This window comes from Corylus avellana, chromosome 11 (assembly GCF_965113065.1).
Source record: "Corylus avellana chromosome 11, dhCorAvel1.hap1.2, whole genome shotgun sequence".
In the NCBI taxonomy this organism is placed as follows: Eukaryota; Viridiplantae; Streptophyta; class Magnoliopsida; order Fagales; family Betulaceae; genus Corylus; species Corylus avellana.
This window is the reverse complement of record NC_142500.1, coordinates 1,356,688-1,571,115: the sequence shown is the minus strand read 5'-3', so window position 1 is coordinate 1,571,115 and position 214,428 is coordinate 1,356,688. Positions and strand designations below refer to the sequence as shown.

Here is a 214,428-nt window from a genome sequence, read left to right as displayed (position 1 = left end):
TAAAATAGTTAAAAGAAGTGTTACCCGTTCATCTTTTGCTCATCTTTTTCGCAAATTTATTGAATCTATAAGATGTACATGTGGTCTTACATATTTAATGGTAAATTTATCAATCTATATGATAAAAGATGGAAAAACAAACATTTCTCAACAACTATACCATGTAACGTGTACATATGGCACATAATATGTCAAATGAGAAGAACCTGACATTAATTGGTTGCTCTAATACAATATATTGTTGAGAAGGAGCGAAAGGAGAGGATTAATTGTATCATTATGAATTTATTTTATTGTACCTAAGGGAATATATAGCATTACATTATTTTTAAATGAAGTGATAAGATGTTCATTATATTGCAATATATAAGTTATTAAGGTGGTGTTTGTTAAACACCACAATTCCACTAAACACTATTCATCCCATTTTTCCAAAAAATATCAAAATATTTTTACTTTTTATATCATATTATTTACTTTTTACTACTATTCAAATAAAAAAATAATTACAAAACAAAATTTTTCCACTTTCAATACAACTTTTTTACTTTTCTATATAAATCATTATTTTCTTTTTTAATTTTTTTTTTATTATGAACAATTCCGCTGAAAAGCCATGTTGTTTAACAAACATGGTCTAAATCTGTAAAATTTATCAATTTTTAGAATTTTTTTTAATAGAAATATTATTGCATAACTCTTTTTGTTTCATGTAATATGATTCCTACTCCATATTCAATTTTAATTTAGTATATCATACAAGCTTAAGGGCAATGAAAAAACACCATTCAATCCCAAATGGGCACCATCTACCCATGATTAAATCATACAAATTTTCATGCAAAAATATGATAATTTGATAGTTTTCATCAAAAAGTCTTGTGCTCAATTGAGAATACATTTTACCCCGCAATTTTCGTAGGCTAAATACGTATTTTTTAAACAAAATCACATAAGATATATTGCTTAGGAGTAGATTTGAATAATAATAATAATAATACCAGTTTAAAAATGTAAGAACATAGGTAAAAAAGTGTAGTTCTAAAAATGCATGCTTTTAAAGGCCGAATCATAATTCTTTCGAATGATTAATTATATTTTTATTAATTACATTTCAAAATTACTATTTTTTCAAACCGCCCGTTTAAAAAACTACTAAACCAAAGCAACACTCAATAGGAGAATGAATGGATTTGAAAAATAATATTTTGAGGTAATTTTAAAATGAGAAATGCTGGCTTCATTAAAAAATTCATCTTTTAGCCATTTTAATCTTAGGTGGCATGGTCCATGTTAAAATTAATAGATTTTAAACAATAAATTTATAGATTTATGAAAAATGGACCATGCCACCTATAATTAAAATGACCAAAAGATTGACTTTTTAATGGAGTCAAGCATTTCTTTATGATTAATAGATGAGATGCATATCATGCATTCCTCTCCTCTCCTTTTTGAAGTTATTTAACAAAGCAATGCAATCCCCTCCAACCCGGCCCATAATTAGCAAGACTGGATGGGCTTAGTCATGTCAAAAAACTATACAGCCCAACATTAAGAACGAACCAGGCCCAATTGTTTTCTGATGAGTTGGAACTAGGCCCAATTTTAAATTTCTTAACCTTTCCTATGAAGAGAAACTAAATTAGTTAAAGATCTTTTCAATTTCAAGTAAAATTAACATAATTTATTTGATTAAAAATTTTCAGTAAGTTGATTTATTTATTTTTGATTTTTTAAAGAAACAAATAACAGGCCTCGTTTGACATTTTTATTTTTATTTTTAAATATTTTTAACTTAAAAATTATTATGATATGATATAAAAATGATGGTATTTTAAATATTTTGTATTTTAACTTGTTTCTTAATACTTTTACTTCTTTTTTTTTTTGTTGGTAAAAACTAAAGGCAAATACAAAAAGCATTGCCAAACATGACCTAAATTTTGGGATCCTGATTCCCTGGAATTCTTAAGGGAATTATAGTTTTTGAAATTTTAGATCATGACTATCAATTTTCATCCAAGAGTCATTATCCTGTTACGTGTCCCACTACTAATAAAATAATAGTAAATTTTTAATGATATTAATAATCATCATTATTTTATTATTTTATTAGTAGTGGGACAGGTGGTAGAATAATAGCTCTTTAATGAAAATGAATAACCTGAATCTGAAATTTCAGAAACTAAAATTTCCCAATAAATTTAAGCATATCCAAATCCTAAATTTTGAGCATCTTCCTTGGCATATACCACCTTAACCTGAGTAATTCTATATTCTACCATTTTTTATTTTTCAAAAACTGATGGTGCATGGTGTTTCATAATATTTGATGCATAAAAATAAATTTTTATTTTTTTTATTTTTTTATCCATATGTGATCAAATGGGAACGCTCTACGCTGTGGGTGGCCCCATGACAACGGCAATCACGCAACCAATTGCTATATTCTAACACGCCATTCTGCCGACTTATAAATTTGTTTTTGATCACTCGGATCCCAACAAGGTGGTCGACAACTTGACTCATACGGATCCCATATGTATATCTCTCGTGGGGATCTCTCATACACTTACGTGGCAGCTCATGATTGCCCTCGTGAGCCACAGCGGCTGATCGATCTGGACGGCGGTGATGGGCAGATTTGCTTTTAACGCAAAAAGTGCCTTGGGAAGCCAACACGCCGGGAATGGAACAGTTTGACTTTTATGACATTAAATGGGTAGGTGTTGTTTGAAGTCAACACGAAGCATGTGTTTTTTTGTTTGAAAACAGATCTGCGCATGTCTTTAATTTATTCTGAGAAATTTTTGTTCTTAATTTCTTCCTTTTTTTAAAAAAAAAAAATTGGATTTAAAAAGTGTTTTTTTTTATGTAATATGAAGGTAAAAGTAATTTGAAATGTTTTGTATTTTAAATTGTTTGTTAATGTTTTTATCTTAAAAGATAAATAAAAAAAAAATGGCAGAAGCAAACAAACAAAGTTTTCCTCTAAACTATGTTGAAAGAATTTATTTTAACCTAACCTATAAAAATGACATGTGTCTATTTTTTTTAAGGACAAAGTTTTCTTCCAAACTGAGTTAGAGGAATTTCTTTCAACCTTAGTCTATAAAAGTGACATGTGTCTGTTTTTTTAATAACATGCGAGGTGCACATGAGTTTTTAATAAGATTTATTTCAATTTTGTCCATGCTATTAAAAAACATGTACTTTTCACATGTTAAGGGACATATGTCACTTTTATAGACTAGGTTGAAGGAAATTTCTTCAACCCAGTTTGAAGGAAAACTTTGCCTTTTTTTTTTATTATTTTTTTTAAGAACTGCCATTTTTTTAATAAAATGTGAGATGAACATGAGTTTTTAATAAAATGTATTTCAACTTTGTCCCTACTATTAAAAAAACATGTGCATCTCACATGTTCAAGAGACACATGTCATTTTTATAGACTAGGTTGAAGGAAATTCTTCCAACCCAGTTTGAAGGAAAACTTTGTCCAGAAGCAATCTTGATGCCCTTTTTCTTTTTTAGCTCACTTCATCTATCTCATTTTCTTATAAATCGAGTCATCTAACACAAATAAATGAAGATAATACGTCCCAAGGGGTAGCTCAATCGGCTGGGACCACGCCTCATGAAGCGGGGGTCACTAGTTCAAATCACTTTCCCCCCCTCTTGTGCGAACATGTCAAAAAAACATGTGCATCTCACATGTTCAAGGGACACATGTCATTTTTATAGATTAGGTTGAAGGAAATTCTCCCAACCCAGTTTGAAGGAAAACTTTGTCCAGAAGCAAACTTGATGCCCTTTTTCTTTTTTAGCTCACTTCATCTATCTCATTTTCTTATAAATCGAGTCATCTAACACAAATAAATGAAGATAATACGTCTCAAGGGGTAGCTCAATCGGCTGGGACCACGCCTCATGAAGCGGGGGTCACTAGTTCAAATCACTTTCCCCCCGTCTTGTGCGGACATGTCAAAAAAAAAAAAAAAATTGAAAATAATAAGATCAAGATCTAGCCCTAGAGGATAATTTTCAATGGGGGATGTATATTGTGTTTTATTTATCTTTTCGCTTTGTTATTCTCTCAAAGTGTTAATTAAATAATTAATTTTATTAATTTTTAATATTTTAAGCTTGTGAGATAAGTGGAATACGTGACCATTTAACATGGTATTAGAGCAGATGTCTTAAGTTCAAATTCTAACTCCCCACCCCCGCGGAAGAAAAAAGGTTTATCTAGTAATTATAGTTTTGGCCGGAAGGAAGTTGGGACTTAATAGATGAAAGTCTGACCTAATTCTTGATGTTAAACCTAAACTTAAGCAAATTGGATTAAATTAAATGACAGTTGACACGTATAATTGGAAGCTAAAACCATGTTTGACGAGAGGAAGTTGGGTGATTAGTTTAGTATATGGAAGAACATTTGGTTGCCAAATTAGTGTTGTTTTGAAATATGAGAAAAGCTATTGAATCTTAAATTAATATTATCATAATGATGATTAGTTTGCAATTTAGTTGGATTTTAGAAGGAGATGTTAAAGTCAAATCCATGCTTTAAAAAAGTAAACGCTAAAGAATTATAAGGAAATTTAATAGAAAAACATGTTCCAATCTCAATGTATACAATAGTGACTTAGAAAATTCCAGACATATATGTATTCTATGGTGTTGGGAAGCGCGCATGATGCTGCTAAGATGCATCCAAGTTTATATATGCTTATTACACCCTGTTTCTTAATCCTTGCTTGAAGGATTAGTTGAGATCATCTTCATCATATATCCATTTCTTTTAGTTTAAGTATTTAATGTGGTTGTTAAAGTAGCATATTCCTATCGCCTCAAACTTTTAAGACTGCAAAAGCATATTTTTGCACGTTCAGATTGGTTGACGGGCCACTTGCAAGACAAGAAAACGACAACCGGAGTAGTCTTGGTCTGAGGCCAGCGTGGAACTTCTGATGGTTAAGTTGGCCGTGCGAAAATATGCTTTTGCAAGAATAATTGGCGATTTAGCATGACATTAAAGCATAGGTCATGAGTTGGTGATTGAACAATAATTAATGATCATTACATTAATATAATCAAGGTTTATTCATTGCAATAAGCTGCATCAAATGATGATATCACGTGGTGGAACATTGTTTGGTGTAAATTAAGCATAATTGTGTATATATGGAAAGCTATAAGCAATTAATTAAGCATATCTTATCCAATAACATCTTAATCAAGCCGGCTTAATTATGTTAGCTTGACATGACCATGACAAAATCAACTTCAAATGTCAAAGGTAAGAAGTTCCAGTTTAGATTCCAACCAAGCCAAGAAGTTTGGTCGGATACATGTTGAATTATTGTACAAACTTCCATGTCCCACATTAGTTTTAATTAATCATGCCTTTACAAGGTTGATTATGTTTAGGTGATGAGAGCTCATGAACAAATTAACTCGCTTCCACACTAAATATGCTGACCAGGAGAAAAGGCATCATAAAATACTTTTAAAGTGAGAGAGAAAGTCTAACAAATGGAATTAATTTCTCAGCAACTCAGAGAAAAAAACATACGGAATTTCTGCAGATCGAACTTGCTTATAGCAAAGCAAGCAAACAAAACTATTTTCCAATTCAATGTGATTTACAGTACAATCCACAACCAGAGAGAGAGATAGAAATCAAATCTCTGATCTCAGTCATGTCATCCAACAATCCACAACCAGAGAGAGAGATAGAAATCAAATCTCTGATCTCAGTCATGTCATCCAAAGAATCAAAATGGACAGAACCATTAAAAAAAAAAAAGTAACGAGATTCAGTAGACTGTTATACGATTGGAATGACGTGTCGAATTTTTTATTGTCATGCCATCCGAGTTATATGATGATCGTATAGTAGTCTACTAAATAGCTAACATTATTGAGAAGAGATTTGATTTTTACGATCGATCTCGTTCTGGTTGTTCCATGAAAATATGGATTCTTTTCAAGGCAACTTGTAGGGTGAGCTCACTCATGTTAGCAAAACACACCCTGAACCAACCAGGTTCAGAGCAATGGCAAGAAGAGCCTGGGGATATATTGAGCTTCACTTCATGCAGCATGGAGTTCCAAAGAGCCAATTCACCTTCTCTTGTGGGTTCATCCAACAATGGACTTAGATTCATCCAGCAAAACAACCCAGCATTTCCTTTCAAACACTCAATACCAGCACTCCTAAGGCCTTCAATGATCATCTCATACCTCTTCCTTAATCTCTCTCTGTTTATCTTGATGTAGTTCTCTGTGAATGCCTTGTTGGACAACATGGAAGCCAACAAATGCTGTGTTTGCGAAGAAATTAAGGTGAAACTAGACATCCTCCTGGCTGTTGTCACAACCTTGTCGTTGTACGAGTATATCGTGCCAACTCTAAAACCCGGGAGGCCGAGATCTTTTGATAGGCTGTAAACAATGTGCACTCTCTCTGAATCCTTGAATTTTCGGGCTTCGAGGATTTCGGCAACGCTTACGAACTCAGTTGGCGAGAAGACGGATCCTGAGTAGATTTCGTCAGAGACGAGATGGATGTTCTTGCGAGTGACAAAGTCGAAAATCTCTTCAAGAACTGACCGTTGGATTGTTGCGCCCAATGGATTTGAAGGGTTTGTGATTAGCACCCCTCTCACTTTGATGTTCATGGCTTCTGCATTGCTATAGGCGGCTTCTAAAGCTTCTGGAGTAATCTGAAAATTGTTTGAGCTTTCACAGTGGATTGGTACAATTTTTACACCAGTTCTCCACCTTAAATCTCTATCAAATCTGCCATAAAAGAACATAAATTTACATTAGTTCAAGAATATAGATATTAAATCACCACTTTTCCCAAAATTTTAAGTTTATAGGAAGAGGTAAATTTAATCACTTAAGTATTACTTTAAGTGTGGGCTCAAACTCCCTTTTAATAGGTGAGGCCCAACACGTGGAATTTTTAATTTGAATGGAGGATTATTTGACAGAGTTAAGGCTGATTCCATGACCATTGGCTCTGATACCATGTTAAATTACCAGTTATCCCAGCAATTTTAAAGGTTAAACTGAGATTTTACAAAACGCTTAACTACTTACCCTGGATAGTACGGGGTGGGAACGAGCAAAGCATCACTGGGATCGGCAAGAATGAAGGTCAACAGCTCATTAGCAGCAGTAGCGCCGGCGGTTAAGACAATTCTTTCAGGGTCGAACTTTACTCTCCCTCCTCTTATTTGTTCCATGAAACTTGCCATTGCCTTTCTGAATGATTTAAGTCCATGGTAATCTTGAAACAAAGCATTCTCTCTAAAGCCAGATGCTCCTTTCCCCCAGCTAGAGGCTTCTGAATGCTTTTCCAAGTACTCTTCTAGCAAATCAAATGAAACCTGTTTAGGAAAAAAACAAACAAACAAACTGTTACATGCAAATTCTAAATCAATAAATTTCTGCAGTACTGTCTGTGACTGACACTCGTGCATATAATATATATATACACACACTTACTTGGTTTTCAGCCAAACCCATCTGTATAACTCCCAAAGGGTTATTGAGTTCATGATAAGGGTCTTCATCATAAGCTTTCCAGCCGGCAAAATATGGAGAGTCTTCCCCATGAGTTTCAGAAACTGCAACTTTTGATAGCTCAACAGAGGGCTGCTGATGATCATCAATCTCTATAGCCATAACTAGCTGTCTTTGTAAATGTTTTTTTTCAAAGAAAGCTGCAAATGGGTATGAGAGATGGAGAGATAGAGAGAAGAGAGAAGAGAGAGCAGAAAGCGCTGTTGAATGAAACCTTTGTCAAAGACCCCCCACATATATAAGCGGTTTCTGGCACAAAAATAGCTCTAAGAAAATAAAAAAATAAATTAAAAAAGAAAGAGCAAATATCAATGATTGATTCTGTGGTGTAAGCAAAATCAAAAGGTCACCTTTTTTACAGATATAGTTTTTATCTCTCGTGACAACTGTTAGCTTCTGTCATCTTGTCAAAGCTTTCTTTATCTCTCAATCTTCATCGAAGATCCATACCGAATAATGGTGGTTGATGAGGGGTATTCTTTATAGTCTCAATTTTCTTTCTTCGAGTTCCTTTGTCAGAATAGACTAGGTGTTATTATTTAATTGTGTTTTTTTTAAGTAATGTTGTTTAGTAGACGGTTATACGCAATGACGGAACTGGGGATGGTTAGTGTAGGCCATGTCCCCCAATACAAGGAAAAAAATAAATTTAAGGTAAAAAAAATAATAAATTATAAGGTTTTTTTTTTTTTTTTTTGCCTATTGGTCGGCCTACCCATACCAAACTCTGCCTCCGTCCTTGGTTATGCGACTCTTATAAAAGCCCAAGAGTTATGTCAGAGGGCCACATAACACAGCTAATTCAAACCAAACGCATCCAGACACATATTCGATCTAGAAGCTAATTATGGCTCTCATACCACTTGTAAGGGATTCACTCCACTTAGGCATATTAAGTATTATATATTTTTCTTGATACCTTTTTAATGTGAGACTCAACATTCACAATAAATTAGTCATTGGATCAGTTGGTGAAAAAATAAATAAAATCAAGAGCTAATTTTTACTATCATATTATCTATAACTATCATATAGTAGCCGGCCTATTAAATAACATTTCTCTTTTTTTTTTTAGGCGTGTTATTAGTTTCCCATCATTATAATGGTAGTTAGGTTCTCTCTAAAAATTCTCACTTCCCAACCTATGACTAATCAAATTTTCGCCAAACAAACACTAAATTCCCTGGTGGGAAATGAAATAATGAATTAAGAATATATATTACATACAAATATTTGAAGAGATCTAAGAGTAGTTAAGTTCTGGTGAGCTGAGAAAGATACCAATTTACTCAAGATTAAGATTCTGATTTGCGAACAAAGCTATGACAAAGGGAGATCTGATGGCCCCACGTATGTATTAATTCCAAGCAACAAAACTTATAACTTATATCGGGTTTTGAGGATTGCAACTATAATGGAAATTCCCATAATCTAAGCATACTTTACAAGATTTTATTCATTATTAATCGGATATTGCAGTCGTTGGCTCTTATATTATATATATATATATATATATATATATATATATATATAATGGCCTTTAATTACCGACAATCCAAAGTCGTCGCTACAAATACCCAGTCGGTCGGTAAAAACTCATTAGCGATGACTTTAATAATTGTTGTTGTTGGTGCGTTTTCTAGTTGTGAAATTTGTTACCCAGTGATTTTCTTGATGGCTAGGCTGTGACGAACCCCATATACGGCAATGAGGTTCTTGCAAAACATCAGAGGGTCTTCGGTTGGGACCGAAGACTCTCTAATACTTAAGTTAGCATCTATATTTTCAGAGTAAAAAAGATAATGAAAATTTGTCTTTATTTATCCACAAATCAGCGTGTGAATTGTGAGAGAGGTATATGAGATTTACAAGGGAGAGAGAGGGGTTCGAGAGAGAGGGAGACAGAGAGAGGTGAGAGAGATGGTGATTGTGAGACTAGAGAGAGAGATATGATTCTTTCTTTAAAATGACACGTCAACTAATTGGTCACGTGTCAATTTGACATGCTACTGCAAGGTGACGTGTCAGTTTTGACACGTCACCAAATGGTGACCTGTCAAAACTGACACGTTGCCTTTTTCTTTGGTGATGTGTCAACTACTGTCACGCCACGAAATAGTGACGTGGCAAAAAAAGAATGAACAGTATACACGTCACTAATTCTTCATTTTTTTTTGTATTTAATAGAGGAAGAAGATCCTAGAGAGGCGTGGGAGTTTTCTTTCCCCTCTCCTTTTATCCTCAAGTGCATGAGTGGTGTGTATATGTGTCGTCCAATGAGTGGTAATCGAGGGCAATCTTGTAAATAGGTGTAAAAAGGAGTGGAGCTCGAGGGAGGATATTTTCTCCCCAACAGTCGCAAAAGCGTTGAAAGTGGCCACTAATAATACCTCTCATGAGATCGGGATTTGTCGTTGCTATTATCAAGTTATCGCTTATAGTCGTTGAAGACCATTTTTCTTGTAGTACATTATTATTGGATTATGGTTGTGAATGTATATTCTTCTTAGTTGCATGCCATGTACATGGCCTACGAAGTTACACATACATACATATTATAATTAATACAATGTACCTGTATATATATTATATATGTGGAAGGGTGTTGGTGTTTATGGGTGCATGCTATTTGTAGGATTTAAGATATGCTTGTCAAGATTGTGCAATTTTTGTGGATTTCAACCAAAAGGGGGTTGAGAATAAAGAATTGGAGGAGGAGAAAATTAAAGAATGCAATAAGGTAAACTGATGATAATGAGAAGAGAATATGCTGCTTTAGATAAACGACGTGGGGCTCAAGATCATGAATATCCATGTGCAAGAAATCAATAGCATGAGATCTTGCAATTGATAGATTGAATCCTAATGCCGAAAGGAGAACGTGAATGGATTGATCAGGATGACGACTGTTCGGCGACTTCAGCCTGTAAGGGAGGGACAAGTATCAACCAAAGGTCTTCCACCAGATATGGAAATTCAATTTTTTATTTTTATTTTTGTGTTTCATCTTTTGAATAATGGCATATATATATATATATATATATATATATATATATATCATAGTCATCATCAACTCATGGGCATGCATGTAATTACACTATCATTTCTTAAAGAGAATAACTTCAATCAGGTTGCGGCGTAAATTTGTGTTTTTATTTGCACGTTCCAATAGGAAGCAGACATCTCAGCTTGAAATATAAAAAATAATATCATTTACACTAAAAAATTTCACTTATCTTGAAAAAATACTTCATAAACAAAATATCTATTGATAAAACCACCGAATCTATCGTCTTAGTTGGTTTTGAAGACTCTGATGTTAAGAGCCCAGAGCTGAGTGGAGGCTCCGTGGTGAGTGGTGGGCATTAGGTTAGAATTAATGGAAAAGTTCATGGGATTGATTTGAATTAAAGATACAGTGTTTTTATCTCCATTGTATTTGGTGTTCTTACCTGATGTGCTAAATTTCTATTGAAGACTGTAAAAAATAGTTTTACACCACATCCTAATAAAACGAGCTCTTTTTCTTAAATCATCAATTATCCTAAAAATTTAAGATGGGTTCTAACTCAAAAGTCGGGACCTATGTTTTGATATCATTTTAAGTCATCACTTATCCTAAAAATTTACAATGATAAGAACTGGCATGGTAACAATTGGAAGACGTTTTTTAACTCGCTAGAAAGGAACCCAAATCATTGGTCGAAAAGCATGTAGTTGATGGAGTGGAATAAAATAAACCCTCATGATCCTTGAGCTAGGCCTTAAAGCTTAACCAAAACATTATTTTGAGAAGAGGGGGAGGAAGAGTTTAAGCTTTGTCTTTAACAAAAGCATAGAGATAATTAATATTAAGGTGAATCTGTATTATCTATTATCATTATGTGGCGGTGTGGGGATAGCCAAAGCTGGCCTTTTCAGCCATTCAAACCTAAATTAATGAATAAGTTTAAGTGTGTTAGGTGCCAAAGAAAGCAAGATTATCACGTAAAGCTCATTGCCAAGAAAGTGTTAAGTGGAGTCCAACTGAGAGAGAGCATGTCTTGGAAGCACCCTTGAGGTTAGGACTTATACATACATACATGATATATATATATATATATATATGAATATGACAGGGAAATTGGATTTATAGAGAGCTTTGGTGTACTGGTCTGGTCTTCCTTATTTATGTGTCTTGTTCCCAACACTAAAATATAGTATTTTAGACTGAAAAGTCACGGGGGATTACATGTTACATGAGATGGGGATTTTGTTAATTGTCAAACAGCTCACTTTGTCAACATCTTGGAAGTACGGGGGGCCAGGACTCAGGAGTATGTCACTTCATGTTCTTCAATTCATATGGACTACAACCAAAAGGGAATGTGTTTTTTGACCTAATTTGCATCCCTTACTGCCTACTGCACAAATTAATATTGCCCTCCATCCCTACCCAAATCCATGTGACCAATTTTCTGGCATCTGTTGCGATAACAATGGTGGTTAGCTACTTCGAATCTCACAATGAAAAAGTGTTAGTCACATCTGCTTTATTATTCGAGAGATGGAATTGGCATGTCATAGTGTATCTGATGTTGAGGGCATATGAATCTGCTTGGAAGATACAGAACCAATAGAGAGATGCCAAGTGGAAAACATTATAGTAATCATGTCAAAGAGAGATAACGTGAGAATATTGGGTAGGTAATACTGACTCTGCAGGGCTCCATTGCAATGCAATTTCATGTCTTAATTCTCTCCTACCCTCCCTATATATCTTTGGCCGGGCATCTTCAATTATATTCAACGCGCATATATCCATCCTCATTTGTACTATTCTTTATATATTAATGATTCTTAGCGTGTTTGTACAAAACACGTTTTGAGAAACAAGGCTGCTGATCCTGACCTTTGAGGCAAGGTCTGCTGTTCATTGTTGTGGTAGTACAAATGCGCTGATATATAATAGTCTTTGAGCTTGTTTGGTCTTGCGATTTTGCATGCTAGAAAGTGTATTTTTAAACAAAAATGTGTGTAAAAACAATCTAGTGTTAGTAGTGTGGCGATTTGAAAATGTGAAAAAAAATTTACACAATTAAGACGATGCGTGCATTGTTTAGAAGCGCAAGATTTTAAATGGAAATTTTTATTTTAAAAAGTTGAACCGTTTAAAATTCACGTTTTCATTAACTACGTTTTGAAGTTATTACTTTTTTAAATTGAACGTTTTGAAACTGCTAAACCAATTGGTATTTAATATTATAAACTTCATGCGAGTCGAACAAATGATATATATATATATTGGCAAATGTAAAGCAACAAGAAGGACAAAAAAATAAAAATGTTTTCAATCATGAGATTTGAAAAGACGATTTTTGGAAACCTAGTTAAGTATTTGGTAAAATTACAGTTTTGACCTTTAAAATCGTAGTTAAGCTTTTAAAATTGTGTGTTTTAAAAAACACGTCCTTGCTTGCAATTTTTTAAAAAATACACTCCCAAACTATACATTTTTATTATTTGATTGAAAATGGTGCTTCTAGTCGGTGTGAAATGCACTCGACAACAACAAACTAAGGGAGTATAGGTGTCACTCAAGGGAACTAATTAACACTGGGATGAGGATTAATTAATTTACAAATCGACCAAATACAAATAATATTCAGCAAAAGCCAAAAGATGTCTTTGGTATTAATTTCTTAATATTGTTGCTCTAGTTGTAAAGCATTGATGAAAATGCAAATCCACCGGCGTCTTTTGACTAACAACAATTCATCAAGACCATTCAAATTAATATTATTGCCGTTTGGAATTTATATTGTTTAATTATTTTATTTTATTTTAATACACCCATTTTGTATTTTTAATCATGAATTTTAAAGCCAATGTTTCTATGTATCCGCCAAGAATCGCCTTTTTATGGAAGATTATTGTCTAAATATGTATAAAATAAATAAATACATTTTCATTATTGGTTTTATAATTAATAATTAATAATTAATACTTGGAATAATAGCTTCTTGCACTGCCTAAATTGTGATCCAAGAACGTCCACACAGGCTGAGAGATGGGATTGCTTTACCCACAACATTATAAAAGAGACCATGCATGATTTTCTATTTGTCTTGTCCACTCGAATTCTTTGTATTTATTTATTTATTCACTTTTCTTATTGAGGTATTAGTTAATAATATTATGCATATATAATCCAGCTCCTCGACAACCAGGCGATCGAGCACGCACGCACGCACGCTCGCTCAGCGTTCCAATCATCGATCGAATTACATATATTATATATAAGTTTACGTTGGAAGTTGGAACTGATCATGAAATTGGTTGAATATCATGTAAAATGTTGTTTCAATAATATCAGGCTTCAGACAACCAGACGGCACCTCGTAAATTCAAACACATGGCTGCACCATTTTCATGTCTTAATTAAAAAAAAAAAAAAAAAAAATTAGATTATTTACAAATAAAAATTAAATAAAATTCGACAGAGACCTTTCCATAGCAGAAAGAAGTGTGAATATTGCATCTTCTCCCTGGCCTGCCAAACCTGATTGGACAACAATGATAAATGCCAACACTATATATATATATATATATAGAATAATTTTGATTTGTTGGGGGGAGATAAATAAATAGATGGATTGACCACCATCTTCACTAGATCATAATTAAAGGGTAAATATTTGAGTCTCCAAGTGAGATTTTGACATTATATATATATATATATATATATATATATATTGATTAATTATGATCACCACCTAATGTAAGACTTAGGTCATATTTGCTAACGTTTTTTTTTTTTTTTTTTTCATTTTAAAAAAAAAACCACCTCTCAAATACACTAAGGTTTGCCACTGTGTGCTGCACTTGTTTTTGAAACCAACGGCCGAGGTGGTTGGCCATTGGACATCCACGGTAGTTAGTTATCTCATCACCAAGGCGGCCGGACAATAACCCAACCGGCCGCTAGCCATGAGGCTTCCTTTTTTTTTTTTTTTTTTTTTTTTTGGGTGGGGGGCAAAATGTTGTTTTCAATTCATATTTGGAATTAAAAACACCTAAAATGTACCAATTTTAAATTTTGACCGTGAAAATGAAAATGAACTTATTTCCACTTTGACGTAAATGGTTCCCACTTTGAGCTAAACGGTCAAAATTTTAAAGTCAATATTGACACTTTTTAGACAAAAATAATTAATGTGAAATTGTATACACCATTATATACTATCAATTTAATTTGAAATAGAGAGAATCCTTGCTCGGTCAAAGTGTTAGAGTAGGGATGACTTAATATAAATTAAGGCATGTGAAAACTGTTTAACAGAGTAATGCTATACTCTTCATGACACCCATTTTACGTTGGTTGACATTGTGTATTTTAAGCGACTTACTTCAATTCAGTCTCTTTAAAATAAAATAAAAGAAGAGTTGTTAAAACGTATCAGAGGTATACAGCAAATAGTTTTGCTTTGATCCCATTAGCGCACATAGATTGTAGAAGAAGCCTTGTGGGACAAGTCCATTGGAGCAACAACAAGAGCTTTACTGAATTGGACCTACTTAGTTGCTTTTCTTGGATTTGAAAAGGAAATTAAATTTTAAATGGAAGACTGAACTAAAACCATAAGCATTTTGCAGGTATTGGCAACCCACTCTTCCAAGAGTCACCATCTAAATATGCTCTTTCCAAAGAGGCAATAATCCAACCAAAATATATATATAACAATTAAGACATGGTCCAAATCCAAATATAAGCAAGGAGCATGGCTTGTCAAGAGTTTGAGAAGTTCCATTTTGACTTCAAATCACACCACAAAGCTACACTTGGCCATTTTACGAAGTTAACTGATTAATGATGTAATGAATTGACAAGGAATATACTGATATACACATCTTCCTAGTATCAAACAAAAATACCAAAGATACAACACAAGTCACAAATCATCATACTAATACTTAGCCGTAGATAAGTGATTGAATGATAGTTAAGGGACGCCAAACGTGTAAAATATTCAATTGAAATAGAAAATTAAAGATTGTTCTAGTGGTAATAGAATCATAAGAATAAGTTTATTTTTAAACTTATTTTTAAAGCACGTCTAGGTTCCTCTAAAATCTTACTTGAACAATCTCGTTATGAACTTAATATTTAGGTTTGTAATATAAATCCTCTAAAATTAATTTTTTACCCTTTAAAAAAAAAAAAAAAATTCTCTTTACTTAAAATTCTAGTCCCAACCCTAGTGGTGTGGGATTTCTCTATTCTAAAAGCTATTTAAAACCAAAAAAAAAAAAAAAATAGAGAAGAAGAAAAAGAAAAAAGAAAAGAAAAAAAGAACAAAACCTTTCGAATTGGAGCTGGAGTCTTGTATCGAGCTCATAGAGCTTACAAGCCTAAACTTCGGAGCATTTGCAGACATAGCCCATACAGAATAACACAATCATCAACAACCGTATACCAAGCTCCCATAAAACAGGCCAAGTAAGGCCCACCGTTGTGTGTATGTAGTAAAGGAAGGGCAAAAGTTGACGTTGTAATAGTGAAAATCATAATGATAAAAGTTAACGCATGTAGTAAAGTTTATTGCTATGAGACTCAATGACTCGTATTGCAGTCTACTAAATATATATTTTTATGTTATACAAGTACTCCTTTTTCTTCTCTCAAGCCTATCGAAACAATGAGTTTTTTGTTCGCTTCTTTGTCTGCCTTAGTTTCCGTTTGAACATAGAAACGTAATAACAAAAAATGATTGATTTTCTTGTGTGTATGAGAAATGGGTGATTTTGTTGATATGATTTTAATTTGTTGACAGGGTTAAATAATAAATATTGGTTTTTTTCATGCATTACTTGCCTTTATTGTGGCAAGGGTGGCTGTGCGACTATCCTCTTTATTGGGAACGTGTGACTGCATGGCCATCCTCTCTCTTAGGGGAGGGGTAGCCGTGCTCTATTGCTAACTTCATCTAAATTGCTATCTTAGAGCATTCCCATTTAGTTATTTTGTTGAACCAAAGTGTTAAAATCACTCTCCATCTGGCTCAGCAAACTAGCTAAGAGTTTGCTAAAGAGCTACGATACTCAACAACTTCTCTCCTCTATTAAAAATCATTTAAGCTTCTCTCTTCTCTCTCATAGAACTACATAAAAATTAAAAAATAATAAATTCGAAATAAAATATTAGAAGTTAATAATTAAAATACTGAGTCGGATGTAGGTACTTTAAAAATGTTGATAATTAAAATAGAAAAAAAGTAATATTTTAGCTAAATTTAACTAAGCTTTTGCTGAGGCGGATGTGAAAGTTCTAAGAGATGAGGTATTTTTTATCTACTAAATTTTGTGTTTTGTCAAGTAACTCTAGATGGTGGATTTCATTTCAACAAGGGTAAATTTGTCATGAAACTGACTCATGTCATGTGTTGCTTAGGTCAATATTAACGGTCAAATCTAACTTAAGATGTAACTCAAAATAAATTGATAGTTTGGAAGAACGAGTTATAGTGAGTCATAATTTGAATCTAACTCAGGATGTAACTCGAAACAAAACGATAGTTGGGAAGAAAGAGTTATATGAGTCATAATTTGAGGGCACAAGTACAAATAAGGTAGTAGTTTGGGCACAAAATATAATTTACCCTAAATACAATCATTTCTCCTCTAATTTTCATCGACCCGAATCCGAATTTCTCTCTAATTCGTTTTGGAACTTTGAATTCTATACGATTCACCCTCCGACGACGATTAGTTTGGAAATAATTTTAGCTTTTGCTATGGAAGAAGAATATGATTGAATAGGGAAAGAGGATCAACATCACTCTCGGAATCGAGTGAAGCCATCTCCATGGCTTCGTCATCGCCCTCTCCTCCCCATGTGCCAATGGAACTCCACGTCGCCAACCGGCAAAAGCTCCTCAACTCTCTCCGCCACCACCTCACCGATTCCTCTCGTCCTCTCCACGGCTTTGTTTTCCTTCAGGTACTCTCTCTCTCTGTGTCTACATATATATATATATACACACACACGAGGTTTTGAAATTTGAAATTTGAAATTTAATTTAATTTAATTTTTTGCTAATTCGGTTTTCAGGGAGGCGAGGAACAAACGCGCCACGATACTGACCACATCGAACTCTTCAGGTACTTGATCTCTCTTTCTCATTTCTTTCAATATTTCGATTCTGGTTTTTAGGAAATTCGTGAATTGTTTATGATTGAACTTCTATTTGAATCTTTTTTTTTTTTTTTTTTCTTTCATGTTGCAATTTACATTTGAATAATCGATGTGTTATTTTGTCTCTTAGAAAACTATCGGCATCAAATGGATTTTACTATTGATAATCGATGTGTTATTGCATTTATAGGCAGGAGAGTTACTTTGCTTACTTGTTTGGAGTCAGAGAACCTGGATTCTATGGAGCTATAGTAAGTAAATTGCGTCTACAGCACGTTTCTTTGTTCTGGTTTATTATTAGTATGAGAACTGCCTTCGGAGTTATCTCCACTGTTAATCTCAATGAATTCCAAGCAAAAGTAGCAATAAGGATCCAATTACCACTGCCATTAATGGAACAATGATAGTATTATTTTTATTTAGTTTCTGAATCAGAAATCACCAAAAATATGTTGTTGATAGCATGCCCAAAATTTTAAAATTTGGTTTTAATTTTTTTTTTTTTTTTTTTTTTTTTTTTTAAATGCATGCTTGTGTGTTTAATTGATCAAATCATCTACGTAGTGTAGGATACTTAGTTGACAGATTATAGAATTAATTTGCCATCATTTTTTCCGTGAAGGACATTGCGACTGGAGAATCTATCCTGTTCATTCCTCGGTTATCTGCAGACTATGCTGTTTGGTTGGGAGAAATAAAGCCGTTATCCTACTTCAAGGTGATTAAAGTGATTTGTAGTTTGAAGAGTGTGCCTTGTACATTTTTCAGCTCATGATTACGCTCTTTTGCAGGAAAGATACCTGGTTAGCATGGTATACTACACTGATGAGATTGCTGGGGTTTTGCATGACCATTTCCAAGGATCTGGAAAACCCTTGTTTCTATTACATGGGCTTAACACTGACAGCAATAAATATGCAGAACCAGCAGAGTTTGAGGTCCTTACATCTCGCACTTGCTTTCTCTTCACAAATAACTTCTTTATACCTTCAGAATAGAGTAGTGGGTTACTTAGTTCTCAAGTTTCACTACATTTTTTAAATATTTCTGTACTGATAGCATTAGTGCATTAGCAATAAGTAGATCCTGAACTTAATGATGCATCTAATAACATGATATTTGTCAACAATTTTTCATGGTTCAGATGCATTTTAAATGGAAAACTTCCATATTCTTAGATCAGAATAACTATTGTTAATAATGTTTTCCTTTTCTTCCATTTTTTGAATCTCTGTTTAGGGTGTGGATAAGTTTGAGACGGATTTGACAACTTTGCATCCTATTCTGACTGAATGCCGTGTTTTGAAGTCGGAGCTAGAGCTTGCCCTTATCCAGTATGCCAATGATATAAGCTCTGAAGCTCATGTTGAGGTAACTATTTCCAAAATTTCTTATTTGCTAAACATGGTTATATAAATAGTCTACCTTCAATTGACTATAGAGCAAAGAATATGATTCTACTCTTTAATGTCTTGTTCCGTATGCCATTCATGATTCTGAAGTAGTCTAGTAAAGGGGTCAAAGCACCAATTTGCTATCAGTTTGTTGCTATTTTAGTGAAATGCATTGTTTGCCGTCACAGCCATAACTTAAATGATGGAAAGAGCAAAGAGAAAGCTCTTTCTTGATAGGTGTTTTGTTGTTCATCTTTCCTGTAGAGTCATCTTGGGAATGCTTGTAGAGATAAATTGATGTACTTGTTGCTATTTTACATTCTAACTAGGTTATGAGAAAAACTACAGTGGGAATGAAAGAGTATCAGTTGGAAAGCATGTTTCTTCACCACACCTACATGTACGGTGGCTGTAGGCACTGTTCATACACTTGTATTTGTGCTACTGGTGATAATAGGTGAGTGTTTCTGTAGTTCTCAACGTTTATTTTCTATGCAAGTGATGCTAAGTGCTCTTCTGCGCATTACTGAAACCTTGGTGCGTGCTCGTTAGGGACATAACTTGATCATTATTGCAGAAAAAATAATAAAATACAAACGGATGAAAATTGTGTTTTCTGAATTTGAATTTTGGTTATAATATCTGATCTTTTTGAAATGCAGACATGCCCTATGATTGCCCAATATTTTTTTACTGGTTTTGCTTTAGTACAGATTGAACCAGAGTTTGTACATATTATTATGAACTTTTGTAGACTAGCTGGCAAACATATTGAGTTTTTTTTTGTTTTTTTTGAAAGATTCTTACTGTTGTGTAAATGGAAAAGTAAATTATGAGTAGAGATGTACTGATATAGAATTTTACATCCATCATAGAAATGCTTGCTAACGGATATATTGTTTTATTACACAGTGCTGTGCTCCACTATGGGCATGCAGCGGCTCCAAATGACAAGGTATGGCAGATTTAATGCTTTTAGACTTGATACATTATAGAACTTTTTATATTGTGTTAATGCATAAACTATGCTTAATTGCTTAATGCCGGAGGTCTTTATTCTTTGGAGTTTCAGAATTCAAGTTGTCTAATTAAATTTCCTTAACTGGCAGAAGTGATTTTTTGGAGTTTTCAAACCCTTGTAATCTCCTTTGTGCAGACCTTGGAAGATGGAGATATGGCATTGCTTGATATGGGGGCTGAATACCATTTTTATGGGTCTGACATAACTTGTTCATTTCCTGTGAGTTTGACCTTTTTGCTTGCAACGTTAAAGTTAGATATTATTTTTTACGTATGGGCCTTAACTTTTTGAGTCGCACTGTTAATAAACTTTTTAAAGGTCCCCTCTAAGGTCTTACCCAATTGAATGTGGCTTCTCTTTTTTCCTTTTTGCTTAGGTCCTTCTTTGATTGTGTTCTTAGATTGATCAGATCATCATCATCACAACTATCATCATTTATCTTTTTTACTAATCAAAAAAAAAAAAAAAAAACTATCATCATTCATCTTTTTATTCTTAATCTAACAATGATGACTGGCCATATCATCTTATCATTGTCATCATCACAACCATCATCATACATACTTTTATTGTTTGACTTCTTCTGATTTTAGGAGTAATCACAATGATCCTTTCATTAAGAAATCCATTGGAATCTTGGAAAGGGTGTTAAATTAGAGTCCTGATTTGATGGGGATTTCTGGAGTAGAAGAGTATACTTGTGATGCAGATTTATGTTCAAGGTCATCTAAATAGTGAGAAGTAATAGATAGTATAGAAGTAGAAAATGCTCCTTATGCTACTAGGAACAAAACCTAGTTGTTTGATCTTCCCCTATTATTAGAAAATCTCATTGATTTAAATTTTCTGTGCAGGTGAATGGGAAGTTTACCGGGGATCAGTCACTCATATATAATGTATGTGCTTTACTTTGAGAGCAGTATCAACCCAAGTATTTGGACTTAATTGCTGTAACAAACACATCCCAAACAAAAATGTGCATACCTATTATTTGGGTTGACTGCCTTCTGGCATTTTTCATTCTTCAGACTGTGTATTCAATTATCATTTTTCGCAGGCTGTCCTTGAAGCACACAATGCTGTCATATCTTCAATGAAACCTGGAGTAAACTGGGTTGATATGCACATGTAAGTGTGGAACTGATATTTCTGTTAGAATAATTACAATGTCTTTCTACTTATCAAAAAAAAATAATTACAATGTCTTTCTGTGTGTGTTATAAGGTTCACCAAGGAAAATTACACGAGGGATGGGATGTCCTCTTTAGGGGACAACAAGGAAAAACTACCTCATATATGAAAGCATTGAAATGGAGTGGTTTTATTTTGTTCATTAGAATGTGTGGAGAACCTTATGTTGAATTACAGAAAAAAAAAAAAAGAAAAAAAAAAGGGAAAAAAAAAAAGAACAATCCTTGTGCAATCAAAGCCTAAACAAGGTATGGTAGCCAACAAATGTTGAAGAAGCTTTTGCTTATTGAATGTAAAGATTCCAATGTAATATCGATCATCATGGTCTGATTTGGTGTTCTGGAAACTGGACATCATCTTCTAGAAGTGTTGGTGTACAAGCATTACTTTTATTCTATTTACAATTTCATTTCTTAAGAGAAAAAGCTATTTGTTTTATCCAGGTTAGCTACATTCTTCATTAAATAGAAAAACGTAGTCATAATATATCTCTATATTCCCTTGATCCTGGTTCCAGTTGCCTAAATCGTTTCCTGTGCATGCAATTCTGCATCTTACATTATCTTTTTTTTATTTAAAAAAAAAAAATTGCAGATTAGCAGAGAAAGTTATCCTTGAGTCATTGACGAAAGGATCCATCATTGTTGGGTAACATCTATTTTCTCAATAATGTATCCTCAGTTACTTGCAACTTCTTATTCTTATTAGAAGGGAAGTTTTTGATGCATGTTTAGTTGTGGTCATTGGTTCTAGCAATGTGGACGATATGATGGCTGAACGATTGGGTGCTGTTTTCATGCCTCATGGTCTAGGGCATTTACTTGGTATTGACACACATGATCCTGGGGGCTACTTAAAGGTCTCTTGTGAATAATATTTCTGCTTTTGCCTTTTAGTTTCTATTTCTTGTTTTAATTTATAATGATTGAGAACTGTGCATATCATATATGTTTCATATTATATTTTCCTTGATCACTTGGAAACATGGCATTTTTTGCAGGGAATGGAGAGACGAAAAGAACCTGGATTGAGGGCCTTGCGGACAATTAGAGAGCTCCAGGAGGGAATGGTTAGTAATGAATTTTTCGGTCGATGGAATTGTCCTTTTTTCTCTTCCTTTTTGGTAACAGAATCAAATCATATTTGTTGGAGATTCTGTTTTCTGAAATCCGTGACCCAGGTTAAAAAGCATGTGTTGCGTTTGATAACTATGAAGTTGTTTGATTTCCTTCATATTTTTTGTTACCATGTTTTCATTTAGATTTATTTCATTGGTCAAAATCAGAATCTGATGGAAAATCTGTGTTGGACTTTTATATATTGTTCTATCTTGTATTTGGTAAGAGAAGTTCTAACTTCTTAGGGTTAACTTATTTGAAGGGAAGTTGAAACTGAAATATTTACATTAATATCAAATCACGTGCCAAGCATGTTTGTCAGGGATACATAATTGCTATTATCATCTATGATTTGTTTAACTGCCTTTGTATATGCTTTATCATAAGGGTCATATTCTGTTTAGACTCGTAAACTCCTAATGCTATGGAGTGGAAATGCATAGAAATGTTTGGTCATGTCTTGCTTATTCTTTGGAAGGAATTCGTGTTCTTTTATTCTGCAGTGTTCAATTAGATTCTTTCATTTAATTACTAATTAGTTTTTCCTTTGGCGCCTGAAGGAGTACTTTGAGACTAAATATAAATTGATGTTGCAGTTATCTACTATGGTTTGCTCAACTGCTTGATTTCTGTGCATGGGCCTTTCTGTGATATGTCTGTATAGTTTGCCAGATCCTTAATATATGCTACAGAAAATCTATGAGAATAATCATTGTTCCATTTTTGTGGGGCCTGTTTATGTAGGTGATTACAGTAGAGCCTGGATGCTACTTCATTGATGCTTTGTTGCTTCCAGCCATGGAAAGTTCAAACACTGCAAGATTCTTCAATCAGGAAGTAATTGGCAGATTTAAAGGTTTCGGTGGAGTTCGAATTGAAAGTGACGTGGTACTTCTTACTGAACCATTCCTTTACACCTGAAACTAGATTAAATAATTTTCTTTCCTTGACATTTATATCTACATAATAATATTGGTTATGCTTTCGGTCTCACCGTATACGGCACATATATGGTTTTCCCATTTTAATTTTTGATATATTGGAAATGCAGAATTAGTAGATTTTCTCAAGTTACTGATTATTTTAGCTTTTTATATTGTTCCTTTTTTTTTTTTTTTGCAGCATGTCTCTGCCGGTGGGTGCAAGAATATGACGAAGTGTCCCCGGAAAATATCGGAGATCGAAGCAGTGATGGCGGGGGCACCATGGCCGATCGACAAGACCTCTATTTATTTAGAAAATGGTAGAGAGCAGGTTTAACAGTTGCTGCCCCTGATAATGTGCTCTCCATGAGGCTGACTTCTGCTGTCATAGATTTTGTGCTTTTATAATGTGAATTTTTTTTTTTTTGCATTGTGTTTCTATTCTTGGAGTGAACATTATGATATGCTACAGCTGGATGGATTCCTTGGGCTAGGAATTTGATAGAACTTAATTTTGATTGTCCAATGAATCCAGAGTTTTGGCTCCAATTATTGAATATGGACGGTCAGGATACCTCTCACTCCCAGCATTAAAATCATGATAATATAGAGAAAGCATCATCAAAAATGATTGGACATGAGACATCTATAGGTGACTTTTTAAGTCGTTACAACTTTTTCATTTTTTGTTCTTCAAATTTTGAGAACAAGATCTCGAAAAACACAACTAAAACAACAGAAATTCCTCTAAGGATCCAACTTCAAGGGGGTGGCCGACCACGTCAAAGGTATGCTTTGACTACCCTTTTACTTACTTTGGGTTTTTATTTTTCTTAAAAGTTAACCTAATTCAATTCAAACAATTTTGTTCCCCGAAATTATTGATATTACAGCTACAATTCCTTAAGAGGGAACTCATCCCTTGAAAGGCTTAGGGTATTGAGATATGGTGCAATACGTAACGAATTGTATTGTGCAATATATTTTATTTGGATCGTTTATTTCAAATGGATGGTTGATCAATTGTAACAAGAAATTAGCAATTAGGTTTAAAAATTAGGCTTGGCCTCTTATCTTCCAAGTTTGTTATTAAATTAAATATATATATATGTATTTTTAAGACTTAAAAACTAGGCTTGTCCTTTATAACAAATAGGTTTGACTCATTATTTTTACTTTGGCCGCTTCAGATGAAAAATCTTGATTTTGCCCTTGGCCACGAAAATGATTCGGCCACTTCTAATAGCCGGTTTGGGAGTGGTTGAATGGGTGGTTTGGCCACCCCATCACCCACCTAAGCCACCCTTTCTATTTATTGGCATTGTTTTTTTTTTTTAAATAGGGTTTAGCTTAGATAAGGTAATTTTTGTAACGGTTCATATTTAACTCATTTTTTTCTCTCTTTTTTTCTTATAAGATTTGAACCGTTCAAAAAAAACTAAATCACTGTTTTTTTTACACCACACCTAATCCAAATCCTTAAAAAAAAAAAATTAAAAAAAAAAAAGGGAGAAAGCATATTACCGTCGGTGATATTGGGTAGGGCAGCAAGTCGGCAACTATAATGTGCAAACCAAAACGACACCGTATGATTTCTTCACCAAAGGACTTAAAAACCAAAAAACAACTCCCACTATTTAAACCCGCGGAAAGAGGCTCTCTTTCTCTTTCTCACACACGCATACAAAGCTCAGCTGCGCAGGCAAAGCAGCGTAAAAAAAAGCCATAAACCCCACAAGCAAAGGCCAAAAGGCAAAAGCCCTAATTTTCGCTCTCAAATGGGTCGCCGCAAGAACAGCAACAACGACACCAATCAGAGCTCGAGCAGCTTCAACAACTCGCACCAGCTCCACGACGCCAAGATTCGCTTCGAGGACCCCGAAGAGACCACCGAGTGCTCTACCCACGACGAGTCCATGTGCGAGCCCGACGACGACTCGCTTCTCGACGGCGATGATAAGACCAGCGCCGACTATTACTTCGATTCCTACTCTCACTTCGGTAAGCCTCGATACAAACCTTACCTTTGCTTTACGACAAAACTGGGGAAAAGAATAGGGGAAAAGTGAATGCTTCGAAGTAAAGCCTTTGTAACTGTTTGTGGAAAAGAATGTTTTTTTTTTTTTTTTTTTAATCTCTTATGATTTTGGGTTGTCATGGTTTTGTGGATAGTTTAGAGCTTTGAATCAACTAATGTAGAAAGTTTGTTTGGATTGGTTAAGTGGAAGTTTTTTGTTTTCTTTACAGCAAGTTATGAAGCATTAATGCATATATGTTTATATGGTGGAGAGTACTTAATTGACTATCAAGTTTTGAAATTGAATAGTTTTTTTGTGTGTATTTTCAGGTATTCATGAAGTAAGTTGACACAACCTGGATGCAGGGTAGTGTTAGTGTTAGATTTTGTTGTAGTGACATTGTGTTGCTAATATCTTTAATTATTATTGTGACCCTCCTTACATTGCAGGAAATGTTGAAAGATGTTGTGAGAACTAAGACATATCAAAACGTTATTTATCAAAATAAGTTTCTATACAAGGACAAGGTGGTTCTTGATGTGGGAGCTGGGACAGGAATTTTGTCCCTATTTTGTGCCAGAGCTGGGGCAAAACATGTTTATGCAGTATGTTTTTCATTTTTTCTTTTGTTTAAGATCAATCAATTTGTAGGAAAATGTTTTGTCTCTTCTTATTTTACCATGTAATTTGGTCACGTTGGCTACATATTGTACTTACTTTACAAATTTTGCGTTCAAAGGTTGAATGCTCCCATATGGCTGACATGGCAAAGGAGATTGTTGAAGCTAACGGATATTCTAATGGTGATGTTATTGGTTTTGACATGTTACTTTCTTTCTCTTTCAGTATTTGCTTTGATGGCTGCAGCTTTATTTACTCATTCATCATTTGTTGTTACAGTTATAACGGTTTTGAAGGGAAAAGTTGAAGAAATTGAGCTTCCAGTGGCTAAAGTGGATATAATTATTTCAGAATGGATGGGTTACTTTTTATTGTTTGAGAATATGCTGAATACAGTCCTTTATGCACGTGATAAATGGCTTGTAAGTTGCCGCTGTCATTTACATTCCAAATTTCCTCTATTTCTAGTAGATCTAAAACTGGCGAATCTTATGCCTGTGGCTTTATTAATTCCAACAATAATCATATTATACTGCAGATGTAGGGACAATAATCATATTATACTGCAGATGTAGGGAGATATGTCATTCTAATATTTGACTTCATAAAAATGTCCATAACATTAACAATTATATGTTGCCTTAATGTTAGACCTGTTCCTTATTTTTTTGGAATGCTTTTTGACAAGTTCAAATCTATATCTGTTACTATCCTTCAGATCGACATAATTGTTTTCTGTTACATATAATATGCATTTTATAATGAAGTAAATGTTGGAAGCTTCAGATTGTTGTGGCCTTGGAATTGGAACTTCTGTTGAATGGTGGGAACTTTGGGCTCCTATAGATTTATATCATTCATAGAGTTGTGGATGGAGAACTATGATGGAGAGAGTTGTGAGTGGATTTATCTTGTATTCTCATACTTCATAGTGGTCAACTTCCAGGGAAAAATATGCAATCGGTTCCTGAAAGGTTGCTTTCTTCATACCTAAGGTTTCCAAGTCATTTTTGCCTTGGTGTACTAGGCTATCATGTGGGCTGTAAACATAGGTTCAGAACACTCAATTAATTTAATTGTAAGATTACTTTAATTCCTTGTATTGCTGTTTTTGTGTTCATATGCTCACTTCCATGGTTGTGTTTTGTTGTGCTGTAATTTGGTATTTAGTGATTATTTTTTCTACTTTCATGGTGCAATGGTTTGGTATGTGTTGTTATTAAACTATGCTATAGTTTGTTTAAATCAATAGTGTTAATTTTCCTTTTTCATTTATCCAGGCTGAGGATGGAGTTGTGCTACCTGACAAAACTTCTCTCTACTTGACAGCCATCGAGGATGCAGAGTACAAAGATGACAAGATTGAATGTAAGACTATTGACGTTTGGCATATACAATAGCAAGATGCTATTGGTTTAGTATCCATTTTTTTGTCTGGATAGTATAGGAGCCTGTTAATTCACTCTGTTGCTGTTATGGGAATATGAATTGCTAAGTTTTTTCCAACTACAACATGATGGTGCAGTGTAATTTCCTTGTTCTTACTTTTTCCCCTTGCCAATTTCATCCTCCAGTTTGGAATAATGTATATGGCTTTGACATGAGCTGCATCAAGAAGCAAGCCTTGATGGAGCCCCTTGTTGACACGGTTGATCAGAATCAAATTGTTACGAACTGTGAGCTACTTAAGGTGGGAATTACAGGGGCACGCTGATGCAAAAACATATGAAATAATACTAGATATTGTTTGATGGTAGATTTAGTTTGCTTTTCATTTTTCCTTTCTGATTGGTCCTTATGAAGCGGTTACTTTACTTTTTGGCTAATGTAAGTTCATTTGCTTCTCTTCATTCAGATAATGGATATCTCCAAGATGGCTCCTGGGGATGCTTCCTTCACCGCTCCTTTCAAGCTTGTGGCAGAACGTGATGATTACATCCATGCTCTTGTAGCCTATTTTGATGTAACATTTAGCAAGTGTCATAAGTTGACCGGCTTCTCCACAGGTTTGTTTCTTTGCTCTTTACGTGCTTCTCTTTTGGTAATTTTATTGTCTGGATTAAGTTTTGTTGTGGACTGGTACATGTAATTATTTAAACTGTATATTGTTTAAAGGAAAAGGCATTTCTTTATGCCCAAGGTTTAACATGTTGTATTCTTGCATTTGCTAATGCCCCCATAAGCTAGGTTTATAAACTCCATATCTGACTATGGTGTTCTGCCAAATCTGTGAACTGATCGAGTCAATCAAATCAATATCCATGGGGCCTTTTCTAGATTGGAAGGCCATCGGCTGAGGTTGTAGTTTAACTTTTGTCGCTTTCTGGACTGTCTTGGTGTCATTAGTTGGTATCTTATAAGTGCTCTTTCAACCTTCACTGCATCACTCTGAAGTGAAAACCAAGTGTAAAAACCTATGGTCTAGCTTTTTGGGACATCTTGTTTGCATTGCTTTGTCTGTGCTTGTCTTTACTATGATTATATGCAAGTTGTTTGGACCAAAAACCAGGTTTCTCCAGGTTTCAGCCATACAGGCTTGGTGAACTGTTAATTAATATGTTTCTGATTGGAATATCATGCAGGGCCTAGATCAAAGGCTACTCATTGGAAGCAAACAGTCCTGTACCTGGAAGATGTGCTTACCATATGCGAAGGTGAAACATTATTTGGGAGCATGACTGTGGATCAAAACAAGAAAAATCCCCGTGATGTCGATATAATGCTCAAATATACATTGAATGGTCGGCGCTGCTCAGTCTCAAGAATTCAGTACTACAAGATGCGCTAAGTTTTGTGTTGCCGATGCTTTCCATTATTGTTGCTCACCTACTATTTAAAAGCTGCCTACAATTAGTGCGTGAAGAATGAATTGCGGGTTGGTTTTGAAGAAACTGGAAGTTATCTGTAATATCAGATTATCATTTCTTACGACTTCACGGGATAATATTGATTTGTAATGCTAAAAATTTTGAATTTAATTTATATTCGATGTTTCTCTAGCAATTTGTTCTTTATTGTGTTCATCATTTTCTGCTTGGAATCTAGTAAATCATTATGAAGCTCTTTTATCAATGATAGGTTGCCTGTGGCTAATTGAATTTCTGTTTAGCCTATAGGCTAAACAGAACTCGCTTGACAAAGTTAAAAAAACACAGGACTCGCTTGACAAAGTTATTTTTGAAGTACAAAAAAGTGTTTTTGTTAAAAACATAAACAAACAACTTCAAATTTAACTAATTTTACTGTCATGTCGTGTTAAAAAAAAACATTTCAACCAATAAGTGAACAGCATTGTCTAAAGTTTTTTATCCTGTGACAATTCTGCTCTTGTATACATTAACAAGCCTGATTGCAAAAAGGAAAATAAAACAAAAAAGTTCCACAGGATAAGCATTTATTGTACTCTTTCCTACTATCAAAATTTGTGTTTTTGTATTGCCTAACAAAAGATAATGATACAACGAGCGTAAACAAGCAGATCCTCACTTCTCCTGCAATGTTTGTGATTAGTGGGGAGCTAAAGTTCTGATTTGCTGGCCTTCAAATTCTTTGAACCTGCTGCCTTCTTTCTTCTCCACCACTGCCTTACCCGGTTGGAGACTTTGTATGCGTGTTTCTTTAACGAGTCCCTCACATTTGTGATCCCTTCGGTCATCTTCTGTCTCCAATCGCCCTTTGTACTCTCTTTCTTCCTCAGAACATCTCCCTGTTTGAAAGGATTCTTTAACGATAAGCATAATACATTCTTATAGAAACTACATAATCAAAGATGAGATTGTCGTAGTACCAATTTTGACGGGAATTGTGCCTCATCATCATCCTCGTCTTCATCATCGTCACCTCCATCACCAAAATTTTTCATGTTCATCAAATCATCTCTGGAGTACATTTTCATGCCGGGAGCTCCTGGCATACCCTGAAGCACAGAGAAGCAGAATAAAGGCCAAATCCAACATAGCCCAAAACAACAAATAAAGAAAGCATAAGCTCTAAGGCAATAATAAATAATCACCTCCATAGATTTCATTAACTTTTCCATTTCAGCCTCTTTAGCTGACTTGGGCACAAAAAGTTCTCCAGGGGTCCTATCCTGTGCAACAGATAGAAGATAATTTAGTGCTGTACAAATTTAACCCTCTAGTTCTTTGATCAATTGTGCAAAACCAATTATCTCATTGTCAATGTCACACTATGTGATAGCCAACTATTTGAAATATCTAATGACAGGGAGAGGGTCTTGACATAAATGCAAGACATCCACTTATCCAAGTAATATAACTTTGGACACAATGAACTTGTTCATATATGGTACAATTAAGTTATATGAAAAGTGTATAGTTATATGTTAATGGTGCAAAGCTATTTAGCGGTTTATAGCAAAATCTGGGAAGAAGGGAATATAAAATGTTCAGTGATTGACTTCTACGCAGAAGATATGATCTGTCTATGGAGGACTTCATTATTTAGGACTCTAGCATCATTTTTTGTCAGGGAGTACAAAAGCATCATAGTGGAAACCATTTTCACCAGAAACTTCTCATCCTCTTTCACAATAATTCTTCTTGAGGTGTTTAGACCAGATATTTAATGCTAAGGCTGAAAATGTATCTAGGAATTAGTTGTAGCTCAATGAAAAGCCTTCACGAATGTATAGGAATTAAATCAAGGGCAGTATTGCCATGCCCAATATATTGGCAAGCATATGTAAAAATTGTGAAAAGTAAATTGGTTAAGTACAGGAATCATCCAGACTAAATTAATGTATACATTAGATTCCAAGACAATCTGCAATTTTGTTTTTCTCCTAAAGCTTCAAGTCAACAAATCTTGATCTATTTCACATTATTCAATGAAAAATGGTCCACGGAGAGCTATGTATTATGCATAAAGAAATGACCTAAGAGTACCAGTTCAGAATGCAGTTACCTTGGGAACTGGAGGTGGCTTGGTACTGCATGCTTTAGTAAGGTCCTTACATAGAAAGCTAACCAATGAATCAATATTAGGCTTGGATTTATATAGAAATTCAGCAACATCAGTATCAGAATACCCCAAGACCTGCAAATTCCACAAGTAGGGATAGGATTATAACACATCTGGAATTGAGGTTAATAAAATCATTTGTAAGGACTAAAAATTAAAGAGAATCTTCAGAGGGTAGATTAATGCAATAAATTAAAAGATTGATGAACATTTCTCGGTAGTATCTGAAACTGAGGCCTAACAACCCAGTGCCAAGACCCAGGGGCAAACAACTTGGTGCCAAAGATTCTACCAGATTGAACATAGGACCTATCTTTCACCATTCGCAACTCTCAGTCAATACAGATGGAAAATGAAATTGAAAAACGCCAGTTTTGTCCATATTCTAGATAGATAATTAACTCAAACAAAAAAAAAACAAAAAAAAGGTAGACATCTTTGCCACATAGAGTTACATAATAGCAACCAGACCAAGACATCAAATAATATACAGATCAAGTGACAAAATCTCACTTCTTGGCAAGCCCGCTCAATTGTCTTACACTCTGAATTGCATTGTCCTTCAGAGTCTTGTTCCACCAGCTGAAACCAGATGAAACTTAAATGAGTTAGCAATTCAAGGCATTGAAAATCAAAATTATGCATTCAGATTGCCCATAAAAGAAGTAGAAATGCACCAATGCAATCTGGGCTTATCATAAAGAAAATGTCATGCACAATCCTACCAAAGTACCAACCCCTATTAGTTCCATTTAAAACACATTCTTGCCAAACCAGGTCCACAAAGATCCAAACAATCACTGATAAAACCCAAAGTAAAAACACAATTTCAAACAACCAATTCATCAAACAGCACCAAAAACAACCCAGATAATAAATTCTTTCTTACCTCTAACTTATCCCCTTGTTCCACTATATCTATCCGTAAAATCCAATCCGCTTCAGCTTTCTTCAGATTACAAACATTCTCCGCCATCTCAATTATTTGAAACTCTGAGATCTGACCCCAAATACAAACGATACACCAAAACCAGAATCAAATTCCACAGAATAAACAAAACCCACAAATTCACTTCTCAAACACTCGTATTGAAATGAATAACTGGCAAACCCAGATGACAAAATTATTTATTATTATTTTTTTTTTTTTAAAAAAAAAAACCTTCTTGGGAGAGATCTCAGCTTGCTTCTTCTGAACCTGGTCGTACAGTTGAGCTGCGAGCTTCTCACAGACCTGGCATTTGATGTACGGAATATCTTCCTTTCTGGCACCCATCAGGGGCTTCTTGGAACAACGAGAGACTGGTATCCATGCTGAGACTAGCAGCACAGACACTAGAACGAAAAGCAGAGACTTCGTTGTCGCCATTAACAAAAAGTCTCCAGAATTCAAAGAAAACAAGGACTTTCAACAAACAGTTGGTGAACAAAATTTGTTAAAGAGATGCCAACACACCCAATTTGATCTTTTTAATAGAGTTTTCACCAAAATTTTATCGTTTGGTGAGGCACCAAAATTCTGATCCTGCAAACAATATGCACTCTCTCTCTCTTTCTCTCACTCTGTGTTTATGTTATTGCTCCGTACCTACAAGAAAAACATAACTCTTTTTTTTTAAAAAAAAAAAAAAAGAGGAGAGAAATTAACGTTTTGCTGTTTCATTGTTTCTGATTGGCTACTTAGAGCGGAGTACAGTGGGTCCCTTGCTTTCGACCAATAGGGTGCGACATAACACGTGTTTATTTTATAATAACCACGTCAAAATTTATATATCTTTATATAATTAATATATATATATAAAAAATTTATATAATTAATAATTTTATTCACTTTAAGATATATTGACGGGATAGATTATTCGCTTTAAGATATAACTTCAAAAAACTATATATACAAAATTAGCGTATATAAATGCTTTTGGACAAAGATTTGGAATTTTGTTAATTAATTTATTTATTTTGACATGTTTGCATAGAATAGAAAGGAAAACGATAATTTGAAGTAATAACCTTCGATTTATGAAGTATGGCATCGAGCTACTTCTTCAGAATAGTTAATTTACTTAAAGAACATATATAATGCATGTCTTTGTAGATATTTTTGAGAAATAGTTGTTCAGTAAAAAAAAAATTACACATACTTTGGCCCTAAAATGACTTATTTTTTTCGCAAGGGTTAAAAGTATTCTTATTAAGCTCGTTAAATTTGGGTTTTTTGGAAAAAATTTGAGAAAACTCATAAAAAAAAAAAAAAAGCCATTTAATGAGTTCTTTACTGTATTTCAAACTTAATTTTGGTCAACAAAACTCTCCAAATATTAAGAGCTAAAAAATAAAAGTTATTTGTTTTTTAAGCTTATATATATTCATTTCTTCTATTTCTCTTTTATTTACCGAGAATAAAATAAAAATTAAAAATAATATTTAACTAAAGTAGAAAAGAGACTAGAATTTAATGTTTAATTTATTTTTAAAGTGATTTTTCAAATTAGAAAAAATAAATTTTCTCTTTTGAATTGAATAGTTTAATAGGAATGTTATAGGTGTTTTGAGAGTTATTGAGGCGATAGTAGTCACTTTAATCAATTAAATATGTCGACGTAAAAAAATAATTTCTCGTAATTACTGCTAATGAGGTCGCTACCGAAACTTTGAGCTCGCCGCTACAATTACTTTCGTCTTTCGGCCCTTAAACCCTAATCAATTGAGTTCTCACCCAGTGTCATGCTTACAGCTTATTAGGGTTTTTGCTTTCAGCATTGGCTCCTCTCTCTAATTCACTCCCATTCAATCCTCACAACAAGCGCCATGGCTTTAACTCTAATCGAACCCACAAATTCCACAACTGAACAAAACCGTAACTGTCCCATTACAGGCAAAAACTACGAGCTCAAGTTAAACGAGTCAATACGAAACCTCTTAGCCGAAACCCACAAAGAAGCCCCCAATTTCTCACATTTCATTCATGTATTCCGCGAATTAATGCAAACCCAGTATGACCCATCTCTCGAATCTATCTGGGTCTACGCCGGATTAACCTTCCGTAGCCGGAATTTACCGAAAGATGACCTTTTGGATCGGATTTCTGCCTCAAAGGACCTGTTTCAATTGGTATCGGCGTGTTCTGTTTCGTGTGGTGCTTCGAAGAGCATAGCATTGCTCGCTCCGGTGGTGTTCGAGGTGTACAGGGTGGTGGTTGAGTTACTTGGAAAGGACTCGGCTTTGAAGAGGGAGAGGAAGGCAATGAGGGAGGCTAAGTCTTTGGTGGAAGCCATTCTTGGGTACATAAATGTGTGTTGCTGTAAGGATGATGGTGAGCAATGTGGTTCGAATATGATGACTCCTTTTGCGGATTTAGTTCGCATTTGGATCGATTCGAATGGCGGAGTAGAGTCTTTCTTGCCGCTTGTGAGCGGTGAAGTTTGTGAAAGGCTTAGTGTAGGAGGATGTGGTGTTGGTCACTTGGCTGGAGTTGTCATCGCAGAGGTGTTTCTGTTGGAACTGTGCTTGAGATTCCGTGCTGGGATTGTGAGGGAAGAGTTGGAGAAGGAGCTGAGGAGTTGGGCTGTTGGTTCAATTACTGGCTTGGGGAACTTTTACTTTTTCGGTTAGTAGTGTTTATTTTTATGCTTTTTTTGGCTAAATATTTGGAAAATGCACAACAAGATTCTTATTGTATATGTTTATATACTGTTTTTCTTATTCGTATACATTAAGTTTTATGATGTTCCTTTAACTGGATTGTTGATGAAATAATTTAGCATGTCCTGTTACAATATGATTTTGTCTGATTTCAACTTTGATGTGCTTACATCCTGGTTTATTTGTCGAACAGAGACCCTTGTCCGAATGCTGCTGGAGGCGGTTTTACCTGTGACTTCCCTACTGGTTAGCATGTCTTTCTTTTGAATGCTTAATCTGTTAATATGTATTCCCTACAATCGGTATGTTTTCTCGCTTCCTAGGTGCTTCCACGAATGTGAGTGCAGTACACTTGTCAAACTATGTATGCAAATTGTTTAAGTGGTTCTACATTCTAAATTAATAGGAACTTGAGTAGATGAAACCAGTGATGTGAGTTGATTAGTTTTTCTTTTCCTCAGAGCATAGCCAATCTTTCTTGGGATCTTGTCCTTTATTACTAGATTTAATCAATACCACAAATTCGCTACTTTGGAGGAAAATATCAGTTTTAGCAGAATCGTTGAAGTCATGGAGTTTATTTTGAGCTTCTATGCATTTTCTATATTTGTAAAGGGTTACCAATTATTTCTTGGGCATATACTTCTTGGAATGTTGAGCTTTTAGTTGCAGAGTACGTTTATTAGGAAAACATTTCTTATTTCATCATGGAAGTAAGCATCTATATCTTGAAGATGGTCCTTATTCTAAAGAGCATCCCATGCAAATATGTCTATGCAGAGTTCTGAAGATGAAGTTTTGTTAAGAAAAGTCCTCTATGATGCTGTCATATTGGTAGAGTATTCTTTTCTAAGTCCTGAGAGAGCAATTTATGTACCTGCTGAGCGCATGAAATGTCTTGCCATGGTGAGATTGATTATTACACATGAGGCTGTAGAATTTTTCAGGTACTAAAGAATGAGTGATGTTGAAATTCTAATGAAACCTCAAGTGCAAAAGTCTCATCCAATATTGGCCTTGCTGCAGGAAATTTGGGGATCAGATGAGAGCTATCTCTTACATAAAGGCCTTCGCCGGTTCACATTTACCTTCCCAAATTATTAAATGGGTCACCGGCCAGATTGGGTTGTCGGAAAAAGCGAATCTATCAAATGGATCTTCACCTAAAGCTCTTATTAGTGAGTAGCTCTAATATTCTTTTGGTCCCTGGTATTCACAACAAATGCACTCTATAGTTATGACCAACTTGTAAATCAAAATTTTAATTTTGAATGATCTCATTCTCCAGAGTGGCTACTAAACCTTGAGGATCGAGGAATAAGAGTATTTGATGATAGCATTTCAAAATGGCGTACCAAATTAGTTCTTGATATTTCCAAAGCAGACTTTGAACAGCCTTCATCTAAGTTGGAGGGCAAAAAAGTGGATGATGATATTCTCTTTTACATTGATAATAAGGGGGAAGATGAAGATGCAGATGAGGATAAGATGAACGAATCCATGAGCACTGCATTTGTAGCTGCTGCCCACACAATGAAGTCGACGGAAAATGGTGGAAGAAAACGGACAGTAGGGAGAAGTGGTGAACAGAAGAAAATCAAATTTGTCAAGTATGACCTCTCTCAAAATTCTGATTCAGCCAGACCAAGGCCTTCATTTTTCAGTAATGATGGTTTCAGTAGTGAGAGTGAAGTTGAGAATCCACTCTCCGATGAGGATACAGGAACGAAGTAGGAAAGTTGTGAAGAAGGCCTCAATCATGCTATTTCTAGCAACTTCGCTTTTTTTTTGCGCTCCCTTACATTTCTCAATGCGTATTTATAAGAACGCAACCAATTTCATGATGAAAGTATGTGTAACCATTCTGTTTGGTTAGGCAGATGAGGTTTCTGGAGATGCCGATGAGAACCCGATGAGCTGCCTTAGAGCACTCATTGTGGTTGTTGTATTTTAGGGTTGCATGTAAAATGGCTAATCAAAAGCTTAAAAAATGTGTCCATCTGATTCTCTAAACCAAATGCGTTTTGTATTTAACTTAAGAGAAATACTAGTGGTACCAAATCTTTTACCAAGGGTTTGGCAAAAAAAATAAAAAAAAATCTTTTAACAAGGGATGGGTACCAAAATAATATGAAACTTATTCATTGGAAAGTATATAAATAATTAATTGAGAAAAATGCTATGGAGTACCAATGAAGAAGCTCTACATTATTTCGGCACTCTTAGCATTTCTCGTTGTATTTCATGTGTTTTTCTCTCTTTATTATTTGTATCTTTTTTTTTTTTTTTTTTCTTTGGTGTTTGGGTTAAAAAAAATAAAAATAAATAATATTTAAATGGTATAGAAAAAGAATCGATAATCAAATAAGAAATGTATTTGAAAAGAACATTACTTAAAATTAAATATAAAAAAAAAATTGTTTTTTTAGCAATTTTAGATAAAAATAAATAAAAATTTAGAGAATCCATCGTCAATGCAATGAGCATATTAGGTTGCAGGATATCTGTTAAATGCAAATATATGGGTCCTGTGCCCCTGGTGTGGAAAACAATGGGCAAAAGCACATCTTGTCACAGCACGTAGCCATGCATGTATCAAGCATCCATGTTTATAGTTATCAACCATATTAAAATACCTTAAAATAAAAAATACAATGCTAACCTTGGTTCTGAAAACAAAATTTGCGTTAAAAGAATCCAAAACATCAGCATCAGCCTACCCAAATATCATATAGAATGACAGCAACGATGGAAAAGAACATCTCAAACCCAAAAATAAAAGGAAAAATAGGGCTAAGAAAATACTTCATTTTTTTTTCAACAAGTAATTGAAATATCATTAAAAAGCGCAAAAGGCGCAATCCAGATACACAGAAAATATACAAGAAAAACACTTAAATAGAAAAAGAAAAAGAAAATCATAAAAACCAAGCTCTACCCAGTGATAAAGAGTATTGAAAAAGAAAGAATTTGTTCCACCAGAGTCCTTTTCCAGTTTTCAAAACTCTTACTATTTATTTCCTTCCAAAGACACCACAAAAGGCAGGACAATACCATCTTCCACTCTGGTGCACTCTGAGGACTACCACTCAACCTTCTCCAACAAGTAAAAAGGTGTATCACTTGATTAAGCATAAAGCAAGATAGTCTAACATAACTGAAAATAGCACTTCATAAGGCACTAGCAATCACACAGTGGAGAAAAAAGATTATCTACAGACTCCTTACACCTTTTACACATACAACACCAATCAATTACCATGACATGCTGCTTCTTTAGGTTATCAATTGTGAGGATCTTCCTTATGGCGGCCGACCAAGCAAAGAAGAGCTCTCATGATGACCTTATTCCGTCAAATGCTCTTCCAAAGAAAGGGAATACTATCATGAGGGACAAGAATGTTATATAACGATCTAATGTCGAACATCCATCTCTTCGAACGGGCCCAGCAAAGCTTGTTTACCTCCCCATCTCACTCTAAAGGAGTACAACAAATTGAAGAATTAAGCAAAGACATTCACCCCCAATTGTGAGCCACTCTAATAAAGCTTATATTCTATTGATGGGAGCCACTAGATAACTCAATAATCCGCTATGGAAGCATCTTTAATGCGAGCTATGCTATACAAATCCGGTAAAGCTTTCTTGAGGGCCATCTCTCCACACCATTTATCAGGACCGGAGGCATTGGTACCTTTCAAATTGCTCCCATCAAGCCAATGGAAAGACCGTCTCTACAAAGACAAGTCATCCCATAGGCAACTTGCACCAAGGCGGGCAATATCATATTACCTTTGAAAAATTGTACCAATCAAATTCTGGACAGGACATACCTGCACATAATGGTACCACATCACTTGCAAGATTCACATGCAGCTTTCAAGCTTCAAATGGCAAAGAAGCCAGACAGTTTTCAGTTCAGTCGGCACAACAATGGTTTCTTCTTGAAATAAACAGCAGTTTGTAATAAGTTGTCAGAGTGTGCTGTCTTCCCTCTCCGTTCATCTTACCCATCCATTACACGTCAACTGTTGGAGGCTGTATAATAAGAGTGAGCTTCTGTTTAGTCCAGCAAATAATACAACTCAATCTTCAATGCACATGGTTCATAGAACATTAAGTAGACAAAGATTTGGTAACGCATATCTTTACTTCTAAGAAAATGCAAATATATTAGACCTGTGCCCCTGTTCCCAAAAAAATGTATGTATCATGCATGGATATGTATGCTTAACAACCACTTATTAAAAAAAAATGTATGCTTAACAACCAGATTAAATTACCTTAACATGAAAAATACAGTGCTAACCTTGATTCTGAGAACAAAATTTGCATCAAAAGAATCCAAAACAGCAGCATCAGCCTGCACGATATCATATAGAATAACTGCAACAAACGGAAAGAACGTATCAAACCCAAAAAGAAAAAAGAACGGACAAGAATTTTAGATTGTAAAGGCATTCCGACTTCTATAAAACTGGAGGCATTTGTATCTTTCAATTTGCTCCCATCAATCAAATGGAATGGCTGTCCCTACAAGGACAGGTCATTCTCATAAGGAACTTGCACAGAGGGAGCAACTATAGTGGCATTGCAATATTCTACTTCAATTAGCCTAGGAGCTCCAAAAACCTGGATGGAGTATGTGGACATTATTGACTATCAAACACTAAATGTTTACATGGATACTAATAAGAACCCTTGTGTAGTGTATGCATGTGGACCTATTTCTCTCTTTTTTTCCTTTTGTGTGTGTGTGTGTGTGTTGGGGGGTGGGGGGGAGGGGCTGCTTACAAACATTTAATGACATGGGATATTAATTCATGAAGGAAAATACCTGGATTCTCAGTTTTTAAGTGTTTTTTTTGCCCTGGGTACTAGCACTTAGGGCATTGTTACTCCAAAACCAAGGATTAGAGTTTAATTTCAGCACGGGTCAACTTGCTAAACACCTCTGGAGCCAAACAAATCACCAATAATCCTGACAGGAGCAGGTGCCACACTTAAAGTGGTGGAACTGATTAATGTCACGAACAACTATTTCCCGATTGGTGATGTCTGAGATGAGCTTCATAACATCATGGCAGTCTTCACAGATGCGTAGGTTCTTGAAAATTCTAATCGTTTTTACAGGGTTGGGACTTATAAGGGCAAAAGCAAGAGCCAACCTTTCACTATGATGATTAAGATGTTCCTTTTTCTCTCTGTCAGTGACATTATGAAGCACACGTTCTGTTTTTGGGACATAACCTACTGATAATAGTTTTTGGCCAAGCTCCTCTAATTTTAAATGAATATCCCTGATTTTTGGATGCGAAACATCTTGAGACACAAAGATGTGGATTTGACCATTGATCTCTACCCAGCTACATCCAGGTTCCTTCTTAACACCCCGACTGGACATCAATGACCTGACCTTTTTGACATCATCCCACCTATCTTTGGCTGCAAAAATATTGGACAGCAATATATAAGTGGAGTCAATCTCAGGTTTAAGCTCAAAAAGTTTATCTGCGGCTCTTTCACCAAACTCCACATTTCCATGCATTTTGCAAGCCCCGAGAACAGTCTCCCAAATCAATGCGTGTGGTGTTAGCTTCATCTTCTTGATGAAGAGTTCGATTTCATCAAATTTTCCAGCTCGACCAAGAATATCAACCATGCAAGCATAATGCTCAACTGTAGGAGTAATCCCAAATACTTCGCTCAGTGAGTTGAACTGTTTTTTCCCTTCTTCAACTAAACCCATGTGGCTACATGCAGAAAGAACACCTAAGAAGGTAACCGAATCTGGCATGGTGCCTTCATCTAACATTTTCCAAAAGGTTTCAAGAGCTTTCTGTCCTTGTCCATGTTGTGAGTATACACATATCATTGTGTTCCATGCAACAGTATCCCGAAAAACAAAGCCCTGAAAAATAGCCTCAGCATCTTCTAAGCACCCACATTTTGCATACATATCAACAAGTGCACTAGAAACAAAAATGTCACCAAACTGCCCACCCTTAATTGCCAAAGAATGAAGTTGCTGCCCAGTTTCCATGGCAGCTATTCGGGAGCAACCACCTAAACAGCTGGCAAGAGTAAACTCATTGGGCTTTACACCTTCCTGTTGCATCAAACTAAAGCGCTTAACAGCCTTCTCTGCTTCATCAGTTTGTGCATAACCAGTGATGATGACAGTCCAAGTAAAGAGGTCTCGATTAATCAACCTATTGAAAACGGCATCTGCATCTTCCAAGCACTTGGTTTTGGCGTACAAGTCAACAAGAGCTGTCCCAACAAAATCATTACCATCAATGCTGTTTTTTATGATATGGGTGTGTACTTGCTTTCCAAATCCTAGATCACACAGGCTAGAACAAGACCTTAAAACACTGACATACGTGTACATGTTCGGCATGAAACCTTCCACCAGCATTTGATAGAAGATTCTTGGTCCTAGATTGCAGAATTTGTTGCCATGGCAACCAGATAAAAGGGCATTCCATGAAACCAAAACATGATCTGTCATTGCCTCAAACACCCGGGCACCACCTTGTAGACATCCATTTTTCATGTACATAGTAATTAAGGCATTGCTGACTGAAATATCGCTTTCAAACCCATACTTGCATATACAAGCATGGATGCTTTCACCATATTGAAGGAATCCCAAACCAGTGGCAGCGCTAACAACACTTGCAAAGCTAAATTGATTTGGTGGGACACCTGCATATCTCATTAACAAAAATAGCTGGGCTGCATCTCGGCTATGACCTTGCTGATCAAGGCAAGTGATCATTGCACTCCAGGCTACTACATCAGGATTTTTGATCATATTAAATACTTTTAGTGCATCATATGCCAGCCCACACTTAGAGTACATATCCACAAGACTACAACCCAAAAACTCATCTAGTTCACACCCCATTTTGATTGCCACAGAATGCACAGCCTGGCCTTCTCTCAAACTCCCTGAGGTCGCACAACCCTTAAGGACAGTAGACAAGGTGAACTTGCTAAACTTCATTTCTGATTCTCTCATTCTACAAAACAGATTCAATACTTCTTTCCAACCACCCACCTGGGCATAACCATTAAGCAAGGCATTCCATGAGACACCATTTTGCTCAGGCATGCAAAAGAACACTCTTTCCGCAAGTTCCATCTCACCACATTTGGCATAAAGATCAACAAGAGTAGACCCAACAAACAAATCCAAGAAGCACCCAACTTTGATTGCTTCTGCGTGCACCTGCGTCCCAAACTTCAAATCCATTGACATAACACAAGCTTTCAACACGGAAGCCAACGTGAACTCATTAGGCCTCACACCTTCCCTCTTCATCTCACAAAACAAATTAACACCTTCACTACCTAATCCTTCGGCCACAACCCCTTGTATCAGTGCAGTCCAAGACACAACATCCTGTTCAGGCATCTCATCAAGCACTCGGCGCGCATACACGGGACTCCCACATTTTGCATAAGCATTGACCAAAGAAACCCACAAATGAGAGTCCGGGTCTATCCCATTCTTGATCACCTGCCCATGAATGGCCATTCCCTCATTCAAAGACCCTTTCGAAGCACAAGTACGCAGCATCCCAGAATAACGTCTTAACCGTTCCTTACTATCCAAACTCAAAGGTCTACTTCTTACATTCTTTTCAATCTTCTCCCTCGACAAGACTGAATTAGCCCAATCACGAACCGTTTCCTTTCTGGGTTTTCTATGAAACCTTTCATGAAAATGACTCGGCGAGTTTCGGGTAGCGGAGGAATCCGAATCACTTGTGGGGTTCGATTCTACAACATCTAAAGCAGCAGAAGACGAAGAATTCAATCTAACAGAAACCAACGGTGACTTCGAACTGGTACGAAGCTTATTGGGGAACTGAAATCGAAAACCAGGCGGTGGGCTACGCATCTTCAGAGCAATAAGATCGCATTCCATCAAATTTGAACGCCAAGCTTCGGCTCTGAAGCAGTTTTTTATCATCAAACGCATCAAATGCACAGCCAAAACTAAAAGAGCATCAATAGCGACAGAAAAATCATTACAGACTAAAACTCAGACAACTATTCCGCCGACTGAGAGCTTTTCTTTTCAAAAACAAAGAAAAATAAACTTGTAGGTATGACCCACGATTCCACTTTCTTTTCGTTTTCTACAGATTCCCGCGAACCAAATAGATTAACAAAGAAAATAACAATAGCAAATCGCTTGCATCAACAAGGTGCGGATTTGAAGAGAGAGAGGAGGCAGCGAGCGGAGTCGGCTGGCTGTGGCTGTCAAAGAAGCGCGAATACGAGTGTTATCTTTCGAGTAATCGAGGGTATTTTAGTGGCCAGTCGAGGTGAAAGATCTGCTGTGACGCTGACACAGGTAAGCTGACCTTTCTGATGACGTGGCATCCCCCAATTGATGTGATGAGGACAGCGCTAGAGCTGCTTGTTTGGTGAGTAGTCAAAAACCTCATTCAAGGGTTTTCAAAATTTTGAGAACGAAAAATAAAATATAGAATAGAATATAATTAGAAATTATGTTTGGGACGTCAGATTTTTGTTATTTTTTGTTTGAGATTAATAGATTATCATTTATCACTCCAAAAAAAAAAAAATGTTATCATATGACTTTATAATATAATTGAAAATCAGTCACTGAATCAGCATTTATAAAATAAAAAATAAAAAATTAATTTTCACTTTCAAATTATTTCAATTGTATAACAATCGTATGGTGGTCTACGTGGTATTACCCGAACGATTTTCGGAAGAAAATCAATTTTTTCTCAATTGGGTTGAAAGAAATTAAAATTCAATTTAATTTAACCAAACATTTTTTGGTGCACACATTAATTTGGGGTCTAATTTCTTACTAACCCTAAATTTAGGGTTTTTTTTTTTTTTTTTTTGGAAAATTAAATTTAGGGTTTTTAGCATTTCCTAGAAGTATGGATCTGTTTAGCAATGGAATTGGACAGGTCAAGAGCAACCAACTCCTCACAGGATGTTCAAAATCAGCATCTCCTCAAAGTTGAGCAGAACTCAATGACCTCCCAAACTCTGCCATTAATTAGCTCGCCGGGGGGGTGGGGGGGCAACTTCTCTATCAGATTTCCTGATAGCATCCATGACCCATGACGCATGTTCTTCATCGAGCCATCCCCTCCAAATATTGACAGATTTCCTTTATCTTTGGATGTGACATATCATGAGCAAAGAACTTATGGGCTTGAGCATCAATCACCAGCCAGCTACATGCTGGTTCCTTTGTGATTCCCAGATTGGACATCAATGTCCTAACCTTCACAACATCATCCCACCTTCCTTTGGCAGCTAAAATATGAGATAACATCACATAATTATAGTCCATGTCTGTTTCAAGCTCAAATAGTACTTTCTCTGCAGCTCTTTCACCAACTTCCACATTTCCATGCATTTTAGAGGCCCAAAGAATGGTCTCCCAAATCAAGGCATTCTGGGTAAGCTCCCACTTCTCAACAAAGCTTTGAACCTCACTAAATTTGCCTGCCCGACCCAGGATATTGACCATACAAGCATAGTGCTCAATAGAAGGAGTGATTCCATAGTCCTTGCTCAATGAGTTAAAATGCTTTTCCCCTTCTTCAATCAAACCCATGTGGCTGCACGCAGAAAGAACTCCTATAAAAGTAATCTCATCAGGCAGGACCCCTTCATCTAACATAATCCTAAAAGCCTCGAGAGCCTCCTTTCCTTGCCCATTTAGTGAGTATCCACATATGATTGTGTTCCACAAGACTGCATTCCGATAAGTCATGCTCTTAAAAATGGCCTCGGCATCTTCTATGCGTCGGCATTGCCCATACATATCAACAAGTGCAGTAGCAATATACATGTTGCTTGACAATCCGGATTTTATAACCATGGAATGGAGCTGCCGGCCACTGTCGAGCAATGCTAAACTGGAGCAACCACTTAAACAGCAGGAGAGAGTGTAGGCATTGGGCTTCAAGCCTTCTCGTTGCAACTGACTGAAGCACTTCACGGCCTTCTCCCCTTGATTGGTTTGTACATAACTGGAAATGATGACTGTCCAAGTCAAGAGGTCTCTTTCAGTCAGTTCATTCAAAATTATATCTGCATCTTCTAAGCACCAGCATTTGAAATACATGTCTATCAGAGCAGTTCCTATGGAACTATTACTGCAAAGGCCATCTTTTATGATATGGGCATGTATTTGCTTCCCAAAATCTACATCCAAGATGTTGGAACAAGATTTTAAAATGCTGATAAACGTGTAGATATCAGGTTTGAAACCTACCACAAGCAATTCTTTGAAGATTCTTGGCCCCTGATCAGAAGTTTTGTTATCATGAAATCCAGATAAAAGGGCGTTCCATGAAGCTATATCTCGAACATTCATCGTATTGAAAACCTGCCAACCATTATGCACACATCCAGTTTTCATGTACATTGTAACAAGTGCACTGCTGATGAAATTATCAGATTCGAGACCATGTTTATATACACAAGCATGAATACTTTCGCCGTACTTCCAGTTACCTAGACTGTTAGCAGCACTGATGATACTAGCAAGAGTATATTCATTTGGTGTCACACCTGTACGTCTCATTAGGCAAAACATCTCCGCTGCTTCTTGGCTCTGGCCTTGCTGATCAAGACAGTTGATCATTGTACTCCAGGCCACTATTTTGGGATTTTTGATCCTCTCAAAGACTTTGAGTGCATAGTCTGGCAACCCACACTTGGAATACATATTAAGAATGCAACAAATCAGAAACTTATCGAGCTCACTACCCATCTTGGTAACCAGAGCATGCACTGCCTGCCCCCCTCTCAAATTTCCCAAGTGTGCACAACTCTTAAGGACAGTCAATAAGGTGAACTTACCATACTTCAATTCTAATTCACTAATTGCAGAAAACAATTTCAGAATCTCTTCCCAGTCACCTACCTGAGCATATCCAACAAGCAAAGCGTTCCACGACACAACACTTTTCTCAGAAATGTAAAAGAACACCATACTTGCAAGCTCCATCTCACCACATTTTGAATAAAGGTCAACAAGAGTAGACCCAACAAACATATCCGAAAAGAACCCGATTTTAATGATTTCTGCATGCAACTGTGACACAATATCCAATTCCAAGCACTCTGAACAACCTTTCAAGACACTCATCAAAGTTTGTTCATTTGGCCTGACACCATCTTTCCGCATTTCGCTATACAATCTAATACCGTCACGGCTGTACCCTTTATCTATCCAGCCCTCAACCAGTGCAGTCCAAGACACAACATCCCGTTCACGCATCTCATCAAGAACCTGACGTGCACATTGCAAACTCCCACCTTTCACATACACTTCCACCACCAATCTCCAAAAAAGGGAATCCGGGTCCATCCCATTCTTGATCACCTGCCCATGAACCGCCTTACCCTCATTCAAGCACCTCTTCAAAGCACAACTACGTAGCACCTCAGAATACAATCCTAGCCTCTCGTTGCTATCTAAATTCACATCAGCTATTGAAGGCACCGGTTTAAGAAGATTATGATTTGATAACTTCTTGAGTATGTTCTGAAAGCGCCCATCGAAACAAGCCGCCGAATTTTCCATGCTATCAGATAATGACGAACTGGGTTTTACATATGGTATTGCAGTAGCAAAAGAAACAGAGCGAGGCTTTCGCAATAAACGACATAGAAAACTAGTCCCCAGGCTATGATTGCAATCCATTGAACCGAAAATGAGCAATGAAAGAGAGAATTGTATAATGGGTTTTTCACTTCCTTTTTTAAAAGCATTTCCATTCATTTACTTTTTCCCTCTGTAACTTGGATCAATCGAGACTTCAAATTTCAAACCCTTTTGACCCGTCTATGAACTATTCATCCTTCCGGCGGTTATTTCGTAGCCACGGCATTCATGCAGAATTTTTGGACAATCCTGCCCCTAGGCTAAAGCGAACCGGTTCCCTCCAGTCCATTTGGACTGGAGAGATCCAAATGCGAAGGAAAATACATTGACACAGAGGAAGCAATGAAAAGGAACATCTTATATAGACTCTCTACTATGAAAAGGAACATCTTATTACCTTAAAAACTGTTCCTTTTTTTAATACATCAACTTTGCTCTTGTCCTCCTCTCATCCTTCTCTCCTCAGGATAATGCCACGTCAATGAAAAAAAATGGAAGAAGCATAAGGGCATACCAAATAGCAATTATAGGAGAGAAATGATTTTTTTTTCCTCCCGTTCAATTCTTGCAAATCTATCATTTGAATTCAACAAATTCAATAATAAATTTGTAAAAATTTAACGAGAGTTGACCAACAAAATGTCTCAATTATTAGTAGATTAAGCATGTCAACTCAGCAAATATGTATGCGAGATAGATGCTACAATATAAAGAAAATAAATGTTTACTTTCATTCTCCTGTCCGTTTTTGTACAGAAAGTGTGCAAATTCACCATTAAATTTATAAGACCTACATATAGGTTTTAGTAAATTTGTAAAAAATAAAAATAAACAAAAAATGCCCAAGAGAATAATACCATACATGACTCTAACCCAAAAAAAAAAAACACATTTTTCAATTGAATTTTTTTAGTTTTCTTTTTATTTGATTAAAGGGGTGTGTAATGAACATTTTGAATCACATTATATATTATTCATCCAAATTTGTTGGGAGAAAGTGAAAATACATGATAATTTTGAGAGATTAATTGTTACTTTTTTAAAGTTGGAGAATAATTGCAAAGGGTGCGTGTGTGTGAGGAAAGCAAGTATATCTTTCCCATCAATCTTTTACACAAACTTATCCGATAGTGTGATTCCTCAAGACGGCTGATCCAATTCTTAACACGGAAGCTTTCCAAGTGACTCTAGAAGGATCTTAACAAGTGCTTGGCAAGCATTGTTTGGAGGTAAAAAAAAAGTTAAATACAGTTGTTTGTAGAGGATAAATTTTCTTTCTTGAATACTTTTCTCTGGTTAATTATCTGTTTGGGTATATTTTCAAAAAAGAAATTTTTTATTTTTGTATAACACTTCTCATTTATCTGTTTTTCTAAAACACTACTCAAAATCAATCTTTTTATTTTTTATTCTTTTTCTAAAACTAAAAACTGAAAACAATTCTTAAAATTTTATCAAACCAACCCATCTATATTTTCTGAATGAGAAAAAATCGAAAATACAAAAAAGAAAAAGAAAAAAAAAAAGAGTAGGAACATTTCAAGCTTTAATTATAGATTTCAGGGGAGAAAATAGCCTGTACAAGTAGAAGTAGATTGATGGTTGGCTGGATTGAGAACAGAATATAAAGAAATTCATAGCTGGCAAATTGGCAATGTAACCAGCAAGCCAAGCCAGTTAAAAAGTATCAGTCAAATCACTTGGTTGGTTTCAACCAAATATCAAAAAATGGTATTGTTTTATGAATGCATTTTAAAAAAAAATTATGATTTAAAAAAGTAAAAAAAAAAAAAAGAAGTATTTTTAAATAGTAAACAATGAGGTGTATTTTTAAAACATACAATTTAAATTTAAATGCTTTAAAAAACACTAATTTTAAACGTACATTTCAAAATCACAAATCCAAAACCTATTTGTTCGAGGAATTCAAGCATTTGCTCGAACAGATAGGCTACATTATAAAATATTCACCTGAAATCCAAAAAAAGAAATTCTAGCCAATTGGGATTGGCGCTTTAAGGTGCAAATGTAATGTTTCCAAGTTGATACAAATCATCATTAGGTGAAAACGGTGCTGATTGCATCAATGATTAAACACCTAATTTGATCATGAGCATCCACTTCTAAATTTAATGGAAAATGCTTAGTATTTTTTTAGTATCTTCCTAACTGTGATGTGGTTTTTAAAATCACCAATAGATTAAAAGTTAATAATAATAATTTCAAATTTAACGGTGATTTAAAAGTCATATCACATATGTAAAGACATCAAAAAAATACCAGAAAAGCACGTAGCATTTTCCAAATTTAACACAAACAAAATTTTATAAAGAACATGACATTAACTTGCTGGCTAAACAAAGAATTAGTAAAATTTGGGTATCAAAATGAAAGCTATTAAATATATTTGGTTTTGGGAATCTCTTTGATGACAAGAGAAAATGAATTCTTCCATTTTTTGTACAAAGATGCTACAACAATGGTGGTTGGTGAAGGAGGAAGCAAGGCCACACATTGCCAAAAACAAGATGAAAATTACAAATCAACAGGATTAGGATGGTAAGAGTAATGATTGAGTCAAATCAAAGGCAAGCAACCGGCGACCCACTATTAAATTTGTTGTGCCTTATAAGTCCCCCCTTTGTGACACACGTCAAATCCCCAAATAAACCACGTGGACCCCAGATGGGGCCCTCCAAAAGAGCATCCAATACAGGTGTCAGCATCACAAGGGCACCACCACACACTCTCGCAGTCAAACCAAAATGATGGGGCCTTGCTATCTATCCTGCCACGGACAGGGATCCCCTGTTTTTTGGACAGAGTTACGATTTGGATCTACGGCTATTAACTATTCTAATTATTACAAAATCTTTACCATTAGATTTATAAAATCTAAAAATGAGAGGATCCTGATATTAAGGGGGAATATTAATTTAATAAATTTTATTACAAAAATTTAGGAAAATTTTTCTTTATGGAAACCAAAAGGCAAACCGACGTCGTTGTAGAGAAATGGTGAAGGCAAACGACGCCGTGTAGTCTGGTTGGAGGTCAATAACAAGTAACAACGAAGCTAACGCGGTTAAAAAAAAATTGACCATGGTCACAGGGTAAATTCAGTTAGTATGGAAGGTGTTAGAGCGTCGGTGGTGGTTAACCGTAGGCTATTTTTTTCTAGTGAGAGAGAAATAAATTAAGAGAGAGAATCGCTTTGTATATAAGCCATCGAAGCCAAAGGCTAATTTCTGTGAGAGAGAAAGAGAGAGAGAGAGAGAGAGAGAGTTTGGGAGAGAGAGAGAGAGGCTCTGTGGGGCTTTGAGACGCATAGAACTACGGCCATGGCAGAATCAAACGACTCCGTTTCCGTTGATATGGAGAAGATCTATCTCGGTGGGAAGGTTCGTGTTTTTCTGCAAGAAAGTATTCGTTTTTACGGCTTTTTGTTTGTTCGCTAATTATGAATCAATTTCAAGCAGTTTTTTGCATTGTTCCGATACCTTCTTGTACTGCATTTGAGTGGATTGGTGGTGGATGGTGTCCTGTTTGTTTGCTGATAAAGATTGGAAAAGAAATGGGCTTGTTTTGTTGTTTGGAAAATGAAAGAGTCAGAATCATTGGGTTTTCTTCTTTTTCTTCGCAACAAAATGATGGGTTTTTTTTTCCAACTTATTGAAAGACTTGATTTTTGTGGTATTGAAGGTTCGGAAATGATGATTTCCAAATCTGGGCATTTTTTATTTTTGAGATTTGTTTTTTTATTTTTACCATTACGGGAAAGAGTCATTATTTCCATTTATGTACCCAGTTGTCTTTTTTCGGGTTTTGTGTGCTCATATTTATTTGCTAGTTCTGCAATTTCTCAAATCCCATTCTTCTGGTGGAGCTGTTGACGCAGTTTTCTTTGTCAGAATCTATTTTGATCGTAAATGGTATCCTTTCATTTTGTTCACTTTTGTGCCTTTTTATGTAAAAGTATTTGATGTTTGGCTTCAATTAGATAGTTTTGGTCCTTTTGCAAATAATGATTTTTTTATAAGCAATTTTCGAAACAATGATATAGAAACCTTTATTTATTTATTTATTTATTAGGCGTTCAATCTGAATTGAATTATGAGGATTTTTATCTCTGCTTCTTGTTCTTTCTAGATTTTTCTTATGGGGGGTTGAGATTCCTTACTTCTTGTATGTTGCTTTTTAGCCTGAAAGCAATTGGATCCTTTGGTGAATTCATTCCTTGGATCAAATTGTATTACAGTTCACTGAAGAAACCTAAGCTACATCTTTCCTTGTATTATTTCTTTTTATTATATGGAGGCGTCTAGCTGTTTCACTTTCTTTTCCTATTTTTTATTGGTCATTCGATCAGTCTAGTCAATGTCTTCTTTAAATATGTGAGATTCCGTGCCTTCCTTTTTAACTGTCATCCCTTTTCTATTAAAAAGAAAAAAGAATACAATGATTGAAATCTGGGATTACTTGTTTGTTTCATCTATCTTTTGAAGTTATGTCAAATGATGTGGCAAATAATTTTTGGGTCGCCTGAAAAGGGGTAAATGCACATGGGGAAGCTCATTCAGGGAATTAAATTCTCTGGATAAAGCTGCCAGTTTTCGCTTACTGAACTGAAGGTTGACTGACTCTTTTCACAAAATACCTGCACAATCGAAGATATTATGGTGATGAAACAGTTTTAAAGTGCACCGCTTTGATGATTTATTGGAATTTTTGCTCTACATGTTGATGCGTGTATATATATATATTTCTGTGTTTATTTCTCTGTTCATAACACTTTTATTTTAATTTGTCAACTGCAGGAACATCTTGTACGAACTGGCCGTGGTTCTGTGTCTGTTATAGTCTATGGAGACCAAGACAAGCCCGCACTACTTACTTATCCTGATTTAGCTTTAAATCGTAAGTGCAATCTGCAATGGAGTCACATGGGGTGGGTGTCCTGGGATTGGGAACTAGGCTTAAAATTGCTAATCTAAATTAAAAAAAAAAAAAAAAACCTGCAAGAGCAGATGTGTGAATCTTTTTTTTTTTTTTTTCCTTTGGTTGCTCTTGTAAAGTATCTGGTTCATGACCCTTTAATTGACAGTATTAATTCACCCATAAATTAGTGTGTGTGAATCTTTTTATCTTATATATGGAACACTATCACAGCTATTGATCTAGTTCTCAATACTTTTGAGCAGATGTGTCTTGTTTTCAAGGATTATTTTTCTGTCCTGAAGCAGCTTCTTTGTTGCTCCACAACTTCTGCATTTACCATATCAGTCCTCCTGGGCACCAGGTCTGTAATTGGTTGACTTGACTGCATCTTTATAAGTTAGCTGATTTAACTATCTGGAAAATGTATTGCATGCATTATGACTGAATGTTATTATTCACATAATTTCTCTTCTGGAACTTTCATAAGAGTTCTTGCAGTTAGGAGCTGCTGCAATTTGTCCTGAAGATTCTGTACCTTCTGTTGATGATTTAGCAGATCAGATCATTGAGGTTCTCAACTTTTTCGGGTAATTATTATTTAAAAAAATCTTCTTGGTGATTTATTGTTAATTTTTGATATTTGAAGCTCTAAATTTTAAGCTGTAATAGTATGCAAGGTGAAGTTTTTGTCGTACTTGTTGACGAGACGGTGTAGAAGGGAATTTTATGCATGGGATGTCTTCACTGGAGTTTTCTCAGATGAGATCCTGTGTTGTTAATTTGCTTTCTTATTACATTATTTTATACTTCTTCAGGCTCGGTGCTGTGATGTGCATGGGGGTAACAGCGGGTGCCTACATACTTACACTATTTGCAGTATGTACCCTTTCTGGAATATTGTGACCTGTATGTTTTCAAACTTCCTCAATTATTGGTCCACTGATCAAGGTTTCATGTTGCAGATGAAATATAGGGAACGTGTTCTTGGTTTGATACTTGTGTCCCCTTTATGCAAAGCACCGTCTTGGACTGAATGGATATATAATAAGGTTCCTTTATGATGCCGTACTGTTACTCTTACAAGTAAACATGCATATATTTCAATGTTATAACTAAAGTTGCATATTGTCTGTAGGTGATGTCAAATTTGCTTTACTTTTATGGCATGTGTGGTTTGCTGAAAGAGTGTTTGCTTCAGCGGTACTTCAGCAAGGTATTCTAGTGCTTCAACTGTGGTGAAGTGCATTTGTCTTGCTCATCCTACATGGTTTTATTAGGGTCACTGGGTGATGGGGTTGCTATAAATTTTGACAGGAAGTTCGTGGTAATGCGGGAGTTCCAGAATCAGATATAGTTCAAGCATGCAGAAGAGTAAGTGTTTAAGCTAATTTTTAAAGGAAATTTTTAAATTCCTTTACCCAAAACTGTACTTTCTCCCGTCCACTTTCGTTCTTAAAATAGTGGATTTTCAAGGTGACACTTGTTTGATTCCCATGACATTTATGTTTCCTCAGTTGCTCGATGAGAGGCAGAGCATAAATGTTTTCCGGTTTCTTCAAGCAATCAATAGGTAAAAACTGTGCCATTGCTGCTTCCCCAGTTGTACTTCTTTGTGGGCATGTATAAAATCTTCAAAGATATACTAAATGTATATGTTTCTGTGCTGAAATTTTGTTTTGCCAACTTGCAGGAGATCAGACATTACTGAAGGGTTGAAGAGACTAAAATGCCGTACGCTAATTTTTGTTGGGGATAGCTCTCCTTTCCATTCCGAGGCTCTCGACATGATTTCAAAACTTGACCGGAGATTTAGTGCCTTAGTTGAGGTATGTGTTGCAAAGTATATCTAGGAATATCTGTATAATAACTACAAATGCACACTATCAAGGAACCACTTAGAAGGGTATTTATATGTGGACCGCTTAGGTTCTTAGCAAGGGTTCAATGCCTTCAAGAGTAAATGTTGTAATCTGCATTTGTTATGGTTGATGATAAATCCAGAGTTCCAAGTTCACAATGTCCTAATCTGATGCTTACATCACATGTTATTCTTCTGATTCAGTCTAGGAAAATTGAATAAATGTGCATGAATGTGTATGGTAAAGGATGTGTTGTTAGTGCAGGTCCAGGCTTGTGGATCAATGGTGACAGAGGAGCAGCCACATGCAATGTTGATACCCATGGAGTTCTTCCTCATGGGGTATGGGTTGTATAGGCCGTGCCACTTCAGCGACAGCCCGAGGAGTCCACTCAGCCCATCTTGCATCTCCCCTGAACTTCTCTCTCCAGAAAGCATGGGTTTGAAGCTAAAACCGATAAAGACCCGTGTTTCGCTCGATGTTTAAGGTGGAAGGGAGGTAGAATTGGAATTAATTTGACTCATGATTCGGAAGATGTTCAATTTTTTTGTTCTTTTTGGCTTGTGAATCAATTAAAAAACAGTAGATTGGTTGGAAGGGTTGTAGATAGAGAAGGGAAGAATGTTACAGAATACGTATAGGGATCACTTGAATTCATTCATTGTAGTCAAAGGAATCACTGAGTTGTGCCTGTAAATGCTATAATGGACTTGAGATTTATTTATGATGACGAGCAATCAATAACAGAGAGGAGCTTCCCCATTATTCAACTTGTGCTTCCCATATTTTCATAACTCTATAAGTATTCTCTCTCTCTCTCTCTCTCAACTCCATTTTTCATTACTAATAATCATGGCTTGGCTGTAAAAGAGGGCAGCGGCTGATATGGGTCACTTGCATTCTGTAAAGATATATGTTTAATATTTCTCATAATATTATACCAGCCGACCCGTTTAAAATGATTCCTAATTGGGAATCTCAGGACTCATTTGTTTGATTCAAAATCACAGCTCATTTCATAAAGATGGCCAGATCATATTCCACGCATTTGTAATAAAAAAAGCCTTTGGTTTCAAACCATTCACCCTTCAAACCATATTGAAGGAAAATTCTCAACTCTCAATCGAATACCATTGAGACTTCATAAAATCCACACAATATTTAAAAGTCTAAACTCTTCTTTGATATACTTCAAGAAATCTCGACAATCTATTACCTCAAAAACTACATCATATAGAGATGGAAAGGAAAAGTGGTGGAAGGAAAATGGAAAGGGAAGAAAGGAAATGAGAAGAATAAAATTGAATTGAATGAATTTTTAAATCATTTCCACGCCGAAAATTCTTTTTATTTTTATTTTTAACGGCGGGGTCTAGTTTTTGGGACACTTCCCATCATAGAAATCTGACGGCTTGTATAAATCACTATATTATGGCACGCATTTATCCAATAACGGCCATCTCTGGCAAAGGCATAAGCTTTTTATCTTTTGCTCGCCAGAAAAACCGAGCTCCGGTGGCCAGAATGGCGGGAACAACAGCGGTGGTGGCGTTTGACTTTGATCGCACGATCATCGACGGTGATAGCGACAATTGGGTAATAACAGAGATGGGTCTCACCCGCCTCTTCAACAAGCTCCGACCTACCTTGCCTTGGAACTCTCTCATGGTTTCTATACTTTCTTTCACTCTTTTCGATATCTTTCACATGAACTCCCACTTGGGTTTTTATTAAAATCTTCGTTAAATTTATTTGTTCATTGATTTTGGTTAACTATTTTAGGATCGGATGATGAAGGAGCTACACTCACAAGGCAAAACTGCCGAGGACATTACGGAGTGCCTGAAACGGACTCCTTTGGACCCGTGTATTGTCGCGGCAATTCGAGCAGCTCATGCTCTTGGGTAATTTTTTTTCTTCCCCTTTTTACCAGCTCATTGTTGTTAGTGGGAGTTGTACTCGTTAATGGTTGAATGGTTGATGGCAAAAGGTTGTTATGGTGGCTACTGTGTCTGTGTGGTAATGGTTTGTTTTGTTTCAGATGTGACTTGAGGGTAATTAGCGATGCGAACCGGTTTTACATTGAGACAATCTTGGAGCATCATGGCGTGTTGGGGTGCTTTTCTGTGATTTACACAAACCCAAGTTTCGTGGATGAAGAGGAGGGACGGCTCAGAATCTTGCCCTTTCATGATTCAAGTTCGTCTCCTCACGGTTGCAAATTGTGCCCTCCACATATGTGCAAGGTACTACAACAATGTCTGCCCAAAAAACGATAGTATAAAGGACATTTATTAAAAAAAAAATTTTCTAAGTTAAATACTAGGACAAGAAAGGAAAAGAACAGTAACGGGGGGAATCAGGGTGGTCTAAGGTCTAAGGAGGAAGGAGATGCAAATTGTGTGCAATGAAGTTGGCACTTCTGTGAAATTTTGAGGCAGGCCAAGAGGATAGCCCCTGGTGAGCGCTTTTTCCTAGGTCGTTTCAAGTGGTATTAGAGCCACATAGTAACGCCAGATCATGTGGTACTGGAGCACTGCATGACATGGCCCTGACGAGGACATCAGGAATTTAAGAGGGGGAGTTTGTACCCCCGCGTTTATAAAGATAGTCTTTGTAACGACCTAGGGAAAAACGCTAGCTATATTTACGCTATTACACCAAAAGGACTAGTCAATTTGAAGTTTTTTTAAAATTCATTATAAAACCCAATTTCACCTAGTAACTAGGCAATGTATGACTTAGTACGTATGACTATCTTTATAAACCACCCACTTTATGTGGGTTTCTTCTTATCTTCTCAATATGGGACCGGAGTGTTACAGGGAAAAGGTGCGGGTTTTGGATGGTGTAGATGTCTGAGAGCAAATCACTTTCATGAATGATTCTGTCCAGTCCCAATGCTGAGGCTTAAGCTCAAATCCGTAGGCTTAAGCTTTTAGATTAAGATGGTATCTCAATATGTTATATCAAGATCTTACCTGATAATTCTCAAATGTTCATTTTCCCAAAATCACTAGAAATTTTCTTTCGTCCATATTATTATATGAGTAATTAGTTTGGGTGTTGTATTGAAGGTATAGCTGCCATTACGTTCTATTATAATGTTTGCAAGTCCCTTTACTGTTTGATTGGTTGGTTGTAGTAATTGAAGCTTGTTTGATAACATAGACAAGAGAAGAACTTTCTTTCTGTTCTACTTTTAATCGGAGAAACTGAGAAAGGGCTCCAATAGCTTCTAATGTTTTCCATATAGCTGCGCCAGTTAACAAATACTTTGACCATGGTTAATTCCACTTAGAGGGATTCTTTATTTGAATCAAACCCACCTTCTCCTCTCTGGAGTGCACCCTTCTTTTTTTTTTTTTTTTTCTTTTTTTTTCACTGTTAGTTAAGATAGCCACAATCGCAAAAAAAAAAGGCTTAGGATGTTACTTTCTTTTTTTAATTCTTTTTAGCTGTAGTTCATTCTTTCAATTGATTAATTGTAGACCAAATGGCATCTTCTTTTCTTTTAAATAAGGGGTGAAGGGTGAGGCCACGAGTATGATTCCTATATTTATTTATTGAAATTATTACTTATGAAAGATAATGGGGAATAGGAGGCTAACGGAACTGGTGGCCATTCAATTTTGTTTTCAGTGGCATTTGAAAGCACAACTTCATGTTTTTTGGATGAATGTAATCTATTTGCTTCTGGCTGATTACCATATATTTGTATCAAGCCCACCTTTCCCTCCCTCACTCCTAAAAGAAGTGTCTCGGCATTGCAGAGTATATAGAATAATGTGTGTTGATATTATCTATTTCATCTCTGGCATCTTGTAACTTAAGTAGTTTACAATTTATAGACTCTTATTTCCTTTTCCTTTGGTGTTGGGGGATTGTAAAAAAGGGTTTACTTTTTTTTTTTTGATAACAAGGAACCCTTCCAAGGGAGGGCCACTTTGTGTATCTACCTTTGTTAGGTAAACTTAGGACTTGTGTAAAACGCCCCCTCCACATAGATCGGTTAATACTTCAGCTTTGCCGGCAGGCTGGCCCCAAGGAATTGTTTGCACCCAAGGAGTTTACTTTTATCTTCTGATAGTAGTACTTTTATTCCATTTAAAACTGGTTCTGATTGTGGCTTCCGTGATAGGGTCTGGTGATTGACCAAATCCAAGCTTCTGTTTCTAAAAGTGGCAAGAAAAGATTCATTTACCTTGGAGATGGTAATGGCGATTATTGCCCAACTCTGAAGCTTGGGGAAAGCGATTATGTGATGCCAAGGAAGAATTATCCTTTGTCGAACCGTATATGTGGCAACCCAATGCTAATCAAGGCACAAGTCCATGAATGGAGTACTGGAGAGGAGCTGGAAAGAATCCTAAAACACCTTATTGATACAATCATCATCTAAGATAACATCAGCAGTGATAAGGCCAATCAGTTAACCGATTGCATGTTTGAGACAGTGCGAATCCTCACCAGGAGGCACTCCCTCAAACACTTCCTGTTCCTCACTTGCAATTGGTCTTTCGAATTGTATCAATGGCAGAAAAAGGCCATTTAGGATGAGATCGTTTTCCCTGTGTACTTTCATGATTTGATAATTAAATGACAAAAGAGAAAATATTTGAAGAACTATAACTTCTTATACTGTAGTTTCATTAAGCATTTTCCCCCTTTTCTTTTTCTTTGGAGAGATGTGTCTTCAATTCGAAGATGCCTGCAATAACCAAGTGTTTGCTATGCAGCAAAGGAATCATTTTTGTTCTTTTGAGTGTTGGAACTTACACCCTTAAAAGAACTCACTCAGAGAGTTACCAAATCATAATTTGCTCGACCTAGTGCCTCTGATAGCTAATTCAGATAGCAATGAGAGGCTAAGGCTGTATGCTGGAGTGCTATGTAGCTGTGCTGAAAAGGGTCTTTGAATGAGGGGAAGGCAAATCATGGCAGGTGATCAAGAATGGGATAAAACTAGATTGGATTTTTCGGAATTTGCTGGTCAGTATATATGGTAAATGTGGGAGTTTGTGATAAGATTTTATATCCTATTGTAATAAGGTTACAAAAGGGTGGTCTTTTGTGAGAGGTTGTTTGGGCCTCACCTACTCAAACAGATGTCTGGATATGTGGTAAATGTGGGAGTTTGTAATATGATTTTATATCTTGTGTAATAAAGTTACAATAGAGCGGTCTTTTGTGAGAGGTTGTTTGGGTTTCACCTATTCAAACAAGTGTTTGGATATATGGTAAATATAGGAGTTTGTGATATGATTTTATATCTTGTGTAGTAAGGTTGCAATGGGGCGGTTTTTTGTGAAAGGTTGTTTGGGCCTTGCCTACTTAAATAGGCGTCTGGATATATGGTAAATGTGAAAGTTTGTGATATGATTTTATACCATGTAATGAGATTGTAATAGGGCAGTCTTATCTGAGAGGTTGTTTGGGCTTCGCTTACTCAAACAAGTGTTTGGACAGTTCGAGCTGAGATAGCCTCACATCATATGATAGGCTGCCTATTGCATGAGATACCGATCAGCTTTGGATCAGATAATTTTGTCAGACGGTGTACTTGTGACAATATACAAGAAAACTAACTTTCTTTCACAATGCAAAACTTGTGAAGGTTTTCCAAAAAGGCAATAGGATTATAGATCTTCAAAACAATTGGGATGGTTTTAGTGAAGGTTTTATAAAAGGTAATCAGATTATAGATCTTCAAGACAATTGGGATGGTTTTAGTGACTAAAAGGTCAACTGATCAGTTGGTTTCAGTGGCCAAAATCATCAAAGCACCTCAGTGAAGTCAAGCCATGAAATCATTTATGCAAAGAAGATTTTAAGTGAGTTAGAAAAAACTTTTTCCTAAAAAATTCCTTTTAGATTAAATACCATATTATATAAACATCGTTTTCCTTATTAACTGGCCAACTAGGAACCGACATAATGACGTTAGGGACAACTCACTAGCAAAGGCGAGCCGTGGAACAAACTTTCCTTGTCGACATACGACAGCTAGTGCAATTTGATTCGGACCTTTTCCGATTTTGATCTCCACTTATATTCGAATTTGATTCTCTACAATTGGGGATCTCGACAATTCATCCTGCCTCTGTAATCAAGCGATTCAAGCATCCTCATGGTCCCCTGCCCAAAAAATCTTTTGCAATTGGGCTACCGATAGTAGAGAATCTAAATTTCTAGTAGTCATCATCCAGTAGCACTTATCGAGTTAACCTCTAAAGTATGGATTGTTATGTGACCGTTCATATAACACTTATCAGGTTTACAAAATTTTCATTTAATATTTATCATGTCATCCATTAAAATGTGAACGATTACATGGCAATTCACGTAGTATTTATTATGTCAGACGTCAGTCATGAGAATGTAAACTGCCATGCGATAGTCCACGTGATGGTTATTTTCATAAAATATAAACTTATAACAAGTTGTTGGTGGTACGGGGTTAGAATACAAATTTATAAAGTTGATAGGCAAACACAATACAAATAAAATAAGTAATCAATTTGACTACAGTCAGGCATATACAAAGAATAATAGAATAAGGAAAACATAAACCCAATATAGAAAACCCATATTCTAATAAAATATATGACCTTTTTGTTGATTTTTTTTTTTTTTAAAAGACAGAATCAACATTAACTAACAAGACCGATCACATATATTTATTTTCACCATTTTATCCTATGTAAATTTATATTCTCTCATGGTTCCTATTTACCCTATACCATTCTTTTTGAAACTCATATAGAGTTGAGCATCATTTAAGTGTTAGAATATGTGTCACAATTTTGTTTTGATATAGTTAACAATATATATATTATTTAAATTTTTTAAATAATATGACAATATATTCAAAATATAATATAATGAGAGCCCCTATGATTCGGACCATTTGCAAACTACCACTATTACAGCACCCAATTAACATGTGCCACATCATTATTTTAAGAAAATTGCAAAAAACCAAAATAAGAACAAAAACAGCAAATCAAAGTGAAAAAATATCAAAAAGACCCTTGGCCGCCAGACCCAGCAGAACCACAGCTAGACCCACGGCTGGCATGGGTCTGACCACCCACGGCCGCCGTGGGTCTCGCCGGCAGTGACCCGCTTTTAAACCTGCTATGACCTAACAAAATTCGCCTCAAAACTCGTTTTTAATACCTCAAAATTCGTTTTTGGATTTAAATCTAAAACCTAAAAGTAAAAGGTTAATGCTTTAAAAATTTTATCACCTTAAAAATCAAAAATCAACTCTAAAGAGAGGTGACTCACGGCGTGGGTGACCAGACCGACATGGGTCTGGCGAAACCCACAACAGACCCACGGCGTGGGTCTGTTGTGGTTCACGAAGGGGTCCTTCTCAAATTCTTTTAGCTTTTCTTTTTTTTTTTTCTTTATCAAACAAATTCTAGTGTATGTGGGCTTAGGTTATTTTGGGGCAATTTTTGAGTTTTTGCTTTCAGGGATTGGGGCCGTAAAACAGGGGTTTTAAGGATGCTGTGACCAAAGTTAAACTCTAATATAATATAGTGTTTGTGGAAAAAATAAATTGTGAGACGGTTCTGATTGTAAGATCCTTCGCTGACTTTCAACCTTCGCCCGCCAATAGCATAGTAGGCAAAGTTGAAGCGCAGCCACTTCAGCCACTTCTGCGGAACTCTGCAGCCAATGCATTACCATCTTTTACACCAATGGAATCCAAGAAAGCATGAACTTCTCTAATTTGTCAGAATCCCAAAACATATAAAAGTCCACAACTTTTCACACCCCAGAGAGACGTTTCTACTTTCAACTAATCTTTTCCCCCTCCCTGTTACCGTACAGTTCCTTAGCCGACCAGATATCAAGAAACAGCGTCTGAAACTTCTCTCTCCCTCTCTCTGCCATAAAGGGTTGGTGAAATGGGGGGGAAGAGGGAAAAAGGAGAGATGACCCAGATGGGTATGTTCTTTGATGGGGTTATAGACGCCATGCCAGTGTATGTCAAGGAGCTGGTGGCTGGGGGAGTTGCTGGTGGGATGGCAAAGAGCGTGGTTGCTCCCCTCGAGCGTATCAAGATTTTGTTTCAGGTACAATTGGGTTGGACTTTCTCTTTGGTATTGTTTTCGTTATCATTCTTGGTTTTATTGTACTTGGGGTTTTGGGTTTCTTATTTTTCTTGTTTCGTTCTTTATATTTCTTTTATCTTTGATGGGTTTTTGTCAGAAATGATTCTGGTTTAGGACCTCTTGGTTTGACTACAAATGACTGCGTTTGATTGTAGTTGAATTGAGATTGAATGAGTTCTGAAGATCGTTTGCGTGGGGGCATTTGTTGCAAATATCTTGGAATAACTAATTGGTGTGTGATTGAGGTGGTAATTTATTCTGATCCCCTTTTTCAAATAATTGCTTCAAGTTCCCTCCCCCAATGAAGCGATTATGTGCTTTCTTTGTAATTAAACAGAGGGTTTCTAATATTTATCTATGTATGAGCTGCTCAATCAAGTCCAGGAGATTGTAATTCGAACCATATAATTGAAATGTGCTTTACTAGTTTTGAAGTTATTGGGGGCATATCTCTACTTACTTCACCCATCTTCAGATGATAGATAAAAACTCACCACTTTTAACTTTTAAGGTTAGATCTTTTCTTTCTAGTGACTGTAGGAGGTGGAGTTCAATTATGCCTCTCATCTTTTTTAGTATAATTTAATACTTACTGGTGGATTAGTGAGTCAATGACCTCTCATGTAACCATGAAAAATATTAAAAAAAAATTCATGTTATAGCTGACTATTATGGACCTGTTATTAGGGATAGCCTCACTCTGGCTTCTACCTAATCATCCATATAATATTTCATTTTCATTTAGCATAAACAATAATGCTGCCTCTTGTCTTGCATTGCAGTTTGGGTGCTGCCCAGGCTCCGGTATTAATTAATTATCAATTGAGCTCCATTTGAATAAGGGAACCATAAAATAAAGGGACTAAAAATGTCAGTTGGTCTTTATCATATAACATTTATGAGTAGACTTGAATTCCATTGCTTTTAATTTGGCATTAAACAAGTTTCTTTTTAATGGACTTAGAATGGGAAGTTTAATTGATAAAAAATTTGAGTTTATCACATCTTTGTCACACCCCTGAAGAAAAAATGCACAATAGCTTATGTTTTTACTGATATAATCCTGATATCTGAATTTGTTCTTAGTTTAGTTCGATGTTGTACATATATTACTATTTAGGATTTTGGTTTCTATGGATGGACCTAGCATCTTCCTTATCTGTTACTTGATTGGAAGATGTTTTTTTGCTCAAAACTATATATGCAGCCTTCATGAGTTTATTATTCTCTGTCTTAGCTCTCTTATGGAGTGATTTATGTAGCCTGCATAGATTTGTTTTCCCTTTGTGGCGGGAGAAGGGAGGTAGGGGGAGGAAGGTCGGGCATGGGTTTTTGAAAAGAGAAATGCTACTCAATATTTTCAGAGTGTCCATCTCCTAACATTCTCTTTGTTCTTTTGTTTTTCATTTTTCATTTTCTTCTTCCATGTGGATGTGAATATGCCACATAAACAAGAATGCTGGGAGATGGGCACTTGAAAATGCTGAGTAGCATTTCTCTTCTGAAAATCATGTTTTTGTTTTCCTGGGATGCAGTAATTCATAAGCTGTTCGTAGGAATGAATATGTCCCTGTGACTAAGAAAGTTACGCTTGGAGTTGGTGAAAGACATGGTAACAATACTGAGTTGTTTGAAGTAATTTAAATGGAGGAGGTATTCATTTTTCATTTCTTGTGGTTATATTTTCACATGGCCAATCGTTTACTTTGGGACTTAACTTGACCTGAGAACCTTTATTCATGTTCAATTAGAAACATGGACCCCTACCTTATACCATAAAGTCACCTACCAATTGTAATGTGCCAGACCATGCTTGATTGCAAGAGGTTCGGGCCACATGCCCAAGTTAACTAAATAGAACCCTAACCTTTCCTATATCAACTCAGGTATAAATGTCATGGTTTATTTCAATACTTTTGCTTTATCTTCTTATTTTCTTGCTTATAGCATGTCCCTGATTCTGTTGGTTTGTTCTAAGAATAAACTTCTAGGATTTTGTGACTGTACCTAAACAAATACTTCCCAATCATTTTGGTAAAACTTTTGGTTGGAAATTAAGAATATACTTTTAAGAATGTTCTTCATGAAAGTATTTCCAATTTACTGATTTAGATTATGTATTGCATGAAAACCCAGTAACTTCTCACCCACTCATAGTGGTTCAAAGCATTAAATTGGATATTTATAGAAAATATCTACTAGTGTATTGGATGATTTTGGTTGAAAATGTGATATATCTTCAATTCAGATAGTTGGGGCCATTGTCTGGTGTAATGGTAAAGTTTCAGGCAGCCAAGCATGAGTGTGCATGAGGTTGAGTCTTAGGAGCTGTAATTCATGCAAAAAATGTTGAAGGATAGGGCCATGTTCAATCCACCCCTCTGAGGATCCCACTCAGGATCTGTTTGTTAACTATCAATTGAAAAAGTGATTTTAGGCCCTGAAATCAATTTTAGAGGAAGCATAAAAGTTGGCTCTTATGAAAGTTGTTTTTTTCAAATAAATGGGTTAAAAAAAGTTGCCTTTTGGGTTAGGTTACCAAACATCAGCTTTCCGCTTATATGCCTACTTAGGTGGGACTACCATTAGGTGATTATCCTTTTCCCTGATTGGGATAGCGGATCAGCAATTCTAGCATTGATTTCTCCCTTGGGGAATATGAACTCTGTACATTTCTAGCTTTATACTGCCACTACAGATGGGATTTGGTCCAATAATAAATAGATCATCCTTGAAAATTAAAAGAGAACTTATTTATGATCCCTTTCAGACCAGACAAGCAGAATTCAGGAGCATAGGGCTGTTTGGTTCAGTTAAAAAGATTGCAAGGACAGAAGGGGTTATGGGTTTCTACAGGTGGATCCCTGAGTCATTCTTATTTTTGTGAGGTTGTTTCTGAACCATTTTGTTTGTGAACAATTATTTATTTTGTGGTATTTGTTTTCAGAGGGAATGGGGCTAGTCTTGCTCGAATTGTTCCCTATGCAGCACTGCATTACATGACTTATGAGCAATACCGCAGATGGATAATACTCGCTTTTCCTGACATGGGGAGAGGCCCTGTGCTTGATCTCGTGGCTGGATCATTTGCTGGAGGAACCGCTGTGCTCTTTACCTATCCTCTTGATTTAGTTCGGACTAAATTAGCTTATCAGGTAAGTAACTAAAAATAAAATAAATGTAAACTCCATCCTCCCCTCTCATAAATGACTTGGAGTCATTGGAGAGGCGCCCAACTCCTTTGGCCTGTCTTCTGGGGGAGATCATCGTTGCAGCAGATCCTCTCGTGTGTGCTTTGTTCAATAGTCCCAGCACTTCAATGAATTTTGAAAGGGATTAGTTGTTCTGTCTTCTGACTTGAGAAAAATGTCAAATAAATTGTATTTGGCAATGCAGGTTGTTGGTTCATCAAATTTGAATGCTCAATCGGTACCTAAAAATGAAAAGGTTTATAAAGGAATTCTTGATTGTTTCTCGAAGACTCGTAAAGAGGCTGGGTTTAGAGGTCTCTATCGTGGTGTGGGTATGCATCTCTAAACTCCTTGGATCAATTACTGCGGTCATTCTGTGTTTCTGTGGTTAATATCATCATGAGGTTTTTACACTGAACATGTGAAACATTGTCAGCTCCATCACTCTATGGAATTTTCCCCTATGCTGGTTTGAAGTTCTACTGCTATGAGGAGATGAAACGTCATGTCCCTCAGGAGCACAAGAGCAGTATTATTGTGAAACTTGTATGTGGATCTGTTGCAGGTTTATTGGGTCAGACCTTCACATATCCTCTAGATGTTGTCAGGAGGCAAATGCAGGTTAATTACTTAAATGATCTTCTGAATAATACTTTAAAGTGGAACATCAACTGTAAATTTGAACAAGCATCATAACAGGTTCAACGACACTTGGCGTCTAATAGTGCCGAGATAAAAGGAACAATAGAAACCCTTGTTATGATCTCTCAAAAGCAAGGATGGAAGATGTTATTCTCAGGGCTGAGCATCAACTACTTGAAGGTGGGAAACCTAGTCATTTTGCTTTCTCTATCATATCTTTCTTTCTTTTTTTTTCTTTTTTTTTCTGGGTAATGGAGTTTTGGTACATCTACTGCAGGTTGTACCATCTGTAGCCATTGGGTTTACTGGTTATGATCTTATGAAATCATGGCTGAGAGTTCCACCACGAGATGAACCTGATACGGAAGTGGTATCTGGCACAAGAACTGGCACTCCAACGTCATTTCACTCTTGATAACAATTCTTACCCATTTTTGCTTTGAGCAGTTTTCTACACAACTACACAAGTCATCAGGAGCTTCACAGGCCCTTTTTTCTTCTTTACATTTCCATTTCCATTCTTTCAAGCCATACAATAATAGCGCACAATGTATAGTCCATCCCTCCAAAAAGACAGACCTCCTTGAAGGTCTAATTCTTACAGATTTCTTAAGAGGATAATCCTTAAAATAGTGGACATCATTGATTTGACATTCAAATCATTTGAAGAGGTAATTGAAAACTAGGAGGATGATATTCATGTTCATGTCCAGGAACAGCAAATGCATATTATGATTTCAAGCACTCTTGTAACTCGGTAAAGAATATTATCATTTCAGCACATCTCTAATTGATCAAATACTTCCATTAGATGTAAGTGTGTAAAGCATTTCGCGATGCCAAAGTATCGTATGATAAATGAAAATAACTTCTATAAGAACTTGGGATAACCAGGTCATTTGTGCCCTCTAATAGGAGATAAACACCTTAGCGTTAAACACCAAAAGTGATTAAGATGAAAACACTAGATCTTACACTATTCTAATTGGGTTCTCCTTTGCTGAATGCCACCGTCCCCATTCATCCACCGAACGTCACTGACGAACAACAACCCCTGTTTGAACAAACCCATATCGTAATATGGACACCCTTATTGAAACAAAGAGAATGCTTCAGGAAAAATCTGAGCTTGAAGAGGCTCATGACGAATTGGTCAATTATGTAACTTTTTTTTTTTTTTTTTTTTTTTTTTTTTAATTAAAAGAGGGGGGAGGGGCGACCAGTGTAGATTTCCCCCCCTGGGCGTGACCATAGGGGCCCCCCCTCGCCATGGAATGTCCGGTTTGAGCCATAGCTACTGCCTAAGCGGCGAGCCCGTCACCACAGCCCCACAAAGGTGCGAGTTGGTAAAGCCCAGAATTGAGCACGCACTACTACCGCAAGCGGGTTCGAACTCGTGCCCCTGGAGGGGGGGATTTACCCGGCTGCTTTACCATCTCGACTACCACCTTGGTGGTGGTCAATTATGTAACTTGTTCCCAGTAAAAGGTAACTGAATCTCAATACAAACGTAATGTACAATGAAAACATCATTACATTTACAACCTAATCTCCGACCAAAATTTCTTTGATTTCCTTGCTGCAGCAATGGGAATTACATTTAGATGGAACTTCAATTTTATATTGGGGAAAAATCTAGCAGCATATCCACGAGAGGAGCATTAACATCAAGGTCTTAATACCTTTACCAGTAATCCCCACAAGAGCACTTGCCATCCTTGAAATGATGGAACCGCTTGTTATCCCTTACAATCAACTCTCTCCCAACAATTTTTGACATAATCTTTATTGCATTGTGGCAGTCACCGCAGATCCTTAGATTCTTCATGATCCTAAGCGTCGTCCTTGGTGGAGTACTAATCAGACCATAAGCAATCGCCAAACGCTCACTGTGATACATCAAGGCCTGTTCTTTTGCCTCCTGATCAATGTCATGAAGTACGTATCTTGTATCTGGCACATAACCCGCTTCCTTCATCTGCCCATTCAGACCTTTCAATTTCTCATATGCCTCTCCCTTGTAAGCGCCGGTGCACCGGTACTCGCTCAACCTATTCTTCTCCTCAAGCATATTAGTTGCAGACTGCTTCTTCCGTGGAGGAGTTGGAATTTTATCAGCAATGGCCTTTGAAGGATCAAGGCTAACTGATAACTCCTTGGCATGGTCTTCAAGTTCCATATCTCCATGAATTCTTGCATAATGCCTAAGAGCCTCCCAAACCTCCGCTGTAGGCTCAATCGGCATTTTCTCAATGAACTCTTGTGCTTCATTCAAATGACCAGACCTCCCAAGAACATCAATAACCCCTAGATAATGCTCAATCCCGGGAACAATTCCGTACTCATTCTTCATCGATTCAAAGTGTACTAACCCTTCTCCCACTGCTTCTGCATTAGCACACGCTGCTAAAACCAGCACAAAGGTCACGCCATTGGGCTGCAACCCGGCTTTCCTCATCTCTTCAAACAACAACAACCCATTATTCCCCTGCCCATTGACTGCATACCCATTAATCATCAAATGCCACGAACTCACATTCCGGTCACGCATTCTATCAAACAATCTGCGTGCATCTCTCATACTCCCACACCTCGCGTACATTTCAATCAATTTGTTATTCAATTCAACCTCACCACGAAAAGGAGACTGTTTCAAGAACTCATGCACCCTCTTCCCAGCCTCGAGCGACTTCGAATTCCCACAGGAATCCAACAACGCACAGAAAACACCATAATCAGCATCAACACCTCGACCCATATGCTCCACAACCTCTTCAACCTTACCCTCCTCGCACAAAACCATCAAATCAATACTTGGTTGGTCACCGCGCAATGGTTCGCCGCCATTTTCATTGTTTAGCCGATTACTGTTCATTTCTCGCTCATTCGAGTGGCTCTCCTTGTTGTTCTGTGAAGGGTCAGGGCGGGATTTGGACCGAGTGCTGGCACTTTGGCGGTAAGATACCCCACCACTGCGGCGGCGATGGACCCGGGGGTTGTGGTCATCGGGGAGCGCGTAGGTGCAGAGAGGTCTGAATGGGGCGGGGCTGAGAGGGAGCTGGGCCGGAGGTCGCGAAGTTATTCGAGGTTTCCAGTGGGAAGAGATAACGGAGTTTCCGGGCCGTTGAAGAGATATCATAGTAGCCATTGACTGGCACTTGAAAGTACAGAGCACCGCTTCCCCGTGGTGCGACGCAGATATAATAGTGCTTTCCTTTCTCAGAAGAAACTTGGAAATTTTGATCCAACGACAGGTCGTTAGTTAGGGTAAGAAGGGCTGACAATAACGTTCTGTTTGTTAACGAGTTCTGCCTAATTTTTATTTTTATTTTATGTGAAATAAATGTCAAAAATATTTTTGTATTTTTAATAGTGTTCTGCGTTTGAATTATTTGTTCATATTTTGTTTTCAAAAAAAAAAAAAAAAAAAACCAAAAATAGCAATTTCATGTAATATTCATGATTAGGTTTACTCTCACAAAGCTATTCTCAAAAACATTGATAATTCATTGACTAAATATTTCAGGAAAAATTCTTGGAGAAGCACTTAGCTTAAACACAAAATGCATTTGGTTTAGAAAGCCGGGTAAACACATTTTTAAAACTTTTAGTCAATCATTTTACATACAACTCTAAAACACAAAAGTTACTGTGAATGCCCTAAAGGGAGACGAGCTACAATATTATTTGAAGGGCATGTACTTAAGGATACAAAGAGAGCTACAATATGTATAGTTAATTGAGTATATTAAACAAGACCTCCTCTGGAAGTCCATCTCTAATTTTGTAATTTCAGGGAATTAGACTCTTCTCCCCTTGTGCTGCTCACACCTCTTCCTACCATAAGCAGGAGTCCTCATACAGGTAGATCCGTTCTGCAAGGTAACACCACATGAGAGAAAAGTTATTCCAGAGCCAAGCCCAGAGAAGGAACTACCGGCCCTCATGCCTTTGTGCTGCCAACACCTTTTATTTCCTTCCACTGGCTGCCTTCTGCACAGAGAACCATCGTGTAAGGCTGCTCCACAAGTGGAGGCATTATAAGAACTGAATTCCAAACCCTTATCAGATACATGGGACTTGTCTTCTGCTGCTAACATGGGGACCAACCCATTAACTCTCAGCCCTTTGTGCTCTTCACACCTGACTCTTCCTCTAGCAGGCTGTCTTGTACAGAAAAGCCCATGATCTAAATTCACCCCACATATAGCGTTGCAGCTTTTGCTGACAACAAACTTCTCTGGGGAAGCTTGAGGTTGCACTATTCCAGGTTTGCGCATTGCAGATGAATTCGGGTTTCCTTCCATAGCTGACTCAGCAATGGATCTAATTATTCTCATACCTTTGTGTTCGTCACACCTTTTCCTCCCCTGAGCCGGCTGCCTTCTACAAGCAGAGCCATCACTCAAGAGGACTCCACATATAGGAGTAAAGTTCTCACTAACAGGACGCTTAAATGCAACCAGTGGACACTTTGCTGTGTCATTGTGACTGTAACCCTCTCTGTCATCAAGATTAGTGGAATCTGAGCCAATTGTGCTCTTTGATTTACCTTCTGTAACCAAGGTTGGGATGAACCCAGTAATTCTCATCCCTTTGTGTTCAGCACACCTCTTTCTTCTCACAACCGGTGGTCTTCTACAAATGGAACCATCACTTAAGACCACCCCACAAAAACTAGTGTTGTCCTCAATAACACCACTTCTATCCAGTACAAGCCTAGGCTGCGATCTACTAAATTTGAAAACTCCTGATAGGAAATTGTAGCTCTCTTCATCAGCGTGAGTGCTTGCTTTGATTCTAATGCCCACTTGCTTCTGATCAAATAGCAGAAGTTTCCTGACAATATTAGAAAATTGGATAGTTTTTGAAGCATCTTTCTTAAGTTTCAAAAGGATATCATATTGTCGCCGTGCACCATTACTGCTTAAGTTCCATGCATAATCAAATCTGTTGAGCAGCTGGGCTTCTTTTTTCTCAGCATCGCTCTTGCTCTCCGTCTGTTTAACAAGCAAGAAGGAAAAGAGGATTTGTTGAAATAACCATATTACAAGAAAATTTTGCATCAGACCTGCTTCCATACAAACATACATACATTGGTAGGTACATACTAGGTACGTACATACATAAATACATGCAGACGCATAACAACTCATTTAGCATAATTCATCCAGATGTAAGTAGCATATGCATGGTTAAGTGTGTGTAGAATGTGATTATGCACTGGATATTTTCATGCTTATATGTAGGTCTACACTGTGGCTTATGTGACGATATAAAAATAAGAGAAAAGTATACAAACCCCCTCAAACTACTACCTCATTGTCAATGTCCCTCAAATAATTGATTGAGTCAATGCCCACCAATGACAAAAGTACCCTTCATAAAAATTAAATATAAAAATTATTTAAAAAAATAAGAAGAAGAAAAGAGGAGGAGGTTCTTTGGCCAAAATGGAGGTGGCCGAACCACCCCAAGGTTTCAATGTCCAAGATGCAGCACTGTAGACACAAAATAGCGCTACTTCAATAACTACGTCAACCAACCTAGGCATGCCTGTGAGAACTGAGAACTGTTCTTGTGGGTGTTGGGAGACGAAAGAACAAGCACTTAGCCAGAGTAGCAATGAGAAAAACAAAAGCCCCCAGACTCGGCCAACCACCAGCTTCTCTAGTGTGCTGAATCTTCAATCGCTTCCAATGTCTTCGAAGAAAAGGGGACACTCCTAAAATTTGGTCCTGAAGCACCTCTTTGTGAATCAATGGAGACCATTCTTAATGTATGAGACCATAAAAGATGTGTTGAGATGGATTTTGTAAATGTTGAACGAAATGAAGAGCCCCCTTCCTCGTGTATATTGTCCATGACAGCTTCCAATAATAAGGGCAATCCATTTACTTGAAAATATTGGCAAAGGGCCTTGAACGTCCACTTTTTTTTTTTTCTTTTTTTTTTGGCGACATTGACAATTTTTGGTAATTTAGGAGAGACATGAACTCAATCAATAGTTTGGGAGCTGACGTTGACAATAAAAAGTCATAATTTGAGTAGGGGTATGTGTACTTTTCCCTAAAAATAATTAGACGTATGACTAATAGGAAAATAACAAAATTATTGATAATAATCTTCCTGTAATTATGGAAATGTTCACCACTCATTCCTTAAGAGTCAGCGACAGCAATAAATACTCCATAACCAATGACATCTGATGTAGAATTTCAACGAAAGATCCTAGGGTTCACAAAATAAGGCTTCGGGTTTGGAAAAGATATGGGAATTGGTGATATTTGTTTGGAAATTAAGAGCTCAAAGAATTTGTTAAAAAAGAAAAGAAAAGGAAAAACATCACACCTTCTAGGCTATGAGACGCCCATCAAATTCTGATTATACGTGCATAGTAATAAAACTATCACTACAAGTATATAACTTCTCAAATAACCCTAGTAACAATTTGTCTTGAATCCTCGACGCACTAATCTGGACCATGCATTATCATTACTAAAAGACATAAAAAAAATTATATATAAAAAATAATAATAATAATAAAAAACCTTACTAATCAAATCAAATCAAAATTTGACAAATACTAATAAAAAACCAACTGATCCCACCAAATAAAAGCTTGAGGTTGATAAATCTGACATTTGTTAATTCTCCTATACTCCTATAAACTTTAACTGGCCGGTTTCTATCAAATCTCTAGCAGCTGATCACACATGAACAGACTATTTCAAGATCATAATTCTTCAAGAATTGAAGCTTATGATCATTTAACGTACATTATAGGGCCAAAATTCATCTAGCTTTGTAAAGTCGTTCTGTTCACAAGATTGCCCTCTTCTTTCTACAAAATGCAGTGCCCATGAAAAGAAAACCAACAAAACCAAGCAACGATGTACTTACAGGAACCCATCGAAACACAATGGGGTAGCCATTTGAAAATATCTCCTCAAAAAATCCAGGCCCTTTCTGGAGACACACACTCTTAGAGTCATTTGGGCAACCATTGAAACAGCTATTGCCCAAGTGAGCACCTGTCCGGCCATACTGCTGGAGTCGCGTCTTAACATTGTCTGCCTGACCAAGGTAAGTCACGATCACGCGGTCCGGGTCAAGCTTGCTGATTTCACGCCCCAACCCCGTCCGAGATACAGCAATCCCAAGCTCATACACTCCTGGACCAGAACTTTTGGGCAGGTTGTGAACTCTATACTTTGTAGCTCCTTCCTTTCCCAGTAAACAGTCTTCCCAATCGGAAGGACCAACAAGAATCTAAACAAGTTGAAACACGCACAATGAGCCCAAAATGAAAACACTACACCAAAAAGATTTACACACACAATGAACACTAACATCTGCTCTCAACATGTTTGTTGATATCTTTAAGAGAAGGAGAAAAAAAGAAGTCCAAGACAATCAAGGTTCCAAAATACAATTTTCAACGTGTAGGCCAAGAAATTTAAGAAAGCCAGTACTTGAAATATGGTTTAGAGCTACAGAAACATATAGACACACCTAAATTTCACTCCCAATTTCGTAGATTAACATGTTTAAAGATTCACATGAATCCGTGTTCTGGGCAAGTCGAACTCAAATTTAAAACTGATATGAAAAACACAAAGCAAAACACACATTCACAAAGAGAGAGTGTGTTTTGAAGTTTGAAGACTGAACCTGCCATTTGGAGAAGACGGAGTCGTGCTTGGTGCGCTTATAGTCTTCCCTCTTCAACCTGGGGGCAGCAACGGACAAATCGGTTGTTACCATTCTGGTTGGCCGTCGAGAAAATGACCGTTATTCACGCCGTTTTGTAGCCACCGAGATATTGTTGTCGTGGGGACCAAATTGACATCGGAAATTACTCGATATCGTAGAGCCGGTAGAGGTCCTCCGTCCGCCTGAATGATTGCGTTCAGAGTCAGACTTTGGAGTGACTTCACGCTCTTTTCAACTTGAGCAGGTTTCCTCTTGTCGTTGTTCGGCCCCGCCCCTTTTCCCTCTATGGCTTTTAGAAAAGAAAAAAACTTTAGCAGATTCTTCTTTTTTCTTTTTCTTTTTACTGTTGCTAGTGCGATTAACCAATAAATTTTGGGGAAACTTCCATTTAAACCTTAAAATTTCGTTCATTATGAGAAAACTCTTCAAATTTTTATAAACTCTCAATACTCATTTCGAGAAGACTTTCAAATTTTAAAAACTTTTAATTTCATCCTGAAATTTTTAATTTGATACAATGTACCTCATCTGTTAGTTTTAAATAATTAAAAGTGATGAAATGACTTTTATACTCTTGATTTTTTTTATAAAATTTTAAACTTACCTTTATTTTCAAATTAAAAATTAAAAAATAATATTATTATTATTATAAATAAAAAAAATCACAAGGTGACCCAACTTGTGACCTTTTTATTTCTTCATTTTTTCATTTTTTTTAAAAGATAATAGAAGGGTAATATGGTCTTTTTATGAGTTTCCGTTAGGGTTTAACGGCAACAATTGACAGATGAAATAAATTGCATTAAATTGAAAGTTTGAAGGATGAAATTGAGAGTTTTTAAAATTTAAGGAGGTCTTCTCAAAACGCATCGTAGTTCATGAGTCCTTTATAAAGTTTCCCTTCAATTTTTTTCAACTTAGTCTATAAATTTATCTTGTATTTTAAAATGTGAAATATATCATTAATGTGTGTTTGAGACATATTTTTATTTTTTGTTTGAAAATAATATTAATGTGACATAAAAGTAAAAATTATTTTTATGTTTTGAGTTGTTTATTAATGTATATGTTTTGAGAAGGAAAAAAAAAAAGAAAAAAAAGGACACAAATAAACATAAACGGTAACTTTTATTACAAGTCCATTATGTTGTCGTCTACATGACACTGATCATGTTAGTTATTAAACTGAGGTCGCGGTCCACATGGCACCAACGCTTCCACTTAATGGCCCTGGCTCGCCTCTTTCACCCTACCTCCTCACCCACACCAATGACGCCAACCACCTCATTCCCTCTTCAACTTTAGTCCCAAAGTTTTCACCATGTGTGCCGCCGTGACGTTGTGGGTGGCACTAGTGTCTAACATGACATAATTGAATACCTTGTGGAGTTGGCTTCAATAGGAACATACATAAGTTCTAAAGGCGTCTCAGTTTGAAGAGCATTCAATTGGAGTTGGAATGAGTTTACTCTGGCTTGAGGTTCCCCATCCAACTCCTCTTGATTCTCTTCAATGACAAGGGCATTCACCTTCTCTTTCTTAGAATATGATCCTCTATTTCATTTAAAATTGAGAGGAGCTTATTAGGCAAAAAAAAAGTGTTAAAATTATGGCAAATTGTACTCATCTTTTAAAAAATGGGACAATATTATCCCACTTTTTGCTTAACCGACACCTCTCCATTTCATTTGAAATAAAAGAGGATCCTATTTCCTCTTTTGTTGGGCACTCCCTTGCTCGATTGGGATCTTTGCACATAGAGCAACCGAAATTTGACTTGCCTTACTATTTGTCAACTAACTTCACTCTTTTTTTCTTTTTCTTTTTTTTCATTTCTAACAAAAAAAAAAAAAATCAACGTTTTTTTTTAAGTAGCAAACAACTCTCTTCATTTTTCTCACACAAAAAATTCAAATCTCATTTTATCTTTATTTTACATCAATCACTTATTATTACTATACAAACAAAAAACCAACAACAAAACTATTTACCAAACGGGCTCAACTGTAATTTACCCTTTTTTTAGGGTTTATTTTTAAAAATTATTAATTAAATAATTAAATTTATAGTTTTCTATTAATTTAAAATTTGAAGATAATTGATAATTTAATTAACATAGTACCAAAACCCTAAATTCCAACATTAGCTTTACTATTTATCATACATTTCTCATTTTAATTAAATGTTTTACATATTGAGTCTCTCAAGAACGAAGATACCACAACATTCATCCCGTGCCATTTCTAGTGGCTAAAGAAACATGAACCAAAAGGAAAAATGTGGACAATCACCAGCTGATGATAAATACTTGCACATAAGTTTATCTCTTTTGCGCACCAATGAGTCAATGAGGCCCCCCATGCCCTTTCATTAATCTTGTTTTTTGGTACTAAGTAGCTTTCATTGATCAAAGGGTGAATAAAATATTTGCAGGGCTAAATCAACAACACTGTGACAGTGAACTGAATTGAATAAAATATTAGCAGAGCTAAGAGCTAAATTCTTAAAGTGGTTTGAGTTCGAATTTCATAATGAGAATTTTCATGCCTAATTAGTGTAAATCACTATGAATTTCATTGATGTCTTGATGAAGTTTTGTCAAATTATGGTTTAATCAGACTTGAAGGAACTCTTGTAGTTTTCACTATTTAGGCTCTTCTTATGCAGTTATCAACGAGCATGTATTATCATGGTCACGTCCAAGTAAAGTAGTCATCATGGTCGTCCACGGAAACTGATTATCCGTTTTAACCTAAATTTTCAAAATAATTTCTTATCGAAATGTCATCGGTTAATTATTGAAAATAGGGTTGTCGATACCGTTATAACCAATACCCATCCTTAGTCGCTCCACCTTATTTATTGTTATTTTTTAATTAGATTAAAAAAAAAAAAAAGAAAAAAAAAAAAAGAAAAGAAGTGAAGTGAAGTGACAGGTGCAGGGCATTTCTAACATGGTAAAGATAAGAAGCTTAGATTCCAGCTGTGTGGACTTGGCTTATTATACCTGCCAAAATTAGGGGTGTCAACCCGGTCCGGTTTCTCGGTTTTTGGCCAAAACCGGAACCGGAACCGGGACCCCGGTTAACCAGGGTCCCGGTTCCCGGCCGGTTCCTGTTTTACCCGGTCCGGTAACCGGTTTTTGAAAAAAATTAGTGTTTGCGGCTTATTTTAGGTATTGGGCCTAAAATAAACCCATTATTTTTTTCATAAGTTAGCTCATTTAAAAAAAAAGTTATTAATCTTTTTGTCTAAATTAAAGAGGCTTTATTGTGATTGTTCCAAATAATTAAAAAATAAACCTAAAAAAGCCTAAAAATCCTAAAAAATCAATGTTTTTGCCTATATGAGCCTTAGAAATAAAAAATCAAAATTTTAAAATACCCTAAAAATCATTTTAAATTAGATACATAAAGAAAACATTAAAAAAATAAAAAGTAAAAACAAGTATATAAACAAACCAACATGCACAAGAAATAAATACCCCTTACTACAACAATTCAAAACCCAAAAAAATAAAAAATAAAACAAGTATTTAAATAATCTACCAATCAAAATAAATACACTCACAATAAAAATAGTTCACAAACATATTACAAAGACAATATTAATATATATAATATAATAATATATAAATATTATTTAATAAAATAAGACCCGGTTCCGGTTTTCCCGGTTTTTACCGGGTGCCAAAAACCGGGACCGGAACCGGGGTCCCGGTTTTTTTTTTTTTGGCAACCGGAACCGGAACCGGTTCCCGGTTTCCCGGTTTCCGGTTTTCCGGTCCCGGTTCCGGTTTCCCGGTTATTTTTGACACCCCTAGCCAAAATAGAATCTCTACTGAGCAAGAAAAGGGGAAACGAAGCATCTAATTCATAGTTTCTGTTAAAGAAATGCCCCATGCCCTCCTCTTCTTCTGCTGCATTCATCACAAGGCTGAAAAATTGCAAGGTTTTGAAGGAGCCAGCCACAACAAAAGTACCCTGTTTTGTTTCTTACTTATCCTTTACTTGGCCATGTCTCATTAAAGGAAACCTTTTTTTTCTTTATAATCAGAACAGGGAAAGCTAATGCACTAAAACTTTACACATCCTTAGGCTATAAGGAAAGCATCTCCATTCCCTGATCAAAGAGGATGGGAGATAGAGTAATAATAAAAAAATTGTGACAAAATTGTGACGGCCGATAGGGACTCCCTTATTCTAGCAAAGGAACTCCTACTAAACAAAGAAAGCCTCCCTCACATATTACTGCCTGAAAAGAGTGCAAGAATAAAAGAAGTGATCCCTTGACGGTTCAAATTGCAGCTTCATGTGATGCTTACTCTCTCATCTTTGAAGGGGATGCCCTCAATGTGGTCTTTGCAATTCAACAACCTCAACTGTTTCCGGGTTGGACTTTTTATAATGTTGTTTTTGACATTTCCCTGTATTTGCTTTCTTTCTATAGCTGGAAGGCTAAGAAAGTTTATAAGAGTGCTAACTATAAAGCACATAATTTACCTAAATGAGCCGCTTCCTACCTAGTATTTGGAAGCATTCTCATAGGATCACTCATTCATTCTTCCATTCGGATCAAAAGTAGTATAAATCCCCTTGTAACCTTTTCTCCCTTTCAATTAAAAAAACAAAAAAAAACTGTTAGAAATCATGTCCATAAGGAATGGGGTCATATGTAGACAATTAACTTTAAGAAGGTTGAATGATCTACCAAGGCCATTCACCATGTGGTTTACTTCACTTCATTTACCTTTTTCAAATAAAATATGCTTAAAAAATTTATAACAATATTAATTAAAAAAATGGTAGTTTATTATGATATTAGAGTAAAAGTAGTTCAAATCATGTCTCAATCATTCATTTTTGTTTAAATTAATATTGAAAAAATGGTGTACGCTATCACCATAAAAAGACTAATAAATTTGAAGTTTCATTATAATTACTTATAAAGCGCAGTTTTACCTAATAAGTAAACAATACGAGACTTAACAACCACGAATATTTTTATAATATGAATTACTCATTTTTTTTCAATAGAAAAGAGGGATGTTACATTAATTTTATTTAAAGAAATTAAAATTAAAAGATGTTTATAAAAATGAGTTTTATGTTGTATTTTCAGTACCGACAGATTTGTAGGGTTCGGGTACGGGTCAGCCCTCTGAATCCGACCGTTTCTGGTGAATGTTTCAATGTCTGTTCACAGTGAACATTGGCAGGTGGAATCCAATAAAATTGTAGTATAGAACATACACAAAACCCTCTCTGCATGAATCACATGAGGTAACAATCAAACGACAACAAAAAAATAAAACAAAAAAAAGAAAAAGAAGAAGAAAGATAAAGATAAAGACGTAATAAAGGAAAAAAAAAAAGAAGGTATTGGATAAGACTTAAGAAGGCACTTATTGGTTATTTTAGGTCCCACTTAGCAAAGAAAATGTCAGAAGGCTAGATTTAGGAAGGTCCTACCTAAGCAGTAAGCACAACTTACAATTGAATAGGCTTTTCCTGTCATGTAGGATGTAGCCACAAAGGAAGTGAATTATTTGTTGGGTGGTACCCATAACCATAATTATTCTTGTCCATTTGTTTTTGGACCCCTAGGAATTGGTGTACCCAAGAATAATCCCTCCGGATAGTAGCCTCTTAGGGCTCGAGAGTCGAGATAGACATAATAAGGTTCATCTCACATCTCACAAGCAACGCTACAAGCAAACCATGCTTAATTAAGTCCTACGCCACGTGCGTAGGTATTAGTCTCGATAAAACAATGTTTACAAAAGGTTATAATGATTTCACTTGTACCCCAACGGCAATTTGTACCCTATTGTCACGATATGTTTAGAGCATGAGAGAGCACTATTCTTAAACTCTTATTTCCCGAAACAACCATCAAGTAGAAAACACACTTTTAATTTTTTTTTGAAAAAATTACAGTTTACTTCCTTAAAGTTGACAGAATTTTTTAATTCGAATACTAAAGTTTTAATCTTTGCAATTCACCCTTCCAAAGTTTTAAATTTTTGCAATTTGATCAATTGTATCCAAAACTTCTCATATTGCCCCTAATTTTTATTCTTTTATTTTTTTATAAAAAATTCGGGATGGCTACATTTGGCCATTTTTGCACCCCCCAAATTTATTTATTTATTTTCATAAAATAAAAAATAGGGGCAATGAGAGAATTTTGGGATAATATTGGTCGAATTAAAAAAAAATTGAAACTTTGTGGAGGTGGATTGCAAAAATTAAAACTTTGATGTTCGAATTGAAAAACGATGTCAACTTTAAGGGGATAAACTGTAATTTTCCTTTTTTTTTATTTATTTATTTTTTTTTTAAGTTCTGATTAATATGTTCAATTTTTAAGTTATGAGCTGACGTGTTGATAATGTGGCATTTTTAACATGGCGTGTGGTAAGTTAGCTATTGGATGCTCTGGACAATGGACATGTCTATTCTTTTTATTGATTTTTTTTTTTTTTTTTTTGATATGTTCACACAAGGGAAGGGGAAATAGGGATTCAAACTAGTAATCTCCGCTTTATTAAGCGTGGTCTACAGCCAATTGAGCTACCATTTGAAGACATTTTTACTGAACATGATGTGATATGATAGCTATGTGTCATTGACACCATTAAAAATTTATCGAATATTGAGAGTTATTTGATAACAATTCAATCTTTTAATATGATAAAATGAAAAACTCAAAGAAATACACCAACACTTTTTCCTTGTTTTTAACTTTGTATTATGGCTTTCAAGAATAACTCACAGCCATTCTCGTTGAAGTACATGTGCCTTTTCAAGGTACAAGACTACAAGTTTCACAATTACAAATTTTATTCTCTCTCTTTTTTTTTTTTTTTTTTTTTTTTTTAAAAAAAACTAATTAATTATTTATTATTTTAATTTGTAAGTATTAATTTTTGGCTTGTGTAAGTGGCAATTAGAATTTACTTGTCTCCAAGGAATAACTCAATCGGCTGTAGATTACACTTCATGAAGCGAAAGTTACTAGTTCGAATCTCCCTTCCTCCTCTCCTTGTGTGAACATGTCAAAAAAAAAAAAAAAAAAAAAAAAAATCCTAAAATTTACTTGGTTAAAGGATAGTGCTATTTTCATATATATTTTTCTTGTACACATTTTTCGAGGTATACCTCATATTTGAATATATAGTTAATTGTTATTTTTCTATTTAAAAATAATATCAATGAGAATAATATATGTTCACAAATACCCTTTTTGTTGTTGGAAATTTGGTATTTTATTACTAACAAAGTTTTCTTTTAAATTGGATTTAAATAAATTTATTCAATTTAATCTATTAAATTAATATCTTTCAATCAAACAATAATTCATACAAAGGACAACACAAAGGACATGAGCAAATATAATTTTGGCATAGTAAATGGCTCTTCTAAACATGTACTGGCAGAAGCACTTTGTCTCAATGTGGGTGTTTGCAGGTTTTCTTATCCTGCCTGCCAGGTTTTCCAATAGGCAGCAGGCATAGTCTAAGCCTACAAATGATAAAAACCCCCACACCTTGTCAACACTCATTTAGAGTAACATGGCACCATCTGCAATAGTTGACAGGGTTGCTTATTAAGGAGTTCTAGCAAACTTCAAAATAGTAACAAATCAAGTGAGTACTACAAATTATCTCATATTAGTTCTAATGAAATATACTTTAAAGTTGATGTCATAAGTTCGGAATCACAACAAACCCTTGCCATTGATTTGTATTATGTGTCGATTAAGTAGGGTTCAATTTCTGACACGATTCGCAAATTCAACGTCAACCTAATACGAGATTAGTAGGTTAAGGTTAAGAGGTTTGATCCATTTAATTAAAGGAGTTGGATTATGGCCGACCTATATAGTTTTATACTAATTAACAATCTTTAACATTGTCTGTGAATCTGACGCAAAATTAATAGGCCTTATACCAAAGTTTAATAAGTCGTTACTGGTGATTTGTATTTTGCTTTGGCTTTCTAAATATGGTCTTTAAATACTAAACAAAAAAAAAAATCAAATTTTAACTCAACATTTTTCCTAAAAGTCTTGCCTTTTATTTATTTTTTATGTTTTAGCACAATCCATTTCCTCTCCTCCAAAAGCCACAAAGAGACTTTTTTTAGGGGATGACACTGACGGTCCAAGTAAAGATTTATAATTATGCCTCTAGGAAAAATGAAGCAGTTAATGCGTTAATGATGAGAGAGAGCTCCAATCATTGATCTGATTTTGCAATTAATCGCTTTATTTTGGTCATGCAAAAAAAAATTCGCTTTGTTTTGGCTTTCTGCGTTGTCGGCTCTCTCTTGCAGTTTAGCACAAGCTGGATGAGAATCTCTTTTGTCACTGCCACCACCTCACCTTCATTCTTTTCTGTGGTTCATGCATTCCTTATGACATGAGTGGGTTTCGGTTTCCATTATCAAAACTTGGTGCTTGAAAATAATTGTTGTGGATTTTCTGAGCCTAAAGCTGCTGCCTGTTGGAGTTTCACATTCCCTTTTAAGGGAAAGAGCTATCTCGTAAGTAAAGTACCTTGAAGTGCGTGTTTTCTATACTTTTTTTTTTTTTTTTCTATTTTACTTTCAGCCTTCCATGTGATGTGAGTATCCCAAAAGCTTCTTGCTTTCCGAGACACTTGTCTCTGGTTTACTAGTCATTGCAGTGATTATGCAACTTTTTGCTGTTCAAAGTTTGTTCTTTTCCTGAACTTTGTGGCATCTGATCGAGAAAATTTCATGTGGTGTTTAGAAGGCCAAGCAAAAAAGGAAACAAATTTCTTCTGGGTTTGAGCCAGAGGTGGGTGGTGTGAGTTAGGATTTTTGTTGGCGGGTTGAATATGAAAAAGAAGGGTGATGAGGAAAAGGGTTCCTCGGATGTGGGTGGGAAACTGGTGGTGGTTGCTGTTAAAGCATCAAAGGAAATTCCAAAGACTGCTTTGTTGTGGGCTTTGACTCATATTGTTCAACCTGGAGATAGCATTAAGCTGCTGGTGGTTATTCCCGCTCATCCCTCAAGTAACTTTCACAGTCTTGTTTTTTTTTTTCAACGATTAGAATTTTAGAAGTTTTCTCAAAGTATTGATGAATTGTTGTTATATCGCCTTTTCGTTTTTTGTTTTTGTGAGCTTAATTCTGTTCTTGCCTTTTGATTTATAATATCTTGTTGGTAGGTGGGTATGTCTGTTAAGCTGTCTGGCTCCCATGCTTCTGCTTCCTGGGGACAAATTTCTTGGGGACTTTTCTTATATTCAAATTTACATCTTATAGAATTGAATGTTCCTTCCTACCGTAAATACTTTTAATCTGTCATTGAATTTTATACGAGTATAAAATCTTTATTAATTTATTTTGCTTTTTTCTATGAAAAAATACTTGTAACATCCGAGTGTTGGGCAATTTTTTTTGTTCTCCGACATGATAAAGTGTTGGAACTAGTGGCTTATATTCTCCAAGGCATAGAGTGTAATATTGGAATACTAGTGGTTGGCCGTATTTTGAGGTTTTCCAAAAGAGAAACGTTAGGTTTACAAAAAAACTTTTACAACATGATGTGACACAATATGATTGAAAATTAGATAAATTCAACTTTTGAGATACTCAATCATATTCTGCCACATCATATTGTAAAAGTTTTTTTGTAAAATTTGTTTGTAAGTCTAGCATTTTTCTTTCCAAAATACGTCCGTATAGTTAGGGCTTTCCTATATATATGTTATGTTTTAACCCTGAATCATTAATAATAAAATATAGCCGCACTCTCCTGTAAACGAGCCATATAAATCTGTGTCTCGACTCTCTCTTGATCTCTATCTTTTCGATTGCATATTATTCATCATTGTTGTGTACGGTAATAGCATAAAGTGGTAGGACAATTTCCTTTTTTCACATCATTGGCATTAAAGTCCAAGAGTAAGCAGAATTGGTTTTGCGATGGTCACTTGAAAAATCTAAGAAATAAGACAATGATAACAATTTATTCTTACAGACAATATAGGGAGTGATTGGATTGTTGGTGTCCAGCTCTTCTTGACCTATGCTAATAATATAGTAAAATGGGTGTTATATCTCACAGCATGTTCGAACTTTCGTCTTGAGCTGTCCTTGAGTTTATAAACCTCGTAAAGAAGTAAAATGGAGAACTTCAACTTAACTTGCATATATGATCCTCTCTTCCAATTGTGTATCACATCCCCATCGTGTTCGATGCAGGTGCTTCACAAATTTGAAGTGTTGTTGAATTTAGGCTAGCAAATTTCAACTATCAATAGTTAAATGACTTATGCATATTCGGTAGCTATATACACTGCATAGCTAAATGATATATGCAGTGTGTTCGTTCATTTTCTCTTATTTTGTCTTATTCCTTTTTTTTTTTCTCCCACTTTTCACTGCCTGGTTGTATTGACTTTGGGAAGTAAATGTTGATGATTGATGAGAAAAGCTTTACATTTTCAGGTAAAAGGATTTGGGGCATTTCGAGATTCACCAGTGATTGCACCATTGGTCACTGGTGGTCTCTGGCAGGAACCCGTTCAGATCAGAAGGATGATATTGCAGATTCATGCTCTCAAATGGTGCTTCAACTCCATGATGTTTATGACTCAGAGAAGGTCCGCGGTTCAGTGCATTTGTTTTCTTGTCAACGATTAATTCCATGCACCTCATGTCTAGTTTAATGTATTTCATACCCTGATTTTTCTTCACAGATAAAAGTCAGGATAAAGATTGTTTGTGGCTCGCCATGTGGAGTGGTAGCCGCTGAGGCCAAGAGAGCCCGATCAAACTGGGTTATACTGGATAAGTAATCAATATATGCACCTTGTTTTCTTGCATGACATATTATACTGTTTCTCATCCTGAGGCATCCATTTAAACCTTGGGGGATTACACATGAACATGGCCTGTTGATTCACAAAAGATGTTCAGTGAACATCTTATGTGTTTTGAAAAAAAAAATAATCTCATTATATGGTTTCCTTCTATATCTTCAGTTTGTTCAATTACCATTTTTTTGGAATTTTGGACAGACGATTGAAAAATGAAAAGAAATACTGCATTGAAGAGCTGCAATGCAATCTTGTGGTTATGAAGCAATCTCGGCCAAAGGTTCTTCGTTTAAATTTGGTAAATTCGACAAAGATGGAATCTGAAGTGGGTTGTGCATTATCATCTGAATTTGAAAAATCTCCAAAAACTCTGAAAAGCAAGTTTGGACAATTGAATATGATTAGGGGACCAGCTGTTACTCCTGCAAGTAGTCCAGACCATGAGTCACCATTTACTACAACTGATGTTGGAACGTCATCAATATCTAGCTCAGATCTAGGGACTTCACCATTTTTCCTTTCTGAAACTTGTGGGAGCTTAAAGAGTGATCTTCAATTTACCACTAAAGAAGATGAAAATCTGGATGAATGTGACTCTGACACAGATAGTGAAAAGATGAGTACTTGTTCCACAAATTCAATTTTCCATCCATGGATGGCAAGCTTTCTCAGGTCCAACAGTGAATATTCAAAACACACGGTGGAAGGTTCACAAAGAAATGGGGGGAAGGTTCTAACCTCCACATATGAAGCTTTGCTGGGGAAATTGTCTATAGTAGATCAAGATCCTCGTACTGGAGTGCTGAATTATAAGCTTGATCAGGACCTACGCAAAAGTGTAAGAGAAGCAATTTCACTATCCAGAAATCTACCTCTCGGCCCTCCTCCATTGTGTTCTATCTGTCAGCACAAGGCACCTATATTCGGGAATCCTCCAAGGTGGTTCACTTTTGCTGAACTGGAATTTGCTACAGGTGGATTTTCACAAGCAAATTTTTTGGCTGAAGGTGGATTTGGTTCTGTACATCGAGGTGTCTTACCAGACGGTCGGGTTATTGCAGTCAAGCAACACAAACTGGCTAGTTCTCAAGGTGATCTAGAATTTTGCTCAGAAGTTGAGGTCTTAAGCTGCGCACAACATCGTAATGTTGTGATGCTAATTGGGTTCTGTGTGGAGGATGGAAGAAGATTGCTGGTTTATGAATTCATTTGCAATGGGTCTTTGGATTCTCATCTTTATGGTAAATTTTCCCCTATCCCCATAGTTTTGGTAACTTAGCAACATTCAATAATGGTAATGCTATTAGGATGTGAATAGATCTCTGTTGTGTTGAAAATTTTCATCTGTACTTGAGGTTTTGTTTCTGGCTTTTGGTTTAATCAAATCAAAAGCTTTGGCATGTGAACTGACCCTAGAAATCCAAATCGTTAATGGGTACGCTTTTTTTAGAAGTTTGGATAACCTACTGACAACACTGAGCTGTTTGGAGCTTGATTTTATTTTGTGTGCGTGTATGTGTGTGTGGCATCACTTCTCTGAGTTAAGGACGGTGTTTGGATTTTGCAGGAAGAAGTAAAAATCTGCTAGAATGGCCTGCACGACAAAAAATTGCAATTGGAGCAGCTCGTGGGTTGAGATACCTTCATGAGGAATGTAGAGTCGGCTGTATTGTCCACCGCGATATGCGGCCTAACAACATCCTTCTCACCCATGATTTTGAACCATTAGTATGTCATGCTCTTGAAATTCTTCAGTAAAAAAGGCCTGAAAATACTCATACCTGCTGTATACTTTCCTTGATGAATGTTGTTTCTTTTGTCTAAAATTATAAGCTGCATCAACCGTTGTGTCAATACATATGACATGTGCCAACTGACTGCCATATCTGGACTGTAGGTGGGAGATTTTGGACTGGCAAGGTGGCAGCCAGATGGAGACATGGGAGTGGACACAAGAGTAATTGGAACATTTGGGTAAAACCAGACAACAGTTATTTTCTTCTTGGTTATGCTTTTTGTGACCAATGATAAAAGAAACCATGGCATTATGTAGGTACTTGGCTCCAGAATATGCTCAAAGTGGCCAAATCACAGAAAAAGCTGATGTTTATTCCTTTGGGGTAGTGTTGGTGGAGCTTGTTACAGGGAGGAAAGTTATGGACATGAACCGGCCCAAAGGCCAGCAGTGCCTCACTGAATGGGTACGAGCTAACTTAGCTCTTCTATAGTTGTTAAACTTCATCATAAATAAAATATTTGATGAAGATGCTTAACATCTATTAGATAAGATGCAAACGAATTGTCTTCCAGTTTATCTTGTCCCTGCTGGGTATTTGCACTTGTGTTTGTCAAACAAGAATAAATTTACTTGAAGTTTTCTCCTTTGTCATTGCTTATGTTTCAAATCTGGAACAGGCACGACCTTTGCTAGAAAAACAAGCTATTCATGAACTGGTAGATCCATGCTTGAGGAACTGCTACTTAGAGCATGAGGTTTATCGCATGCTGCAATGTGCCTCCTTGTGCATCCGGCGGGATCCCCATTCGAGACCTCGCATGTCTCAGGTTGGAGACTTGGACTTCTTATTTAAACTCTTTTATATTTTACATACAAAATAAGCATTACTTATGCTCAATAAAATTCATATTACTTGATGATACTTTAAGCAGAAACTATTTGCTATTCTCTCTGCCGTGGTATTACAAAAGTTTTCTTTTGGTTTTGCCTTCCAACATGAAAGTAGCTTCGTTTAGATTTACCCCCAAATAGCACTGATCCTGGTTCCGCCCCTGACTGAATGCTACTCGATCACGGTTTCCTTATTTTCTGTGCACATTGTTCCCTTGTAGGTGCTTCGAATGTTGGAGGGTGACATTGTCATGTAATCAACCAATCACCTCTTGAGCCTCTTGAAAACAGCATGGGGAAAGTTTTGACCAGAGAAGGAGCAGCATTACAATAGAGATCAAGTAGGAGGTTCTCCTGCAGAGTGAAGGGAGCAGAAGTTCTTGTAAAAGGACACCATTTGTAGACAGTCCACATGATAGCAATACTTAGATTGCTTTGCCTTTCTTATATTACTTGAACACAGACTTACAGTAGCAATTATGGCTGTACAGTTTTGAGAATACGAGAAAATGTAAATGACATCTCTTTTTTTTCTTTTTTTTTTTAGGGGTGGAGGGTTAGCAAATTCCCTTGTGGACATTCATATATTTTTGGTAATGAGGAAATGTATCTTTTACTCTAAGTTGCTTGGTTCTTTAATAATTATTATTGTTTATTTTTTTGATCTCAACTCTATGTCTTTCAACTATAAGAAGGGGGGGGTGGGGTGTGTGGGGGCTCTTTAGTTTGTATCTCTTGCCATTGAGCAATGGTGTCATAACTAGCCTAAATATTACATTGAATTCGTTTAACTGAATAAAAGAAGAAAGATTTGGCATCAAATTTGTTGCAGGTGAATTGTAGAGAACAAAGTTTTTATCTAAATTACGTCGGAGAAAATAGTTTTAGGTTATGAACCCTAAAGTAACCATTTCTTTGAGGGACAAATGCTTAAGTGGTTCATGAGGTTTCATCTTTTATTCAACTGCTCTTTAAGGTTTAAAATTTATTAAATCGGTCCGTAAAGTTTACACTGTTATCAAATAACTCTCTTTGCACCTTTTATGTTAACTTTTAACGGTAACAAGTGACATCTGATTAGCATATCATGCCACGTCCAATAAAAAGTAAACAGATGTATCAGTCCATTCAGATAATTAATGGACCACAAGAATATTAAGGTTGTTTAGAATTCTTAAGATATTAAAATTTCCTCAAATTTTAGTAATTATTATTTAATTAAATAAATTAAAAAATTGTTACTTTGATGTCTATCTGTCTTTTAAAATAGAGTAAAACGATATGATAAATATTAAAATAATATAGTTATTAAATTAAAAAAAAATGGTGATCGGGCGGCCCTCCTGTTAGCCGTACATCAAGCACTCAGTCCAACAATCGAACGCTCCAGATTGACCCAGTAAACCGTACCAGATCGGCCCACGCATATAGGAGGGCAGCTTCGAAGTAAAGTCGCAGTGGGAGGTACACCCATGGCTTCGCTCCTGAAACTTCGCAAGCCTATTCCCTCGTCTCTCACCCTCTCCTCACTCTCTCTGCGCCGCTTCTCCACCTGTATTCTCTCTCTCGCATTGCTTTGAATGCTTGTTTCTCTGCTATACAACATGCGAACGCAGAGACTAACATAAATGTTGTATTTTTGGTTTTGTGCGAAGATGGGGCGGAGGCGGAGGAGAAGAAAGCGGAAGCGTTAGAGAGCTTCATTCACCCTTCGGCAATCGTGCATCCCAATGCTGTGATCGGACGGGTACTCTTTACTGTTTCACCTTTAAATTCTTATTCCACTCCAATTTTTGTTCCTTCTTTGTTTATTTTTTTTATGCTAACATGTGTCGGATTTTGAGATTTCATCCTTGGAATTAGGAAACCAAGTAGAAAATGCAGTTCTAATTCGAATGTTCTACTAAAACAATTGTTAAATATCATTTATTTCAAAATTTTAAGCGGATAAGAGAAGGTGAATTTAATTATTTATAATTAATATTTTAATATTCTTCCTCGCGTGTGGATATTCACATAAAAGAATAAATTTTTTACAATTAATATTTTAACAAAAATGCCCTTTAATTTTTTTAGTCTTAATTTAATTTTTCAAATGCAATTTTGTGTGTTTGATACTCTGTTGGCTGTATAGAGCTTTGATTGTCAGACTATGTGTAGTAATAGTAATAGTAATAGTAATCGAAATATAAGTTTGCGTGGAGCTCAATCTGCTGCTTAGTTGCTTAGCTTGCATTAGTGTTAATATATATGGAGGGTTAAGTCCATGTTCAAAGCTATGAAATTCTATCAATTGGATTGGTTGGCTGTTTATGTGCTTAATGATTCGTATAGGGTACGTAAAAAGTGATTTTTTATGGTGCAGGGTGTTTCGGTTGGTCCTTTCTGCACCATTGGATCCTCTGCACGGCTTGGGAATGGTTGTCAATTGTATCCTGGGAGCCATGTATTTGGAAATACGGATTTGGGGGAGCGATGCGTCTTGATGACGTGAGTTTAGATGATGATTTTGCGTTTTGTGTTTATTTTGTGGTGATGCGTACTTCGTCTTGTTCTTCCTTGTTGTAATTATATTACATGCTTAAATTTGTCAGGCAGTGGTGCTGTGGTTGGTGATGATCTTCCTGGACGAACAGTCATTGGATGCAATAATATTATAGGGCATCATGCTGTGGTTGGCGTTAAGTGCCAAGACTTGAAGTACAAGGTTGGTTTCTTGTGGCATTGATGCTAACTTATCTGTTTCAACTTGTGATGGTAACCAGATGTTTGCTGTTATGGAAATTTGTATTCTCAACTTGATTCACTGCTCTCCTTGAATGTGGCTTTAGGGTGTGTTTAGCATTGCTATTTCGCATACAAAAAGTGCGATTATAAATAAAATCACAAAAAAGCGTTTTTAAAAATCTTCGTTTTGAAAACGTAGAAAAATTTGTGTTTTCAAATCACAACGGGTGCTTTTTAAAAGCACACTATTTTAAAGGCTAAACTATTATTTTAAAGTTTAAACTGGGATTTTGCCAAATATTTAATTGTAGAAATTGCATTTTTAAATCGTTCATTTTTAAATCGCAAACTCTAATAGACCCTTAGTCTTATTCATACTATCATTCTCTTGGGAATTTTTTTTTTTTTTTAAAAAAAAAAAACTGTTTTGAACAGGTTACATTAAAACTGGTTTTGAAAACCAAGGATCCTCCTACTTTTTATTTTATGATAATATATTGCATATCTTGTTATGCTATTCTGTTATTTCATTTTTTTTCCCCCTAATATAACTTTCTCATGCACTCTGTTTGGTTTTCAGGAAAAAGAAAAAAAAAATGAATGAATGAAAATGGCCAAAGATGATTAAATGAGAAATATCATCTTTAAGCTTTGTTTCATGTATTGGATAATAACAGTCACCTGAGCAAAAATAAAAGGATAATAACAGTCGCAACTTAAATACATGTGTGGCTGTTTTGTGTACAGGATTACCATTCTTATTTATATGTCTGTTGTTTAGCCAGGTGATGAATGTTTCCTTGATGTTGGGGACAACAATGACATAAGAGAACATGCCTCAATCCACCGATCTTCAAAGTCAAATGATCGGACGGTATGAGGGAGTGACTGAGGCTGATTTCTTTTTCTTTTTCAAGATTTGAAACTTTTGCGTTAAATTTAGATTACTTCATATTTTAACTAGCATATACTTTCAGGTTATTGGCGATAACAATCTTATCATGGGATCTTGTCATATTGCCCATGATTGCAAGATTGGTAACAATAATATTTTTGCAAATAATACTCTTCTAGCAGGCCATGTTGTGGTGGAAGTAAGTCCTTTGTTTATTTTGCATGGTTTAACATCTTTGTATAATGTTATTTCTCAAATATTTTATATAATTAGAATTTAATCAATATGCTCCAAATGTAGGACTATGCTCACACTGCAGGTGCCATCGTTGTTCATCAATTTTGCTGTGTTGGTTCTTTCTCTTTTATTGGCGGGGGTTCTGTGGTATGATCATCTCTTCATAATAAGCTTTGAGTTGTCACTTTATGTAACAAGGAAACTGACATGGGTGTTGGTACCCAACATGGACTTGAGTTATTTGGCACAATGACTTCAAGGCTGACTAAACTGTGACACAGTTGTCAGTTCCAGAAAGGGTGTCTAGCACATGCATATTGATGTGTAGAACACTGCAAAAAAGCTGAAGTGGCAGTGTCCATGTTACATAGCCCTCAAGATTTTACTGAATCATTACTTTTGCCAAGGGGTTGGCCCAAGTCCCAAGGGGTTGGCCCAAGTGGTGAAGGCCTTGGTCTTGGAGGTTTGCTCCCTTCAAGGTCCAAGGTTCAACACCTATTGGGTGCAAACAATCCCTTAGGGCCATACCCCCGGGTGAAAAGCTAGTGATTTACCCAGTTCCATGTAGGAAAACTTTCGAGGGTGCAGTGCACAAGACCGAGGTTTACTCTGCAATGGTGGGTTCAAAGGGCCCTGCTTGTAGAGGTTCCCCGATATCAAAAAAAAAAAAAAAAGAGTATTATCCTTGAAAATCTAATTTCTCTATCTTATATGCCTAAAGATTTCACAAGATGTCCCGAAGTACATGTTGGTAGCTGGAGAAAGAGCTGAGCTTCGTGGCTTGAATGTAGAGGGTCTTCGGCGTCGTGGATTCACAGTTGCAGAGGTTTGGATGAAGTAGAATTTGACTTTCATGGTTTAAAGTTATAAATTAACATTGTTTGAGAGAGCTGATTTATTCCTTTGGGCAAGGATTTAGATAAATAGCCTGAGAATGGCTTATAGAAAGATATTCATGCCTGTTGATGTGAATTCAAATGGTTTGGAGGAGCGTCTTGCCGAAGTGGTATTACCTCTTTCTCTTCCCTCTCTGTCTCTCGCATAAGGCTTACACTTAAAATGAAGCTAAATCATTTTGCAGGAGCAGAATGAAGAATTGGCTCACATTCCAGCTGTCTGTTCCATGATGCAGTCTATTCGTAACTCGTTTGCAGAAAACCGCCGTGGAATTTGCAAGTTCAGACATTGGAGTGGCTCTTGAAAGCATGCTTTGTTGAGTGTGGTTTCTTCTTCCATCAAGAGCAAGTCTTTCCCAATTCTGTTCAAGTCATGAAGGGTGTAATTTTTTTTTTTCCTTTTGCATGATTGCAGTGAAAACTGTGGTTTGGACCTTTTCTCTTACTAGCTTCTGCCTAACAGCTTTTGTTTGTAAAAGCTGCTGTCGACTATTCTGTATTGTGACAACTCAATACTCGTGTAGCTTTAGGTTGACTTTGTTTGAAGGTTAAATCTGTCGCAGTTCACTGTATCTTTTAGAAGAATTCTTGTACAAGTCAAGGCTGTAATGAGAAGGAAAGTTGCAGCTGCAAAACTGTTTGGTAGAAACAGATTATAACAGAAGTGATGTACCTATATGAATTATGCCTTAAAAGCACCAGCAGGTTGTGGAAGTACATCTATTTTTCCTGATTCTTGACATTTTGATTGTTCTGCATATTGCAATAATGGTGTTTTTACTTTTTCAATCTTAGATGTATCAATTTTCTACATAGTGATTTATTTGACAAGCTATGAGAGATTCTCTTCTTTTATGAAAGCAAAATCAGCTAAGGTCGAATGACTTAGGTGCTGTAAAAAAAACAAATTACAGTAGTTTTTTAAACGGTCTAGATTAAATTTTACACGCTTTTTCTCACTTATGAAAAACTTTGGACTCTATTCATTGCCAAGAAACTGCTAATTGTTAGTCTTCAATGCCTTTGACTGGAAAATAGCTGCGTTGGGACTTAAATTGTATCTTCAACAAAATCCATCTTTGTATCTGCCATTGGGGATAATTAGTATATTCTGTTGCATATACTGCTAATAAAGCCTTTCTTCTTCATTTTAAATTCCCAATAAGCCTCAAATAAAATCCTGGAAATAACAAAGAAGTAATCACCAACATACTTGTTCAATGTAACATGCTTCTATCAGTTTTATGACAATTTCAATCTGAAATGAATGGCATCTCAGAAGGGACATAATTTTTCTCTAAACTTGGGAATTAAACTGATAAAAGATATAATAGAAAGAAGAAAAAAAAAAAAAAATTGCACAAAAAATAGCTCTGACTTTTAACAGAGTCCAAAATTGTTTAATGGAGCAAGTTTCCTCATCTTCATAAGAATTCTAATTTCCTGAATATTATATTTTACTTTGACCCAAAGAACTGATGACTTAGAATGACACCTTTATAATGTAGAGTTAGAAAGTCACTTCTTCTTTGTTCCTTTCAAAAAAAAAAATTTAAAAAAAAAAGAAAAAAAAGGTGACTTCTCTGTGGCATAAAGTATAATATTAAGGCATGATGTAGTAAATTAACAAATTCAAAGCATCAATATGACTTCACCAACTATTTTCTTGTGCCAATTAATATATTATCATGAAGAGGGCACTACATTCAAAGATGAATTTGAGGGTGGGGTCAGTTACTCGTAGGAGTTTGATTAACGGTGAGGATTGTTGTACAGTATGCGTTTGCGACGTGCAATTAATCTGAGTAAAGTTCTCCTACGTTCAAAAAAAAAAAAAGGACCTGTTGCAATATATTATCATAAGGGAAAATTAACAAATTTTGTCTCTGGGATTTGAACTTTTGATACATTTAAAAACTAGTCCCTAAATTTCTGCCCAAAAAAAAAAAGAAAAAGAAAACTCCTGTGTGGTGGGGGTGCAGGCACACATAAAATAAAAAATTATTATTAATTTATGACACAACTGAAATTTCACATTGAGTGATTACATGACAACTTGGCAGATACGGTAGAAACTCCGTTAATAATTTGGCCATTTTTTAAACTTACGAGACCCATCAAAATTTAAGAACTGATCTTTCATTTTCCCTTATCACAATGACTAGTTGTGTAACGATCGGTGAAAAACGCTAGTAACATTTACACTATCACTCCAAAATGATTGGTTAAGTTTCAATTGAAACCTCATAAAATCACTTATAAAACTCAATGTCACGTAGCACGGAATCAATGAAAAACTACAAACCTATGAACGAATTAATCATCTTCCCAATACGAGACTAATTAATTGCGTCAGCAATTGTTTATGGCGATTGGACTGAAGGAGGGAGATGATTGTAGAATTAGAAGCCGGGTAAAAGATGAAAGACTGTAGTTTTGGCCATTAACAAAAGAAACTGTTGCGAAGTCGCTGCTGCAACATTATTGAGAATGATATGATTTTATAATATAATTATATTATAATGAAAGATGGCAAGAGTGCTTGTACATTGGACATTCCTCAACAATTCTAGTTCTAATACTGGATTATGATCTCTGATGTAATCTTTCTTTTCTCACATTAGTGGCACACTGATGCTAATTAACTAAACTTAATTTTGTGTGTATATATATATAATCAATCTGCAGTGTTTGAGATCCTCTGTTCGAATGTGGAGTTGATTTGCTCCCTTTTGGTGTTAGCCAAAAGACTAGAACTCAGTGGTTGCTAATATTTTATAACTGAGAAGTTTTTAGAAAGATAATAGATAAAAATAAAATAAAATAAAAAGTGATACAGCGTGACGTATTGGGGCGTTAAATCTGCAAACATAAAATTCACTTTTTTTTTTTTTTTCCTCTAGAGAAAAGCAAACTCGCATTTATTAAAATAGACGCAAACTCGCTCAAGCAAGTGTCGAGTGAAGCTTTTGTCCTGCAATTCAACATCACACGAAATTTCTATTGACAACTCGTTTTAACCAAAGTAAACATTGGAATTGGAACTCATTTTACCTTAATTTGATATCGAAATCAAAAGATATGACGATTTTATTCCGACTGGTCTACTCGAGTTCATGATTATCAATTTGCTGGTGCACCTAACTTGTACCATTTTGATAATATTTGACTTGCAACACTTTTTCCTTGCTTAGAATTAATCCCAAACTCCTCAGTGAATCCACGTGTAATCTGGATTGCATTAGGGAGGGGCTAGCAATGAGCAGTATAAACTTGAAATGGTGAGATCATCCTATGTATTTGCACCTAACAAAAGCATGCCCAGTATACAGTGCTGTTGTACTTTATTTTGAAATTGTGAAAGCTGATCTAACACTTGTTTAGGGTGCAGTGCTTTTTACTTCAGCAAATTAATGCTACACTTCTGCCCATTTGCTTCTCTTAAAGTTTTTAACTTTTAGGCTTGTGTGGAAGCAACGGCAAAAAATTAGCACCACATCATGCAGCTCAGTAGAAATAAGTCTTGAGTGTGGTGGATCGCAGAATTAATAATCACAAAACTCACAACTCTTTTTGAAACCAAGAATCAAATCAAGGAATTGAGAGAACAAGAAAAAAAAAGATAGAAAATCACTCTTAGAGTGTTTCTTATTGAAAACTGAAGAAAATAAGTTGTTGGCTACGGCCTAAGCCGTTCTAGGAAAGTTTATATAGAAAAACAAGTACAAACCCTACTTGGAAAGCAAATTAAAACGAAATTTTGTCGAGTAGCGTTCGAACGGAACCTTGCGATGAATTCCTGCGGTCTGCTACTGACTGAACGTCTAGGGTTGTTTCAAATTATAGCACTCGATTGAACGGCCATCGACCGAGCCTCTTAGGTATCGAATGGCACTTTGACCGAGTCTCTTCGGAACTTTTTTGTATTTCTCTTGGCGCCCCGTTTTGACACGGTAAACATTGAAATTGAAAAATCTTCATAAAATATTACTTTGTAGTCCTTTGAATAGGCTTTTCAACGCTACCAAGATTTTCTTCATGTGAAATTTCAAGATATGACCTTTTTATTACGATGGACCTGCTCGAAAACTGGCCTGCATCAAGTCTCATTCAAGTTGCATAAGAAATCTTATTTCTTCTTCTAACTCCAATCCCCCCTCTTTTCCCCTTAGTCCAAAAACTGACCTGGAAACTAGGAATGTAACCAGGGGGTCAGGGGCCATGGCTCTATATTAGATTTAGCCTCTTATTGCTCTCAATGAAAAATGTTACCTTAAGGCCTTTGGATAATGGATATAGAACCAATTTCAACGACTTTGGTAAAAAAGACAAAATACCATTTTTCTGGATACTCGTAAGACCAGAAGAGGTTCACCAAACATAACCAAAGACCATGACACACAAAACTTCTTAGAAAGTTCACCAAGTTTAATGAATCGGGTTATTCGTATATTCAACTCCCTTCATGGTTCCACAGTTATTCAACTTTACATATGATATGATAATGCTGAAATCTGCATGGTCAATTCTACGTTAAAGAAGACCTGGAATCATTGGAACGAATGGCTAAGAGGCACCGGGGTAAGTCGGTGGAAATACTTCTAATGCCTTAGTCAGTTGAATGCTCTAAGCCATATGTATCCCCCGCCGGTTCATCCCAGCAGACCTGTAAGCCATTCGGTCTAGAAATTTCATGTCCTTCTTGCGTGGAATTGGTAGCGTAGATTTCAAAATTATTTGTTTTTGGTAACGTAAAATGTGCAACTTCAAGACTAAAACCGTTTACTTCTGAAGAGCTCATATGGGATCTACCTGTCTAAACAAGCAGTCGGACATCCCAAAATTTATTTGAACAGCTGATTTCCACGTGGCCTCTCTCACAAATAGGTGTGGATCCCCATCTTGTACTATATATAGTTCTTATTAAGAATAAGCAAGTCATTATTAGGTTAAGAAACTATGTTTAAGATCATTATCTTTTCTTCTTTCTATATTGAGCGAAGATTCCTTTGAGTTTTTAACCCCAAATGAGCCTGAAGTAATTGACCAGATGAGCGTGGTTGCTGGTTCAGGCACAGAGAAAAGGCTAAAATATTCCTAAAATTGGCTTCCAGATGCAATGATATGAGACCCATGACCCATCCTCAAAAGGTTGACCAATATGATAATAACATTACATTTAAATAAGACAAAAGCTAGTTGGGTGAGGTATCTACCAAATATATTATATCTCACTCCCCAACTTGTTCTGATTATTTTATGGATAATATTTACCTACATTAGAAAGGGAATATAATGTTCTCCTCTCTCTATTCAGCTCTAGATACTATTTGTGACAATGATATTTTTGCCAAGTACCATAATATATTTAAATAATGACAATAGTTTAATACAATATAAATTAGTATTTTCCTTGGACTATATATATATATATAGTATAAGAGATGATGATGTGAGATGTCCAACAATCCAAATAGTGTTACGATGGGATCCCGTACAATAATGCAATAGGACAGTTCATATGAGAATTTGTATGGACTCCCACCCATTAAGGCAAGCTCTCACATGGGATTGTCCTATTGCACGGGATCTAAGTCCAATAGTATGAATGTGGACAAGTTTTCTAAAGAATTCAACTATATTTTTGATCAAATGGTGATCATCAATCTGCGTTTTTTTTGAGTCTTTACTTTGTTGATAGGAATTGAGATGACCAAGCTCTTCTGAAGATTTTCTTTGGACTTTTGCATTACATTTGAAGATTTCTATTGACTTCGATCCCAAGGTCTTTGGTAGGACAAAGTATGAGATTGAAAATTCAAAGCTAATTTCTTCACATTCTTTTGTCCTATATTTTATATAATTAACATGGGTATATATATATATAGAGAGAGAGAGAGCTGCAGTGAATTTCCCATGAAAGGTGTCTTGGGTGATGAACATCACTTTCCTAAGTTCTCACTTCTGTGATATTTCTTCTCTGTTTACAAGTCATCTACCTAACTCCCAAGGATTGGAGGACTAATATCTCTCTCCTATTCCTTTGTAAATACCAATATAATATGAAAATATCAATAAAAATCAATCAAAAACTGAAAATACAGAAAAGTAGCTATCTAATTCAATGTCAAATAGGTGCAATGCACGGATGAAAAGTAAATTGGAAGCGTCCCCATCTACAGAATGTAGCATGCTAGAAAACTCCAGAGGACAAAATGTACCCTGTATATCTCCAGAAGGCAAAACTACCCCGTGTAAGATAAGCTTTCTAGAGAGAAAAAAAGAGATGAGAGAGAGGAGGCAGGGTCTACTTTATTATTATTATCATTTCTTTTGTTTACAACACAAGTTGAAAAAATATCCAACAATAAACTATGTCTATCCAATCATCTTCTCTTGGTGTGCATCCATTTTCTTAAGCCCCACCCTTACCCCATCATGTTATATACTACCAAACATATTAGTTATTTTTGTGCTCTCTCTCTCTCTCTCTCTCTCTCTCTCTCCCTCTCTGAGAAGTTGAGGTTGTCCCGGTGAACATGGGCAGAAAGTGCTCTCATTGTGGAAACGTAGGCCATAATTCAAGGACCTGCACAACTTACAGGGGAACATTTTCTGGTGGTCTTAAGCTCTTTGGAGTGCAGCTTGACCTTTCTTCATTTTCTGTAGTTGCCATGAAGAAAAGTTTTAGCATGGATTGCTTATACCCATCATCCTCCTCATCATCATCCCCATCTTCATCATTGTCCTCTTCTAGAATTTCCCTTGATGAGAATTCTGACAGAACAACATTTGGTTATCTCTCTGATGGTCTCATTGGTCGACCCCAAGAGAGGAAAAAAGGTAATCAAGTTTCTCATATCTTGTATTTTTCCAAATTTTCCCAACAATTCACATCAAACTACTTCACTACAAAAGTGACACTTTTTTTCTTCTTCACCAATCTCTAATATTTCCGTCTTCTTTTCGTTTAGGAGTTCCATGGACAGAAGAGGAGCACAGAACATTTCTGCTCGGGCTTGACAAGCTCGGGAAGGGTGATTGGAGGGGCATCTCCAGGCACTATGTAACAACAAGAACACCAACACAAGTTGCTAGCCATGCTCAGAAGTATTTTCTTCGACAAGCAAGCCTCAACAAGAAGAAGAGACGTTCAAGCCTCTTTGACATGGTAATATATAAAGATCTTCCTTGGATCACTTCTGCACAACCATGAAAACCAGAAACTATATATCCCTCTGGAGAATTTGATTTTCAATTGATTTTTTATATTTTTCTTGTATTGAACATGACAGATTGGGAGCAGCAACAACTATAATTCAAAGCCAAGTGATCTGGTTCCTGCTCAACACAACTCTCAACGTAAAATTCACCATGATACCACTCTGTCTCTGCTAGGCCTTACTTCTTCCTCTGAGCATATCAAACCAGATAACCAGGAAACTGACAATCCTCAATTAGCTTCTTCTAACAACCAGAAAGTACCTGTTTGGCTATATGGGTTGCTTGATTCCCAGCTGAAAGCTTCAAATTATGCAGCCAAACCCAGTTCCTCCATTGCAGCACCTAATCTGGAGCTCACACTCGCAGCTCCAAAGCCTTTGGAACAAAATAAGCCTTCCCCAGCACCCCTTATTTTCGGCCCTGTTAGTGTTACCTGAACACATTCATGGATAATCCATGGAAATTATGTCACCCCGAGCAGAAGAGAAGAGGATCAAGTACATGTATTATTCACGGTATTAATTATTAGTATAGTTTGTACATCTTAATGGGAAATTGTCCCTTTTTTTTCCTCTTTCAGAATAAATAGATCTATAATGATACCACCATGAAAACTAGTCAACAATCTTTACTGGATATGCCTGTTGTTCTCAACGGGTGACTGCAACATGTGTGATAGCAATATAGCTGCCTTAAGTAGTTTTCTCTTATTTAGTTGCAGGCTCAGACAGATTAGCATCTCTTATATATATTGTTCTCATCAGATGCAGAACATATTTACATGCTAGGTTTACAGGTGATGCCATTAAATTACTATTTATCTCGAAAGATTATGATTTGTGAGAGTTTTCCGTATTAAATGGTGATTTAACGTGATATTAGAACAAAAGTTCTGAGTTCAAAACTTGTTTCCATCATTTACTTCATTTCAGTTAAATATTTAACGTAGGTCTCCCTTAAACTTTTGAGGTAAATGATGAAATAAGTGATGATTTAACTTGACTTTCAGATAATTCTCTTATCACTAATATCTCTTCTTTTGAACCACTTTTGTGTCTTCTTGCTAAGTCTATGTTAAACTGCAGCTCAATAAGTAATTTGTTATATTTGTCACAAACTCTCACTTCCTTGTAGTGCTAAGTTGTCTTAACAGCGACAGATCCAGGAAAGAACCAAAGTAACTTGAGAAATAAAGGTTCTTTAGCTTCCCCACTCTTGGCAATAATTGAATATAAAATTCCAGTGCATTAGAATATACAAGGGAAATTAGAAGTTGGAATCTGTATTTGGGGGGGAATGTTTGTCTGTAATTTCAATCCAGTTGGTTTGATAAATAGTTTTACATTGTGATATTTGTTGTTTTTTTTTTTTTTTTTATTGAAAAAGTGTTACGATACGACAAAGACAAAAAAATGAAAAATAATTTTGAGTGTTTTGTGTTTAAAGTTGTTTGGTAATACTTTTACTAAGCAAACCCAAAGAGCGTTATCAAACGAACCCATTTCTTCATTTGTGTCTAAGCGTTCATTCAAAAAAATCTAGATTTTAGCTTCAACTAGCATTTTATACACCTTGTGCCTCCCTTTCAAGATATTTGGCACTTCTTTTGCTCATGTCTTCTTTTTCCAAAGCAAATTTAGCCTCAATTATTTATGTAGAGGACTAGGATTTAGAAATCAAACTAAGATTACGTTTGGCTCTGGGATTTCACATGCTAAAAGTGCGATTTTAAACAAAATCGTGAAAAATGTATCATCTGGAAGTACAGTTTTCAAAAATTACAGTTTGAAAAAATGTGTTTTCAAATCGTATGCATATTTAAAAACACACGATTTTAAAACCTAATCTGCAATTCTAAAGGTATAAAGATAAGTTTACCAAACACTTAACTATACTATTAAAAAATCTCAAGTTTTGAAATCAATAGTTTTTAAATCACAGTTTTTTTTTTTTTTTTTTTTAAAAAAAAAACCTGCAAATCCAAACACTTTTGACAACATTTTCAATATTGTGTTTCAAAGTTTGAATACTGTAAAAGTTTCAATCATATATATATATATATATATAGTAATTTGAAAACATTTCACAAATTTCAAGTTCTTTTTTTCCTTCTTCTTTGGACAGAATCTTGAACTCCTGTGGATATATATCAAGTTGCAGCAGAGGAAACCAAAATAAGATAAAGAAGGCAATCTCAAGTATGTGTGACCAGAAAGCTGACACATTTTAGCCTTCTCACTCCATGCTTTTCCAACAAGATAACAAAAAAATAAAGCTTTGTCGTCCATTCTCTGTGAAGCAAACACGTCTCACTATCTAGCGCTTTCTTCTCTACAAATTAATGGCGTTTCAGTCCCTTTATTTTATCTTCTATTCTATTGAAAAGCCACTGAGACTCTGAGACGGTTCTGCAGGGAGAACAGAGATATTCTTCTCCTAATTAATCATTTAATATATATATATATATATACTTTTTTGGCGTTTTGGTCTGGTCCTATTATGTGGTTACGATTCCTTTGAGATTACGACCTTTACTAAAATAAAAAATGATAAAGGTACAATTTAAACATAATTCTAGCCTAACTTTTCTCTTAAGTTTTTTTTTAAAAAAAATTGTCTATGGAAGAGAAAGAGCCTTAAACTAGAGAGAAAGAAATTTAGTCTAAAAGTTAGACCAAAGTTAGGTTTAAATTGTGATTGTATCACGCCTCTTACTACAATGATGTTGTTCACAAATCAAATTATTTTGTGGATTAGATTTCACTTGACTGTCTACAGCTTCATTGCGTATGTGGCGTCCCACATCGTCTGGATATGGAGATGTGCTAGCTTATATGTATATTTACACCCTTCTTGATAATAACGCGTTTTAAAGCCGTGATGATCATGATTCTAATCAAAACTCCACAGTGAAGCGAGTGTATGCAAGAGTAGTACCAAGATTGGTGACCTCTTGAAAAATCTAGTTCGAGAGAGCTAAAAGCGAATAATATTGTATATCAATAGGATGAGGTGTTACAACGGGTGCTTGGGAAGAAGTTTTGTATAATATATATATTTTTTTGATATGTCTGCACAAGAGGGGGGAGGGATTCAAACTAGTAACCTCCGCTTTATTAAGCGTAGTCCCAACAAATTGAACTATCTCTTAAAAACGATACTATCTTAAATTATATAGTATACGACGTAAAAGAAATATGTCGGTATTTTCTAGAGTTTTTGAGATCCGTAGGTTTCTTACATCTCCCACAGACACAGTGTTTGTTTTTGTATTTTGTCTGCATGAAGGAATACGATTTGTCATATTTATGATCACTTTTAAAATACAGTGACGTTTCAACAAACATTGTACGTCTGTAACTATCGCCTGAGGTGTCTACTTGTTTGGAATTTGGATCATATATTTACTCTTCACATGAATTGTGTGCAGGAGAAAACTTTGTTCTTTGGGACATTAAAATCAAAACAATCTTTTTTATTTTTTTTACTTTTTATCATCTCTAGTGTTGATTTAATTTTTGAAATGGCGTGTCCGATGATGGGTTATCTGCAAAATATTAAGAGCGTCAAAGGATTTGCCGGTTCGTAGAGCGGCAGATCCTTTGACGCTCTTACTATTTTGTAGGTAGTCCATCACCGGTCAGACCGTACGAAAAACTGCATCAACACTACATCATAATTGAAGTGATTTTTTTTTTTTTTTTCTTGTGTTTCTGTTTTTGGTTTCATTTTTTTAATCGGTTTGAATGTTCGAGTGTATTTTGAATATATGTCGGTTTTTAGGTTAGGTTTTTTTTTTTTTTTTTTGACATGTCTGCACAAGAGGGGAGAGGGGGATTCGAACTAGTGATCTCCGCTTCATAAAACTTGGTCCTAGCAGCCGATTGAACTAGACGGTTTTTAGATTAGTTGAAAGAAATTCTTTCAAACTGGAAAATTTGTTCTTTATATCCATTTAATTATGTTGAAAGGAATCGATTTCTCCCCTCTTTTAAGGCTTAATTGATAAGGTCCTTTTTTTTTTTTTGCTAGAGCTTGACTAACACTTTATTAATTATAGCATTTTAGTACAAAAAGGAAAGGAAAAACAATTATGTTCCCCTTAAGGAATCAAATTCTGCTCTCAAATTATATATAATCTTGTGGAGTTAGACACTTTATTTAAATGAATAAAAAAAATATATTGTTCGTCCAAAAATAGTCTGGTTAACTTGTTTTCTTCTTTTACTTATGTTAAAATATTAATTAAATAATTAAATCAATTATTTTTATCATCTTAAACCTTTACAATAAGCAACAATTTAACATAGTATTTGAGCATAGTCTTGAGTTTTCGTCGTTCATCTCTCATAATAAGCAGTAATTTAACAGCTCGCGTATCAAAAAATCGTATCGCTGACGAAATTACAGATGATGTTATAAGACAAACCAGTTAGGTCTATATCAAATATAAATGTCATAGCAACACAACACAGATTTCCAAAGTCTACACATTTGTGAGGTCCCTAACGAGTACACTGTCCACAGCAACAAAATGGCCACTTGTTTCCTCCTTTAATTTTTGCAATGTCTTTTTCGGGGTCTAAGATGACAAAAATATTCTCTATAAAATTAAAAATCTTATAAAGAATATTTTTATTATTGCAAAAATGAAAACCTTAAAGAAGACATTGCAAAAAAAGCAATAGTTAAATAGGGTTAAATGTAGTTAAATGTCAAAGTTCATAAATTGATAGGATAGGACCAACAAAATACGAACTTGATCTTTTATGGCAAAAGCTAGTTGTACACAAACATTGAACATATAAAAATCAAATAATAATAATAATAATAATAATAATAAAGTGAATTAATGGTGGAAAATGGAAGAAGCAAGAAACTAAGGGTCAATTTATAAAATTAAAAATAAAAAAAAATATATTAAAAAATAGGGTTAATAACTTTTTTGGTACCTTAGTTTTAATGTTTTTATTTTTTCTCTTGAGTTTTAAAACCAGACAAATCTAATACCTCACCTATGGGAAAAGACAAAATTAATACCTCTGTTAGTTTCCGTCAATCCCAATAAAACAGCTGAGAATCAAATCCAATCGGAAAGGCTTGCCGGCGATCTTACGCTTGAGGTAGAAGCGAACGAGTTCTTCGTCGGTCGGGTGGAATTAGAACCCAAAAGCGAGTGATGTTGCCGAGTCACGACCCATAGAATTCGAATTGTATTGGTCAATGTGGGGATTAGGATTAAGATTCAATTCCAATAGAAATGATTGATTAGGGGTGGCCGAATTTTTTATTTTTTTTAGGTTTAGGTTTTTTTTTTTATTTTATTATTTTTATGACATGTGGCGTATTATGGGCGTGACACGTGGAAATTTTGTTAATTGGGACTGACGAAATCTAACCGAAATATTGATTTTGTCCTTTTCTATAGGTGAGGTACCGGATTTGTCTAGTTTTAAAACCTATGGAAGAAAAATGAAAACATTAATACCGAGGTACCAAAAAAGTTATTAACCCTAAAATAAAAAATAAAATAAAAAAACATAGGGTCAGCATTTAGGGTTTTCTTCATTCCTGCCATTCATTTACTCCATTTGTAGTTTTGTTGGGTGCTTTTTGAGGAGGAAAGGGGACCATTCTTGCCTTGTTGGTGGGGCTGTTCCTCTACCTTCTTGCTTAAATGCACTTCATTTTCGAGCAACCAGACAAAACAGGCATGTGAGAAATATTTCTTCAATTCCAGCATCTATTTAACTGTTCATGTTTGTCTTCATGTCTTGTTACTTACAGATATCTGTCCCAGGAAAATTGCACCTAGGTGAAACAAATCTCAAAGGAAACATATTTTACTTCTCTGTTAAATGTGACATTCCAAAAATTTAGTCAAATATTGAGGCCTGGTTTGTTTTAGCTTAAAAAAATATTTTACAGAAAAAAGTTGCTATTTTTTTTTTCGTGATTCTTTGCAATCCTGAAAATTGTTTGAAAAATATTTTCTAGCATTTTGCTCACTCACATGAAAAATCGCCAAATATTTTTTTATATTTTCATATAATATGAGGAATGCGAGAAAGAGAAAGAGTGAGACGATGAAGAGGAACTGTAAAGGAAGAAAGTGTGAGAAAATAAGGTTTTCAAGGGTAGGATTAAGATCCAGTGGAATTGTTTGCTCATATTGTTTGCAATTTAGACAGGCAATTACTGGAAGGACCTTGTGGGGCCCACCTATCTAGGCTGGTGTTTGGGTAGCTCGAGATCTGCTCGAGATATTACAATTGCATGTCAAGGAGTGTGAGGGGCTATGAAAAATGGTTTAAGCACATGAGAAATATAAACTATTTATAAAGATGCTTGTGTGCGTTGAGTGTCACATTAGTTTATTATTAAGTGGGACTAAGCCTAATAATTGGTTTTACAGAGCTCCAGTAATAACTTGATTAGTTTTTCCGAAGTAATAGAACAGATCTAACCCACCTTTTTTTTTTCTTTTTTTTTTTTTTTTTTTCAAAATTCAGCATCTTGAATACACATGATTTCAATACACATGATTTCCTATCACAAAAAAGAAGTCTCCCCCATTGAGAATATTATTCAATATTCACTTCTATAGTGACCTTTGAAGTGCACCACACGGCTACTTTACTACCTCTAGGCTCTAGCCATCAATGAGAAGCCCATTCACCTCCCTTTTTTTCCTCAACCACCACATGTTTTTATTCATATTCACATGGTGTTGGGGTTGAGGATAGAACTTTGTACTGAACTTGATTGTGATCTTAAAACTTGCACTAATTTCTTATCTTCCAAAAAGAACCAAAACTTCCCAATTTGGATTCCTTACAATTCCTTACTTAAAATGAGGGGCAGAGAAAATTGTAGGAGGGGATCCTAGCTCGGCTAAGAAGTTCCATCTCACACCTACCTGCCTAATAACAGGGACAATCGGACAAGAATAATAACAAATATTTCTAATTCTAGGGAATCCCGTCCAAAACATCGACAGTGTATTTTTTTATTTTTTTTATTTTTTTTATTTTATTTTTTCATGTCTTTCTTTATATAAACATGTCTTAATGGCATACAACATTATGTGATAAAAAAAATATTAAAAAAAAATAAAAAAATAAAAAAAGACATCATCTTCATCCAATACGCCTTTAAGCTTAAACTTTTTTCTGGGTCAATCAATCCACTTTACTCAAACCTATCATAACCAATTTTTAATGAAAAATGAAATGTAGAATTGTGGTCTTCAAAGATGGTTTAAGTGCATATTTCATAGAAGATTAGTTCCACCTACTAATTTGTTAAATTAGTTGGCTTTATCTCTTCTATAACCTAGAGCTAAAGACTTAACTTCGAAATGCATTGACTAAGCAATATACCTAACTCAGATTAATATGCAGCCGTGTATGATACACATATTGTGATTATGACTAGCTAATTTTATAAGTACCAACACATAGGACAATCTCTACTTTTTTTTTTTTAATTAATTATTGTCCCTTTTTCTTATAGACAAAGTTGTTGATGTTTTTTTTTTTTTTTTTTTTTTTTTCTAAATTGGGAGAAAAAAAATTTCCAATTCAATCTATAAAATTGACGTGTGTTTCTCACGTTTTCATGAGAAACATGAAAAAAACTTAGTCCTCTTACATTATTATCCTTTTTGCATACTGCAAAGTGATATGGTAATGGGATAGGTGAATTGTTGAAAATATTTCATGAGAAGTAAAAAATTTCTCCTTTTTGAAAATATTCAACTTTTCCTCTATTTGTCTTTTTTAGGCTTTGTCCCAAGTCGAAAAGCTAGATGAATTTTTTTGTGATTGTTTTTTACCAAGTTTAAAATGACTTTTGGGTAGACATATGCTAGTCTCGCTATGCTTCGTTAAGCAAATAGAAAATAATAAGTTCAATCATTTACCTCTTTCTATTTATTTTGTCTTCCTTTGCTATGATTTAGGTTAATGCTCAACTTCCATCAAACTACATTAAAGAACTTCCATATAAAGTTGACAATCCCCATTACCTATTGACCTAAAGAAGGTTAATTAATATCTTTATAATTGCAAGCATCACCTATCATGATATTGATAGCTCTCTCTCTCTCTCTCTCTCTCTCTCTCTCTCTAATGGCTAGAGTTGTTAAGATTTAGCAGTGCATTTTACAACATTTTAAGCATCACTTTCGACCACAACATCATATACGACTTTCTGTCTGCTGCATTTTTTCTCGTATTCTATCACTTTCCTTGTGAAAAAAAAAAAAAAATCAAGTAAAGATTCCAAATTCTGGAATGTTATAGGAGAGAGGAAGGAGAATCCTTTTCATTAAGATATTTGACAAGATATTTTGATTACCCATAAAATATAATACGATCTCTGCCTGTTCAAGTTGACAACAATTGGGTGATTATAAATATCTTTAATATTATCTTTGTCTGCTCAATGTCATAGGAACTACCCAATGTTATGTGGCCTCTATTATAAATTCCATATCCTCCTAGAGGCTTACTTTGAGAGTTGCATAGTTTTTTCAAAAAAATTCATCAAATTTTACAAAAAGCTACTTGCAATAGGTGATTAGTCGTTCCTAATATGTGCTTCAAATTAAATAAAAAGGAAATAAAAGAAAAGAAAAAGAAAGTCTACCAAACTAATTGTTTAGGCAGGTAGTACTCTCCTTTGAGGCCCTCATTTTCCATCCATCTAAAGTCGAATTGGTATAGGCTAAGGACCTATAAGTTCATCAACGTATCGTTCTTGTTTATTTTGAATCAAGGGTTGGCAATTTTTACGTAACCCAAAAACTTAATACGAACTCAACACAAAATTAGAGGGTTATGATTGAGTGGTTTGATTCATTTAGTTAAATGAATCTGATTAGAATTGACCTATATAATTTACCCATACCTTAACACCACCCAAACTTAACTTTTAAGTCTATCAATTTTAACACGAATGAACAAAAAATTAGTATGTTATAATCGAAAAAATTTGACCCGTTTAATCAAAGAGCTTAAGTTATATTCTTTTAGTACTTAAGAGACATCGTCATCTATCGAATTCTTCCTATATAATTGTTTGTAAGGCACTTCTGCTTATATTCTATTAGTACTTGAGCCTTGACAAAATTCCTGGAAAGCCTGCTATTGCCTCTTGGAATGAATGAGTGATTAGGAACTTTAGCAAAGAACCACATTATATGACTCTATGGCCCGTTTAGTTTACAAAATAGATAGAAAGGAAGAAATAGTTATTCTTTTATTTGGTAGGAATCTATTCTTAGGAATAGTTATTCCCTTGAGAATAACCAATCTCTTAAATAAATGAATAGTTATTCATCTAAAAAATTAGAGAAATAGGCGACACTTTCCAAAAAAGAAACCCCTATTTTTTCTTTTTATTTCAAACTTACAAAAAAAAAAAAAAAAACTGGAAAATAAAATGAGTGGCTGGTCACCCATCCCACAAAAACAAAAGAGGCTGGGGTGGTGTGACCACCCCCGTGACCTTAGCCACCCTCGATGCTTACCGGGGACCACCCTAGACAACTTCAAGGGTAGTAGTGGCCACCCCAGCCGGCGGCCACCCATTAAATTTTTTATATTTTTTGTTTTTAATTAAGTTGAAAAAAAAAATAGTGAGGAGAATTTTTAGTAATTTTGATTCAATTCCACTTAAAAGCATGTGTGTTGTTACTAAACCAAGGAATAAGAATAACTATGACATTCCACTATCTTCTATTCCTAATAATAACTATTCTATTTCTTAATGGAATACCCATTCCACAAACCAAATGAGACCTACATCCGGTCAAAAGAAAATGCTCAATATACTACAGCTCATTCTACTCTTACAAACATGTCAGTCCACATTTTACAAAAATGCGGGTCACATGATAATTCACGTGACAATTCACATTTTAAAAGTTAACGCAATAAATGCCACATCAATTTGTAAACATGGCAAAAGCTGCATGAACTACTACATCAATTTATAATGAACTTTAAATAAAAAGGTGTAGCATGCCTAAAACTCATCTTCTCAAAAGTTTAAGCAATGAAAAAAAGAACATCCTGATTACAGTGGCCTCATTACATGAACAAAATTGCATTGGTAAATTTGTGGGTTTATAATGGCGTGGATTTCTGACTTACAAACAATTAATAAAATAAACAAAACAACAAACAACTATCAACTAAAATAACAGGTTGAAATGAATTAAATTACAAAAAAAGAACACTACTTTACACCCAAAAAAAATAAAATTAAAAAGGCCATCCATCCAGCAGAGTAACATGGTGGCCCGAATCAAAATTAGAATATGTCAGCATATGGATTGCATATTTACTGCACTGCCTGTTTCTTTTGTCTCAGTTGGCATTTTTCAATCAATCTAGCCTGGTCAGATATAAGTATTGAAAGCAGGCAGCACGTGATGAGCACCTGTTCACTTAGTCAACCTCCTTTGGACTCTTGAGCACCTGTTCTCCAGAGTATAAGAAGCCCATCAGGTAAGCTCTGAAAATTGCAATTTTTTTCTGGTTTTCATGCTATATTTAACATCATGAAACATGAGACCCTTGGACCATCAGAGCAATACGCTTAGCACTCTCTGCACGAAGGCTATCTCCTTTAAATCCAATCTGGGAGGAGAAATGATATTCAAGATACCTCAAAAACAATTTTGCACCTTGTACATGGTGAATAATTAGTGACTGCAAGAATGAATTTCTTCTAGGGTAGACGATTACCTCAATTGAACTATCTGGAGAGAACCACCGCAACAATACCCCAATATGTACTACAGCAGGAATCAGCTTGAAAAGCAATGGTGTGGTCACCTGCATTATCGTGTCATTGAAATCACAATATTTGGTTGATTCCAAAAATGATAACAATAACTCAAGTATTAACAAAGCCGTCAAATACTGCTAATTCTATTCAATCAAAATATTCTAATTTCACCCACAGCATCCTGCTTATTAGATATCAAGCAAAAAGAAGATTGAACAAATTGTTGAGATAACCCTACAAATCGACAAACATTGTACAAGTAAATCATCTGACAGCCTGATTGGTAGTAAACCAGTGATTGATCCTCTGGTAGTATATTCACTAACACCACACTTAAAAAAAAAAAAGCAGCTTCATGGAAGCTACATATAGTTTGCACTGTAGTTTGTTATATTTTGTCCGCAAACACCAAGCATCAAAAGCAATGGGATATAACCACCTCATTCTCCCATAGGGTATTAAGTTGTTCCCAGAATTTTTTGGCATGCAAAAGAATGTCTTTAGTTAAATTGCCTGGACAAATTAAAATGGTTGACATTTATGTCTCCAATGCTCAACAGACTTAGGGCCTGTTTAGGATTGTATTTGAGGGGTCTAAAAGTGCTTTTAACACTTAAAAAGTCCGTTTGAAGAAAAAAGTACTCGTTTGGTAAGAGAATTAAAAACGTTTTTAATGGTCCAAAAAACCTAAAAATGGCCAAAAACACTCTTAGCAAAAGCTTAAAAATAAAGCTTTTGCCCAAAAGCTCTTTTTGACTTAAAAGCTCTATTTCTCAAACGCAATCCCAAACAAGCTCTTACTATTTAGGTGTGCGTTTAAGGAGCCTAAAAGTGTATTTAATACTCAAAAAAATCAGTTTGAAAAAAAAAAAATTCCATTTGATAAAAAACATTAAAAGTGCTTTTAAGGGTCCAAAAAGCCAAAAAATAGCCAAAAAAAAACACTTTTTAACTTAAAAGTTCTATTTCTCAAACACAATCTCAAACATGTTCTTAGTTCAATGTTAAGAGTGATATGGTATAAATAATTTGTGATGCAATGGATTAATAGTTCTCTTCAATCAGTAATTGTTGATCACAATAAAATAGACAGTAGAAAGAATTCTCAGGAACCCTGCATTCATACTCTATCACTTGCAACATGTAATAAAATGGATCACATACCAGACTGAGAGCTGTTGTGCCAAGCAGCAGTAGATACAATTTGCCCTGCAATTGAAATAAACCCTTCAGTTGCAGGATCAAGACATAATGCTGAAAAAGGAAAGTTTACACCTAGTGTTATGAATAAAAGCGAGGCAATCTCTCTCTTTTTTCCTTTTTTTTTTTTTTTCTTCTTTTTGGTCATACTATTGCTCTTTTCAAGGGTTTTTTTTTTTTCTACAAAAAAACAAAAAAATTATGCAACTGAGCTAATATTTTGCAAAAAATTTAACCACTCACCTCAACTAGATGAAGATTTGAAGCACGGCTTAGAAGAACAAAAGCAAATTCCCCAATTTGCGCAAGCGACATTCCAACCTACACATGTGAAATAACCTAAGGCCCCTCTGTCAATGAAATGTATGACATAGACAAAACGCGGATATAACTGTACTAACAGTTCGGTGAATCTTACAAGAAGCGAAGTCTTGTTGTTGTATCTAAATCCCTTGACAACAATGGCAACCACAATAGTTTTTATAATGATCACCAACATAACAGCTGCTAGCAAAATATCAACATGATTCCAAAGGAAATGAACGTGTATTAACATCCCAATGCTGGCGAGAAAGAGAGCAGCAAAAAAATTCCGAATGGGCTCAACCTAAAAGACAATTAACTCCATATGAGAGTTTATAAAACAAAGATCATCAAGCATTGTGCAACTTCTGAAACCATAAGCAAAAGAGTATAATACTTGTTCAAGTGTATGTTGAGCAAGATCAGTTGTTGATATCATCACTCCAGCGGCAAAGGAACCAAGTTCAAGGCTTAAACCCAGCTTATCACTACACTGAAACGACGCCCAAAAAAAATCCAAGTTACATACGTACTTGCAAACAAGCAAGCAATAGGGGCAACTATGAGAGGGGGGGAGGGGGTGGCGGTTGCACATGCTTGTTCGTCAAGACTTTTCCGGTGGGGAGGATTTAGGTAGCATCATTCAACTACAACAGGACACAGTATATAAACTTGTCTGTTTCACATGCTCGAGTTGTGTAAACAACGATATGAATAATATGCTATGCCAATATATAATGCAAGAAGTAAGACTTGGGAAATAGACAAACCCAAGCAACAAGTAAGCAGAATGCCACCGATGCCAATTGATAGAGTTCATTAGTCTGCAAACAAAAAGTTCAGTCAAAAGAATGTATATCCATAAAATGTACATCAAAGTAAAAGATGTATCAGCACCTGAGATGAAAGGCTTATCATGAGCTTTAGGAACCATGGTACACATTTTCGAGATAATATTGACAAAATGGCCAAAAATGTGATTAAAACCACCAACCTGCAATTATTAAATAAGTATGTGAAAACCGAGGAATGATTGTAATAAACATTGAAAATAGGCAAGAGCCATTAACTTGCAATACTTATGCAATCACTATAGAAACTGGGCAACTAAATCTTGCCTTGATGTGCCACAGACATCAACTATGCTATTTTCTATGGGCCTTTGCTTAAGAGCATCTTTTCCATTTTTCTTTCTTCTTGCTAGGTCATTAAGCAAACCTTAAAAGAATGCAACTATTTCATTACTGTGCAGCAAAAATCCCAAACATGGTGCCAGAACACCATAGAGTCAAGATTTCCAATATCCATTGACAAAGATTCCAAGGCCTATACTTGTAAGCTGCTATTCTTCAAGGAGGGAGAAGCATAATTTTTTTAACTAACATAATCGTGCAATACACAAAAATAGCAGTGGTTCATAGAAGCCAAAGTAGAATGGATTCAAAAGTTTCATAATTATAATTCTCTGAAGCTAGACTCCTTTTCCACCCACATAAGAAGTAGGTTATGTAGAGTATAAGATTAACATCTAGTGTTGATAGATGTCTAAAAAAAATTTAAGCAAAAGTTCTTTACAGCATGTTCAGGAAAATCCAAATGCTTCTAAAGTCCATACTTCCACTTATATGATGATCACTTAAATATAAATAACCAGGTTCTCGCTCACTCCAGTGAATCTATTACAGATAACTGATCCTTTCCTAAATCGCATTGATACCCGCACCCTAGACTAGCCTACATCAAGCATAAATAATCAATCCCACACCCTCCTAAATCCAAGGCAACCAAAATTTCCTTCCTAAGTATAAGAGACCATGCATTTTAAGATGGCCCAACCAAGGCAGATCCAGATCTCTTTCCAAAGAGTTCAAACAAGCTAGCAGAGCCAAGCTATGTACAATGTGATGGCATATCAGGGCACGGCCTGGCTGATCACTGCTCAACCAGACGACTGTCCCTAGTGGGGCAGAAACCTGCAGATTACATATCAATCAAATTATCGAGTTCTTATATAAACATAACCTTGAAAGTACATCTAATGATATCAGTTTCAAAGTGACAAATGAAAGCAAAGGACAGACAGAAAATATATAATTGCACACAACATATTTGCTGGTGGTGTGACACAAAAAGTAAGCCATCTTCTACAAATTTGTATACACTATATAAAAGAGGTGTGATCCATTCTTTTCATTGCTTACGATTTAGTCATGGATATTACTCCTTGAAGAACACCGGAAGTACCACCAAGAACTGGAAGCAACGCAAACAGCAAACCTACAGCACAATCCTGGTAGGCCAAATTGCTTAAAACTTTACTGCAGAACTTGTATGTTATAGAAACTTTTGAACATAAAATAAATCTTATAAGCTAAATAAAACTTTTAAATTTTCACAACCGTTCAAACAGGTACCAGTCACATACCTGCAGGATAAGGGTGCCGATTATGACCTGACCATGAAGAGCACTAACACTATTTTTTTCCATCAAAAATTTCAAGACCTGCAGCACAACCGAGATGATCCAAGCACAACTATAATTCAAAAAGAGATCTTCGATATTGATATTAATAAAGGCAAACAAGATAAACTGGAGAAACAAACAGAATAATGAGCATATAAAATTTTGGTTCATTCATGCATGCAAGGAAGTACATAATTTCGAAGCAACACTAATGGCAGATACATAATGAGATAAGATACCCATAACACATTCAAAATTATTGCAAAATGGAAAGGTTAGTTGGAATAGGAACAGAAATTCTCACACTTATTTTTTTTGATAAGTAATAAACAAGTTTTATTAAAAGCGTAAGGCGCCCATACGTACACCGGAAGTATACAAGCGAAAACACCTAACTAGAAAAAGAAAAAAGACCCACACCCAAAATCCAACACAAGAAACCCCAAAAACCCTAAAAAACAAACATCCAGAGAAGCCAAGCTAACCCACAAAAAGCCCCACTGAATCACCCACCAGCCCATAAAACCCACACAGGGCGCTACAACACAATGGTCTTGCCCTTCCTTCTCTGAGAAGGCCCGCTAACAATACCATAGTTAATGGAGCTTTCTAAATTCTCACACGTAGTTGCAGAGACCTCAAGAAAAGACGAAAACACCAAATGGAAAAAAAAAATTAAAAACAAAATAAAAGAAGAAGAAAACATTCCATTGATTTGTAAGCACGTGAACAAATATCTTATTAGCAAAATAAACCTATTTAACTACAAGAAAATTTTGGAAGGTAAAGGAAGAGTATTCTAAGGTTTTTCAACTCATTTTTGTATAGAACTGTTTTGAGTTCAGCACGAAGCATCTATTAGATGTTAGGAAAATCAGGTCAGGACCCTGTGCTGTAGGCCGTTTTGATTTTGAGACACCAGTTTTCAATTCAATAGATTGGAAATCTGCGTTTCGGCTCATTCTAAATTCAAGACTTCTGCCAGCATTCCCATCAAATTGATAACCAAAATAATTGCCAAAAGACAATTCTACCCTTAAGTTTTATTTTTTATTTTTTTATAAAAAAAGGCCACTTTTTTGGGTTTTTGGCATTTCTATTCTTTTTAAATATTTGGGTATGGGGTATAATCGTCTTGTCACAACCATTTTTGTTATCAATTTTGACGGGAATGCTAACAAATTTTGAATGGGTCCAAACTCAAGTCTCAAATCTATCAAATTGAAAACTACGGTTTTAAAATCCAAAATGGTCAAAAGCACAGAAGGGTTCTGACCTGATTTCCCTAGATTTTTTTCAAAAACATTCTTTTTTTCTCTAAAGATTCATTACCATATGAATCATATGATAGATAAGGTTTATGTTCACCCAGATTATACACAAAACTCTTCCACCCGGTCAAACTCATTGGCATAAGCAACATATACTGAGAGTAATGAGTATAATTCCACCAATCAAAGACAAAGTCAGCATATTGGGCATCAAATATAAATCTATAGAAAGAGGGTTACCACTGCTGTCGAAGACATAGACAGCAATACACCAACAAATACCCCCTCAGAAGGCTTGCCACCACATAACTGCAGAAAGCATGTAGCTGCATACATCAGAAATTCATTGATGGAAGTTTATTCACATTAAAGAGTAGCATGTATAATATCAATAAAAAATGCTCACTTCATGCTAAACGGTGTCCAATCACAGTGTTATTAACTAGTTAGAGTACAAGAAAATTCAAATCAAATTTAAAAAACCTTTTAATTCATCCTTTTCGGCAAAAAATTTACTTGTGAAGCCTCATAGAAGCACAACAGTCTTCTAAATATCATAAAATGCACAATAAAATTTATATGATTGGAGAATTCAAGTGGACAACAATAGATGAAGGTTGATTCTTGGGGGTCATGCAGTGGGGTCTTTATCAGATATGCCCAAAAAGATCTAGTATAATGCCTATACATACCGAGGCTGTTATTCCACACAAGCACATAAATAGGAAAATCTGGAGTAGACCTCCTAGAACTGCCACAGCTCGAACAACACGAAGCTACAAACATGGTAAGAAGAGGCTATAGCAGGGTCTGAATCATAGATAAAACAAATACATTAGAAGGAAGACTGCAGGAGGAAAAATACAAGCCAACCTTTGCTGCGGAAAACTCCAGGCCCAATGCAAAAAGAAGAAAGATCACACCAAATTGAGCAACTGTTTCAACCTGCACTAAATGAACATGATGCATGAATATCTCAAAATACTAAAGTAACATGTAAACAGATCACATGACAGATCAACAGGCTTCAATCTCCATCTGTATCATGACCACATTTTCTTTCACAATATAAACAAATGATATGAAAGGAAAAAGACAAACAGCTATGGTACGCTTATACAGGTAATTTGTGATGTCACAGGCTAAAGACAGTCCAAATTCAGAGATGATGGTTACAAATCTTATGCATGCATCAATATCTGTTTCTCCAATTTTCAGATATTAATAATGTAAGAACTCAGAATGTTTGGAGACAATAATGTTGAAAGATAATTATATTATAGTCATTTCTAAATTCATGATTTCTATTTCAGTAACAAACAAGTAAATAAAAAATCATCAGGGGGACAAAATAACAATAACTGTTTATAGATACGAAGGCAACATACTTGCACCATTTCACTAACAAAGCTCAAGCCCCCAGGTCCAATTACAGATCCTGCTAGCAGATATCCAGTAAAAACCTGCAAAAATTCAAAAGGAGGAAACCCTCTTCAGAGGCAATATGGTAACTATAAAAATAAATCAAAGACTCAAGTAGTGATAAAGGTCATACCGGCTGTCCAGCACAAGCAAAGGCAATGCCACCACAAGTTGCAGAGACAATTACGACTACCAGATCTGAAATCAATCTGCAAGCACATCAATTTGAGTTGGAAGGATCAGCCAGCAAGTTGCTGCCATCGTATATGTAATGGGGTTCAAAACAAGGAAAAGCAAAAAGGAAGACAGAATGTAAGCTAACCTCAAGTCCACTTGTAGCACAGGATACTTAGACTTTCGATTGGATATAATAAAGACATTGTCCTAGTCATATAAAAGCAGCAACATAATTATGTCATATCATCTATAGCCTCACGCCAGAAATGTGTCTTGATTGAAATAAAAATTTCAAATGACAAATACAAGATATACCTTTCGATCGATTAAAGTTGGCATATCTTCTGCTCGATTCTCACTATCCAAATTAAAAACATCATGAATATGGAACGACCTACTGTACAAGTCAGAAAGATTTCAGCAATATGAAATATCCGGGCTGCACTCACACTTGTTTATAACAACCACTTGTAATCAAGAGAAATCAACAATCTTTAAATAACAAGGTAGAAAACATACTTCTCCTCCTTTGTATCATTTTTCTTGGTCTTCATTCTAGCAACAGTTTCCAAAACAGCCTGATAAACCAAACATACTAAAGTTTAGGTAACATATCGACCAAGCATTTGCTAAATTGCTCAGTTTCACTTTATTACACTAGCATTAGTTACTCAAAAACACCTTCCATGGCCTTAAGAAGTCACCCTAAAGTTTATAGCAATTCTAAAGAATGTGTCTACCAACCTGCTGCTCAGTAACACTGTTGTTGAAGCCACCAGCATCCGTGGCTGCAAATGAAACACTAAGGTAAGTGATTTTGAATTCTATTCTTACTTCAAATCATCCAAATTGCCTTGTTTCATTGGTGCAAAGGACAAGGAAACTGAAAAATAACATAACTGATGCGCCCTAACTAAATTAACTAGTAGTCTCCACTTCTTTCTCTTTCTCTTTTCCCTCATTTTCCGGCGACTAAACAGACCCCACGTATACGCAAAATTAAGTTAATCAAATTTCCTAATTGGAAGGGGAAAAAAAACAATGAACAGCTCTCAGAGGAAAAGGGAAAAAACGAAAATACACACACTAAGATATAAAACAAAATTGAAAAATTAAACAGACCAAAAGAACCAAAAACAAATAGTATAAATTAAAAGAAAATTGCAAGAATTTTTTTTTTTCTGAAACTACTGCAAGGACAACAAGAAAATGAAAATAATGCTAAGATTAACCATTAATACTCATGCATTCTAATCAAGAAAATTAGCTACTAAAAAAATTCAACGCCGGTTTCAAAAATCCAAAAGCCCTAGTCCAACCACCACAAGAAGTACCCGAAGAAGCAAAATGCATAGCCATTAGAACACAGATTGGAAGAGCTTAGATCTAGAATGGACCTTCGTTTTGCTCGTTCTCTGGGAACTCCCTCTCCAAAGCCCGATCGATTATGTCCGCGAAGCTGTCCTCGTTGGATCTGCGCGACGCGTTCGACTCGGCGCCGGTGGCATTGCTCCCCTCCAACACCGAGTCCGGCTGGGAGAACTCATCCACCAGAGAGCGAGCAGGCCCAGAACCGAAGCAGAGACGAAGATGACAGAGCAAGAACAGCGCGAGAATCGCAGAGGATCGCACCCGCATTGCCGAGGCTCGGAGCGACCAATCGAGCCGCGAGTGCGTAGGTTAGCGCACCGGCGTCTTATAATGCGCCCTCTCTCTCTCCCTCTCTCTCACGCACACACACTGTGATTGTTTGCAGAGAAAACGAGAGGGAAAGTTTTTGTAGTTCGCGTTCGGGACGAAGGTTGCTGAGAGTGATGAGCATTTTGCTGATCCCACACGCGATGTATCTGCGCGTGTGAACCGATACATTGAATGTTTGGGCTTAGAATCCTTTAATTACAATTTTAAACTTGTTTATTATTTTGATTTTTCAAATATTATTTTTTATTAATTTTAAGAATAATAAATACAATAATAACTTAATTATTTAGTTTAAAATAATAGGTACAATTTTAAAAAATTTATATGCTAAAAATATGTTAAAAATGTAAAATATATATATATATATATAATTTAATTTTGTAATTTTGGGTGTTTGGTGCAAGTGCGCAACGGCCAACTCCTCTATTAGCATTAGGTAGATTAGGCATCACCTAAAGCCTTCAATTAATGACTATTAACAAAGATTTTTTTTATTTTTTTTATAACAAATATTTAAAGGCTTAATTATAAGTTAACATTTTTTAATTAAAGCCCCTAATTATGATAAATAAGTAATTCAAAATGCATTAATATCATTTGATTCTTCTAAAATCTTAATTCTCCAACATTCCATTCTTAAAAATAAAATAAAAAATTGATAGCATTAAATAAGAGATACATCTAATATTAAAGAAATCTATAATTAAAAATATTTGTTCATTAAAGATTCTGGAAAGTTTATAACATTACTCGTAATTGAATATTATTACTATTTTCATTCTCTCCATTCTTCCCAAAAATTAAACATTGAAAAATGAAAATGGGTTTTTATAAAAATTAAAAATTTCAAGAATAGAATGTTGGAGGATTAGGATTTTTAAAAGAATAAAATGATATTAATGCTTTTGAATTACTTATTTACAAGAATAGATTCAAAGCCTAGCCCAAAACAAATCATGGCCGATTTAAGCCCAACTTGTGGGGCCATTGACTCAAAATGGGGCTTTGGACCTTCTTCATGCTGTTGGGCCGCCACATCTGATGGGCCGCTATCTTGTTTTTGTTTTGGGTAACTTCACTGAAGATCCCTGAATTTTCACCCGATTTGACAAATTCCCTCAAACTTCAAAATCTCTCAATTTTGTTCCTTGAACTTTCAATTGCAATCAATTTAGACCCCTCCGTTAGATTTTAAACGTCACATGATGTTTATACCCTTGATTTTTTTTTAAAATTCCAACTTTACCCTTAATTTCAAAATGTTTCTTTATTTTAAAAAAAAAAAAAAAAATCAGAGATATTTTGGTATTTCCAAACTATAAATTTGATAGAAGGGTTTAAATTGAGAGCAATTGAAAGTTCAGATGACTAAATTCAGATATTTTGAAGTTTGAGGGGCTTTGTCAAATCATGTGGAAGTTTAGGGGTTTTCAGTGAAGTTACCCCTTTTGTTTTCTATTTATTGGTAGAATAATGCTAAATAGTAAATACTACATATATCTCGTTCGAGTGACTCAAGAGCTGATGGGTCCATTTGACTCAAGAAGCCATAGGTCCATTAATGGGTGGGGCCACAACAACTATGGATAGAGCCTATGACCTCTTGCCACCTAAGACTTTTATGGGCAAAAAATAGTATTTTTATTGTACTATATCATTTCTCTTTATAAAATTTTCATGGGAAAAGGTGGCCCCCATTGTGCCCTCTCTCATTGATGCTAGTCTTAGATCTTCCAGTAAGGTTCCCTGGATGCATTATTGAGAATGATTTCAAACATTTTTTTAAGAGACAATTTAGAAGCTTAAAAAGAAGATGGCAGATCTATCTCTTTAAACTTATAATCTTATCTTGTTCTTCCAAACATCTCTTATGTTTTGTTTGTCTTTTTTCTTTTATTTTGTGTTTTCAAAACAAAATCTTTAACAAATAACTCAAAATACAAAACGCTCAAAACTGCTTTCACTTTAATGTCAGTCAGATCTAAAATTTAGTTTTGCATTCCTTCAAACCAACATAGAGTTTGTTCAATTAAAGTTTGGCCAGGGGCTGAAAAGTGAAACCTTAGACTCATAGGATTGAGACCCATTGAGATGAATGATAAAAACCAGCAAATGCATGATGTTTTCACAACAACTTCCAGCCAAAATCGCCCACCGGCTAAGATTTTCGTACCCTGTTTTACTTTGTCTGTTGAAAATCAACATATTCAGTGTCAAACTGCCCCTAGTTTTGCATATTCTGATGACTATAATGTTTCCCAAAAAATAATACTTAAAATGATAAAGTAAAGGCAAGTTGTCATTGCCCTATACACAGTAAAAGAAGGGGTGGGGGGTTGGAGAGAAAGAGAGGCCAACACGTGACGAGAATTACAAGAGGAGAAATAGAATCATCCAATCACGGAAAGTGTTTCTTAGAAAAATGAAAGAAACAAAACTTAGTTTACAAGTGAAAACTTGATTGACCAAAGCAATATAAAAGTATAATAAAGCACACAGAATCACATGGTACTAGCTACTAGGGACTCGAACTTTGACTTGTTTAATAACCTAGCTATTTTCAAAACACCCAAACAAGGATCCGGATCTCCAGTAATTTTATTGTCTAAATTGCTAACAATCTGAATCAAAAATATGAGAAAGCTCATATGATAAGGTTCATATGTTTTAACAAGTGGGTTCGCTGCCCGAAACTTGTTGAGGCAGGTGGGCTCAGATGAGCTTTTTCACATTTGCTGCTTGAATTGTTAGCAATCCAGACAATAAAATTGTTGGACATTTCTATCCCCCAAATTGTTTAAACTTTTAATAAGGAAATGGTTAATCTGTAACTACCATATCTTCAAATCTAACTAACTTCCAATTACAATATTGGTAAATACTTCCTGTCCGACCCTATATATACCCTACCTTGAATGGTGTTTTGCAATCAGAACATCAGAAATAGATAGAAAGACATGGAGATCCCTGTGATAGATTTTAATGAGCTGAATGGTGAGAAGAGGAGCAAAACAATGGCGCTTCTTCATCAAGCCTGTGAAAAATGGGGCTTCTTTCAAGTAAACAGGATATCTTATTTTATATATTTGTATAGCTTAAATTGAATATCTCATTTACTATTCATACTAATGAAAAACATCTCTTCTGCAGATTGAGAACCATGGAATTGACAAAAAGTTGATGGAGAAAGTGAAGCACTTAATAAACACACACTATGAGGAAAACTTGAAGGAAAGCTTCTATGACTCTGAGATAGCCAAAAGCTTAGAAAAAGGAAATACCTCTGATATAGACTGGGAAAGCAGCTTCTTCATTTGGCATCACCCAACATCTAACATCAACAAAATTGGAAACCTCTCGGAGGATCTCTGGTGAGTCAATAGGCTGTCAAAGTTATAATATGACTTGAACAATGTAGCATTTTTAATTACATGCATGTATATATATGTATACTAACTAATATTACGCATAATTCAGCAAAACAATGGATGAATACATAGCTCAGCTGATTAAGATGGCAGAGAAGCTTTCTGAGCTCATGTGTGAGAATCTTGGTTTGGAGAAGGGTTACATAATGGAAGCATTCTCGGGGAGCAAAGGTCCTTCTGTGGGGACAAAAGTGGCGAAGTACCCTCAATGTCCTGATCCAGGACTTGTTAGAGGACTTCGAGAGCACACTGACGCTGGTGGAATTATACTCTTACTCCAAGATGACCTAGTTCCAGGTCTTGAATTCTTCAAAGATGGAGAATGGGTAGAGATTCCACCATCCAAGAATAATACCATCTTTGTGAACACAGGAGACCAAGTGGAAGTATTGAGTAATGGGAGGTATAGAAGTACCTTGCACCGAGTCATGGCTGACAAGAGTGGGAGCAGGCTCTCTATTGCTACCTTCTACAATCCTGCTGGTGATGCCATTATCTCTCCAGCTTCAAAACTCTTATATCCCAATCACTTCCGTTTTCAAGATTACCTGAATCTTTATGCCACCACAAAGTTTACAGACAAGGGTCCCAGAATGGAGTCTATGAAGAACATGGGTAATGGTCACCATGGTGTCAAAGCCTAGAATATACACGCATCACTCAATCATGAGCCTCTGTCAGTTTCTGTTATTGTTATGTTTTCTTCATGTTTTGTTTTTAGTCCAGCTATCGCAAATGTTATGTTTTTCAATTATCAATAGAGGGAAGATATGATGCTTTTCTCCCTTTAATCCACCCCATTTCTTTCCTTGTTAATTTTGAATATCAACAAACCATTAATGTTGCCCTGGTAGAGCAGCTTTTTAACCCTCCTAATGGAAAGTTCCATCCTCAAACAATGAAACCAATGGATGACTGAAGCAGAGGCCCACAAATGGTCCTGGATAATTCAATTAAATAAAAATAGATAAAAAGTTTTGAAGAAAGATCTAATAAGTATGCAGTTTTCTATATAACAGTAATAATAAGTAATCAGTTTTTACAGAGTTAGAGAATGACTGAAGCTCACAGCAACAAACAAGAATTCAGAGATTTTCATAGAATAGCTACAAGTTAGCCAATTTAGATAATATAGATTTGGTAACAAGAGTACTGGTTTTCTCAACAGCTTCAATCAATAAAAGCTTATGAGGCTTCAACAATGGAGAACATTTGGTGACAAAACACAACAAAAAGTTCCCAAATTTTAAAGATTTGGAAAAATTTACAGCCAATTGCTGACCCTGGTAAACAATTTGATCAATGGAATCTTGAGTTAAATGAACATTATGATTCAAGATGATTTGGAACAGGTTAAACAATGATTCTGTCCACACAAACTCATTAGATAGCAAATGTTGATGGCAGGGAAGACAGATAATCCTCCTTTCATCTTTTTCTCCACATAATAGCTTTTGGCAAAAAGCGGAAACATGAGCTGGGTGCAAACATTCCCTAATGATCCTCGTGATCACATCACAGATGGGGTTGTTGATGCCTTCTCTCCAGAAAATCAATGGAAACAAGAGTGCATACACGGCTGCTTTCTGATGAAGCTTGCAATACTCTGTTATTGCAGCCACAAGCACACGAGAAGCTGGTTTTTCGAGGAACAACAACTTGGGAAGGATGACTGAGCATAGAACCTGGCTCGGCCAACTAAGCTCTTCTTCGCTTCCATTCGCAAGATGCGAAATTAAAACTGAAGCAGTCTCATCATCCGCCAGCCAAGGTTCTATGAGACCCAAGACCACAAAAGAATCTCTGCCCTTGTCCAAGCAAAGTTGGCGAATTTCAGTAGCTAAATCCACCGCTTTTGAAGAAGATTCAAAAGTCATAATCCTAGCTTTCAAACAAGTAATCTTTTCCTGAACTTCAGGTTCAAGAGGAACATTTGACGGCTGATCGATCTCCATTTCCTCCGCAACCTCACTCAACTCTTCTCCTCCAATCTGTCCGTCTTGCTTGGGGAAATCTACACTATCACCATCATTACCAAGAAATGTTGTTGAATCCAATTCATCAGGCGAAATAGGAAGCCAAGGGAAAAGAATATCATTGGCACCCGCAGCCTCCTTAAGCCAACCCGGTACTGATTCAAACTCTTCATCCACGCCCTCTTCCCCAGAATCCAAACCCAAGCAAGAAATCCATTCGTAATTCGACTCAGACAATGCATCGAGCAGATTGCAAGCGGCTCTCTTGACCCAAAAATCAAGCCCCTGATTCCCACTCAAAACATTCCGAGCCAGCCTCGACAAGTCCCGCGCGCAAAACCTCTGGCGCTCATAAGCCAGAAAAGAGAGAACCCGAGCCTGAATTGTACTCGGTAAAGTCTCTATAAACATGACCCTGTTGATCAAAATTCGTAACAAGTAAAATAAACCAAAAAATACACCCAAAAAAAAAAAAAAAAATCAATCAAAACGAAGATAGAGGGTAATCGGGTTGTGTTGATATTTTCTACCGCTTTGTGCTAGGAGTCGAGGAAGGAGTAGAAGATGACGAGCACTCGATGACAACGGCGTCAGAGGGTTTTGTGAGTATCGAGAGGAAAGCGCTGGTGGTAATTGGGGCTGTAGACGATGAGGCATTGAACGCTTGGTGTAACCATTGAGATGCTTCGGTCTCAGGTGCCGGGGACTTCAGGAAGATCTCGAGGAGTGCCACCCATGACTCCATTTTCGCTCTCTCTTCCTCTCTGGCGTGAGGCTGAAGAAGCTGGGCCTTAGGGAAGAGAAAACGCGGGGAAGTTTTAACTAAAAGGAACTGTTCAGACTTCAGATAAAAAGGATTGGGCTTACGTCCAAGATTGCATTTTGGGTCAAGAAAATGACGTTAATGTAATTGGGCTCGCAATTTCAATCATTTATATCTTGTACCACTTGATATTAAAGCGTAACAATTTGTCATGGGTTCGGACTCATGGAAAGAACGACTTATAAGATACAATGAATTGTTGTAGACGTCTAAGCGTGATGATATATTACGATTCAAAGTGTCTTACTTGACTTAAAATATAATGTATATAGATTTTTGGACATCTTTTCTTTACAAGCCGAACTCTTTCAACCCCTACTTACCAACTTTGTCCGACTGTCCAACACCATTACACTGATTTATAGTCATCCAATAGTTTTTTTTTTTTTCTTAGATAGTAATTCAGATAAAAAATTTGAGTCTTTATATCAAAGTGAGTGAAATGTTCGATACCTACTCAAACATAAGTGTTTATATTTGTTATTCGAATTACTAACAATTAAGATAATAAAATTATCGGTCATAATTACCACTAAATTATAATCAACCATAAAAAAAAAAAAAAAATTAAAAAGTCATAATCTTGATTAGTGGGGAAATAAAATAAAACAAAACATGGTGGTGATAACTATTTTGACGCCTCACATTGGGACTTGGGATTTGATAGTTCCAAGCACCAATGAAATTCAGGGAACGTGGACCACGTGGTGACTTATCGCCTTGTCACGTGGATGTCTGATAAGTCGCTCCGTTTTGGTAAAAAGGAATGCGTTTTCAGTTTGCAAGCAAAATCTGGGCAAAGTATAAAGGTAAAGATAAACACTAACGCTGGTTTATGCATGTTCAGCAATTTTAATTTTTTTTAATATTTTAATAAAATATTAAAAAATAATAATTATAAACGTTGTGTTTATCATTATCCGTATACTTTAAAATATTAAAAAAATAAAAAATATTGGGCATGCATAAACTATTCATGCACGCCAACATTGTGTAAATTATTACTCCAAAGTATACACGCCTTTAACCTATATTTTAGCTCTTACAAAAAAAAAAAATTAGGGTTGTACTCTTATTAAATGTTCAAGTTTTGTTTTGGTTTATTTTATTTTGAATTTAAATTGAGCTCGACCTTATCATTGAAGTAGATAATTTATTCAAGTATAACTTATTTATTTTTTGACGGAACTCAAACTTTGTTCATAGCTTCCCAGTTAACTTATTCAATTTTTATATAAAATAAATATCATGATTTTTTTTCTTTGTAAATCTATATTAATTATTAATTAATTAATTATTGCTAAAACTTTATCATTTGAGTTAATTAACAAATTAACTTAAATTTTTTAAAATAATCTAATTTCATGTTTATACGTATGTTTTATAGTATATTTATAAATATATTATTATTATCATGTACATACAAACACACACACACATATATATATATATATATCAAAATTTACAATAACGGTTAATAACAGTAATATTTGGACATGAGTTCGACTGTTCGCAACGGATGCTTGCGCAAACTTAATTACTTTTTGTAAGAAAAAAAAAGTTCCCAAGCATTTTTGGATGCTGAAAAGTCAAAAAAGATAACTTTTTCGGCTGTATCGTTTACCTTCCAACCACTTTCCCTTGAATACTCCAACCCACCAGATCCTCATCTCTCACACTCTCCAATTCTCAGTGTGAGCCATGGGAGTGAGCAACAAATTGACAGCAATCCTCAACTTCGTGGCCATCCTGGCCGCTATCCCAATCATCGCCTCCGGCATATGGCTAGCCAACAAGGCCGACAACGAGTGCACCCACTACTTCCGGTGGCCCGTCGTCATCCTCGGTGTGCTCATCCTCCTCGTTGCCCTCGCCGGCTTCGTCGGCGCCTACTGGAACCGCCAGGGCCTTCTGGCGTTCTACCTCTGTTGCATGGCCATCCTAATCGGCCTCCTCCTCATCCTCCTCGTCTTCGCCTTCATCGTCACGCGCCCCAACGGCGCCTACTCCGTCCCCGGCCGAGCCTACAAAGAGTACCGCCTCGACGGCTTTTCAGAGTGGCTCAGAGACCACATCACCAACTCCGCCAATTGGGACAAGATTAGGACCTGTTTAGCTGAGTCTGACGTTTGCGCTAAGCTTACCCAGAATTACATCTCCGCCGATCAGTTCTTCGCCGCTCATATCTCTCCTCTTCAGGCAAGTTCTGTTCTCCTTTTCTGTTTCTCTTTCTTTCAATTCTACTCTACCTGTTTGGGTGCTTTCATTTAATTCTCGATTTTACAAAGAAAGAAAGATACCCTTTCTCTTTAATTTTGTTTCTACGCCGAGAATTTTAAAGAAAATCTATCAAAGAATCTCGAAGAAGTAGAATTTTGGCGTTCCTCCAAACTGGGTCTTAGTTTTTCACTTTACTAAAAATGCCGCGTTGTGGCGCGTTGTCGTTGACTGCCGCAACGACTTTTCAGTCCCATGACAGTCGTGTCTGTTCCATATGACAGTCTCTCAGCAGGTCGATCGTACCTTCACTTCTGGCCTGCCTAACTACGGGCGACAATTAATGTTCGGTCAAGTTGTCGTGTGTTGTGTTGGGTTGATGTTAAATTTTCAAGATCCTGTAAAAAATTGATACATGTTATCTTGGTTTTGAGTCGTATGAAGGCATACATATAAGGTTACAGGCCAATTATAACCCGACTCGCTTAATTAAATAGGTCAAATCTCTTAATCTTAATTTGCCAGTTTTGTGTTGGGTTTAGATTTGTGTCAGGTTGAGATGTTGTGTTAAAAATTGCTAGTCTTATGCTTGACACCATAAAAGTTCAAAGGGAGTACAATAGGTGTTCATGTCTTGGTGTTTGTGTCAACTTGTCGTGCGTTGTGTTGGGTTCATGTAAGATTTGTAGTTTGTCAAAAATTGATAGCTCTAAATGTTATGTGTCCATTTTGAATTGTGTCAAGGCATGTATATAAAATTATAATTTAACTTATTTAATTAAATTAGTCAGATTTTTTAACCTTAATTCACCAATTTCGTGTTGAATTTATATCGGGTTCACATGCAATGTTAAAAATTACTATTCCTATGCCTAACCCTATAAAAGTTCAAGGGGAGTACGATAGGACCCACTAATCTGCTAAGGGATCAACGCTGTCCACAGAGCTAGATTAGTTTTTAATTTTCATAGCTTAAATCTGCATGCTTTATAATGCAGTAGAAGAAATTAGGTACATCTCGTGCTGTGTGGGGTTTTCCCTGCACTGTAATGGAAGCCATTAGAGTTTGTGCCAATAGAAAGATGATAATAATCCTGAAAAATCATGGAATATAGACAAGATTAAAGTAATAATCAACCTAGAATAATTGAGGCCAAGATTTTGTCCTTGTTCCAGAAGATAAAAAAGTAGAGTTGTTATGGTTGCCAGCTTTCGCTTGATTATAAAGTGACATAGTTTGGTGGGGTGTCGTTTTATGCCCTTTTGTTGTTTATTTAATGTTATCACTATCGTAAAGTATATTCTTCTTGAACTGAAGTTTTGGTTCTGCTGTGTTACAGTCAGGATGCTGTAAACCTCCAACAGCTTGTGGGTACGGTTATGTGAACCCAACATTGTGGGTAAACCCGGCGAACCCGGTGGCTGACCCGGACTGCCTCTTGTGGAACAATGACCAGACCCTACTGTGCTACAATTGCAACTCTTGCAAGGCTGGTCTATTGGGGAACCTGAGAAAAGAATGGAGAAAAATCAATGTGATTCTCATTGTTGCTGTGGTTGTGCTGATATGGGTCTACCTCATTGCCTGCAGTGCCTTCAAGAATGCACAAACAGAGGACCTCTTTCGCCGCTACAAACAGGGCTGGGTTTGATCTTCTTCGGTTGGATTCAGATTTTCAACAATTTTTTGTCCTGTTGTCCAAATTATTAGCAATCCGGACACCAAAATTGCTGGGGTCTCTGTTTGTATTGGTTTGTGTTCTTTCTTATCCTTTGATGAGAGTGTCTTTGTGACTAGTGTATATATTCCTCTGTTGTTTTCTATCTAGCAAGAAGATAGACAGTTCTTAAAGCAATTGCTGCAAAAGGAGTTTTCAGATTATTCTGACTACTGGCTCTGTGTGAAGAAAAGAATAGAGAATCCCAATAATGAGCTTTCCCAATGAGTATAAGATTCTTCTATTTCAGTGGTGGTTGATGCTTGTCAGACAAATCCACTTCCTTCGATGCTTCAACGTTTTCATGCAGGCATCCTCACATGCACACCTGCACTCACACCCGTAAAAGCTATTTTTTTTTTTTTATATGCATAATTAGGTAAAAGCCACCGACGACATCGCCGGCTGGGAGGAAAGAAGCACTTGCCACTGTTTCAAGATCTCCCATATCATTTCTCAATACATGATTATAATAAAAGAAATATAAGCTAAAATGTTTTGTGCAGGGCTTTGGGAAACATCCACTTTTTGTTTAGTATTTCAAGTTCTTGAATGATTATTGATTGTGATACAAGAAACAAGAACCCCTTTGTGTTTAATCGAAGGATATTATAAACACTATACTGTCCACATAAAGTAAACGTGAGAGAGACTAAAGACTGATGTTAGTTTAATAAATTCAACTTTAAACTGACGTATGTTCTTAAAATATGTGATTTTCACATATATTTTTAATAAACTCGTATACATTTTTAAAAGTGTATGTAAAAATCACATGCTCGAAGAACATGTCTGTTTAATAAATCTAACACAGTTTTAGAAGAAAATTTTGTCCTTCAACTCCCATCAACATCAAACTCCCTTTCAACAATAGAATTATCTTGCAATCAAGACACCCCTAAGCTTATTTAGACTGTAGAGGAAACTACAAAAAGTTGAGTCATCACCATTAAATTACATGCGCAATACACAATACGCTCGGTACAAAACTTGCAGTATGAATCATTGCTTCCAGAATAAGGCCACTAATTAGAAGTATAGAACCACAAATCCTCAAATCTGTTCACCTCTCTTAAGCCGTAGATAATTTTCTAGAGTATACAATGTACATAGGATCTGAGCGTCCAGGGTTGGGAGAGATATCTACAGCCTGCAGAATGCAATATATCAGCAAGTCTCCAGCAGTGGCTTATACTCAATTTTGGGGGAATAGTAAAGGGTACATGAGCGTGGGCATGAGCGCGCGCTCACACCCACACACACACACACACACACACATATATATATATGCACATGTTATGACATACTAGGTTCATGAAGAGTATTGACATTATGGGCACAAGATCTTTAAGTTTCCATCAAGAATTGTTAAATGGAAATTTAAAAATTTAAGAATCCTCTTGTGTGTGTACTACATGGATAAAAATTGTTTAAAGACATATATGGCTTTGGTTGCTCGGTGAAATGGCATCCAAACCACTTCAGCAGGTAAGGAAAATTTTAAATATGGGGAAGAAGTCAGGAAAGAGTATTATCTGAAACATCGTTACTGCCAAGTGACTAGATGCCCTCAAAATTAACTGATCAAGAGGTAAGCAACGTAATGCAATTATCCAAGAATTATGGCAATTCTCCACTAGCTACTTGCTTTAGAGAACAAGAGAAGTCTGAGGTCAATTACCTGGGGAGGTTCAAATCCTCCAGCATAATGGAAATACGACCCGACAATCAAAGCATGATCAGCATCACCAGTTGATGTCCATATAGAAATGGCTTTTGTCCAAAAGCAACGGTTGGAAAAGCTGGTTTATATAAACAATATCACGAACTTAGAATTGTTGAAAAGATTGGAAAATAAAGATGGGAGTAAAGTTGTAAAATTATTCTACACTATGTTGTTTACAATTTCTATGAACTTCATGGAAACAATTATTTGTATCTGATTACAGCAATTTTAATTACTCTCGCTTTTAACCCAAAAGTGACAAAATTATCACCTCATTATAGCCAGTCCACCTGGCTTAAGAATCCGGCACATCTCCTTGAAAACATCTAAAGGCTTTGTTATATAATCAACACTGACCTGCAGAATTCAAGAATTTAGGCATCAGAGAATGTCAGGAAAATATTTCTTTAACAGCATACGCACTGAGGAATTATTTGGACATATTTCTCAGCTGCATGAGACTGTTTTGAGATTATACAAAAAGAAACGTGCATAATAAATTCCTTAGTAAATCAAATGAGTTCATATCCAAAAAGTTGTCATTTCAGGTCAATTACAGCACTCATGAAGCGGAGGTCGCTAGTTCGAATGCCCCCTCCCTTTTCCCTTGTATGGACATGTAAAAAAAAAAAGTTGGCCGATTGACAAATGGGGTGGGAGATTTCATCAATAAACTCAAGTGAAGGAATTCCAGATGAGTTTTCTAAATTTTTCGCATAAAGATATTACTCTATTATTTTAATATAACAAGGAAGCTGCAAAATCACTACACAATGAAATCATTGAAGTCTATACTTCTTGTAGAAGTTTAGTCTGCATTCTTAATTCTAAATATCCCCATGAGTTGGAAATGAATAATAGGTGCTTTGAGGACTTTGAGAGGTCTTTGGAGGACATTTTATCCTCTTGCTTTCATATTTTATATCTTTGGACTGTAGTACTTTTGTCCCCGTTGTCGATTAGTTATGATGATTTCCTTGCTCGCTTTTCCTTTTCTAATTAGGTGATCCTTTTGTATACTCCCTGTATACTTAGAGGCGCCTTACGCTTTTAATAAGACTGGTTATTACTTATCAAAAAAAAATAAAAAAATCCCATGAGTTTTCAGATATAGTTAGGTCAAACACCTTTAAGGTCAAAACAAATTGAAGCCTAAGCTTTCACAAGAAGTTGGACATAATTTTTTTTTTAAAAAAAAAAAAAAAAAAAAAAACCTCTGGTAAATGCAGAAATACGACAATCCCAAAGGAAATGTTCAAAAATGAAATGTTAAATATGCAGTCTTGCACTTGCTACAGCAGAGGATAAAGGATGTGAGAGATAGGAAAATGTTGTACATACCACATTAGTAATAATGTCGAAGGAATTGTCTTCAAAAGGGAGTTTAGGGTTCAGATTTAAGTCTTGAACAACACACTCAGTCAGAACCTGCAGAGTAAATAATTTGAATTATTTATGGGTCTATCTCTTAAGTGCAATGCAAGTTCATAATTACCATTTCTACAGAAGCAAATAAGTAAGACCTATCACTGTGATTCCATAAATACATGTGCATGCTTTATTTTGTATCTTACCCATTAATACATCCTTCTACAGACCATGACTATCATATGGGCACCTGAATTCCATACAGGGAATTACCACACAGGAATTAGCTTCAATTTTGACAAATCTCACCTACTAATTAGATTCAAGCAATAGGACCCCTAAATTTTGGGTAAATATGTATATCCAACTGCAGCCATCAAAGTCTGTCTTTAGGGGCACAAAGTTCAAATTTTGGAATTTTTAATTATAGGCCTGTCAATAAAAAATCTCTACACCAATGGTTACCAAAATGAAATAACAAATAAAAGCATGATCTCACCGGATTCCGCTTCAGCTCTTCTTCATTCAAACCTAATCCAACTACCCGATCTTGCTTGTATCCAGGTGGAAAATGGCTGACCTAAATACAAGGTCGATAATGAGTTATGATAACATAGATATGCAACAGAGAAAAAGGCATACTAAAAATTAAGAAATTTCTTACCCAACTGCTACACATATCCAAGATGCTTATTCCTGAAGTGTTGCTAGGAGGAAAAACCTTTGAGTAATACTTGGTCAGTGCAGAAATGGCAGGATCATCAATGTGTGTCACAAAGCGTGGGCTTTCATAGAACAACGTATCTGGTGATCTACAAAAATCGATTTTTATGTTTTAGGTATACACAATTTAAACCTAGTTCTTAACCCAAGCAACAGACAATTTGGTTGCATTGCAGCTTCTTTAGAAACAAAAAACCAACTCTGACAGTTATACTAGATTCCAATGTCCTATTATATAACTTCTACAAGAAAAAGAAATTGCAGCATACCATTCACATTACCAAGCCTACATCAGGAATTGAAAATTCTCCCAATTTAGCTCCCCTAAGTCTAGTGATCATGAAATATGAGTTTTTATAGATGCTCAAGTAAATGAAGCCACCTCAGGATTTAAACAAACAACAACCAAAAGCATAAAGCAAATAAAAAACCACAAGAGATACAAAGGAATAAAAAACAGGCATCCATGTGAACAAGGAAATTTAGGTTAGAGTCTTACTCATCAAAGCGCTGGAAATCCTCCTCCTTGAAGGGGAATTGCTCTGGCCATTCGGCATTCTTCAATATCTTCGGGAGGAAGTAAAAAAACAGTCCGAAATGTTAATAAGAATGAAAAGTAACCAAAACTCAAGCAACAAGTGAAGCAATTCAGAATTTAGTGAACTATGGTTTGGCAAACACTGGATTGGCACTGCCTAAATTTTACTTGCAAAATAGGATCCAAATAGTTGAGACAACCTTTATACAATTGGGTTGATTGAAACAGAGATCCATATATCTTCTGCTGAATAGTATTAAGAAGTAATTTTTACTTCACAATTTTTTATTTCATGAGTGGAATTCTAGTCTACATTAGTGTTTATCCCATTTATTCAGCAGAATCAGTCACCATAACTCTAAAAGGGGGGGAAAAGACCCCAATACAATAACAGAGTAAATAAACAATGAGCCCAAATCCACTGAATTAATGGTTTTCTCTACATGGGCATCTGTCAATTCTCAAAATAATCCAAAAAAAAAAAAAAAATACCACTCAGAAGCTAAACAAACACAATTAATCAAATTCCCAGAACCCCAACAAAAATGTGGGCCACTTTTTGAAAATTCACGTCTATCCTCCTAGCATTTTACCAATATAGTAGAAACCAATCTTCAAAATTCAACATGCAAGAAAACCCAGAAACTAAACAAACAATTTTTTTAAGAACTCATGAATGTAGCTTCGAGTAATTAAAGACCGGAAGAATCAGATTACCTCTTCAACAGCACTTTTTTGCCTAGCAGAGGCAACAAAAGAACTCCCTCCAACTGCACCAGCCATGCTCATTAACTGCGCCCAAAATGAAACCCCCAGACCCAATACCAGGCGGCGAGGGGCTCTCCCTCCGATTTTCCACTTGTTCGCTGCTTTTGATAGACCAGGAATGGGACCGACAGCGCAAGTCAGTGAATACGAGGATGAGCAAGGATATACACCACCCAGAAGTGGCATCCTCGATTGGATTCCCCGTCCGAGACGATTGGCCATCTTTGACATTCACTCTGGCATGTCAATTTGTTTGCGTACGTGCTGGTACACGGAAGAAATTTGTATCACCAGCTACTGTCCGATCACCGATGAGTATCTTATCACAATATCACACATATTTCATTGGTGATATCCATGCAGTTTACGTGGCTATGTTCAGCCCCAATCGTCGTATATATATGGATCATGGGCTCAGCCCATAAAAAACAGATTATGGACAAAACTATCTCAATCGTCTTATATTTTTTCAGGGATAATATTCAGTTTTTTTATACTTAAAAGGATATTTTTGTCTTTTACAAAAAAAAAAAAAAAAATACTACGTCAAATAAACATGCTTAGATATATGGTAACTGCATAACTTATATATAGGCACTAGTAGTAAGATGAATAAGCACAAAAAGGAATGATTATTGGGGCAAGTAAAGGCCAGTTAGCTAGAGCTCATGAATAGGGAATATCTCTATTATCAGGAAACAGCCTGTGAAGAAGGTATCCCACCATGCAAATTCATCACTCTCCTACCACTTAGTGATACAATCTTATCATAAAATAATAATAAGGGGCATTTATCTATCAAATTTGAACCACCATAAGCTTCCTTGAGGAAAACAGTACTTCTCGCACCTCTATTAGTGATGTAAAACATTCCTTGACGCTTGATCAAGCAAAGCAATAATCGAGATGGTAACAGATACTCTGAATGAAATGCATCCAATTGTGCAGATGTCATCCGCTTCTCCATAGTCAAACTGAGCAATTCATGGAGGACTGCCACCACCCGTTTCCGAGCTTTTGGATCTTTAGCTTCAAATCTCCTTGCATTTAAGTACGGAGAAGGAAATTCCATTTTCTGCCACTTCTCGAGTTCCTCAAGATAACTCATGTTTGGCCTAAAGCCAGCAGGAAAATCCATTCTAAACGCATATGGACCTTGATAGTTACCGTCTTTCGATATTCTTACCTTTCCTGGACGCACAGATGAGTGCATAACCCCTTCGCATGCTAATCTTTCCTCGCGGGCAGTGACTGCCAATGAAGAATCCCAATTTTCCAAATGAAGATAAGCCTTTCCATTGACATCCTTCACAGTAAAGAATTCTGGGTATTTCGGAATCAATGACTTCTTGAAGTCATTAGGCAAACCCAATTCAGACTCGATGAATTCAATTTTTTCGAGTGGTACACTACAATCAACTGATAACATTAACAACTTCCTCAAATTCTTAACCAGGATGGGTTCCATCAATTTCCTAGCGTCAGCTTCTTCACTGGCAATCTTTTGCGCTTTGTCGGTGAGCCTAACAGAAGGGGGTGTTCGGTTACCACCATCAACGCGGAATACTGAAGGATACTTCTCGATGACAGTCATGAAGCTCCATTTCTGGACAAACCCAACTTGTTTTTCCAGGTCTCTGAGAAGGAGAGACTGGTGTTTCTGGGATTGGATGATGGACTTGAGTTCAAGGATTAGAGATGGTTTCTTCTGCAAGTCCATTACTCTATCGAGTTCATGGACTCTGTGGTAGATTTTCTTCTTGGGTCTCCTACCACCGCTTGATTTGTGCTTCACTGGAACCCACATAGAACCAGTTCTTCTATCATAGATGCTCGTTTTGTGGAGAGGAGAACATTTGAGAAACTTGTTTAAGTTCACGACATGGACATTCCGTACATTTTGAAAGAACAAAGAGGTATGTCTCTGGGACCAACCGTCGATCAGTTGTAGTGCACACACGGATTCCGATCCTCTGCAATACCCAATCCTTAAAATCCCCTCGATCCGTTGCTTCAGCATTTCTAAACCTAAAAACAAAACATTCCGTTTCTTCAGTCATCCATTATATATCATCAATACCAATAAATCTTATAGCTCTGTCTATCTGCATGGGTATGAAAGCTGAAAACTTTTTACGTTCTAAGATTTTAACTTTGCAACTGGAGGAAAAGAAAAACTAAGACACAATGATTGGATTTTGGCCAAGAAGGGAGTATCCAAAACAAATACAAATTGGGTGGGAAAAGTTCAAACGCTTAAAAAACAATTAAAATGACAAAGGTATGGTTGAAGAGCCTTTAAAAAAAGTGAGAGTGGGGATTTCAAGTACCTGTTTCCCAAAACCGCCCATTACTGAGTGGGATGAATCCGTTGTACCCAAAATGCTTTGCCTCTCCTCCGTCAAACTCCTCTGTGTAAAAGGCAATGGGTGGAAAGTATCATTTTACTTTGTGAAGATGAAAGAGACATTCAAGGGAGCTGCGAATAAAGAAGATGGCAAATTCGGGAAGACAAAAGGTTAAGTTTTATAGGAAAGAGGAGAGGATGCTTCGATTGTATCATTGAAACGCACAACTTCATATTAGACGGCAGGGATTGCTCATCTAGAGTGAATCATCCAATCGACGGTGTGGAACGGGGACCCATAATCATATCAAACGCACAAATTAACAAAAGATTTGTTTCATTATCTTTTCTTACCTTTTGATACCATAACCATAAATTACCACTTATCTTAAATTTATAAACCTATCTTAAAAATAATAAATTTAGTTATTTAATTATCATTTTAAAAACTTGGTATAACGAAATACTCTTCATTAGACCCTTAATCGTTTGATTGTGTAATTAGTCCGTAATGTTGGATACTACATTTACTATTTTACTATTTTACCAGAGAGATATAACACTTCTCCCTACATTTCACATTGTACTCTCTCATGTCATGTCAATTTTATTAAACTAATGCAAGAGTTTACATCTAATTGACTTGATGTGATAATATTATTACACTCGCATCTTGCCTAACAGATGTGACCTAATAAACCATATGATCACATCAGCCAAGGTATTATGTACCATTACTCCTGCAATAAGCTTAATTATTTTCAAATTGAAAAGAAACTCCAATTAAACAAATAATGAATCTTCGGTAGAACTAGTCATTTCCCTATGTAACATCCTTGAAATATAACAAAACAATGGCCTGTAACCTTTTGGATAGATAGAAATAGCATAAGTCAAAATTACTTTCACTTTTATATCATATCAGCCGAGGTATTATGTACCATTACTCCTGCAATAAGCTTAATTGTTTTCAAATTGAAAAGAAACTCCAATTAAACAAATAATTAATCTTAGGTAGAACATCGAGTCATTTCCCTATATAACATCTCTGAAATATAACAAAACAATGGCCTGCAACCTTTTGGATAGATAGAAATAGCCAAAGTCAAAACTACTTTCATTTTTATATCACGTCAAAACACCTCATCAAACAAATTGAGTTCTGTTTTCATTCTGGCAGTAGGGCTCGTGCAAGTTTCTATGTATTCGATACATATCATTTACATTACAAAGCTTACAATGCCAGTAACTAAATGCAGTGGAAGTCAAACCATCATCAGCCCTCTGTATAACAACATTAACTAACAATAAACTCTCAGATAATGTAATCTGACCACTCAGTTATAAACGAAGTATGATCCATAGACTCTCCAGGCACATCTTCATGTTTCGAAGGCCGCTCCTTCCCTCCCACCAGCCTTGCTGGGTTCCCCACCGCCGTGGTCCGCGGTGGCACGTCGATCAGCACCACTGATCCCGCCCCAATCTTTGCCCCCTCCCCAATCTTCACATTCCCCAAGATGGTTGCACCCGCTCCAATTAGCACCCCGTCTCCAATCTTGGGGTGCCTGTCCCCCCCAACCTTCCCAGTCCCACCCAGCGTGACATGGTGCAGGATCGACACGTTGTTCCCGATCACCGCTGTCTCGCCCACCACCACCCCCGTTGCGTGGTCAAACAGGATCCCCTTCCCGATCCTCGCTGCTGGGTGGATGTCCACCGCAAACACGTCTGCTATTCGAGAGTGTAGTGCTAGGGCCAGTGGCCTCCGCGATTGTGTCCACAGCTTATGAGCCACTCGGTGTGCCTAACAAGCAATACATAAAACTACACAACTTATACAAGATTCCATGAGGCTCCCTTTCTATATAAATTAGAAAATAAAGGAAAATTGTACCATATTCCTGAGTTTTGGTCCTGTGACAGAGTTTTGATCACGTGACAAATAGGTCTTTCCATCAATTTTTTCATCCGGTTTTTAATAGTAAAAATACCAGTAGTCATATTGTCCAAATAAGATTAATGAAATTGTGCCACATATTAAAAAAATATCATGTGATACGTATATGTTTGTATACAAAAGACATAAAATAAATAAAATAAAAAACCCAAAAATTAAAAAAAGAGGGGTTAAAAGGGGTGGAGGCTGGAGGGTTGGCTAGATCCCAACTTCTGCTGAAGAGTGGCCACAAGAGCTACTCCTCTACTCGAGTGTGGCCACCCCCTTATAGGGGGGTGTTCACATCTTATATATCAAAATTATGTGCTGAAGATGCAGAGTTGCCCTTGCATGTTCATATGGCATCATTTAGCCTGAAATGAGAACCTGAAACATGCATGGGAACTATGCATAATACAAGCGATTGATCAAGAGTTCAAGTGCATAGTTGGAAACTTAAGTGGTTTCCTTAGAAAGTTATCGTGAATCGTCACACAACCATTTTCTTATGGTCAGATATCTTTTATGTGCTTCTTACTGTTAATATATACAAAAGTTGTTTTTTGTTCCCATTCACCTCTCAAAATATCATTAAGGTTTGGCTGAAGTTTCTATGCTGGCTGTTGACCTAAGACAAACCTCCTCTAGGTTCATCACTGATATCATCAAGCTTAGAATCCAAACACAAACTAAGAACAGACTAGCAAAGCCAAAGAATACAAGCCTCCTAGTTTTTACCATTTCCTTTTGATTGCTGAAGGCTAACATTGTTGCTGATCTCTACAAGCTTGCAGCAATTGCTTCAACAAAATGTGATTTATTATCCCCCTTCAGGTTTGAATTCTTTACTTTAGTCTTTGCCTTCATTTTTTTTTTTTTTAATTATTAAAATAGAGAAAGATTTACATAATTTAATGTGGGTGTTTAACAAAAATGGTTAGTTAAACTAAAAAAAGCAAAAAAAATTTAACTAAATTTAGCTTAAAAAAAAAAAAAAAAAAATCCATTCAGGAATTTTTAAATTTGAACTTCAAAGTTTAAAAATTAGCAATGTAACCCATTAATGTTTCAAAAATTTTCAATGTTACTAATTTTCGTTAAATTGGATGAAAATCTCTAAAATTTTGTGATTACCTTCTGGCTTTTTAAAAATTTCCGTTAAATTGGATGAAAATCTCTAAAATTTTGTGATTACCCTCTGGCTTTTTAAAAAAAATTTCCAAAATTAGTAATGGAAGGTTTAAATTGAAAATTTTTGAAACATTGAGATTGAAATTGAAAAACCCAATTTCAGGGGTAAAATGGATTTTCCCAAAACAAAACAAAACAAAACAAAAAACTAATTCTGGACCAAAACTCAAAGAAGCAATGGGGAGAATTTCCCTAAAACAAATAAAGTATTTTTTACTTAGGGAACAGAGCAGAGTAAGGTGAGGGGTACCTGACAGGCTAGGAAGCCCTTATAGTTGAGGAGGCAGTGGGAGAAGGAGACGCAGGCGGGGTCTCGGATGCGGGCGGCGCGTAAATCGGCGACGGCGGCGGAGCATAGGGAGGGGTCGGAGGAGAAGGCGTTGAGGAAGAGATCGTAGAGGAGGGTAGAGAGCAGCGTGGAAGAGCAGAGCTTGTTCCCGAGGTGGAAGGACAGCGACCGCTCCAGCGACGAGTGCGAGAGTATGGTGGAGTACAGGTAGCTGGCCAGCGCCGGCTCGGACTCGGCGTCGCGCTTCGCCTCCATCTTTATCTGCGTCCACACCCACGCATCCTCCTCGGTGCCATTCTCCGTCGGATTCTGAAGCTCGCCAGTTGGCATGTTATCGGAGTGGCAAAAGCTTATCTGATTCGGACGGCGTAGGATTAGGGCAAGATTGATGGGCGTGTTGTGTTCGAGATTGAAGATTTATTTTTGTTGATGAACTTGATGTTGCCTAGTTAACCCTCGTTTTTGGAGCAATTTACGAGGTGTATACTGTAGAGATTGGCGGGACACTTGGCAGCTTCTGTCCGCCGCCTGGACTTGCTTATCCTCCCAAAAAAAACATAGCTTAGATGTAATATAATAACGAGTAAGGCTATAAATCATGTAATATAATAACGCGTAAATCGTCTCTGAGCCACTCTTTTTATCATTTTATCCTCCTAAAATTTAATAGTGATTTTAAAAACTACATCAACTCGAAAAATAAAAAGATGGTCCTTAGCATTACTCCAATATAATGCCCACATTTGGCCCATTTTTATTGACGTGGCAGATAAACAATCACATGAAAAGAATGATTGAAATTTGAGATTTGAATTTGAATTCTCTCTTCTTTAGAATACCTCGTAAAAAAAATACTTAGATATGCTAGAACAGTAATGCTAGATACCATCTTTTTATCCTCTTAAAATCCTCCTAAAGTTGATGTGGCTTTCAAAATCATCATTGGATCGAAATTCAAGTATGATTCATTTAAAATTTAATGGTAATTTTAAAAGTCACAACAGCTTTAGGAGAATTTTAAGAGGATAAAAAGATGGTACCTAACATTAGTCATACTAGAATCTAATAAAAACTCCATATTTTGCCCATAAAAGTCTATGTGGCAAGATGTTAAGTAATGATTCACAGCACGTTGGGCGTACATGAACAGTCATGCACGCCTAGCAAAAAAACTTTTTTTTAATATTTTAATTATAAAAAAATTAAAAATTAAAAAATAAAAATAAAAAAAATTAGCTGGGCGTTCTTGCACGCCCAGCATGCTGTTTATCATTATCCCACGTCATCTCCTTTTTTTTTCCTCCAAAAAAAGACAAAATAATTAAATAATAAATTTAATTATTTAAATATGAGTTTAGAAAGAGGTCATTTCCACTATTTAGAAAATGTCGAGTAATGTTAAAAGTTGTTCTTGTGTTATTCAAAACATAACGTCTCTTAAAATTACCATTAAGTATATAATTAATCACTATTAAATTTTAATCAAATTATAATTGTAAAAGTTATCTCATTTTTTAAGATATATGATAAGAAGTCGTAAAATTACTATAAAAAAAAGTCCTAACAAAAAAAATAAAATAAAATAAAATAAAAAATAAAATAAAAGATAAAATGTTTTTAAAATATAAAGCGGTCCATTTTATTAAACCATGAATGCAAAAATTAGGCTCACGTGAACTTGGGGATGAACTATGAAGCTGAGCTAGGAAGCCCAATATATTTGAAAAATAAAGATGATATCATCTTCTATTATGTATAATAAGATTATTGTGTTGGAGAGCGAGCACAATGGCCAATGAGTCACCTTCTAGAATAATGTTGACTAACTTTAAGCCCAATGGCTAAACTAACCACAATTGCAAGGCATTAGAGTTCGAGTCCACCACATTGTCTACAAAATTAAAACCCATGATTCAATGGTTAATGGAAAAAATATAGAAAACCCTCACAAATAAATAGTCCTTTGCCATAGAGCTCAACAATATTTAAAATGTATTAAAGTAGTCCAAAATGTATCAAAAATGCCACTTTTTAAAAACTTTTTCTTTTTTTTCTCCATTTCAATAATACCCTATTCTTTTAAAAAATAAAATAATTGTAAGAAAAAAACCGAACAATTTTTTTAAAATACAAAAAAAAAAAAAAAAAAAACCAATGGGCGAATAAAAACAATTTTTTAACGGAATTTGACTACATGGACTAAATTGTTTCTTTTTTTTTAATATCTTAAGAACCTTTGATTTTACTTTCATACGACATGAAACAATTTGTAATTTAAGCTAACTACAGTGACTAATTATTTATTTATTCCAAAAAACTTTTTTTTGTATTTATTCGCCCATTAGTTTTTTTGCATTTTTAAAAAATTGTTTGTTTTTTTTTTACAATTATTTTATTATTTTATTTGTTAAAAGAATAGGGGTATAATAGGAATATAAAAAATAAGTGGCATTTTTTTATACATTTTGGTAGTTTAATGGGTTACTTTAGTACCTTTTGAACACTGTGGAGCTTTATCGCAAACGGTTGTTAATTTGTGGAGCTTTTTTATATTTTTCTCATGGTTAATTTGAAAATATATATATATGGAAAATGTTACCATTCTCCTGCTGTTTTTATGGTTTCAGGTGAATATTATTTTAATATTTTCTAAAAAATTGGCAAGAGAAATAAATATCACTTTCTTTTTTTGAAAAATAATAATAATAATATCCACCTAGACTAGAGACACTAGAAGAATCATAACATTCCCATATATATCTATATATATATATTAACACTTATGATACATGTAGGTAAATAGATTAAGAACATGCTTGGGATCATGTTTGACAAATAGAGCTTTTAAGTGAGAAAACACTTTTTGGCAAGAACTTTATTTTTAAGCTTTTGTTAAAAATACGTTTTTGTTGTTTTTAGGGTAAAAAAGTTAAATAAGTTATTTTGAAATTTTTTACTAAACAAGTCAGCTTTTGTTTAGCACAACTTTTTACGTACTGAAAATACTTTTTAATCTTTCTAACGCAATCTCAAACCGATCGTAAAGAACTTTGGCTGTCCAATTGGGTTTCTAAAGAGTTTGATTCTGAAGCTTTCTTGTACTACAAAAAGTCAAAACTCTGAAAAGTGTTTAGAAAAACAAATAGAATATGATGATTCTTAGGTTTTGGGATATGCTTTAATTTCCATGGTTTTTCCTTCGTAGACGTAACGGAAGGGTTTTACCGCGGTACACGGCACTGTGAGATATGACCATTTCAAATTTGTCTATTCTATTATCTATATATTTCGTGCTCAATCTTCCACTAAACATGCCAAGTCAAACGCCTAACCCCAAATTTCTTTATTATAATAATAATAATAAGAAGAAGAAGAAGAATAAACACAAATTACATGTCATGCACCTCAGTTCGTTGGTAAATATCATAGGTTATTATTATTATTATTATTATTATTGTGACATGTATGCACAAGATGAGGGAAAATGAGAAAGAAGAATTCGAACTAGTGATCTCTGTTTCATGACACATGGTTTCCCGCTAATTGAGATACCTCTTTGAAACAATATCATTCATTAGTTTGTAAGATAATTGTAATAAAAATTAAGAAAAAATTCACATATTCCCCTTAAATTATTATCCAATTGACAATGACTCTCTCTAAGACTAGCAAAAAGAGAAAAATGACATTAATTTTTTTTTTCAACAAGACAACAAATAACCCAATAAAAAAAATAAATTAAAAAAAAAACATTTATTCTTTAAGAAAAAAATATCCGATTTTTTTTTTTTAAATTTTCACACCCTAATTTTTTATTTTTTATTTATTTTATATTAGTTTTTTAAAAAATTTATTTTATTAAGGATATTTTCGTTATTGTCAATTTTTTAATAATTTATAATTGAAATATTTATTAATATATTTTTTAAAGTAAAAAAGCAAAAAAAAAAAAATGGATAAAAAGCGTTGATCAACATTAAAAATGACCAAATATATGAAAGTGGAGAATTTCACCTTAGTGGGAGGTGCACCCTTGATCTGACTCGGCCCAATATATGGAAGGTCAAGATCAATTATTCAAATCTTAGTGATTCGTATATAGGAATATCATTAAACCTGCCGCCAAACACCTCTTTACTCTTGCTTCTTTCACCAAATTAAACTCATGTAACATGTTGCATTGTTTGGCTGCTCAGTACTAATGGGTGCAACCATCTTTATCAATAGTCCCAACTTGTTCATAGATTGGAATTTTGCTAGTATTGATTTTGCATATGCTTTCTTTTCAAAGTTGGCGGGCTATGAAAATTTCACGTGGTGCTAATTTTAGAACACGTTGTTTAGCTAAGTGAATTGCTTATATTATCTTGTGTTTGGAGATATTTTTAATTAGTTTCTTATTATTTCTTTCATCATATGATAACGAGTGAGAAATACCTTATTTTATAACCATTTCCCCCCTTATTAATTTAGAAAGAAAAACTCTAACTTTTCTCTTTAATTTATTGTATTAATTACTCACTATTATTATTTTGAATAATACTTTTCTCTTTAGATTTGCTCTCGTGAGCGATCTACGAGGAAAATGATGTAGTTTTCCGACCGTTTTGGGTCGATGAGGAGTAGATCTAGTCTTCTCAGGAGCAGATATTTGCTTTTATGGCTGTTTTTCTGTTGGGGCTGGGTTTTCTTCTTCTTCTTCTTTTTTTTTTTTTTTTTTGTCAATATTTTTGTTTGAATAAAGATTATCTAGACGTTTGAGTTGTGGATGTTATATGTTTTCATAGCGAGGAAGATGAGCTACCTATGCATTGAGTTGAGTCTTTTTATAATAGATCTGGTGTTACAACTGAAAATTAGTCATAGGTTAACGGATATTGATGTCATAAATAGATCTTGAATGTTTGATTTTTATGTAAGCATCTATGATTTGTAACCTCGTAGTCATAGATAGATCTTGAATGTTTGATTTTTATGTAAGCATCTATGATTTGTAACCTCGTAGCTTCAGCTATGATTTTTCAGAGCTTTTTGTTTTGTGATGTAAAGGCGTTATGCTCGTGATTCTTCTTCAATGAGATTGGAATTCTTTCAAAATAATAATAATAATAAATACACACAATAAATTATATACGCAATAAATCAAGGTTTTTCTTTTACTTTTTGTTTTGTTTTATTTTATTTTTTTTGGAAACAATAATTTATAATAGACAAAATGCAAGGATTTAGTGCAATAAGGCTTCTCATTGTACTTGCCTAAGCAAGTGAGGTTCGAACAACCCCTTACACGACTCATTGCAGGGGATTTCTCTCGGATAGAGATTTTTAGAAATTTTGATGATTCAGACAATAAGGACATGTTTAAGTATGCGTTTGATGGGCATAAAAATGTGTTTAACACTCAAAAAGTCTGTTTAAAGAAAAAAGTATCTGTTTATTAAAAAAAATTAAAAGTGCTTTTAAGGGTCAAAAAATTGTCAAAACATTAAGCTTTTGCCAAAAAACGCTATTTGACTTAAAAACTCTATTTTTCAAACACAATCCCAAACATACTCTAAATGTGAGAGAGTTTTTATAGAATTCATCTGTCCGAGCAAGTATTAGACAACCCCCTACTTGGACAAGTAAACTCCATAAAGACTTTCTTTCACATTTACTATCCAAATTTTTAGTAATAAAAGTGTAAATTAGGAAGATCCAAATCCATTCCTCTCCATGCAACTAAAGTGAATTGTCATAGATGGGTAGGTAAAGTGAGGGGCCACCATCACCATGGAGTAGGGTGGACAAGGAAGTTTCATATCTAGTGACAAAGAAAGTGTGTGAGTGATGAGAAGGAGTATGATACAATATTTAACAGAATAATGAATGGGTGCAAATGACAGCTGCAAGCTTGCAGCGACTACATATAAAATTCCAAGCTTGTGAATGTGAAGCCAATGCAATGACTGGCTGGCAGAGGCATATGTTCTGGGTTAGGTTGCATGAGGGTGGGGTGGAACTTCTGTTTCCCATTTCTTTCACGGATCCATTTAAAAAGTAATGTTAAACCTGCCACAGAAAGAGACCCAAAAGAACACTTAGCCTATCTATAAAAAGTAGCCTAAAAATATCTTTATCATTGCTTTACTAAAGTGCAACTTGCTAACACCTCTTCCTTTATATAAATGCTTACGGACATTTAAGAGGCGTGTGGGTGCAATTTAAAGAAAACCAATTGCAACCAATGACGGTGATTCAGTGGTTTTAAGGAGATTCACATGAAGTTTGGGACGTATTAGGATATGGGTTCAATTATCTGTAATGTAGAATCACTCACACAAGCATGATTAGTATTAGCCGCTTTGAAAACTACTAATATTTTAGTGAGACTGGATTAAGCTATGACTCAATTGGTTTTGAATGAGCGCCTGCAGTTTCCTCATCTAAGCCTCTCAAGAGCAATTCTCAGCCGGCATGTGCTACTTACTTCTTGCCCTTTAAATTTAAAACAAAAACAAAATCAACTAAGAGCATGTTTGAGATTGCGTTTTAGAAGCTTAAAAATGCTTTTAACACTAAAAAAGTCAGCTTGAAGAAAAAAATACACATTTGGTAAAAAACACTTTTAAGGATTCAAATAGTCTAAAAATGACCCAAACACACTTTTGGCAAAGTCTTAATTTTTAAGTTTTTTCCAAAAAACGTTTTTTGATTTAAAAACTTTATTTCTCATACGTAATCCTAAACATGTTCTAACTACGCAACAGTCAATAATCATTTCTATTTCATTTGAAATTGATGTACATGATGGTGTACATGATGGTGTGCATGATGCTACATTACACCGGTGTACATGATCCTATTCCCTATCCAACAAGCTCAAGGTGACAATGGCCCTTTAAAGATGAAAGGTAGGTTTAGTAAGCATTACACTTGATATGAAAAAGCCTTTGATAAAATAGAAAACTCTCCATCCTTCATATTCTTGAAAAACTTGGTTTTCACTCTTCCATTGTTGGTTGGATCTCCCAATACATCTCCACTCCTTCTGAATGGCAACCCTTATGGTAACTCTGTCCCTTTTCTCTTTATCAGTGGGGTTAAAACTTTGTCTAGACTTTTCTTGAAAGAAGAACATCTTGCCAATATCAAAGGCATTGACATTTTCAGCTGTCAAGTATCTCATAGGCCACATTATATATATATATATATATATATATATATATATACTATTGCCTGTAATTTAAAAGAACATACTGAATTCTTAAACTCACCATTTAAAACTACAAAGTTCTAGAAAAAAAAAAAAAAAAAAGAAGAAGAAGAGTTATCAATAATAAGTTGATACTTTGGTCTCAAACATCACAGAACAAATTTGCATATAAAAAAATCCAATAAACTAATTCAATTTTGATTAGACAAATAATTGCACCACAATCAGAAAAGGAAAGTCGTGCAATGATGATACAAATTATTATAGAGAAATCGCTCATGGTCACTCTTGTTTGGTTGCATCTGGCATTGAAACTGACTTGACCTTTGTAGCTTACCAATAATTTACATGCATAGGAAATGGACAAGGGAGATGAATCCTGTTATAATATATTAATATATAAAATGAAAATTTCGTGCAATAAGATTGCCCTATTATAGTAAGGTAGTCTCTAATTATAAGAGCGTTTTTGGGACCCAACTGGTTGAATAGGTGTTTTGAGTCGGAGTAAAATATGATGAGTCCATTATTTAGAATTTACATAATTTCAAAATCTATGGGTTTAAATTGTTGAATTAAACTAATGTTTAGCATACGCTTTAGTTTGACCGGTCACAAAAGTGTTGCTACATAAATAACAAGAATAAATACTTAATATAAACATGTGGAAAGAATTGAAGTATATGCTAAACATTATTCCAATTCAACAATTTAAACCCATAGATTTTGAAATTATGTAAATTCTAAAGAATTGACCCATCATATTATAACTTTCCCATATATTTACCCTCCAAATAACTATGCAGTGGGTGGCATTTTGAAGTCTTTCAAGCACAAATAAAATCATAGGGTTATATTTCAAAGAGGTAATTCTATCAGTTGAGACCACGCTTAATAAACCGGAGGTTACTAGTTCGAATCCATCTCTCCCTCTTGTACAAACATGTCAAAAAAAAAAAAAAAAAAAACCATGGGGTCATGACTTTTTTCTTTTTTTTTTTTTTTTTTTTTTTTTTTTTTTTTTTAATTTGTGCCTAGTTTGAGACAAAATCAAGATGGGCCACAACTTGGTTCTGTGATAAGCTGGTTTGTTGGTATTTTTTGTTTGAAAAATGAAAGTATTTTGGAGTGTTTTATGAATATTTTATGTTATAAGTTGTTTATTAATATTTTTATTTTGAAAGGAGAAAAGCAAAAAAAAAAGAAAGGAAAAATCTTTAATAAATTTTTTATTCATTAAAGAAAAAAGAAAAAGAAAAGACCGGCATAATAACAAAAGAGGATTCCCCATTTTATTATTCCTGACGTTTGAGAACAAAGCCAACCGCTATAAATCACCCCCCGCAACCCCCACTGTCTTCCCCCTCCCTCCCTCCCTCCTCTTCTCTCCTCGTTTCCAGGAAGAGCTCTGTCTCACCCTCAACCCCCTCAATCCCAATCCCAAGGCAAAGAATCCCCAGCCCCAACGAAAATGGACAAACCCAGATTCGTAATCCCAGCCTCAGAAGCCGAATCCATGGCCCAAGATTCCAACCTCACGGTCCCCCAGCTCCTCCCCACGCTCGTCCCCTCCGCCAAGAGCCTCGCCCGCCCGCCCATCTCCCGCTACCACGTCGGTGCCGTGGGGCTCGGCTCCTCCGGCCGCGTCTTCCTCGGCGTCAACCTCGAGTTCCCCAACCTCCCCCTTCACCATGCCGTCCACGCCGAGCAGTTCCTCCTCACCAATCTCTATCTCAATGCCGAGCCCCGCCTCCACTACTTCGCCGTCTCCTCCGCCCCCTGCGGCCACTGCCGCCAGTTCCTCCAGGAGGTCCGCGACGCCCCTGACATCAACCTCCTCATAACCTCCAGCTCCGACCCATATACGCCCTTGTCAAACTTTCTCTCCCACCGGTTCGGACCCCATGACTTGCTGCCGGAGGACGTACCTTTGCTCCTGGAGCCACACCATAATAAATTGTCATTTTTGAGCGATACCCAGATAAAATTATGCAATGGGGTTTGTGCGGTTGGCGGTGAATTGCGATACGCGGCTTTGGAGGCTGCGAACCGCTCCCACGCGCCGTACAGCGGGTGCCCGTCCGGCGTGGCGCTCGTGGACTGTGAAGGGAAGGTGTATACAGGGTCGTATATGGAGTCTGCGGCGTTTAACCCGAGCATGGGACCGGTGCAGGCGGCGCTGGTGGCATATGTAGCAAACGGAGACGGCGGTGGGTATGAGAGGATTGTTGGGGCGGTGTTGGTGGAGAAGGAGGGAGCTGTGGTGAAGCAGGAGCAGACGGCGCGGCTGCTGTTGCAGGCGATTTCACCTAAGTGTGAGTTTAAGGTCTTCCATTGTAGATCGGCTTAGAATGAATGGTTATTATAAAAATGGCCTTTCATTTGGGGATTGATTTGGTTCATGAAAGATTTGAATTTGATGCATGGATGGATGGTGGAGGATATGATATGTCTCTGTTTTACCCTTTTGCAATTTGTAATTTTAATATTAATATAATCACAGGGTTTCGAATCTTTTTTCCATGAAGCATTTAGATTCAATGGTTCTTTTTTCTTTTGGACTTTGGACTTTTAGATTAACAGGAAGAAGACAGCTATGCTATGCGAATTTGCAAACATGTTTGACTCTGCATTTTGGCCCATTTCCACTCTTCCCTTGGGTGTGCATCAATTGATTGAGATTCAAGTCATTAGGCTATTATTCAAATAATTCACAAATAGTCTAAGAGAATTGCCACCAGGTTTTGCATTTTAGGCTGTTTGGCACTTTGGCTATTCAAATTTATATATTATTCGGGTAGTCTAATAATAGACATTTTTTATCCGTACATTAATGGGCTTGTGTTTTTTTGTAAGATCCTTATTTTGTGTGTGTGTGTGTGTGTTTTTTTTTTTTTTTTTTTCTAACTTAAAAAAAATAAAATAAAAAATTCTAAGCAAATAGAAGGGAAAGGAAAGGAGAAAAGGGGATTTCTATCTTTACTTTTAATAGTTAATACAATCTTATCTTATCTATTAAAAAAAACAAAAGAAAAGGTCTCTAGATGAGGTCTTATTTCAAAGTTGAAGTTTTTAAGTGAGTCATTCAAGTGACAATTAGCACAACGTTTTAAAGGGTGTTTGTTAATATTTTTTATTTTATTTTTAGATAAAGTACAGAAAATTACCCTCGAGGTTCACTACCATCAGTTTTGATATCATTTACACTTGGAAGATAAAAATGTATGAGATGAGGTACAATATGTGTATGATCAATCAATCTTCTTTGGGATCAATCAATCAACATCACATTTATCAATTTGTATAAAAGATTCATTACATATTTGATGGTTGATGTTTTTTATCTCCTTGTGGGCAATCTGATTTATGCAGTTTGCACATGAACAACAAGCTCACAATGGCCTGCTGTTAATGTAGCATATGAAGCATGTTGAGCAGCTTGTGCCGCCAACACTTTCTGTCAAAGTTTCTGATACTACATACCTAGCACAGTGCTCAGAAAAAAAAAAAAAAAAAAAAAAACCATACCTAGCACAGGACCATGATTCCCCACCCCGAGGACAGATGTTGAAGGAATTGTCAGCATTAGGTTTTGTTGGTCCCAACGAGGCCTACCTGTTTGAGCAAATGTTTTGATAACTTTAAGTGCCAGACTCATAATAAGAACTAGATTTTTTGCTCCAAACACGGTTGTCGAAGGAAAATTGGAAGCATTTAATTTTGTTGGTCCGCTCACGTGGATTGGCTGCAATTCATTGATTGAATTGAACTTATCCAAATTCTTAATAAGAGAGGATTCCGATAAGGCTTGCTCAAAGCTCTCTCAACGCTAATCCGAAAAATCAATTGCAGGGGATCCCGATGCCGATGGGGATGGGTTGGTACATGCCAGTTGCACTTTTGATTGGTGGCTGGTGGAGCTTCATGAGGTGGAGTTCCAATATTCCAACATCTTTAAAAATTAAAACACTTTTGTTGAACCACGATTAATGTCAAGATCTATTGTCATAGCTCAAGTATACGACAAAAAGTACTATAAAACTAGTTGTCGACCACTTGCTCTTTTATCTATCTACTTATATAGTATGTAGCGTCCTTTTTTTTGTTGTCAATTCATGTTGAAGTCAATGAACAATCATGCATTTTAGACACACAAAAAAAGAAAAAAGAAAAAAAAAGAAGAGATAAGTAAAGTTGCTTTTATATGGTGGATTTGGATCATGTCAAAGTTAAAGTGGCTCTGTTATAAATTGATACAAGAAACAGAGATTATAATCTTTGTTATATTTTCAATTTGCTGCTTAAACTCATCTAAGACTCATCTTAACCCTCCATTCAAAGTTTGGTAGGATGATAAGATTTCCTTTTAAAATCAATTATGTGTGGTGAAGGAAATCTACCAATGCTGCGTGTACATATATAAACAATGAGAGATTCTAAAAATTTGTGGGTCGCAGCTTATATGGGAGACCTTGACGGAAAGTAAGGGTTTGTTTGAATTTGCGATTTAAAAAAGTGTGATTTTAAAACGTGATTTTTAAAAACGTAGTTAAACGTTTAGCAAAATTGCGATCTGACCTTTAAAATCGTAGTTTAGCCTTTAAAATTGTGCGTTTTCAACAAAGCACCCCATTTCCTGCGATTTGAAAACACATATTTTCTGCGTTTTCAAATCGCAATTTTTTAAAAACGTAATTCCAAACAATTCATTTTTTGCGATTTAGTTTAAAATCACACTTTTTGTCTATAAAATCGCAATGTTAAAAGCACCCTAAAAAGGATTAACATGATAGTTTAGGTAGGTTCTTAGAGGGAACCTAGACCTCTTATGAACATCTACTAGAATCCCTTCAACGCCCGAAACAGGATAACCTTTATTTGTATCAAACTACTAAATAGATAAACATCTAATATACTAATAATGATATGGCTAGGAAGATTAAGTTAGCAGAAATTCTCTCAAGTTCTCCTTAATAAGTTGGTCTCCTATGGCATTCAAATCTCTATTATTGTAACAAACCATGTATCAGAACCTACCTCAACCCCCATGAGCAAACCTTAATTAACCAAGTTGAGAGGCCTATAGCAGTGAGTTAGAAACCATTTATAGCTTACCCAAATGGAGAATATGTTACTCAAGAGTGTGAGCATCTAATTCTCCTTAAGATTCTGTATGCCCATGCCACATTTCAGCATCAACCCATTTGAATTAGCTCATTTTTTCATTGAAAAGTTAATTAATTTGAACATTCTCTCAACCTTTGGGATAGTTTCAGAATTTAGCTCAATATATTAATGTGTCAATTATTAGTTTCAGAGAGTGATGGTAGCACACAAGCAGAAGAGATATGTGTTTTATCAGTGAGCTTCCATTATGATCAATAGGAATATGGTTGGAAACCTTGTAATAAGCCATTTTAGAAGCATAGCTGTGGTGGCTGATTCATCAAGCACATTAATTTTCCTGGCATAAGCAAGCAGGATTTACAACTTTGCAGCAAATCATGTTGAAGCTAACGACTTGAAAACTGACACCTGGCAAAATTAATGACTAAGACCAGAACGTTCCTTCAAAATTAATGATGCCAAGAAGCATGTGGAACATCTCATGCCTTGGGTGATACGAGTCAAAGTAATAACAGTCAAATTGACTCTCCAATTATTTTACTTATGGTGTTGGAGAATTTGTCAAAGAAACTTCCTTGGAACTTTTCGTGGTCTACTAAAAAGAATTTCTTTTCAAAAAAATCCAATCAAAAACTAACAAAAGTTAACACAGTTTTGGCACTGCAGCGTTTGACTACTGGTGCGTGCATTACATATGCGACATGTGCAGGAGTAATATGTGTGTTGGCGCGTCGGATTTTGGTGGATTTGTTGGCGGCGTGTTGGCCGGGCGACCAAAACTTTAAGTGCCGCGTGAGAACACATGCGATGGCATGCCATGAGAAACCTTTTTTGTTTTTCGGTTCAACGGATCGGCTGTTTCTAAGATTGTTTTCTCATAAGGGCTAGAGACGAAGACGTGTGAAAAGTGGAAGGCGGCACATGTAACATTGGAATTGCTTCGTCGTTCTTTCAGCATAGTGTGGATCAGGAGTCATAGAACTGGGCCACTGGCGTCAGTTTTCCAACACTATAAAAGTTCACAAAAAAGTAGGTTAGATATCATGTCAAAATATTAAATAAAATAAAATAAATTATATGAGAACAAAAGCGAAGAGAGAGAGAGAGAAATAAGATCATAAGAGATTAAAGATGGTTCGATCTTAAACATCAACAGCCATAGTTCTAATGCCCATAGGACTACATTTTGACTGTGTTAACTTGCATGTAATTGTGCTATAGATGGTTCTATTTATAGGAAACACATGGTAGGTGAGGTGAGCTAAGAAAAGTAAATCAAATCTCTCATATAGTATATACCGACAACTATATATGGTAAATACCTATAAAAAATTAACATATCTTATATATTCTAACAGCCCTGAACATGTGCAAGAATATAAAAGGAATTCCTTATGATTCCTAAACTATAAACTGAAGGAACAAGGAAGAAGATGAATCCTACATACATGAGACATCCAACCATGCAACATGTTGGCGATGGTTGTTGTGTTTGCTCAACCTTTGATGACATCCTTCTCCTGTCTTTGAAGTTTGAGGGAGAACAGATGCATTCTAGTACACAAATTGGGTTACTTTTGCTGAAGAATGCATTTGTCCTCCTCCAAAATCCAGAGAGAGCAGAACCAAAAATTTTCTTATGCTCTGTCTGGGTCTCTCTGATATCTGAATATATGTATATATATAGATAGATAGACAAACAGCCAAAATTTTAGCTTGGACTTTGAGGGTTGTTATTGTATGTGTAATGGGGCCCATTGCTGGAAAGGACCCACTTTAATTTGAACGTTGAACTTTGAATATGATCTAAGAATTCATACGACTGTTTTCTTCTCTGATCTCTGTCTCTGTCTCTCTATCTCTCTGTTTTTGATTTATTAAAGAAGTTTTTGTTGCGTGTAATTCTTTTATGCTTTTCTTTGTAAGGTGACTAGCTAACTCATTCCAAGTCCAAACACATGGTCTTTGTCAATTACCTTTGATTTTATTCCCATTTCAACATAATCTAGAAGGAGAGAGAGAGAGAGAGAGTTGTTTGAAAATAATTGATAATTGCTCTTGTGATGTTAGAGAAGTTGAGATGAAAGAGAATAATACCAAGAATTAACGTGGTTGGACTATAATATATGAAAATCTATACAAAAGATAACAAGGATGGTAATATAACATATACAAAAATCGCACTAACCCTTGGTGTGTCTTATAAAATGGACAGTTTTTCTTCGAACTGAATTGAAAGAAATTTCATATTTAATTTATTAATCTGACATATATTTTTAGATGATATAATTCTCACACGCATTTTTAATAAGATTAATAGAGCAAGTGATTCTCACATGCATTAAGAATATGAGCTCCAAAAACAGATGTCAATTTAATAAATTGGGTTGAAGAAAAGTTTGACCTCATGAGATCTAATCGATTCTCCTTGACATCGTTTCTTATTTGTTTTGGGAAGGATTGCAATGGGTAGAGGCTAAGGCGAGCAAAAAAAATTATAAAAGAAAAAGAAGAAGCTAAGGGAAGTCTCCATTTTGGAGGATAATTATACCTGACAACACAGTAATCAATCATAAATTGAATTTAAAAAACCCTAAAAGATTCTTGGGTTTTTGTGAAATTGGTTGGAACATCAGCATCATCAACAATCAACATGACAAAGCATTAATAAAAACCCTTAAAGATTCTTGGGTTTTTTGTAAAATTGATTGGAACATGAACATCGTCAAGACATCAACATGACAAAGCATCAAGACAAGGAATAAGAAGAGGAGGCAGCATTTTTGAGAGGCATTTTGGCATTATCTCCACCAGCCGATTTAAGGCCTTCTTCATCAACAAAAAACTGACTATCATCATCATCATCATCTGTCTGCCTCAATGCTCCATGAACCACCACGGCCACAACACCAATGGCGAGAGCCACAATGATATTAGTCTTGGCATTGGTAAGAAAAAGCGCAATGACTGTGACCACCGACAACGCCGCCATCACCGTTCGATCGTCGATTATAGTGCCCGAAACCATCAACGGGTCGTCACGTAGAAAGTAGAGGAACAGCCATGCAAACATCATGATGATGAAGACGATCAATGAGACAGGGTGCCAGAGCAGGCTAAGGAAGAGAATGAACAAGACAACAATGGCATAGTTCATGCGAAACAATGCAACGTTTGTCGTGAGTCTTTGGAAACATTGGTTGAAGGTGGTGGGAAGGTTGAGAGCATGAGGTTGAATCATCTCCTTCCATGGTCTTCGTGTCGCGAGCCCCCCTTTGATCCTTTCTTTTGCAAGTGAAACATATTGTAGGTTTGATGATGTTGGTGCCTCTGATGGGATTGTTCCATACGTTGTCATTTTCCTGTAGCTTTAATTCTGCAGAGAGAGAGAGAGAGAGAGAGGCAATGCTAAAGGGAAGGGGAGTGAAGATTGAAGAACATGTGTACGGGCACCAGGGAGTTCTAATTTTGAGCAAACCATTTTGGGTAAACTCTAATGGCTAATTCTGCACCAGGGAGTTCTAATTTTGAGCAACAAAAGGCTGGTGCAAACCATTTTTGGTAAAGTCTTAAGGCTAATTCTGCACCAGAAAATTAGGTTCAGTTTGTTAAAATTTGTTCCCTTTTTTTTTTCTCCCTCAAAGCAAACAATTTAAACACAAAACGCTCATAAAAACACAAAAACAATTTTTACTTTCATGTCACTGCATAACATTTTACAAATAAAAAATAAATAAAAAAACCCCAAAACACATTAACAGAATATGTTTGTAAAAATTTTTGTTTTATGTTTCTCAAAACAAAAATATTAACACAAAACGCTCAAAACTATTAGGTGTTGGGCTGATGATTGATCGAGTCTTTTTTGACCGAGTTGAAGATCTTAGTTGATGGTATGGTGGATATTGAGGACAATGTGTGTGGAATGACCTTCTTGCCAAAACAAACAAATAATGTAAGAACATGACTTTAACACTATCAAGTTACCATTAATTTTTTTATTAATGTGTTTTACTAGTACATTTTGAGTCCCTAACAATGTTTGTATTATCACTCCAAAAAGACTAATATTGAAACTCTTTAGAATCACTTATAAATCTTAGTCTTACCTAGTAAATAATTAAACTTAAAACTCGTCAACATATTTATGATCCACCCACTCAATGTAGACAATCCATCTAGCCAACGTATAATTAACTTTCTGACATATCACATTCAGGCATCGAGATCTTTGTGTTAAGACTTAATAGTAGAAACTGTCTATTGCAATCAAGCACGTTAATACACATAATTTTCATCACTTGACATGGTAAAACTTGCAAAAAAAAAAATGCATCAGAATGCAGCTCGGGAAGGAAAGTACATAAGAATAGGTAAGAGCTGCACTCAAAATCTCCACGGCTGTTCATATATTAGAAACCATTATGGATAGTTCCTTGGCTGCAGGCAGCTACTCTTAGATGTTGGTGATTGATAACAATTTTCAAAGAAAGGGTGAGCATCAAATGCAATTACAGAAAAGGTGAATAAACCAAAAGAAAAACCTACCTTTCATGGATCAATCTTGAAGAAGAAGGAAAGGCAATTTTGGGGTTTAATATAAATCACAAATAACTATACCAGTCGGGAGCAAAGTGAAATGGTAGAAACTCCCAACATAATTGTTTCTCAATAAAAAGCATCATCACATTTAGGATTTTCTTCAATTTTTTTCTCAAGCAACAGCAAATTCTTATACACCCATCAAACCTTATCATTTGTACAATAAAATAAAAAAGCAAAATTGGCAGCAACTCTGACACTGTTCCCCAACTGCAGTTGTGCCTTTCACTGATTGGGTTTAATGGCCTCGCCCTTCAATATCTTCCAAGGTCCACCATAGAACTTTGGCGTCATTAGAGGGACAGCTTCCCCAGGATGATCTTCCCAATACTTCTCCTGCACAATGCCACAAGGCACACTTCTTAAAATAGATCCTAGAAAATTTTGATGTGGCACCACGTACACCGTAAGATGCGGTAAAATCTAATATGGATCATGAAATGGTTCTTCTCCATTTGGAGAGGATCCCATTAATTCCATGAAACTCAATCTGAAACTCACTTAATAAGCCATCTAGACCTCAATTATTAATCATGATGAGATTTGTGAAAAAGGATGATGAGCCACAAATAGCAACAACAAAGCCATCCCTCTAAGCTCCACATCAAATGCAATATAAAACACAAGCAACATCTTGTTTGAACTGAGCTCTATAAGTTCATAGTAGGTTTCAATATGTCAAAAAGAAACAAGCAGCCGTATATTCTTTTCAAGCATTTGTTTGAACTCTAAGCACCCAATCAGATTCCCATACTCTATTTTCAAACTGGCCAAATTGAATCAGATTTCTACCTCCCTGATTCCTCTAATTATCAATTTCTACTTGATGTGCACTATTTGATACGAAAATTCAATTTCTTTCCCACCAAATTTAGACACACAAACACAGCCGCACGCACACACATTTCATTAGGCTGCATTACAAAGAAACAGCATAACAAAATTTTACTCATCAAAAAAAGAATACTAAGGAAAAGTCTTTGGTCTAACAACTCAAATATATATGACATAATTGAACAATGAAAAAAGAGACCTGGCAAAGTGTTTCCAGCAGTGAATGGTTTACCTTGTAGAGTTGCTCGGTGATAGCAGAACCAATGACCCCAGTATAGAAAGCAGCAATATAGATTGTGACCAGAGGTTTAAACGATTTGGGTCGCCTGTACGGATCAATCATGTCCCAAAGTATCGTCCTTTCCCACTTTGTGTACACATAGTCTGCGTATTTCCTCCACAGATAGCTTGCCATTTCCACTAGATTTGCTGGGTTCTCTTGCTCTACTGCAAATTGGCATTCACACTTGTTCTTTTTTATAACTAAAAACACATTAAAACAAGGGCAAATTCTGGGTCTTGTACATGGAATGGCCAAAATGAGGATTTTGATGATATGGGGTGGTTTTCAGCAAAATTGGAAGAAACCCAATTGAGAATAGACGGGTTTTTGAGCTTTGGCAAATGGCTTGTGCCCAGTTTGATAAGATTCGAATAGTATGATCAACACAGAAACCAATATGCCTAGTTTTTGGGCTCAAGCCATAGCAATGACTATGAAATCTTTGGACAGAAATCCTTACCTCGGATTTGAGCGGTATGCGGGCATATGTCTACTCACTTCAGCTTCAGAGTTTTCTTCATCTCTCTATCAGTCTCTCTGTCTCTCTGTCTCAGATTTTTTTCAGAAGCGAGAAACGAATATAAAGAACAACTGAAGAAGGTCCATAAAAATCGACGTGTTCCTCGCTTCAGACTCTTTTTCGCAACGACCGTGTGTTTATTGGGTCCAACTGTCCAAAGGGAACAAAAATTACGGGAAAAAAAAAAAAAAAATTATATTTGAAAGTGGGTTTGAAAATGTGAAAGAATTGCATGATTTTAAAGATCAAATAATAGTTTTATTAAATATTTAACTGCGGTTTTGAAATTTGTATTTTTATTAAGAGCCTGTTTGGAAGTGAGATTTTAAAAATTGCGTTTTTAAAATTTCTACTTTTTAAAATTGCATAAGTGTTTGGTAAAACATGTTAAAAAATATTTTTTTTTATCAATTAAGTGTTTGGATAACATTAGCGGTTTCATGGCCAAATAGGTAAATATTGCACCAAATATTATTTTAAGCGAAATCGAGATTTTGGTTTAAATTCGCACTTTTTCAAATAAGCACCCTCTAGTCAGCTTATAGAAATCGCAAATTTTTCCACAATTTTAAAATTTGCGTTTTAAAATCACAATCTCAAACACTCCAAAATTGCGATTTGGTTTAAAAACACAGATTATTTTTTTAAAAAGGCATTCTGAAACGGACCCTAACTATATTTTGCATTTGCACATTTTCACTCCAATCATTCATAGACCACATCAATCTAAAAATATGAGAAGTTCAATTATAAAATATTTAACACGTCCCCACAAGAGGAGAAGGGATTTGAACTAGTGACCTTCACTTCATGAGGCATCGTCCACATCAATTGAGCTATTAGGATTTGGAAATTAGGGCTTCAAGGTTTTCGGGGTCCACGATTTAAGGTGAGACTTTGAGTTAAGATTGTTGGATTTTCTAAAATTTTAAGGTTTAGGCACATGTTAAAGATTTTGTTTAGGTGAAAAGGACATGCACTCAGGGAAATAATTTCAATTGTAATGCCCAATACATTTAAAAAAAAAAAAAAAAAAAAAAAAAAAAAAATTTCCGTGGATGGTATTAAAAAAAGGTCCATTATAAGACATTTTCTTTCTCCTATTGATGACATTGATATTTTTTTTCTTAGTTCATCAGATTCCTTGTTTTGGCTTCATAGTTTGTACTATTTTTTATCGGAGTAGAATATGTTCCCAATCAAATGAATAATTTGTGTTATGTCCATGTCTACATCCATAATGCTTCTTTTTGCATAACAAAAAAAAGAAAAAAAAAAGAAAAAAAAAAAAAGCTCCGTTCGTACAACTAATCATTAGGTTATACTACATTATCGTGCGAATAAACCTTGAACACTAGAACTGTTCCTCGCCCGAATACTAGGTCGTCAGGAGATTCGAACCTCGAGCGTTTTCCATTAATCACATTCACAACCTCTTTGGCAAGAAGCTGCAAAACCAATTGTTGATCCAAGTGCCACACAGAAATTTTCAGCTTATTATTCTCATTATAAAGGATTTGAATATGAGTTGTCCTGTGGTAAAGAAAAACTATGACTTGCATAAATTCAGAACCTGCAATACAGAATATAAGTTGATAGATAGCTGACCCAAGAGGTTCATTTGGTGTGCCTCATATACACCACGGATAGAAATTAACACAAAAAATGTCTGAATTGAGGAAGCTTTACACTGATGTTGATTCTGCTGGTTTGTCCTTTGGAGCGCCGGAGGGTTCTAGTTTAAGATCCCCAACCCCCTTGGGCGGGCCAATGCTGCATCGGGCCGTGTTGTGTGTTTCAATAGCATCCTTTATCTTCTGAAACTGCAAATAGATTTTGGAGAATCAGGGGAATTTACCACATGAAAGATTTGGGCACTGATCAAGGGGTTCTTAATAATGACTAATAAAAGATAACTGATCATCGCATTGCTTTCATGCTATACAATTCTAAAGATGCTGAAAAGCATCCATTTCATGATTTATCTAGATAGTTATGCAACCACTTTATACTATACTCTTAATCTTTCATAATTTTTATAAATTGGATCTACATCTTTCAGCCATTACCCATTAGAAACTTGGAATGATATTAATTCGATGATGGGGTCCTAAAATATAAATTTCTTTCAAGAGTATGTTTTATTTCCCAAGAAGAAAATGTGAAATTTCTATTTCCATGTAGTTCTTGCAGGATGCTCCCAATAATCCATTGGAGAATTTTTATTTATGGGGCTCGACACCGGTTTCAATAAAAGCAAATGGCAATTGAAGTTAGAATACTTACCTTTGCAAGTGAACAAGAAAATGATTCCAGTTGTCCGTCAGCTCCACGATAGAAGTGGAAATAAGGAAGCACCTTCACATTCATACTTTTGCACATCGGCTTATTCTCATCAAAATTGACTTTCAGGAATAAAATTTCAGGGTGCTCTTCAGCTGTTCTGCGGAGCTGACAGATCCATTACACAACAATATCAGGACACAAACATCTCAAAACACCAAAAGTATTTCCAGAAACAGCATTAGAAATAGTAATTATTATCCACATTTTTCTAAAGTCTCAAAAGGAAGAAGATCTAAAATTTTCCTCGGACAATAACTTTTTTTTATTAAAGGTTCCTCTGAACCAGGGGCAAAAATCTCATCTCCCTTCAGTATGCTTTGTGAGGTTTATATATAATTATGCCTGAAAGCTGTATCTCAGGAAAAAGTATCTCCCACAATATTATTCTGCAAGGGACTGAGGGCATTTGGGTGTACCAAATTAATCCAACATGTCAATGTATATACCAAGTTCACAAAAGTTAATTCCTAATACATTTAGACTTTTGAGAACAATAGGCAGTCGCTTAGACACCATCCTAATTGAATTGCTTAATTCATTCAAGGACACCAAAACACACAAAACTGTTGCATTTCAAACCTATGAAAAACCACCAATTTCCATGGACATCCAAATTTGAATACACATAACAAATTTCATAATTGATGCTTCCTTTTACTTTTCTATTCGGGAGGGTGGAATATCATACTAAAAAGAAAAAGAGAACAAGAAAAACACAGGCTGCTGACAACTAACACTTTCAGAATTCTACACAGATAGTACCACAACCATAATTCTTTCATTTACATAGACTCCAAACGATACAGTTCAGGTTACCAAGAGTGAATCTGCATATCAATGCCGTGACTACAGTTTGGACTAATCTGATAAATCACATACCTCATGCGATCATTAGAGTAATAAAATATTTGCAAGATTACTTTAAGATATATCACTGGTAGTTCACCAGCAATTCAACTCTAACATGCACAGAGATCCTATGATTTGCTAGATTCAGTATAATTGTGTAGAAAAAAAAAAAAAAAAAAGCTAATAAAACTTGATTATTACTCATCAAAAAAAAAAAAAAAAAAAAAGAAGAAGTGAAAACATAACGCTATATTCATTTGGTCCTTCAAGACCTGACAAGCACACTAACACAAGCATTGGTCTCCAACATGGCAACCTCACAAAAGAATTATTTTTAAAAATATAATTTTTTTTTTAAAAAAAAAAGGCCTCAGTGCCGGTTTCACGTCCAATATGCAATGTCCGGTTGAGCTAGACTTTGACAAGGCCTAGAATGCAATGCAAAATTTTAAGTCCCCTTGTTCCACAACCCCAGGCAAATCAACACATACCCAGCTGCAAATTAGTCTGGAATTATTTAAAAGTTGTTGGAAGCATGATGCTTAGAATGTCAATAGTAGCATATTTTTGTCAACAGTGAAGGTTTGAGATAATCTCAAAAAGGAAGAACGCACTAACATAATGAGCACACAGTAGACTAACAACGGGACTTACCTTCGGGAATAATGCCCGGCAAGAAGCGCACCAGGTTCCGTAAAATTCTACAATAACTAATCTATCTCCAGCATGACCTAGGGCACCCAAAAATTCTTGTGTAGAATGAACGTCAACCATATTTGGTGCATTCTTTTCCCACCATTTTGGCTGGTCAGTTTCAGTCACAGTTGCTTGAACCTTTAGTCAAGCATACAAAACAAACATTAGAAACCATAATAAAAAAATTTTAAAAAAAAATTAGGAAAACTAACAAATATATAAACTTCAAAATAATGTCAAAGGAATCGTGAAGTTTTTCTCCCCTGCTAACATCTCATGCCAGACTTGAGTAATTCATGAAACTGCCAAATACCAAAGGACTTGTAATAAAAAGAAAGAAACAATGAAAAATGTGACAATAATTTTCAAGGGACTACCAATTTTGCAAGTTGAAGGCTTTTCAAGGGAAGGGAAACTGAAATTTTCCATGAATACCATTTATACATAATCCATGAACAGATTTTTAGAGAATTACATGTATGAGAGTTTTACAAGTTGCAATAAGTAACTGACTTTATACACATAGATACGTACACGCGCATGCACACACATCTATCAGCTAGATTTTGCCAACCTCTAGCTCACAAATCCTGTCCAGAAGGACCAGAAGTAAGCAAGCCTGCAACTTTGAGCTTGCCTCTCAGTGCTGTGCAAGATATAAAAAGCATTTTAAAGGTAACAATGGGACTCAAAAAAATGATAGTTGTTGGGTAGAAGATCATCCAATTGTAACTTTCAAGAGGTGATGATTCTAACAACTGTGCCAGAATTTTGTGTTCATGGTATTAGCCAAAAATTGATTACTACAGAAATTACTATGCAAATAAGATGGCGTATCAAAACCCCCCCTCCCGCCCAAATTTATGACTGCATTGTTTCTTGCAAGCAAGTTCACATTGATCCACGTCAAAGGACTCCCAAGAGTGACATTTTTGTTTGAGAGTTGAAACCTTCTTAAGGCTGACAAAGAGTAGGAAAATTCCCAATAGAGCATTTAGTTATAAAATAATAATTTTTTTTTTTTTTTTTTTTTTTTTTAGAATAAAACTTAACTTTTAGCTCAAACTGCACGAGGATACTAAACTTTTATCCATAAAAATAAATTATTATACAAATAAAAGCATAAGAGCATTCCCAATGGAAGAGCCAAATGTTACTTTTATCTAAAATAGCTCTTCAAATGTTTAAAAAACCCTCTACATTGGATTAGCCGAAAAAAAATGTAAAATAGATATTTGATTGGAAGAACTAAAAAAAAAAGCTAAATGTAGCAGCACTTTTCAAGGGAGCTATTTTATTTTTCATTATTTCTCTCACCTGTTTTCTCTTTTTTTCAAATCTTTTCCTACTTTTTCTCTACATGTTCTCGTTTTCCCAAATTTTTTTCCATTTTTCCTCTCACGTGTTCTCTTTTTCTCAAAACTTTTCTTACTTTTAAAATATTTTAATAGAATAGATAGAAATATAGCTAATCGGATATAGAAACATTTAAAAATGACTAGCTAAACTAGATAAAAGTGAGTTTTGAGGAGCCATATTTTTACATAAAAATATGGCTCCTCCATTGGGAATGCTCTAAGGAGCAACACTAAGAATTGAGTGAAAATTCCCATTGTAAGATTTTTTTAGTGAATTGAAATTCTATGATCAAGGTAGGCAAACTGAGATTCAGCAAATTAGCACAAACTCATCAAAACCAAAGTAATCATCTTTAAGTAAGAGCAACAATGAAACAAAAGGAAAAAAAAATAATAATCTACCTACAAACACCAAAATTTCAACTTTTTCTTCAGTGGGTCAAGTCTTGATTTCAACTCCGACTGCAAATGGAACTCCTAATTGCAACACATTATATCATCATCAAACAAATTTAACAGATGGGTTTTCCTAAATTCACTTTCATGTGCATTAAAAAAAAAAAAAAAAAATCCAAAAATTACACAACTATTAATCAAAGCTCTAGCAAAACACCCAATTGAAATACAACATGGCACAATCCAACAATTCCACCAAATGGGTCCTCATAAATTCAAAATTATATAAAAGAAATGGCAAGTGTTCACCTTGAAAGAGACCAACTGCTTTCTGGGTCTGAAAGCAGGGCGGGGAAAATCGCCGGCAGAAGAATACAAAAGAGGATAAACAACCCTCTTATCGAAGTTCTGAATCGGTGGGAGACCTGGTTGGAGACTATTCAAGGAGGACGCGAAGGAGGTGAGCAGAGAAGAAGAGAAACGCAGTGAATGGAATGGTAATCGAATAACATCAGCCATTTACAAAGAACAAAGAAACAGAAAGCAAGAGAGACAGAGAGATAGAGAACGAGCTTTGAAACCAAACTCAGAAAAAACTTTAATTGGATTGCACTACTTCATGAACATGAGGTCAAAGGCACCCACGAGACGCCATGAAAAATCTCTGGGGCTTTGGAGGCTCTTGTTGTGTGTATAAAGACTATCTCGTGGCCTCGTGTGTGCGGGTTGTGCGTGTGTGAACCAGATATGTCGTACCAAGGGAAAGCTTCCCACGATTATTTTGTTCGGTTTTCTTTCTTTTATGTCGGCCTACAATCTTTTGTTAGTTTTGTAGCGGTTGGCCGGTTACCCACCCAGGTACTGCCCTGTTTGGATGCTTCCCTTTTTTTTTTCAAGGGATTTAATGTGTTTTCTTATAAATTAATGTTATATACCACACAAAATATTTTACAAAAGTAAATTTATATATCATACCATTATTTCACTACTATTCGACGGTGACATTGTCAATTCACCATTTTATCTACCTTTGTTAAAAGAAGAAAAAAATCCAATGACAAATTTTAGTATAGACGGATATCAATATGATATATAGCATTGTCTTTATTATATACAATTCGGAAAATTGATCAAATGAAAAGCAAAATGTTAGACAAATAATTATGTTGAGTAATGTTATTAAATAAATTATTATACGACTGTCGTATAATTTGACAATATCATTGTAGTGTCCCTTTTCCTTTTCCTTTTCCTTGTTTGGCTTTGAAAAAAAAAAATAATAATAATTATGTACTAGATGAAGAAAAGATTGTCCTGATTAACAATGGCATTATCAACAATGTTATTTGTAAATTGTATATTTACATTTATAACTATGATAGTATGTTGAATTATTAGTTATTTTAAAAGTTTAAATCGATGAAAATAATAAATTTAATAATCTAATTAATACTTTAACAACAAAAATTTATAAGACACAAAAGCAATTTTTATTTTTAACTCAAAAAAGAAACAATACCTGTAAGAAATATATAATAAAATGTAAGAGAAAGAGTTACATCTTGTTATATTGAATTGTATTATGATGCTATATACTATATTTTTAGTCTATAATTGTCCAACAATATTTATATGATACTCTAACTCAATCATTGGATTTTTTTATTTATTTATTTAACAATGATTAATCTAATGGTTAGTTTGGAGTGTCAGCCTTGTTGGATATAATTATAGTATATAGTATTTTTCTGATGTAATATTTGTAGAAAAACTAAGGTATGATAATAAAGAGTAATGTTATTTGTTATTCTTCTATCTCCTGATTTTATATGGCATAACCCCCACAACATTTAATACATGAGAAAATTGGTTGTGGACCGCACTACATGAATAGTATTAAAGGTAGACGAAACAAGGTAGGGAATTGATGATAAGACCTAAAAAAAATAAAATTATATCTGATTACGAAAATTATTATAACAAAAAAACAAAAAAATGGAGAGCGTTTGTGCCGTCAACATCAATCTTGTGAGCTGACCCAACACTGATAAAGGCAAGTCGCCTACATGGTTATATTTCATTTTAAGCAATCATTGAAGATTGGAACATCTATTTTGTTAAAACTTTAAAGTTCCCTTAATTTTATTCCCAGCATTCCTTTAAATCCAAGGTTATGGAAGATTGCCACCAAGAAGTTTCAATAGGGAGTAACATCAATGGAAACCGCTCTCATAAGTAGCCAATAAGTTGACAACACGTAGTACTTGGTACAGAACGGGGGGCATGATCTTATCAAAATTAAGCTTGGCCTCTCATTTATGCTTTGGCTCTCCAATAAAAAATATTGGTTCCATTCTGCAAACTACACGCAGTACAAATTGAGTGCAAGAACTAGCATGGTCAGGAAATAATGGGCACAAGCACAACCAAAAAGTCACAACTCATAAAAAAATATATTCAAGTTGGACAGAAATTTCCTCTAAACTGGTTTGAAGGAAATTTTCTTCAACCTACTTTAATAAGTGACAAGTGTCATTTCTCACATTTTTTTTTAATATTTTAACAGTCATTTATTGTCATTCCACTAATCTAGAAACTCAAACATTAATTTTTTTAAAACCCAAAAATATTGAATGACACTTATCACATATTAGAATAGGTTGAAGGAAACTTCCTCTAAAGAAATTTGTGTCCATTCAACTTTGGCCTTGCAACAGCAATTGCATACCAGTAGTATCAAAACGTTAGAAACCGATTAATTGGTTTTAGTGCCAATAGAGATGTCCATCCACAATAGAAGTGCTATAATGTCCTCTAAATCAAGCATGCTAATAATTCCATATCATGATAATGCAACTAAGAAGCAACCCTGATTCTGAGGCTAAAATATATTTTTTAGTAAGAAAAAATTTGCTGAATGTGAAAAGGCAATGACCTGCAGTCCACATAACCTAGAATCAGATGTCAATTCCATACCATGAAAATAAAACAGAGTCACAGATGTTTATCCAGTGCTTTGAATGATCAAATGTTACAGTCCAGGATCTAAGCAGATACCAAGGAGATCCTACAAATTAAAACCCACCAATTTTCTCCTTTTATCTACCATGAGAGGATGAACACAATTATAAGACTGCAACGCTTAACAATAATCTGCCCTCTGCTGATACCAGCACAAGCACACTATGACATGGCAATAAATTGCACGGATGAGCCACTGGAAATGGAGCTAAGATTAACTTGGTAGACAGGCTTATTCAAATTATAGTTGTCGCGAACATCACCAAACAGCACTGATCAGGCAAATATATATATTTTGATGGGTAATCAAGTGCATTTTATAAAAAAGCATGAGGCGCATCTGAGTACACCAGAAGTATACATTAGGACACCAAACAAGAACAAAAGTAAAAATAAAAAATAAAAAGCAAAAGAAAACCCAAAACAGCGACGAAACACAATATCCAAATTCCCAAAAACCACAAAGAACCCTACACTGTCTTGCCTTTTCCACATGTACCTCAATTCACATCCATAGGACACAAGAAGACATGCATTTGTTGGAACCCTTCTACAGCTAGCTAACTGAATTACTGCAAAGTTTTATAAATTTAAACGACTGCAAACTCCAAGCAAATGAAAATAATACGCATCAAGAAGGTATGGAAAATGAAAAATGAGATACAGTTGTATATCCAAATGTTACTGACATTCTGCATCAAGGAAATCCTTATAGCACTACACAAAAATATAATACATAATTTTTTATGCCAGGTTCGGTTTTCACTTGTGCAGCATCCAATACTTGAAAATCAGACGATAGGAAGTAGATGGAATACCATTATTTATGTTACCAAGCATGAACAAACAAGCAGCTCGTGGGTTTCTAAAACAACTGATACTGTTACCTTTGGATGCTATCCATAACCATCCATCTTTGTGAGCACATAATCCCATTGCTTCATGTTACAAAAAATCTTGCTGACAACTGGTCCAACCTTGGGATTTAGTAGCTGCCTCCACTTAATAAATGTTTACCATTGGACTTTAGGGACTTGGCAAAAGAATAGACTTTTGAAACACTGCAGATCCATTATTGGAAGCACCCTGAATCTGGAGAATCGAAGTGACCAAATTATATATCTGAATGTTCTCAAAAGATGGGACTTTCCGTCCCCTTGCAAACTGAGGACCATGGCCAATGAAAATGGTCCTCATGGAGAAGACCGCATTGTCATAACCATGTGCTCCACCACATTCTTTCCGTTTTGTTCTCTTCTGCTCCACCTTAAACCCCTCTTCTATCAACCCTATTACTGGTGGAATCCGGTCACTGGCCACATAGTGAAGCCTAGCAGGCAGCTCCTCCTTGAGATAGACTCTCAAATTCTTCCCATTCTCAACCTTCCCCGACTTCAATCCTTCATTCATCTTTGCAACAACATCCGCTGGCTTAACACCCGGAGGTGGACGAATCGCCAGCAAAGGCGAATGGGAAAGGACCCAATCAGCCGGAATCTCAATCCAAGGATTCAAATCATCTAGAAAAATCAGCTTCTTATCACACGTACCAACCATCCCATGATCACCTACCATAATTATACTAACATCTTCAAAAACTCCTCTTTTTTCTAAACCTTCAATCAACCTTCCAATCATCCTATCAATCCTAGCAACAGCTTCTGTTATCTCCGGATCATCTGGCCCCACCTGGTGACCCTGATGATCCGGGTCCTCAAAATACAGTGTCATAAATTGGGGAATTTCACTACCAGGCAAATCAAAATAACTTAAAACGGTATCAACCCGTTCCTCAAAAGGAACAGAGCTATTATAATTCATACAAAACTTATCAGGACAAGTCCAATAACCTTTCTTTACCTCAGAACCAGGCCAGAAATACGTGGCAGCCTTCAACCCATTATTGACGACGGTCTCCCACAGAGGTTCACCCAACCACCACTTAGGCTCATGGCTCCCCATGTTAAAAGCCTCACCGGTGCGTGGATCCAAGAAATGATTGTTAATTATACCATGAAAAGCAGGATAAAGACCAGTAACAATAGAATAATGGTTCGGAAAAGTCAAGGTCGGGAAAACCGGGATCAAACCCGTCTCGGCCTCGGTCCCGTTACAGATTAAGCGGCCGATATTCGGTGTGGAAGTCTTGAATTGGTACCCAAATCGGAACCCATCTGAGGAAATCAGCAAAACTACAGGACGTTCGAGCTTAGTGAGCGGACGGGCTTGGGATTCGGGCGAAGAGGAGGTGTGTGAGGTGGCAGGTGCAGAGGAGGAGGAGGAGGAGGCAGAGGAGGAGAAGAAAAGGAAAGCGAAGGCGATGGCAGCGGAGAGAGCAATGCAGGTGATGAGAAGGAGGGAGATAAAAATGATTGTGGTTGTGGTGGGTTTGTGAGGTGGGTCTTTTGGTGAAGAAGAAGAGGAAGAGTCGGTGTTGAAAGAAAGCAGCGCCGTGGATGGGTTCGATGAGTCTTCTTCTTGGGTTGGTAATGGTACTGGTGTAGGCTTTGCTGGAGCTAAGATGGACAAAGAATCAGAACCCATGTTCCAAAAATTGGTCTTTCTCTTCCAAATCTTCTGGTTTTTTCCAGCTTGATTTGAAGGAAACTCAAGGTTCTAAGATGCGTGTTCTGTTCTTGTTTGTAGAGAGAGAGAGAGAGAGAGAGAGATTGGAGTGAAATGCAAGGGTTTGGTTTGGTCTGGTTCGGCTGCTTGATTGTTGCAGAGTTGCTATCTCGGATGGGTTACTTTCATTGAATAATGCGAGTGGACTAGGTGAGTTTTATACTTTTATGGAAAGAAGTTGGCTAGAGAGAGACAGAGATTTCTTTTCTTTTTTTGCAATATATATATTTTTTAAAACCAAAAGATGGTGATAAGTGATAAACTTTTCAAAATTTTCAAATGATTTATTACTATTTCATAAAATTTATTATTTAAAAAAATGCGTTACCAAATCATGAGACAGTAACACATTATTTAAAAGCCAATTTTTTTAAAAAAAAAATTGAAAAGTATAGCATTTCTCTTTGTTCATAAGCAATGAGATATTCCAACCGATAAGTTTTTTGGTCTGCATCAGAAATTGCATTATGCGAATCATTTTTTGGCTGTAAATAAGATACAGAAGACCGGGTCATTTTTACTTTTTTAGCCCATTTTCTAATTACTATTTGTATTTTTTGCATCGTGATTCGATTAAAGTTTGTTGTTCGGAGCCCATCCCTTCCTAATTTTTTTATTTTCTTGTAACCATTTATCAATTTGCCTAAAAAAAAAAGCTCTTCACTCTTCACACCCGTTTTATATATGCTTGTATACACTTATGTGACTTTTTTTTCTTTTTTTTCTTTTTTTTTTTTGTGGTAATTCATGTGACTTGTTTTAAGTTGTTTACTAATGTAAAATGAACATGAAGAATGTTCATTGATCTGTTGATAGGATTTAATAATATTAATTTTTATGCTCATTTTATACGTATTTTAAATAACTCTTTATATTGACTATTAAAAAAATAAAAAATATATCATTTAAAATACACAATGTCACTAGTATACTCTTCAACAAAACGACTTGAGCAAAAGTACGGTGGATATGCAGGAATACCGCCTCAACAAATGGAACGTCGTCGTTCTGCCTTTAAATTCCGTAGAGCCTTTTACCCTTTCGCGGAGTTCATTTGTAGCGGCGGTGACTTTTTTTTTTACAGCGACACAAACCACCTTCTGACCTTCGTTCGTATTTTTCTTGCAGGATCTTTGCTTTACTATCCGTTAGGGTTTTTGTTGAATCCTCAACTTTGAAGAATTGAGCATGGAAGAGGCATACAGGCGAATCACAGAGTACCTGAACAGATTCTCTGACGCCGTTTCGTCCCAGGACGGCGCTTCTCTAAGCTCCCTCCTCTCCCTCTCCTCCAACCACCCCTTCCTCCTCTCTCTTGCCGACTCTCTCATCCTCTTCCAGGTCCCCCCCTCTCTCTCACTCTATATGTATGTGTGTGTGTGTGTGTGTGTGTGTGTGTGTGTGTTTATTGAAGAATTAGGGTTTTTTGTTTTGTGAAATTGTTGTTACAGGACGCGAGTAGAGTTTTTAAGCAGTCAGAGAGGTTCTCTCAGTACAGCGAAATCATCACCCATCTATTTCGCTCTCTGCAAAATTACCGACTCGGAAACCTCGTCGATGCCTACCAAGCATTCGAAAAATCTGCCAAGTAAGTTTTCCCCCCAAAATCCCTTTCACTCTCAGTCACTCAAATTTCGTTTAGGTTTTGGGGAATGATTTCGATCGATAAAAATTTGAATTGAATGCAGTGCTTTCATTCAAGAGTTTCGGAATTGGGAATCAGCGTCGGCCTGGGCTTTGGAGGCTCTGTATGTGCTCGCTTACGAAATTAGGGTTCTTGCAGAGAGAGTAAGATGTTCTTTTTTTTTTTTCTTTTTTTTTTTTATCAACTTGTGGTTATGTAGTTCTGTTGGAAATTGTGTGTTTTGGGTACAGCTAAATAAGAGTCTTGTGTTTTATAGGCTGACAGGGAATTGACTTCGAATGGGAAAGCTCCAGAGAAGTTGAAGGCCGCTGGCTCGTTCCTCATGAAAGTTTTTGGGGTTCTTGCGGTACGATTTTGTTTAAAAATGTGTGTTTGATGTGCGAAATCATGGAGCCAATCAAACTCTTAGTATTGTTTGTTGCTCTTTTCCCTGGGTAAACTGTGATTAGGACTTAGGAAGGAAGTCAACATTATGTTTTCAATCTGCAACTCTATAAAGTTGTTTAGACTTCAAGAAATTCACAATAGTATGTATTATGAGTTGGGTTTCCTCTAATTCTTTGAAAGGATGTGTATATTGTAGGGAAAAGGCCCAAAACGTGTTGGAGCATTATATGTGACTTGCCAGTTGTTCAAAGTTTACTTCAAGGTGATATTTATGTTTTTTTCAGCTTAGTTTATTGTTCCCCTGGCGTTTGGTTCTATCTTTTGATTTGTTTTTGGTAGCATGGCGAGTTAAAATTTAATTAAATGAGACTTTATTTTGAGTTCATGGCGAGTAATGTTATATTAAGACCTCAAGAGAAGAGCAATGTGAAAGATATGCATGATTTAACTATTAAAGGTGTCTTGACTCTTCTTAAGTGCTGAAGGAAGAACAAGCTGAGTTACACAACGATAACCTTTCTTTCACTACTTTGCAGCTTGGTACAGTTCACCTTTGCCGCAGTGTGATAAGAAGCATTGAAACTGCTCGTATATTTGATTTTGAGGAATTTCCTAAAAGAGACAAGGTTAGAGTTTAATTTTGGTTGCAAAACAAATTCATTTACTTTCTCACAAATTTTGATCTCAAGTTGCAACTATTTGCTGCTAAGAGGCTGAGTATCATGGTATTCTATTCAGGTCACCTACATGTATTATACTGGTCGTCTGGAAGTGTTCAATGAAAATTTCCCTTCTGTAAGTGGATTAAACTCCTCTTAAGTTAATGAGATGAAGTCTTATGTTTAGACGTCACTTGATATAGTTAATGAGACGAGTAAGAATATTAATTGATTTAGGGCCTGTTTGAGATTGCGTTTAAGAGGTCTAAAAGTGCTTTTAACACTCAAAAAGTCTGCTTGAAGAAAAAAGTATTCATTTGGTAAAAAAATTAAAAGTGTTTTTAAGGGTTCAAAAAGCGTAAAAATGACCAAAAAAACACTTTTCTCAAAAGCTTAAAAATGAAGCTTTTGCTCAAAAGCTCTATTTTTCAAACGCAATACCAAGTAGGCTTTTAGTGGCATCAAACAAAATCTTCAAAAAAGAAAAACAAAAACAAAGGATGCATGTGGCGCAACAGGATGCAAGCACAGTTTGGAGACCCAATGTGTGTTTGTGTGTGAGTGTCTATATATATATGCAGACACACACACAATAAGAGAGAAGCTTCAATGTGCACTTGGTTTTTTTTCTAGAAAGCGGACATAAAGCAAGGAACACTTAATTAGGCATCATTATGTGTGTTTGTGTGTGAGTGTCTCTATATATATGCACACACACACACACACACACACAATAAGAGAGAAGCTTCAATGTGCACTTGGTGCTTTTTCTAGAAAGCTGACATAAAGCAAGGAACACTTAATTAGGCATCATTAGAATGATGCCTAATTAAGTATTCCTTGCTTTATGTCAGCTTTCTACAAGTGCACATTGAAGCTCTGTTATGATGTTAGCTTGAAATAGGCTGCTTACTAGTTATGATGTTTGATCTCACTGCATCAATTGTCCTTGCACCTTGTGAATTAGACTCATTTCTGTGCATGCAAATTTTCCAAAATTAAGGTCTAATATTCATGTATTCTACTTTTCTGACCTGGCAGGCTGATCATAAATTGTCGTATGCCTTAATGCATTGCAACCCTCACAGGGAAGCTAACATAAGGTTCGGTTCTGGATGCTTGCTGTATTTATATTATATCTGCATTATAAGTAGAATTTGATGGGTTTCTTCATGATTTATAGTGTTATATAAATACATAAATACTTGCTTATGGCTGGGTAAGTCTTGATCAAGATACCTGTTTTTGGATTTATGATTGGCAAATTACTCGTGAATATTCTTCTTAATTTTAGAAAGTTCACTGATTACAAAGATTATTAAAAATGGGAAAGACAACATTGAAATTAAGAACTCATAGTGGTTCAATAGCTTTGAAATTATGACCAGGATGATGGCAATTTAGAAAATAACATAGTGTGTCCACAATCATTGTATCTCTTTTCCTGAAAATGACGGCGTTACTTGAATTTTAAATTGGCTGGTATATCTTAGACAGATTTTTTACTTGTTTGTCTCTTTTCAAGATGTAAATTCATCGGAATGTAAAATGATTTGCTGTTTGAACTACTGTGGTTTTTTTAAAGTATATGCTTTGCCTAGAAAGAAAAAGCACATGCTTTCACTGTGGAACGTCTTGGCGTTTAATAGTTTTGGATAATATAAAAGTCAAAACTTGAAATTTACAAAAATATAATTTTCTTTGTGATTGCATCCCTTACATTTTCTGTGTCCATTGGAATAGGATGATACTGAAATATCTGATACCTGTGAAGCTTTCAATGGGCATCTTACCTAAGGATTGGCTACTTGAGAAGTATAACCTGGTTGAGGTATGGCATGCCTATTGACTTTTTATTTTTTAATAACCATTCTGTGAGATATTTTTTAGTACTTAGTTCTTTCCATTAGACGAGATTTTTTGGTGTTGCCTCGTTTTGTCATATGTCTAATGGGTAATGACAACATTGATCAGTTATTTTCTCTAGAGAGAGAACTAAATTAAAGGAACCATTCTGTCCATGTGCTTGTTTGAATCAGTAGTTTGTACTTGGATTAACAAGCTTTTAAATGTCTTACAAGCATCCATTTGCCTAAAGCTTTTGTGATTGGGTTTTACATATCTAATAAACATTGCTTTTACTTTAACAGTACAGGGATGTTGTGCAAGCTCTAAAAAGGGGAGATCTCCGTCTTCTTCGCCATGCTCTTCAAGAGCATGAAGACCGGTATGTTTGCTTTTATTTTTGCAAATTTGGAGAATTGGTTCATAAAAAAACTTTCTTGACAGTTAAAACTGAGTTCTTTATTCTATCAGTTTCTTAAGATCAGGTGTATATCTTGTCCTAGAGAAGCTAGAACTCCAAGTTTACCAAAGATTGGTGAAGAAAATGTAAGTTCTCCTCTCACGTACATATACTTCTGAATTGATTTTAGCGCTCATCAGAAGATTTGTTCATGATTACCACGTGCTTTTCGTGCAGTTACATCATCCAAAAGCAGAAGGACCCTACCAAAGCTCACCAGGTGAAGTTGGAAGTAATTGTTAAAGCGTTGAAATGGCTTGAGATGGACATGGATGTGGATGAGGTACTTATTTCTCCATTCACTCTCATCTTTGGTTTATGGCTACTTACTGACACTCTCTCTAGCTGGTTGTTTTTCTTGGTGGGAAATCTTACCAAATGTCTTTTGAAATTTGTAGGTGGAATGTATAATGGCCATACTGATATACAAAAATCTTGTGAAAGGGTACTTTGCTCACAAGAGCAAAGTGGTGGTTTTAAGCAAGCAAGATCCTTTCCCTAAATTAAACGGAAAGCCCATCGAGTCATAGTACCAGAGCAGATGTTGTTTTATGCTTAAAAATATTCTATCTTGAAGGCAATAAGCATGGTGGTTTTATTTGTTTACCATGTGGTTTCTGTTATATTTGGTGTAAAGTTGCTTAAGAATATTCTCTCTTTGAGGGCGATGGGGATAGTAGTTTCATTTGTTTAGCCACGTGGCTTCTATTGTATTTGATGTAACATAGTTGATAAATTTTCCCCTTTCCCGTTGTATTCACTTACTGACATTGTGAGTTGATAGTATTCTCTAATTCTAATAATTTGTGTTTTTACGGCCCAAATTTTCTTTATATTGATTACTCAAGTGAAAATTTTATAATTCTCTTGATAATAATTTAAAATATTGTCCAATATTTTTGGCCGAATCTTTTGCTCTTGCTCTCTTGGAATAGGATTCTCTCCAGTTCATTATATCCAGTTAGTTATAGTAGAGTGGTATTTTTGTCTTTTTACTTTTTGAGGAGACAAAAATATCCCTTCACTATAACTAATTGAATACCTAATTTGCTTATGTTTTTTTCCAAATGATCTAGTCCATTCAATAAATAAATAGATTTATATTGTTTTTTTTTTTTTTCTTAAATGAATGTTGGGTCCAGATCATTTGGGAAAGGAAATTTGAAAAAAAGTATTGGGATGCCTAGCAACCCTTATTTCCATTTCAAGTGAAGTAGAAAGAAGTCAATTTGTCTGAAGAGTAACTCAATCAGTTTGAGACCACGTCTAATGAAGTATTTTTAAATATCGTTACAACATATTTATCATGTAACACTAATTATATTGTTACGATTGCTTGCAAGAAGAAAACAGTTATCAAATTTTTTTTGGAAAAAAAATAAATTTAAGGCTTCAATAATACCAGTGTCATGTGGAACATTTTGTTTGTTTTGTTTGTTCTTCTAGTTTTGCTTATTTTTTTCCCTATATTTTCCAATATCAAAATACTAGGCAGATTGTGGATAAACTCATTATCTTTTACGATATTTTTATTAGTGGTAATGAGCAATCTACAGTCTATATTTGTGACTGCCGGTTTCTCTATTATTAACAAGAATCAGTAATCATAGACATGGGAAGAGTTTCTCAATCCATACTAAATAGCATTCTCCCATCCATCTGACAAGTACTTTCAAACTAACAAAATTGAAGCAACTCGAAGCAACTCGAAGTTCCGCAAAACTTGTGGGACCAACTATAATCTTATGAGTATGGTACAACACCCACCCAATAAATTAATTAATTAATTAATTAAAAAAAAAAAAAAAAACCAGAAAATATATATTACTCTTGATTCTTAATTGATTCAAGATGTGTGCATCAGATCAACAGCTGATGCCTGCCATCACATCAATGCTACCTGGAAACATATGGTGGATGTTTTGCAATTTGGTGCCGGAAGCATAGCAACAACCATATGAGAGATTTAAGCAGCATCTGAGGGGAGGGTACTCTGTATGTTTGAAGGCATCAGGATGTTAAAACCATCTGCTGCAGTAGATACGATCATTCCTGGAATCTGAGCATGCCAATGGAGTTCTTTCAAGTCTTTCTGACCCTGTTTAAAGCCAAAGCAATGTTGAGTTGACATGCTGAACTAGGAAGGGAGTTTTCAAGATGAATCATCTCACTAAGAGGGAAGTTTGAAAAGAGGAGAGAGGAAGGGGGATTACCTGATGAACAAACAAAAGTTGTGGAGGTAGATCTTCAGGGGCATTTACTTGCTCTTTTGTTTTAGCTCTGAATTCTGCCTCCTCTTCCTCATCCTTTTCTAATGAAAGGTCCCATATTCTAGTCAAGGAAGCCAAACATAGCATAAGACTACAAACTTCCATTCAAAGAAGAAGAATAGAAAAACTAAAAAACTACACTTCCATCCTACAAGTTAACTTACGTTAGCTGATTGTCAGCTGATGTAACAGCCAAAGTGGATGCTTCGTGTTGACTCCATTCAATGGATGTGATAGGGTGTTTATGGTATTCAAAATGTGCTACTACAGAATCCCCTTCCTGCCCACAGAAAAATCACATTAGCACATCAGCTTTATCAACAACAAAAAAAATCCATTTTACCAGCTATTATCCTTCTTTGGAAGAATACAACCTTGCAGTCAAATGAATAAAACATGGAACTTCACATGTATATACCCTTTTTGCTCCACTTCAAGATTATTTAAAACAAACACCAAGAGAGAGAGAGAGAGAGCAACCATTTCTATGACTCCAAAATATACACATGTACTATACATATACACACAAATGCATAAATGTATAATATAACTGGCTGTATATGTGTAAAGGGAACATTAAACAAGAAGGAAAAAAATATGCAGATCTTCCTGAAAAAATTGAGCCCAAAAATAACTTCCAAAAAAATCTAGTCGTACACAGATGATATATATAAAAAGCATTAATTTCAATTATAGCTGAAGATTGTAATACAAAGCAGGATGAGAGAAGAAAAAAATAAAGAGCACCAAGGTATGCAGGGAAACAGCATAAAAAACAAAGTGACTGATCAACTTGGCCAGCTTTATCAAGACTTAAAAAGCCCCACTGAGGAATGTGCCTTTGACAGATCTGAATGTATACATGTAGCAATACAATTTATAACTAGATGTAGAAGAATGAGAAATTGAAGTTATTACAGATGGGGCACATGAAAAGGCAATAAGATTGACAATGTAATCCACTAACAAGGGTCCTTACTCTGCGAATTTATCAAAAGATCACATATGGTTTCTCAAAAAAATATGATACAATATCTTACTTAGATCAGACAAGGGATACCTTGAGCAATCTGAGATCACGAATAGAAAATGTCCCATCATCACATCCAGATGCCAACATACAGCTAGCCAGCCTAATCAGAATCAAGGAAGTGTCAAAAGAGGTCACTACATAAAATATGAGAGATGTAAGGATTTCCAAACAGAGGAAAACCAGAACTATTAGACACCTGTTCCATGAAATGACATTCACATCTGCATTATGTGCCTTAAAAGATGCTGCAGCTGACTTCCCTAAACGTGTATCCCAAATTGCAATATTCCCATCCACAGAACAAGAGGCGAACACATTGGGTTCTGTAGGGCTCCACTGCACAGGAAGAGTTGGACCACGTATGGTTACAGGATTGAGATAGATAAAGGAAAATCGTTCAGATTGAATCATAAGTTTCAACAATATATAGTCGAAATCCAAACAGGTCAACTATCGATTCACAGGAATATATATACTTGTAGATCTTCAACACTCGCAGTATGACCAGTAAATGGAGTAGTATCGACATTCCATGTTGCACCAGATGTAGGCTCCCACAAATGAATAAAACTCTTGCAGTCCCCTTCAGACATGAAGAACATCACCAAAGCATTAGACCATTATACACATGTTAAGAAACTAGCAATTGAAATTCCTTTAGGGAGAAACAAAGAAAACATAAACAAATACAAAAATAAGAATAAATAAAATACTCTTAACTGTACCAGATACAAGCCTTCCCGGGACATTAGGATTCCAGTCTATAGCAAAGCCTTCATCTTTGTGCTTAAACTTCACTAGTGGAGGCTGATTGAAAACTGAAGAAGCTCCCTGAGCACCTTGCGTTTCTGATTCTGCTAAAGCACTCAAATGGGAGCTGAAGTCCCATATCTGCATTATACATGATCCATTCTTATGATAAACAAAATTTCACCAATTCAATTTTCAAGCTCATATAATACATGTATTAATAATGCTATAGCTTCCCAAGACTACTGTAACTCTCATTAAACTATTTTGCCTTATCTTGAATACTTCTTCCATCCCAAAATAGATGTCTTGGTTTGAAAAGACAAGACTATTAATAAAGGTGTAAGAATATAGTGGTCTTAATAAAGCATTCATTACTTATTTAGAGGAGGTATGACTTTTAATATCATCTTGTTTACAAAAAAAATAGAAGAGTATTTTGGGAAATTAAAGTAGAAACTCACTTTGTGAAAATACACATGTATTTTGGGAAGTGCTAGAAAGAGAAGTAAAACATTTGAAATTGGGATGGAGGGAGTATCTTTTTTGGTCATTGACACATATATTGCTACTCCTTGCTTTCTGGGGCACCAATGTCACTTATAATTGTTTATTACTGAAAATGAATACCAATGTAGATATGCAATGCATACTGCAAAATTTTTTTTTTTTCATATCATAAACCTGAGAGTCCAGAATCTGAAGTTTCATTGTAACATTCCACGATGTCTTATGCTGTATAAAAACGGAAAAACAAAATACCCAAACAGGTATGCAAATCATGAAGAAAGCCACAATACATGGGCATGAAATATTACCTGCACATGACCAGCATCTTCCCAAGATGCACATATATGGGGATTTTGTGCCATAGCACGTATCCGATTAATACATCCTTCATGAGCTACCTTGCGCAACTGTAAAGACAAACAAGTCAAACCAAAAAGGTAAATAGATTAGGTAAAGAACAAGCAGCACAGATAAAGGTCAGTCATGAAATTAACAAAATGTCAAAAGAAACAAGACATTGCCTGCAAAATTGGAGCCCCAGATCCTTGAAGCTCCTCTACTTCACTATCTTCATCACTATCACTACCCTCACTTTCCATATCAGAGTTATCAGCTGCAGGTTTTGAAGGCACTAGCTCGCGTCTTTTCCCAGTGATGTTAGATACTTTAAATATTCCAATAGAGTTCCAAGAAGGTTTCTCAGCCTGCAGAACAAGAACAGCGATGCCAAGATGGTATGGTAAAATGCGACAAGAAAAAATCTAAGGAATAAAACACAAGGTCAAACAAACTTAAATGCGCCTGTCCCAAATATTCAGAAAAATTTGGATTCTCATTTTTCTTCCTCAGAAAACAAAAGATTGCCCATGTTTGATATGCTTAAAAATCACATTTTGATCCTATACTATTCTTGGAAAATCTTATTGGAGTAACAAAATCCTTATGTTTTTTAAGGAAAAATGTAAAAATCCCAATTCACAAATAAATTGGACAGCCCAAGCATACATTTCCATATGTGGATGAATACACTGAAAATATATTTATGTCCACTCCAAAACCATACATCAAGGCTTTAAGAAATAAAGCTCACCTGAGTCCCTGCGACGAAATACACTGTGTGCGGGAACTCTGTCCGAACCAAACCCAGTGAATCACGTAAAATATCAAAGCTGTAAAAAAAAACAAAAAAAAAGTTTTTTACTGTAAATGGGACTTCTTAAACAAATGAAATAGACAAGTAAAAAAAATGCTTAAACCTTCTATCTACCCACAAAACCTAAGTCAATGACCTTTGTAGACGAACTTTAATTGAACCCAAAAATGAAAATGTCAGTATTTAAAAAGAATTCAAATTCTTTTCACTTTCTGCAATCAGTAAGCAGTCAAACAAAGTCTCAAGGTACGAAAACAACGTGCATCAATCCCGGCAAATCAAATATAAACCTACCCTCTCAAAATGAATCAAATCAAATATAAACCTACATCTCAAAATGAATCTAATTATAATAGCAAATAGTAAGTCAACACAATTTTAACATCAAGACCAAAAAACAACTATCAAATATTACTCAACCCACCAGAAACCAACAAAAAGACCACGTTTTTTTTTATGTTTATTTAAACTCGGGTTCCAATTGACACTTTCTGGGTTCCCCAATTTATCAAAAACCCACTATCCAAAATTCCAAAGTCCCTACCTCTTCCCTTTACTTTCCAAGAAAACAAACAGAAAACAAAAAGAATTCACAGCACCTGAGACATGGCCACCCAATATGGAAGGCGTGGAGAGCATTGTAGGCAGAAGGGTCACACTGAAGCTCCTCGTCTTCCTCCAATTTATCCACACCCGGTTGCCACACCTTCGCCGGAATCGACGGTCCCGAAGAAGACGAAGACCCATCTCCTTTCTTCGAGTCCTGCACACACAAAAATTAGATGGTTGTGGAAGAAGAGAAAAAAAACAGAGAAAAAAACCCCAAAACTTATTGAAATAACTGACAGAAAAACAGTCAAGAAAGAGACTTGAAACCTTGTTCTTTCTCTTGGCTTTCTTAGGGTTTTTTATGCTGCGAACCATTTTTGGGTCTCCTGAGGTTTGAGCTACACAATGGAATGAGGGTTTTTGAGTTAGGGTTTTACGTTTGAGAAATACAAAAGAGAAGCTTTTAACGTGGCAGTTCATGACATCACGTGGCACTGCCACGTCAGTAAAAAAAAAACAGGAAAAAAAGTAAACTTTTAAGCTTGAATTGAGCCGAGAATGGTAAAAAGTGTTGGCGTGTGTGTTGACTTCGTATTAACTCGCTTATGACATAATCTTGTTTATATTAAATCCGAATATGACACGTTTAGCTCGAACACTCAAATCCGAATACGACACGTTTTCTTAACAGGTAACACGATATGATATGTGTAACCTGTTTAGATAAACGTGTCGTGTCGGGTTGACACAACACGATCCGTGAACACTTTTAATTTAGATGTTAATAGGTTCCAACCCGACATGACCCCGACCCGTAAACACGTTTAAAATCATTTTAATTTTTATAGCCAAACCAAAATTGCAAAATCTAGCAACCAGGCAAATATATATATATATGGGTCAAATGTGTCAACCCGCAAACCCATTGGTTAACACGACCCGGCACATTTATTAAATGTGTTATAAACGGGTGATTAGTTTATAATCCAAATCTATTTAATCTAAATCATAACCCTAAAATTACATGTTGAGTTCGCGTGTTGCAGGTTAAATTGCCAATCCATACGAACGAAAAATAAAATAAAAAAGCGAACTTTTGGGATTCAACAAGATTTTTGTAGGCCTGGGTATCGGTCAAAACGGTCCGGTTAAGGACCTTATCGGTTATTAACCGATAATTTTCGGTTAAACGGTTTATTAACCGATACCGAACCAATAAGAATTTTAACCGATAATTTCGGTTAAAACGGTACACGGTTAAACGGTCCGGTTAAACCGGTTAACCGATTTAACCGAGAGCTTTATATTGATTTATTTTGTTGGGCTAAAAACCAAAAATGAGTTTTTTTTACTTTTGAGAGCCCAAATACTTTTTGTTGGGCTAAAATAATTTATTAAAAATGAGTTGTTTTAGAGACCAAATACTTTTTGTTGGGACCCAAATATTTGTTTTTTGAGCTAAAAATTGAAGTTTTTTTATATTGATTCACTTCAACTTTTTTTTGTTTTGTTTTTTTAATATTATAAAATACATTTTTCCAAAGCAAATGGACTAATTAACATAATGAATGCTAATTAGACTAGCAAAACTAGTTAATGAAAAATGCTTTTACCAAAGGCAAAGAAATCTCATCAAATGCCATCACTTGAAAAAAAAAACATCAAACCTACCCAAACCCAAATTAAAATAAAATTCATTAATGAATAATAAACAAAGTATTAACTAATTAAAGTCACTTAGCAAAAGGAAAATAAGCCATGAGCAACACCATTACACAAATTCGGAAACCTGTGTCACTTGTGGGAATTTGGAAACCTCTCTAAAAGACTAAACGGCGCCGTTTTGGGACTAGGACTTAAAAAAAAAAAAAAAAAAAAAAAAAAAAAAAAAAAAAAAATTCCGGTTTCTTATCGGTTAACCGGTTAACCGATAAGAACCGCTTAACCGGACCGGACCGGACCGGACCGAATTCCGGTATGCTTTTTTTAACCGATAAGGATATCGGCATATCGGCTACGGTTTATATCGGTTCGGTCGAAGCCGGTAGACGGCCGGTTAAACGGTAACGGTTAATTTGCCCACCCCTAGATTTTTGCACCCAAAAACAAAAAAAACAAAAAACAAAAAAATTACCATTAAATTCAAAAATCAATAATAATTAATTCAAATCTAATGATATTTTTCCTTGTCACGTCAAGAGTGTACAGTTAAATAATGTGAAATTGAGAGTTTCGGTAATTATAAGTTGTTTTATATTTTGAGTCTTTATAAGTCAATTACCATTTACCAAGGTTATGTTAGTCTATTTCAATCAAGTTTATAAATAAAGAAAAATTTATTTTCAAACCCTTTGTTTGAAGGAGGATTAGGTTCCTCTAAAAATAAATTACTTTACGGACTTGATATATATTCAGCATGTTAGAAAAGGCTGAGGTTTAATCTCTTGTACTTAAAAATACTCGTTGAAAAGTCCACCCGCAACAACTTAGGTTCGTTTGGAATTATGGTTTTAATAAGTGCGTTTTTAAAAATTGCGTTTTTAAAAATTATTTTTTCAAATAGGTACTTTTTATAATCGGAAAGACATTTGGTAAAACATGTTTTTTTTTTTTTTATCAAATATTTGTTATGCGAAATTGTAATTTTGATTTAAATTCATGTTTTTTTTTTAAAATAAGCACCCCCTAATCTGCTTATAAAAATCACAGATTTAGATTAAGTGCATTTAAAATCGCAATGCCAAATACTTGACGTTTTATAATATCTTTTAAAAACATAAATTATTCTTACAAAATCACAATTTCAAACGCCTTACTTTTGGCAAGGACTCTCACTAGAAATTGCAGATGTTGTTCTTATATATTAGCTCGTTCTTGCTTTCTGGAAACAGAATCACATACAAGTTGCTCGAAGATTACATGCATTATGGATTATGGTCCTGTGTTTGTATTGCTCTAGAGAAATTTGCACTAAAAATTTATAATTACATTGAGAGATTTACAACTGGAGTAAAGAACAGTGGATCCTCATCAATAACCAGCTGGGTTCCAACTGAAAATAATTGAAAAAATAAAAAAATAAAAAAAATTCAAGGATACAAGAAAGTTCCTCTGCATGATGACCTTAGATCCATTCAACAGCAACTTCTATCTGCAGTTCCAGAATTAAGCAACCAAAGTTAAATTCTATGACCTTATTCTTTCAGATTTTTTTAGAAATTCAATTATGTTTCCAAATAAATCAAGGAGGTTATTGCAATTAGTTTTACTCATTAGATTGTAGTAGTGTTGCTTAGGCATCTATTTGAGTCTCACACCAGATTGTGTATTAGGTCAATCTAAGTTATACAAGTGATTACAAGAACCCTAATTGTGACCAGTCCTTTTGGAATATTGAACAAATATGATTAGCGCGTCGTCGGGTTTTGACAAATGATGTCGGTGTAAAGACCTCGGGTTTTGACATAGAGTTTGAGACAAATTCAATTTGAATGACGAGAAATCATACCTGTTATTTCTTTGTCTAGTAAGGAGAACAAGTATTCCAAATCCGACCATGATTGCAATTTTTATAGCCTAAGAAGAGAAAAGCAAAATCTTAAGGTATGTGAATTATGGTCTAGAGAGGAAGTCACTGAAGAGCAGTTCAAATAAAAATGATATAACCTGTCCCAAGGGTCCTCCAGAACCAGAAGTGTCCATATCCTCCAAACTCTCAGGTTTTAATTTTCTTACTTTGTGGCAATTCTTCTCATCTTTATCCACCTCGATAACATTTCCAGCATCCACACCATGCTGAAGATAATGTAAAAGCATTAATCAGATTATCTTATACCAGTATAAATAAAAGGAACCATCTCAAACTTGTCATAGGCTCCCTGACTTCCATTAAGGAAATAAGCTTACAGAAGTGAACTTCTATTTAATCAATACCTCTTCCATATATTCTTGCATAGAGAGATTCAGCTTTCCTTCCTGGACATTTGGCTTGGTACTGCTACCTCCCATCAAATCCATGACTTTCTTACCACCAGTTGTTACACAAAAGTGTCTTGCTTCATCTGGAAATATCCAGGCACCAGAGCTTTCAAATGAGGAATGCTTAGCTTCACAACAGTCTATTGATTCGAATTTATGGCATGAGGCTCCTCCAACATTGATTTCTTGTACATTTTTAAATTGAATTCCCCTTCTACTTTCCACTATAACTGAATTGCCACAAGAATCTTGTTTATCAGGAAACAAATTACAAGGAGGGTGCCTACCTGAATACTCATCAAGCATCCTTCCTGAAACTGTAGGTGTTTCAGATGGGGATAATCTCATCAAATCTTGATGAGATTTCTCTTCCTCTCTAGCTACTTCTTTATGCACTACATTGAATTTATCCCTAGGATTTGAATTTGTTCCTTTAATCTGAAATTTCTTTGTGATCAACTCTTCCACCTTCCCAGTGTCCCCAGATGATTTACTCCCATCTAAAGCTCCAAGTGAATTAATTTTCTCTCCTCTTTTTCTGGTAAATGTTGGGCCTTGTTGCAATTCCTCTGCAAGAAAAAGATTGAAATTGACTGTACTGGCTTAGTAATTTGTGTGTTGCCTTCATTTAAGGGCTGACTTTTCGAATGTGATACTATTCCACACTTACTTGACTGAGATTGTGTTGGTGGTGGTTTGATGGAAGACCTCATATCCTGCTTGAAATCAAACAATACGAATCATGGTGGTATAAAAACAAGATATTAATTGGTGAGAAGATGTTGAGAATGTTATTGAAGTTGTGCACCAGCTATACCTGAGCTAGACCACTTTCGAAGGCACTTATCATATTCCTTACTTTGCTAGGAGTTTTCCCTAGCTGACTCTGCTTCTGAGGGTTGTGAGCCCTATCTTCCTCCAAATTGTGAGGTATTGAATCACTCGTGGAAGCGCCGTCTAATCCCGAACCTCCCAAAAATAAGGAAATTTCATTGGAACAAATGGATCTTGTAGGAAATTCAGCAGGTAGTGACTTGCTCTCATTCTTCTCAAGTTCCCCTTGACTTTCTTCAGTTCGATGGACATCAACTCCTTGTGGCACAGGATTTGCTGATGAAACCTCTTCATATTGATCTGCATCATTCTAAAACAGGTGAAATTACCATTAAAAATAGTCGAGAGTACTTTTCAAGTTTCTTTCTGAAAAAAGAACTAAAAGATTACACTGCAAAGTGGTAATGCTTAACTGAAGTTGATTGCTTCTGATTAGGATAAATTTCTTTAATGCTCTCCGTACCAGATTCTTCACTCTTGCAGAAAATAACAGGATTTGATATCAGACAACCTTTGGAGGTTACCTCTTCAACACTTACTGCTTCAATTTGAAGAAGGCATTTCTAAGAATCTTGAGGAACATTGAGGTTCATAGTTTCTCTGCTTGAAGGTTTCAATTGGGTAAGCAAGATCTAACCTGAGACCTACCAGCCATTGTAGAAGTCCTTGAACTTCTAATACTGCGATTGAGAAGCTCATCATGTTTAATTTTCAATGCAGAAGCTCTCTACAAAAGATGTAAAAACACATGCTAAATAACTGCAACAACAAATATTCCCACATAGGAAAACATACATGAACAATTCCAAGTAAAACATCATAAGATAGACTGACTGTCCATAAACACATTCATTAAAATGAGAATTAGGAAAAGGAAACAACACCATCATACGGATTCGGTCACGCTCATCTTCACTGAGAACGAACTGCAACTTCATACGCACATGACCGCCTCCTTCAAGGAGAAAAAGATCATCCCAAATACCTTTCTCCACTATAGACGCAGTCTCAACCCCTGCCCCAATACATATTAATAGAGCCTCATCAGCCTTCATTCTAGAATGACTAAATGAATTCTGATAGAATATATAAATTAAATGATTGAATTCATCTCTTTTTATCACCTTAAACTTTTGAAAATAAGTAGTTATTTAACATGATAAACTCTGTAGATTTGAAGACAAACAGTGAGGTGTCTAAGCTTGAGCTGTGAAACCCAAGTTCAAGTAACCAGTTACTACTTGTATAATTAAAACGAAGTGAATTGTGGAGTGAACTCATCACCTCTTAAGTCTGATACCATGTTAAACCACCACTTATTATAAAAGCTTACGTTCATTTAATTTATATATCCTAACAAATTCAAATGGGAAAAGTTTCTGTAAACCTGCATGTGATATTTCTTTCCCATCAGCGTCCAGAAGTGCTACAATCAAATTGTCGCGGAGCGTTGTTAATGGGCTGTGAAAAACAGCAGAAACTTGGATATATCATGGCCAAGAATAACAAGTAACAAATATGAAAACCAGAAATAGAATGCAGTAATCATTACAAAGAAAAGTCTCCCTTGTCCCAAGTTTGGAACTCTATTTTCCCCATGGAAACTGCATTCACAATACAAAACTTTATTAATTTTCTTTCTGAAAAAGGGTTATTGCAGACAACTATTAAAGGAAGAGATCGAAGATTAGAGTAAGCTAAAAAGAGGTGACAAGTGCCAACCTTTAACCGATATTGATGAAGAAGGTGAGGAAGATGGGAGCCCCATGAATTCCAGAACTGGAGTTAATTCAACATGCAAATTAGATATAAAAGTTAATGCACAAGTAGCTGCCATGTTTGAACTATTACAGTTACCAGCCATGCAGCTGTTAATACCTGAAACTAGGATGTTTCCTGGCATGGCAAGAAATTTGCAATATGGGAGTTGACCCAAGTACAGAAAGTGAGAATTTTTTTTTGTTTCAATCCGAGTTCAAGGAAATGCTAAATATGGGTATTTGTCTAAGCAAGACAGGGAAGAGGGATTGGATTGGAAAGTGTGGACATGGTTGGAGTTGAGGGAAGTAGGCATAGTGGGGTCCTTTGTCCTTGCACAAACTTTCTAAATATTTATGAACCACCACAAACGCTGGACAGCCAAGTCTCTGTCTTTGTCTCACTCATGGCTCATGCCTCAGGTATTAGGATTTGGATGTCCAATAATTTAGAGCAGAAAGTCTTATCAGACTTATTGGGATAGATATTCTTTACAATCATGTTTTTAGAACCAGAAAAGCTATTCCAATTTTGATTGTTTTTATGTTTTTGAGAGCCACAAAATCCATCCAGTTTGCTTCAATTCTTTAGCATAATGTGGGACTGGATCCTCTCCAGTAATTGTTAATGCAGGGGCATAATTGTCCAAAAAAAAATTGGGGACATTTATGCCCTGCAATAACAAGGACTGGATAGACTATACACCAAAAGGTAACTTCCAAGTTTTTTTTTTTTTTTTTTAACAAACCTTGCATTCAAAAACAAAGAGCAATTACAAGAGAGGGGGTGGATCTTTACCACTAGAAATTGAGATAGAAAAGAGAGGGGGAGGGGGGGGGAGAAACTCTTGCCACAGCCAAATATGCCACATGATGACATGATGAGCGTAGAAGTTTACACTTCTGTGAATTTTTCTAGCCTCCCAATTGAGAGAAGCTGGATTAATAAGAAAAAAAAGTTAGAAATCACTTTCTCAATTTGCGAATCATGGGAGATGGGGTGTGTTGCAAAGCTGAGATGAAAATTTCATGAGCTGGATTAATAAGAAAAAAAGTCAGAAATCACTTTCTCAATTTGCTAATCATGGGAGATGGGGTGTGTTGCAAAGCTGAGATGAAAATTTCTTGAGCTTTAAGGAAACTTCAAGAGAAGCTGCAAGGAGAGCTGCTAATGCTTCACCAAAATTTGGGTCACAAGGAGGACTGATTTGGGAGATGGCTTTGACTTTCCATTTCCCTTAACCCTATATATTATGGGTAGAATTTATATGTACACTGTACACAAGTTTGAAAATGCTCTGTATAAGATTAAAAATAAATAAATCATTACTGTCCTTTTCATGGTTTGTGGTTGATTTTGACATGATCCAAATCAAGACCAACAAATTTTTATCAAAGGGCTCTAACAATGCTGGATCCACCACCTTCATCAATATGATTAATTATACCAACTACTCTTCATTCCATCACGCGAAACGTTATTCTATTTTACGGATGCAGCATGAATACCACAAATGTGATATATTTAGTGGTCCAAAAAAAAAAGCGATATCTTTAGACAATTTGGATTGGCAAACAAAGGGTCGAGATCTATTGCATGGAGTACAATAACTATAATTTGCACCATTCATTTTAAATGAACAATCCAAAATTTGCCACATCATCTATCATGTGAAAAAAGAAAAAGTGCAACTCATTTTCAGCCACATATCTGCCAGCGCTGCCTCCCCTCTGTTGCTCCACCACCTCCTTGTTATTGTTGAGCTCTTATCCCACCACCTCCCTCTTTGTCGTCTTGTTGTGCTGGGTGGCCAAACCATCCCAATGGCAAGGAGCGGTTCCCCAATCAACCACCCTACACAATAGGATAATGATGAGGAAAGTAGCAAGATAGAAGCTCAATAAAGGTGATAAGGTGGGAGAAGAACAGAGCGAGAGGCGGCAGTGAGCAAAGAAGTGGCCGAAAATGAGATACAAGGTAGATGACATGAGAAATTTTTGGCCGTCCATTTAAAATGAACGGCCAAGATTAGAGTGATTGTACACGATCTCAGTCCCCAAACATAAGTTTGTATGAATTGAGGTAAGGTACATGTCAAACTTACATAATCCTAGGGTAATACATATAATTAATTATATATAGCATAAATTGTGAAAATGTATTTTGTGGGTATCAACCAAAAGTATTCCTAAACGAGAAACCTTGGCTTTCATGGAAGGCCATATTTTGCCCTACACATTATCTGTCTTTTATCAATATAATGTAGGGCAACATGACTTTTCAATAGAAAGGCCACATTTTGCCTGGAAAAATGTTTATCTTTTATCAGAGTCTAATTTGGAGGAATTATGACTTTTCATTCAACATAGCTTTGTTATCTAATGTAGCAAAACCAATTGGTCTGGCTGAAGAGATCTTTAGTTCAGCAGGACTTGGTTTGCTTTCAATGAAAAAGTAGAAATTAGTTTTTATAGAGGAAAAATTGGTATCATAATCAGTATTTTGATCAGTAGCTATAGCCTAGCCACTTACATCTAACTGGAAGTTCAAAATGAATCCCACAATGGAGCAGCTAAATCCGGGAGCTGGTCCCTTGTAAGTTGTCACAGGTTATCTATAACAGATATTGGCTGAAGAGAAGCAACAACTAAAGACTTGGAACAGATTTTGCTCGAATAAACTGTTTGAGAATTGCCTTCTCTTCATCAATTTGTTTCTGCTCTTGACGATCCTTGGGTTTGATTTTTCTTTTCTCCTCCAACATCCACTGGAAAAGTTCAAGCTTCTGATCTTCGGGGATGGGCTGCTGTATCTTTACAGGCTCAGGTACTAGGGAAGGAAGAGATGGAATTTCAGAAATTGGGATACTTGCACTTGTAAAAGGATCGGAGGGGACTTCCGCTTTAGCTTTGCGATTCCCCACACTTTTTTCTGCAGCTCTGTTATGAACCATGCTTGCATCTTTTTTTCTTGCTCCCGCAAAAATGTAAGCTGCAAGAAATGCATATCAGTGAATAGCCCTAGGTTTTATTTTTAATGAAGTGAATTTTCTGTCAAGTGGTTGAATAGGACGTTTCGTGATATGGAGCATATAATTGTTTCAGAATGACATGAACTCCACAGGAAATCAATGAATATCGAAAAAGTGAGGTGTAAATTATCCACGCCTCACATGTAAATGATCTTTAATATTATTAATTGAACTCAACATCACCAGTATGACGACAGCATTTAAGCAAGTCAGCACTACATATCAACAGACACAATAATATTTCTTTCTGTACTATAATTTGAGTGATTATTAAGTCATGCTTCCATCCAACGATCCAGATAATACCAACTTGATCTAGGACATACTATTAAGATCCACGTTTATAAGCTTTTAAGCGGTCAAAATCAAGGTGTTTGACTTAATATTTTGATCCCATGAACATCCACGTGAGAAAACAACCCCCTCATTACCAACATTGTGTGGATGATAGGAAGTAGATGACTGCGTCTTAAGGCCCATCAAAAAAAAAAAAAAAAAAAAATCAATCATAAAAAAAGTAAGAAAAAATTTTTTGAAAAAGAAAAACACCAATTTGGTGGCATAGTAAATAGCGAACTTAGTTATGAAACATAAATAGTAAGAGGCTGTTGAAATCCATAGCTTTTGAGGTTTACTGCAAATTTGGAGAAACCATCTTTCTATCCTTAAAATGTCCATCCACCATTCTATGCTTTGTCTCCATTACTAAAGACCCTTAAAAGGGATAGGGTTGAAAGTGTATTCTACTTTCTACAATGGGTTTAAAGGCTGCACTTCCTTCTCTCTTTACAGAGGTGGCCTGAAGGAGGTGGGATTCTTGGCCCAGTCTACTTTCTCTATGGAGTTTGTGATGACTAGTTTGCAGCTCAGCTATTGGGTATTGATGTGCTGACTCAATTTTAAGCAACAGCTAGCACTCTTGCATATGGAAGCATGGAAATTTAGAACATCCTCTAGAGTAATATATGACAAAATGGCTAAAGGAATCGGATTCCAAATTGATAGATGAAGCCTAAATCCAAGTTAGTACTTCACGAGGAAAGAAATGCTTCCAACTGGTTTCAGTCAGGTCTCACTCTATTATCTCTCTTCCTGCCTAAACAGCTCTATTATCTATGCATATGTTCTTCTACTTTACAGCTTTTGTTGACATCACCTGCCCACTTGCTCCATAAATTGACCACACCCGTGGCTAGTGGCTTGCAATTCTTTAATCAAATTGAACCCACGAGAATACACATCTACTAAGGTCAAACAAGAGAACTTGTTTCTATATCAAATTACAGAACGAGCTTCACTTTCTTGAGGAAAATCTGTCTTTGATTCTCCAATCCCCCCCTCCCCAGCATGGCGTGAGTTAACTCCACCAATAACAGGAGAAAATATCAACCTAGCCATTAATGCTATTAGCATGGAGCTCACAATTAATGCTAAAAACGAGTCTAAACTTTATAAAAAATACATGAAAATAATTAGTCTGATAAATATCTCAAATTATTTACTATCATAGATTACTATGTTAGACACTCTCATGCAAGGTTCACATTTTCCTTCCCAGTATATATTTTTCTTCTCTGAGAAAAACAATTCCTCCATAGCTCTTATGTAACTTCCACAAAAATCAATCAAAATGGTTCTCAAAGTCTCAAACAGCACAAAGCAACCAAAATAAATAATCATACTTCAAAACAGCACTTAATCGAAAACCAGTTCAGCACCTGCTAGAAAACTCATCCTAGTCAATACGTCAAGCACATCACAGGCAAAAATGAAAACCACCCAAAACCCATATCTCTTCAACGAATCTTCTGATTATATTGACAACCCATTCCTCAGTATGCCACAACGACTCCAAAACCCTAGGGTTTTAACAACCAATGAGCCACATTTCCAATGCCCGAAGCCCACACAAGGACACAAAAGAGAGAGAGAGAGAGAGAGAGAGAGAGAGAGAGAGAGAGTGAGGAAAGATAGTTGCTGACCTCCAAGAGCGAGATTGAAGATCAAGAAGAAACGCCAAACGGGCTTGTAGCGCCTAATGAGCGACTCTGTTGTAGGTAAAGGTGGTGGAGGCGGTGGCTCCGTCATTGATGGCAGTGCTGGCCTACGTGAATGCGAGTGAGAGAATAGAATGGGAAAGGCTTATGTGTTTGTCGGGTTTAGTGGCTACCAAGCAATTGTTGAACTCCAATTTGGACGCTTTAATCACTCTCTCTCTCTTGATTATCATTAATTAACTGATTAATATAAGGCACTATTTGTTGGATTATTATTTTTAAATTAATCTTTTTATCTCAATATTTGTGGAGAAGAAAAATAATATTTTTTTAATTTATTATATCTATGATAATGAAAAAAAAAGGTCAAATTATTTAATTTTAATAATTATTAGAACTTCAAAAACCTCAATTATCCTTTCTCTATTAACTTAGTTGTATTAAAATTAATTAATTTTTTTTTTCCTTCTTCTTTCTGTAGTGGGATTTGTAAAAACCTCATTGGATTTCACCATATCATAGGTGTGAAAGTTTAGAACCACTGCTTTTATAACCATTAATTACCACTTTAACCGCTAACCGCTTTTAAAAGAGGTTAGTAAAAACCGCGGTTAGCGATTATTGAGTTTTTGAAAACCGCTAACCGCCTTTTTAAAATATATATATTATGTGATACATCACAATAAGGCATTGTAGTATAGTGGTAAGTATTCCCTTCCATGATACATAACAATAAGGCATTGTAGTATAGTGGTAAGTATTCCCTTCTATCATATGGATGACCTAGGTTTGATCCCCGCCCATGATACTTTTTTTTGTTGGGCGCATAGAATTTGGGGAAGCAACCGCCAGCCCACTGCCCACCTCCTTTCTTCCTTCTTTTACCCCTCCCCTGCCGACGCCACCCCCTCCCCTTTTTCTTTTCCTCTTCCATCTTCTTCTATTTATCTATTAAATCCCCTTTACAGAGACAAAAATGGAGTGAGAAAGAGAGAGGCAGGGAGAAAGAGGGGGAGATTTCAAGAGATTGCGGGAGAGGGTGAGTGATTGACGAGAGGGAGGGCTAGGCGAGAGGGGTGAGAGCGCATAGAATCTTTGCATAATCTACACTCTATTCCCTACGTGATTCTTGAAAGAGAAGATTGTTATGCTTTTCTTTGGAAGAAAAGAACTTACAATCATTTGGGTCTCCATTTAGCACGAACACCTTAGAAGGAAGTATGGAAGTTTACAGTGCAGAGTTCTTGGTGGTGGCTACTGGCGAGAACTATGAAGGTTTTAAACAAAGCATTTGATTTGTTTAAGAAAAAAAAAAGCTTGTTCATTTAGGTGGAAAGAATGAAGAATTTGTTTGAGCCAGTGGCTCGTCCTCAGTGCAGTCTGCAGAGCAGAATTCTCCCTAGTTTTTCCACAAAACTAGTTGTCCCATATTGTTCAGCTAAAACAACAACTCAACATTTATTATCTATAAAATAGGATAGGTTAGCCAGAAGCAAATGCACAACTTGGTGCAAGCCCATGTGCATGCCCAGGTGCAATCTAGTTGGCTTTTTAGCTGTGTTAGTTTATTAAAGTTTAAAATTTATATAAGTAAGCTTTTTGGCTCATGTGCAAACTAGTTGGTTTTTTAGCCCAGCTTGAGTACTCGTGACTCGTGAGTTCACGCTTGCCCAATAAACTTCCCTTGGTGAGTTTAGCTAAGCCCAATTATAAAAATAAAAAAATAAACAAAACAAAAAAACAAAAAAAACGGTTAACCGCCTAGCGGTTAGCGGGGGCGGTGATGCAGGAGGAAGTCTTTCAGAGTTATTTCTCTGTTTGCTTATTTGTGGCACTTAGGGATTTTCTCTTCCCTACTTGTTATTTTCTCTCTTCCTGAATTCCCTTTTCTATCTTCAAATCTTAGTTTCTGCTGCTTTTATACGCTGTCAGAACAATCCTAGTTCTGCCCGGCTTCAGGCGGTTAGTAAATTTTACTAACTACTTAGGCGATTTTAGCCACTAACCGATAACCGCAACTGCTTTTTCACTCCTACCATTTCCTTAGCCTAGGTCCTTTTGGGTACGTAGTTGAAACCCTACCATTTCCTTAGCCTAGGTCCTTTTGGGTACGTAGTTGAAACGACAAGCCCAAAATTCAACATATCTAGCCTGTTAAATCCTCAACAGATTTTTTTTTTGTTTTTTTTTTTAAATAAAGTAACAATAATAGGATGAAACTCTAATTAGTACAACGGGGGAGTAGGTGTATTTTCTTCACTATTACACCAGAAAGGAGGTGGGTGCCTGCTTGAGCTAGATCCTGTGCAATAAAGTAGTTTATATGAAAATTTGTTCAAACCCTATTTATGCAAAAAAGTGTTTGGGCAATTCGGGCACAAGCAGTCTCAATCTTACTTACTTGAGCTGCCCAAACAGATGGGACCCGAGCAAACTCTACAATAGGACTACCATATTGCACATAATCCTATCAATGTTCATATAATTCTTTGGGGAAACTTCACTTTGACTCCATGAACTTTCACCCTATTTTACAAACCCCTCATGAACTTTCAAATCTCTTATTTTGAATTTCTGAACTTTCAATTACTCTAAATTAGAACCCATTCCGTTAATTTTAGCCATTAAAAATACAAAAAAAAAAGACCAAAATGAGAGATTTGAAAGTTCAAAGAGAGTTTATAAAATTGAGTAAAAATTCAGGGGCCAAAGTGAAGTTTTCCATAATTCTTTATATAAACATTGACGGGACTCAACCACACCCTTAGGGATCCAAGTGGCTCATGGTGGACTCCCACCTCACAAAGGTGGTCGCGAGGGTGAGGAAGTTCTACTCACGCTAGAGAAAGGATTAGGGAGGCTCGGGATGGTGGGTAAGTCCTCAGCAACCCCTCCTTTCCCACATTAGGTGGATGGTGGGGATACCCCACCACACCGGTGGGTCTTGGTGGGACCACCCTCCACGAAGGTTGTTGCATGGGACCCCCTATCCCTAGGACCCCTTGCTGGGAAAGGAAGTGGTAGTGGGGCTTGGGGAGTTCCTCACGACCCCCCATAGGTAGAGAGAGGGTATCTCACTAGAACTCCTGCCTCTGAAGACACCTCCATTGAGTGAGAAGAGATTGTTGCGCGACGAGGTCCCCCACAACTATATCCACAAGATGGAAGGAGGTTGTCGCGAGAATGGGCACTACAAAAATATAATTTTTTTGTAACGGCTCATTAGTGACGTGTTAAGCCTGTTGACACGTTACTAACGGTTAGTAACATGTCATTAGTAACGTGGCTGGCAGGTTGCAAAATTGGAAGTTACTAATGAGAATTTAGTAACGTGTCAATTTCTGACACGTCACCCTTTAGTAACGTGTCAGAAATTGACATGTTACTAAAGTTTAGTAATGTGTCAAACTTAACACGTTACTAAAGTTTAGTAATGTGTCAAACTTAACACGTTACTAAGCTTTAGTAACGTGTCAATTTCTGACACGTTACTAAAGTTTAAAAAATTAATTAAAAAAAAAATATTTCAAATTTATTTCTGGATTTTTTTTTTTTCAAATAATATCATGGAATTCCAAACCTAGATTTCAAATAAAATCATATTCGAATTTGATTTTCAAAATTCCAAACCCAGATTTCAAATAACATCAGATTCGAACCTAATTTTCAAAAATTCAAACCCAGCAAATAAAAATTTATTTGACAAAAAAAGAATTAATTGAACTTGGAATAGATCAATAGATTCAAACTCAGCAGCAAAAATTAATTTAAGCAAAAAATTTCAAAAGTTTTGAACTTAGAATCTAATTTTACTACTCACTCACTGTGTGGAGTTGGAAACCTACAACACCAAAAATCAGAAACCTACAACACCAAAGAACCAGAAAAATCAGTAGGTTTAAAAGTTAAGACAAATGACAAAAAAATCAATAAGAAAAATTACTCATTAAAGTATATAATGTCCGATCCCTAAGTGGATTCAACCTGAAAAATCAAACCAAACCAACCAAAAAATTCAGACCCAGAAAAATTTCAAACCCAACAACAAAAGAAATTTCAAAATCCCAAACCCAGCAGCCAAAACAAATTTCAACACCCCAAACCCAGCAGAAAAAAAAAAAAAAAAAAATGTTAGATCTTCGATCTCTTCTCTTTTTCATCTTCTTCTTATCTTCTCTTTTTTTCTCTTCTCCTTTTCTTTTTCTTCTTCCCATATGAGAGAAGAGAGAGCTGCCATGGGCGTGAGAGCAAAAGAGAGAAAAAGAGAAGAAAGAAGAAGCACGGCCAGGATGAAGAAAAAAGAGGGAAGAAATAAAAAAAATAATTGACAACTTTAGTAACGTGTCAAATTTGACACGTTACCATTTGGTAACGTGTTAGCTTTGACACGTCACTAAATGGTAACGTGTTAAATTTGACACGTTACCAATGGGAAATTTGAAAAAATAAATAAAAAAAATTTGAAAACTTTAGTAACGTATCAAATTTGACACGTTACCAAATGGTAACGTGTCAAAGCTGACACGTCATTAAATGGTAACGTGTCAACTTTGACACGTTACTAAAGTTGTCAATTTTTTTTTAAAATTTTCGGAACAATGACGTGTCAAATTTGACACGTTACCATTTTGTAACGTGTCAGCTTTGACACGTCACCAAATGGTAACGTGTTAACTTTAACACGTTACCAAATACTTTGGTAACGTGTGAAAAAGTGCCACGTCACCAAATAGTGACGTGTGAAAAAATCCTGCACAATAGGCACGTTACTAATAACACCTTTTTTTGTAGTGGGGATAGTCGCCGTAGGGCCGGCTCAATGTTTTCTGGGGCTTTAGGCGAAACTTTTAAATGTGGCCTTATTTTTTTTTAATATTTATATGTTAATTAAATGATATTTATTTTAATATTATTATTATATTTAGAGTTTTCATTTTTATTAATCCTTACAAACACAACAATAAAAAAATCAATTTTTTTTTTAATTTTTTTTTATATGAATCGTTACCTCTTTGGTACACCTGTTTCAAACAAAACCCACCAAAAAAATTGACAAAAACTCATACAAAACCCACAAGAAAAATCAGGCACATAAATAAATATTACAAAAAAAAAAATCATTTTTTATTTTTTATTTTTTATTTTTTATGAATCCTTACTTCATTAATACACATGTTTCTCTCTCTCGCCTAGCCTCTCTCTCTCTCTCTCTCTTAATTTCTCTCCATCACATTCTGTTTTGAATGAAACTAAGGAAAAAGAAAAAATAAGATAAGATGGAAGGCTGTCGGCAGTGGAGAAGAAAAGAGAGAAAGAAAAAGAAATGAAAGAAAGTGGGTGGTCAGGTAGGGTTAAAATGATCTTTCAATATCAAATCATTTCAGATGCATAGGTAGATAAACTTTTTTTTAAATATAAGGCCGGGACATTTGCTTTTCTTGGTTAATTGGTATTTTTTTTACCATGAGCTTATTATATTGGGGCCTTAATAAATTGAGGCATTTTTTAAATTACTTACTTATCATGATTAGAGGCCTTAAGTTTTTATTAAAAAAAAAAAAAATTATTAAAAAAATTTTTTGGGCAAATTTTTTTTTTTAGCCTTATTAATTCGAGGGCTCTAGGCGAGCACCTCACTCGCCTAGTGGTCTGACCCGCCTTGGGTCCCCCACAACCCACCCTTTTCTACCCTTTGGGTGGGGTTGTAGGGGACTTCCTCACCCTCGTGACCACCTTTGCAAGGTAGGGGTCCGCATGAACCACCTCCCCTAAAGGTAGAGTACTTGGGTTACCAGGAAACCTACTCCCACCCACAGATGTGCTTTTGCCCCCACAATTTTTTCCTTTTTTATTAAGTGATATACCAATATAATAAATTATTATCAATGTGGCTCATATGTGGTGGAATAAACACATGGCACAAAACATGAATGGAGGAAGTAAAACGATAATTAAGGGGTAAAAGCACAACGTTTGTGCGCACCACCTTGCCAAATGAGCCGCTACTAATCTTGTGTTTAGAAACATTCTCAATTCCTCTCACATATTATCTTCCATTATAATTAATAGTGAGAAAGATCCCCTGTATAACCCTTCCCTTTTGGGAAGGGGCAAAAGCACATGGGTCATTTATGATATTTCAATAACCTAGCTAGGGAGGAGTTTGATAAAAACGCAAAACAAAAGACAAAAAAGCATTAACCCTAAAAGAAATTTAAAAAGTTAGAACGTCTAGCTAGCTTGTAAATATTAATCATAGACTAAATTTAGTGCCTCAATTACCAATAAAAAAAAAAATAGGGCTAGTGTATCATATATACATATACGATTATTATTTAATCTAGTGGGCTTGTTTGGTAACATTTTTTAGGGGTTTTTTTTTTTTTAACAAAAAAATATATTATTAACAAACAATTTAAAACACAAAACACTCTAAACTATTTTCACATTTATGTTTTGTCAAACGAACCATCACAATCTCAAGCTAGTTTTCAAAGAATTATCCGGTCTCAACAATTTCCTAATTAAAGTTGCGCCTTTGTCGGCATTTTAGTTCTTGAATTAGAATAGAGATTTTGAACAATTTGTTTTTTTTTTCTCTCTAAATTGATAACAATTTGAATAACGCATTATGCAAAAACTCTTACAAAATTTAAGTAGTCCAAAGAAATTTTAAATGATCAAACCACCTATAAATCTCATTAACTCCTTATCCCTTGAAGTAGTACTATTTGAAGACGCAGACAGAATCAGACACAAAGTAGCAGACTCTCTAACACCAAAAAGCCGAAACCCTAGTGTATGAATCATCACAATCATGATTGATATGCCACTTCTTTAAAGAGTAAGTGTTGTTGCTTTCTTTGGCTAAAGCATAATAACAGTACTCTCTTCAACCACTATTAATACCATGTACTGCTTTTGCCACTTTTCAGACAATTGCAGCATTATCCACCCCAGTGTTTACAATGCTGTTCATGTGACTCACTCACACACACACACACGTGTATATATATGAAGAACCCTAAATATTTGAGCTTAATTAGATCTTGCACCATGTATACATAGAATAACTGGAAAATTATATAAAAGAAGATAAGAAGATGAAATTAAAAACCTTAACTTGGATATATTATTATAGTAAGATAAAGATGAACAAGAGACCCATGATATGGTTATCAACCTGTTCATATCCACCCTAGCAAGCCTCATAAGGAAAAACCCATTACATTATTTTGTTTTTTTTATTGGATTTTGGATGCTGACATGATCGCTTTTTCTCACTCACACACATTACAGAAGCTCTCTAGCTAGTTCTAAGAAAATAATCTAAAACTGGAAGAGATATGGATAGATATGATCATATGTTGAGAAGTCAACCATGAACAAGGCCATAAGATAGAGCCATGAGCAAGATCGCAGCTTCCTTCTCATCTTGAGGGAAAACTCGTTGAAAGGCTGAATTTTTACTCAAGCTTATTGTGAAGTCCTCGAAACAAAGTTTCTTTCTGCCATGAGATATTGGGGTCTGGCACTTTTTCTTGAATTTTGGAACATAGCCATTGCTGGATCTCTTTTCCTTGCTGTGTTGCACCTTACTACTCTTCATAGATGGAGGGTTTGCTGCAAGAATCGTGCCATTTGCTGCGGCTGCCGCCGCCGCCATCGCCCGTCTTGCCTTCCTTTGCCGAATCCCACATGCGTTGCAAAGCGACTACACCATAATATATATAATTATACAAAAATCAGCAAGCTTTCACCGGGAAGTTTTAATCTAGTGCGTAATTATCTCTATTGAATATTTAAAAAATCATGTTATGTAGTAAATTGTTATAAGATTGTTATACAACTGAGATGGTGTTGCAGTGAAAAACAATCTTTGGATTACGTTTTAATTAGCTGATCTAAAGACAATTTTTACTACCACAGCATTTCAGTTATATGACAATCGTACAATAGTATACTAAATAGCATTTTTACAACATTTATTCGCACTATGTCAAGAAGAATCTTAGATAAAATTATTATATCATACAACTGAGATGATACGACAGTAAAGACTAACACTTGATTTTTTACAATTATTGATTTAATGATTGATTTTCACTATCACATAATCAAGTTATGTTATACAACAATTGTACATCAGTCTATTAAATAATATTTCTCAACGTAAAAACATATATACCTTAGGGCCTCTCGGACCACTCCTCCAAAGAGGAGTCTTGGTTGTGTTACAATCAGCACAAACTCTAATTGCGATGTTGCTATTAATGTTCAAAGAATTGTTGTTGCTGTTGTTATCAGCCTCAGAAGGAGGCATTCGTCGCTTCTGATCATCAAACTTTTGCGCAGAGTTAAGTGGTCTATGATCCACACCACTTCCCTCTGAAGTACTTATCATCTTCCTCATCATTCTCAGCTTTGAAGGCATCCACTTAACCGAACTTGCCTCGCTTTGTTCTTCATTTTTATTCTCTTTGTTATTCCAAACACTTAATTTCAGCCCCTTCTCACTTTGATTCTTTAGTGTTAGATGATCACACGACCCGCGATGCGAAATAAGTTCATCAGCCTAAATCAAGAAAGCCGTTAAAATATACTTTGGTCTTATTCAACTATAAATAGGTATTTTTTGTACACAGTTATAATAATAAGACATAGAAATACAGTAGTCAATTCACACATCTAATAAGTGATTATAAACGAAGTATATAAATGAAGTGAAAATCATTTATTAGGATGTCAAATTTAGTCACATGAAATCGTATCTCTTACCTGATCTTGATCATTTAGAAGCTGCTTCAATTCCCTAGAGTAATTACCTCCTCCTTGATCTTGAGCATGGTCAAAGAAAATAGGGTTTGAAAAAGAAGAAGATAAAGAAGAAACTTGAGGTTCTGCAGTAAAGGGTTGGTGAGGTTGATCTTCGTTAAGCTCAAAAGGAAGAGGAGGAGTCATGGGGAGAGGGAGCTCGAGAGATGGAAAAAGAAGAGCTTTAATTTCTCCTTGTATCCAGCAAAGGTGGGAAGATGTTTGAGATGGGGGGAGATTTGGAAGGGAAAAAAGAGAATTAAGAAGGCAAAAGGGTCTGTTTGATAGAGTGGTAAAACTCTTTTAAAAGAGCTGGTTGGGCCTATAGCAATAAGTATAAGGCATTCACGTGAATTCATAACAGCCAAACCTTAAAAAAAGACAAAACTAAAAGGAGATGTACGTGTGGAATCCTACTACACAACCTCAGATGCCAAAACCCTATCTCCAAAAGTTAATTTCAACCCACAAAACCCTAGTTGAAAATGAATTGAATAAAAATAACGACAGAGACAACATTGGATGGTAGCCACACAAAACTTGATGATGTACTTATGCATCTCACAGCAGGCATCAAGTCCTCAAGGGTCATCAACCTATAGAAAGTATGCTATATATATGGCTATTAGGCATGCAGGACACCAATATGAGACACTTTGGGCCGCTTAAAACGTTTTCTTCCTTTCTTTAGCTTGTGGTACTCATCTTTTGGTACATATATACGTGAGTCACTAGCCTTTTATTTGGATCATTTCAATGAATTTTTTTGAGTATTAGAAAGCTCTAGATCATAATTGAGACAATGGGCTCAATGGTAAGAGTAGTACATAATTCGTATTCAAATCATGTTGAAATATATATATATATATAAAAACTCTAAACCTACTAATTTCGTATTGTTTTCATATTGAATTCACGGGTCAGGTAAAAACTTTATGTCACTTGTGTCAAAGCATTTAAGTGATCTAAACGGTCAGACTCTTCGCTTTTAATACATTGATTTTTATATTAAATTTGTATCGTATTTGCTAGTCATTTGAAAAATAGCGGGCGTAGTCGATGGAGGGAGGGAGTACTTGTGGCCATTGATAGTTTTATATTTTCTTCATCACATGCATGGTTTTTGTAGTTATGGGAGGACTATTAATGAAGCATTGTCGAGATCGGAAGATATGGATTAGAGTGGCATGCAAGGCAACAAAGCCTCACCCTTTGTATTGCCAAAAGGCATTGAATGCTTGTGCAGGCAAAGGGACAGCTTCAGCTTCAGCTTCATCAGCTAGCTAGCAACCTAGCTAGCTAGCACCGCCAGTACTACTCCCCAGGCCTTTGCCATATATCAACCCGTCTTACTTGTATTATAGTTGTATCCTTCAGTCGATCTTCTGCTTCATTTACTTAATTTGGATGATGTGTTTTTTTTCTTTTCTTTTCTTTTTTGGGAAAATGTACAGAGTACTTCTGAACCATGCTGCGGTATGTTATTGGTGACAAAATTAAGTAATAAAACTTTGACACGTAAATTTAACTGTTAAGAGATTGACATAATAAGAATCATCACATGAATTACCGCATCAGTGAAGGTTTGGTGTGTAATACATACCCTTGATAACACACGTTTTTTTACTTGTAAATTTTTGTAATAATATTCACTCAATAAATATTTTTGACATTTTGAATTGCAAAAGAGAGATCTTGGAACCTCAAATCTTATATTGGGAGGACATTGCAAAAATTGAAAAAAAAAAAAATTACAAAAATAATGGTAGCTAAAAGGAATTAGATTTTATTTTTTAAAAAATAAAAATAAATAAAAATTGGATAAGAACAAATAGAGGGCAGTGGTTGACTCAAAAAGAAATAGAGTAATGCTAAATACCATATTTTTATTCTCCTAAAATCCTTTTAAAGCTGATGTGACTTTTAAATCACCATTAAATTTTAGATGAATTATACTTGAATTGATATAATGGTGATTTTGAAAGTTACATCACCTTTAAGAGAATTTTAAGAGGATAAAAAAATGGTACATACTATTACTCAAAGAAATAAGACAAAGGAAATCGTCAAACCCATATACTAGAAGAAGCAACAAAAATTTTATTATTATTATTATTTTAATGGAACCCGCTCAAGGCATAATAGAAAAGAAAAGTACTCTCAGTCTCTTCATGCAGCACAGAGAGAGAGAGAATAATTTCTCAAAGAAGCAACAAGTACTATGGAATCCCTTGTGCTTTAATTTATCTAATTTTGATTTTTAATGAGCCCATAGTTTCTAATTTTCAAATTTAATACATGATTTTACAATCATTATAAATAGGAGACATTCGTCCATGCATTTTTTTCATCAACAAATAACATTAATGATATGAAAAATATAATTATATAATTGTAACAAAGAAAAGAGAATAATAAAATAAAATAAAATGAAGGTTGGGTGATGCCTATTAATTCTATACCTACGAACCACGGCAATTGTCGGGTACAAACAAATCATGCAGCCACCGCGGCTAGCTATGGCCCACGGCCATGATTAGGTTACACCAACCGCGGCGGCTAGCCAATAGCTACTGTGGTTGGGTTATCCAGTCACCACAGCTAGGCCATATATGTCCCACTTCTTTTCTTTCTGTTTTTTTTTAAAAAAAAATTCTATTTAAATGTTTATAGGAAGGTATAATTATATTTTTATATTATTTTTGTTAAATGTTTGATAAAAAATAAAATAAAATAAAAAAGGATATATGAACATCTCGAATATGACATGATCTTAATTAATTTTATAAAATTAGAAATTGTGATATAAAATTAAGTGAGAATAAAGATAAAACAAAACAGAAGTGGATTTCATGTGGGGGAGAGAAAAATCATGTGCAGGGCCACTTCTGTAAACAATTGTCTTACATGAATATTTTCCGCGTCATGTCTTTTATGGTATCGATCGATCTTAAGAATATCTACTGCACTAGAAGACTCCATATATACGTTATAAAACACCCAAAAAAGAGAGTTTTTCCTCGGTAGTCGTAAAACCCTAGAAAAAGATTGGTCTGCTTGCTAGGTTTCAATGATTTGTTCCATGTCTGTTTTTTACATCCCAAGGAGTTGTTTCATGGGTGCTAAGTAAGGGTGTACATGGACGTCGATATTAATCGCTTGTATTTATTATCTGCAACTATTTATTATTTGTTATTCGCATATGCAGATGCAGTTAGCAAAAGTTATAATTTGTTTATGTAGATATAGATAGTAATTTTATATATAATATATAAAACTCACCAAAACGAGGTTGTTTTGAATTAAGTATATATATGTTATGTTTACATTGTTTTAGGTTTTTTTTTTTCTTTTTTTTTAAAAAATTTTATCACAATTCAGTCACTCACTTGGGCAGAAAGGTTGAAAATGTCATAATAATTTAAAACAAGTTCAAAACACTAAAAATGGGCTTAAATTATTTTCAAAATCGTTTAAAATATGTCATACTAAAGACCCAAAGAATACCTAATTAAGAGACTAAAATAAGCTCATTACCTAAAATAAAGATAACAGATCGTTAATATAATCGCGTTCAATAACCGAGCGGATATGATTAATAAAAATATGATGCAGATATAAATGCGAATATCTAAAAAATTTTCCCTCCTATATAGTCTTATACCCGTGTCTAAACTTGACTAATACGTTCTTTTAAAACAATAATACAAATACAAATAACGTTTTTCCCGAGTTGTTACGTAAATATTGGGTCATGCTTTTGTTGTTATCTATTTGGAGTGTTGTGCTTAAATAATTGAGAATAACAGCAAAAATATCCCGTAGAGGAAGAACAAAGGCACACCACAGTTTAAACCGAAACAGACGAAAAAACTATATGGGACAAATATAGGAAGATTGTTCTTGTCGATCTATGTATACACCGCAGCATGATAATATCCACCTCGACCGATAATAATAATAATTAAAAAAAAAATTAATAAACAGGTAATTTTTAACGATCAGGAGGGTGGCTACGTATGCTGTTTTTGAGTCACTCCTGTGCAGAGACATTGATGGGGACGTAGGGAAAAATGAAGAGAAAATCCAAAAAGATGCAGTTTTCAAATCTTTGCTAGGAATTCTGGTGGGGGGCCATGTCCTTTGAGCTACATGACACTCTCCTCAATTACAAATGGCCTCACTCTCTGTCGCCTGCCCTCTCTCTATCTCTCTATAGCCATAATTATGTCGATCTGTTATGGTGGTGGCAGCAACTCTTCACAGGCATGGTGGGATGAAGATAACATGTATATGGTGTGGACCAAGTTTTTCTGCACTCTAATTTGTTCAACTTGATTGCATGTGTTTGTAGAGTATGCGAGTATCAATCATATATCGATATCACATGCATTTTTTTAAAATGAACTTGAGAATATTAATATTGCATGCTATAAGGACAGATTGATGGAAAAAAATTAATTTCTCCGAAAGACGCCAAATTACTTCATTTTTTAAAATTTCATAGCAAATTTAAATCTTCTGACCGTATAAGGGTTGAAATAAAGTAGACACGATAATTTGGTGACAAAGTGAAAACCTTTTGAAAAACTTGAATTGTACCCAACAAACTATTTGTTTGTTTTTTACCGTGTGTAGCAACTCCAAAACTCTGGCCTTTTTTTTTTTTTTTTCCTCTTAATCTTCCTCTGCAACCTAGAACTCCAGAGGCTGAAGATTTTAATTTGTGTGTTGTGAGTGTTGAGTTCCACATTAAGAAAATATATAAAAAATAATAATAATAATAATAGTACTTAATACATCTAAATAGACCTTAACCCATCAGTTTAGGCTTTCGGGATAGAGTTGTATTTAACTATATATATTAATATACTCTTGGTAAAAACTCAATAGCCGTTTTATATCCCAACACCAACAGTGTGATTTAATGAATATCAATGAAAGCATATGATGAATAGGTTTCTCTCCATTAACAATAAACAATGGCCTTAAGGTCTCGTGAGAATCGTCGCTTATGGGGCTGATATAGATGGAGAAAAAACTGATGTTTTAAAAGTCAAGAGGATTGACCAATAAAACAGGCTGAGAGTATCGTGTTCGAACGAGAACTATGGTTTCACAAAGATCACTTAGCGATGTTCAAACAGTATATAATTGAGGGTCCTGGATTTGACTTAATAATAGTACCGATCAAACTCGATGTGATCACCATTGCAATCAGGGTATTCAATGAAACTATGTGATTCAGCCGCATTCGAACCGGGTGCCATCTCTCTTGCAATCGAGCGTTTTGGAAGCTTGAAATTTTAAGGAGAAAATTCACTTTACCCCCCTGAAGTTTCAGGTATTTTTTAATTTGAACCCCAAAGTTTAAAAATTGACAATGTATCCCTTAATGTTTCAAAAACTTTCAATACTTGAAACTTCAAGGGTAAAGTAGATTTTTCCCAAATTTTAAAGTCTTGAGTGCTCCATTTGAATGGTCTTGCTATCGTGACTGATATTGAGGCATTCAAGAACTTATATATTCTTGAACTGTCTTCGAACACCCTTTGATCATGCTTGCAATCGAGACATTAATCTCCCTTGCATATTGATTTTTGAAAAATTGTATAATTCGAACACTATAATTAAGTTAGATATTGCAAACTTCAACCTTAAACATAGACTTACACCACAAGAAGTCTAGACACTTAATTTGTCAACAATATAAAACCTAACATCCTCCAACTCAATTTAAGAGAAAACTTTGTCCTATAGTGTGGACATACATATTTCATTAGAGAATTGAGAACTAATATGATAGTTATATATATATATATATATCTGTGTGTGCGCGCATGCACACTTAGACTTACATACGTTTGAAAAAATGAAAAATAAAAAGATAAAGCATCCCAAAAGAGTTTTTTAAGAAAATCCATTCATATTAAATGATTTTGCCTGCATTATGAAAATGTTGTCTTGACAACATTTACTATTATATGCATGTCAATAAGGCAAACAATATTTTATATGACTCGCAAATTCGATATAAACATAACACGAAATTAACGGGTTATGGTTAAAATGTCTATCCCATTTAATTAAATAAATCAAATTAAGGTTGACCTATAAAGTATTATACCTGTGACTTAATACGAGATATTTAAGGTTGACAACTTTTTGACGTGACTCGTGAACCCAACATAAACCCAAAACAAAACTTATGGGTTAGGTTGAGGGGGTATAACCAATTTAATTAAACGGATTAGTTTAATGTTAACCTATATAGTCTTATAACAATACCTCGACACGACATGAACCCGACATGCTAATACAAATTGTCACCCCTAATGTCAACCTATAATATTGCCTTAATAGATCTTATTATATTTTAATGATGATATATTTTGAAATGTCGTAATTTTATGCTTGGATGTTAGTTTGAGATGGATTATTTTCTAATTTCATCCAACTCTTTTAGATATATATAAGTTAAAAGTAGCTAGAAAATAATGATCTATGTTGGAATAAGGGGAGAAGAATATAAGTAAATGCATAAAAATTTCGTGCAATTTCTTGAGACCCCATGACGGCAATGCTTGACCTACCCAAATTTTTGCAGTCTTTCAAATATGTCCGTCCAATAATATTCCATACCTCTTCTAAAATTGAGAAGGAAAAAAGCCCAAAAGGTTAAAAAGTAGCCCAACCCAGCCCAAAACCGCACTGAACAGGCCGGGCCATAATGCGATAGAGTTTGAAATGAATAATTGGTAAAGATCCTACAAACCCACCACCATCTTAATGAGTTATGTATATTGAAAATGTCAAAAAAAAAAAAAAAAGTATTATGGAACATGTTTGTTGATTGGTTACACGTTGCATGTGTTAGCTCCTCCTTTTTCTTTTTAATATAAAAAATAAAAAATAAAATAAAAAAGAAAAAAAAGGTTAAAAAAAGAAAAATACACTTACTTCCTCGAATCGACACTCGATTTGTAATGATCTTACCTATCTTTTAAAAGTGAGAATCCATCTCTTCAAATTAACCAACACTTTATGCTATTTTTTTTTATAAAAAAAAAAAAAAAAAAATTACCCGCCTTCAATAATGTTCTTTTTTAAAAATATTTTGAGTCACATGTGGCTCGCAATTACAAATAATTAATAGATGAAGCAAATTAAAGGTGTCAGATAATTTGATGAGTCAATTGTCACTTCTTTTAAATTTGTGAAATGATTGAAAATAGGATATAGAGATATTAAGGCTTATCCACAATTGCAAAGGATTAAGATATATATATATATATATATATATATATATATATATATGTGTGTGTGTGTGTGTGTGTGAGTGTGTGAGATAGCACTCTTATCACCTAATTAAACAAAAAAAATTAGAATAATAGATAGATAAGAATCTTTTTTCCGCATGAGTAGGAATAATGATCAAATGTGTGTTTTTCTTCTTATCTCTTATAAATAATAATGCAAAAAGAATGCTGATCTTACCACATCTGTCGTGGAACGGCTGTACTTGTCCCCTTAACAACAATGACGTGTGATATCTCAGCCCCCATTTGAGTAAGCTGATGCATCATATGTTTCACTCAAAAATCCTAATCAAGCTTCAACAAGGAGTTAGTGCTTTTATTATAAATTTCTTATAAATTAACCGTTTTAGTCTCTGTCTCTGTCTCTCCATCTCTGTCTTTGTTTACGAAAACCGCCTACGTGATACTTATTACGTTAACTAATTTTCACTCAAATAAGTAGGTAACAGATTCAAGATAGTTGCCTTCAACTTTGAAGATCACAAATCTCATGCAATATTTTTTTGGTCAAATTATTATTATTTTAGTAATTATTATTATTATTATTATTTGCATTAAAGATAGAGTCATAGAGTCAACCCATGGAGATGTGAGTTATCTTGAACGAGTTGGAAGATGTTGTACTCCATTGACACACACCTTCCTATGATAATTAAGTTGCAATATTATTGCAAACAACTCATGTCCACATAGATGGACGAGTTTTCTTTCAATTGGGTTTGAAAAATATACATATTTTGAATATAATATATGATGTTTTTGTTGTATTTTAAATATATGTTAGTTTAATACATTGGAAACAAACCCTTAAAGAGTAGAGAAGTGGTTAGTTTGGTTTTGATATCGCTTTTGTTTTCTTATTTTCAAAACAAAAATATTAACAAACAAAAACTCGTTATACGTTATACGCTTTCTAACGGAGTTCGTTGTTGGCATATGAGCCAATTGCAACAGACTTAATTAATGACATATTGGGTCTGGTCCCAACTCACCAACCAATGGATATTGGGTTGGATAGGCATGCTTAGAGGCAACTTCTGCTGCAATTTTTGGTTGGGAAGGTGGTAGGTGGAAGGCTGCTGCCATAAACCCCCCAAAATGCAGTTGTTTTGTCAATGTTTATGTGAGCCCAAAACTTTGACAATTATTGTGGTATTGGTGGAAATAGTGGTTGAACAAATCACAAACATATTGCACTAGTTTCAATGTTAAGTAAGCAGTTCTGGATGGAGAGATTTAAGCCAACAAATCATAATATATATATATATGAAACACCAATGATGTTTATCTAAGACAGCTGACTAATATGTTCGTTAACACTTCAATTACCAAACCTAATATGCTAACTAAAACATATATATATATATGGTCAAGTCAAATGATTAATTTATGTCATTGGCTTAAGGATAATTTGTTATTTTTGCAGGTTTTTATCAGTCTCTGCCTCTGGGCCCCATTACTTCCCATGAAGTCTTTATACATTTGTCTGGACTACCCATGAAAACAAGAGGTATATAGTGACTAGTGCAACTGGCCAGGCAGCAGCCATCTGAAATAAAGGGTGAAGAGGGCAAGTGGGTATTCATTGTCGCATATTGGACGTGACAATTGGATGCGTGAAATATTTCATTGAAATGATATGTTAACGTATAATTGATATACGGTAACGATTAAATAAGCATCGAATCTTGCCGGATGCGACTATGAGAGGTTACTCTCATGGGCCGGACCTAACCCGACCAGCCAGACAGCCTATGAGCCTAGAAAGTGTAAATAAATGGGTATCTCGACATAGAACACCCGTGCTTTGAGACTATATTGAATAACTAGAACTTAGTCGATAAAAAATAATATATTTAATTATTTAATTAATTAATATTCTAAAAGATGTTCATATATGGTGACCAAACTTCCACTTAAATGGATAAGAATTTCTTAGCACTCAAAAAATTAGGATAAAATAGTCTTCAAATAGATTTTTATTTATAATTTATAAAAGATTCTCAGAAACATAAATAATTAGGTCGAAATTGATTACGACATGCATGACTTGCTTGTCATAAAAGTCCTAACATGATTCATACAATCCTTCTTCAAATATATTTTTTTTCTTTTTAGTAGATCTTTTGTTATTGGGAAGTTCTACTTTTTCTTCTTTTCTTTTTTTCTTTTTTTTCTTGAGCACGTTACACTCAAGTCTTGAAACTAAAGTGATAAGAGTACTTATGATAAACCTTCTAGATGCTGTTGCCTTGCTCCCAAAAAATATCTTTCTTTTTTTTTGCTTGAAAAAAGAAAAGAAAATTGAAGCAGCATATATATATATATATATATATATATATATATATATATATCATAGAGATGCATTAATTAACTATGATTTTCTGAACAATTAGCATGTAAATTGATGGATTCAATCTCCTCCTTAATTATCTTTAGGTCATGATCATCTCAATTATGTGTCATGCCATATACCATCATATGATTCATATCATGCATGCATCTTTGGACGTAATCAAATATATTCCAGCAAACTAACCTAATTTAATACTAAAAAAAAAGACACATTATCTTTAAAGCATATGAGAAGAAAAGGACAACATCAATTCATTTGGTCAGTGTCAACCTTTTGTCAAAATGGGTAGGCTGCGGCAGGGGTTATCCGTTTGTTTCCCAGGAAAATCAATGAAACAGATTGGACCCGAGATAGACATATCATCGTTATACTTATACCTGTCCATGTCCTAATACAAATTTATTCAAATATTAATTTAAATAATCAATCACATCATTTTCTTTTTTTTTGGTCCATTTAAACTTTAATAAGATAAATTTGAGCCCTAACTCTACAGTTTACGTCCCGGCTAAATATTCTAAGTATTGGTCTTACTTGTTGATGGTGAGTTTGAGTTCACGTGTTAGAATAGTAATTTGAATTCATCTTAAAATTTTAGAATAACAAATAAATTAACAAAATTTTATCATAATTAATAACTCTAGAAAGCTAGTGGAGGCTAGGGAGTAAGCGGGTTTGAAGTCAAATTGCATTTGAACATAAATACCATTACGCTATTTGACGTGACAGCTTATTTGCGGCTTAATAAATCAATTTTTAAATAATTATATTTAATTCTGATTGACGTGATAATATCATCTAAACTGCTGTGTTAATTTATAAATTCACGCATCATTTACTTTATTGATCAGTAAATCGTTATTTTTAATTGTGATGACGTGAACTGTTACATCGGTTTGAGTATGGCCCAAGCTCACATTCTTTCATCAAGGTCCACATGAGGACCCACCCATCTAGTAAAAAATCACTTGGGGTCCACTCGATCAAGGGATTCGGATATGGGTTGCAAAATCAGGTGCCCTGGTGTACAACATGGCACACTCATCCACAGCAACAACAAACCCATGAAAAACATCTTTAGGATATGATCCATGAAAGCAAATATAAAATAATTAAAATTTGATTACAATCGATCGATCAGATCGATAGCGTCACGTAAACCGTTATATCAGTTAAAAACGCTAAATATCAAAAATTTATTATAACTAACATAAAAATATCACATAGACTATCACGTCACTACAATCTTTTTTTCATCAAAAGTCAAAAATACTAGTTGGAGTCTACTCAATGAAGGGAATCGGATATGGGTTGATGATGCCCATGTGTGTAGTGTGGCGCACTCATCCACAAGAAAAAACCCATCAAAATATCAAACTTTCTCATTATAGGATATGTTGCAAGATGAAAGCAATAGGGGAACAAAGTGGGCCAACCGTCCATTGAGGTGATGTGGCATTCTAATCAAGCAAAGTATTATCGGAAAGAATCAAAGATATGTCGATAAATCAATTTGCTTTAATGCTTTTCCAAAAAGCCATTTATAAATTAATTGCTTTTACGTATTGATGAAGTGTCACCATGTCTGTCTGTTTGGGCTGCAGAGTGGATGAGCCGTGAGGTTCTGAACTTTCTGCACACCATTGATGGGCCCAACCCAACAAGTGAAAAAGAGATTTAGAGGACCCTACAACATTGAATTTAATAGAGACAATTAAAAAAAAAAAGTTTTCCCTCATAAATGAAATAACACATGTTTTGGATAAGACTTCATTCCAATCACATCATTCTTTTTCTTTTTTTTTTTTGTTTCTTTTGTGAAAAAAATATTTTGGATAAGAATTAGCCATACCCTACTTCTAATCTCATCAAACCTTCATAAACACATAGCAAAATATTGTGAAACGAACTTAAAACATAATCTTTTCGAGGGTTTGGTTTAGATATATTGGAATCGGACTCGTTAATTTAGCTTTAATTAAAATTAGACTCAAACTGAATCATCTTTTCATGCCTAAAAACGACCGATAATACGAAACTTAATGTTGGTGAGCATGTCCAACCCATTTATTTAATAATTTTACATTAAAAAGTCATTGGTAAAATGGACTAATGCATTAGTGATTAGTCTATGTTAACAATGACTTTTTGGGACCCTCATTACTTCCTTTTGTTTAGTAATTAGGCTGCATGATAACTCATTCAAAGAGCCTCCCCCCCCACTTGGGGAATCAAGATTTACATCCTTTTTTACGTTTTTATTAGTGGGTTGGTGGGGGCGTGGCTACTTAACATTAGGTGTAAATAAATAAAATAAGAAGAAAAAAAAACACATTTAAAAAAAAAAAAAAAAAAAAAACACACACATCAACAAATATCATTGCTTTGGTATTATATTAAATTATTATTTATCTACAAAATTTGAATAAATAAAAAATCATAAATTTAATCTTTTTATTAATAATTTAACATGCAAAAACATATGCAAGATTAGTGTTAATTACTGAAGAAAAAAAAAAAGCCTGAACATTCCCATCTAAACCGTTAATTAAGTAGTAAAAAGTTATATAACAAAGATGTTAATATTCCACATCACTTAGTTAAGCAATAATTATTCCGAGAACGGCCTTTTTGTAACTTTAGATTGGGCAAAGTATCTATCATGCACTAAAGCCCCTTCTCTTTAGTTCTGACAATAAATATTTCAAAATCAAGTACCCTTTCTTTTTCAATCAAATTAATATAACTGCCGTCCTCAATGGGTAATTCAATCGGCTGTGGATTACATCTCATGAAGCGGAGATCACTAGTTCAAATCTCTCATCCCCTTTCCTTGTGTGAACATGTCAAAAAAAAAAATATATATATATATATATAACCGCCAAAATATGAAACAATTTTTTTTATTAAATAAAAAAAATGAATGATGTTTGAATTATCTTGTAATTTTCTGTTTGATATTAGCATCTGATTTATATACTAAAAATTAAAAAAAAAGAAAAAAGAAAAGAAAAGGGAATAGAGTAATAAAAATAATAATTTTTTGAAGAGTAAAATACAGAAATTTCTCATAAAATAAATAATGTAAATGCAACATTTTGTTTGGTGCTCTGCTCTCAATCATGCATGATGGAGTTCTAGAATGACTTCATGCAAATTTAAAAAAACTCACGGGTGTATTGGGACAAACATAACGTCGTACTGCAAATAAATTATGAGATTTAATCGAATTTTAAATGTTTTTTTTTTTTTAATTAAGTTGATAGGGAGATTAATTATGGGTAGGTAATGGGTCACCTGCTCATAGTTTCTCTAACAACCCCAATCATTATTTTCTTTATTCTCTCTTATGGATTCTTCTTGATTAATACATTAACAATTATAGGCTCCGTATATTAATATTTTTTTTTATAAAAAAAAAAAAAATGGGGTTTTGAAATGAGATAAAAATGAAAATAGTTTTTGTTTTGAAAACAAAAAACAAACAAAGCTTGTGACAGACCAACAAATTCTTAGATATTTTGATTAAAGTTTCTTGATTATTAATGCCTTATATTTCAAGCCATGATTTATTAATACAGCTGTTGTTTTATAATGCATTATTGGAGTTGGATGCTTTCACATCAAATCTAGTATAGCTAAAGAGACATTTTTCACTGAAAATTCTGTTCTAAGCTACCAAGCAAACCTTGGTAATTAATAACTCTTTACCTAGTGTAACATTTTGATCATTAATGTTAGTGTGTTGTCTAATTAGCCTAATTAAGTATACATTAAAGAGCACTTAACATTTAAATTACACAACCACGTCCATGGCAGAACAGGATCCTCTCCAGTCCATATCCAGTTCATGGTTAGAATTTCATCTGAGAAATTCTATAGTCATAAATAAAACACATATCCCATTAATAAAAAAAAAAATATATATATTATTTTAAATTAATACAAAAATTAGGAAAAAAAAAGATGAGGGGGGTGGCTGGCCACCATAGGGGGTGGCCGGCCACCCCCATTTTGGATAGGGGTGGCTCAAGCCACCCCCAATGGCCGGCCAGGGGGTGGCCGAACCACCCCCAAGAGCCAAAATGGGGGTGGCCGAACCACCCCCATAGGCCATGGGGGTGGTTCGGCCACCCCCTAGCCTGCCATTGGGGGTGGCTCAAGCCACCCCCTACCCAAAATGGGGGTGGCCGGCCACCCCCTTCATCTTTTTTTTTCTTTTATTAATTTTTTTTTAATTTAAAATAATATTTTATTATTATTTTTATTAATGAGATATGTGTTTTATTTGTGGCCATAGGATTTTTGAGATGAAATCCTAGCCATGAACTAGATATTCTCCAATCCATAATGGACTGGAGAGAATCCTGTTCCGTCCATGGCACGGCGTGTGTTTTATGTAAGTTGTTTGACTGGAATGTCTAGACACGAATTTATGTTTTTATTGGCTATGACCCTATGAGGTGATATGATGATCATGTATCACTTGTTACCATTAAATAATTAAGCAAAGGGTATAGAGGG

At 35.4% G+C, this 214,428-nt stretch overlaps 32 protein-coding genes across 49 annotated transcripts; 13 read left to right on the top strand and 19 right to left on the bottom strand.

Annotated features, from left to right (window-relative positions):
- Nucleotides 1-5,912: 5,912 nt before the first annotated feature.
- On the bottom strand, nt 5,913-7,704 carry ACS7 (1-amino-cyclopropane-1-carboxylate synthase 7). The gene is given in 3 exon segments (XM_059575701.2): nt 5,913-6,810; nt 7,117-7,406; nt 7,525-7,704. Coding segments are annotated over 3 exon segments (1,368 nt in total).
- Nucleotides 7,705-17,289: 9,585 nt separating this feature from the next.
- Nucleotides 17,290-24,061, top strand: LOC132166591 (Metallopeptidase M24 family protein). Its single transcript, XM_059577439.2, has 16 exons — nt 17,290-17,581; nt 17,693-17,742; nt 17,967-18,027; nt 18,399-18,494; nt 18,568-18,714; nt 19,016-19,147; nt 19,500-19,627; nt 20,083-20,125; nt 20,327-20,410; nt 21,046-21,087; nt 21,249-21,319; nt 21,977-22,030; nt 22,136-22,241; nt 22,383-22,451; nt 23,245-23,388; nt 23,623-24,061. Exons 1-16 carry the CDS (start codon nt 17,447-17,449, stop codon nt 23,758-23,760), a joined length of 1,500 nt encoding a protein of 499 aa, XP_059433422.2. The 5' UTR covers nt 17,290-17,446; the 3' UTR covers nt 23,761-24,061.
- Nucleotides 24,062-25,079: 1,018 nt separating this feature from the next.
- Nucleotides 25,080-29,061, top strand: PRMT11 (arginine methyltransferase 11). The gene is made up of 9 exons (XM_059576297.1): nt 25,080-25,424; nt 25,771-25,781; nt 25,891-26,046; nt 26,181-26,244; nt 26,342-26,484; nt 27,343-27,430; nt 27,637-27,752; nt 27,918-28,068; nt 28,645-29,061. The coding sequence occupies exons 1-9, from the start codon at nt 25,202-25,204 to the stop codon at nt 28,848-28,850; spliced, it is 1,158 nt and encodes a 385-aa protein (XP_059432280.1). The 5' UTR covers nt 25,080-25,201; the 3' UTR covers nt 28,851-29,061.
- A 256-nt stretch (nt 29,062-29,317) lies between these two features.
- On the bottom strand, nt 29,318-32,507 carry LOC132166078 (nucleophosmin). Its single transcript, XM_059576829.2, has 7 exons — nt 32,208-32,507; nt 31,935-32,045; nt 31,559-31,627; nt 30,989-31,120; nt 30,075-30,152; nt 29,850-29,978; nt 29,318-29,768 (listed from the first exon to the last, which is right to left on the bottom strand). The coding sequence occupies exons 1-7, from the start codon at nt 32,412-32,414 to the stop codon at nt 29,580-29,582; spliced, it is 915 nt and encodes a 304-aa protein (XP_059432812.1). The 5' UTR covers nt 32,415-32,507; the 3' UTR covers nt 29,318-29,579.
- A 1,254-nt stretch (nt 32,508-33,761) lies between these two features.
- On the top strand, nt 33,762-36,759 carry LOC132165721 (uncharacterized). Its single transcript, XM_059576393.2, has 5 exons — nt 33,762-34,652; nt 34,881-34,933; nt 35,468-35,634; nt 35,714-35,865; nt 35,976-36,759. Exons 1-5 carry the CDS (start codon nt 33,854-33,856, stop codon nt 36,419-36,421), a joined length of 1,617 nt encoding a protein of 538 aa, XP_059432376.2. The 5' UTR covers nt 33,762-33,853; the 3' UTR covers nt 36,422-36,759.
- Nucleotides 36,760-37,554: 795 nt separating this feature from the next.
- Nucleotides 37,555-42,969, bottom strand: LOC132166694 (pentatricopeptide repeat-containing protein At2g03880, mitochondrial). 3 transcript variants are annotated; one of them, XM_059577561.2, is made up of 4 exons: nt 39,526-42,969; nt 38,998-39,074; nt 38,522-38,726; nt 37,555-38,422 (listed from the first exon to the last, which is right to left on the bottom strand). In XM_059577561.2, the coding sequence occupies exon 1, from the start codon at nt 42,679-42,681 to the stop codon at nt 39,658-39,660; it is 3,024 nt and encodes a 1,007-aa protein (XP_059433544.2). In that variant the 5' UTR covers nt 42,682-42,969; the 3' UTR covers nt 37,555-38,422; nt 38,522-38,726; nt 38,998-39,074; nt 39,526-39,657. The 3 variants fall into 3 exon arrangements, with proteins under 3 accessions (XP_059433544.2, XP_059433543.2, XP_059433542.2); XM_059577560.2 differs by having other exon boundaries at nt 37,555-38,726; nt 38,972-39,074; XM_059577559.2 differs by having other exon boundaries at nt 37,555-38,726.
- A 799-nt stretch (nt 42,970-43,768) lies between these two features.
- LOC132166425 (pentatricopeptide repeat-containing protein At2g33680-like) lies at nt 43,769-46,691 on the bottom strand. The gene has a single exon (XM_059577230.2). The coding sequence runs from the start codon at nt 46,492-46,494 to the stop codon at nt 43,828-43,830; it is 2,667 nt and encodes an 888-aa protein (XP_059433213.2). The 5' UTR covers nt 46,495-46,691; the 3' UTR covers nt 43,769-43,827.
- Nucleotides 46,692-49,616: 2,925 nt separating this feature from the next.
- Nucleotides 49,617-53,944, top strand: LOC132165527 (protein NDL1). The gene is made up of 11 exons (XM_059576136.2): nt 49,617-49,778; nt 51,195-51,294; nt 51,579-51,676; nt 51,814-51,902; nt 52,131-52,191; nt 52,278-52,364; nt 52,451-52,528; nt 52,630-52,686; nt 52,830-52,885; nt 53,006-53,141; nt 53,439-53,944. Exons 1-11 carry the CDS (start codon nt 49,719-49,721, stop codon nt 53,658-53,660), a joined length of 1,044 nt encoding a protein of 347 aa, XP_059432119.1. The 5' UTR covers nt 49,617-49,718; the 3' UTR covers nt 53,661-53,944.
- A 673-nt stretch (nt 53,945-54,617) lies between these two features.
- On the top strand, nt 54,618-57,924 carry LOC132165916 (Pyridoxal phosphate phosphatase-related protein). Its single transcript, XM_059576630.2, has 4 exons — nt 54,618-54,842; nt 54,957-55,078; nt 55,216-55,420; nt 57,316-57,924. Exons 1-4 carry the CDS (start codon nt 54,699-54,701, stop codon nt 57,574-57,576), a joined length of 732 nt encoding a protein of 243 aa, XP_059432613.2. The 5' UTR covers nt 54,618-54,698; the 3' UTR covers nt 57,577-57,924.
- Nucleotides 57,925-60,751: 2,827 nt separating this feature from the next.
- Nucleotides 60,752-65,842, top strand: LOC132165718 (Mitochondrial substrate carrier family protein). Of its 2 annotated transcripts, XM_059576389.2 has the most exons (8): nt 61,180-61,264; nt 61,459-61,551; nt 64,074-64,159; nt 64,251-64,458; nt 64,700-64,826; nt 64,931-65,115; nt 65,194-65,316; nt 65,414-65,842. In XM_059576389.2, the coding sequence occupies exons 2-8, from the start codon at nt 61,474-61,476 to the stop codon at nt 65,549-65,551; spliced, it is 945 nt and encodes a 314-aa protein (XP_059432372.1). In that variant the 5' UTR covers nt 61,180-61,264; nt 61,459-61,473; the 3' UTR covers nt 65,552-65,842. The 2 variants fall into 2 exon arrangements, with proteins under 2 accessions (XP_059432371.2, XP_059432372.1); XM_059576388.2 differs by lacking the exon at nt 61,459-61,551 and having other exon boundaries at nt 60,752-61,264.
- A 756-nt stretch (nt 65,843-66,598) lies between these two features.
- LOC132165750 (pentatricopeptide repeat-containing protein At2g15690, mitochondrial) lies at nt 66,599-68,408 on the bottom strand. The gene has a single exon (XM_059576428.2). It carries the CDS (start codon nt 68,282-68,284, stop codon nt 66,821-66,823), a length of 1,464 nt encoding a protein of 487 aa, XP_059432411.2. The 5' UTR covers nt 68,285-68,408; the 3' UTR covers nt 66,599-66,820.
- Nucleotides 68,409-68,690: 282 nt separating this feature from the next.
- On the bottom strand, nt 68,691-73,136 carry LOC132166633 (transcription factor). Its single transcript, XM_059577480.2, has 3 exons — nt 72,811-73,136; nt 72,040-72,408; nt 68,691-70,136 (listed from the first exon to the last, which is right to left on the bottom strand). The coding sequence occupies exons 1-3, from the start codon at nt 72,901-72,903 to the stop codon at nt 68,937-68,939; spliced, it is 1,662 nt and encodes a 553-aa protein (XP_059433463.2). The 5' UTR covers nt 72,904-73,136; the 3' UTR covers nt 68,691-68,936.
- A 7,992-nt stretch (nt 73,137-81,128) lies between these two features.
- Nucleotides 81,129-86,958, top strand: LOC132166632 (inactive protein kinase SELMODRAFT_444075). Of its 2 annotated transcripts, XM_059577478.2 has the most exons (10): nt 81,129-81,401; nt 81,631-81,896; nt 83,337-83,491; nt 83,588-83,682; nt 83,909-84,948; nt 85,275-85,435; nt 85,605-85,681; nt 85,761-85,908; nt 86,123-86,272; nt 86,558-86,958. In XM_059577478.2, exons 2-10 carry the CDS (start codon nt 81,719-81,721, stop codon nt 86,591-86,593), a joined length of 2,040 nt encoding a protein of 679 aa, XP_059433461.1. In that variant the 5' UTR covers nt 81,129-81,401; nt 81,631-81,718; the 3' UTR covers nt 86,594-86,958. The 2 variants fall into 2 exon arrangements, with proteins under 2 accessions (XP_059433461.1, XP_059433462.1); XM_059577479.2 differs by lacking the exon at nt 81,631-81,896 and having other exon boundaries at nt 81,132-81,401.
- An 845-nt stretch (nt 86,959-87,803) lies between these two features.
- On the top strand, nt 87,804-91,831 carry LPXA (bacterial transferase hexapeptide repeat-containing protein). The gene is made up of 10 exons (XM_059576282.2): nt 87,804-87,890; nt 87,992-88,083; nt 88,702-88,826; nt 88,935-89,043; nt 89,845-89,937; nt 90,041-90,157; nt 90,259-90,342; nt 90,917-91,021; nt 91,115-91,201; nt 91,277-91,831. Exons 1-10 carry the CDS (start codon nt 87,809-87,811, stop codon nt 91,394-91,396), a joined length of 1,014 nt encoding a protein of 337 aa, XP_059432265.2. The 5' UTR covers nt 87,804-87,808; the 3' UTR covers nt 91,397-91,831.
- A 5,600-nt stretch (nt 91,832-97,431) lies between these two features.
- On the top strand, nt 97,432-99,078 carry LOC132165639 (transcription factor KUA1). The gene is made up of 3 exons (XM_059576283.2): nt 97,432-97,934; nt 98,066-98,262; nt 98,387-99,078. Exons 1-3 carry the CDS (start codon nt 97,631-97,633, stop codon nt 98,750-98,752), a joined length of 867 nt encoding a protein of 288 aa, XP_059432266.1. The 5' UTR covers nt 97,432-97,630; the 3' UTR covers nt 98,753-99,078.
- A 9,339-nt stretch (nt 99,079-108,417) lies between these two features.
- Nucleotides 108,418-117,800, bottom strand: KEA4 (K+ efflux antiporter 4). Of its 5 annotated transcripts, none has more exons than XM_059576152.2 (20): nt 117,350-117,800; nt 116,697-116,740; nt 116,472-116,530; nt 116,268-116,349; nt 116,098-116,159; nt 115,909-115,984; nt 115,742-115,816; nt 115,227-115,298; nt 115,046-115,129; nt 114,594-114,662; nt 113,044-113,121; nt 112,820-112,908; nt 111,516-111,612; nt 111,389-111,442; nt 111,016-111,111; nt 110,734-110,922; nt 110,559-110,636; nt 110,280-110,324; nt 109,073-109,162; nt 108,418-108,964 (listed from the first exon to the last, which is right to left on the bottom strand). In XM_059576152.2, exons 1-20 carry the CDS (start codon nt 117,588-117,590, stop codon nt 108,884-108,886), a joined length of 1,761 nt encoding a protein of 586 aa, XP_059432135.2. In that variant the 5' UTR covers nt 117,591-117,800; the 3' UTR covers nt 108,418-108,883. The 5 variants fall into 5 exon arrangements, with proteins under 5 accessions (XP_059432135.2, XP_059432138.2, XP_059432137.2 ...); XM_059576155.2 differs by having other exon boundaries at nt 108,418-108,802; XM_059576154.2 differs by having other exon boundaries at nt 116,268-116,346.
- A 2,772-nt stretch (nt 117,801-120,572) lies between these two features.
- On the top strand, nt 120,573-121,930 carry LOC132165542 (ACC oxidase 1). The gene is made up of 3 exons (XM_059576158.2): nt 120,573-120,712; nt 120,804-121,024; nt 121,131-121,930. Exons 1-3 carry the CDS (start codon nt 120,611-120,613, stop codon nt 121,723-121,725), a joined length of 918 nt encoding a protein of 305 aa, XP_059432141.1. The 5' UTR covers nt 120,573-120,610; the 3' UTR covers nt 121,726-121,930.
- A 243-nt stretch (nt 121,931-122,173) lies between these two features.
- Nucleotides 122,174-123,869, bottom strand: LOC132165541 (fanconi anemia group E protein FANCE protein). Its single transcript, XM_059576157.2, has 2 exons — nt 123,588-123,869; nt 122,174-123,472 (listed from the first exon to the last, which is right to left on the bottom strand). The coding sequence occupies exons 1-2, from the start codon at nt 123,800-123,802 to the stop codon at nt 122,188-122,190; spliced, it is 1,500 nt and encodes a 499-aa protein (XP_059432140.2). The 5' UTR covers nt 123,803-123,869; the 3' UTR covers nt 122,174-122,187.
- Nucleotides 123,870-125,447: 1,578 nt separating this feature from the next.
- TET2 (tetraspanin2) lies at nt 125,448-128,064 on the top strand. Of its 2 annotated transcripts, none has more exons than XM_059576159.2 (2): nt 125,448-126,083; nt 127,442-128,064. In XM_059576159.2, exons 1-2 carry the CDS (start codon nt 125,582-125,584, stop codon nt 127,747-127,749), a joined length of 810 nt encoding a protein of 269 aa, XP_059432142.1. In that variant the 5' UTR covers nt 125,448-125,581; the 3' UTR covers nt 127,750-128,064. The 2 variants fall into 2 exon arrangements, with proteins under 2 accessions (XP_059432142.1, XP_088367917.1); XM_088511791.1 differs by having other exon boundaries at nt 125,452-126,079; nt 127,438-128,064.
- A 514-nt stretch (nt 128,065-128,578) lies between these two features.
- Nucleotides 128,579-133,380, bottom strand: LOC132165544 (S-adenosyl-L-methionine-dependent methyltransferases superfamily protein). Its single transcript, XM_059576160.2, has 8 exons — nt 132,888-133,380; nt 132,132-132,199; nt 131,574-131,721; nt 131,409-131,489; nt 130,883-130,969; nt 129,813-129,898; nt 129,497-129,617; nt 128,579-128,965 (listed from the first exon to the last, which is right to left on the bottom strand). Exons 1-8 carry the CDS (start codon nt 133,167-133,169, stop codon nt 128,888-128,890), a joined length of 951 nt encoding a protein of 316 aa, XP_059432143.2. The 5' UTR covers nt 133,170-133,380; the 3' UTR covers nt 128,579-128,887.
- Nucleotides 133,381-133,542: 162 nt separating this feature from the next.
- LOC132166089 (Ubiquitin carboxyl-terminal hydrolase family protein) lies at nt 133,543-135,474 on the bottom strand. Its single transcript, XM_059576846.2, has 2 exons — nt 135,269-135,474; nt 133,543-134,966 (listed from the first exon to the last, which is right to left on the bottom strand). Exon 2 carries the CDS (start codon nt 134,956-134,958, stop codon nt 133,630-133,632), a length of 1,329 nt encoding a protein of 442 aa, XP_059432829.2. The 5' UTR covers nt 134,959-134,966; nt 135,269-135,474; the 3' UTR covers nt 133,543-133,629.
- Nucleotides 135,475-136,431: 957 nt separating this feature from the next.
- Nucleotides 136,432-139,242, bottom strand: SERAT1;1 (serine acetyltransferase 1;1). Its single transcript, XM_059577492.2, has 2 exons — nt 138,666-139,242; nt 136,432-137,092 (listed from the first exon to the last, which is right to left on the bottom strand). The coding sequence occupies exons 1-2, from the start codon at nt 139,032-139,034 to the stop codon at nt 136,601-136,603; spliced, it is 861 nt and encodes a 286-aa protein (XP_059433475.1). The 5' UTR covers nt 139,035-139,242; the 3' UTR covers nt 136,432-136,600.
- An 8,036-nt stretch (nt 139,243-147,278) lies between these two features.
- On the top strand, nt 147,279-148,348 carry LOC132166181 (cytidine deaminase 1-like). The gene has a single exon (XM_059576958.2). It carries the CDS (start codon nt 147,371-147,373, stop codon nt 148,247-148,249), a length of 879 nt encoding a protein of 292 aa, XP_059432941.2. The 5' UTR covers nt 147,279-147,370; the 3' UTR covers nt 148,250-148,348.
- A 5,427-nt stretch (nt 148,349-153,775) lies between these two features.
- On the bottom strand, nt 153,776-154,384 carry PRA1.C (prenylated RAB acceptor 1.C). Its single transcript, XM_059575420.2, has one exon. It carries the CDS (start codon nt 154,382-154,384, stop codon nt 153,776-153,778), a length of 609 nt encoding a protein of 202 aa, XP_059431403.2.
- A 1,206-nt stretch (nt 154,385-155,590) lies between these two features.
- EMB2752 (embryo defective 2752) lies at nt 155,591-157,373 on the bottom strand. The gene is made up of 3 exons (XM_059575870.2): nt 157,206-157,373; nt 156,695-156,909; nt 155,591-155,964 (listed from the first exon to the last, which is right to left on the bottom strand). The coding sequence occupies exons 2-3, from the start codon at nt 156,875-156,877 to the stop codon at nt 155,854-155,856; spliced, it is 294 nt and encodes a 97-aa protein (XP_059431853.1). The 5' UTR covers nt 156,878-156,909; nt 157,206-157,373; the 3' UTR covers nt 155,591-155,853.
- Nucleotides 157,374-158,844: 1,471 nt separating this feature from the next.
- ACHT2 (atypical CYS HIS rich thioredoxin 2) lies at nt 158,845-163,683 on the bottom strand. Its single transcript, XM_059577566.2, has 4 exons — nt 163,220-163,683; nt 161,115-161,294; nt 159,552-159,716; nt 158,845-159,088 (listed from the first exon to the last, which is right to left on the bottom strand). The coding sequence occupies exons 1-4, from the start codon at nt 163,427-163,429 to the stop codon at nt 158,951-158,953; spliced, it is 693 nt and encodes a 230-aa protein (XP_059433549.2). The 5' UTR covers nt 163,430-163,683; the 3' UTR covers nt 158,845-158,950.
- Nucleotides 163,684-166,571: 2,888 nt separating this feature from the next.
- On the bottom strand, nt 166,572-168,711 carry LOC132166534 (Alkaline-phosphatase-like family protein). Its single transcript, XM_059577363.2, has one exon. The coding sequence runs from the start codon at nt 168,473-168,475 to the stop codon at nt 166,958-166,960; it is 1,518 nt and encodes a 505-aa protein (XP_059433346.2). The 5' UTR covers nt 168,476-168,711; the 3' UTR covers nt 166,572-166,957.
- Nucleotides 168,712-169,629: 918 nt separating this feature from the next.
- EER5 (proteasome family protein) lies at nt 169,630-174,385 on the top strand. The gene is made up of 13 exons (XM_059577577.2): nt 169,630-169,897; nt 170,008-170,144; nt 170,245-170,344; nt 170,458-170,547; nt 170,785-170,850; nt 171,125-171,214; nt 171,327-171,383; nt 172,289-172,350; nt 172,991-173,078; nt 173,398-173,474; nt 173,564-173,638; nt 173,730-173,835; nt 173,951-174,385. Exons 1-13 carry the CDS (start codon nt 169,745-169,747, stop codon nt 174,080-174,082), a joined length of 1,233 nt encoding a protein of 410 aa, XP_059433560.2. The 5' UTR covers nt 169,630-169,744; the 3' UTR covers nt 174,083-174,385.
- Nucleotides 174,386-175,161: 776 nt separating this feature from the next.
- Nucleotides 175,162-180,241, bottom strand: LOC132165658 (Transducin family protein / WD-40 repeat family protein). The gene is made up of 12 exons (XM_059576309.2): nt 180,145-180,241; nt 179,868-180,031; nt 179,206-179,284; nt 178,637-178,819; nt 178,424-178,522; nt 177,581-177,746; nt 177,332-177,438; nt 177,052-177,191; nt 176,883-176,955; nt 175,987-176,102; nt 175,766-175,883; nt 175,162-175,650 (listed from the first exon to the last, which is right to left on the bottom strand). The coding sequence occupies exons 1-12, from the start codon at nt 180,190-180,192 to the stop codon at nt 175,519-175,521; spliced, it is 1,425 nt and encodes a 474-aa protein (XP_059432292.1). The 5' UTR covers nt 180,193-180,241; the 3' UTR covers nt 175,162-175,518.
- Nucleotides 180,242-182,690: 2,449 nt separating this feature from the next.
- LOC132165914 (uncharacterized) lies at nt 182,691-186,704 on the bottom strand. 8 transcript variants are annotated; one of them, XM_059576622.2, is made up of 14 exons: nt 186,508-186,704; nt 186,352-186,408; nt 186,182-186,233; nt 186,017-186,090; nt 185,514-185,644; nt 185,278-185,356; nt 185,043-185,170; nt 184,613-184,939; nt 184,466-184,511; nt 184,083-184,364; nt 183,751-183,878; nt 183,484-183,612; nt 183,326-183,393; nt 182,691-182,968 (listed from the first exon to the last, which is right to left on the bottom strand). In XM_059576622.2, exons 1-14 carry the CDS (start codon nt 186,530-186,532, stop codon nt 182,965-182,967), a joined length of 1,530 nt encoding a protein of 509 aa, XP_059432605.2. In that variant the 5' UTR covers nt 186,533-186,704; the 3' UTR covers nt 182,691-182,964. The 8 variants fall into 8 exon arrangements, with proteins under 8 accessions (XP_059432605.2, XP_059432604.2, XP_059432602.2 ...); XM_059576621.2 differs by having other exon boundaries at nt 183,751-184,364; nt 185,043-185,105; nt 185,267-185,356; XM_059576619.2 differs by having other exon boundaries at nt 183,751-184,364.
- A 1,252-nt stretch (nt 186,705-187,956) lies between these two features.
- Nucleotides 187,957-191,592, bottom strand: LOC132166245 (uncharacterized). Of its 2 annotated transcripts, XR_009438555.2 has the most exons (3): nt 191,401-191,592; nt 188,920-189,378; nt 187,957-188,241 (listed from the first exon to the last, which is right to left on the bottom strand). XR_009438555.2 is itself a non-coding variant. In XM_059577028.2 (2 exons), exons 1-2 carry the CDS (start codon nt 191,504-191,506, stop codon nt 189,035-189,037), a joined length of 450 nt encoding a protein of 149 aa, XP_059433011.2. In that variant the 5' UTR covers nt 191,507-191,592; the 3' UTR covers nt 188,248-189,034. The 2 variants fall into 2 exon arrangements, 1 of the variants encoding a protein (XP_059433011.2); XM_059577028.2 differs by lacking the exon at nt 187,957-188,241 and having other exon boundaries at nt 188,248-189,378.
- Nucleotides 191,593-198,519: 6,927 nt separating this feature from the next.
- On the bottom strand, nt 198,520-200,551 carry GNC (GATA type zinc finger transcription factor family protein). Its single transcript, XM_059576491.2, has 3 exons — nt 200,194-200,551; nt 199,604-199,990; nt 198,520-199,129 (listed from the first exon to the last, which is right to left on the bottom strand). Exons 1-3 carry the CDS (start codon nt 200,374-200,376, stop codon nt 198,791-198,793), a joined length of 909 nt encoding a protein of 302 aa, XP_059432474.2. The 5' UTR covers nt 200,377-200,551; the 3' UTR covers nt 198,520-198,790.
- Nucleotides 200,552-214,428: the final 13,877 nt, after the last annotated feature.

Bases quoted from the DNA above. Each gene is read 5' to 3' on its own strand.
- LOC132166591 (XM_059577439.2), top strand. From the start codon at position 17,447: ATGGCTTCGTCATCGCCCTCTCCTCCCCATGTGCCAATGGAACTCCAC. The intron at 18,715-19,015 runs GTCCTTACATCT...ATCTCTGTTTAG, and splicing joins CAGAACCAGCAGAGTTTGAG to GGTGTGGATAAGTTTGAGAC. The intron at 19,628-20,082 runs GTGAGTGTTTCT...TTTATTACACAG, and splicing joins TGTGCTACTGGTGATAATAG to TGCTGTGCTCCACTATGGGC.
- PRMT11 (XM_059576297.1), top strand. From the start codon at position 25,202: ATGGGTCGCCGCAAGAACAGCAACAACGACACCAATCAGAGCTCGAGC. The intron at 27,431-27,636 runs GTAAGACTATTG...TTCATCCTCCAG, and splicing joins CAAAGATGACAAGATTGAAT to TTTGGAATAATGTATATGGC. The intron at 28,069-28,644 runs GTTTGTTTCTTT...AATATCATGCAG, and splicing joins GTTGACCGGCTTCTCCACAG to GGCCTAGATCAAAGGCTACT.
- LOC132166078 (XM_059576829.2), bottom strand. From the start codon at position 32,414: ATGGCGACAACGAAGTCTCTGCTTTTCGTTCTAGTGTCTGTGCTGCTA. The intron at 31,121-31,558 runs GTGAGATTTTGT...TGGAATTTGCAG, and splicing joins TTGAGCGGGCTTGCCAAGAA to GTCTTGGGGTATTCTGATAC. The intron at 30,153-30,988 runs GTAACTGCATTC...TCTGTTGCACAG, and splicing joins AGCCACCTCCAGTTCCCAAG to GATAGGACCCCTGGAGAACT.
- LOC132165721 (XM_059576393.2), top strand. From the start codon at position 33,854: ATGGCTTTAACTCTAATCGAACCCACAAATTCCACAACTGAACAAAAC. The intron at 34,934-35,467 runs GTTAGCATGTCT...ATGTCTATGCAG, and splicing joins TACCTGTGACTTCCCTACTG to AGTTCTGAAGATGAAGTTTT. The intron at 35,635-35,713 runs GTACTAAAGAAT...GCCTTGCTGCAG, and splicing joins GAGGCTGTAGAATTTTTCAG to GAAATTTGGGGATCAGATGA.
- LOC132166694 (XM_059577560.2), bottom strand. From the start codon at position 42,681: ATGCGTTTGATGATAAAAAACTGCTTCAGAGCCGAAGCTTGGCGTTCA.
- LOC132166425 (XM_059577230.2), bottom strand. From the start codon at position 46,494: ATGAATGGAAATGCTTTTAAAAAAGGAAGTGAAAAACCCATTATACAA.
- LOC132165527 (XM_059576136.2), top strand. From the start codon at position 49,719: ATGGCAGAATCAAACGACTCCGTTTCCGTTGATATGGAGAAGATCTAT. The intron at 51,677-51,813 runs GTCTGTAATTGG...GAGTTCTTGCAG, and splicing joins TCAGTCCTCCTGGGCACCAG to TTAGGAGCTGCTGCAATTTG. The intron at 51,903-52,130 runs GTAATTATTATT...ATACTTCTTCAG, and splicing joins GAGGTTCTCAACTTTTTCGG to GCTCGGTGCTGTGATGTGCA.
- LOC132165916 (XM_059576630.2), top strand. From the start codon at position 54,699: ATGGCGGGAACAACAGCGGTGGTGGCGTTTGACTTTGATCGCACGATC. The intron at 54,843-54,956 runs GTTTCTATACTT...TAACTATTTTAG, and splicing joins TGCCTTGGAACTCTCTCATG to GATCGGATGATGAAGGAGCT. The intron at 55,421-57,315 runs GTACTACAACAA...CTTCCGTGATAG, and splicing joins GCCCTCCACATATGTGCAAG to GGTCTGGTGATTGACCAAAT.
- LOC132165718 (XM_059576388.2), top strand. From the start codon at position 61,097: ATGGGGGGGAAGAGGGAAAAAGGAGAGATGACCCAGATGGGTATGTTC. The intron at 64,160-64,250 runs GTGGATCCCTGA...ATTTGTTTTCAG, and splicing joins GGGGTTATGGGTTTCTACAG to AGGGAATGGGGCTAGTCTTG. The intron at 64,827-64,930 runs GTATGCATCTCT...AAACATTGTCAG, and splicing joins AGGTCTCTATCGTGGTGTGG to CTCCATCACTCTATGGAATT.
- LOC132165750 (XM_059576428.2), bottom strand. From the start codon at position 68,284: ATGGCTACTATGATATCTCTTCAACGGCCCGGAAACTCCGTTATCTCT.
- LOC132166633 (XM_059577480.2), bottom strand. From the start codon at position 72,903: ATGGTAACAACCGATTTGTCCGTTGCTGCCCCCAGGTTGAAGAGGGAA. The intron at 72,409-72,810 runs GTTCAGTCTTCA...CAACTTGTTTAG, and splicing joins CCGTCTTCTCCAAATGGCAG to ATTCTTGTTGGTCCTTCCGA. The intron at 70,137-72,039 runs GTAAGTACATCG...CTTGTTAAACAG, and splicing joins TTGTGTTTCGATGGGTTCCT to ACGGAGAGCAAGAGCGATGC.
- LOC132166632 (XM_059577478.2), top strand. From the start codon at position 81,719: ATGAAAAAGAAGGGTGATGAGGAAAAGGGTTCCTCGGATGTGGGTGGG. The intron at 81,897-83,336 runs GTAACTTTCACA...TTACATTTTCAG, and splicing joins TATTCCCGCTCATCCCTCAA to GTAAAAGGATTTGGGGCATT. The intron at 85,682-85,760 runs GTAAAACCAGAC...GGCATTATGTAG, and splicing joins AGAGTAATTGGAACATTTGG to GTACTTGGCTCCAGAATATG.
- LPXA (XM_059576282.2), top strand. From the start codon at position 87,809: ATGGCTTCGCTCCTGAAACTTCGCAAGCCTATTCCCTCGTCTCTCACC. The intron at 87,891-87,991 runs GTATTCTCTCTC...TTTTGTGCGAAG, and splicing joins TCTGCGCCGCTTCTCCACCT to ATGGGGCGGAGGCGGAGGAG. The intron at 90,158-90,258 runs GTAAGTCCTTTG...CTCCAAATGTAG, and splicing joins CAGGCCATGTTGTGGTGGAA to GACTATGCTCACACTGCAGG.
- LOC132165639 (XM_059576283.2), top strand. From the start codon at position 97,631: ATGGGCAGAAAGTGCTCTCATTGTGGAAACGTAGGCCATAATTCAAGG. The intron at 97,935-98,065 runs GTAATCAAGTTT...CTTTTCGTTTAG, and splicing joins ACCCCAAGAGAGGAAAAAAG to GAGTTCCATGGACAGAAGAG. The intron at 98,263-98,386 runs GTAATATATAAA...TGAACATGACAG, and splicing joins GTTCAAGCCTCTTTGACATG to ATTGGGAGCAGCAACAACTA.
- KEA4 (XM_059576152.2), bottom strand. From the start codon at position 117,590: ATGCGGGTGCGATCCTCTGCGATTCTCGCGCTGTTCTTGCTCTGTCAT. The intron at 116,531-116,696 runs GTTGGTAGACAC...TTGGTTTATCAG, and splicing joins ACAGTGTTACTGAGCAGCAG to GCTGTTTTGGAAACTGTTGC. The intron at 112,909-113,043 runs GTATGTGACTGG...TTGGCCTACCAG, and splicing joins TCGGCACCCTTATCCTGCAG to GATTGTGCTGTAGGTTTGCT.
- LOC132165542 (XM_059576158.2), top strand. From the start codon at position 120,611: ATGGAGATCCCTGTGATAGATTTTAATGAGCTGAATGGTGAGAAGAGG. The intron at 120,713-120,803 runs GTAAACAGGATA...TCTCTTCTGCAG, and splicing joins AAAAATGGGGCTTCTTTCAA to ATTGAGAACCATGGAATTGA. The intron at 121,025-121,130 runs GTGAGTCAATAG...CGCATAATTCAG, and splicing joins AACCTCTCGGAGGATCTCTG to CAAAACAATGGATGAATACA.
- LOC132165541 (XM_059576157.2), bottom strand. From the start codon at position 123,802: ATGGAGTCATGGGTGGCACTCCTCGAGATCTTCCTGAAGTCCCCGGCA. The intron at 123,473-123,587 runs GTAGAAAATATC...TTTGATCAACAG, and splicing joins TCGACTCCTAGCACAAAGCG to GGTCATGTTTATAGAGACTT.
- TET2 (XM_059576159.2), top strand. From the start codon at position 125,582: ATGGGAGTGAGCAACAAATTGACAGCAATCCTCAACTTCGTGGCCATC. The intron at 126,084-127,441 runs GTTCTGTTCTCC...TGTTACAGTCAG, and splicing joins TATCTCTCCTCTTCAGGCAA to GATGCTGTAAACCTCCAACA.
- LOC132165544 (XM_059576160.2), bottom strand. From the start codon at position 133,169: ATGTCAAAGATGGCCAATCGTCTCGGACGGGGAATCCAATCGAGGATG. The intron at 132,200-132,887 runs GTAATCTGATTC...TTCCTCCCGAAG, and splicing joins AAAAAAGTGCTGTTGAAGAG to ATATTGAAGAATGCCGAATG. The intron at 131,490-131,573 runs GTAAGAAATTTC...CCTTGTATTTAG, and splicing joins TGGATATGTGTAGCAGTTGG to GTCAGCCATTTTCCACCTGG.
- LOC132166089 (XM_059576846.2), bottom strand. From the start codon at position 134,958: ATGCTGAAGCAACGGATCGAGGGGATTTTAAGGATTGGGTATTGCAGA.
- LOC132166181 (XM_059576958.2), top strand. From the start codon at position 147,371: ATGGACAAACCCAGATTCGTAATCCCAGCCTCAGAAGCCGAATCCATG.
- PRA1.C (XM_059575420.2), bottom strand. From the start codon at position 154,384: ATGACAACGTATGGAACAATCCCATCAGAGGCACCAACATCATCAAAC.
- EMB2752 (XM_059575870.2), bottom strand. From the start codon at position 156,877: ATGGCAAGCTATCTGTGGAGGAAATACGCAGACTATGTGTACACAAAG. The intron at 155,965-156,694 runs GTAAACCATTCA...GGCATTGTGCAG, and splicing joins TCACCGAGCAACTCTACAAG to GAGAAGTATTGGGAAGATCA.
- ACHT2 (XM_059577566.2), bottom strand. From the start codon at position 163,429: ATGGCTGATGTTATTCGATTACCATTCCATTCACTGCGTTTCTCTTCT. The intron at 161,295-163,219 runs GTGAACACTTGC...GCTTGACTAAAG, and splicing joins AGCAGTTGGTCTCTTTCAAG to GTTCAAGCAACTGTGACTGA. The intron at 159,717-161,114 runs GTAAGTCCCGTT...TGGATCTGTCAG, and splicing joins GCCGGGCATTATTCCCGAAG to CTCCGCAGAACAGCTGAAGA.
- LOC132166534 (XM_059577363.2), bottom strand. From the start codon at position 168,475: ATGGGTTCTGATTCTTTGTCCATCTTAGCTCCAGCAAAGCCTACACCA.
- EER5 (XM_059577577.2), top strand. From the start codon at position 169,745: ATGGAAGAGGCATACAGGCGAATCACAGAGTACCTGAACAGATTCTCT. The intron at 172,351-172,990 runs GTTCGGTTCTGG...CCATTGGAATAG, and splicing joins CACAGGGAAGCTAACATAAG to GATGATACTGAAATATCTGA. The intron at 173,079-173,397 runs GTATGGCATGCC...TTACTTTAACAG, and splicing joins AGAAGTATAACCTGGTTGAG to TACAGGGATGTTGTGCAAGC.
- LOC132165658 (XM_059576309.2), bottom strand. From the start codon at position 180,192: ATGGTTCGCAGCATAAAAAACCCTAAGAAAGCCAAGAGAAAGAACAAG. The intron at 177,439-177,580 runs GTACAGTTAAGA...TCATGTCTGAAG, and splicing joins CCCGGGAAGGCTTGTATCTG to GGGACTGCAAGAGTTTTATT. The intron at 176,103-176,882 runs GTATCCCTTGTC...TTCTGTGGGCAG, and splicing joins GTGATCTCAGATTGCTCAAG to GAAGGGGATTCTGTAGTAGC.
- LOC132165914 (XM_059576619.2), bottom strand. From the start codon at position 186,532: ATGCCAGGAAACATCCTAGTTTCAG. The intron at 186,091-186,181 runs GTAATGATTACT...TGTTTTTCACAG, and splicing joins GACAAGGGAGACTTTTCTTT to CCCATTAACAACGCTCCGCG. The intron at 184,512-184,612 runs GTATAGCTGGTG...GATTTCAAGCAG, and splicing joins TCGAAAGTGGTCTAGCTCAG to GATATGAGGTCTTCCATCAA.
- LOC132166245 (XM_059577028.2), bottom strand. From the start codon at position 191,506: ATGACGGAGCCACCGCCTCCACCACCTTTACCTACAACAGAGTCGCTC. The intron at 189,379-191,400 runs GTCAGCAACTAT...CATTTCTTGCAG, and splicing joins CTTCAATCTCGCTCTTGGAG to CTTACATTTTTGCGGGAGCA.
- GNC (XM_059576491.2), bottom strand. From the start codon at position 200,376: ATGACTCCTCCTCTTCCTTTTGAGCTTAACGAAGATCAACCTCACCAA. The intron at 199,991-200,193 runs GTAAGAGATACG...TTCTTGATTTAG, and splicing joins TTCTAAATGATCAAGATCAG to GCTGATGAACTTATTTCGCA. The intron at 199,130-199,603 runs GTATATATGTTT...ATTATGGTGTAG, and splicing joins GTGGTCCGAGAGGCCCTAAG to TCGCTTTGCAACGCATGTGG.